At 37.8% G+C, this 243,793-nt stretch overlaps 1 protein-coding gene, 1 long non-coding RNA gene and 1 pseudogene across 3 annotated transcripts; 2 read left to right on the top strand and 1 right to left on the bottom strand.

Annotated features, from left to right (window-relative positions):
• Nucleotides 1-19,208: 19,208 nt before the first annotated feature.
• Nucleotides 19,209-190,896, top strand: OLA1 (Obg like ATPase 1). Of its 2 annotated transcripts, XM_059054548.2 has the most exons (11): nt 19,209-19,408; nt 20,693-20,793; nt 47,054-47,197; nt 52,524-52,651; nt 125,677-125,852; nt 146,068-146,148; nt 146,459-146,556; nt 183,983-184,123; nt 184,809-184,905; nt 186,953-187,075; nt 190,382-190,896. In XM_059054548.2, the coding sequence occupies exons 2-11, from the start codon at nt 20,693-20,695 to the stop codon at nt 190,481-190,483; spliced, it is 1,191 nt and encodes a 396-aa protein (XP_058910531.1). In that variant the 5' UTR covers nt 19,209-19,408; the 3' UTR covers nt 190,484-190,896. The 2 variants fall into 2 exon arrangements, with proteins under 2 accessions (XP_058910531.1, XP_066882421.1); XM_067026320.1 differs by lacking the exon at nt 20,693-20,793 and having other exon boundaries at nt 19,217-19,408.
• Nucleotides 190,897-223,992: 33,096 nt separating this feature from the next.
• LOC131750400 (oligosaccharyltransferase complex subunit ostc pseudogene) lies at nt 223,993-224,509 on the top strand (annotated as a pseudogene).
• An 8,886-nt stretch (nt 224,510-233,395) lies between these two features.
• On the bottom strand, nt 233,396-239,837 carry LOC136793712 (uncharacterized). Its single transcript, XR_010839328.1, has 2 exons — nt 239,546-239,837; nt 233,396-234,009 (listed from the first exon to the last, which is right to left on the bottom strand). It is a non-coding gene; the product is annotated as an uncharacterized lncRNA (long non-coding RNA).
• Between the last annotated feature and the right edge of the window lie 3,956 nt (nt 239,838-243,793).

The following is a 243,793-nucleotide window of genomic DNA, read 5'->3' as shown; positions in this document are numbered from 1 at the left end:
TTGAGTCTTGTAAGAACTCCAGCTGGTCTGGCAAAGGTTGTAACCTATTTCACATCTTCAAGGATTACTCTTTTGGGGGGGTGTCTTTAAAAAGCAACACTCTACAACTACCTGTTTCCTTATGTAAAATGCCCCCATATCCTTTACCCCCATGCTTTAAAACACACTTTTAGGTGGCATAAACACTACAGGTAAGATCTTAAAAGCTCAATGTTCAAAATTATTAAATGTCATTAATTGTACATGGCAAGAATCTTTAAAATACACAGAAACTTCTTGAACAAACATCCGTGTGACACAATATGCTTTCAGATCACGTCACGTTGTTGGTCTACTAGAAGATACTGAGAAATTTTCATATGGATGTGAAATTATGATGGTTTCTAAGGCTACTGGTGTCTCTGAAAAGAAATATCTGTTCCTAATATTTCGTGTCTAGAGTTTGATCACACGGTAATATAGATGCTACTCTCACTATTTCTGCATTAAAGAAGCAACTGAGGCATATAGAACCTTGATGACTGATGAGGGTGACAATGTAATGGAGTCTGTAGGTAGCTCAGGACTCCCTGGAGGAATGGAGCTCAAGGTAGGAGGGGCTGTGTGCTAATAAGAAAAGTGTCTTAGAGAAGAGATGGGATTCACAAAGTTTGAAGGAGGCAGTAGGTGGCCTAAATAGTAGGTATTTAGAAGGAGATTCTGGAAGAGTACATAGGAAGTATATTAGTTTGTTTGGGCTGTGATAACAAAGTACCACAGACTGGGTGGCTTAAACAACAGAAATTAATTTCTTCACAGTTCTGGAGGCTAGAAGTCCAAGATTAAGATATCAGCAGGGTTGGGTTTTTTCCAAGGGTCTCTCTCCTTGGGTTGTAGGTGGCCATCTTTCTGTGTCTTCGTATGGCCTTCCCTGTTTGTCTGTGTCCTAATCTCTTCTTCTTACGTGGACACCAGTCATTTTGGATTAGGGAGCACCCATCTGATCTCAGTTTACCTTAATTACCTCTTTAAAGGTCCTGTCTCCAAAGAGTCAGTTCTGAGGTACTAGAGGTTAGGACTTCAACACATGAATTTGGGAGGAGGGACACATTCATCCCATAACAGAGAGCAATCTAGGCAGGGACATGAAGACATGAAAAGTATATGATGATGACTGGGTGTTTGCTGTAGCAGATGTGTAACGTGTTCTTTGGGGAGTGGAGAGAGATGCAGCTGGAGAGGTAGATGGGGCTCACAGGATGAAGGGTCTTGTCTACCAGGCTGTGGAGTTTGGATTTTATCCTGGAGACTATGAGAAGCCATGGAAAATTTTATTTTATCTTATTTTTAAAAAAATTATTTATTTATTATTTATTTTTGGTTGCATTGGGTCTTTGTTGCTGTGTGCGGGCTTTCTCTAGTTGCGGTGAGCCAGGGCTACTCTTCGTTGCGGTGCGCGGGCTTCTCATTGCAGTGGTTTCTCTTGTTGTGCAGCACGGGCTCTAGGTGCATGGGCTTCAGTAGTTGTGGCACACAGGCTCAGTAGTTGTGGCTCACGGGCTCTAGAGTGCGGGCCCAGTAGTTGTGGCGCACGGGCTTAGTTGCTCCTGGCATGTGGGATCTTCCCGGACCAGGGATCGAACCCGTGTCCCCTGCATTGGCAGGTGGGTTCTTAACCACTGCGCCACCGGGGAAGCCCCAAAATTTTAGATTATGGAAATGGCACAACCATATTTTTGTTGGTGGATGCTCTGTCTGCACTGGGGATTGGATTGTAAAGAGGGAAAGTGTTTGAAGGCAAGGAAACTAATTAGGAAGTTAAGGGTGAATCCAGAGAGATGAGGAAGCTGGAAGGAAGTTTTCAGCGTGCTATGTAGAGACTGCAGGGGAGGAGATGGTGTGGAAGAACCCAAAGCTGTTATGAGAAAGTGGACAGGATGAGGTCTTGAAGGAAGCCAAGGGCACAAAAGGCACGGAGAAGGCAGTCAGTGAAGAAAAGAAGAAAGATGTAAGGATGAGGAAAGATTCAGAGAGCTTAACAGATGGAGGGGCATTAAAGGAGTCCCTGCCTGATGCCTCTGTTTTTGCTTTTGTTTCTGCTTCTGTTAAGAGGATGGTGGATAAAATCTGGGACTTGAGGAGAATAATAAAGATTTGGAGTGACCATCGTGAATAGAAAGGGAATAAAATCATTTCTGAGCTATACTCAGTGGAGTGCATGGCTTTCACAGGCGGGTGGAGGGGCCGGAGAATAGTAGTCCTGGAACAGAGAAATTGAACGAGGTGGATTTCTGTTTGGATGGCTGAGAGAGTTGATGAGGCCAAAGTCCCAGGCTGAGGGAACTGGGGGAGCTGGTGAGAGAGTGGCTGATATTTTGGGATCCAGGCCAGGGGAGAGAAAAGGAACCGGGAGAGGCTAGAAGTCTGACAACTTAGGACTATGAGGTAGAGAGAAGGCTGAAGAGCTGGTTTAATGAAAGAGAGGACATGTGAAGTGCAGGTGGAAAGGAAGCGGTGGTGAAAACAAAGAGGTTTCTACAGAAAAGTTTCAGGGGAAAGAGAAGCTTTAGGTAGCGACAGGGTCCTGAAGTCAGTGTTAATGAGTGGAGACATGTGCTGAGATTATACAGGAGAGTTTGATATTAGACCCAAAAGGAAAATTTCCTAAAAATGCTGTCAACATGGCTCTGTTGTTTGGTCTTTTTTAAACTTTGGGCTTGGGGAATATAGGAAACCTCTGTTCCCTAAGGAAGATGAAAGTGAAAAGATAGAGAAACAAGTACACCTGGGGACCATTAATTATATGTAAAAACAAAACACACCCTCAAAACAAGAAACAGGACAGGAGAAGTAGGCACTCTGCCTTTTTCGATGTTAAATAACTAGCTAGAAAGAATTCTTTGCCTAAATCTTCATAAGAAGGCAATTTTATTTGCTTTATAGTTCCCGTAAATCTTGAAACCAGAGAACTTTTATTTAAGTTTTGTTATATAAATCCCACCTACCCTTGAAAAACAGCTTGAATTCTCTTTTATGTTCTTGTCATCCTCCTGGGGTTATGAGTTTGATTAGTAGAGTGGACCTGTAATTTCTAACTTCACACTCTGCACTTTATCTAACTATTCATTATTTGCCCTAATTTCTCCCTCCAGAAATCAGTTTTCTTTTAGACAGCTTTCTTTTCCAAACTCTCTATAATATTAAAATAAAAACTAAAAATGAAAAAGCATTAATCTTGTTCATTTAGGATATTCTATAGGAATCTTTAAAGTGAATAAAGCTGTACACAAATGTTCATAGTATTATTCATAATAGTCAAGAAGTGAAAACCCAATTGTCTATTAACTGATGTATGAATAAATAAAATGTGGTATTATCTGTATAATTATATACCATTTGACCATAAAAAGTAATGAATTACTGATATATGGTACTGCTAAGAAAGAAGCCAGACACAAAGAGCCAATGAGTATATGCTAATGGGTATAGGGTTTCTTTTGGGGGTGATGAAAATATTCTAGAATTAGACTGTGGTAATAGTTGTACATTGTGAATATACTGAAAAACACTGAGTTGTACATCTTAAAAATGTGAATTTTATGGTATGTGAATTATATCTCAACAAAAAAATAAAGTGAATAAAGCTACTAGAGACTAAAGTAAGGTCTATATGACACAGTGGACATGCTACATAGAAATAAACCATTTACTACAATTTTCTGCCCCATGGCTAGTTTATTTTGCCTTGCTATACTTGTCTATCATCCTTAAGCTATGAAGTTATCTGATTTAAGATTTTAAAAAACAGAGTCAAACTTAATCTTTTAATCATTTGGTCTTATTTCCTTTTTGTTTGAATTTAAGACTTCTACATGCATTGAACATTTCTTATTTATGCCCATTGTTTAAAAGTCTCATTACACATACTGAAGTCTTAGTGGTGAGTCTGAGTCTCTAGTCTGTAAGTCAAACAGCCAGGAGTGGAATCTACCAGTAATAAGTAATATACTACTTGACACACTCTCTTATACTGCTTTGAGAAAAACAGTAAATAGTAATTGATTGAAATAGCATTTTATAGTTCAAGAAAAGGTGATTGAGTCAAAGGAAATATCATTAATTTGACTTAGAAGCAAGATTAACTTCTTTACCAAGACCATGGCCTCTTTAAGAAAAAAAAAAAAAGAAACAGGAAAGAGAAAAAAGAAAGAAAAAGAGGGAAGAAAGGAAAGAGAAAAGGGGAGAGGGAACTCGGCAATCTTCTAATGTCTGGCATAACATTCCCCGATGACCTGAATCAGGGTTTGAGGGTGAGAGTGGCAGCGCTTATTCTAGTCAGAGATCTACCTCCACACGTACATGCACTAACATATAAGGAGTCAGAACCCAGACTTCCTGCAATTTACTCTAAACAAGGCAGTGCTAGACTTAACCGTTGTGATAAAATTGGGGGCTAAACTTGAGCCCCAACAGTTCCTCCCCTCCCTGAATGCACATTTTGTTCCTCATCTTTAGAAGTGAAGCATAGTCACTTCTTAGCTTAGTCATTTCTTAGTCAGATCGGGCTGCCATAGCAAAACTGCACAAACTAACTTATCTCTCATAGTTCTGGAGGCAGGAAGTCCTGAGATCAGGGTGGCAGCATGTTTGGGTCCTGGTGAGAGCCCTCTTCCAGGTTGTAGATGGCTGACTTTATGTGGTATCCTCCCCACATGGCAGGAAGAGAGAGCTAGCTCTCTGGCCTCTTCTTAGAAGAGCACTAAACTCATTGAGGAGGGCTCCATCCTCATAACCTAGTTACCTCCCAGAGGCCCCACCTCCTAATACCATCACACTGTGGACTAGATTTCAACATATGAATTTTTAGGGGGATGCAAACATTCAGTTAATAACATGGAGTTTATTTCCACTCCCCTTCCATCTGCGCTGGTCTTGTGGCTTGCCCTGCCCAACAGAACATAACAGAAGTGGCTTTCCGGGACTTCCAAGCGCGCAGGTTAAGAGAGCTGGCACTTCACCTTCTGTACCTTGGAACCCTGAGCCATCATGTAAGAAGTCCAGACTATCCTGCTGGAGAGATGTCTGCCTCATATGGTGACCCTGGAGGATGAGATATCATGTGGAGACAGAGGCCACAGGAAGAGCACTGAGGGACCAAACATGTGAGTAAAGAAGCATGTGTATGTTATAGATCCAACCACTATGACTGCAGTCATTTGAAATCACTAAGTTTGGGGCTGTTTTTTTTTTTTTTTTTAATATAACAATAGAAAACTACAACAGAAATTGGAATCTGGAAGTGAGGTGCTATGGTAATAAACAGCTAAAAACATGTGGCATTCGCTTTGGAACCAGCTGGAGGGCAGAGGCCAGAAGGGCTTTGAGGAGACTGTAAATGAAGTTGGAAGGAGGGTGATAACAATGTTATTGGATACTGGAGAAAAGGCAACCCCTGTTAAGTGGTGGTGGAAAGTCTGGCAACCCTGTTGACTGTAGTTATACATCAATACAAGATAGAAAACATACCTCATGAACTTGTCAGTATGGCTAAGGAGATTTGCAGGCAGAATATTGCAAGTACCAGTTGGTTTCTCTAAGCTGCATATGATGAAACAGGAATATAGAGTCCCAGCCAGGACTTTGCCGGCAAGAATCAAATCCAAGGTGCTGCCAGCTAGATGATAGGGCTTCTAAGAATTTTAAGTGCACATCTCTTGGATTTTCTTTGCTAGACAAAAGGACCCCTGAGAATCTTAAAGGCATTGTCCCATAGCACCTGACTCTAAATCCAAGATAGAGGGGGCCTGTCTCACAGAGATTTGAGGGTGTGGCTTTTATCGAATAGAGTGGATTAAAATTTGATACACTGGAAGCCCTTAAAGATTTTTGCGGTACGCGGGCCTCTCCCATCGCGGAGCGCAGGCTCCTGACGCGCAGGCTCAGCGGCCATGGCTCACGGGCCCAGCCGCTCCGCGGCATGTGTGATCTTCCCAGACCGGGGCACGAACTCGTGTCCCCTGCATCTGCAGGTGGACTCTCAACCACTGCGCCACCAGGGAAGCCCAACCCTTAAAGATTTTAAAAAAGGAATTATATAAGCTTGGCCTGAAGGGACAGAGGTAGTGTAAAAACAAGAGGCCTCTGAGCCCACAACTTCCTCTGGACAAGAAGCAAGCAGAGACTGCTACTCAGTTGCAAACATGGACCCTTTCTTTTCTTTCTTTCTTTTTTTTTTTTTTTTGGCTGCATTGGGTCTTCATTGCTATGCACAGGCTTTCTTTAGTTGGGGCGAGTAGGGGCTACTCTTCGTTGTGGTGCACCGGCTTCTCATTGCAGTGGTTTCTCTTGTTGCAGAACATGGGCTCTAGGTGTGTGGGCTACAGCAGCTGCAGCACATGGGCTCAGTAGTTGAGGCACACGGGCGCTAGACCACGCGGGCATCAGTAGTTGCGGCACACGGGCTCAGTAGTTGTGGCTCAAGGGCTCTAGAGCACAGGCTCAGTAGTTGTGGTGCACGGGCTTAGCTGTTCCACAGCATGTGGGATCTTCCTGGACCAGGGATTGAACTCATATCTCCTGCATTGGCAGGCGGATTCTCAACTACTGCACCACCAGGTAAGTCCCTGGACCATTTCTTATGGAAAATGAAGAATGACTCAGAGCACAGAGCCAAGGGCCTAGAGAATCTGATACTCCCAGCACATGGAACTGGGCCTTAATTAAGGCACATTCTCTGATCTCGGAGTTGGAGGAAATGATAGTATGTACTTGGCCTAATTTCAGAATTACTATGGTCTGGTGACTGCTATGTACCTCCTATCCCTCCCACCCCTTAAAAAATATTTTTAAAAATTGAAGTATATTTGATTTACAACATTGTGTTAGTTTCTGGTATACAGCAAAGTGATTCAATTATATAGATAGATAGATAGATAATATATATGTACACACATGTACATACATATTCTTTTTCACATTATTTTCCATTATGGTTTATTACAGGATATTGAATATAGTTCCCTGTGCTATACAGTCGGACCTTAGTATCTATTTTATGTATAGTAGTTTGTATCTGCTAATTCCAAACTCCTAATTTATCCGTCCCTTACTCCCTTTTTCCCTTTGGTAACCATAAGTTTGTTTTCTATGTCTGCAAATCTGTTTCTCTTTTGTAAATCAGTTGATTTGTATTATGTTTTTTAGATTCCACATGTAAGTGATATATTTGTCTTTCTCTGTTTGACTTACTTCACTCAGTATGATAACCTCTAGGTCCATCCATGTTGCTACAAATGGCAATATTTCATTTTTTTTTATGGCTGAGTAATATTCTGGCTCTTAGTAATATTCATATATATATATATAATATTCATATATATATAATATATTTACCACATCTTCTTCATCCATTCATCTGTTGAATGGACACTTAGGTTGCTTCCATGTCTTGGCTATTGTGAGTAGTGCTGCTATAAACATTGGGGTGCAGGTATCTTTTTGAATTAACATTTTCTCTGGATATACGCCTAGGAGTGGGATTGCTGGACCATATCTATTCCCCTCTTTTTGAATGGAGGTATCTATTGTGGTTATCCTGTCCCTTTTTCACCATGGTATTGCTGGATGCAGGTGGGACAGATAATTTTTATTTTTAGTTCACAGGTCTTTGCAAATAAGGGCTGCACTTAAGAGATCACCCTAGAAGAGCTTCAGTTGCTCCTGGACCTTATTTAACTGATAAAGTCCTGGACTTTGACCCGATGCCATAAAAGTACAAGATTTTAGGAGCTCTGAAGAGTGAGTATATTTTGCACATTGGAAGGATGTGAATTGTTGTGGCCAGAGGGTAGATTAAAGTAGCTAGTTTCCAAAGATTATCCCCCACAAATACTTCTCCTACAAGTACACTTGCCACTCTTCACATTAAGAGATGGAGCTTATTTCCCTTTCCTTGACTCTATACTAGCTTTGACCAGTAGGATGTAGACAAAGTGACATTCTAGGTCTTCTGGAACTAGACCTTAAGAGAACTGACAGCTTCCACTGCCTATTGCTACTGAAATGCTCCCTCTTTGAAACCAGCCGCCATGCTGTGAGATGCCTGAGTGACAGAGAAAGGCCATGTAGAGAAGGACTGAGGTGCCCTAAGCAACAGCTCTGGCTGACTAGTACCAAATGTCAGCCAAATGAGTGAGGCCATTTTGGATCTTCTAGCAATCCCAGTGCCTGGCCTGGCAATTCCACTCAAAGCAGAACTACCCAGATAACCCACAGACATGTGAGAAATACTAAATATTTGTGTTAAGCCACTAAGTTTTGTTTGTATAGAAGACTATAGTTGAAGGGAACTAATAATATCTGTAGAATGCTTTCATCTTGTGCCAGGTAACCTGCTTGCTGCTGTACATACCATTTTTGTTAGACCTCATAAAACCTTTGTGAGGAAGATGTGGTAGGATCAGGAAACTGAGGCTGAGACAAATAAGATGGTCCAAATGACATAGCTAGTAAGCGGTAGTACCAGAATTCAGGTCTAGGTTATCTGGCTCCAAAGCCTGTATTCTTTTTAGTATGCTGTGACACACAACAATATTTTATAATTAATGGGAAAACCTCATGTTTAACATAGAGAAAAATATGATTGGTGACTTTAAACAATATTACTATGGAAATCTTGTTTATATTAAGTCCTAGCAAATTCTTATTTTATATACCATGCTAATGCATAGAAGGCCAAATCTTTGCTTATCATAGTCTCAATTAATAGACTTCTATTGAACTTAATTTCCTCTTTTAGCATGTATTATTCAAATAACAGGGAGATATGTTCCTTGCTTATACTGATAATAAATTTTAATTATATTTCTATGGAAAAATCTTTCATTTTGTTACTTATGGAATTCTTCGATTGGTTTAATGCTGTCAAAAATCTGTTCATTACATTTCACTTTCTTTAAAGTTAATATTTGTGGCATATATAGAAAATGCAACAGAAGATAGTTATATTTGATAGGCACAACATTCCTGAGATTTTGACTTAAAAAAATAATGTGGATTGGAACAATAACACTAAAAAATCTTCAAAGAGCTTGAAATACCTGCTTCAAAGCCCCATATCTAAGATGGAATCTGTGGTTAAAGAATAGTGACATTTCTATTCTTTCCCAAGATAGCTCATTTCAATTTATTCACAAATGATTAGGTAGTTATATTTAGCTAACAATTCTATACAAAGGAGTCTCTTAGCATTCTTTTTAGCAGTATAGTTCTATACAAATGTGAGCAATGGTTTTAGGCCAAATTTTTCCTTTTATATGATTGCTCTAGACTTTCACAATTTCATAGTCTGGCTCTTAGGATTATTTTCCAGTTGCTAGGGATTTTACTACATTTTGTGTACATTCACAGAAATACTGATGGACACAACAGTGGTGAAAAGTCTGGCAGGCTGGTTCCTTTAGGGTCTTGTCTCTGTCCACTGCCGCCACGAACCCCTTGCTCTGCCCTAGCCACTGGCAGCTCTTTATTGTGACTTTGTGAGTGAGTGGTATTCTTGCATGTCTCTGAGACTTGCTCCCCATCTCATTAATCTCAACTCAGCCTTTACAGTTCAGCAAAAGTGTCCCCTACTCCAGTAAGCCCTCCAACATTGTTGGTCTTGGTGCCATACTGGATTTACTCACCCCCAGTTTAACCCTCACTTATTACACTGTGATTCCTTCGTCTCTTTTCCCCATTATGCTATGGAACCACTGAGGAAAGCAACTGCATTTTATCCATCTTTATCTTCCCATCCCTCAGCAGAGTACCTGGCACAGCATTAGATTCCATAAATGCTTATTAAAGGAGAGAATGAAAGGGAAGCCTGTCTGTCTTAGAAAGAAAAAAAAAAAAATCAAGGCTTAGAAAGGCACCTTCAAGGAAATCCACAGAACACACTAACTTACTTTCTCTTTCAAACAGCTTTATTGAGAGATAATTCACATGCCCTGTAATTCACTTCTTAGGGTTATTTATGCTATGACAAACCCCTGGAGGTAGTTCCAATTTATTCTCCTTCAGACTCTTGAATATACCACAAATGCTTGTGTTTTTTTTTTTAAACTTTTTTTTATAATGACAGTTTTCAAACATACTGAAAAATATTCAGCACTTAAAATTCTCAGACCTCCTTTTGTCTAGCACAGTGGTTCGCAAACTTTAGTTGCATCAGAATCAACTGGAGGGTTTGTTAAACTATAAATTGCTGGGCCCTACCCTCAGAGTTTAGAAATTAGCATTTCTAACAGATTCTCAAATGATGCTACCACTGCTGGTCTGGGGACTACTTTTGAGAACTTTTGGCCTAGCAGTTTCAATAATTATCAACATTTTGCCATTATCTATCATTTATCACTCCCTCCCTTCTTTCCTCTTTCCTTTCTCTTCTGTATTTCTAAAAGCAAATGTCTGACGTTTCTCTATCATTTCACCCTTAAATACTTCTGTATATATCTAAACAATAAGGACTAAAAAAACATATAATATCATCACACCTAAAAGTTAACACTACTTCATTAATATCTCTCATTGATAATGATCACATTTTTCTGATTATCTCAAAAACACTTTTTATGGTTGGTTTGTTCAAATCAGTATTAAAACAAGGTTAACATATTCCATTTTGTTGTGACTAACTAAGTCTCTTTTAACCTAGAACAGTCATCTTTCCCTTTATTTTCTCATGCCATTGACTTGTTGACAAAATCAGGTCAGTTACCCTGTAGAATGTCTTACCTTCTGGATTTGGATAATTGCTTCTTCATAGTGTAATTCAACTTGTCCTCTCATCCACTGTATTTCCTGTAAACTGGAAGTCAGTACTAAAGATTCAATTAGATTCAGTTTTAGCTTCTTTAGCAAGAATATCTCGTACGTGATGCCATGTAAGTTATGTTGCGTCACATCAGGAGGCATATAACATCTGGTTGTTCTACTTTTAGTGATTGGTAGATTCAAGTGGTAACAGCTTAATCATTGTAAAGTGAACTACCAACCTTTCTCCTTAATAGTTTTAATCATCCATTGATAAGTACTGCCTATACCACAAAATAGTGTTTTTCTAGTTCAATCATTCTGTTTACATTTATTTTTAATTTTTAATTAATTAATTAATGTATTTATTTTTGGCTGCTTTGGGTCTTCATTGCTGCGTGCGGGTTTTCTCTAGTTGTGGCGAGTGGGGGCTACTCTTTGTTGAGGTGTGCGGGTTTTTCATTGCGGTTGCTTCTCTTGTTGCAGAGCACGGGCTCTAGGCACATGGGCTTCAGTAGTTGCGGCACGCGGGCTCAGGAGGTGTGGTGCATGGGCTTAGTTGCTCCGAGGCATGTGGGATCTTCCCGGACCAGGGCTTGAAACTGTGTCCCCTGCATCGGCAGGTGGATTCTTAACCACTGTGCCACCAGGGAAGTCCCTCTGTTTAAATTGATTTTCTGGGTTTCCCTGCTCAATTAGGGTAATTTAGTGTATTTTGTACAGGATGGGCAGGATAAATTCTTTTCCTTTATTTTAAAATTAAAAACAATTTTTTTTTGGCCGCACTGTGTGCGACATGCGGGATCCTAGTTCCCTGACCAGGGATCAAACCCACACCTCCTACAGTGGAACCATGGAATCCTAACCACTGGACTGCCAGTGAAGTTCCTCTTTTCCTTTAGTTTTTAATTTTCAAAGTAAGGACTTGGTGTCTGTTGTTACTAAGTTGTGTCGTTCCTCAAATTCATATGTTGAAGTCCTAAGCCCCAGTATGTGTTTGGAGATGTCTTTAAAAGGCAATTAAGATAAAATGTAGTCATTAGGGTGGTCCCTAATACAACAAGACTGGTGTCCTTACAAGAAGAGGAAATTCAGACACAGATATACACAGATGGAAGGCCATGTGAAGACACTGGGAGAATGTGGGCCTCTGCAAGCCAAGGAGAGAGGCCTCAGAAGAAATCAACCTTGCTGACACCTTGATCTTGGATTTCTAGCTCCCAGAATTGTGAGAAAAAAAATTGCTGTTGTTGAAGCCACCTAATCTGTAGTATTTTGTTATGGCAGCCCTAGCGAGCATACAATGCCCTAGCTACTTGTAATGGTGACCAGTAATTTTTTGTATATTTATGTAATTAAGTAGCTAATTAATTAGCTTTCTTTCTCTTTTTCATATCATTATGAGTGCATGGATTTTATACACTCAACGTGTTTCAATTTGTTGCAGTCATTTTTCTTTTGGATGTTTAAATTGTTCTGTATTTGGCTAGAGGGAGCCTAGAGGAAATTGACTTTTGTGTCATTTTGATATGATCCCAACAGTCTCTGATAACTTCCTTGCTTTCACGTAGAAGGCATCCTGGGCTCATTTTATACATTTTGGATCCCAACACATTAACATAATCATTTGCTCTATATTATCCATAAAATAGTTTCAAAGTGATCCAAGTAGTTTTCATTAATTAGACCACTAGATGAAATTTAAAATTTATCTTTCTTTTTGTCCTTAGAATACCTATTTCTAAGAATATATACTCAAAGTCTTATGTTCTAGAGACTTCCCCGGTGGCGCAGTGGTTAAGAATACACTTGCCAATGCAGGGGACATGGGTTCAATCCCTGGTCTGGGAAGATTCCACATGCCTCGGAGCAACTAAGCCCGTGCACCACAACTACTGAGCCCGCATGCCACAGCTACTGAAGCCCGCACACACAGAGCCCATGCTCTGCAACAAGAGAAGCCGCTGCAATGAGAAGCCTGTGCACAGCAGGGAAGAGTAGCCCCTGCTTGCCGCAACTAGAGAAAGCCCGCACGCAGCAATGAAGACTCAACGCAGCCAAAAATAAGTAAAAAATTAATTAATTTTTTAAAAAAAGACAAAGGCTGCAGAAGCAGCAAAAGAAAAAAATAGGCAAATTGGACCATATCAAAATTTAAAAAAAAGAAAATACTTTTCTTCAAGCTGTAATGAGAACTGAAGTTAAAAGACAGATGAAGTGGGAAGAAACACAGTTCTGGGATTTCATCTTCCTACTTATATGCATCATTTAATAGTTCACCAATGATTTCACAGCATTTCATCCAGGATTCCCTGAATAAACTGTTTCCTGATGAAACATTTTAATCACTGCATCAATTTAGATAATCCTGGTCATGTCATAAACACTGAAGCCTTAATGTTTCAGGCTCTTGTTTGTCCTTGAATATCAAAGCCTACAGATACTGACTATGTCTTCCAATAATGTTAATAGTCCTATTTACTGAACTGAAATATGCATGATTAAAAAAATAAATCCAGGCCAGAAGTTCCCTTTGAGGTCAATTTTTTTTACATGAACTATTTGAGTTAAATATTTTTTTTTTTTTTTTTTTTTTGTGGTACGCGGGCCTCTCACTGCCGTGGCCTCTCCCGTTGCGGAGCAGGAGGCGCAGGCTCAGCGGCCATAGTTCACGGGCCCAGCCGCTCCGCGGCATGTGGGATCCTCCCGGACCGGGGCACGAACCCGTGTCCCCTGCATCGGCAGGCGGACTCTCAACCACTGCGCCACCAGGGAAGCCCATGACTTCTTTATAAGAATCGTTTTAGAAAGAAGGGCAGCCTTGATTGCATTATTTCATATACTGACAATAGCAAATTGGTTTAAAAAGAATGTGCTTCATAGAATCTATTTGTGAATCTATTATGAATATTGAGTCAGGCATTATCACTATTTATTAATATCTAATTCTCCTCTACTGCTGGGTACAAGGATCCCCTGCCCCTTGAAGTTTGATGTGGCCATGTAACTTCACTTGGCTAATGAAATGTCACTTCGTGGGGGGAAATACTTTGATATAGAAGGATTTAGAGATCAGTGCAGCCTGCAAGTGCCAAGCCAACTCATGGACAGCTAGCAGAGCTCCAAGGGACTTCCTGTAAGAGAACTATTTTATTCTGTAACCCCTCTGACATTTTGGAGTTGTCTGTTATTGTATTATAATCTAGCCTATCCTGACTAGTACAAATATTCTCTGAAATGAACCACACAGGTTCAACAATGTAATGAAGGTGAAATATTATCCTGAGCTGGTGCTAATCTGAGAGGCCATAAGTTTGGTGACCTAGGCCTACGGACAAGATTCCCCAGTTTCCAGTTCAACTGACGGGACTCTTGTGATACATTTTGGTAATCTTCCCTTCTCACGACTGGAATTTTAAGTATCTTGTGAAGGTTAATAAAATATTATTTTCACATGCTCTCATTATATAACATCATTAAGTGTTATCAGAAGAGGAGCAATTTTCTTCAGTGTTTTCTCAGTGAACTAGGTGTATCAACATTTATGACAATTATGTACATTCAATCAGATGACCACCAATGCCACTGATTTGTTTCAGAATTATCATTCTGTACTCAACCTGTTATCTTGAAAAAATGATTCAGGAAGTATAAATGGACATAGGTGCCCTTTTCTTATACAACCCTGATTTTGCTCAGCGACCTATCCATAGCTCTCACAGTCAGGTGCCTCAGAGGAAGCTGAGCTCTACTCCAGTCCCAAGGTTGGGCTGAATGCTATCAGGCTAACCCCATTTCCCCTGCCAGTATTTGGTTCAAGTACAGGCATGAGACCCTACTTTGCCCAGTGGAAGAAGAAGTCTGCTAGAGGGTTTCTAGGGCATATTTCCTTTTTCCTAAGAAAGAGTTACAGGAAGAGATGGTTTCTTCCCCTTACCCCCTCTGAATATTGTCATTTCAGGATGTGTTGCCTAGAACTGCCACAGCAGTCTTTTTGCTGTTAGCCTGAAGATGAATCCAGAGGATGCCCAGAGAAGACAGAGCTGTGATACAGAAAGAACCAGGATCCCTGAAAATAGTGTTGAGCTACAGAATCTATCAATCCTGAAGTTCTTCCTCTCTGGACTTTCTGTCACATAGGACAAATTTCCATTGAATCAGAATCGCTATTACTTGCAGCTAAAAGCATCCGAGCTAATACATTAATAATATATTTTCTTTTTATTTCTTTCTTTCTTTCTTTTTTTTTTTTTTTTTTTTTTTTCTTTTTTTTTTGCGGTACGCGGGCCTCTCACTGTTGTGGCCTCTCCTGTTGGGGAGCACAGGCTCCAGACGCGCAGGCTCAGCGGCCATGGCTCACGGGCCCAGCCGCTCCGCGGCATGTGGGATCCTCCCAGACCGGGGCACGAACCCGTGTTCCCTGCACCGGCAGGCAGACTGTCAACCACTGCGCCACCAGGGAAGCCCTATATTTCCTTTTTTAGGTTAGCATATGCCTTTTTATGTTGCCTCTGAGAAAACAGCATGTAAAATTTTCTTTTAAGACTTCCTAAATCTTTATCCATGAATTACAATAGAGATTAGATAACAAAACTCCAGTAGTTTCTGTGATAACTGGACTCTTTAATCAATCAGCATTCTTTCAAACACTGTGAGCAATTCCAGAATACAGAGCAGATGACTAAACATGTTTTACTTCACAGGAAGTTTATGGTCAAATTTCAAAGATTCAAAATAATGATCTGTCAAGTGGAAGAATGAAAATTGAAAATCTGTTTCTTTGCTGATGCCTGACAGGGTCTGGGTACTGCTGGTAATAGAACAGGGAAAGGCAAGGATTAAGCACTGCCTGGAACATAATATCAGAAGTCCTGCAAGTAAGTGAAAATCAAGGTGGTATTATATTTTAAATCGTGAAATTGTAATCAAAGTACTTAGGTATTCTATAGATTTTTACCAAGTTCTTAGATAGTTATTTGGGTAATTCCTTGTTTGCCTGTCCTGTTAGATTGAAAGCTCCTTGAGGGCAAGGACCATGTTTATCTTGTTCTTCACTGCACCTCCATCACATAATTGTCATTTTTTTTGGTGATAAGAACATTTAAAATCTAGTCTTTTAGCAACTTTCAAGTATATGTATATAACACAGTATTGCTAACTATAATCACAATGCTGTGCATTAGATCCCCAGAACTTATTTATCTTCTAACTCCAAGTTTGTACCCTCTGACCAACATGTCCCCAATTCCCCCCCCACCCCCAGGGTAATTATTTTTTTGCAAGCTGTACCCTTCCCCTATAAAGTTATTCTCAGGACTCAATTTCCCTCTTAGTTTAGTTATTACTATTATTTTGTTATCTGTTATGCCTGTAACAGCTGTGGATGAAGTTGACCAATACGTGTAGTCCAGCCTTGCCAGCCCATGATGTGTCACTACTCCATTTTCCTCCTTTCCTCCTGAGCTTCTCTCTAAACTCCTGTCTCCTGTCCCTTAGCTTTCTCTACAAGATCACTAAATCTCTGGATTTCCTACTGAGCAGTCTGTATAAATTGCTGACTCCAAACCACTCCCTAGATCCTTTGTGACCTTTGGTTAACTTACTTGATCCCTGGTCATTGACTGACACCTAGTAAGGTAAGAAAAATTCTGAAAGCTAATAATAACAAAGAAGAAAAAATATGAGCTCTACTTATTTTCATCCCATTGATATTTCCTTGAAAGCATCCTTATGTTGAGCTGATCTGATGGCCTAGTCTCATCCTTCCTTTGACAGAGATCTCAATTTCCATTCTAGGGATTTCCCCAGTAGTCCAGTGGTTAAGAATCTACCTTCCAATGCAGGGGACACAGGTTCAATCCCTGGTCGGGGAACTAAGATCCCACATGCCGCAGGGCAACTAAACCCCACGCCGCAACTACTGAGCCTGCGCACCACAACTAGAGAGAAGCCCATAATGAAGACCCAGCACAGCCAAAAAAAAAGAAAAAAAAATTTCCATTCTAGACCACTTCTGATTCTTTCCTCTACGCTTCACTTAATCACTGAGCCCAACAGATACTAAATAGACTTCCCTTTGTGCAAAAGACTCAAGGACAAGCTTTCCTATGTTCAAAGTCATATTCTTAGGCTTGGCATTAGAGTTGACGCTTAATATCCTGTCTGTCTCACTGAATCTTCATTTATCATGTAGAATAGAAGATACCTACCAGGGTTTCTCTGAGACATGCCTGCTTCATTAGTAGAGAGAGGTCATTCACAGAGATGTTTCTACTATGTGACCTCTACCCACCTGACCAAGGCTGACTGGACCCTTGGTAGAACTTTACCTAAACCAGGCCAATCAGATCCTCTTTCTCGTGAATATGAATTGACCCCCACTGAGTGTGAGTGCGTAGCATTTCCCCCAGTGAGTTGGAAATGGAGTCTTATTATTGGGCAACTGTTAGCAGCAGTTATTGGCCACTCCTGAAACTCTGCCTAGCTCACTGACATCTGTGTGACCTGCTTTGTCAAGGCACTTTAAAGGTGGTGAAAGTGCAAGTAAAAGACATAGCTGCAAATAGAGAAACAGGTAACTGATTCAAGGACTTGATAATGTCAATTGAAGGGAACAGGTAGATCGCAGAGATATTGAGATTAAAGAAGGAGCAAGATCTGGCTAAAAGACAGTGATGACTTGAAGGTAATTCTGCTACTCCACGACTGGGGAACATTTTCAATTAGTATTGGCGTGGCTGGTTGTTGGGCAGATTGGGCTCTCTGGGATTCTTGAGCTTTTCAGGTAATGGTTCCTCTCTTTTCACAAGCAGCAGTGTGAAAGCCAACTATAGAACTTCACTACTAAACAGTAAACAATTTAGGGATTACTTTGTTAGGGCTAGTCATAACCATTTATACTGATGGTGGGTACAAAATGAGGGCTATTTAGCTTCCTTCTGTTTTGTAGCTACTGTGTACTCACACCCATTTTTATAAATACAAGGTATTGGTGACAAGGGAGCTAGATTGAGAGAATTTAAACAGTGCATATTTATCAATGACATAATGAAAAAATAATACAAAACCAAAATCAAATCAAGTTGCCCATGTCCTTGAGAATTTCCAAACTTATAGAAAAAGCTTTTTAACTTATCTCAGTAGATCACTCTCATAGGAAAGAGGAAAATGTTATGCAATTTTATTATCAATAATAACTCCCTTGCTGCTTATAAAAAGTCCCTATTAGAATTTTGGCTGAAAGGGAACAGATTTTTCTGTTTGATTGGGGCTTGAAATTTGGCTTCTGCCACTTGCCAGTTAGTTGTGTGACTCTATCCAAATTATATAACCTTTCTGATCTTGTTCCCACATCTGTAAAATGGGCATACCAGCCAACTCCGATCGTTTCCTTTATTAGAAACCAGCCTCTTTGAAAGAAGCTTCTAAAAAATTTTTCACAATTTTTGGACAAGTATTGCATTCACTGCAACCAATACCTGAATGCTGACTGAAGGCCAGGAACTAAATGAATGAATTCCTTCTACAGATGGAGCTCATGGTGTAGTCAGGTAGGGGTGAGATGAGATGAAACCCTAATATTAACAATAGCCTTTATTACTATTTATGAGCCTTTCCTATCTGTGCTGGGTACTGTTACTACAAGGTTTACACACATTACCTCATTTTATCCTCACAATAACCTCCTAAGGTGGGTCTCAATAGCCTCATTTTATCCCAGAGGAAACTGAAGCCCAGAGAGGTTATTTTGGTTAGGGTCAAAAGGCTAATGGGTAGTGGAATCCAGATTGGAACCAACGTTTCCCAAATTCCAAAGGCTTCTGCTCTTAACCCTCCAGAGGAAAAGGAGCGGGATGTGTGTGGAAACTGGCTGTGTTAAACGCATTCTGGGATCCAGTGCCTGTAAAACGCCTGAAAAATAAGGCGACGAAGGACTCCTTAGATCATACCCTTAACCCTTTTTTCCGTTACGAAAGTTTAACAGCTTCTCACCATCTGGATTGACTGAAGAGCGTTATAGGAAAAGAAGGCGAGCTGGGGCCGTGGTCCCCGAGGACTCAGCTGGCGGCCAAGCGGGACTGGCGCGGCTGATCGCCAGACCTCAGGCGACCCGCCTCCGCGCGGGCGGTCAGGCCGAGGGTGCTTCGAGGTGAAGTGGCGGGTGAAGTGTGGGGCTGGAGGGCGGCGAGCGAGCGTGTGCAGGAAACGCGGGGCGCGCACCGGGAAGGAAGCAGAGATCCGGGGCCGAGAAGCCCCACGTGGAAGACGCGCACTTCTGCGTGCCACCCACTCAGGCCTGCAAGGACTGCTTTCCAGCTCCCGCCACCTCGGGCGCCGCGCGACTCCTCCCATCCTCTCCCGCCTCCCGAGGCCAAACCAATGGGCGGGACGGGAGGTGGGGGGAGCGCGGGGCGGGGCGGGGCGGGGCGCGCGGCTTGCGCGCAGGTGCAGCCCGGCGCCCGGCCCGCCTGTTCCGCTGCCGCCGCCGCCGCCGCCGCTGCCGCCGCCGCCGACGTGCATTCCGCTCGGCGGAGGGCCGGGCCTGCGCTCTCTCCTTCCTCCCCGCCTCTGGCTGCCGGTAGGACTCGTTTCCCGCTGCCGCTGGGAGCCTGTGTCATCGGCCGCCCTGAGCACGGTGAGGTCCTCAGGGAGCCTGCGGGCGCGCCCCCCGCCGCGTCTTTGACTCTCTGCCCCGTTGCTCTGAGGCCGGCGTCCCGCCTGGGCCGGGTGGCCGGCCTGGGCGGAGGGCGGCGTGGAGCGTGTGGATGAATGAGGCGCTCTCGGACTAGGCCGCGCGTCCCGGGAGCGGCCCACGCCTCATCCGGCACGCTCTGGGGAAAGCCTTCTCCGGAGGCGGGGACGGCCTGTGGCCCAGTCCAGAGGGGGAAGATGTTGGGTGGGACCTCGCTTTGGCTGGGCGGCCAGCCACTCCTTGGTAGGAGGCCAGAGGACTGGAAAGTCTCTGCTTGTGTGCAGCTGTGCTTCGGAGACCTGGGGTTTGGCTGGGAACAGGTGTGAGTTACGACCCTGAGAAGGGAGATTCCTGGCACTTGGGGTCAGGGATAAGAGGCTATCACTTCGTGAGCAGGGCCTCAGCGTGGCCCCGGGAGGTTCAACTGGAGCCAGAAGACAGAGATAGTTTTAGTTCCCAGCTTATGAGAACGTGAGGTTAGCAGTCCTTATGAGTTCAGTTTGCAGTACTAAAGTCGGCTCAATTTTGCCCGGAGAAACTTAGAGCCAGATTGTCAGGGACCGAGAAAGTTTCGACCTGTGAATAAAAAGGCTTAGTAGATCCATTTACGACTAGAAGTAACCAAAGGGTAGATTCAGGAGGTTTCTTATGAGGACTGATGAGCCGTACCTACAGTGCCAAAGGTGGAAGAGACTTGCTGGAAAGACCTTGATACCGGCGTGTGTTCATTCATGCGAATAATGGTGCTTGTGGGCGAAATGGGAAAGAACAGGTTCCAGATTGAGGGAATGGTTTGGTGGGAGGTGACTCGGTTGCTAGTGGTTCTAGAATGGATTTTCTTTGTCACTCTTACCTGTGCTCCTGCTTCCAGATGCTTTCATTCATATGACTACATGTCAGGTTAAGAAAATGTTTTGTGAACAGTCTGGATGGAAGATTGGCAGCTAAATTTTATTTTTGATTTCTGGTGCCACATATTTTTAGATCAGTTTTCCAGGACTTCTCAGGAGTGACTGCTTTGACAACTATCAGAATCAGATCTGTTAACAGAACTTTTTTGTTTTCATTTTTGTTGAAAAATAAAGTGTGTCAGTTTTAGATTGATATATACAGTAAGCTGTATTCTTCATCTATTATTCAGTAATATATTGTGTGTGATGAAATGTGTTTGGTCAATGGGGACAGTAAAAAGTTTTGTTCATATGTATGTTTGTTTTGACATTTCAGATGCCCCCCAAAAAGGGAGGTGATGGAATTAAACCACCCCCAATCATTGGAAGATTTGGAACTTCCTTGAAAATTGGTATTGTTGGGTTGCCAAATGTTGGGTAGGTGAATGTTGGGCTTTTCTCATTTTCGTTTTGTAAATATTTTGGGTCTTGTTGTAGAAATGGGAACTCATGAGGTAATAAAAATTTAAATTGAAGAAAAGAGGCTAGGAAGCTGGACTATTAATATGTTGCAAAACAAGGTTTTCATTTACACTTATCTTATTTTTGGTTTTCTACACAGATACTGGGTTGAAACTTGAGTTACTTATATTGTTTGTTTTGCTAAACTTGAAGGAAGAAGCAGTGGGAGTTTAAACATCAAGTTGAACCAGATCAGCTCTGGTTCACCAGAAACACTGTTGGGAGATACACAGTATTGAATTTATGAGGAATTAGAGTAGTTTAAATTAGATTTTCATGCCGGTTGGCTCCGTAGGGTACTTAGGCTGGCTATCAGAGGCCATGCAGTAGGATACTTTAGGAAATAGTTTTAAAAGCCCCATTATAAATTTGATTAGATTTTTGGGAAATCAGGAATCAGATGGCTGAATTTTTACTAGAAAAGAAGGTGACAAGTTTGAACTTAATATTGGAAGTTGTGCGCTAAAAGGGTATCTGTTATCTGTTATAAAGTGACTAAATCTGAAAGTTGTGAGAATAAAATTTTGAGTTTTGTAATGTTTAACATTAAAGTGAATTATTACTGCAAATAAGACTAATTAGGAAATATTTGTGGGGTTTATTATATAAATCTGTACACATGCAACTTGGTTGTTCAAAGTCTACTTTTCATTATTTGCCCTTCTATTTTAATACCTTTTACTAACCTTAAAATGTAAAATGTCTCAGAAGTGATTAGGGTGTACTAAGGGGTAACAGATCCAATATGGATTTATTAAGGTGATGGAAAGTATTTCGGAATGTGCTTTAGGCTTTTAGATTGGTGGCAGGTAGGACAACCATGTTCTTTCATGTGTTCCTAGGAGCCCCTGTCATAGAGATTGCTTAGTGAATGGGAGCATGGTGTGACCAAGTAAGGCAGTTCTGAAATTCTTGTAATGTAAAACATGACAAGTGGGGCTGTCCTAATTTCAGTCTGGAGCTGGAGAGGCTTGCATTTTGAGGGGGTTTCCTGCTGTGATATAGGCTGCTTGCAAAGTAAGACTAAATAGAGAGTGGGAATATAAGCAAAACAAATAATTAAGCAAAGTACTGTAGGGTGCTGTCAATAAACTTGAAAGCAAGATATGATCGTTATGTATGTTGTGAACTTTATTGCGTTAGTAAGCAAGACATAGTTTATAGATATTAACATACTTCTCTCATTCTAGAATCATTGCAGTCAATGCAGCTTGACTTTAAATGGGACTGCTTTAAATGAGCCATCTTAAAAAGTGTTTCCTGTATGAGTTTTTTAGCATAGAGCATAATAAAGTCAATATATATGAAAACAAGCTAGAATATTTTATTATCCAGTGTAAATGTGCTATTTATGCTTTTAAATTAAAAACTCCTCCCACTTTCCCCCAGTTTTATTGATTTATACTTTATAAACAGTAAAATTCACTAATTTTAATAATGTGCAGTTCAGTGAGTTTTGGCAATTGTGTTTGGTTATGAACACTCCTTTTTTTAGAATGATCTTACATTGCCTAACTGTATCAGGTAGGGTTCTTCGTAAGCAACACAAATTCTTGCTGTTTTAAGTAAGAAAAAGAGACTTATTGGAAGGAGAGCATTGAAGGACAAGCTGAACATCCAGGGCCTCAGGAAGGACAGGAGCCTGGGTAGTGCTGGCAGAGACGGGTCCACATGGACCTCAGCCATATGAACTGAACTTCTGGGTGTTTCTCATCACCTGCTGCCTCTCCAGTGATATAGATTCCTGTGTAAGGAAATCTGACTGGGCATGTCTACCTCTGGATAGGCCCACAAGAAATGGATTGGGGAGAGGGGACAGTTCTCTGAAGGATGGCCTGCTGATCAAAAATAGACATTTAGTGCTGAAACCATCTAAAGAATCTCTTGGTTTTTAGAGAACGGGATGAATAAGAAGGTTTGCTGATTACCTAGAAACATAGAGGGATATTTATAGCTAACAATAGTTGATATTTATTTGACACTTATTTAGTGTATGCCTATCGCTCTTCTGAACACTTTATATGTATTATCTAATTTAATCAATGTTTAACATCCCTGCCCCCTTCTCATTAGAATTTAAATTCCGTAAAGGCAAGGATTGTCTTGTTCTTGTTTATTGTTATATTTCTAGCACCTAGACTGGTGTTAGGAACTTAGCAGGCACTCAGTAATTATCTGTGAATGGATAGTTTTTCTGCCCTTGATGCCATGTGTAGGTTTAATGATAAGGAGACACGTTTTGATGGGCACTTTTAATGAAGTGAAGTAGAAAGAATACTAAAACAAGAGTATGAAGACTTGATTTCTAGATTTGTTCTGCTTTTTCGTACCTGAGTGACTATAGATTAGCTCCTCTTAGGCCAGTATATTATTGTGGGTGAGAGGCTTGGAGGCTGTTGAGGGAAACTACTTTTTCTTTTTAAAGATTTTTTTTTTTAGAGCAGTTTTAGGTTCATAGTAGAATTGAGGGAAGGGTACAGAGATTTCCCATATATCCTCTGCCCTTATACATGTATATCTTGCCCTATTATCAACATCCCGCACCAGAGTGGTACATTTCTTACCATTGATGAACCTCATTGACAACATTACCCAATGTTCATAGTTTACCTTAGGGTACACTCTTGGTGTTTTACCTTCTATGGATTTGGACAAATGTATAAAGACCTTTGTCCACCACTATAGTATCATAGAGAGTTGATTCACTGCCCTAAGAATCTTCTGTGCTCTGCCTATTCATGTACCTTCCCCAACCACTAATCTTTTTACTCTCTCCCTACTTTGGTCTTTTTTAGAATGTATTTGGAATTGTTCAGTATGTAGCCTTTTCAGATTGGCTTCTTGTACTTAGTAATATGCATTTAAGTGTCCTCCATGTCTTTTCTTGGCTTAAATAGCTCGTTTCTTTTTAGCGCTGAATAATATTTCATTGTCTGGATGTACCATAGTTTATTTATCCATTCACTGACTGAAGGATATCTTGGTTGCTTCCAAGTTTTGGCAGTTATGAATAAAACTACTTGCTATATTGCCAAATAAATAAATATTTAAAAAATTTGTTAAAAAAACCCTACCTGCTATAAACATCCATGTGTAGGTTTTTGTGTGAACATAAATTTTCAGCTCATTTGGATAAATACCAAGGAGCATGATTGCTGGATTGTATGGTAAGAGTATGTTTGGTTTTATAAGAAGCTTCTGAAGTGGCTGTACCATTTTATATTTCCGCCAGCAATGAATGAGAGTTCCTGTTGCACCATATGGTGGCCAGCATTTGGTGGTGTTGTCAGTGTTCTGGATTTTGGCCATTCTAATAGCTGTGTAGTGGTATTCCATTATTGTTTTAATTTGCATTTCCCTGATGACATATAATGTGAAGCATCTTTTCTTATACTCATTTACCATCTGTATATCTTCTATGGAGATGTGTGTTAAGGTCTTTGGCCCATTTTTTAATCGGGTGGTTTGTTTTCTTATTGTTGAATTTTAACAATTCTTTGTATATTTTGGATAACTGTCCTTTATCAGGTGTATCTTTTGCAAATATTTTCTCCCAGTCTGTGGCTTGTCTTCTCATTCTCTTGATGTTTCTTTCACAGAGCAGAGGTTTTTCATTTCAATGAAGTCTACCTTATTATTATTTCTTTCATGGATCATGCCTTTGGTGTTGTATCTAAAAAGTCATTGCCATACCCCCAGATCATCTAGGTTTTTTCTATCTCCTAGGAGTTTTATAGTTTTACATTTTCATTTAGATCTGTGATTCATTTGAGTTAATTTTTGTGAAGGGTGTAAGGTCTGTATCTAGATTCTTCTTTTGGCATGTGGATGTCCAGTTGTTCCAGCACCATTTTTTGAAAAGACTATCTTTGCTCCATCATATGTCCTGTGCTTGAGAAACTACATTTTGATATTTTGTCATGGGACGGCTCTTCTTGTTGCTACCACTGCATGAGATGCGATTAGTTTCAGTTGAAGGTGTCAGAAAACCCTAAATAACTATGGCTTAAACAGAAGTTTCTTTTTTATGTAAAAGTGTAAATTTTGCAGTCATAGATTGGTATATTGACCTTGCTTTATGAAATCTTAGAAATCCCAGCTCCTTGCACCTCATGCCTCAGCAATCCCAAGGGAATGGCCTTTCATTCTCATGGACCAAAGTGTTGTGAATTCCAGACAGCTGGTTACCCAAGAGGTGAAAGGACCAAACAACTTGCCCTGCAGTCTAAGAGGGATTTTTTTTTTCCTGTAAGCTGCCACACCATACTTCTGGTAACATTCCTTTGTCTGGATATCGTCATAAGAATTTACTTTCAAGGAAGGCTAGGATATGTAGTCTTTAATTTGATGGACATATGTTCAGTTAAAAATTGTGTTACTATGAAAGGAGAAGAGAATGAATATTGGGGGACAACTATATACTCTGTTCCATTACTCAGCAACTGCCTCAGGAGAGTATTTGTCTTGCTTAGTTGATACTTCTGGGAATGTCCTTTGGTTGTTCCTACAGCTTGCCTTTTCCCAATTTGCCAGAGTCCAACCACAAAGCTATGTACTGTTGTTGAGGAAAACATTGTAGGAAATGCTTTAAAAAAAAAATCACAGGGTAATTATGTTCAGTGTTTTAGTTATCTCTTTTTATGTAGGAAACCACTCCAAAAGTTTGTGGTTTAAAACAATAAATATTTATAATAATATTTCTCATGATTCTGTAGGTTAGCTGGGTGAGTCTACTGCTGGTCTCACTTGAGATCCTTCATGTGGCTGCATTCAGCTGGTTGCTAGTGAGGGTTGGAAGGTCCAAGATGGCCATACCCACAGGGCAGGGGCCTTATCAGGGTTGGCTGGAAGTCTAGGGCATTTCTATCTTCCCTTACTTGGCTTCTTTCTCTCCAAGTGGTCTCCAGCCCAAACTTTTTTATAGCATGGTGGCTGACTCCCAAGAGAGTGAAAATGTGCCAGTGGTACAGAATGCTTCCACCTATTTCTTTTAGTCAAAGCAGGTCGTGACACCAGCCCAGAGACAAGGAGGGAAGGGAAATAGACTCAGCCTCTTGAGGGGAGGAGTGGAAACGAACATGTGGCCATCTTTAATCCATTGCATTCTACTATTTACCTATTTTCCTAATATAGTTTTGTATGACACCCATTTGTTCCCTGGAGAAGTCTTCCTGGCTCATTCTTAGCTTGTTCTTACTGAAGAGGCTCCATTCTTTTTTTTTTTTTTTTTTTTTGCGGTATGTGAGCCTCTTACTGTAGTGGCCTCTCTCGTTGCCGAGCACAGGCTCCGGATGCGCAGGCCCAGCGGCCATGGCTCACAGGCCTAGCCGCTCCATGCATGTGGGATCTTCCTGGACTGGGGCACGAACCTGTGTCCCCTGCATTGGAAGGCAGACTCTCAACCACTGCGCCACCAGGGAAGCCCAAGGCTCCATTCTTGATTGCTTCGAGAAACTCACTGGAGGAAGATTAATCTCTAGGTGCTCAATTAATAATGCTCTTTTTAATGCATATATTTATTTTTCATGCTGGCCAGATTTTTGTCCAATATTTGATTATAAAAAATTTCATGTACAGAAAAGCCACTCACTTTTTATACAGAATAGTGTTTATTATATATAAGAAACAATAAGCAATTATGTATATTCTATTCTTGGGATAGATTATATTTTTCTTTTATAAATTTAAAGTCTTAATAATATCTTCCACTTACGACTATTAATAATTTGTTTTTTGCAGATTGCTTGCATGAACTAGTTTGAAATTGATGTGGAAATGAAGGTACAGCGTGGTACAGATTTTGTATTTTAACTCTTTTGTAGGTCATTTAAGGCCTTTTAAAAATGTTTGCTTTTGACAAAAACTATAGCAAAAGGCAATAATGATCTGATTGCCAAAGCTGGTACTCATTTTTTGTCCTTAACTTACTTAACCTCTCTGCCCTATTTGGCACTATTAGTAACTCCCCACCTCTTTCAACTCTTCCTTCAGTCTTTTGTGCTTGCTATACTTCCTGTGTTTGCGCTCTATATTAGGTTTCTATCCTTGGCTGTCTTCTCTTTTATACTCTCTCCCTGGGCAGTCTCATCCTCTCCTGATTTTAATCATCTGTTGGCTTCTCTTTTCTAAATTTATATGTCCTGCTCAGGTTGCATCTGAGTTCCAGATTCATATATCTAACTAACTGCCCTGAATATCTCCAGTTAAGTGTCTGCACCCAACACGTCTAAAACTGAGCTCATTGTCTCTTGCATTCCCTACCTTGGTTAATACTACTACTTTCCACCCAGATACTTGAGAGATTTATCTTTGCATCCTTTCCCCTCAGCTGTATTTTTCAGTAGGTCACCAAACCTGGTACCTGAATATCTCTCTGATCTATTTTCTTCACATCTTTTGCCACTCATTTCTTACTTGAATTATTCTAGAGGCTTCTTAAGTGGGCTTTCTGTCAGGGCATTATCTATAGTAAATCTTTTTTTGTTTTGCCCCAGTGTTTCTTTGTTTGTTTGTTTTTGTTTTTTAAATTGAGGTATAACATACACAGTAAAATGCGAAAACTTTAAATGTACATATCAGATTTTTACATTTTAATTCACCCACATAACCAGTACCCACATCAAGATCTAGAACAAATCCAGTGCCACAAAAGACTTCCTTGTACCCCTTCCCAGTTGGTACTATCCTTCCTAGGATAACCATATTCCAACTTCTATTACCACATTGATTAGTTTGCCTGATACAGATGGAAGCACACATTATGCACTCTTTTTATTTTTATTTTTTGTGGTACGTGGGCCTCTCACTGTTGTGGCCTCTCCCGTTGCGGAGCACAGGCTCTGGACGCGCAGGCTCAGCGGCCATGGCTCACGGGCCCAGCCGCTCCGCGGCACGTGGGATCTTCCCGGACCAGGGCACGAACCCGTGTCCCCTGCATCGGCAGGCGGACTCTCAACCACTGCGCCACCAGGGAAGCCCTTATGCATTCTTTATATCTTTTACAAGTCGACATTATGCCTGAGAGAATATACACTATATTTACCCATTTTGCTCTTGATGGGCATTTGGGTTGTTTCCTTTTTTTGCCTATTATGAATAGAGCTGCTTTGAACATTCATGTACATGTCTTTTGGTGGGTAGATCTAAGAACTCATTTCTGTTGGGTGAATGGATACACTTACCCCACTCACCCTATCCCCCGAATTCCCCACCTCTAAGAGTTAAATAGCTTTAGATACTGCCACATAATTTTCCAAAGTTGTTATTCTAATTTATAGTGCTGGTATTGTAAAAAAGAGTTCTAATTTCTCTTCATCCTCACTAGCACTTGGTATTATCATTCTTTTTCATTTTGGCCTTACTTGTGTGTAGTATCATGATCGTTTTGCATACCTGTGATAGCTAATGATTTTGAACATCTTTTAGTATGTTTACTGGACATCTTTTGTGAAGGATTTTTTTTTCTTTTTAGTAATGATTAGGTGTTTTTTTATTCTGGATATGGGTTCCATGTTGGATATGCATTAGAACTACCTGTTCCTAGTCTGTGTGACTTTTTGCTTGAGTAAATAAAAATTGTTTTTGAAGTAGTTTCACAATTAAGAAATTTCACACTTGCAAAGCTAGTTAAAAATATTCCTATATGAAGTCTGCTTACATTCCCCAAATGTTAACATAGTACAGTTATAAAAATCAGGAAATTAGCATTGATTTACCAGTTGTCTCACTAATGTCCATTTTCTGGTCCAGGATCTAATCCAGGATTATGTATATGTTGCATTTAATTGTTGCTGTGTCCTTAGTTTCCTTTAACCTAGAACAGTTTCTCACTTTGTCTTTCATGTCCTTGACACTTTTGAGGAGTGCCAACCACTTATGGTGGGCTCTTAAACCTTGGGGTTTATCTAATATTTCATTGTGATTAAATTCAAATTATGCATTTTTGGATGCAGAAGTGACATGTGCTTCTTAGTACATTATATTGGGAAGCACACAATGTTGATTTGTCCTGTTACTAGTGATTTTAACTTTGATCACTTATCTAAGGAGGTGTCTGACAAATTTCTTCACTGAAAAGTTTACTGTATTTTCCATTGCAATGAATAAATATATCTTTTAGGGAGATACTTTGAAATTATGTAAATATTGTGATTCTCATACTTTTGCCGCCCAGTTTTGGCGTGTATTAATGATTCTTGTTTGAAATAGTTATTATTGTGGTGTTTACCAAATGGAGATTTAAATAAAAATTTCTGTTGGTCTTCTACATTTATAGAGGAAACAATTTATAGAAGGAACAATGGAAATTCTATTGTTTAGAATTCTATTGTTTAGAATTCTGTTGTAAAGAAGAACCCCCCATTTTCTCATGTAAATTACTTATAATTTGTTTATATCAGGATCAGTTTTGACTTTGTTGGTTATAATGCGTTACTGTTGTTATTTATTTTGTTGCTCAAATTGCCCACATTTGGCCATCAGGAGCCTTCCTGTTCACTCGTATTACTTTTGATGTGTTCTCTATTTTTTGAGTATTTTCTAGTTTCTAGCTCCACATTATGTTCCAGGCTTATTTGTACTTTCTCTATCCCAGCTTTGTAATAAACAAATTTTTCTGTTGACGTATGTTTTCATCTCTCTTGGGTGTATACTTAGGAGCGGAATTTCTGGGTTGTATGTCAGCTTATATTTAACTATTTGAGGAACTGCCAAACTTTTCTGAAGTGAGTGTGTCATTCTGTGTTCTTACCAGCAATGTGTGTGGGTTCTACTTTCTTCACATTCTCACCAATGCTTGTTATTATCTTTATTAAATATTTTTTAAATTGAGGTTTAGTTGATTTACAGTATTATAGTAGTTTCAGGTGTGAAACATAGTGATTCAAAATTTTTATAGATTATACTTCATTTATAGTTATAAAATATTGGCTATATCCCTTGTGTTGTAGAATATATCCTTGTAGCTTATTTATTTTATACATATTAGTTTGTACCTCTTACTCCCCTACCCGTATCTTGCCACTACCCCCTTTCCCTGTCCTGATAACCACTATTTTGTTCTCTATATCTTCATTTCGATTTCATTTTATTTCATATATTTTATTTTTTATACTATAGTTCTGTCTGGATAGTAGTTTTCATATATTTTCATTCCTCATTATCTTCACGTGTGAGTCTGTTTATTTTTTGTTATATTCACTGGTTTGTTTTGTTTTTTAGATTCCACATATAAGTGATAACATACAGTATTTGTCTTTCTCTGCCTGACTTGTTTCACTAAGCATAATACCCTCCAGGTCCAGCCACATTGTTGCAAATGGCAGAATTTCTTTCTTTCTTTTTTTTTAATGGCTGAGTAGTATTCTGGTGTGTGTGTGTGTGTGTGTGTGTGTGTGTGTGTGGTATGTGTGTGTATGTGGGGGGGTATGTGTGTATCTGACGTTATCTTTATCCCTTTATCTGTTCATGGACACTTAGTTTGCTTCCATATCTTGGCTATTGTAAATAATGGTGCTATGAACACTGGGGTGTATGTATCTTTTAGAATTAGTGTTTTCATTTTTTTTGGATATGTACCCAGAAAGTGGAATTGCTGGATCATATGGTAGTTCTACTTTTAGTTTTTTGAGGAACCTGCATGCTGTTTTCCACAGTGGTTGCAGCAATTTATGTTCCCACCAACAGTGTACAGGGTTCCTTTTTCTCCACATCCTAGCCAATATTTGTTATTTGTGGTCTCTGATTGTTATCATCTTTTAAATTATAGCGAAGGCATGAAGTGGTATCTCATCGTGGTTTTGAATGCATTTCCTTGATGCCTAATAATATTGAGCATCTTTTCATGTGCTTATTATGCCTTCATTTTGGAAATATTTTCGTTGGGAATTCCAGGAACAGTTTTTCTTTCAGCACATTGAAGGTATCTTCCATTTTTTTCTAGCTTTCTAATGAGAAGTCTGTTGTCGTTATTATCTTGGCTTCTTTGTACATAATGTGTTGGTTTTTTTTTTTTTCTATAGCTTTCTTTAAAATTTTCTCTTTACTACTGGTTTTCAGAAATTTGATTTTCATATGCATTGATGTGGTTTTCGTTATGCTTTTTTTGCTTGGGGTCTGTTGAGATTTCAGGCTTGTGAGTTTATGATTTTCATTAAATTTGTAAAATATTTGGCCAGAGCATTTCTTCAAATGCTCTTTTCTCCCCCTCTCCTCCTTTCCCTTCCTCTCCTTCTGAGACTTTTATTACATATGGGTTAGTCCTCTAGGTAATATTCTACTGAAGCTCTGGTTATATTTTTGTCCAATTTTTTTCCCTGTGCTTCAGTTGATAGCTGCTATTGTTCTGTCTTCATGTTCACTGATCTTTTCTGCAGTGTCTCATCTACAGTTAGTCACATCCAGTGTGTTTCATTTCAATTCAATTTTTTCATATACTGTATATAATAGTTCTGTCTGGATGGTTTTCATATTTTCATTTAATGCCTCATTATCTTCATATTTACCTTTATATCCTTCAGAAAAATTTTTAAAAAATCTATTACATTTATTTTAAGGTCCTCGTCTGCTAATTCCATCATCTCTATCATTACTGGGTTTGTGTTTATTGACTTTTATCTTGCTTTGGATCTATATTTTCCTGCTTCTTTGCATGCCTGTTAATTTTTATTGGATTCCAGATGCTGGACTTTATGTTGAGTGCTGAATGTTATAGTATTCCTTTAACGAGTGTTGGACTTTGTTCTGGCATTTAGTTTTTGTGTATCATTTTGATTGTTTTGAGGCTGTTTATTATATTTTCTTATGATGAGATCATAATATTTTTTGCTCTGGTGCTACTTTAGCTCTGATACTAAGATGTGACTCTTTGAGGACTCTACCCAAGTTCCCTTATATTATTATATCTTTCTCTGCTCTGGCTGGTGGGGATGTGAACTATTCCAACCTCCGTGTGAACCTGAGAACTGTTCACTGTGCTGCTTTTGAGTGTTTTTTTCTCCTGACCTTTGGAGACTGAGCTTCCTCATGTACAAATATTACTGAGCCATATTCTTGAAGATACCTTCTGCTTATCTCCAGAGCCCTCTCTCTGTGCAGCTGCTTCCTTTCTAGTATACTGTCCTGTAAATTTTAGCTACTTTGGCCTGCTCAAACTCTCATCTCAGTCTCTTTAACTTGGCATGACTGCCGGGTTCTATTGGTTCCCCCTCCCTGTGCTGTGGCTTTGAAACCACCTTTAGGCAGTAAGCTAGGGTAGTTTTAGAGCTTAGTTCATTTGCTGTTCTCACAGGGAACACAGTCCTGTGCTACATACTGTCCTCTGTTTGAAAACTGTTTATTTCATGTTTTATCTGATTTCCTAGCTCTTTGTGTCAGGAGGGCAGTTCCATAAATAGAAGGGGAAGCAAAATTCCCCAATACCATTTAAATGAAGTCAAATCTTATTGTATACTTGTCAATATTCCAGGGTGCCTCCTCTTTCATGGAAATTCGTGACTTGGGAATTATTTGTTTTCTTTTTTAATATGTTTTGAATAATCTTTAGGACAACAGATCTGCTCTCCCACTCTTTCCTGTTATCAACAGTAATTGTATACCTTAAAAGTACTTCATAATTTACTTTCTGTTAAATCTTTTAATTTTCATTGTTTATTTTTCAAAATTCTGGTCACTTTTTTTTTTCTATTTTCACAATTTTTTTTGCATTTTTAAAAATTAGTTATCCATTTTATACATATTAGTGTATATATGTCAATCCCAATCTCCCAATGCATCACACCACCCCCCACCTGCCACTTCCCCCCTTGGTGTCCATACGTTTGTTCTTTACATCTGTGTCTCAATTTCTGCCCTGCAAACTGGTTCATCTGTACCATTTTTCTAGGTTCCACATATATGCGTTAATATACAATATTTGTTTTTCACTTTCTGACTTATTTCACTCTGTATGACAGTCTCTAGATCAATCCATGTCTCTACAAATGACCCAATTTCGTTCCTTTTTATGGCTGAGTAATATTCCATTGTATATATGTACCACATCTTCTTTATCCATTCGTCTGTCGATGGGCTTTTATGTTGCTTCCATGTCCTAGCTATTGTAAATAGTGCTGCAGTGAACATTGGGGTGCATGTGTCTTTTTGAATTATGGTTTTCTCTGGTTATGTGCCCAGTAGTGGGATTGGTGGGTCATTATGGTAATTCTATTTTCAGTTTTTTAAGGAACCTCCATACTATTCTCCATAGTGGCTGTATCAATTTACATTCCCACCAGCAGTGCAAGAGGGTTCCCTTTTCTCCACATCCTCTCCAGCATTTGTTGTTTGTAGATTTTCTGATGATGTCCATTCTAACTGGTATGAGGTGATGCCTCATTATAGTTTTGATTTGCATTTCTCTAATAATTAGTGATGTTGAGCAGTTTTTCATGGACTTCTTGGCCATCTGTATGTTTTCTTTGGAGAAATGTCTGTTTAGGGCTTCTGCCCATTTTTGGATTGGGTTTTTTTTTTTTAATATTGAGCTGCATGAGCTGTTTATATATTTTGGAGATTAATCCTTTGTCCATTGATTCGTTTGCAAATATTTTCTCCATTCTGAGGGTTGTCTTTTCATCTTGTTTGTAGTTTCCTTTGCTGTGCAAAAGCTTTTAAGTTTCGTTAGGCCCCATTTGTTTATTTTAGTTTTTATTTCCATTACTCTAGGAGGTGGATCAAAAAAGATCTTGCTGTGATTTAAGTCAAAGAGTGTTCTTCCTATGTTTTCCTCTATTAGTTTTATAGTGTCTGGTCTTGCATTTAGGTCTCTAATCCAGTTTGAGTTTATTTTTGTGTATGGTGTTAGGGAATGTTCTAATTTCATTCTTTTACATGTAGCTGTCCAGTTTTCCCAGCACCACTTATTGAAGAGACTTGCCTTTTTCTCCATTTTATATCCTTGGCTCCTTTGTCATAGATTAGTTGACCATAGGTGTGTAGGTTTATCTCTGGGCTTTCTATCCTGTTGCACTGATTTATGTTTCTGTTTTTGTGCCAGTACCGTGTTGTCTTGATTACTGGCTTTGTAGTATAGTCTGAAGTCAGGGAGTCTGATTCCTCCAGCTCTGTTTTCTTCCCTCAAGACCACTTTGGCTATTTGGGGTCTTTTGTGTCTCCATACAAATTTTAAGATTTTTTGTTCTAGTTCTGTAAAAAATGCCATTGGTAATTGGATAGGGATTGCATTGAATCTGTAGATTGCTTTGGGTACTATAGTCATTTTCACAATATTGATTCTTCCAATCCAAGAACATGGTATATATCTCCATCTGTTTGTATCATCTTTAATTTCTTTCATCAGCATCTTATAGTTTCCTGCATACAGGTCTTTTGTCTCCCTAGATAGGTTTATTCCTAGGTATTTTATTCTTTTTGTTACAATGGTAAACGGGAATGTTTCCTTAATTTCTCTTTCAGATTTTTCATCATTTGTGTATAGGAATGCAAGAGATTTATGTGCATTAATTTTGTATCCTGCAACTTTACCAAATTCATTGACTAGCTCTAGTAGTTTTCTAGTGGCATCTTTAGGATTCTCTATGTATAGTATCAGGTCATCTGCAAACAGTGACAGTTTTACTTCTTCTTTTCCAATTTGAATTCCTTTTATTTCTTTTTCTTCTCTAATTGCCATGGCTAGGACTTCCAAAACTATGTTGAATAATAGTGGCAAGAGTGGACATCTGTGTTGTTCCTGATCTTAGGGGAAATGCTTTCAGTTTTTCACCATTGAGAATGATGTTTGCTCTGGGTTTGTCATATAAGGCCTTTATTATGTGGAGGTAGGTTCCCTCTCTGCCCACTTTCTGGAGAGTTTTTATCATAAATGGGTGTTGAATTTTGTGAAAAGCTTTTTCTGCGTCTATTGAGATGATCATATGGTTTTTCTTCTTCAGTTTGTTAATATGAGGTATCACATTGATTGATTTGCATATATTGAAGAATCCTTGCATCCCTGGGATAAATCCCACTTGATCATGGTGTATGATCCTTTCAAAGTGTTGTTGGATTCTGTTTGCTAGTATTTTGTTGAGGATATTTGCATCTATATTCATGAGTGATATGGTTTGTAATTTTCTTTTTTTGTAGTATCTTTGTCTGGCTTTGGTATCAGGGTGATGGTGGCCTCATAGAATGAGTTTGGGAGTGGTCCTTCCTCTGCAATTGTTTGGAAGAGTTTGAGAAGGTTGGGTGTTAGCTCTTCTCTAAATGTTTGATAGAATTCCCCTGTGAAGCCATCTGGTCCTGGACTTTTGTTTGTTGAAAGACTTCTTTTTTTTTTTTTTCCGGTGCGTGGGCCTCTCACTGTTGCGGCCTCTCCTGTTGCAGAGCACAGGCTCCGGACTCACAGGCTCAGCGGCCATGGCTCACAGGCCCAGTCACTCTGCGGCATGTGGGATCTTCCCGGACTAGGGCACGAACCCGTGTCCCCTGCATCGGCAGGCGGACTCTCAACCACTGTGCCGCCAGGGAAGCCCCGTTGAAAGACTTTTAATCACAGTTTCAATTTCATTACTTGTGATTGGTCTGTTCATATTTTCTATTTCTTCCTGGTTCAGTCTTGGAAAGTTATACCTTTGTAAGAATTTGTCCATTTCTTCCAGGTTGTCCATTTTATTGGCATAGGGTTGCTTGTAGTAGTCTCTTAGGATGCTTTGTATTTCTGCGGTGTCTGTTGTAACTTCTCCTTTTTCATTTCTAATTTTATCAAGAGGACTTGAGTCCTCTCCCTCTTTTTCTGGATGAGTCTGGCTAATGGTTTATCAATTTTGTTTATCTTCTCAAAGAACCAGCTTTTAGTTTCATTGATCTTTGCTATTGTTTTCTTTGTTTCTATTTCATTTATTTCTGCTCTGATCGTTATGATTTCTTTCCTTCTAGTAACTTTGGGTTTTGTTTGTTCTTCGTTCTCTTGTTCCCTTAGGTGTTAGGTTAGATTGTTTATTTGAGATTTTCCTTGTTTCTTGAGGTAGGATTGTATTGCTATAAACTCCCCTCTTAGAACTGCTTTTGCTGCATCTCATAGTTTTTTTTGTGTGTGTGTGTGGTGTGCGGGCCATGGCCTCTCCCGTTGCAGAGCACAGGCTCCGGACATGTAGGCTCAGGGCCATGGGTCACGGGCCCAGCCACTGTGCGGCATGTGGGATCTTCCCGGATCGGGGTATGAACCCGCATCCCTTGCATCGGCAGGTGGACTCTCAACCACTGCGCCACCAGGGAAGCCCATCCCATAGGTTTTTTTTTGTGTGTGTGTGGTACGTGGGCCTCTCATTGTTGTGGCCTCTCCCGTTGCGGAGCACAGGCTCCGGACGCACTAGCTCTGTGGCCATGGCTCATGGGCCCAGCCGCTCCACAGCATGTGGGATCTTCCCGGACCGGGACACAAATCCGTATCCCCTGCATCGGCAGGCGGACTCTTAACCACTGCGCCACCAGGGAAGCCCTTCATCCCATAGGTTTTTGATCGTCGTGTTTTCATTATCATTTGTCTCTAGGTATTTTTTGATTCCCTCTTTGATTTCTTTAGTAATCTCTTGGTTATTTAGTAATGTATTGTTTAGCCTCCAAGTGTTTGTGTTTTTTACGTTTTTTTTCCCCTGTAATTGATTTCTAATCTCATCCGTTGTGGTCAGAAAAGATGCTTGATATGATTTCAATTTTCTTAAATTTACCGAGGCTTGATTTGTGACCCAAGATGTGATCTATCCTGGAGAATGTTCCATGTGCACTTGAAAAGAAAGTGTAATCTGCTATTTTGGATGGAATGTCTTATAAATATCCATTAAATCTGTCTGGTCTGTTGTGTCTTTTATAGCTTGTGTTTCCTTATTAATTTTCCATTTGGATGATCTGTCCATTGGTGTAAGTGAGGTGTTAAAGTCCCCCACTATTATTGTGTTACTGTCAATTTTCTCTTTTACAGCTGTTAGCAGTTGCCTTATGTATTGAGGTGCTCCTATGTTGGGTGCATATATATTTGTAATTGTTATATCTTCTTCTTGGATCGATCCCTTGATCATTATGTAGTGTCCTTCCTTGTCTCTTGTAACATTCTTTATTTTAAAGTCTATTTTATCTGATATGAGTATTGCTACTCCAGCTTTCTTTTGATTTCCATTTTCATGGAATATGTTTTTTCATCCCCTCACTTTCAGTCTGTATGTGTCCCTAGGTCTGAAGTGGGTCTCTTGTAGACAGCATATATATGAGTCTTGGTTTTGTATCTATTCAGCGAGCCTGTGTCTTTTGGTTGGAACATTTAATCCATTCACGATTAAGGTAATTATTGATATGTATGTTCCTACTCCCATTTTTCTTAACTGTTATGGGTTTGTTTTTGTAGGTCCTTTTCTTCTCTTGTGTTTCCCACTTAGAGAAGTTCCTTCAGCATTTGTTGTAGAGCTGGTTTGGTGGTGCTGAATTCTTTTAGCTTTTGCTTGTCCATAAAGGTTTTGATTTCCCCGTCGAATCTGAATGAGTTCCTTGCCAGGTAGAGTAATCTTGGTTGTAGGTTCTTCCCTTTCATCACTTTAAATATATCATGCCAGTCCCTTCTGGCTTGTAGAGTTTCTGCTGAGAAATCAGCTGTTAACCGTATGGGAGTTCCCTTGTATGTTATCTGTCATTTTTCCCTTGTTGCTTTCAATAATTATTCTTTGTCTTTAATTTTTGTGAATTTGATTACTATGTGTCTTGGCATGTTTCTCCTTGGGTTTATCCTGTCTGGGACTCTCTGCACTTCCTGGACTTGGGTGGTTATTTCCTTTCCCATGTTAGGGAAGTTTTCTACTATAATCTCTTCAAACATTTTCTCGGGTGCTTTTTCTCTCTCTTCTCCTTCTGGGACCCCTATAATGTGAATGTTGTTGCATTTAATGTTGTCCCAGAGGTCTCTTAGGCTGTCTTCATTACTTTTCATTATTTTTTCTTTATTCTGTTCTGCGGCAGTGAATTCCACCATTCTGTCTCCCGGGTCACTTATCCATTCTTCTGCCTCAGTTATTCTGCTGTTGATTCCTTCTAGTGTAGTTTTCACTTCAGTTATTGTATTGTTCATCTCTGTTTGTTTGTTCTTTAATTCTTCTAGGTCTTTGTTAAACATTTCTTGCATCTTTTCAATCTTTGCCTCCATTCTTTTTCCGAGGTCCTGTATCATCTTCACTATCACTATTCTGAATTCTTTTTCTGGAAGGTTGCCTATCTCCACTTCATTTAGTTGTTTTTCTGGGATTTTATCTTGTTCCTTCATCTGGTACAAAGTCCTCTGCCTTTTCATTTTGTCTATCTTTCTGTGAATGTGGCTTTCCTTCCATAGGCTGCAGAATTGTAGTTCTTCTTGCTTCTGCTGTCTGTCCTCTGGTGGATGAGGCTATCTAAGAGGCTTGTGGAAGTTTCCTGATGGGATGGACTGGTGGTGGGTAGAGCTGGGTGTTGCTCTGGTGGGCAGAGCTCAGCAAAACTTTAATCTGCTTATCTGCTGATGGGTGGTGCTGGGTTCCCTCCTCATTGGTTGTTTGGCCTGAGGGGACCCAACACTGGAGCCCACCCTGGCTGTTTGGTGGGGTAATGGCGGGCTCTGGGAGAGCTGATGCTAAGGAGTACTTCCCAGAACTTCTGCTACCAGTGTCCTTGTCCTCATGGTGAGACATAGCCACCCCCACCTCTGCAGGAGACCCTCCAACACTAGCAGGTAGGTGTGGTTCAGTCTCCGATGGGGTCACTGCTCTTTCCCCTGGGTCCTGATGCGGACACTACTTTGTGTGTGCCCTCCAAGAGTGAAGTCTCTGTTTCCCCCAGTCCTGTCGAAGTCCTGCAATCAAATCCCGCTAGCCTTCAAAGTCTGATTCTCTGGGAATTCCTCCTCCTGTTGCCAGACCCCTAGGTTGGGAAGCCTGAAGTGGGGCTCAGAACCTTCACTCCATTTGGTGGACTTCTGTGGTATAAGTGTTCTCCAGTTCGTAAGTCAGTTATGGGATTTGATTGTATTGTGATAGTGCTCCTCTACTGTCTCATTGCGGCTTCTCCTTTGTCTTTGGATGTTGGGTTCCTTTTTTTGGTGAGTTCTAATGTCTTCCTGTCGATGATTGTTCAGCAGTTAGTTGTGATTCTGGTGCTCTCACAACAGGGAGTGAGAGCCTGTCCTTCTACTCCACCATCTTGAACCTGAAGCCTGTTCACTGTTGCTATGTCATATAATTTTAGATATTTTTTTTTGCTCATTTATTTATTTACCATTAACTATAGACTTTTTTGCATTTCACCAGTTTTTTTTGCTAATGTCCTTTTTCTTTTCCTGTATAGACCTTTTAAAGGTCATGAAAAATTTCATTTACTTTTGAAAAGTAGTATTCAGGTATTTTGTGTAATGTCTCTCAATTCCAGTTTGATGTTTTCTCATGCTGTGGACATTTTCTTTATCCATTCCTCTGTCGATAGACATTAGGGCTGCTTCCACCTTTTGGTTATTGTGAATAATTTTGCAGTGCACATGAGTGTGCAAATATCACTTTGAGTTCCTGCTTTTAATTATTTTGGGTAAATACCCTGAAGTGGAGTTGCTGGATCACATGGTAATTCTATTTTTAGTTTTTTGAGGAACCTTCATACTGTTTTCCATAGCAGCTGTACCATTTTACATTCCACCAATAGTGTACCAGAGTTCTAATTTCTCTAGGTCTTGGCCAACACTTTTTTTCTGTGTTTTTGATAGTGACTATTTTAATAGTGTGAGGTGATACCTCATTGTGGTTTTGATTTGCATTTTCCTGATAATTGGTGATGTTGAGCATCTTTTCATCTGTTTCTTGTCTATTTGTTTATCTTCTGTGGAGAAATGGAGAAATGTCTATTGAGGTCCTTTGCTACTTTTTTTTTTTTTTTTTTTTGCGGTACGCGAGCTCCTTACCACTGTGGCCTGTCCTGCTGCGGAGCACAGGCTCCAGACGCGCAGGCCCAGCGGCCATGGCCCACGGGCCCAGGCGCTCCGCAGCATGTGGGATCCTCCTGCACAGGGGCACAAACCTGCGTCCCCTGCATCGGCAGGCGGACTCCCAACCACTGCGCCACCAGGGAAGCCCCTTTGCTACTTTTGTGTGTGTGTGTGTGTGTGTGCGGTACGTGGGCCTCTTACTGTTGTGGCCTCTCCCGTTGTGGAGCACAGGCTCCGGACGCGCAGGCTCAGTGGCCATGGCCACTCTGCGGCATGTGGGATCTTCCTGGACCAGGGCATGAACCTGTGTCCCCTGCATCGGCAGGTGGACTCTCAACCACTGCGCCACCAGGGAAGCCCCCCTTTGCTACTTTTTTTTTTTTAATTTAATTTTTTTTTTTTTTTTTACGGTATGCGGGCCTCTCACTGTTGTGGCCTCTCCCATTGCGGAGCACAGGCTCCGGACGCGGAGGCTCAGTGGCCATGGCTCACGGGCCCAGCCGCTTCACGGCATTTGGGATCTTCCCGGACGGGGGCATGAACCCATGTCCCCTGCATCGGCAGGCGGACTCTCAACCACTGCGCCACCAGGAAAGCCGCCCCCCCTTTGCTACTTTTTAATGTTACTTTTTAAAGTTACTTTTGTTGTTGTTGTTAAGTTATAAGAGTTCTTTATACATTCTGGATATTAACTTTATCAGACATGTGATTTGCAAATATTTTTTCCTATTCTGTAGGTTACCTTTCACTCTTTAGTTTGTTTCTTTTGTTGTGCAGTTTTTAAGTTTGTTGTAGTCTCATTTTTTTTCTAATTTTGCTTTTGTTGTTTGTCCTTTTGCTGTCATATCTCAGAGATAATTGCCAAATCCAATGTTACAAAGTTTTTCCCCTACATTTCCTTCTGTGACTTTTATAGTTTTAGGCTCCACCTTTAGGTCTGTAATCCATTTTGAGTTAATTTTTGTGTATGATGTAAGGTAAGGGTCTTCATTCCTTTGCATGTGGCTCTCCAGTTTTCTCAGTATCATTTATTGAAGAGACTGTCTTTTCCCCATTGTGTGGTCTTGATACCCTTGTCAAAGATTATCTGACTGTATATGGGAGGATTTATTTCTGGGCTGTCTATTCTGTTCCACTGGTATATGGGTCTATCTTTATGTCAGTTCCACACTATTTGGATTACTGTAGTTTTATAATATTTTTGGTATCAGGAATCACGCAATAGATTTTTGGGAAGAACACTGTGGAGGTGAAGTGCCTTTCTCATTGTGTCATATTGAGGGGCTATATGATAGCAACATGATTTGTCACTGGTGATGTTAACCTTGATCACTTGGTTAAGGTGGTGTCTTCCAGATTTATCCACTGTAATATTATCCTTTTTCTTTTCGATAGGCTGTTACTTAAAAGCAATTCACTAAGTCCAACCCATGCTCAAGGGGAGGGGAATTAAGCTCCACCTCCTGAAGGAATGAGTATCAAAGAATTTGTGGACATTTGTTAAAATCACCATAGTAATTAATTAATATAAGGGAAAGTTATTTTGAGGCTATTTAAATATTCTGTTTCTTCTTAAAGTTTCCCCAACTAAAACTTTTATCACTCCTTAGTGGATTTTGCCTGCAGCAATTATTAGTGTGGTGTTCTAATGGTGATATTCTACTACTTCCCTTATTCCTTTTACATTTATTATTTGGAATTCTTCTGTATGGAATGTTTTTATTTTCCCTTACAATTAGTTATTTATTCAATCATTTATATAGTTCTATTTAGACTCAGTGAAATTTTTTTTATTCTTTGGGTTTTAATCCAGTATTATCAGTATTTATTTTGTTGCTCAAATTGTTCAGATTTGGTCATTGGGAGCTCCTTCAAGTTGTGTCTTATGTACTTTTTACATGCCTCCATCTTTTTTTTCCATTCTTTTTGTTTTTCTCTTTCTTTTTTTTTCCTGTCTTTTTTCTTTTTTTTTTTTCTTTTCAAGCATTTCCTTACTCTCTGACACTGTAAGATATTTCAGGCTAATAGTGTATTTTTCGTGTCCCAGCCTTGTCTCCAGAGAGCCTTGGTTTCTTTTATCAAAGAATGGTATTTAGAAACTAAGATCTGGGCTCTAGATGTGATCCTACTGCTGGGGTGTTACTTCTTTTAAGCCCTCTCACCTGATAGAATTAGGAAAAATATGTGGTTATATACTAAGCCATGTATACACACATTGGTATTTATTCCTGTCCTTTTTTTTTTCTATAGCAGATAAATACTTTTTAACAGTTTAGTTATATCTAAATTCAGAACATTTTGAAAGAACATTCTGCTTTTTACCATGCTTTTGGTTGTGTGTTGTATGAATGGTTAATTCAGAATGCTGGGGGAGTTTGCATTGGTATCCTGACTTCCCTATACATATTGTAATTTTGCATAAGGTTTCAGATAAAACATATATTCAGTCAGATTTACTTATTACAGTAAAAGATATAATTTCAAAAATAAAGTATTTAGGTCTTAAGTGGAGGGGGCATACATTAAGTCTAGCCACTCTTTTTTTTTTTTTTTTTTTTGCGGTACGCGGGCTTCTCACTGTTGTGGCCTCTCCTGCTGCAGAGCACAGGCTCCTGACACGCAGGCTCAGTGGCCATGGCTCATGGGCCTAGCTGCTCCGCGGCATGTGGGATCTTCCCAGACAGGGGCACGAACCCATGTCCCCTGCATCGGCAGGCGGACTCTCAACCACTGCACCACCAGGGAAGCCCCACTCTTTTTTTTAAATGATATCATTGCTGAAATAATATTTATGTAAACCTGTTCTTGTATAAGAGAGATCCCTACAATTTTGAATCTTATACTTTCAAGCTTCAATAATAACCTTATAAGGGATCTGAATGTGTGTGTGTGTGTGTGTGTGTGTGTGTGTGTGTGTGTGTGTGTGTGTAAAATCCTCATTTCACAAAAAGTCTTATGGGCTTTACCACTCCAATTTAACCCAAAACTTTAAAATTCTTTGCTTTTGCAAGGCTTTTCTTCAATAGATTTGAATAGATCAAAATGTCTTAACTTGCTGCTAAAGGCTGTACTAATAATCCTTAGAAAATTTTCTTTTTCCTTCTTCCTTTTGAATTTTTTGTACTTAAAAAGCTATTGGAAGGTACAGATGACTTGGACTTTATGAAATTTAAAATCATGTCCAAGATGAGGTGATCTGTGAAAATAGAGATGTCTTCCATGTTTAGTTTGACTGCATGTAAGAATTTTTTTAGCCTAAGAGATAATGGGACTTTCTTTTCTGTATTTTTACTGTATAATATGTTTTAAGGGATAAACTTTTTTCTTTAGTTTTAAACATATTTTTGTCCAGGTAGGCAGTCAAAAATGCAGTACTTAATAAAACCAATAAATTTGAAAAGAACTCCATGAACTCCTTATGGACTTTTTATATTGCAATTACTGTGACTGCAGTAATAGCAAAGAGCAGTTTTTTATCTACAGTATACAAAAATACAACTGCACTTTTTTTGTCCCCCAAGAAAGGCACAAATGTCTTGTAAGTGGATTAATTAATATATTTAAATTTTCCTTGAAATATTTTTATTGTACCATTATTTTGTAATATTTTTGTTGCAGGTATGCAATATTTTAGTTACATTTTTATTTTTTATTTTTTATTTTTATTTGTTGGCTGCACCGCTCAGCTTCTGGGATCTTAGTTCCCTGACCTGGGATTGAAATCATGCCCTTGGCAGTGAAAGCGCGGAATTGTAACCACTGAACCTCCAGGGAATTCCCTTTACTTACATTTTCAGTAAATAAGAACTTGTGGATTGTTCTGGCAATCTAAGTATCACTTTGTATTTTGTATTTTTTTTGTAGGGAGGGGAATAAGGTATGGAGCGTATTACTCTCCAGTTCATTTACTTCAGTACACTTTTGTAATTCTCCCTTTTAGGAGCAATATCCTGAGGGGAAAACTGGTAGTGTTCTTGAGGTCCATCCTCCAAGTCTTCTCCTAATTCTTTGCTGGGTTCCCTGTACTCCAGCATCAGCTTACATAAGTATAAAGCCTGGATTCTTGGCTGTCTTACTTTGCCTAGAATGGGCAAATGTTCCATTTACAGATTCTTAGCCCCTTCAAACAGATACTTTCTGTATTCTGCATTTAAATGGCTTTCTAGTTCTGGGTGAGAGTTCTAGTCTGCTGTTAGCTTTTGCATCTCACCCAGAAGCAGAATTTCCTCCCTCCACCAGTTGACTTGTTAGAGAAATCAGGATGTTTGTCTTACAGAATTTTCCAAAGTCCACATTTTCTTAATTGCATCTATGTGGTGTCATTTAATATGTTCTCCTGTCCTCTGTATTTTCTGTTAGGTGATAGTAATATCTAAAGGCTTGATCAGGTAAGTTTCAGATAATTTTTGATCATATAATTTTTTTTTTTTTTTTTTTTTTTTTTTTTTTGCGGTCTGCGGGCCTCTCACTGTTGTGGCCTCTCCCGTTGCGGAGCACAGGCTCCGGACGCGTAGGCCTAGCGGCCATGGCTCACGGGCTTAGTTGCTCCGCGGCATGTGGGATCTTCCCGGACCAGGGCACGAACCCGTGTCTCCTGCATCGGCAGGCGGATTCTCAACCACTGCGCCACCAGGGAAGCCCGATCATATAATTTTTTATGTCAGGAATACTTGAAAGATGGTGTACGTAATTGTTAGGAGGTACTTTTGGGGGGGGAGACAGTTAATGATCACTGGTGATAATTACCCAATTTATTAGTTCCTTAGTGGTTGCAAAATGGTGGTATTTTAAGTTTTTTATTCTTTTTTCATTTATTGGCTGGAATATGTCTATAAAAGAATCTTTTCTTCATCAACTCTTTGTTACTCTAAAAGTGCAGTTTATATAGGAAAGACACAATGAATGTTTTACTCAATGGTTATCAGAAGAATCAGTCAATCACCTAGCATCATTAAAAGGTAGCCAGAGAGGTTTTCTTTTTCTTTTTTTTTTGATTTTGTCTTGTTGAGGTTTATTAACAACTCATGGATATGAAGTTATTTGATTTGTTATAGTCCATTGTAACTATCCTTAAAGATGCTCAGATTGACCCATCTTTGGCCTGTGGGCCTATTCAGATTGGCTCCAGAGTGCTTTTGATAGGACTCTATGGCCTTCAATAGGTTCCTTGTTTTCCCTTGGGGAAAAATTGTTTGAGATTCATCTTGTATACTTCTGGTCCCAGACCTGGAACTAGTAATTTCTCCAAGAAGTCCTTGTTTTTTTATTATTATTATTTTTTTTTTTGTGGCTTGTTATTTTTAATGGACATGGCATTTAAAGATCATAATTTGAATATGAGTTTTCTTTTTAAAAATTATCTGCCTTATTTTATATATTAATTTTTAAAAATTGTATTAATCTTCAGTGTCTTCCTTGAAATAGATGGACTATAACTTGATAAATATACAGACTTTTAAATTAAGTAACTATGACATTTATCTTAACAGGATTGAAAAGAAAAGCTATCTCTATAGGAACTAGTAATTTCCTCTTAATTATCATTCCTAGAGTTCTGGGATTGTTACCAGGCTCTTAGAGGTTACCGATATAAATTCTACAACAGTCAATATTATTCAGTGAGTTGTTAGCTGAGTTAAAATACTGGGGCCTACACCAAATCTGGAAAGAGGCCTGGTAGTGCATGCCTTTAAATTTTCAGCTGAGTCTGTTATAGGCAAGCATTTGAAAGCTACTGATTTGACCATTGGTACTCTAAGTAACCAGTAATAATTTAAGTGGCTGTTTTTGGAAACGTTTCTACTTTAATCCTAAGTATTTAGTCTGAATGTGATATAAAAGCAATATCTTAAAGACTTATGGGCAGGTTCAAGTTAATATATTGTTGCCAAACCATCCTTCCCACCAGTAGTATTTAGATAAGCCTCCTTTGTTGCCTTTTGTTCATTACTATTTTATTTTATTTTATTTTATTTTTAGAGGGTGTCTTAGAGATGGCTTTTTAAAAAAAATTTTTATTTTTGGCTGCGTTGGGTCTTAGTTGTGGCGCACAGGCCCTTCGTTGTAGTGCGCGGGCTTCTCTCTAGTTGTGGCGTGTGGGTTTTCTCTTCTCTAGTTGTGGTGCACTGGCTCCGGGGTGTGTGGGCTCTGTAGTTATGGTGTGCGGGTTCCAGAGCGCATGGGCTCTGTAGTTTGCCGCTTGCGGGTTCCAGTTGAGGCGTGCGAACTCAGTAGTTGTGGCGTGCCGACTTAGTTGCCCTGTAGCATGTGGGATCTTAGTTCCCTGACCAGAGTTTGAGCCCGCGTCCCCTGCATTGTAAGGCGGATTCTTTACCACTGGACCACCAGGGAAGTCCCTGTTCATTACTCTTTTAAAAGGGTCTCAGAGTTAAAAAAAAAAAAAAAAAAAAAAAAAAAGACTGGTTCTCTGATTTAATATTCAGTCAGATGAACTAACTGTAGCAAGTATAAACTTCTGATGAATATAGGGTTAGCTCTCATCTGATAGACATTTTTACCTTAAAAAGTGTTTGGAAAAGAGAGAATAGTAATACGAGTTGGCATTCTCTGAGTGTGTATTATCTGATAAGAATCAGATAACAGAAAATTAGTGAACAGTTTTTTCATTTTTAATAGCTTCTTCTTGATTAAAGTTATACCTTGGAAAAAATTCCCATTTTGACTTTCACAATCCACGATTCACAGTTCTAGATTACCAGTAATCCTTACCCACTAACAATTAGAAGGGAGTCTGAGCTCCAAGCTCCCATTTCCTATTAGACAATTAGCCAATGCTTGGGAAGTAATTGACCTAACTAAATACACACCTCTCTACATTTATGCCAGAGGAGATTATACTACATATAGGTGAAATGATACTGGTATTCCAGGTACTTTAGGAGTAAAATAGATTTTGTGGTGTGTTGTGAGACTAGTTATCATTTATAACAAAGATTCTTTGGGGAGATGCTTTTCATGTTCCAAATAGACTGAGAGAGGAGCATAACCTAATTGTAAATCATGAGCTGCATTGTTGTAAATTTCATTCATTTCTGTTAGTAAAAATGTATTCCCCACCCTACCCCCCACCCCGCGTTCCCAGATTGGTTTTATAATCCTTATGGATTTTATTTGAACATTGAAATTAGAGTGAGATAAATTTTTCTCAGTGTTAGCCTAAGAATTGATTGAAATAGTTTTTATTCATTTTAGGAAATCTACTTTCTTCAATGTATTAACCAATAGTCAAGCTTCAGCAGAAAACTTCCCATTCTGCACTATTGATCCTAATGAGAGCAGAGTACCTGTGCCAGATGAAAGGTTTGACTTTCTTTGCCAGTACCACAAACCAGCAAGGTAAGAAAAATCTTTATGCCATTGTTCATGTGGTGGCCCTGTAAAGATTGAGTAAATATATATGTGATATATTTTAAATTATGTAGAAGGGTTGTGTTGTTTTTTCAAAATTAATGTAGCATTATTGTTTTGGGTGATTATATAAAAGTAACCTAGAACCTGGAGAAGGGTGAGGAAGGATACATCCATTGTTAACATTGAAGTTATTTTTTTCTGGGGAGTGTGAAGTAGAGAGAATAATTAGTCTGTGTTATGTGATTCCATTCATGTAAGTGTGTATTCATAGGAAAATGTATGAACTGAAGATCGCAAACTCATTGATGGTTATCTCTGGGGAATGGAATTAGGTCATTTTTTTCTTTATTTCTTGTAGTTCTCTCTGTTTGAAGTTTTTTTTTTTTTTTTTTTTGCGGTATGCGGGCCTCTCACTGTTGTGGCCTCTCCCGTTGTGGAGCACAGGCTCCGGACGCGCAGGCCCAGCGGCCATGGCTCACGGGCTCAGTTGCTCCGCGGCATGTGGGATCTTCCCGGACCAGGGCACGAACCCGTGTCTCCTGCATCGGCAGGCGGATTTGTTTGAAGTTTTTAACAGCATGTATTATATCTTTAATTAGAAAAAGTAAGATAATACAGTTTTATTGTAGGAAGTTCAGACAATATGGAAATGTATAAAGAGAGGAGTAAAAATCACCTATACTTCTACCTTGATATAATAGATATAAATACTTTTGAGGTAGATCCTTCCATACTTTTGATATTTTTTTACTTGGGGTATCATTAATATTTTTCTAGATTAAAAAGTACAGATTTAAATAAATAATAATTTCTAATATAATGATAATGTTTAGTACTATGTTATATGAATGTACACAGTTTATTTACCATTTCCCTATTATTGAGAATTTAGTTTGCTTTCAGTTTTTCACTATTTTGAATGTGGTGATAAATCCTAAATTCTTGTCTCCAGCCCTGAACTCTGTTGAACTCCAGATGTATATCTAACCGCCTGCTTGACACTGACACTTAGATGACTAAACAGGTGCCTCCAACTTTATATGTCCTATATGGACTTCTTGATTTCACCTTGCCTGTGTCAAATTTGTTCTTCCTCAAGACGTTTATAATTCAATAAATAGTACTATTATTTCTTCAGTTGCTTAAGTTAAAGCCCAAGATCTATCCTTGATTCTTTCCTCACCCCTACATCCAATCTATCAGCAATTCCTATGAGTTCTAACTACAGAATATATACCAAATTTATTTACTTCTCTTACTTTCATCCTCTAGTTTTAGCATCTATTGATTTTTTGATGAATTAATTATTACTGTGATGATTGTCACATGATGATTTTGTAATTCCACCATTTCTTCTTCATTTATTAGTTGACATTCTACTGTAAGAAGAGCTTTCTTGTTTTCATTTATTCATTCATATATTTATTCATATCAGTGTTACTCACTTGGTTATAATATGTCACAGTCATTGGATATAGCTCAAATTATATCCCTCAAATTGGTTCCTCAAGCTGACTTCTGAATCCTTTTTAAAAACTTTATTTTTAAATGATTTCAATTTTATATAAAAGCTGCAAAATTATATGTAGAATGTTTGTATGCCTTTCACTCAAATTTTTCTGAACCTTTGAAAATAACTTGCAGACATGATGCCACATTGCACTTTAATTCTTCAGTTTGTATTTGCTAAGTATAGACACTCGCCTACATAACCACAGTAAACCATCATAATCAGGACATTGACAATGATCTAATATTATCATCTAATTCACAGATTCCATTTAGATTTCTCCAGTTGTCCCCATAATGTGCTTATTTGCTCAATCCCTTTATATGTTGCAAATCTCTTGAACCCACCAGGTTGTTGCCCAATTTGGACACTCTCCTGGCTTGGGCCCTGCCTATTGCTGGGCTGCTCTCCTGCCCAGATGCCTTCCTCATCCAGGCCCCAGCTGCTGTTGTGCTGCCTTCTCTGCCTACTCTGACTCTCTCCTTGTGTGAGCCTTTGCCACTGAGGGGCTGTGTGGTCATGTGACATTGCTGAAATTTTCCAGAGACATGAAGAGAACAACAAAAATAATAAAGCTCTTGGAGGGACTTCCCTGGTGGCACAGTGGTTAAGATTCCGAGCTCCCAATGCAGGGGGCCTGGGTTTGCTCCCTGGTCAGGGAACTAGATCCCACATGCATGCTGCAACTAAGAGTTTGCATGCCACAATTAAGGAGCCTGCCTACTGCAACTAAGGAGCCTGCCTACCGCAACTATGGGACACACATGCCACAACTAAGGATCAGGTGAGCCGCAACTAAGGAGCCCATGAGCTGCAGCTAAGGAGCCCGCCTACCACAACTAAGACCCAATGCAACCAAATAAATAAATAAATAAAAGAAATGTCATGTTATTAAAAAAAATAATAATAGTAAAGCTCATGGACTTCAAATTTATTGAAATTTTAGGCAGTGAGGGAATTAATTTCTCAAAATTTCTCTTGCTTTACTGGTAAGCATTGACTAAACGCCTTTATGGAAATACAAAAGTTGAATGGGAACCCATCTTCATTTTTTCCATAACTTAATTTTGGCCTCTTTGTGGTCAAGCAAATAGAAGAATTGACAGTAATTCATAGTTTTTCTTCTTGCTACCCCAAACTTATTTGTTATATTGCAAGTTTCCAGGTTTTTTGTTTGTTTTTTTGATGGAAGAAAAATCCTCCTCATCATATTCATTTGTTTCTATTGAAGAAACTTATAAATGTTTTTGGTGTTCTGTGTTCATTATATCATAGTGATTAAAAAGATTTTTAAGCTTATCATTTTAATCTCAAAGTTTTATAAGGTCTAAAAACATAAAGTAGTCTTAAAATCATTGGTACAGTATATAAAAAATCTTTGAATTAGAGCTCAAGTTTTTATTTTTTGAGATACGATATTAATGGTTTAAACCTTTATCCTGGCCTTAAATCAAGAATCAGAATTAAGAAACTCATTTTCATTAGAAAACAGAATCTCAGACCTATAGATTGTCCTGTCTGGTTTCCTTATAAAAGGAAACGGAAGCCCAGAAAGGTGAAATGATTTGCTTAAGGTCACACAGATAGTTAATGTCAACTAGGGCTAGAACCCAAGGCTTCTTACTTCAACTTCAGGGCCTTTCCTCTCATATCTATGCTACTGTACTTTATATTTATCATATGGGTGATATGTTTTAGTTGTTAAAAGTTATATTATTTAGATGAGTTTGGTTGCACCTAACATATGGACTTAAAAATTGATTTATTGAGTTAGTAACAGGTAGCGTGGTATTTTGTGTTGGTTTTGGCACCTCAGTTGTGTCATCAAGGACCTGGCTTTGTTCCCTTCTCCATTTTACTTACTTTATCAGCTTGATCATAAGATCGCCTTCCCCTTTGGTCATCTCAAATGACCAAATCATTTGGAACTCTCAAATCTTGGAACTGTATACTTTCTCATCCATGTTCAGAGTGAAGGAAGAGGGGTTTGCTTCTAGAAGCCCTGTCAGAGGACTGATGATCTTCTATTCAAGAATCCTCTTAACCCTCTCTGGCAAATCTCTCCTTAAGTCTTTCTAGGCAAATGGGGCAAGGCAGAGGTCCTAGAATCATTAATTGTGCCTAGGGGATGAGGTTAAGATGCTTAGTATAGGCCCAAGCTACGTGCCCTCTCTTCTAGAGTTACGTGTAGAGCCAGCTTTTTCAAAGCTCAGGCTACACTGGGGAGGTATGGCTAGCCAAATGACAGTCAATATAGTCATCAAGAGAAGGGGCAAAGGATGCTGGGGAGGCAACCACAGTAGTCACCAAAAACTTAACCCCATCTTATGTATGTTTTCTGTGGATTTGCTGGTACCAGTTATGAAGTAATTTCTATTTGTATAAAAATTTTTTATAGAAAAATTATTTTAAAAGGACTCATTTTCCATGCAGATAATAGGAAAGCATTTTGTGGAACTTTTTTTTTTTTTTTTTTTTTTTTTTGTGATATGCGGGCCTCTCACTGTTGTGGCCTCTCCCGTTGCGAAGCACAGGCTCTGGACGCGCAGGCTCAGCGGCCATGGCTCACGGGCCCAGCCGCTCCGCGGCACGTGGGATCCTCCCGGACCAGGGCACGAACCCGTGTCCCCTGCATCGGCAGGCGGACTCTCAACCACTGCGCCACCAGGGAAGCCCTGTGGAACTTTTTTTTTTTTTTTTTTTTTTTGCGGTATGTGGGCCTCTCACTGTTGTGGCCTCTCCCGTTGCAGAGCACAGGCTCCGGACGCGCAGGCCCAGCGGCCATGGCTCACGGGCCTAGTTGCTCCGAGGCATGTGGGATCTTCCCGGACCAGGGCTCGAACCCGTGTCTCCTGCATCGGCAGGCGGACTCTCAACCACTGCGCCACCAGGGAAGCCCTGTGGAACTTTTATGTTGTATTTTATCATGTAATAAAATTGACATTCTGAAAAATGAATAATCTAAAATTGACAAAGGATACATAAATGCGTATACCGTACACCTTTTTCATATGACATTGAAAGTAGCTTTATTTACTCATATGCCTTAATCTCTGTTTCTACATGGCTGACTGGTTTTCTTGTTTTCTAATTTGTGTTAACTGTTACTTTACTGTGTCTAATTCTGTTGCTGTTGTTAACAACTATGTTATTACTATGCTGACAATTGGTTCACATCATTACATGCATTTTGGGGCTATAAAACCTATATGGTGATTAAATGCAAATCCAGATATCCTATATTTAAATAGCAGTTTTGTCACTATTAGCTGAGTGATCCTGTGTACAATAGATTTCTTAACTCCTCTGTGGCTTAATTTCCTCATCTGTAAAGTAGGTTTAATAAATAACACCCATCTTATAGAGTAACTTTGAACTTTGGAATGATAATACATGTAAAGCACTTAGTCCAGTTCCTGGCACAAAGTATCTGTTGAGTATGTTGGCTCGTTCTATGATGATTACCTTGACTTGTATCAGTATACTCTTTAAATGTTCTCTGCTTTTGTGTATGTGTGCATGTGCCTGTATAATAAAATTAATAATATGAATTTTAGTTTTTAAAGTAACAATAAAAACATCTGTTCTGCTTTAAAATGTTTTCCCTTCATTTTCCTAGGTAAGCAAGTCCTAATGTTTTAAAAGATTATTTCTTTAAATTTTTTTTATTCATTTGAGAGTCTAATAAACATTGTTCTACAAAGGAAAGAATTAATTCATGTAACATGTTTGGGAAAGCCATTTGGTTAATAAACAGGTTCTTAGTACTATTTTATATTAAAATCATCTTTTGTTTTTCAGCAAAATTCCTGCTTTTCTAAATGTAGTGGATATTGCTGGCCTTGTGAAAGGAGCTCACAATGGGCAAGGCCTGGGAAATGCCTTTTTATCTCATATTAGTGCCTGTGATGGAATCTTTCATCTAACACGTAAGTACAGTTGTTTATTTAATTGATAGATTTCATTATGATCCGTGTTTTCTTTCTATTGTGCAAATAAAATTAATAAATAATTAATAAAATAAGATTTGCTTAGCTTCACAAGGTGAATTGTGGATTTGTCTGTTGATTGTGACTTAATGTGATTAAGTATCATCTCCATGTGAGAAGGCTTATTCCATAGTAAGTATATGCTGTGTTGCTGTCATTTTCTAATTGAATTTTATCCCATTCTGGATTAGACCCATTGCAAAGTGTTTTTACACAGAAGTAATTTTGTTGATTGTAAAGGCATTTTGAAATTTTCTTAACTTGTGGAATTTGTCTGCATTTTTTTTTCCATGTGTTGAAAAGGCAGAATTGATAGATGAGGGGATTCCATTATTTCAGAGCAGAGAAAATCAGGTTATTTACTAGAGATGAAAGGATTAAGGAGAGACTATAGATCAGCTAGTCCTTGATGGAGAGAGGGATATAAAGCAAAGAGAAAATAAGTAGAACTATATGTTGGTTTGTGTTCTGTTGACTTTAGAAGTGAGCCAAGAACATAGTAATTCTCTGACAAAATAGAAAGTTTTAGGTTAAGGCTCAGGTCAAGACTGTACTTTATGGTAATAATATTAACAATATTATAATGAGCAAACGAAGGAAACATATATTAGAGGTGGGGTCTGGTTCAGTGCTTTTGTTTGTTACTGGCCCTTGACAGATAACTATAAGCAATTGAGAATGAGCATTTAGAAAATTTGAGTAATTTTTTGGTCATTTGAATTTAATTAAAATATTGTGCTAGTATTTATGTATGTCTTTGAAAAAATTCATTTGCCTAGTAATTCATTTTATTGTATTTTACGAAAGCCCAAAACAGATAGTTTGAGAAGCACTGGTCTAGGTAGCTTTACTTGGATGAAGGTTTGGAGACACCTTCTGGAAGGGTTTGGGATGTAGGCAAAGAATAAGGTTATATGTTTGTGTGTGGGGGGTTTCAGTTATGTTGAGTAGTGTTACCTTATGTCTGTACATTGGCGGGAGCCTCTTTTCCTGACAGTTTGTTTTTTCACTGGTTCTGGTGACTAATGTGAGAGTTTCAAAGAGAGGGTAGAATCAAGTGTGACAGCTGGGTTTCTGGACTGGGCCAGTTGAATGACTCTTGATGCTACTCACTGAGATGTTAAATACAGAAGGAGCAGCAAGTCTTGGGAGAGAGTCAAAGAGTTCAGTTTGGGACAGTTTTTTGAATGTGTACCTGGGGCATCCAGATAGGGATGTCTTTAAGGAAGTAGTATTGATAGGGCAGGTATGACCGGAGGATGGGGGCAAGAGAACTGAAGGTTGGGGTGTGAGTGATTGAACTGATGAGTGGGATAGAGCTTACCATAGGGTAGCAGTGAAGGTAGGAAAGGACTGAAAAGTGGAAGGATCTATTTCCTGATGAGGTTCAGGAACAGGTATGTTGGCTGTAAGCGGGTGTGTGGTTGAGAGGGATATTTGACTTAAAATTTTCAGAGCTGGAGCAGTTTCGGATGATGGTGAGTTCCTGAGAATAGCCTGAAACCATTAATATATGTAATAAAGTCTTTGGTTTTGTTGTCTCTTGTATAATATTCATTTGATATGTTTTTCTAATCTTTAGGGGAAAAATGAATTTGGTTAGGAGCATACATACTTTATTGTATTCCATTCAGGCTAAAGATATTGTTGTTAAGAAAGGGGAAAAATCCAATTAAACTAGGTAACATGCTTTCTTATAGTGATTGATTTCAAATATGTTAAACTGTGAAAATATGCACCTTAGAATTGATGAAATACAGTATATATTATTGTATAGTGCACAGAACACAGAATGATACATTTATAACAAGAATTTTTTAAAAACCTTTGTAGAATTACAGGCAATAAAAAAGACTTAAAGGGAATAAAAGGATAAAGTGATTACTTTGAAGCTATGAAAAGTGAGAATTCTTTAATTCCAAATTATGGTGTATTTTCGTCTTCAACAGGTTATTAAATATGAGTGTGAAATAAAATTTTATCTTTACTATTATGCTTTATAAAGGTTATTTTCTTCAAACGTCTTAAAGTCACCAGAAATACAGTTCATTTGTTTGTTTATTTAATATTCATTAGTTAAATAGTAAATGTTTTCTGTTCTGGGTGCTGGAAATATATAGTGGGTAGCAGAATCTAATACATTTTCTGGTTTTATAAAGCTTCTAGTCTAGTGGTGGAAACAGATATTGATTAATTATGTTAATAAATGTGTAATTACATTATTGTATTTAGACTTAAAAAAAGATTACTTGTGAATTGTTTACTTATTTGCTTATTAGCATGTTTGAAACTTGTTTTCTTTACTTCATTTTAATTTTGGTGTGAAAAATCCATTTTTTATGTTAATATCTTTTAGTTTCTCTATTTTTTTTTTTTTTTTTTTTTTTTTTTTTTTTTTTTTGCGGTATGCGGGCCTCTCACTGCTGTGGCCTCTCCGTTGCGGAGCACAGGCTCCGGACGCGCAGGCCTAGCGGCCATGGCTCACGGGCTTAGTTGCTCCACGGCATGTGGGATCTTCCCGGACCAGGGCACGAACCCGTGACCCCTGCATCGGCAGGCGGATTCTCAACCACTGCGCCACCAGGGAAGCCCTAGTTTCTCTATTTTTAAAATAATTTACTTTTGGCTACATTAGGTCTTTGTTGCTGCGTGCGGGCTTTCTCTAGTTGCAACAAGTGGGAGCTACTCTTCGTTGTGGTGTGAGGGCTTCTCATTGCGGTGGCTTCTCTTGTTGCGGAGCACGGGCTGTAGGCATGCAGGCTTCAGTAGTTGTGGCGCGTGGACTCTCTAGTTGTGGTTCGCAGGCTCTAGAGCACAGGCTCAGTAGCTGTGGCGCACAGGCTTAGTTGCTCCGTGGCATGTGGGATCTTCCTGGACCAGGGATCGAACCTGTGTCCTCTGCATTGGCAGGCGGATTCTTAACCACTGTGCCACCAGGGAAGTCATCTATTTTTGTTTTACACAGTTAGTTTAAACTACTAAGGAAAGGGACAGTATAGGATGATATGTATTAGTGTGTTCAGGGCACTTTAAAACTTTTCATTAGAACTTCTGAAAACAGAGAGAGAAAAATTTTAATGGTAAGTTGTGGTTATTACTGAGTTTTAATTTATTAATGCTATGTTTCTCTCCGTTAGTTTGATTCTTTTTTTTTTTTTTTTTTTTTTTTTTTTTTGCGGTACGTGGACCTCTCACTGTTGTGGCCTCTCCCGCTGCGGAGCACAGGCTCCGGACACGCAGGCTCAGTGGCCATGGCTCACGGGCCTAGCCGCTCTGCGGCATGTGGGATCTTCCCGGACCGGGGCACGAACCCGCGACCCCTGCATCGGCAGGTGGACTCTCAATCACTGCGCCACCAGGGAAGCCCCTAGTTTGATTCTTAAAGGTTAATTTTCCCATCACCTTGTTTATTTCCCTTGGTTATTAGATGAATGTAAATATATACCTTGCGTCAAGAATTTATACTTGTTTTAAATGTTAATAGTTATTTTGACAGGTTTGTTGGCTTTAAATCTTTTTTTTTAACTTTTAAATCTAGTTATTTTAACAAGCACTTTTTAAAAAATTGAAATATAGTTGACTTACAAAATATTAGTTTCAGGTGTACAATATAGTGATTCAATATTTTTATGTATTACACTTCATATAAAGATATTATAAAATACTATATTCCCTGTACTGTACATTGCATCCTTGTAACTTACTTATTTTATACCTAGTTGTTTGTACCTCTTAATGACTGAATCTTTAGACCACTCTGTTTTATTCATTTGACACATTATTTGTGGAGCTTCTCTTTTTAGTGTGCTAGATTCTAAGGGATGTAATGGTGAGTAAAAAGAAAATGACCCTCCTTTATGGAGTTTACAGTCCAGTGGAGGAGACAGACATTGAATAAATGGTCACATAAACACTAGATGTCATTCTCCAATTGTGTACAGAAAACAGAGACAGTATGTGTGTGTGTGAGTGTGTGGTGTTACCTTGAGGAAGTGATTATTTTGCTGGGAGGTAAAGGTTGGGTGAGGGCTAATAAGTTAGTAGAAGGAGGAAAGGAGAGATTGATTATTCAGAGTAAATGGCTTGTTTTAAAGGCCCTAGCACAATGAAGGAATTGTCAGAGTGGATAGGATTAATAACAAGGAATAGGAGTGATGGAAAAGATCCTGGGAGGTAGCTGGGGGTTCACCATGTCCACTATATTAAGGACTTTCTTCTCTGATGACTTAAGTATAAAGTTTTGAATGGAGACTTGGGGCAGGGAGGCAGATTAAAGTGTTTACAGGAGTTATTCAGTTCAGTTGCATTTTTTATTTTATTTTTCATACTTTTGTTTTATTGTATTTTTAAAGTTTTTTTGAGGTCTCATTAAATTTCTTTTTTAAATTTTTTATTGAAATATAGTTGATTTATAATGTGTTAGTTTCACATGTACAGCACAGTGATTCTGTTATACATACATATATATGTATATATATATATATGTGTGTGTGTGTGTGTGTGTGTGTGTGTATATATATATACTTTTTTAGATTCTTTTCCCTTATAGGTTATTACAGAATATTGAGTATAGTTCCCTGTGCTATACAGTAGGTCCTTGTTGGTTATCTGTTTTATGTATATGTTAACCTCAAACTCCTAATTTATCCCTCTCCCCCCCACTTCCCCTTTGGTAATCATAAGTTTGTTTCCTATGTCTGTGGATCTTTTTTTTTTTTTTTTTTTTTTCAAGTTTCTGAAGACATTTATTTCCAACATAAAGGCAACATTTAACAGTTTGAAAATTCTTGGTCTAAAATTCACATAACTATAGCTTTGGTCTCACAATCCCTGGTTTTAGAAACTTTTTGCATTGCTCTGTTATCTGTGGGTCTACTTTTGTTTTGTAAGTAAGTTCATTTGTATTTTTTTTTTTAAGATTCCACATATAAGCAGTATCATGATATTTGTCTTTCTCTGTCTGGCTTAACTTCACCTAGTATGATAATCTCTAGGTCCATCCATGTTGGTTGCCTCAAATGGCAATATTCTTTTTTACGGCTGAGTAATATTCCATTGTGTGTGTGTGTGTGTGTGTACACACAAACACACACACACACACACATATATGTATATCATACATACTATACCCTACATCTTCTTTATCCATTCATCTGTGGATGGACGTTTAGGTTGTTTTCATGTCTTGGCTATTGTAAGTAGTGCTGCAGTGAACATTGGGGTGTATGTAGATTTTCAAATTATGCTTTTCTCTAGATATATGCCCAGGAGTGGGATCGCAGGTTCATATGGTAACTCTGCTTTTGTTTTTTTAAGGAACCTCCATACTGTTCTCCATAGTGTCTGTACCAGTTTACATTTCCACCTGTAGTGTAGGAGGGTTCCTTATTCTCCACACCCTCTCTAGCATTTATTATTTGTAGACTTTTTGCGGATGGCCATTCTGACCAGAATGGGGTGATACCTCATTGTAGTTGTGATTTGCATTTCTCAAATAATTAGCCATGTTGAGCATTTTTTCATGTGCCTGCAGTTATTTATCTGAGGTATATATTCTTTTCTTTGGTCTAAGTGTCAAACTGTTTTTGAATGTTGATGATGTTCTAAATAATCAGCTTCCTACTTAATTATTCCCTCTTTCCCAAAGTATTTTGAACGTTTGAAATTCTGCAGAAATTATTTCTTGATCCAGATGTGTTACTCTTCAGCTGACTGCTTTTCAGATTTCTTGAACCATACAGAACATTTTTTTAATGGTTTGCATGATTTAAAAAACTAAAAACTTTTAAAAAGTGGGAATTTCTCCGTGCTTTTGCCATATGGCACCTATGATTTTGGATAAACAACTCTGAGTAGCTCTGGGTATGTTTATACATTGCTAGTTATATGATTAACTATAGAACAGAAATTCTTTATGAATTCATAATTTTCCTTTTTTTTTTTTTGCTTTTGGTTTTTCTTACTTGGTCATGTTGTTGAGAAAGAAGAATAACAGTTTCCAGTGTTTGGGAAAAAATAAATAGAAATTAACATTCTAAAGATTACTTAATGGATTAACTGCTTTTGAAAACAAAACAGATACCTGTTATACTTAGTATATATCACTTTTATGGAAAATTTTGTTATGAAGATTTTGTTTTAAAAAGCTAAATACCATGTTTGTTTATTTTAAAAGTTTTTTGAAGCAACTATCCACATTTCCTTAATAGATTAGTTATTCATATAAGCTGAGTTAGCTTTTTTATGAACCAAAAAAGCTAGCCTTCATTCACTTTGAAGCAGAAATGCAGATGTATGATGTTCAGGATGTACTTTTCAAAGTGGTCTGTTAAAAATTAGTTACTGTTTAAATGACATTAAAGATAATAATGACGGGGAAAAAAATCAGGTTCATGTTAGCATAAAGCAACTATTTTATTTTTCTGCCATTTCAATCTAGTGCTTAAAGTGGAACGAATGTGGGTTTTAGAATCAAACCTGAGTGTGACTGTCAGTTCCTACTTTCTAGCTGTGTAACTATGAAAAAGTAACACTGTGTCTTTGAACCTCAGTTTTCTCATGTAAAATGGGGATTGTAATACTGTACTTCAAGAATTATTTTGGAGTTTAAATAAGCGATCATTCTGTGTCAGTGCATATAGACTGTTATTTTTAATGCTACTTCATTGTTTTTCTTGTGAACTTATATTTTTAATTTCTACATTTTTTAAATTATAAATTTTTTAAAATTGTGGTAAAATGTTCATAACATAAAATTTGCCATTTTAACCATTTTTGAGTGTACAATTCAGTGATGTTAAGTACATTCACATGTTGTGCACCCATCACCACCATCCATCTCCAGAACTTTTTCATTTTCCCAAACTGAAACTCTGTACCTATTAAACTGTAACTTCCAATTCCTTCTTCCCCCAGCCTCTGTCAGCCAGTGTTCTGCTTTTTGTCTCTGAATTTGACTACTCTAGGTACCTTGTATAAATGGAATCATAACAATATTTGTCCTTTTGTGACTGGCTTATTTCATGCTTCATTATTTTTTAACTGCTGCACCATTGTCCACAGTATGAAAGTACCAGAGTTTATTGAAATAGTACTTCCTATTAGTGGGTATTTATTTATTTATTTTCCCAGCTTTATTGAGATATAATTGACGTATAACATTGTCAACGTGATGATTTGATATATGTATATATTGTGAAATGATTACCACAGTACAGTTAGTTAACACATCCATCACATCACATAATTAACATTTTTTGTGTGTTGAGAACATTTAAGATTATTCATTTAGCATCTTTCAAGCATGCAATACAGTATTGTTAACTATAGTCACCATGCTTTACATTAGATACCAGAACTTAGTCATCTTGTGACTGGAAGTTTGTACCCTTTGACCAGCATCTCCCCATTTCCCCCACCCCAGCCCCTGGGGTCTACTCTCTGTAGCCACCGGTCTACTCTGTTTCTTTGAATTTGGCTTTTTTAGATTACACATGTAAGTGAGATCATACAACATTTGTCTTTCTTTGACTTGTTTCACTTAGCATAATGTATGGGCATTATCATTTCTGACTTTTTTTTTTAACAGAATGTTGCTAATGGAATTCTTTTTTTTTGTTGTTGTTGTTTTTTTTTTTTTTTTTTTTTTTTTGCGGTATGCGGGCCTCTCACTGCTGCGGCCTCTCCCATTGCGGAGCACAGGCTCCGGACGCGCAGGCCCAGCGGCCATGGCTCACGGGCCCAGCCGCTCCGCGGCACGTGGGATCCTCCCGGACCAGGGCACGAACCCGCGTCTCCTGCATCGGCAGGCGGACTCCCAACCACTGCGCCACCAGGGAAGCCCGCTAATGGAATTCTTATACAGGTTTTTTTGTTTGTTTTTGGTACATGTCTGGGTATTTCTCTAAGAGATGCCTAGAAGTGTAATTACTCGGCCAATGGGTATATACACTTAGAATTCTATCAGTTACATCCAAATTCTCCTTCTTTATCTCCAAGGGGATAATAGTGTTTTAAATTATTTATTTTTTGAATAATTTTAGATAGGTCATATATTGGAATAGGTAAAACGTTTACATGGTTCAAAAAGAAAATTGATATAACATTGGGGTATACATTGAGAAATCTTGTTCCTACTCACATTCTGATTCCTCTGTCTTGCCTTTATAAGTGAGGCATTTATTAGTTTCTTGTGTTATTTTTTAGAGCAAGGCTTGGGGAAGTGTTTCTTTAGTGGGCCAGATAGTAAACATTTTGCTCTGTTGCATGTTGTTCTTTGTGTCTGTGTGTGTTTGCAGCACTTCAGAAAGTGTAAAAATCATTCTTAGCTCTAAGGTCATACAAAAATAGGGCACAAGCCTTAGTTTGCTGATCTCTGTTCTAGAGTTTGTTCATACAATGCAGACACATGGGGATATATTATATGTGTCATCTTCGTGAAAATACTTTTATCAGTCTTTTCCTTTGATTTCTTCTATTACCTTTATACTTAGAAAGTTCTTATCCTTCTCATAATCAGGTAAATATTCACAACTGTTTTCTTCTAGTTGATTTTCCATTATTTTTATTGAGATAGAAAATAGATATAGTAAATATAAAATGCACAAATCTGAAGTGCATAGCTGGATGCATTTGTACATGTATATATACTTGTGTAACGACCACATAGATCAAGATAGAGAACATTTCTGTCACCCTTCCCAGTCAGTTCCCCACTCAGGGTAATCACTGTCCTGACTTATATCATCATTGATAAGTTTTGCTTATTCTTGAACTTCTTATAAATGTAATCGCACATTCTATATTCTTTTGTGCTGTCCCCCTTTCTCTCGCCCTAATGTCTGTGAGATTCATCCCTATCAGGTATATCGATATTGATAATTTGTAGTTTTGTTAAGTTAGAAATTTGGATTTTATCCACTTCATGGGTAATATGCAGGATTATGTCACTTAGTTAACAGAGTTGATGCTCTATCAACTATGTATGAACACATTCTGAACAGATTTTAGTGAGAAGAAGTTTGGGGCAAAAAGAACTGCCAGGAGGTTTTTATAGTATTTCATGAAGGAAATAATGAGGACTGGATTTCAGAAAACTGTCAGTGGCAGTTGAAGGGAAAGCAAATTTGAGAGACTTTGTGAAGGGATAGGCTTTTCTTACATCTCCCATAAACAGACGTCTCTTCAAATAAAACTGTTTGCCAAAGATTCAGTACAGAATAGGGAAACAGTGACAATATTATGGGAGACAAATTCTTTTAAAATTCATATACATGCAGTAACTTGTAACAGGTTTTCTATTTAGAAAAATGATTAATTTTTTCTCTAGGGTTTCGTGAGCCAGCATGACTTGTTTTAGAAGCAATGTAACTTCCTATTGTTAAATTTTTAAAGCTTTGAACATGACGAGGCTATTGATTTCACTGAATCCTTAGCTTTTTAAAGCTGGCATTAGAAGTTTTGAAGTGATTTTTCAATAGGAAGCTAAGGTGTTTGTGTGTTATCTGACGGACAGCACCTTTGGCTCTATCGTTGCACCTACTGTCAAGCTGTTTATAGATAAAACTTGTTAGTTTCTCAGCAGCTACTTAGAGATACGACCTTGTAGACTGGGAACGCGAGTTCTGTTTTCTGAGGTATGGGACAGTTTTGTTCCCAATTTAGAAACATATAGGAGGTCCAGATTTATAGAACTGTTAATTATAAAGTATGTAATCATTTATAGTTATAGGAAACAAAATTTCAAATACAATTTGATTATTTTCAGCTAAACTGGTATGTGTTTGCGTGTGCGTGTATTATGTTGGTAGTGATGATGGGAGGTTGGGGTATGTGGTGCCCTGTTCTTTCCAGAGTTCTGTTCTCCAGTTGCTTGTTAAAGGGATAAAATGTAGGGAACCTGGGATGACTATACAGCTAGCATGTTTTTAAACTACCTCTTCAGGGTATGAACAGGCAGTTATGGCATGGCAAGCACTTAGCTGTTATGGCATGGCAAGCACTTCAGCATTAACATTATTAGCCTGTCTGAATTGTTTTGGCATTTTATTTTGATTTCCAGAAGAAGGGAAGTGATTATTAAATACCTAGTATGAATTAGGTACTATGGTCTATTCTTTCTAATATATTATTCTATTTAATCTTAACAGTTCTGCAGGATTGGTGTTATCCCAGCTGTACAGATGAAGATACTGAGAGAGAAAGGCTAAGTAGTTTTGCTAGGGTACATAGCTAGTATACTGCGCATAAGAGCCCATCCTTATTCTCTTTCTTTATTTGGCCGAGCGGCGTGGCTTGTGGGATCTTGGTTCCCCCACCAGAGATCGAACCCGGACCCAGCAGTGAAAGCACCGAGTCCTAACCACTGGGCTGCCAGGGAACTCCCCCATCTTTCTTTTGTAAGTTCTTTTTTCTTTCCAGGTTTTCACCAAACCACACTGCTTTTGTACATTTTTAGATCTAAATGTTTAGGATCTATGGGACTTCCCTGGTTGTCTGGTGGTTAAGACTCTGCTTCCACTGTGAGGGGCGTGGGTTTGAATCCTGGTGGGGGATGTGAGATCCTGCATGCCACGTGATGCGGCCAAAAAAAAAAAAAGCGTTTAGGATCTATATAGTAAACATGTTCAAGATCCATGTATTTGTTTCAAGATCCATGTATTTGTGTGTGTGTGTGTGTGTGTGTGTGTGTGTGTGTGTGTGTGAAAAGTGAAAGAGAGAGAAAAAGAAAATTCAAGTGCTTAGTATACATTGTTTTTCAGAGACTACCTGCTCTGCGCACTGTAGTGACCTACGGGTATAACTGGAGACTTTTCTGAAGAGACAGGTGCTGTATAGTGATTTTAAAAGAATTAGGTTATAGTTTTATTCTTTTGTTGCCAGGAAGTATTTATTAAGTACTTACTATGTGCCAGGCTCTGTGCTAAGTGCTTTTTGTGAGGAATTTCATTCAATTCTCAGAACAAGTCAGAAGTAGGTACAGAGAGGTTAGAACATCTGTCCAAGGTTACATAGCTGGTAGATGGTATAGTTGGGAGTAGTACTCAGTAAGGCAAGTCTGACTCCAAAACCTGCACCATTAGCCTTTGTACCAGTGCTGACCAATAGAAATATAATGTGAGCTATGTATCTAATTAAAATTTTTCTGATATCCACATTAAAAAAGTAAAAAGTGAAATTAACTTTATTAACATATATTTAATCTATCAAAAATATTATTTCAGCATGTAGTCAATATGAAAAATTACTGATATATTTTTGGTGCCATGTCTTTGAAATCTGGTGTGTAGTTTATACTTAGAGCACATCTCCGTTTGGACTAGCCACATTTCAAGTACTTTATAGCTTCATGTGGCTTGTGGCTACAGTATTAGATAGCTCAGCTCTACACTATATTCATAGAAAGAAATTTGAAGAGATACATATTGTTGATAGGTTTTGGGGAGAATAGAATTGGGATGGAGAGAGAGGTGCATGACTTTCCTTTTTAGATCCTTGGCTTTTTAAAAAGTGAACATGTATTATTCTGATTTTTAAAACATGAGGAATTTTCTTATTTAAATACCAATGTAAGGTATGCACAAATGATTCAAATAAAATTCTCAGGAGTTCTGTATTAAATTAAGGAGAAAATGGCTTTGGCTTAGAATGCTGTGATTCAGGACTTGTCAGTGATCTTCTGCCATCTCTGTAAAATGTTTGATTTTTAAGCTGGGCTAATCAGGATAGTTCTGCCAGGATGATTTAGTTAAGAATTTTTACTCTCAGGTAACTAAATTAGTGGGTTCTGTTGTTAAAGAAGTACTTCATTGAGAGCTCCCACACATTATATTTGTATGGTCTATTCTGCCATAAAAATACTTGCATTTCACAGGGAGATCAGCTAGAGGGGTGGGATAAGGAGGAGGGGAGGGAGACGCAAGAGGGAAGAGATATGGGGATATATGTATATGTATAGCTGATTCACTTTGTTATAAAGCAGAAACTAACACACCATTGTAAAGCAATTATACTCCAATAAAGATGTTAGAAAAATAATTTATATAACATCTATACTGCATAATATTTTGTAGTCTTTAAAAATGTTAATGTAACTCTGTGGTCATTGAATGAAAATACAATCACCATATATTATTACATGCAAACATAAGACTGCGAAAGAACATTTATAACGTGATGTTATTTTTAGTAAAATACAAACACATAGAAGAAAATCTGCAAAAATATATGCAGAAATGCTAGCAATAGTTACATTTTGTTAGAGGGAATATATATAAGTAATTTTCACTGCTTTTTTTTTCTGCCTTTCTGTTGTCACAAATGTTCTCAAACTAAATATATTCTGGCCAGGTATTATTTTGTAATTAGAAAAATAGCCTGTAAGACTGATTTTATTTTGAAAGAAAAGAAAGATAATGTAGTTCTGAAAATTAATTTTGATTATTTTCAAAAATATTTTTCTCTGTTTGAATCTTTAGCAGACAAAAAACCACCTATAAGTAATTTAAAAGGAAAACAAAATGAAAGAATTTCATAGAGTAAAAATACCTAAGATTTTCCAGTTTTATTTTATTTTGTTTATATTATATACTAATTCCACATTCTATCACTCCCTTTTTCTTTCATGTTTTCCACAAATCCTACTGTCTCTGTCACCTCTAAGTTAATAAATTTTGGGTAAGAAAAAAAATGTGCATTTCTAAGATACCTTACTGTTATGTAGTGAAAGTGTGTGTGTGTGTGTGTGTGTGTGTGTGTGTGTGTGTTGAGGGGAGAAGAGGAGGCTGTGGGGAAGGCAGGACTGCCTTTATACCTTTTTATTCTAATAACAAACTAATTCCTTTTTGTACAGGTATCTTTTCCCCCATTCCATGTATTCTTGGTAAGGGGGTATTATCCAGCTTCCTCCTTCTATCCCGGGAGGCTGCGGGAACTTTATCTGTGCCCTTGCCAGGTAGAGCCAGGAATTGGCCCCCTAACCTGAGCAGGGCTTTGAATGATGAAAAGATTGAGTTAAGGTCGTTGAGAGCTCAGTATTTCATTTCATCTGGGTTTTTTCCCCCCAAGAGTAAGAATGATAATAGGAAAAGAAGCATAGTCTTCTAAATAGATTCTTAACATTTTTATTGTCTTTATACCAGTTGTTTTAATATGCCCAGTGCAGTCATCTAAACAAAATTCCTTTGTTAATTTGTCAAAGCAAAGGGAAACCCTTGCTAGCCATGCCAGCCCATTGTTGTTTTAGATATAATCAGTAGCCATCTACTTGATATCAAACAGTATTCCCTTAAAATAGATTGAATTATATGCAATTTAGGTACAAAAACTTGTGCTTTAGAAAAAAATATGAGTGTCATTCCATAGTCCATATAAAATTGTAAGTTAATTATGTGTTTATCCTCACCCCCTTTCCATCATCTCTAATAAGAAGGCAGTTTTGGTTTTATCAGATTTCACTATACCTTTTGATTATAAATGGCTAAACAGATGCTGTTACTTTAAAAAAATATTATGTTTAAAAACGAAATGATATATGGTTATTATAAACAAAATAGGAAATAATTAAGATGTTCACAATAAAATTTCATGTTTGTCCCTTGTTTCCAGTGTTCAGAAGTAACTGCTTTTCTTTTCTTTAAAATCTGAAAGGATGTATGCTTGTTTTCTTCTCCTGATTACAGGGAGGAATTTAGTTTCTATTTGAATTTACTTTCCAATGTTTGTTTTCGTTAAAAAAAGGAGTCTACTTCAGTGAGTAGAACTTTTCCATTTTGGGAATAATTGCTAATTGTAGTTCGATTTTGATGTCATTTCTTTTTATTTTGAAAGATCTCTGCAGTTTTATAATTCTTACGAAGTGTGTCTGTCACCCCCCCCCCCCCCCAACCCCAGCATGATTTTAAGCCCTTGGCTGATTTTACTTCTCTTTTGGGCTTACCTCTCTCAAACTGGGCAGACAAGTTCTTACGGGATAGAATTAAGATTAATCTATGTAGATGATTTCTGTGCAGATGGTTAGAATTTTTGGCCAGGAAAAATAAAAGCCTATCCTTTCTCCTTTGTTATCAATGGCAGATGCGTCTTCACTCAGTTTTGTATTACAGTTACTCTGTATCTGTTTAAATTTCATACGTCTAAATTGCTTATTTAGAACTTTTAACAATAAGATTCCAGAGGGCTACTATAGTTTTGTTGCCTGTGTTTGCTAAAAAGGGATGAAAGTAACACTGATGGAAGAAATAGGTTTTAAGTTGCCTTTCTAGTTGTAACCCTCAAGGCACTACAACTTTATTGAACTGCTAAATGAGAAGGTGAAAAGGCTTTCATTTAATTGCCATCCCCCCTTTTAGGTTAGGTTAGGTGTTTATATGTTTTGTAAATCACCTTTAATTACCATGAACATAAATGACTGTTTTTCAAGAGACCACCTCCCCCCTTCCTCATAAGCACATCATTTAAGAGTTTAAAATGAGTCACGCATTTTTGCCTAAACACAAATTGCCAATATAAAGCTGTCTTTGATTGTATCCTAAAGTAATGGAGTTTTTTTCCTTTGGGTCCTGTAATTTTCTTTTTCAGCAGTATTTATTAAATTAATCTAGTGTTGGATTGCAGTAAACAATCTGACCAAAAAACATGTTTTCTTTGTTTTTCGGTACAAATTCAATGGGTTAAGTAATTATGCAGTGGTTCTCATCTACATATATAATGCATTCTAATAATCAACTCCTGTTTACTGTGGAAATAAAGCAGCAGTAGGAAACAGTTCCTTCTAGTTTGCATTGTAATATTGTATGCATTGAAATATTGTATACAGTAATCTACTAGGTGTTTACAATTTAATTGCTTGAACATATCCTCATATTCATGGTGGTCTTATATCTACTTTAGGTGCTTGAGGCATTCTCATTTTTTTTCTAGATTGTCTTTTCAGACATGTTTTAGAGGTCTCCTTTCCTGTCCTCTGCTCAAAATAGCAACTATATGGATTCTTTTTAAAACTCTTCTCTCACTTAGGAGTTGAAATCACTCAGGGATGGAAGGGCAACTTCTAAGGTCCTGGAGAGTCTCTTGATCTTTTAAACATTAAATTTTGAACCACATTTTTCTTAGTTGTCAGAACATTGCCATTATGTTAAGTTAAAAATGTAAGTTTGAGACTGATTTAGTTTTGAAAACCAATGTATTCGTTGTTATACTTGACTTGCATGAATGAAATCAGATGAGCACTTGTTTTTTATCACAGTGTGAGTCTTCAGTTTCCTCATAACTTGTCCCTCTGCAGATTTGACATTGACACCCATAACCACCCATTGTGGGCCTGATACAGTTTTCCTGCATCAGTGACTTAAAATTTTGAGCTTACTGGTTGCCAGCCGAGGCAGTTGAGGGAAAGGCAGCGCTTCCTCTAAGGGCTGTAGGTTGTGTAGCAGCACTAGTCCTTTGGAACTGGAAGATTCCTCTTCTCTCCACTGGTGAGGTCAAGGTGTCTCCTCAGAACCCCCAGGCTGCCCATGAACCTGGAATTATCTTGTCCAGGTCTGTGATGTCTCCTTCCTGGTACATCTTCTCCTCCCACCCTAACCCTGTCTTTGCTGTCCTTGCTCCCAGTGTAGGAGGGAGGAAGGAACGTTGCCTGGCTGGCCTGGATTTGACTGACTCAGTTCTTGCCATTGGGACCTAAAGAAGACCCTGTTGTTCCACCAGACATTTAGATATTTTGCACATCACATAGGTAAAGAGTTGGGTCAGGTGAAGGTGGTTTTGTTCCTCTTCCCCCTTCCTGAGTTGAAAGGGACAACTGTCCACCTTCTCTTTAGGCCAGTTGTGAAGGTCTTCTCTTGTATGCCAAGGTGTCAGATGGATAGAACTGAAATAATGGTTATACATTTATTTATAGCTTTCTGAGAATAGTGTTCTCCCTCACCCCGCAACTAAATTTATTGTTCACATTTTAATAAAGCTTTAGTGTGAAAATGTAAGGGATTGAATGTACTCCACCCATTTTCCTAATTTGTTTTTTCCATTTTTGTCTATTCAGACTGAATTCTGATTTGTGTATTATGAGTAAAATGTTTGGGAAAAAACTAATTAAAATTATTTTGAATACGATTTTTAAAAACAATTGAAACATTGTTATATTAGGGGTTACAGTCAGACCAAGGGTTGATATTTTATTTTAAAGAACTGAGGGAGGGCTTCCCTGGTGGCGCAGTGGTTGAGAGTCCGCCTGCCGATGCAGGGGACACGGGTTCGTACCCCGGTCCGGGAAGATCCCACATGCCGCGGAGCGGCTGGGCCCGTGAGCTATGGCCGCTGGGCCTGTGCATCTGGAGCCTGTGCTCTGCATCAGGAGAGGCCGCAACAGTGAGAGGCCCGCGTACCACCAAAAAAAAAAAGAACTGAGGAAAATAAAGCCCCATTAAGGAAATTTACTGCAGGTTATGATTTTAAATATAGAACCCCAGTCTTACTATAATCACCATTTAGATATGATCTGCTATTTATAAACTAATGGTTGTAGTAATAGGAAGAATCAGTTGAGTAATAGGGAAAGGAATTTATTGAGTTAGGAGGAGGTGCTTTACAGTGCTCTCATTTGATTGTCCCAAGAACCCTTTGAGTTAGATCTTATTAGCCCATTTTAGAAATGAGGAAACTGAGTCTCAGGGAGTTTAAATCACACAGCTACTGAGTGGCAGAGTGAAGATTTTTAGCAAAACCCATACTTCAATTGCTACCCTATGTTTACTTCCTAAAGCTATTTTATTGCTTAAAATTATATCATAAAATATTTTTCTTGTTTTAGAATAGCTTTAATATTAATAATAATTTTTAATGAGAGGATAATATTGTCAGTGATCTATGATTTATCATTTCCTAGATACTGAATATGTTTTCAGTTATTCTGCTATGATAGATAACTCTTCAGTGAGTGAATATTCATATGTCTTTTTGCCTTTATTGTATTATTTGCTTAAGAAATTTTTTTTTTTTTTTTTGTGGTACGTGGGCCTCTCACTGTTGTGGCCTCTCCCGTTGCGGAGCACAGGCTCCGGACACACAGGCTCAGCGGCCGTGGCTCACGGGCCTAGCCGCTCCGCGACGTGGGATCTTCCCAGACTGGGGCACGAACCTGTGTCCCCTGCATTGGCAGGCAGGCAGACTCTCAACCACTGCGCCACCAGGGAAGCCCTTAAGAAATATTTATTGGAGAGAAATTAATGAATCAAAGGATATACTTCTTTTACATTTCATGCTAGCCATTGCCATGTTGATTTTCAATAGGGTTTCTTGAATTTGCTTTTTGTAGAGATTACCATACCCCATTTAACCAACTGTAAATACCCGTTGTACAACGTATATTGGGAACAACTTAAAGTGTACATAAATCAGTGAAATAGGATTACATGGTAACTATTTACCCTATGGAGAGTAAAGGGGAAAAGCTGAGTGACTTTGATAAGAAAACGGTTGGCGAAGCCCCAAGAGTGGGACTGTTCCTAGAGAACAGTTGTTGGAAGAGAATGGAGGAGCTTGAATGCACTGGAATTTACCAGGGGATTGGTTTGTACCTGGTTTGCTTTTCTTGTCAGGGTTTTGTGGTTAATCTCTGAGTTAAATTTGATGTAAATTAAGACCAGACTATAATTTGAATTTTAATCCTTCTTTGTTATAATCCCTTTTTGTTCTTTTTGTCAGCCTTTGTTTGCTAACATTGTAATTTGTGGATGAGAATTTTAAAGTTTGCAATGATTTGACTTGAGAGGCATTAGGAGACTGGCATATTTTACTTGCAAATAGAAGATTTAAACTGAATATTTACATAGAAGGATTATGTTATAAACGTCACTATGTTTTTTCACTAAATGACTTGTTAGGTAATGTTAGGAAATCTAATGAAGGAAACAAAGTTAATGTTGTTTCAGATGGTATACTTAACTCTGATGTTTGTGAAAATATATGTACATATTTATATATTGTATTTTCCTATCATATTTGATAACTGCCCCATACCAGCTAAGGCAGAGTGGTAGCTAATCTTCACTGGACTGATGATGATATCCCTTGACAGTGGTGGAAGGAACTGTTCTGCCCAGCATTTTCCCATCATCTCCTTTCTTTCCCTTTACATGACATGAAGAATAACAAGTACTATTACCAGAAGCTTTATTTATTGAGGTTTAATATGTTATAGGCAGTATCTGAAAGCTTTATTATTACGTCTGTTACCTCATTTAATTTTTCACAAGGTTTACTTGAAGTATGCACCACTATTCCCATTTTACATACTAAAGAAACAATTAGAGAGGTTAAATAACTCAGGTTAGTAAATGGCAGAACTGGAAGTTGAATTTGGGCTCTTTGATCTAAAGCCCTTCCCTTTAACCATTATCTCATATGTTGTGTACATTTTTAGTTAAATTGACTATAGCATTCATGGTTTCAAGTCTTTAGTTTCCTTTGCCTTAGAACCTAGTTACTTCAAGGAAATCTTCACATTCTGTTTTTGAACTTGAAGTACTCATGGTAATGACTTTGAGGTTCACAAGCACTTCTTAGGGATAGAGTTCAGAGGGAAAGAGAGATCACGTTTAGTCAGAGAAGTTGTGATTTTGCTTGGTTTGTAAAGATAGATGTTTTGTGTGGGTTTCTTTGAAGGTAATTTATGTATGGTAAGGGAAATACGGTTAGAAAGTGGATGCTTACTGTTTATTAGCATCAATGTATCAGTATTTTATCTGGAATTTAAAAAATGTATGTAAAGGTTACAGGATCTTATTTTTACTAAATAAGAATTCCATTGAAACACTTTTCTGACTTAAGCTTTTTCCCCCCTCTTGGGCATTTGGGTGGAATACAAAAAAATGGGATATATTGGCATTTTCCTAGGGTAAAGTTGGCACAATAATGAGATGGTTCATTGGCATCCTCTAAAGGTGATTGGTGATACTTTTTGGATCTCTTTTGATACCACACTAGTAGTCTTTGATAGTTTTATGCTATCTGGTATGATATGAAGGATGTTCCTGGCTTATCTTTTCTATTTCCTGCCCCAGGTCTGGAAACAGCACAGTGTCCAAAGCATGCTGGTTCCTTTTTCTAACTGCTATAGTCTTTCTCACTCAGCTATCTCTCTTTATATCCCCTAGAGAAATTCATTTTTTAAAAAAAGAATGCAATTTTTCCAGCCACTTGTCTCCATATGGAAAGGTGGAAAATTATCTTTAAAAAGAGTGGGGATTAATAACCTCTAAAGCAGCAGTTCTCAAACTTTTTGGTCTCAAGACTCTTTTATATTCTTAAAATTATTAAATATACCAAAAACTTGTGTTTATGTAGGTTAATATCAATCAATATTTACCATATTAGAAATTAAAACTAAGACTAAAAAATTTCTTCTTAATGCATTTTAAAATAACGGTGATAAACCCATTATATGTTAACATATTTTTGAAAAATAATTATATTTTCTAAAACAAAATAATGAGTGGGATTATTTTATATTTTGAAAATATCTTTAATATCTGGCATAATAGCGGATAGCTGGATTATATTTGCTTGTACACTTAATCTTTTGCAATATGTTGATTTGGGTGAGATGAAGAAAATCTGGCCTTATACAGATATATGGTTTGAAAAAGGAAGAGTAATTTAATAACCATTTCAGATAATTGTGAATGTTATTCTTTGATGCTACATCAAAGCTTGACAAATAGAAATTTCTTGAAAGTTAATTGAAATGTAGAATCTGCAACTATAGCAATGGACTCTTTTTATCTCACATTAAAGTCCTTTGTCTATTTTGTACTTTGAGTGACTCTCCTACCCATGCATGCCTTTAGTCATTTGGAGAATACCAGTTCTCAGTGAGTGATGCAGATCTTTTAAATTATGACACATTTCATTATACAACAGCACAAAATCACATCTGTTAATATCGCCACAGATCTCATAAGAAAAGTCTTTAAATATTGGGAAGCTGTCAAGGTCATGGTGGCAGTTACAAGTTTTCCAAAATTTTAATTTTCATTTGAAAGCCTGAATTTTATCGTTTATAATAAAATGGCTGCCAGATACTAAAGATTAAATAACCATGGTTTGAATGTCAGTTGTTCTTTCGAGTAGAAATGGTGCTCCATGGAAAAAGTGGCTAGTTCAGCTTGCAATTCAAATGCTTTTCCGTGACAACTATTGTACTTTGGTATGTAGCAGAAGTGTTATATGTGTACTTCTGTGTCCTTACCCAGCATATTAAAAAGATGTGTACCCAAAGCTGAGGTTTAATTAAATTAATAATTTTTACTCTCATTAAGGACATTCTTAAGTGAAACTTGATTGTTGTTTTTGTATGTGTGTGTGAAATAAACAGTGATTATTAGTACAGTTTGGCATCACCACCTTGATTCATGCTAACATCCTGGTAGTTCTTAGCATTGATTTTGTACCGTGACTACAAATGTCAACACAGTGAGAAAAACCAATAGCATCTTATTATTATTATGACATAATGTTTTAAACTTGCACACCCCATGGGCGACACTTTGAGAACCACTGTTCTAAATTCTTTGAAAATGCCCAGAAATCTTTGTTAGTCTTTATGAATCTACCTACATCTTTTGTTCTTACAACGTGGATTTCTTCAAGTTCCACTGTTCCAGGTAAATGTAAGTAATTTATCACTCAACTTTATCATTTTCGTTTTGCAAGCATCACATACAAAATTTTACTGCAGGTGTGCAGAGCTTTCAGCTATATGGTCATTTGAAAGGGCTTTGAATAATAGACATTGTGTATATCAGCCTACAAATGAATATTTGTATGTAAATATTTGTGTGAAAATAAATTGGATGTTACATATATATCCTAGAAATAAACAGTTGTAATGTGAGTTTTAGAGATAATTCAGTATTCCTTGGTTGTATTGATATTAATGTGACTATAAGGGATGTGGTAGATCACACTTGCCTGTTTATTTTTTCCTCATTTTTTTAGTGACTTAAGTCTACCCTTCTCCATCCCCAGTTGTTGCTCTTTAAACTAGAACAGTTAAAATCATTTAAGACAAATAAGGATCCTTTGTGTACAAGAATATTTGGGAGTGGGAAAAATCTTTTAATCATAATCCATTCCTAATAAAATCTTTTTCTGTGATTAGTTCATTGCAGTGGCAGAATTGGGGTAGTGAGTATGTCTTAAACTTGGTTTTATTTCATTCTACTTTGCATTATTCTCTTTTAAGAAACAACATCAAAAACAACATAGCTTCTAGTGCTCCAGTAAAAGTTTAGATTTTTAGGTTGGGTGGTGGTGGTAGTGAGGAATGCTAGTCATTTTGGGCACTGCCATCTGTTTCACTTTTTTCCATCAATGAGAAAACACCTCTAACACTGATAGCTAATTAGGCCTAAAGAGCTTGGGTGTTTGTTTCTTGCTTTTTATGGGGAGATTTTGGTGTAGCACTGAATAATAGTACTCTGATATCAATAAGAATAGATTTAAAAAAAATTTTTGAAAATATTTTAACCTGTTAATAAACTATGAAATACACTGGTAATATATTAACACATTGGCAATATATTAATATACTGTCTCATATAAATACTTTTAGCCCAGTATTAATCCTAATTTGTCTGGTTCAACGTCTTTTTTATGTTGGGAATACTGTATTTCCCTGTAGAAGAAACCTTTTGGCTATTCAAAGATTAAAGCAGATATTCTGGCAAAACATTATAAAAATGTTGATTATGAACAATTTAAGAGCTTCACTTCAGTATTTTCTTTTTATAAGCCACCTGTTGTCTTATGTGCCTAGTGTATACATTTGAACAAAGTGCTCATCACTTGTCAGCCATCAGTGGCAGCATAGAAATTACTTGTGGTACTTGCTTTGCAAGAAGTTCTTTTGTATTTGTGACATCAGCTTTGTTTTATACAATTAAAGTATTACACGCTAGAATAATCTAAACTGCAACCACTAAACGGTGATTTAATTCTTCTTGCCTTGAACTGAATTTGTTTACTGATTATATGTAGCTATTGACTACTGTTTAACATGACAGATTCATAAAAATTTCCCCCCTATTTTGGTAGCAAATAAGGTGGTTATATTATTAAAGGTTTTTCTCAATTTAAAAATTTGCCTTCAATAAATATTATATAAAGGGATAACATGTTGAAAACCCTGTTTGTGTGGTTAATCCTTCTCATATGATTTGATTTTCAAATGAAGTTTAATACTTCTAATATGATATATTCATGATCACTTTAATAGTATTGTTCTAATTTTTAAATTCCCAGTTAAAAGTGTTTGCAGTCATTTTTATTCATTTTCTTCTGTTAAAAAAGAACAAAGTATAACTGTTTGATTAAGACTTAAGATTGATACTAGAATAAATATTTAGACTGTTAGATAACCTCTCTTATACTTACAGTAGCATTAACTCTGCACAGCAGTCTGGATGCTTAGATAACTTTACCAGTGGATTTTAAGTAATCTGAATATTTCCTTTTTGTTGTCTTGTTAATAGTCCTGGTTATAATTTTTAAAAATAAGTTAACAGAACTAATATATTGACATTATTTAAAATGACAAATATTTTATGCAGATAATTTTTTCAGTGAACAGATTTCAGAACTAATGGAATAAAATTACTCACTTAAAGCAAATTTATCTTATATTTTGTATAAAGCTTAGGTAGGAATGCCACTATTCAGTTATATTATAAGGGTAAAGTATAGTATAAATACATTTTATAAGGTAGCCAGTGGTATATTTCTGCAATATAATTGGCTTCCTACACCTTGACAATTGTTTGTATACAGAAACTCTACATGAACTACTACAGAAGACTAGTCACAAATAAGACTTTTTTTGTTCTTTTCAGAAACAGTCTGAAACTAAATGGGAACTTTATGTTTGCAGGAACAAAATTTGAAATTTCTTTTTCACTGCATGGTTGCTCTGATGTAAATGATGTAATATAGTGGACATTAGTGTATAAGTAAATGATCAAATGAGTCATAAGATGGAACATCTGCCTCAGAGGCCCTTTCAGACAGCATAAGCTAATGCCGTTGAAGTCTCTAATCAGTGCATCTGTCCCTGAGACTTCAGTGGTGCAAGGATAGTTTTCTATTTTGGATTAGTTACTATATGAAGACAGTATATTAACAATTTTTTTTTTGATGCATGCAACTGGAAAATTTGTGCCTATGATATCTGAAGAAAAAATTAACAGTGATTTTTTAAAATCATAGTAATAATTAAGGGATGGCAATGAACATATAAACTTTTACCTGCCTTAAAGTGGTTATTTATGATAGGATTTTACATTGCAGACCCGTAGATATTTACTGGAGGAAATTTTCTTGCAAATACTGATGTTACAACAGGGGAGAAATCCAGATGGAACCTGAAGCACAGCAGGATTCAGATAGGATATTTAACTAAAACAGAAGCCTGTATTTTGGGTCCCTTCTGAGCTGGAGAATTCCTATAGTTTTAAAATTGCCACCAGAGAGAGTTGGGGTGGTGGGGGGAGGAAGGGTGGGCCAAGGAGGGAGGGTATGTGCACGTTCATGTGTTTCATACAAAGTAAAAACTTCTAACCAAACGCATTGTAGAATACCAGGTGATGATAATGACATACAGAGAATTGTGGTATATGTATGTGTATTTTATTCTTATAATCAACAAGCCACAGAGGATATATTCTTACGATCATATTTAATTTTACTAAAGGATATGATCTAAAGTAGAAGTCTGCCCTCTTCCCTTAGAAAATTTATACTTAGCCATTCAATTAATCCTTTTTAACAAGAGAGAAATAAGTGTAATTAGAGTAGGGGGTTTGAATAAGAATTGGGCACATGTTATTTTACACATTGGGATTTTTAAATCTTGGAAATAGAGAACAGTCATTACAAAATATTTTTATTCCAAAAGAAGGTTTAAAAAAGTTATCAGAACTTTTAGTTTCTTCCCTGGGATGTAGAGAGCTGGAAGGAGTGTTACTCCTACCTTACAATGATAAACAACCTGGCTAACTTCAACCTAAGGATACACAGTACCTGCAGGGAAAGAGGAGACATGAACACTCACTCACCTGAGGTAGACACAGCTGGACAGCAGTAAGAAGAGTTCAGTTAGAATTGTGGACAAATTAGGGAAGGTCAAGTAGAGGCTGACAGGAGCATATGAAATCTGTGAGGACATCAAAACTTGGAGAACCTTGTACCTTCACGTGTGCTCTTTCTCCACAAACCCTGGGTGGGGGGTGGGTGGGTAAGAACTCCAAGAGATAGGAGTTAGGAAAGAGCCTTAAGAAGTATTGTGATGCACACCCTAGGGAGGAGGATAGCAGTGACAGGATCCTTTTCCAGACTCTCCACTACAAAACAAAAGCCTTAATCTATGGACAGTGGGAGTGGTGGAGAAGGAGGCAACCAGCACTTCTGCCTTAGGGCATTGATGGAATTCATTGCAGCTGGGGGAAGGGAAAGGGGGAATATCTACTTTCTCTGGAATATGCTGAACCCACAACTGTGGGGTTAGATCAAGGGGAAGGAGAACTGAAAAAACTACAACCTCAAGACCCAGAGACACAATACATGACTAAGGCTGATGCTTACTCAGAACAGCAGAAGATGGATCCTCCCCCAACCATTTTCTACCACCAAACTAAGAAGTTTCTAATAATAATAGCAGAATAGGCAAAGGAGAGGAAAAAACAATAGACAAAGAGACACAGTGCAGGGGAAGGACCTAAACTCAGAATCAAATAGACATTACTCTGATAACCCAAACTCCCATCTCTATAGGAATTTGAAGCCTGTAGTGCACTGAGGGTCACAATAGTGATAATGTCAAACCCAGCTCAACACCTAACTAAATAGACTCACCTTCCCCACCTAAAAGGCCTAGGAGAAGAAAAAGCTTGCCCCTTTTCAGGCATAAAAACTTTTTACCACAGTCTCTGCTGTCCTACACAAGATGTTCACCTTTCAACAAAAAAATTACTAGGCATACAAAAAGGCAAGAAAAGTCACACTCAGGGAAAGAGCAATCATTGGGACTAACCTCAGATGTAATACAGATTTTGGGATCTGACAGGGAATTTAAAATAACTATGATTAATATGTTAAAGGCTCTAACAGAAAAAGTGAACAGTATGCATGATAAAGATGGGTAATTTCAGCAGAGATGGGAAAAAAAGAAGAATCAAGTGGAAATGCTGTAAATGAAAAACATAGTAACAGAGAGAAGAATGTCTTCAATAGTTTCATTAGTAGATTCCACACAGTGGCAGAAAGGATCAGTGAACTTTAAGATAGGTCTATAGAAATTACCCAAACTGAAACACAAAGAAAAGAAAACTTGAAGAAAAAAAAAAAAAAGGAATATTGAAGACCAGTGGGGAAGCATCAAAAGGTCTAACTTACACATAATTGAAATACCAGAAGGTAAACAGAATGGGGTAAAAGAAGTATTTTAAGAAATAATGACTGATAATTTTCCAAAATTAATGCACAAAAACACACATCCAAGAAGCTCAGAGAATAACAACTTGGATACTTAACACACACACACACACACACACACACACACACACACACACACACACACAAGATATTCATAAAACAAAAGTCAAAGAACAGATCTCAAAGGCACCCAGAGACTAAAGAAACATATACAAAAAACAAAGGTAGGATTTTGTCTGATGGCTGACTTTTCATCAGAAACTATGGGAGTCTAGAGATAGTGGAGTGACATTTATTTTTTTATTTTTTTACTTTTTGGAGTGACATTTAAAAAGTGCTTAATGAAAAAAAAAAATGGCAGCCTAGAAATATATACTCAATGAAAATATCTTTCAAAAATGGTGATACCCACTACTATATATAAAATCAATAACTCATAAGGACCTACTGTATAGCACAGGGAACTCTACTTAATACTCTGCAATGACCTTTATGGGAAAAGAATCTAAAAAAGAGTGGATATATGTTATGTATAATTGATTCACATTGCTGTACGGCAGAAACTAACACAACATTGTAAATCAACTATACTCCAATGAAAATTTTTTTTTTTTTTGAGGTATGTGGGCCTCTCTCTCACTGTTGTGGCCTCTCCCGTTGCGGAGCACAGGCTCCGGATGCGCAGGCTCAGTGGCCATGGCTCACGGGCCTAGCCACTCCGCGGCATGTGGGATCCTCCCGGACTGGTGCACAAACTCATATCCCCTGCATTGGCAGGTGGACTCCCAACCACTGCGCCACCAGGGAAGCCCAGGAATTATTTTTTAATGTAGGAAGTTTTCAAAATTCATTTGTGAACTATAATCTGTTATTAGGTACACATCCATTTCTAGGGCTAGCTATACTTTTCCCTTTGGAATATTGTTGACTATATATACTACAGTAAGAATGCTTACACATTACTTGTTGATAAATACTAATGTGTTGTAGGTTAAAATCTGTGCTTAATATTTGTTGGTAACTTTCATGTAAATAACTTGAAGCAATACTGCTTGCCTTTGAAAATAATCCAATGTTTGGAAAGATATTTGTAGTTTTCAGTTCCAGCTTTGTTACTTACTAACTAGTTTTGTGCAAGCAGTAACAGTTAGGCTGTTTGAGTAAAGTGGAGATTATTATCATACCTCGTTTACATAGTGAGGTTTAAATGAGATATAATGTATGTAAAACACTAAATACTGAGAAATATTAAATTTAAATCCCAAAGTAATTGCTTTGAATATGTAATTATATATGTGGCTCAAAAGTAAAATGATATCTAAAGATAAACACTGAAAAGTCTTCTTCACCTTGTCTCTATCTACCATGCCCCTTCAACTCTAGCATTTAATTAATTAATTAATTTATGGCTGCATTGGGTGTTTGTTGCTGCATGGGGGCTTTCTTTAGTTGAGTCGAGCGGGGGCTACTCTTCGTTGCAGTGCTCAGGCTTCTCATTGCAGTGGCTTCTCTTGTTCCCGAGCACGACCTCTAGGCACACGGGCTTCTGTAGTTATGGCACACTGGCTCAGTAGCTGTGGCACGCAGCCTCTAGTGTGCAGGCTCAGTAGTTGTGGCGCACGGGCTTAGTTGCTCTGCGGCACGTGGGATCTTCCCAGACCAGGGCTCGAACCCGTGTCCCCTGCATTGGCAGGCAGATTCTTAACCACTGCACCACCAGGGAAGTCCCTAGTATTTATTTTTACTAGTTTCTTGCTTATTCTTCTATAGTTTCTTTATACAGTTAAATATTTTTTCTTTCCCCTTCCTAAACTAAATGCCTGCCATATAAACTGTGATGCACTTTGCTTTTGACATTTAAAATGTCCTTGAGAGCTCTCCATATCAGTGCACAGAGATTGTTTTCATTTTTCTTCACAGATACATTGTATTTCATTGTGTGACTGGGTCATCATTTATTCAGAAGGTTCAGTATTGCTGGATACTTGGCTTATTTCCAGTTTTTTCTCTGATTATGTTATAATGCCACAGTGAGTAATCCAGTACTTATGTTATTTCACAAATGTGTAAGTTTATGAGAGAGATTCCCAGAAATGGAATTGTTGAGTTAAAGGGAAAATGCATTGGTAATTATGACAGATACTGCCAGATTTCCTTCATAGGGATTGTGCAGTTTTTGTACTGCTTCCAGCAATGTATGAGAATACTTGTTTCTCTATAAACTTGCTTGCAGAATGTGTGTTAAACTTACAGATTTTTTACAGGTCATTAGGAGAGAATTGGTATGTGAGTGTAGTTTTAATTTGCTGTTCTCATTATAAGTGAAGTTGAACATCTCTTCGTATGTTTAATAGCTGTTCGTGTTTTTCTTCAGATTGCCTGTTTATATGTTGCTTGCCCATTTTCCTATTGGGTTGTCCGTCCTTCCTTCCTTCCTTCCTTCCTTCCTTCCTTCCTTCCTTCCTTCCTTCCTTCCTTCCTTCCTTCCTCCCTCCCTCCCTCCCTCCCTCCCTCCCTCCCTCCCTCCTTCCCTCCCTGCCTCCCTCCTTCCCTCCCATCCTCCCTCCCGTCCTCTCCCTTCTTTCCTTCTTTCTTTCTTTTCCGTAATAACTAAGAATTCTTTTATGTTGGGAATATTAGATCTATGAGTTGCAGATGTTTTTTCCCAATTTGTCATTTGTCTTTTTCTTTATGGTCCATTTTGCTATACAAATTTGTTTTGGTAGTTGAGCTAAGTTGTTGTCAAAGAGGCCTTCCCCAGGGAATTCCTTGGTAGTCCAGTGGTTAGGACTCTGCGCTTCCACTATAGGGGGCATGGGTTTGATCCCTGGATCAAAGATCCTGCAAGCCATCTGGCTCGGCCAAAACAAAACAAAACAAAACAAAAACAGGCCTTCCCCAACTCAGGGCTATAAAATAATTCATCATATTTTCTTTCAGTATGTTTATGGTTTCATCTTTTACTTGTAAATCTCTAATCCATTTAGAGTTTATCTTTGTGTACACTGCAACACATCGATTCTACCATATGTATATATATTTTAAGTATTCCTTTCATAATGTTGTCAAATAATATTTATTAAAGTCTATCCTTTACTGACTTGACATGATACCTTTGGCATATGCTAGATTCCTATAAGTACTTGGGTCTATTTCAAATCTTTCTCTGTTTCATCAGTGTGTCAGTTTATTCATTTCCTAATGTGACACTTTAAAAAATCATCAAGACTTTGTATATATTGTAATATCTGGTAGGGCTGTTCCCTTCATTTTCATAGTGTTCCTGGCTAGTTTTGCTTATTTATTTTTCTGTATAAACTTAATAATCAGCTTTCTTCATCACAGAAAAAGAAATCTTGTTGGCATTATTATTATGATGACATTCAATAAACTTAATAATCAGCTTTCCTCATCTCAGAAAAAGAAATCTTGTTGGCATTATTATGATGACATTAAATTTATGTTAATTTAAAAAGAATTTATAATCTTTTCATTCAGAAACATGGTGTGTTCTTTTACTTGTTCATGTCTACTTTTGAAGTGTTTGGAAAGGTCCTCTTTGTGTTGGTTTTGTACATTGTACAATTAACTTCTAGGTTTTTAATCTTTTTTGTTGCTTTTGGTATTATAAATGTGGTCTTCTCTTTCGTTATGTTTTCTATTGTTGTTTGTATATTAAGAATACTTTAAAAAATCAACCTAGATAGTGGGAAGCAGCTGCATAGCACAGGGAGATCAGCTTGGTGCTTTGTGACTGCATAGCACAGGGAGATCAGCTCTGTGCTTTGTGACCATCTAGAGGGGTGGGATAGGGAGGGTGGGAGGGAGAGAGATGCAAGAGGGAAGAGACATGGGAACATGTATATATGTATAACTGATTCACTTTGTTATAAAGCAGAAACTAACACACCATTGTAAAGCAATTATACTCCAATAAAGATGTTAAAAAAAAAATCAACCTGTTCACGTGATTCTTTGTTAGGTACTGTAGGAAGGTCTTAAAAAATGGATAAAATATAGGTTAAGTGAAATTGGATATAGCACATTATTTCAGTGGAATACTGTGCAGTTTATATTAAAGTGGACGGGTGCCTGTGACTCATGAAATGAAAAAGTAGGTATTCTGGTTTTGTTTAAGCCCTATGGAAAAAAAGTCTCAAAAATGTATTCAAATGTTAACAATCGTTATTTGGGGATTGCTAGATAATTTCTTCTTTTTGCATAACTTTTCTGGTGGCAGTTACTAGTCCACAGAAATCCATGTTTTCCTTCCTTGTACATGTCCGTTCATCTTTACTACATTTCCAAATCCACCATGAGAATGGACATGTGTCTGCAGTTTTAGCAGTGGATTGTGAAAAGAAGTGATAGATGATACTTGTCCTAGATTTTAAGGCATTGATGCCTCCTCTAGTAGTTGTTTTTCTCCTTTTATGCTGATTTAATTGGAAGCGCTTAGACCATGCAGATGATGGTGGTGCCTTAGAGGATGGTTGAGTCATGTCTTGGAAGGAACCTGGATCTATGAATGACTGTAAGGAGCAGAGCTGCCTTGCTAAGCTGGACCATTTGTTTCAAGATTGAAATTAAAGAGAAATAAACTTTTTGCTTGTTAATTCACTCGAATTTTGGCTCTCTCTGTGTTCTAGTTTTACTGTGGCTAATACACTTGTGTAGGGCTTCCCTGGTGGTGCAGTGGTTGAGAATCTGCCTGCCAATGCAGGGGACATGGGTTCAAGCCCTGGTCTGGGAAGATCCCACATGCCGCCGAGCGACTGGGCCCGTGAGCCACAAACTACTGAGCCTGTGTGTCTGGAGCCTGTCCTCTGCAACAAGAGAGGCCGTGATAGAGGCCTGCGCACCGTGATGAAGAGTGGCCCCCGCTTGCCGCAACTAGAGAAAGCCTTCGCACAGAAATGAAGACCCAACACAGTCAAAAATACAATAAAAACAAAAAACAAAATACCCCCAGAATTGGTAAAAGACCACAGACGATCATTTAAAAAAAAAATACACTTGTGTATTCTAAATATGTGAACACATTACTTTTATAATAAAAAAATCCATTTTCAAAGAATGTAAGATCATACTATACTTATTTTACTGAAAGTTGATTTTCTCATTTAAAATATTCTGAATGTCTTTCCATGCCATCAAATGCCCCTTTGTGTGTAAATAAACTTTTTATTTGGAATAATTATAGATTTACAGGAAAGTTTCAATGATAGCTCTGAGAGTTCTCATATACCCCTCACCCAGTTTCAGTTTCCTCTTATGTTATCATTGTTTCAGTAGCCCCTTATTTTACCATGGTACATTTGTAAAAACTAGGTACATAAAACGTGGTACATTTATTAAACCAGCATTGGTATATTACTATTAACTAAACTCCAGACTTTATTTGGATTGCACCATTTTATCTACTGACGTTCTTTTTCTGTTCCAGGATCCAATTCAGAAGACCACATTTTATTTACTTGTCATGTTTCCTTAGTCTTCTCTGGTCTCCTCTGATAGTCTTTCCTTCTTTTTCATGACCTTGACAGTTTTGACAGTTGAAGTGTTTTGTAGTTCCCTCAGATTGGGTTTATCTGATGTTTTTCTCATTAAACCAGGGTTATGGGTTTTTGGAAAGAATACCACAGAGGTGAAGTGCCTCTCACATCATATCCAGGAATACATGATATCTACATGACATCAGGGATATGTAAAGCTTTATCACTCAATGAAGGTGGTGTTTGCCAGTTTTTTTCACTGTAAAGTTACTATTTTTTCCTTTTCATATTTTTCCTTTTCTTTGGAACCAAGTCAAATCTAGCCCACAATAAAAGAGAAAGGGGAAAATACCCATTTTTGAAGGCTAAATTTAATTTGATAGATATCAAACTTGATGTCTGCCAGACCACCTTTGGATACTTGAAATTTTCTGCTTTGCTTCTGTGGGCAGCTGACCAATCAGCATGGAACCAGGCTTGAATTTCCTTCTTTAATTGCACATTGTATAGCCTACAAGTTGGGAACAAGAGAGGAATAAATGGGATCGGAGAATATACTTGTGTCCCTCCCCAAATGCCTCATTTTTTTCTATTTGTCATCCTGATCTGGAAATCAAAGTTAAATTCCCTGTCTCTGGAGATTTGAACATTTCTGGTAGTACAATGGGAAGATTTAACTGAGTACCATTTATTGAGTTCCATTTAGGGCCAGTACTGTGCTAGGCCTTTCACATGAATCATAGTTAATCTTTAGAACAATCTTAAGAGGAAAGTACATTTTACCACAAAGAAACTGAGATTAGATTTTGACTTGCCTAATGTCATTCAGCTTATAAGAGGTAGTATCTAGGTCAAAACCATTTCTTCCCCCACCTCCTTTTTTTCCATTTTATATATCACAGTGCCAGCAGTTCTTTTGTCTCTACATCAATAAGAACAACCTAGTTATCATTAAATATAGGTATATGATAGCTATTTGGTATACTTAACAGGTAGTATGAAAAGATGAAAACTATTAGTGCTGTGTGTTGTAATCAGATTTTCAAGTTAGGATTCTCTTTTCCCCAACCTAGATTATGTGCTGCCCTATTTTCTCTGCCCTAGTGTATACTTCCTGAATACCTGAAGAAACCGGTAAGAGACTGGGCTCTCCTGGTCTCAGTTCCAGCTCACCGTTGCACAGCTGATGGTTGGATTATCAATAGTTTGACTTTGCCATTGGCCAGTTTATTCTGATGCCAGTGGCTGATATAACTGATTTCTCCCTCAGAACTGATGATGGTAAACTTTTTCTGAGAGTATGTTAATATGCAGATATAGTAGTCATATTAGCAAAGATTGACCTTTTTTGTTGTTGTTGAAGTAGTGTTCCATTTTCTTAAAGAGATGTCAGTTTTTAATGGTATCTTTAGAGATTTGTTATAGACAATAAACAAAATGTTTAAAAAGTAAAATTATGTTGTATATTTGATGGTAATAAACAGTAAGGAAAATAAAGTACAGAAAGAGGATAATAAGTGTTTGGGTGTGGATTGCAGTTTTAAACACTGCAAAGGAAGGCTTCACTGAGAAGTTGGCATTTGAGTAAAGAACTAAAGGAGGTAAGGGATCAAATTATTTAAATTTTGGGGGCACAGTAGGAAATGCAAGGGGCCTGAGGTGGAGTAGGGCCTGGTGTTTTTGAGTTCTGTTCTTCTATATCCACCTGTATCATATACTCTGCTTTTCCTTTTAGTATAACAGGTAAATTGTCCCTGCCAAGGCCAACTTGTTAAATCTGCTTCCCTCTCTCTCACATGTGATTGTGATCCTGCTGCCCTGCCCTCTCTTTCCTGTATCATGTTTCCTCTCTATTGATTTGTTCCCATGACCATGCAAACATGGGGTAATGACCCTGTCCAGCTACTACTCCCTGTTCTCTTTTGCAACGAGACTGAAAAGAGGTTGTTTGTACTGTGTCCACTTCTTTGCATTCCATTCTTTTTTTTTTAACTTCAGTGAGGTTTTGCCCCCCAAAAGAGCATTTAAGAATGCTCTTGTCTAGGTCATCAATAACCTCCATGTTGCCAAATGCTCCTTTTTCATCATTCTCTCTGAGTAAATAATAGCCAGTTATCCATTTACTTGTTTATTATCTGTTTCTCCTTCTAGTCTGTAAGTTCCATGACAGTATGCACATGGGTGCCCCTCGATATTTGTTGAATGTGTGGGTATGTGTTGCTACATACAACCTTGTACATACCTTATATACACCATTGTCCACTTGCCTGAGGTTTTTTTCCTTAGGGTAAGTTGCTAAAAGTAGAAATTACTGAGCCAAAGAGTGTACACATTTTAAAGGTTTTGTTACTTGTTAGTAAGCTGCCTCCTTAACCAGAACATACTGTTAGTATTTATTGTTAAGGCTTTAGCATTTATTATGAACACCTCTTAAAAGCTTTTAATATTTTAGATTTGTATGTTTTCCCAGATAGCCAAAATTCCAGTGTAACTTACAGTTTCTTACTTTAATATTCTGTCTATAGTCTAATAGAAAAAGGTGCTCCTGAAGTTTTGTGTCCACAGAGTATTGGAGACTTAGAATATCATCGAAGCAGTATGACTGTCTTTAGGAAAGAAGTTTTAGCCATTATACTGCATCCTGCTGTCTTATCTGAGGAGTAACACATTTGCTAGAGGTATTTTCCTTTAGATTGCTGCCCCAGTCAGAGGTCAAGTACTGTAGCAACTACACTTTTGCTATATTGATTGAAGAAACAGAGTGCTAACACACACACACACACACACACACACACACACACAAACACCCCAAATTTGTACTCTGATCATATGGGTGGATTTCTGATTCTGGACTTAAAAGTCGAATAGTTTGATTTTACTCACATGTTCCCAATACTTTGTTGTTAAAATGTAGGCATTTGATAAGAATATTGATAAGGCTATTGGTAAGAATAAAAATGGATACATTTGTTCTATAGTTGTAGTGTTATACTGAATGTAAATGTTTTCCATGTAAATATTATATTTATAACAAACTATATTTTATTATGGAATCTTTAGATTTTTTCCTTCATTGAAAGAAATGTTTCTGCTATTATTAATTAGCTAGTAGCTGCTGTTTTCAGTGTGCTTCAATTACAGTTTGTTGCTTGATTATATGTTATAAAATAAACTTAAGTTTGCCCTAGACTGCTAAACTCAATAGTTGCGTGTTAGCTTATTGTTAGGAATAGGGTTCTTGTAAATTTGGGAGGGAAGAGGAAAATAAATGTGAAAAATAAGGATATCAAGATATCTTCTCTTTCATTAAGCTTTCACAACAAATTGATTTTCTTTTTCTGGTTCTTATTATGTGACTGGCAAGTGAAATGTAAGTTTAGTTACCAGTCCAGAATGTTTTAGGAACATGGAGTTTTTGAGTTATAACCATCACTGCTATCTAACAACTGATAGCAAACATTTATTAAATACCTACAATGTAAAGCCCTTAGGGCTAGGTTAGTAAAATTCATAATGTATCTGTCCTTAGAAAATTCACAGCCAAATTGGGAAATTAAGACAAATGATGGAATTCATAATAACTCAGAATTAGTCAATAAATGGAAGTTTATTATAATGTTGTTACCACCAATAGAAATGTCTATTTAACCTTTACATATTGTCAGGCATCCCACGTGAGCCTCTGTCTGTTTTACAGATAATTGAGTAAAAATATTTAGAGGTTTTATAATTATTGATAGTGAAGATTTTTAAAGTATTCCTTTAGTTAAGGTAAGGTGCCCCTAAAAGAGCCTTGTAGGCCAGCAAAGATATATATTTGAATATCTAGCATATCAACATGAAGTTTAGAATTTTTAATAAATTGAACTCAGTATTATGTAACAATGTTCATACGTAACTACTTTGAGAAGTTTCTGTTCCTTTAAACTTTGATGTACTAATAGCCTGCAATTTTTCACATTGTTGTCATAGTGTAGCCATTAAATTGCACTTTGAGAATTTGGGGTATTAGTGAGAATTTTATTAGTAAGTTTTAAAATTATCCTCTTGGTTGTGTTTTTCCCCCACCCCTGATATGGGTAAAACAAACTATCAATACTTACAGTTAAAAATAGAAAATGCATGAACGTATGTGCGTATAATCTGCTCATTATCTTTTTAATTTAAGCATTATCCTTGGTTTAAATTTAAGTCATATACCTCAGATTATAAACTAAACCAATCCAAAATAAGGCAAATAAGGCATAATGCTCTGGCATCTTCCTTACACTTCTGTATTTCCTGGTAGAAGTGGAGATTTTGAAAATAAGAGGGGATATTCCTTAGAAGGAGATTTTAATGTTGCTGTTATTTAAAATAAGTTAAGTTGCTTATTTTTCCTTTACAAATTTGTACCAGTTTTCAAGAAGTCAGGAGTTTATCTAGCTTGTACAAATTTTGGGGAACTAATTCTACAACATAAAATAATTTTGCTATCTTTTCTTTTTTAAAAAAAATAAATTTTATTTATTTATTTATTTATTTATGGCTGTTGTGGGTCTTCGCTGCTGCACATGGGCTTTCTCTAGTTGCAGTGAGCGGGAGCTACTCTTTGTTGCAATGCACGGGCTTCTCGTTGCAGTGCACGGGCTCTAGGCGTGTGGGCTTCAGTAGTTGTGGCACGCAGGCTCAGTAGTTGTGGCTCACAGGGGGTGCTAGAGCACAGGCTCAGTAGTTGTGGCACATGGGCTTAGTTGCTCTGTGGCATGTGGGATCTTCCCCGACCAGGGCTTGAACCTGTGTCCCCTGCATTGGCGGGTGGATTCTCAACCACAGCGCCACCAGGGAAGCCCTATCTTTTCTTTTTGTGATTAAATATTTAAACCAAGCATAAAATATAGGTTAAAGATATTAGGAAGAAAATAAAATATATATGTATTTGATTTGAAATATACTTATTTCATAGGCTCATATAAAGACAATTTAAATTAGCTGGCATGGTTTATGCAGAAAGTAATAACAGTTTGATCATATGAAGTGTGTTTACGTCTGTGTTGCTGTTTGTCTTAAGGAAGTAGAGTAAGTCTATTAAAATTTTTCTTGTTTGCTAAATTTAAATAACTAAATTTAAATTTTTCCAGAGCACTGAGGAACTGGTATTTGTTCCTTTGTGGAAAGAAGTGGATTCATAAATTAATAATGGCTTATTAGTTCAATAGTGGTAGTTTGAAAAACCATGTATATTTCCATGTTCTATTTTACATTTGAGGTTATGCAAAAGTAGTTAATATTTATGTTCTGATATTTTAAAAAAATTATCTGCTTTGAATTGATTTAGTGATTCATAGATTATAGTTGTTTTTTTTTTTTTACACCAGTGTTTAGTTTATCCTTAAAGTTAGTTTAGTTCTTCATAGGGAACTGTGTTTTTTTTAAAATATAAATTTATTTATTTTATTATTTTAATTTTTTTTTGGCTGTGTTCCGTCTTCGTTGCTGCAGGCAGGCTTTTCTCTGGTTGTGGCGAGTGGGGGCTACTCTTCATTGTGGTACGTGGGCCTCTCATTGCAGTGGCTTCTCTTGTTGTGGAGCACGGGCTCTAGGTGCGCAGGCTTCAGTAGTTGTGACACATGGGCTCAGTAGTTGTGGCTTGTGGGCTCTAGAGTGCAGGCTCAGTAGTTGTGGTGCACGGGCTTAGTTGCTCCGTGGCATGTGGGGTCTTACCGGACCAGGTCTCAAACCCATGTCCCCTGCATTGGCAGGAGGATTCTTAATCACTGCGCCACCAGGGAAGCCACAGGGAACTGTGTTTTGATTTGATTAGTAATTAGAAAATAAGCATTTAAAAATTTTTGCATAGGCTTCTAAAATGCCACTAAATATCTCTAAGAATACTGAAAAATACCTATATTTGGTTTACATGTATAATAAATTCTGAAAATTATTTAATGAAATTATTACATATAGTTGATATTTCAAGTATAAAAGGGTATGGATAAAACTTAAGTGAATTTATTAGCAATTTGAAATGTACAGCTTTTTAATGTGATTGAATCCATTATTTTAAAGAAGGAAGTTAGTATATTCTGAACCCATTAGAGAATTGGTTAAATTGGGGTAAGTCAAGGACTTTTTGTAAATTAAGATTTTTCTTTAAGATCTGTCTTTTTCTTTTAAGTGGTATTAATTTCTTGAGGAATTCATATTTTCTGATTAAGCATGTTAGGGTTTGCCTGAAAAATAATTTAAGTGATCCAGATGTACTTGATTTTATTTAACTGGCTGACTTTATCTTAAGTCCATTGCCATTTGCTTATGGTTTCTGGCTTTTAGAAGCAGTGAATAATAGTGCTCTTAAATTGGATTTATGCTGACTTTTAAGAAACATATTTGTTCCAAGCAGTCTAAGAAGAGCAGAGATCCATGTCAATATTAAGAATTCATATTTTCCTTGAACAGAAGGTTGTGTTAAAATGGTGCATGGTATGTTTTCATTGCCTGTTGAAAGACTTTCATGCACTTAAAATAAGCATTTTGATGGTGGTTGAATTAAGAGTTTTTGTCAGTCTCTTCTCATCATGGATGATTAGACTAAAACGTCTGCTTGTCTTGACTTGAGATCACCACAGCTTCAGATAACATGCTTTGTGATTGAAGGTCGAAATATTTTGAATTCTAATAGGCTGCCAGATGAATTGCTTGAAATAGACTGTAAAATTTCAAGGCTTCCTTTTCCATCTGCTGTGAAAAGAACCATTGGGAATGGTTGAGCTTGATGATCATAGAATTACTGTATGGTGATTCTAAAACCCTCAAAGGGAAGTTGCTATGGAGATCTAGTTCCAAACTGAAATGATTCACCTTTGAAAGGCTGCAGGGTCTGAGAAGCTGAACACATCATTGTTCAGGTGGTCATTGGTTAGGAAATTGCTGGTGCCTGTGTAATCAGCATTCCTGTGGTAGTTAACGATCTAAAAAGGTTTGTTCTGAATGATGTGGGACAACAGCAATGTGCATAAGATGGCTTCTCTCAGTCATGGTTTGCTCAGCCTGGGGCTTGTAAAAATACAGTACTAAATAGCACAGAAAGGAACTGCTTCATTGAGGAAATCTTTTGAAAACAAAATTTTGCATTGATGAGTTTGACATATAAAAAAAAAGGTTCCTTTTTAAAATAAAGTTTTTTGCAGAAACATACTTTGTTTTCTTCGTTTTAATCCACCCATTTTGTGATAAGAAGCTCTTTATTTCTCTAGGTCCAGGACCATGGTGAAATGTCAGCTTTTAATATCCTAAGTACCTTGTCAAGAGCGTCTTTGTATAGCCACAGGGTCACATGAGGAGTTTAGAAAAGCCCCAAATCATAGAGAATGAATCTAGGAAAGTCCTAAAGTTATTAGGAGTAGAATGCAATTAATCCCTTTATAGCAAATTGTTCCCCTGAAATTTTTTATTTTTCATTATTTGTGATAGCACTATTTTATTATTTTTTAATTTATTTTTTTAAATTTTATTTTTGGCTGTGTTGGGTCTTTGTTGCTGCGCGCTGGCCCTCTCTAGTTGCGGCGAGCAGGCACTACTTTTCTTTGCAGTGCGTAGGCTTCTCATTGTGGTGGCTTCTCTGTTGTGGAGCACAGGCTCTAGGCGCACGGGCTTCAGTAGTTGTGGCTCGCGGACTCTAGAGCGCAGGCTCAGTAGTTGTGGCTCACGGGCTTAATTGTTCTGTGGCTTGTGGGATCTTCCCAGACCAGGGATCGAACCTGTGTCCTCTGCATTGGACAGGTGGATTCTTAACCACTACGCCACCAGGGAAGTCCCAGGCAACACTATTTTAAATTGATATTGTTTACAATTTTTTCTTCTATGATTTTTACTAAAAATTTTTAATCACCTTTCACTTTTATTTCTAGAAACCTGAGACCAGAATAATTTTTGAAATTCGTTTGACAACAAATCATTGTAAACTGCTTTTCTCCCATATTAAGATTTCAAAATAGGTGAAATTCTATCTTAATTTTCTAAGAGCCTATAATGTTGAGCTTCTGTAATCAAGTATGAAAGCTTATCAAAGATAATTTTATATATTGTTTCTCTAGATAAGAAGTTTTCCCCAAACTTTATTGAGGTATATTTTACATATAATAAAATCACCCATTCTTACTGTACAGCTTGATGAATTTTGTTTATTGTATACAGTATGTTTCCATCATCACAATCAATAAATACATTTTAATCATCCTAGAATGTTTCCTCATATTCTTTTGCAGTTCCTCCAGCCCTTTTGCTCTAGAAACCACTAGTCTGCTTTCTTTCATTATAGTTTTATCATTTTTAGAAATTCATATAATATCATATGGTATGTTTGTGTTAGACTTTTTTAAACTAGCATAATGTTTTTGAGATTTATCCATATTGTGTGTTAACATTTTGTTCTTATTGCCATGGTAATGGTAATATGGATATATCACAGTTTGCTTATCCATTTATTAGTTGATGGGGATGTTTGAATTTCAAATTTCCAACTTTACTCTTATGAATATATGTATTCAAGTCTTTGTGTGAGCATATATTTCTATTTCTTTTGGATAAATATTATACCTAGAAATGGGATTGCTGAAACATATGGTAAATATATGTTTAGCTTTATAAGATACTGCCACATACTGTTTTCCAAAGTGGCTGTTGGGAATTCCCTGGTGGTCCAATGGTTAGAATTCCATGCTTTCACTGCCGAGGGTGCAGGTTCAATCCCTGTTTGGGGAACTAAGATCCCTCAAGCTGTTCAGTGTGGCCAAAACAAAACAAAGTGGCTGCAATTTTCATTTCACACCAGCAATATGTGAGTTCCAGATACTCCTCATCCTCTTTAACACTTGATATTGTCAGTCATTTAAACTTTAGACATTCTAAAGGGTTTCTCATTGTGGCTTTAATTTCTATTTTCCAGATGATTCGTGATGAACATCTTTTCACACTCATCTTTATGTCTCCTTTGGTGAAATATCTGTTCAGACCTTTTGCCTGTATTAAATTGAACTCTTTGTATTATTTTGAGCTGAAAGAGTTCTTTGTATGTTCTGGCTACAAGTCCTTTATCAGATATATGTTTGTGAAATTTTCTCCCAGACTGTGGCTTGCCTTTTTGTTTTCTTGATTTTGTCTTTCAAAGAGCAAAAGTTTTTCATTACGATGTTCATTTTATCATTTTTTTCTCCAGTGACTCAGTGCTTTTTGTGCCCTGTTTAAGAAATCTTTACCCAACTCAGTGTCACAAAGGGTTTCTTTTATTAAAGTTTAATAATGTTAGTACTTACATTTATGTCTGTCATCCAGTTTAATTTTGCATATGGCATGAGGTAAGGGGTTAAAGTTAATTTTTTTCAATATAGATAGCTAGTTGTTCCAGAATCATCTGATATTTTCTCTCCGTGAATTTACTTGGCACCTTGTCAGAAATCAATTGACCACATTTTGGCATCAAATGTTGGTCTGTTTCTGGACTCTATTCTATTCCATTGTTCTGTTTGTCTATTCTGCCAATACCACACTGTCTTGATTACTGTAGCTTTAGTAAGTTTTAAAATCAAATAGTATAGGTCTTCCAACTTTGTTCTTTTTCAAGTTAGTTTTGGCTTTTCTAGGTCCTCTATATAAATATTAGATTCAGCATTAATTTCTACAAATTAAAAAAAAGCCTGCTGAGTTTTTATTGATTTTTGACTTTGTATTGAAACTAAGTATGGAGACTACCACTCTGTGAACACAGTAAATCTCTTAATTTCATAGGTCTTCTATCAACAATATTTTGTATTGATAGGTTATAGTATACAGGTTTTGTACATATTTAAAAAATCTATCCTGAAGTATTTAATTTTTTCTTCTTGCTATTGTAGGTTATTTGTATATGCCCTTAATCAGGTTGAAGAAGTTCTCTTCTATTCATAGTTGCCTGAGGACTTTCATACTGAATGGATACTGGATTTTATCAAATGCATGTCTTTTTTTTTTTTTTTTGGCTTAACAAAAGGAGTTTATTTGTCTTACATATGAAAAAATTCAAGGGTTGGTTCGGCAACCCAACAATGTCATAAAGGCCCAGATTATTTTTATCTTTTCACATTTCCACCCTTAGTATTTCCATGATATCTTCTCTCCAGGCCTCATATTATTACATGATAGCAGCTAAAACTAGGAAGTAATTGGCAAGCTCTCCTTAAATTTGCATTTTTAACAGATTTATTGGAGTATAATTGCTTTACAATGGTGTGTTAGTTTTTGCTTTATAACAAAGTGAATCAGCTATACATATACATATATCCCCATATCTCCACCCTCCTGCATCTCCCTCCCACCCTCCTTATCCCACCCCTCTAGGTGGTCACAAAGCACTGAACTGATCTCCCTATGCTATGTGGCTGCTTCCCACTAGCTATCTATTTTACATTTGGTAGTATTTATAAGTCTATGACACTCTCTCACTTCGTCCCAGCTTACCCTTGCCCCTCCCCGTGTCCTCAAGTCCATTCTCTACGTCTATGTCTTTATTCCTGTCCTGCCCCTAGGTTCTTCAGAACCATTTTTTTTCCTTAGATTCCATATATATGTGTTAGCATACAGTATTTTTTTTTCTCTCTTTCTGACTTACTTCACTCTGTATAACAGACTCTAGGTCCATCCACCTCACTACAAATAACTCAGTTTCGTTTCTTTTTATAGCTGAGTAATATTCCATTGTATATATGTGCCACATCTTCTTTATCCATTCATCTGTCGATGGACACTTAGGTTGCTTCCATGTCCTGGCTATTGTAAATAGCCACTGTGGTACATGGCTCTTTTTGAATTATGGTTTTCTCAGGGTATGTGCCCAGTAGTGGGATTGCTGGGTCATACTGTAGTTCTGTTTTTAGCTTTTAAAGGAACCTCCACACTGTTCTTCACAGTGGCTGTATCCATTTACATTCCCACCAACAGTGCAAGAGGGTTCCTTTTCTCCACACTCTCTCCAGCATTTATTGTTTGCAGATGTTTTGATGATGGCCATTCTGACTGGTGTGAGGTGATACCTCATTGTAGTTTCGATTTGCATTTCTCTAATGAGTAGTGATGTTGAGCATCCTTTCATGTGTTTGTTGGCAATCTGTATATCCTCTTTGGAGAAATATCTGTTTAGGTCTTCTGCCCATTTTTGGATTGGGTTGTTTGTTTTTTTGATATTGAGTTGCATGAGCTGCTTGTAAATTTTGTCAGTTGCTTCATTTGCAAATATTTTCTCCCATTCTGACAGTTGTCTTTTCGTCTTGTTTATGGTTTCCTTTGCTGTGCAAAAGCTTTTAAGTTTCATTGGGTCCCATTTATTTATTTTTGTTTTTATTTCCATTTCTCTAGGAGGTGGGTCAAAAGGGATCTTGCTGTGATTTATGTCATAGACTGTTCCAACTGCACTTCTTTTTGTTACTGAAATGATCATATGGTGTTTCTTTTTTATTGTATTAATATGGTGACTTTCATAGACTGATTTTTGGATAATAAGCTGCTTGTATTCCCAAAATAAACTCAGTTATTCATGATGAATAATCCTTTTTGCATTATGTTTTTTTTTTTTTTTTTTTTTTTTGCGGTATGCGGGCCTCTCACTGTTGTGGCCTCTCCCGTTGCGGAGCACAGGCTCCGGACGCGCAGGCCTAGCGGCCATGGCTCACGGGCTTAGTTGCTCCGCGGCATGTGGGATCTTCCCGGACCAGGGCACGAACCCGTGTCTCCTGCATCGGCAGGCGGATTCTCAACCACTGCGCCACCAGGGAAGCCCTGGCTATCTTTTTAAAGAAACATTTTTCCCTTCATTTCCTTGTTATTATTTAGTTGTTTTATTTATTTATTTTTAAACATCTTTATTAGAGTATAATTGCTTTACAATGGTGTGTCAGTTTCTGCTTTATAACAAAGTGAATCAGTTATACGTATACATATGTCCCCATATCTCTTCCCTCTTGCATCTCCGTCCCTACCACCCTCCCTATCCCACCCCTCTAGGTGGACACAAAGCACCGAGCTGATCTCCCTGTGCTATGCGGCTGCTTCCCACTAGCTATCTATTTTACATTTGGTAGTGTATATATGTCCATGCCACTCTCTCACTTTGTCCCAGCTTACCCTTCCCCCTTCCTGTATCCTCAAGTCCATTCTCTAGTAGGTCTGCATCTTTATTCCTGTCTTGCCCCTAGGTTCTTCTGACCCTGGAGTTTTCTTTGTGGGGAGAATTTTGTTTGCAAATTCAGTTTCTTTAATTGATATAGGGCTATTCATATTTTCTATTTCTTCTTGGTTCCCTTTTGGTAATTTGTGTCTTTTCAGCATTTTGATGATTTCTTCTAGACTGTCAAATTTACTTTCTACCTATTTGGTTTAAATCTGCTTTTCCCCTTTAATTTCTTTCTTTTTTTAAAAAAATTTAATTTTTTATTTGGCTGCGCCAAGAGGCTTGTGGGATCTTAGTTCCCTGACCAGGGATTGAACCTGGGCCCTCCGGCAGTAAAAGCGCAGAGTTCTAACCACTGTACCGCCAGGGAATTACTCTCGCCTTTAATTTCTTTTTTTAAAAAAAATTTACTTATTTATTTATGTTTGGCTGCGTTGGGTCTTCGTTGCTGCACGTGGGCTTTCTCTAGTTGTGGCTAGCGGGGGCTACTCTTCGTCGCAGTGCGTGGGCTTCTCATTGTGATGGCTTCTCTTGTTGTGGAGCATGGGCTCTAGGCATGTGGGCTTACTAGTTGTGGCACACGGGCTCAGTAATTGTGGTTCTTGGGCTCTAGAGCGCAGTCTCAGTAGTTGTGGCACATGAGCTTAGTTGCTCCAGGGCATGTGCGATCTTCCTGGACCAGGGAACGAACCTGTGTCCCTGCATTGGCAGGTGGATTCTTAACTACTGTGCCACCAGGGAAGTCCCTCCCCTTTAATTTCTTAAAGTGAGAACTCATATCATTGATTTTAGAGCTTCTTTTTTATTTTTCCCAGTTTATTTTTGGCTGCATCCAGTCTTAGTTGCAGCATGTGGGATCTTTGTTGAGGCATGTGGGATCTTTTGTTGCGGTGTGTGGCCTTCTCTCTAGTTGTGGCATGTGAGTTTTCTCTAGTTGTGGTGCACAGGCTTTAGGGCACGTGGGCTCTGTAGTTGTGGCGCGCAGGTTTCAGAGTATGTGGGCTCTGTAGTTTGCAGCACACGGACTCTCTAGTTGAGGTGTGCAAGCTCAGTAGTTGTGGTGTGTGGGCTTAGTTGCACTGCGCATGTGGAATCTTTGTTCTCTAACCAGGGGTCGAACCTGCATCCCCTGCATTGGCAGGTGGATTCTTTACCACTGGACCACCAGGGAAGCCCTAGAGCTTCTTTTTTAATGTAATCATTTAAAGTTACAAACTTTCCTCTAACTACTGCTTTTACTGCATTCCACATATTTTGATACATTGTATTTTTATCATTTTAAAATATTTTCTTATTTCTCGTAATTTCTTCATAATTCTTAAGAAGTATGTGTGTTTCTGAATGTTTGGGTTTTACCTATTATTCTTATTATTACTGATTTCTAATTTAGTTTCTTTGTGGTCAAGGATCATATTGTGTATGGTTTTAGTTTTAGTCTTTTTAAGTTTATTGAGACTTGTTTTTTGACTCAGTGTGTAGTATGGGCCAACTGAGCTATGTGCTCTTGAAAAGAATGTATACTTTGTTATTATTAGGTGTATGTTCGATAAATATCAATCATTTAAGTGAAGTTGATTGATAGCATTTTTCATATCTTCTGTGTATTTATCATTTTTTTTTTGGTCTGGTTCTATCAATTTAGTTAAGAGAGGGATATAAAAAATCTCCAACTCTTGATTGTGGAATTGTCTGTTTTGTCTTAATTTTGATTTCCTATATTTTGAAGTTTTGTTATAAAGTATATATACATATATGAATATGTGCCTTCCTAATGAATTTACTTTTTCTCATTATAAAATATCCTTTTATCTTTAGGAATACTTTTAATTTTGAAGTCATAAGATAGTTAGAGCCAGTATAACTATCTTATGTTTATTGTTTTCCATTTATTTACTTTCAACCGATCAATGTCTACTTTCAACCGATCAATGTCTTTATATTTAAAGTACATCTCTTGTACAGAGCATATAGTTATGTCCTGATAGTTGGCAACTATTAAAATTCATCGTTTAATGTTCTTAATGATAGGTTTAGATTTGTGTGCTTCTCTTAGTGTTCTCTTTGTTCCTTCTGTGTTTTTTTCCTCTGTTTCTCTTTCTAGGTATTTTATTATTTGAAGATTTCTTAGGGTTTCATTTTAATATTCATCTTGGTTTTTAACTAGACTTCTTCACCTTTTTTCTTTAGTTGTTGCTTTTGCATTTACAATACACATCCTTAACTTTTCACAGATAGTGTGTAGATGTCTTTAAGTTTCTTACAGTTTACATAGTTTATATTGTATCATTTCATGTAAAATATAAAAACCTTGCAACTATGTAAACCCATACTCCCTTCTAGTCCTTTGTGCTATAGTTGTTGTATGTAATACTCTACATATATAAATGCAACAATTAAAAAATTGAGATCAAATTCACATAAAATTAACCATTTAAAAATGGACATTCCAGTGACCTTTAGTACATCCCACAAACAGCTTTTGCTTTAAGCATATGTTTGTATTATAAATAAATGAAGAGGACAAAAACACAAAAAATTAGTCTGTTGCATTTACTCAAATATTTGCCATTTCTGATGCTCTGTTTTTTTCTGAGAATCTGAGGTTCTGTCTATTGCATGTCTTTTTACTCTGCCATCTTGAAATGTGTCTCCTGAGGTTCTACCTATTATCATTTCCCTTAAGCTTGAAGACGTCTTCCAAATGTTTAAGTGCAGGGCTGTTGGCAATGAATTCTCTCAGTTTTCTTTCATCTGAAAATGTCTTTATTTCAGTGTCATTCTTTAAGAATATTTTTGCTGGGTATAAAATTCTTAGTTGATAGGTTTTTTGGTTTTCCTTTTTGTACTTTAAAAATATTGCACTCTTCTGGCCTTCTTAGTTTTTGATGAGAAATCAGCCATTAATGGAAACATTTTTCTTTTTCTGCTTTCAAGATTTGTTCTTTATTTTTGACATTTGTGTCATACTTCTGCTATTGTGTCTACCATTGCATGTGTCTCTTCATGGACTTCTTTGAGTTTATTCTTATTGGTATTCATTGAACTTCTTCAATCTGTACATTTCTGTCTTTCAATAAATGTACATACACTTTTACTCATTAATTCTTCAAATATTTTTTTTTCCTCCTAGGACTGTAATTACATGCATGCTGGACCATATTATATAATTTAATAGGTCTCTGAGACTTTGTTCATTTTTGCTTAATCTATTTTGCTGTGTTACTCAGACCAGATAGTTTGTATTGATTTTATCTAAAAGTTAACTCATCTCAATTTGGCTGTTATGTCCATACAGGGGTTTTTGTTTTTTGATTTTTTAAGGTATTGTGTTATCAGTTCTGACTTTTTAAAAATCATTTTTATTTCTCTGCTGGCAGTGCCTAACTTTTGTTCATCATGTGCATATTTGTTTTTATTTACTGAAGATAGTTTTAATAGGCACTTAAAATTTTCCTTAGCTACTTCCAATATCCAGTCATCTCAAGTTGTTTCACTTGTTTCTTTTCTCTTAACAATATGTTTGATTTTCCTTAGGTAATTTTGGATTGTATCCTGGACATTGTGAATATTAAGTTATAATTCTGGATTCTGTTGTTTTTCTCTGCTGTGTGTTGTTTCCTTTGTATTAGGAGGAAATTGGACTTGAACTACAAACTCCATTTCTCAGTTTGTACCTCCTGTTTCACTTCAGATACTTTGTCTTTAACTAGTCTGCTTTGAGTCTGCCCTGCCCATGCATGGTTCTGGCATCAGGTAAAGAGATGTGTGTACAGAATTTGGGGAGTCCCTCTATTTTCCCTTGTTCTCTCCTGTCCCTTTGCATTCTTTCATTGCCATAGTTTCCCTGGCTTTACTTTTCTGGTTCCCCAGACCAGACAATTTATCTGCTTCTTGTGCTGTGCTGCCTACACTTGGCTCCAGAGAAAGTCTTGAAAATAGGAATTCACTTCATATTACTCCCCTCCTTTAAGAATGTATTCTCAACCAGTCTGTCTTTGTTGTTTAGTGCCTTTAGGTAGCTGCTGTTTTTGTATCTTGTTTTTGTTCTGTAGCACTTTTCCCCACTAGAGTGGGGAGTGAGTGGTAGTTTTCCAGTGAGATTTTACCATGCCATTATTGAAAATGGAAGCCCTGTGGGTGGAGTTTTAGGCTACCTAATAACTCAGTGGCACGCCAAAACTGGAATACAATTTCTTTTCAGATTTGTACACCAGCACTTCCTATAGTGATAGCATGCATATTAAGGCAGTGGGTTTTGAACCTTAAGAAAAATGTATTTGAGATTTATAGTTAAATTCAACTTCTTACCAAAATATAATCGAATCCTGAATTATTATACAGTATTTATCCTTAGTAATAATATATTAGCATTATACCTTGATTATTATATAAAAAAATTCTGTTGAGTGAATAATTGATAATTATAAGTATTACATTACATTTCTGAGGATTCTGAATTTGCTTGTGCTTCAGTGTTATCTCTCATATAGCCTTTGGGGGTAAATTGAAGAAGATATAAAAGATTCAATCCAGGGGCTTCCCTGGTGGCTCAGTGGTTGAGAATCCACCTGCCGATGCAGGGGACACGGGTTCGTGCCCCGGTCTGGGAAGATCCCACATGCCGCGGAGCGGCTGGGCCCGTGAGCCATGGCCACTGAGCCTGCGCGTCCGGAGCCTGTGCTCCGCAATGGGAGAGGCCACAACAGTGAGAGGCCCGCGTACCACAAACAAACAAACAAACAAACAAAAACCAAAAAGATTCAATCCAGTGTGTTAGTGACTAAATGGTAACTAATTTATATTTACTGATGGGAATATTTTTGTTGGGGATAGGCTAAATATTGTATTGACTTCTGGTTTTTTTCCCTGTTTTTTTAAAAAAATTACTTAAGATTCTTCGAGACATGATTGTTGATACCTTTTAATGTGAGCTTGTGTAACAATTAAAATGACAGTATTGGGCTTCCCTGGTGGCGCAGCAGTTAAGAATTTGCCTGCCAGTGCAGGGGACACAGGTTCGGGCTCTGGTCCGGGAAGGTCCCACATGCTGCGGAGCAACTAAGCCTGTGCACCACAACTACTTAGCCTGTACTCTGGAGCCCATGCTCCGCAACAAGAGAAGCCACCACAATGAAAGGTAGCCCCTGCTCGCTGCAACTAGAGAAAGCCCGCCTGCAGCAACAAAGACCCAACGCAGCCAAAAATTTAAAAAAAAAAAAAAAAAAAAAAAAAAAAGACAGTATTATAAAAGAAGACATAGTAAGTGCATTCTTAACTAAATATTCACAGTAGGAGAAGGAAAGAGAACCTTAAAATATTTTTCCCTTAAAGAAAGTCTCAATTAATATCTTTTAGCATGGTAAATTTGGGCCATAAATTGGAGTTAGTAGGTAGATAAATCAATAGTACAAGAAATTTATTTTACTGCATCTTTGTGCCCATTATTTTAAAGGTAGTACTGATGATCATCACTAACAGAAGTTTTATAGCAGACTGTATTATTACAGAACAGAATTTTGCAGATATTTAATTATTTGGATGGAGATACTTGACAAAATGATAAAGGACTGCTATTGTACTCTGTAATAGTAGCAATAAAAACAACCTTCCTCTTGGGGACCAGAACCCCATTCAAATAAGCTGTTCTTCTGTTTGTTCGTTTGTTTGGTTTGAGATTTTTCTAGTTCATGTTGAAATCATGTTTCCCAGGTATGTGAACTGGCACTTCCACTCCCACAGTTGGGTTCTTGTCAGAGCTTCCTAGTCTTCTGTTGTGTCTGTGTGCTCATAAGTGATATAGTGATAGCTATCTTCACTCTGCTTAGGAAATTGCTTCTCAAAGGCTTGTTATATCTTCCTATTCAGCAGGAGGGAAATTTAGGTTCCAGTTGTGTAAGTACATTGCCTTATTTTTAGTATACGAATTGAAATTCTTAAAGCTGGGTCAAAAGTAACATGTTCCTCAGGTACATTAAAAAATATATCATATTATCTTCTGATAAATAGGGGACATTTAAGCTATGAGTGATAAATTGTTTGCTAGACAATGAAAAGAGGAAAGACATTCTCAGTATCTTATAAGGTACATTTTAACTGAAATTATTTGACAAGCTAATCCAATTTCTTTGTTAGGAGGTAGGTACTCTTACATACAATCGATGAGGGCTTAAACTCATTTAAGTGAATCATTTTATGTTTAAGGGAGAAGTAAAACTTGAATTGGATAGACTTTGGCTAGATGAAAGGGGATAGTACCAACACTTGTTCTGTACCTTCTGTGTATCAAAGATTTTGCTATGCAAAAAAAATTTTTTTAAAAATTTCTTTTCAGTAGATAGCATCTCTGTTTAGAGAGGAGGAAACTGGAACCAGAAAGATTGTTGTTAGCTACATGACCTTAGGCAAGTTAATGGAAGAACTCATAATTTCTGAAGCCAGGACTGTTGGCCTGATGACACCTTATACCAAGTGGATGCATTAATTTTTAAATATGGGGTAATAGATACTCATTATTATATAATGTTTTACCTATGGTAGGAAGCATAATATTTGAGTTGTGATATTTCCCGTTACAATAGAATTCCATTTCAAAATGGCATAAAAATGAAGATTATCTCTCAGCTTGTACTATTAAGCAGGTAAGATATGGTTTCAGGCAGTATTTGATCCACTGACTCAAAACTGTCCCTAAAGACCTAATCTCTTTCTCTCTTTGCCCTCTGCCTTGACCAACTTTATCCTAAGGCTAATTACTCTCATGGTCAGAAGATGGCTTTCAGCATCTCACTGGCCACGTGGTTTCTAGTTCACACCTGTCAGGGAAAAAGAGTGACTTTAGCCCAGCCTTCCAGTAAAAAGCTTTGAGATTTACTCACTTGGACCTGCTTTGGACATGTCCAATCTTTGACCATTCATTGTGGGCAGATAGAATCATCTAAACTCCCTAAACTCCTAAGTGGTTAGAAAAGAGGGGGCATAGACAGATGTCAGGGAGTTGACAATAAATCTGTACATTCCAATGTCAAACTTGAACATTTTTATTTGCAGTTTTGTTAATTGGCGAGGAGAGAAAATACCTGTTAAATTTTAAGTTAAAAAATTTTTAGGAACTAATTCACTTTGATACTTTGATTCTTGACTGGCTCATATCATCGTTCTTTTCATGGTAATACCTCATAATACTGGTTTAAAACATCCCATTATTATGAGTTAAAGCAGTATAATTCTGATGAAATTTCATTACTAGAGTGGTAATAAAAATGTTTCCTCTTCATTAAATATGTGAAGTTTATTATTCATGAAAATGAAACTGATATATTACTTTGTGAGATCACCAAACATAAAGCAGAATGGTAGTAGAGCCTCCTCATAGTGCTCTGTATCGGTTAGTGCATATTTTATTTAATGCCATGTTTTAAAAGTTTTATTTATTTTTAAACAGAATTTTGTTCTCCAAATGAAAACGTTTTTTTTCCCCACTTTTTTAGGTTAAAAGTTTTCTTATGATTTAAATTTTTTTTTTTGGTGGTGGTATGCTGGCCTCTCACTGTCGTGGCCTCTCCCGTTGCAAAGCATAGTCTCCGGACGCACAGGCTCAGTGGCCATGGCTCACGGGCCCAACCGCTCCGCGGCATGTGGGATCTTCCCAGACTGGGGCACGAATCCGTGTGCCCTGCGTCGGCAGGCGGACTTTCAACCACTGCGCCACCAGGGAAGCCCTTGATTTAAAATTTTGATCAGCTTCCTAAGTAGTCACCCATACTTTTGTTTAGAGGTAATGTTTTATTTTATATTATTGCTGTGATCAGTATCACTTCTGTTGGTCTTTTCTGGAAGTGCTTCTTCTCTTTTTCTACTTCATTTTATTTCCAGTACTATTTCCTAATTCAGGCTCTTATGTGTTATAACTGTCCTTTGTAATAAATTCTTGCTGGGCCTCTCTTTTTCTGATCAGTGTGACCCAGGGACCATTTGTGTCAGACGTGTTTTGTTTAAAATGCAGAATCGTAGGTGGGACCCTGGTGATCCAGAATCAGGGAGAAGGCTGGGAAGGCCTAAGAGAATATGCAAAGTGCAAATGTATATGTTTTTATTGTTTTTATCCAAACTGTGGATTAAGCAGTAAGATTTTAGATAAATGAAAATAAAATTCTTGTATTTTAATGTTTACATTTATTGCTAGGCCTCAGTATATTTTTTCTGTATGCTAGTCACACATGCAGATTTATATATGGCATATGTATAAATAAGCCTATACATATAATACATTCATGTTTACATTTAAAATTTGCTTTTATTACTATACTTAAGTGTTATATTATCTCTAGTATTAATACTTTTATTCAGGGTTAAAACTTAGCAAAATAATATATAATATATATAGTATGTGTTTAATATAGTTGGATGAATTCTTATAGGTAAAAATTTATATGATGGAAAGGAAATCTTATTTAAGAAATGAACCGCGCTATTTAAAACAGAAATCTGAGATCTTTTTCACATTGCAGCTGAGTTAAACAAATAATCTTTCTACCATTGCTAAGAAGTGCATGTAGTTAAAAATATGTATACATTTATACATATTATTTTTTGCATGTAGTTAAAAATATGTATACATTTATACATATTATTTTTAAAAACCTAGTTAACTTTAAAATATGTAAGTTTTCTTGTCGTTTAGGGTTCTGTGAAGCTGATCATCAAGAGGGTTGCAAATCATTGGTGGTTTCTATTTTCAGATTTCCACATCCCGGAGTAATTTGCTTTAATTTCACCCAATTTAACCTATACTTCACACCATCACCATTCAGCTTTAATAGCTATGTTCTATGCATAAGAAAAGCAGATAAATGTCCACAATTAGGCTGCAAATGATTACAACTAGTTAGGGCTTTATGAAGACAAAACTTAAAGGACTATGGCGCCAAACAAAGCCACAAAAGACGGCTGAAAATGCTGTCTCGAGAAGTCAAGTCTACCATGGCATTTGATTTATCACTTTTGTAGTTGATTTTACTTATTTTTAACATATTGGCAGGTGTGCCTACTCTGAGAAATATTCAGCTTTAAAGAATATCAGTTCTCTGTTGTTTAATGTATTTTAGTTTGTTTGCTTCCTTGAATTTCAGCATAGATAACAAGATTGAATCTTCTTTAAAAAATATTAAAATAATAGCATGTTTTTTGAAATTAAGCAGAATTGGTTTGAAACGTACTGGCATTTACATACCTTGTCAATGCATTTGTGAAATTAAGACTTTTCTGAAATGTTTGTGTATCAATATATGGTACTATCAGACATATGATGGAAGTATAGTTTTATAATTCTGTCTAGAATTTCATTTCTGGATGGGTCTTAGCATGCAAAAGATATACCTTTAGAGTATTACTTGTGTAATGTATGTGCACATATATAAAAGATTCAGAAATTATTTTAATCCTATTTATGTGTGGGTGTTATGTTTTCCTCTCTCTATATAAGTTCTTCTTGATGGTTACTGCACAGCATTATTTTAATGTATAAAGAATTTGTTTATCTTTCAAGGTTTTAAAAAAGCCAGACTATTCATTTTACTATAAAAGCATGTCTTCCTCCTGCAAAATAAAATGTGTCCTTTTTGTTAATGTTTTTCCATATTTAGCAAGGTAAATCTGAGTTAAAAGACTGGATCGCATCTCTCTTCAAAATTTTCAGTCCAGGTTTTGACATATAAATCTTTTCTTATTTTTTAGTGAATAAATAAAATTCAAAGTTTTAGTTTAGTATTTAGATTTTATTCTTTGGTCATTACGTTAAATATTCTCTCAGAAATTCTGTATAGATAAGAGTAACAATACTGATGGATAATAATTTCTTTTTACAGCTTTTGTGCCCCCAGAATTATTCATGTAATTGAAATACACCCATTCTAGAAATGTCATGTCCACCGTTTTATTTATTATATGAGGGGTAATATGTATCTATTTAAAACATGTACCTGGGCTTCCCTGGTGGCGCAGTGGTTGAGAATCCGCCTGCCGATGCAGGGGACACGGGTTCGTGCCCCGGTCCAGGAAGATTCCCACATGCCGCGGAGCAGCTGGGCCTGTGAGCCATGGACGCTGAGCCTATGCGTCCAGAGCCTGTGCTCCACAATGGGAGAGGCCACAACAGTGAGAGGCCCGCCTAGCGCGCGCACACACACACACACACACACACACACACACACAAATAAAAAAATTAATTAAAAAAAAACATGTACCTATTGTAGATAATCCTTATCTTCTGAACTAATAATCAAATAATGCCTCTTTAGTTTATTGTTGCTTAGAAGCCAAAATAGATGTAGATTAAAAACCTAAGCACTTGTGGGTTTTATACACATGTAACAAACAATATGCATGCGTGCACAGAGTTGCTAACTTAAAAAATAATGCTCAGGAATTAATAACTTGTTGCCTTTATAAAAGGAATGTATGTGGGAAAGTATACTGAAACTTATTTTTTAAAATATCTTTATTTTAAAGAAAGCAGTCTACCCTACAAAGTAGACCAGTATAGCCATGGGAAGACAATATAGCTGCACAGCTTCGCAGTTGTATTAAACTAGTTTCATATGCTATATCATAAAAGTTTCAGTCCAATCAGCAACTAAATTTAAATACTGCAAATTGTAGCAGCAAAACAATAATTCTGCTGATTAGCCCCTTTCCATTTCTTGTAAGTGAACTGTTTATGCTGTTGAGTACCTTTTGAAAAAAGAAAAAGCCAAAACAGCCTTGATTAGTCAAGGAGTAATTGGATGACTTGATTTTAGCAAGAGAATGAATTGGTTGATGATAGCCTGTAACTAAGTGTAGTGGTTCTGTTCAGATGAATACATAACATACAGTCATCAGATCTTGACAGGTATAACATATAAGCAGTGCTAAAATCTGGTGGTAGTGGGGATAAGGTGGAGATGGTGGGGAATAAGTTCGTCATGAAGTCTTTTATTAGAAATTTTAAGGTAATTCTTAAAGGAATTGAGAGGAGCTAACTTTTTTTTTTACGTTGGGGAAGGGATAGGGAGATTTGTCTTACTTTAATACTATAGTCCCCATGTTTTATGCTCTAAAGACAAAATAGCTCTAAAGACAGAAGAGCTGTAGGATCATTTAACTTTCTTTAGGGGCATCAACAATATTATATTTTTTTACTCTTGTTGAAGATCATGGTTCATTAGCAGAGCCATGTGGGAAAGCCTTGAATTGTGTTGTTATTTAACTATTTAAAGTCTTGATTAGTCAGAACTTTTTGTAGATGGCATTATGATTTCCTGATTACTTTAAGGCTTTATCTGAGTTTACATGAATGAAAACTGGCATAAAACAACAAAAATTTTTTTTGAATTTATTCCTCTGTAACTAGTCGTCTTAAATAAGTCCTGGTTCTCATCTTCCCCCTCCCCCCACCCCAAAGAATGTATTACAGTAATGACCCCTCCTCTGCTATAATGTGCTGCTGGGCTCCAAAAGTGTCAGCTGCATAAAATACGAGGGCAATTTATTGCCAGATGAATGGAATGGCTGGGGTGAGCCCGCACGCCTAGTTGCAGGGGTCGAGGGTGTGGTAAGGTGCGGGCCCAGCCAAATCCCTTCTGATACAGGCTTTGATTTGGCACCACCTGGTGGTGATTGTTTGCTCTGACTTAACTACTGATGGTGATCTTTAGGGTAGCAGTAGGATTCTAGGAATTTCTCAGGTAGCTGGTACCCATTTTGTTGAGCCAGTTCAGGTGGATTGGGTTGGAAGACTACTGGGTATGCAGTGACCTACTTCACACAATCTGCTGCAAAAGGTTCAGTCGCTTTCCTGTCCTTAATCTTCCTTCTGTGTTCTGGTCTCATTTTAGAACTGTGGATTATTGCATTTAAGGGCATAATTATTTTATGAGGTATGTTATCTGGTTTTATGACATCACCTTCACAGTTTGGACCCAAGAATGATCCCTATCGTATAATGTGAATTTAGTCAAACCGTTATTTTTGTATTCTAACACCAGATGTTCTTGGTGAGTCCTTCCTTTTCCATTCCTTCTATCCCCACCACCACCCAACCATATCTTTAAAAAACTAGGTAAAAGTTATAGTCCATTGATATTATAGATAAAGCTAAAAATAGTTATTTTAAAAATTAATAGCCAGTCATTTATTTAACTGATTAATACCTGTCACATGTTTACATTTTTCAGACATTTAAACACCAGTATCAAACTGTAGCAGAGGCAATATTATCTCTTATCAGAGCGTCAATGTACTTAAATATGAGATTAAAAAATAATTTATACTTCCATCAAAACCTGCACGCATATCTTAAAGTTTAAATGACATCTACGTAACACCAGTGTTCCAGTTTGAAACCTTAAGGCTGACTTTCCATCAGCTTGTACTGAATACTGACCCCCTCCCTACTTCCCTTCATCCTGGATTTACTTTCTTGTATTTATTATATGCTGACCTATTTCTCTCCTATTAGATTATAAACATCTTTGAAGGCAGAAACTAATCTTATTCAGCTTTCTCTCACCTCTGAAATTTGCCTTCCAGCTCTTGGCATCATTCTCTTTGTGATTAACATTCAGTACACATTTGTCAAATATGTCTCTTAAAATATGTATCTTAAACATCTCCAATTTTATGACTGGCCACATTTCATCTCAATTTAATGTCATTCTTCCTACCCACTAGACAAAAAAAAATCTTTGTAAAGACTTTAATTTTTTTTTAGATTTAACCACTTTCATGTTATTTCTATAACTAGTATCCAACAGTCAGCTGCTCTGTTTGTGACTAGTGGTCTCTTTCCAAGCTATTATTAGATCTTGTATATAACTGATAGAATCGTTTAAAGAGAGTTTGAGTGAATAAGCGAGCAAGGACAAGATCACAAGAGCACTTCTCTGAAAGTCTACATAGGAATTTTAATCAAGGAGATTAAATTTTAATTTAATCTTTTCATCAATTGACACTACACGTTTGAACCTATGGCAACATCTTTTGGTCGATATATAGCACAACCTTTGTCTTTTCGTGTCCACAGGCGGTTCTCAACTGTGAGTTAGCGACGTCTAGAGACAGTTTTGATCTTCACATCTGGGGTGTGTGCCTGTGCATGTGCATGCACACTCACGCGGTTGTTGTGGGTGTGTGTGTGTTACCGGCATCTGGTTTGGAGAGGCCAGGGGTGCCGCTGAAACATCCTGCAATGCACAGATTGAACCCCTGCAAAGAAGAATTTACCTGGCCCCAGATGTTAGGAGTGCCAAGGTTGAGAGACCCTGGTATACACCTTGTCTTCAGCTTTTCATTTATAAGTGTAACTAACATATTTTGAGTGTTTACATCCTAAGATCTTGACATATATTACCACTTTTAATCTTCAGGACAATCTTATGAGGTAGGTATTATTCTCTAGATTTTAGACAAGGAAACTAAGGCACAGAGAAATTAAATAATCACACAACTAATGAATCAAACAGTCTGAAATCCAGATTTGAATCCAGGTAATCTGATTCCAGAGTCTGTGCCCTGCATCATTTCTGCTCTATTTATACTTCTATCCTGCCTGGCATTTCCTCTGACTCTCTGCTTCCCTTTGCTAGTATCTGTCCCTAAAAGTCTTCATCTGTACTCAAGCCTTCCCTCCTTAATCTTGATTCACGCTGATCAATCCCTTCTCTCTCTTTTTCTTTTATGGCTGCATTTATTTGTCTTAGTTATAGTGTATAGGTTTGTTTTGCCCTCTTCTTAATTTGATTTATACATTTAAAAAATTATACCATAATATGTAATCTAGTGCCCAAGAAGTCCTCAGAAAATAATTAAGTGAATATCGTCACTAATAGCCAAGCAATTCAGAGGTGAAGAGATGAAACACAAGAAACATCTCACATCTGTTATTTCAGTTTGCCATGTTTTGTGCTTTACTTACCCTGTTACTTTATGTGATTGACATGCTTAGCACTGGTTTCTTTGAAGTACTTGCTAAACACAGTACTTGTGTGCCGTGAAATTGATCCTTTGCTGTTGTGCTGCATGTCTAACTTCATCTAGAATCTGTCGTTCTCCTCTAACAGTTTTTCATTCTGAGTGCTAAAAAGTGCTCGAGACATTCATTCATTCATTGATTCCTTTACTCTTCACTTCACCTTGTACCTAATTGTATATCAGCTCTGATTAAGGAACTGGAAGGAACCAGAAAGGTGTTTAAGACAGAATCCTTGAACTTAAATAAGTAGAAGATAGAGTCACATATTCTAATATTAGATATACATGCTACAGGTCAGGATATGGTTAGAGAAGGCATCACCGTGGAAATACCATTTCAGTGACATCTACTTAAGGTCGCAAAAGAGATGTAACTTTTTTTGAAAGGCAGAAATGGGGAGGAAGAATATTCCATGCAGAATGATGAGTAACAGCATTGAAAATTTAAAATGAGAGCATTGAATGTAGGTCAGTTTGATTGAAAGGTGTGGGATATTAATGGGCACCAACATTAGAAATATTAAAGCTCTGATTTGTCATTTAGTTTATTTCTTAAAGGGCAGAGTTCACATGACTCCTTTTATTCATTGCTTACAGTACTGGTAATAAAGTTAGAATTCTAGTTTTGTTCATTACTTCATTTGCATTTTCTCTCCTTACAACATTATTCTTTAAAAAGATACAAAAATGGATTTTCCCAGGAGTCATATTTAGGGTAATATATTAAATCACCTGTTTTACCACACCTTATTCCAAACAAGTGTCTTCAACTCCTCTTCTGATCCAAGGATGGTAGAGATCTCTTAGACCTGGACTCCTCTAGAATTGTTGTGCTGATGAGGGGAAGTTAAGCTATGCATTTTAGGGATGGATGTGATTTGTGATAGAAAGAAAGAATATGTATCTTTGAGGCCCAGGGAAGAGAGTGGGCAAAAGTTTACTGACAGTTGAATATTAAGAACTTTCAGGGCTTAGGGAGTCGGTACAAGAGTTTGACTTTAGCTGAGGATTTGTGGAGAGTGAGAGTAGGGCAAGGTCAGTTTATAGAGCACCTTTTCTAGTGACAGAAGACTAAGTGATGTTTTAGAAATAAGGAAGTTAGTAAGATAGTTATTGGGAAGATTAAATACAGCAAAAACAGCTTGCTCAACATTGGAAGTAGAGCAGAATCTCAATAAATATCAATTCAAAATACCATTGATTAAATTTAGCTTTTATACATCTAAGTATCTATTATATAGAATAAGTGAAAATCTTGTTCAGAGATGAATGTTAGTTCTCATTAAGGTACTTTTCTGCCTGCTTCTTTGGAAAGAGTTGATTTGTTGCAGCAACTAAAAATGTATAACCCTTGAGCAATTGTATATAATTAAGTACAGGTGTTCACTCTGGGTTATAATTCATAACTTTTAAGTGACTTTAAGGATTCCTTAATGGTGTGAATGTCTAATTATCTACAATATAAGTATAATACCAGTAACTTAGGTAGAGTTTTCTGGTGTTCTGTACATTTAAAATAATTATATTGTATAATATTGTAATGTGTTGCTTCTAATCAGCAACACATGCATGTGACTTCCTTGGTGGCACAGTGGTTAAGAATCCGCCTGCCAATGCAGGGGACACAGGTTCGGTCCCTGGTCTGTGAAGATCCCACATGCCGTGGAGCAACTAAGCCCGTGCACCACAACTACTGAGCCTGCGCTCCAGAGCCTGTGAGACACAACTACTGAGCCCTTGTGCCACAGCTGCTGAAGCCCGTGCACCTAGAGCCCATGCTCCACAACAAGAGAAGCCACCACAATAAGCAAGCATACGGCAACGAAGAGTAGCCCCCACTCGCCACAACTAGAGAAAGTCCGTGCTCAGCAACAAAGACCCAACATGGCCAAAAATAAATAAATAAAATTTATTTATTTAAAAAATTGTTGCAACGGGTCTTAGTTGCGGCAGGCACGCAACATTTTTTCTTTTCTTTTTTCTTAAAATTGAAATATAGTTGATGTACAATATTATGTTAGTTTCAGGTGTACAACATAGTGATACAGTGTTTAAATACATTACAAAATCATCACCATAAGTCAACCATCTGTCCCCATATGAAGTTATTACAATATTATTGACCATATTTCTTATGCTGTATATTACATTCTTATGACTTATTTATTTTATAACTGGAAGTTTGTACCTCTTAATCCCCTTCACCTATTTCACCCACCCAGCCCCCTCCTCTGGCAGCCCTAGTTTTGTCTCTGTATCTAAAGAATCTATTTGCATTTTGTTTTGTTTGTTCATTTGTTTTGTGTTTTAGTTTCCACATAAGTGAGGTTATATGGTATTTGTCTTTGTCTGACTTATCTCACTTATCATGATGCCCTCTAACTTATTCCATGTTGTTGCAAATGGCAAGATTTTATTTTATTTTATTTATGGCCATAACTACCCCTTTAAACTACTCTTTCCCCATACATTAAAGAATTTTTGTCATGTCATTTATAAAAAATAAATAGGAACTAACCTTTTTTAGTATTTATGAATAAAGCTGTAGATGTTAAGTGAATTGCCAATGCAAGTTTAGCTCTCTCCCTTCTCTTTAAATAGCAATGAGCTATAGAATTATAAGGAAGTTGGGAATCATAGTTCTGACACAAGGTAGGACTTTGTTTTGAAGAACAGATTAGAACTGTGAAAAGGCAGAGATTTTTTTGAGGAGGATATCCTTGTCTTGATTTCTAACATTGTATTTAATAATTTATTTTTTACTGGTTTAGGAATGTGGCCCTTAACCTTTCAGTGATTTTGGTGGGACTCTGGATTAGAATATAGATGCTCAGAACATTTATTATTTAACACATAGGACACAGGATGTTTTGCTGTTGTGATTTATGATTCAATATATTTGTATAATAATTTTCTTTTTAAAAAATTTTTATTGGAGTATAGTTGATTTACAATGTTGTGTTAGTTTCAGGTGTACAGCAAAGTGAAACAGTTATACATATACATATATCCACTCTTTTTAGATTCTTTTCCCATATAGGCCATTATAGAGTATTGAGTAGAGGTCCTTGTGCTATACAGTAGGTCCTTATTAGTTATCTATTTTATATATAGTAGTGTGTATATGTCAATCCCAATCTCCCAATTTGTCCCTCCCCACCCTTACCCCCTGGTAACCATAAGATTGTTTCATACATCTGTAACTCTATGTTTTGTAGATAAGTTAATTTGTACCCTTTTTCTAGATTCCACATATAAGCAATATCATATAATATTTGTCTTCCTCTGTCTGACTTACTTCACTTAGTATGACCATCTCCAGGTCCATCCATGTTGCTGCAAATGGCATTATTTCATTCTTTTTAATGGCCAAGTAATATTTCATTATATATATGTACCACTTCTTCTTTATCCATTCATCTGTCCATGGACAGCTGTCCACATCTTGGCTATTGTAAACAACACAGCAATGAATATTGGGGTGCATGTATCCTTTTGAACCATATTTTTCTCCAGATACATGTCCAGGAGTGGGATTGCTGGGTTATATGGTAGCTCTATTTTTAGTTTCTTAAGGAAGCTCCATACTGTTCTCCATAGTGGCTGTACCAATTTACATTCCCACCAACAGTGTAGGAGGGTTCCATTTTCTCCACACACTCTCCAGCATTTATTGTTTGTAGACTTTTTGATCATGGCCATTCTGACTGGTGTGAGGTGATACCTCATTTTAGTTTTGATTTGCATTTCTCTAATAATTAGCAAAGTTGAGCATCTTTTCATGTGCTTTTTGGCCATCTGTATGTCTTCTTTGGAGAAATGTCTATTTAGATCTTCTACCCATTTGTTTTTTTCTTTTGATTGGGTTGTTTGTTTTTTTTGATATTAAGCTACATGAGCTGTTTGTATATTTTGGAGAGTAATCCCTTGTGTTCATTCGTTTGGAAATATTTTCTCCCATTCTGTGGGTTCTCTTTTTCATTTTGTTTATGGTTTCCTTTGCCGTGCAAAAGCTTTTAAGTTATATAAGTCCCATTTGTTTATTTTTGTTTTTATTTTCAGTACTGTAGGAGGTGGATCCAAAAAGATACTTCTGCAATTTATGTCAGAGAGCATTCTGCCTATGTTTTCCTCTAGGAGTTTCATAGTATCCAGCCTTACATTTAGGTCCTTAATCAATTTTGAGTTTATTTTTGTGTATGGTGTTAGAGAGTGTCCTAATTTCATTCGTTTGCATGTAGCTGTCCAGTTTTTCCAGCACCACTTATTGAAGAGACTGTCTTTTCTCCATTGTATATCCTTGCCTCCTTTGTCATAGATTAGGTGACCATAAGTGCGTGGGTTATCTCTGGACTTTCTATCCTGTTCCATTGATCTATATTTCTGTTTTTGTGCCAGTACCATGCTGTTTTGATTACTGTAGCTTTGTAGTATAGTCTGAAGTCAGGGAGTCTGATTTCTCCAGCTCCGTTTTTCTTTCTCAAGATTGCTATGGTTATTTGGGGTCTTTTGTGTTTCCATACAAATTGTAAAATTTTTTGTTCTAATTCTGTGAAAAATGCCATTGGTAATTTCATAGGGATTGAATTGAATCTACACATTGCTTTGGGTAGTATAGTCATTTTCACAGTATTGATTCTTCCAATCCAAAAACATGGTGTGTCTCTCCATCTGTTTGTGTCATATTTTATTTCTTTCATCAGTATCTTAATAGTTTTCTGAGTACAGTAGGTCCCCTACATAGAGACAAGTTCTGATCCAAGAGCACATTCTTAAGTCCAATTTGTTCATAAGTCCAACAAAGTTAGCCTAGGTACCCAACTAACACAATCAGCTCTATAGTACTGTACAGTAATGGGTTTATAATGCTTTTCACACAAATAATACATAAAAACAAACACAAAAAATAAAGAAAACATTTTTAATCTTACAGTATGGTACCTTGAAAAGTACAGTAGTACAGTACAACAGCTGGCATACAGAGGCAGGCATCGAGTGAACAGGCCAGAAGAGTTACTGACTGGAGGAGGAAGTGGAGGTGGGAGATGGTAGAGCTGAAGGATCATCAGCAATAGGAGATGGAGGGCAAGCTGCAGTTTCACTCATGCCTGACATTGATGGAACGGGTTCTGGTTCCTTGCTGGATTCAATTCTATCTACCCTCTTGAAAAAATGATCCAGTGATGTCTGGGTAATGTCTCTTTTTTTCTTGTCATAGATGACATGGTAGCACTGGATTGCATTCTTAATGGCTGCTGCAACCTTCGTGTACCATTCTACGTTTGGGTCCTGTGCCTCAAAAACTAACAGTGCCTCCTCAAATAAAGAAAATCCCCTTGCCATTTCCTGCTTCGTGAATCTCTTCTGTTCATCATTTACTTCTTCCTCTTGTCTCTCTTTGTCCTTTCTGTGGGCCTCCAATTCCATCAGGTCTTCATTAGTAAGCCCCTCATGTTGCACAGCAAGGAGTTCAGTGAAGTCGTGCTCTTGCAGATCTAGCTCCAGCTTCTTGCTGAGGGTCACTAAGTTGCTGAAGACCTCTTTTGACTCCTTATCCGAACACACGTTCGCATCTTTGAAAGTTTGCAACTTGAAGGTTCATATGTAGGGGACTTACTGTACAGGTCTTTTGCCCCCTTAGGTAGGTTTATTCCTAGGTATTTTATTCTTTTTGATGCGATGATAAATTGGATTGCTTCCTTGATTTCTCTTTCTAATCTTTCATTGTTAGCATATAGGAATGCAAGAGATTTCTGTGTATCCTGCAACCTTACCAAATTCACTGATTAGTTCTGGTAGTTTTCTGGTGGCATCTTTAGGATTTTCTATGTATAGTATCATGTCATCTTCAAAGAGTGACAGTTTTACTGCTTCTTTTCCAATTTGTATTCCTTTTATTTCTTTTTCTTCTCTGATTGCTGTGGCTAGGACTTCCAATACTGTGTTGAATAATAGTGGCAAAAGTGGACATGCTTGTCTTGTTCCTGATTTTAAAGGGAATGCCTTTCAGGTTTTCACCACTGAGAATGATGTTTGCTGTGGGTTTGTCATATATGGCTTTTATTATGTTGAGGTAGTTTCCCTCTATGTCCACTTTCTGGAGAGTTTTTATCATAAATCAGTGTTGAATTTTGTCAAAAGCTTTTTCTGCATCTATTGAGATGATAATATGGTTTTTATTCTTCAACTTGTTGATGTGGTATATCACATTGATTGATTTGTGGATATTTCTATAGTCTTTGGTTATATAATACCCTTTGCTTCCATACTTGATTTGGGCTCTTAAATCTTACATGTACCAGTGTTACCTTAGATGCAAATAAAGATCTTTTGACTTGAAACCTTGGCATGATATCTCCCCCGCCACCTCTCTCGGTCTCTCTCTGTCTCTCTCTCATTGCTTTTGTGTAGTTGACATTGTTTTCTTTGCTAAAGTCACTATGCATCCTGCCTTCATATCTCCCATCAGTAGTCTAGTGTACTTCTTTATTACCATATTTGGAATACAGCAGTTCTCTTTTAGCTGGTTCCCTATTTCTGGTTAGTTTTTCTAAAATGCCGCTTTTTGTTTGTTACTCAATAACATAAAAACCAATGTTGCCTCCCTGTTGACTAGCAGATGCCATCCAGACTTACCTTGCTATTTGGACTTCCCTATTCTTTACCCTACTGGATGTACTAAGTTTTTGTCTCCTACTACCCCTCAATACAGCGTCTCACTATAGTCAGCTTTCCAGTAAGCCTTCTTTATTTCAACCTTCATTTTTTTATCTGATGCGTTTTCCTGTTACTTGTCATGCCTTTCTTTATCTTCTTTACCTATACCAAATTTCTGTATTTAAAGGCTTTGATGATTAGTTATTATTAGTTGAACCTATATTTAAGGTCCTTGCTAGTGAGTATTGTTCTCCTTTTTTATTAGCTTCGATTTGCTCTCCCAACCAATTGTCTAATTATTAAGACTAAGGTCCTCTTATTTTGATTTTTGTTTTTAATTCTTAAGACTTAGCACATTGTTAGATGTATAAGCAAGCTTTCTTTAAGTGGAGAACTTACATTTAGCAAGGCATATTGTGGTTTGCATATGTTGAGGAGGTGACAGTTTATGCATTGACTTATATACCAAGGAATTCCTTATCTCTGCATTGTATAGTGGTAGAGGATGGAAAGAACTTAAGTAAAATAGGCCCATCTTGACCACATACCCTCTTTTTTCCAAGTAAACTCTAGACATGCAATTTGGGGTATCAAGTTTTCCATGACAGGTAGTTTATAAAGTACCGCTGTGAAGCCTGTACACTTAAATACATCACGTGTTTTAAAATCTATTTCTGTATAGCTAGGGATGCTTTGCTTCTGAAAGCTGAATATAGCCCAAATTTAAGTAGTAATATAGCAAAGCAGTTCACTGAAGTGCTGAATTTTCGAAGTATATTTTTATTTCTGAAGTCTTTCCCAGTTAGATTAAGCATCCTAAAAGTATGGATTTTCTATCTTACTCAGATTTTTATGGAATAAGATAGGATTTGAATGTATTAATGAGTAAGTTGGTCAATCTTCAATCCATTTATAATTGAAAATAGCCAACTCATTTCTGCCAAATCATACCAAGAAATAAATATGATGCAGAGTGTTCAATACCATGTGGATAGTTCAATGTATCTCACCAAGACTGTATTTTGACTGGCTCTCAGTAAAGAGGTACACAAATTTTAAAAGTCACAGCTTTAATATGAGCATTGACATTTTGCTTTCACTTAGTGACCACATTTTATAATAGAAATGATTTATTTAATAACTAAAAATATTTTTTTGTTCATTTTATTTGCTGTTACCTCAAAGTATAGTGGAGTCAATCAAGCGAGTTTGGGGCTGGAAATTCTGTTAAAGAGTGTGTAATAGAGGGTTAAGAGAGAGAGCTAAGAGAGATATCAACATTCATGCGGTGGTTAGAGCAAGGAAAGGAATAGCCTGAGAAGAAATGGCCAGAGAAAATAGAAGAAAATCAGGAGAATGCAGTTGAAAAGAAGCAATGAAAGAGACCTCGTCAGTGCTGTGAAGTTAGATGCTACTGAGAGGTGATTCAAGATTCCTGAAGAATGGCTGTTTGATTTAGCATCATGAAGGCAAATCACTGGTGTTCTTTTTGAGATCGATTTCTGATAGCCTGCTGGGGGCACATTCCAAACTGTTGTGGGTTAAGTTTTGTATAGGAGGTAAAGAAGTGGTGAGAGCAGGAATGGCTTGGAGCCAAGAAGTTTGGCTGGAAAGGGGATTGATGTCTGAGGGTGACTGACTTGACTGATTTAATATAGAATTTTAAGCTTACTAAAATATTGATGGGAAAGTATTGATGGAAATGGTGGTGATACAAATATAGGAGAGAGAGAGGCATAATAGACTGAGGTCTCAGGAAATACAAAGAACAGTTTGTGGAGCAAACTTCCTTGGAAGGGGATAAGATCCAGAGCAGAGATAGTAGAGATTGGACATAAATAGTAGAAGGTAATGCTTTCCATTTTACTGCTGGAAAGAAGGAAAAATTGGGTAAAAACAAAAAGGGGGTTTGGTATTCCAAGGTGACATACATTGTCTCTGTGAAGTGAGAAAGATTAGGTCTCCTGGGTAGCAGGAGAGAAGAGGAAAGATCGGAAATGTGAGAGAAGTCAAGAAGGTTTGAAAAAGGTGCTTTGTTGGGAAAGGAAACATTGCAGGATTGCTGGATGAAAAATCTTTGTGATAGAATCCAGCCTGAGCCTAGCTTATGGTTAAATTTCTCTTATAACACATTGTTTAATAATGAGACTTTATTATAGTTAGCATTATTTTCAGTCACCGTTTTTATATGTATATAAAGAAATGTACAGATATAAAATAATTTTCATGGTTATAGTGGTTTTCTCCCTGTGGCTAGTCACTGCAAAACCTAAATTTTAAGTAAAATTTGTGTAAATTTTTCTACAAGTTAAACTTGCTTATTGTGTTTAAAAAAGAATGACTTTTTTAAATGACTTGTTTTTATGAACAATGCATGTTAATTATAAAAAGTTTAAGCAAGACAAAACTGATAAAGAAGAAGATTTAAAAATTACTCAATCGCTCCTTGCCTAGGAATTATTTTTATTAGCATTTGGTCTGTGTTATTAAAAGAGAGAAACAATTTTATTAAAATGTGATCATTAATGTATATACTGTTTTAAATAGAATACTATAGTTAGTTTGCAAGAAAGAAAAAGAACTGAAGTAATACAGAAGAAATTAATGATTCTATACCAGTTGGTTGACCAACTTGCAGCTGGTCAATTTTTGTTCCAGTGTATGTTTGTGCCAGCATACTTAGAATGTGAAACTTTGAAAGTGGCTATGATTTCTAAGTGGGCCACCTTCTTGACAGAATCTTTTTCAAAGACTGAGAAATCTTACAGTGTTTTACTTTGTGTAATTAATCCACTCAGAGTATATATAGAGAGGAATATTTTCAAAACCTGAATGAGGTTAGCAATGCTAAAATTTAGCTCTTTCGTACTCTTCAGTTATAAGAAATAAGAGAACAGGTCCATGTTTACATCCTTGAGTCATAGTAGTCTCATCTCTGGCATATGGAAGAAATAGACTCTAATGGAAAGGGATATAACTATTATAAAATATTTCTCAAAGAACTACTCTTTGCCAGAAGCAATGATCATCTTTCTCTAGGAGAAAGGAGAATACTCTTTTCTTCATGAAACATTTTCTTTCCCCTACTCCTGGAAGAGCATACTCCTTGTTTTTCACTGACTTTGTCACCACTTTGTAGTCTCTTTTGCCAAATCCTTCCCTATCAGACACCTGAGTTTTTGAATGCTCTCTCTGTACCATGTCATCCAGACCCATAACTTTAAACACATCGGATAATTCCCAATTTTGTATCTCCAGTCATGACCTTCCAAACTATATCTAGTCCATTCTCTCATATATTCCCAGTACAAACATTTCTCATCTTCTCTACAGCAGCAATTTTATTTCAGGTTACCACTCATCTGCACCACTGCAACTACCCCCTAACTTAGTCTTTGTGCCAGCACTCTTGTCCCCTCTCTTAGAGTCTGTTCTTTTGAGAGTAACCAAAGTGGCTTCTTTAAGTCATAAATCATATATCATCACCCTACTTTCCTTTTATTTAAAGCTCCCTAATCAATGGCTTCCCATTGTAGCTAGAATAAAATCCAAACACCCATGGCTTACAAATGTTTGTGAACTACTTTACTTCTCCAACTTAAACTTTATTTACTATCCTCTGCTGTGGTTCACCCACACTGACCTTATTTCTACTTCTTAGAACTCTCTTCCTTCAGGTCTTCTCATTACTCCCTCATTCTGGCCATTCTAGTTTCAGCTCCAATATCGTCTCTTCAGAGAGGCTTCTCTGAGTATCCTAGTACAAGTATTGCCCAGCAAATGTAAATTGATACAGCCACTATGGAGAACAGTATGGAGGTTCCTTAAAAAACTAAAAATAGTGCTTTCCTGGTGGCGCAGTGGTTGAGAGTTTGCCTGCTGATGCAGGGACATGGGTTCGTGCCCTGGTTTGGGAAGATCCCACATGCCGGGGAACGGCTGGGCCCGTGAGCCATAGCCGCTGAGCCTGCACGTCCGGAGCCTGTGCTCCGCAACGGGAGAGGCCACAACAGTGAGAGGCCCGCGTACCGCAAAAAGAAAATAAAAAATAAAAAAATAAAAAAAGAACTACCATATGACCCAGCAATCCCACTACCGGGCATATACCCTGAGAAAACCATGATTCAAAAAGAGTCATGTACTACAGTGTTCATTGCAGCACTATTTATAATAGCTAGGACATGGAAGCAACTTAAATGTCCATCAATAAATGAATGGATAAAGAAGAAGTGGCATATATATACAATGGAATATTACTCAGCCATAAAAGGAACAAAATTGAATTTTTTGTAGTGAGGTGGATGGACCTAGAGTCTGTCATACAGAGTGAGGTAAGTCAGAAAGAGAAAAACAAATACCGTATGCTAACACATATATACATGGAATCTAAAAAAACGGTACTGATGGGGCTTCCCTGGTGGCGCAGTGGTTGAGAGTCCGCCTGCCGATGCAGGGGACGCAGGTTCGTGCCCCGGTGCGGGAGGATCCCACATGCCGCGGAGCGGCTGGGCCCGTGAGCCATGGCCGCTGAGCCTGCGCGTCCGGAGCCTGTGCTCCGCAAGGGGAGAGGCCACAGCAGTGGGAGGCCCGCGTATCGCAAAAAAAAAACCCCAAAAAACCAAAACGGTACTGATGAACCTGATGGCAGGGCAGGAATAAAGACACAGACGTAGAGAACGATTTGAGGACACGGTGGGGAAGGGGAAGCTAGGATGAAGTGAGAGTGTAGCATGGACATATATACACTACCAAATGTAAAATAGATAGCTAGTGGGAAGCATAGCACAGGAAGATCAGCTCCGTGCTTTGTGACCACCTAGAGGGGTGGGAGAGGGAGGGTAGGAGAGGGAGGGTGGGAGGGAGGGAGACGCAAGAGGGAGGGGATATGGGGATATATGTATACATATAGCTGATTCACTTTGTTGTACAGCAGAAAGTAACACAACGTTGTAAAGCAATTATAGTCTAATAAAGATGAAAAAAAGCAAGTTTGCCTAGCAATGCCACCCCCTCCCCTGAGCACACACATGCTCTATCACATTATCCTATTTTATATGGAATAGTACCAAAAAAGTTTTTAAAAATCAGATTACATCCCATCACCAAAATAACCATAGTTAATATTTTCAGACATTTCTTGATTTTACAAAAAAAATTGTGATCTCACATTTTTGACTTAATTTATTTAAATAGGAAATGTTTTCACTAATGTAAGTGGGAAATTGCCAAAATTGAAGATAATGAAAATAAATACAATGAAAACTACATATTTAATTATTTAGCCTTTAGAAGCTCTGAGGCTGAGGCCTGTTCTGTTGATAAAAAGTTATCAACATTTATAAATTTATAAATGTTAAACATTAAAGATCAACGGCATCAAACTAACATTTTCTCCTTGACATAGTCAGAAGGACTAAACGAGAATTGAAAGAGAAATAACTTTCTCATCAAGTAATTCAGTATGATATAGTCTTCAAGATGACTCTAGTCATCTTTATCAGTAAAGTATTTCCCCCAAAAGGGAATTGTGATAATAATTGTAACATTTATGATACTGATTGTTTTAGTTAATCTGAAGTTGAAATAAATAACTTTTGCCATGGACTAGGGTAAAAATATTGTGGTGAACTAGTAAGAATTAGTGGGGGAAAAACCTGTAAACTCACAAAGTTTATTTTAAACTGTTCCAAAGTGAATTTAGTGACATGAAATGATATTATTCAAAATTAATGTTTGGGGCTTCCCTGGTGGCGCAGCGGTTGAGAGTCCGCCTGCCAATGCAGGGAACACGGGTTCGTGCCCCGATCTGGGAGGATCCCACATGCCGCGGAGCGGGTGGGCCTGTGAGCCGTGGCCGCTGAGCCTGCGCGTCCGGAGTCTGTGCTCCGCAACGGGAGAGGCCACAACAGTGAGAAGCCAGCATACCACCAAAAAAAAAAAAATTAATTAATTAATGTTTGAATATATTACTATGGAGTTTCTTCTGAATTACTAATTCCTACATCATAAAAAAAAAAGTATATGCCCCAGTTACTGAAAGAGTTCTCTGTTAAGCACTTTACATATATTATCCAATTTAATCATACCCATCTTCTGAAAGGTAGAAATATCTTCATTTTAAAGATATGATAATGAGATCCTTAGAGGTTCAGTGATTTGTCTAAGATTTTATGACCAGCAGGGCTGTTAAAGCCCTTATTCTTTTTTTAAAAAAAATATTTATTTATTTATTTGGCTGCACCAGGTCTTAGTTGCAGCACTTGGGATTGTCATTTGCTGCACTTGGGATCTTTAGTTGTGGCATGTCGGATCCAGTTCCCTGACCAGGGATCGAACCCCGGCCTCCTGCATTGGGATTGTGGAGTCCCAACCACTGGACCACCAGGGAAGTCCCTAAAGCCCTTAGTCTTAACCAGTAAATCTTGTACTAAAAAAGATATGAAAGAATGTTATGATGTGAGTGTAGAGTGATGTCTGTTGACCCAGGAGCACGTCTTTGGAAAGTAATCTCTGATTTTTTAGTTGTAAGAAATGGGAAGTTGCCCAAATGACCACCAAATTTTCTGTAAGCTTATAGTTTACAGCTCCTTTAGGCCTCAGTTGATCACGGGGCTATTCAGTTTTGAAGGATAACTTTAATGTTCCATTCAGTTCATTTTTATCTTAACTTTTGGCACTATTTATTTTTAGAAATAAATTTAAGTTATTTGCATAATATGTTACCACCTCATATACAAATGAATAAAATAGGAACACTATTTCAGGCATAGGAACAACAATGCAATTCAGTTTCTGTTATCCACTTAATTAAAATTGAAGGCTGGGACTTCCCTGGTGGTGCAGTGGTTAAGAATCTGCCTGCCACATAGAGAATGGACTTGAGGACATGGGGAGGGGGAAGGGTAGGTAAGCTGGGACAAAGTGAGAGAGTGGCATGGACATGTATACACTACCAAATGTAAAATAGATAGCTAGTGGAAAGCAGCTGCATGGCTCAGGGAGATCAGCTCCGTGCTTTGTGTCCACCTAGAGGGGTGGGATAGGAAGGGTAGGAGGGAGACTCAAGAGGGAGGAGATACGGGGATGTATGTATATGTATAGCTGATTCACTTTGTTATAAAACAGAAACTAACACACACCATTGTAAAGCAATTATACTCCAATAAAGACGTTTAAAAAAAAAAAAAAGAATCCACCTGCCAGTGCAGGGGACACGTGTTCGAGCCCTGGTCTGGGAAGATCCCACATGCCGCAGAGCAACTAAGCCCGTGTGCCACAACTGCTGAACACACGTACTGCGTCTGCTGAAACCTGTGCTCCTAGAGCCTGTGCTTTGCAACAAGAGAAGCCAATGCAATGAGAAGCTGGTGCACCGCAACGAAGAGTAGCCCCCGCTCACCACAACTAGATGAAGCCCATGCAGAGTAATGAAGACCCAACACAGCCAAAAATAAATAAATTAATTAGTTAAAAAAATAAATTAAAAAATGAGGGCTGAAATTAAGAAATTGCCATTTAAAATCTGCTGATGCATTTACTGTAGGGATGTTGTTGAGGACATCACTATAGTTACTCATTAGCCCCTACATCAAGATGACTATATAAGAAATTTTTCATTCTGAGTATCATAAAAAGTTTTTTATTTCTATAACTGAACTGACCATGTTTCCTTTGTTGATTGGAGTGCCAGGAAACTATCTTTTATTTTCAGTTTTCCTGTTTTATTGTGCTATTTGTGTAAGTTGCCTCATCATGATAAGAAGTAAATAGTATTGTGCTTCCAGGGAATCTTTTTTCATACTTTTCAGGTATTCAAAAAATTTACCTAAACCATTGTCTGGTGTGTTTACTAGTAAGATATAATGTACCTCCTCATTTCTTGCTAATTTTGTTTGTATGAATCAGGTACTGTGTAACATCGATTGTTTGCCAAGAATACTTAAGTATTATTTTAAATAGTTATATTTAATTGTAATAATTTACTTTTAAAATTATTATTACCGAATATTTCCACGTTATGAACAGATTAATTATTTTTAATTCTGAGGAATTATATTTTAAAACTTTGCAACCTGTAATGAGAACGTCTTGAGTTTTTTGTATGTAAGAATGAGCTGTAGTCACTGTTTTTCTCTTATCAAACTCAATCAAACTGTCTTTCATGATTCCTATGATACCTCTATCTAAAATAATTGATACTATATGTTTGAAAGCATCTCATTTTGGGAATATAATCTAATTGGTAATTTTAATTAAATTAACTTGTTTATAAATGTGTTTATTGTTTTGTGGGTATATCATTGCTTTCTGTTTATAATATTTCTTAGTATTTGTTCATTTTTGTGGTACTGTTATCTGATAATTTGAGTAAATCCCAGTTGAATTATGTTGCCACATTATGTCTTCAAAAGGGCATAAAGTCAGTACACATGCTTGAGTAATGTCTGGTTGTTTTACCCTTATGTTTCCAGTTGGCAATTTGAAATTATGGCTTCAGCTGCACTTTAAATATGTGATAATAACATGTGTTTCTAATAAGGGCCAGCACCATTTTGTTCAGATAGTGTGAATGGTTGTCACTCATATATGACGAATGCACCTTCATCTGTTTCTTTGATAGTCCCCTAAAAACCATACCCTCAAATCAGGCCGATGAAATTAGCTGCTGTGTAAATTGTGTGTCTGAGTGGTTCATTATCTAATCACCGTCAGAACCACAGTGATAAAGTAGATTGAAGCAGGGAAGAGGTCTGCCAGATGATTTCACCACCCCCTGCCCCAAATCCAGTTTCCCTTGGAAACCCTAATAGTGCAGTTTAGAACTTCAGGCTCTCATGCGTGGAATACAGTATCGTTTAATGTACCAAACCTGAAAATACCAGTAGTTCTGGAGCATAATTTTCTTTCTTTAAAGATCATAATTTTATTTATTTCAATCAGTTTTTGAAACGTTGAGGCTCTTGAATTACTATTTTGCTGCTAGTGCCCTAAATAGTACTAAATAGGAAAAAAAAATACTCTGTCCTACTTGTAAGAATTCAGAATAACTTGAATAAATTTTTAACCTTCTAGGAATCTTGACTCACTCTAATAATGACCTTCTGTGTTATTTGTTTATTGAATTGCTTCCCTTTAATTTATTTTAGGTGCTTTTGAAGATGATGATATCACGCATGTTGAAGGAAGTGTAGATCCTATTCGAGATATAGAAATTATACATGAAGAGCTTCAGCTTAAAGATGAGGAAATGGTTGGGCCCATTATAGATAAACTAGAAAAAGTGGCTGTGAGAGGAGGAGATAAAAAACTAAAACCTGAATATGTAAGTAAAACCTACAGCTTCTTTAGATATTTGAGTTCATTTTCCTTGATTAAATTTTTAAAGTAAAGCACATACAATAACTAATATTGTTATGGAATTTTAGGATTCAAGGATCATTTCTGTTAAAAAAATTGTTGAGAAACCTTGTTTTCTCTTGGCAGCAAAGGATTGTGGTGACAGGCTGTTTAAGGTGTTTTTGGGAAACCATATATAGCAGTAATATTGAGTATTTTATGGTTACTATGTATATCCTCAGTTTTTGGTGTTGGAGATGTGGGGTTTTATGATGAAAACTTGCTGGATTTAGATAAAGGACTGAATATGAGTTTTGTGGATTTGAAGAAGTGATTTATATAAGGAATTGGTCTTCCACAGCGATTGACTGAATGAATGCACTATTAAAGTAGACAGATAATTTAAATCTTTTATGGAGTGAAAACACGTCATTGTCTTTAATATTCAAATGTGTTTTCTATCACATTATAGTGAATAATTATTAGTAATATTGTAGGAAATGTTTCAAAATTTGTTTTGACGCTTTTAGTTTAAAAATCATCAAATTGTCTTTTACCTTAAAAGAGCAGCCTTGACTATATATTTTCTCATTAATTAACATCTTCCACAAACTGTTCTTGCTTTTTATGTTTTTTTGTTACAGGAAGAGATTTCTTTCTTTTTAACTTTTCATGTGTTTTTAATATGTTTATTTTTTATTTTCTCATTTTTGGAAACTGATTATCTTTTTGCTTTCTCATTTATTTTTAATAAGTTTGGAAAACACATCTTTGATTAGGGAACTCTATTAGGAAGAAATCAATTACAGAATCAACCTCTAAACATAGTCACACTACCAGTAAATTATGGTCGAAAGTGCCTGGTCTTGGAATAGGGAGACCTGTGTTGTGCTACTGATTTCCTTGAGAGTCTGGAGTGAGCCCAAGTCATTTTACTTTTCTTAACATCATAGTTATTTCACTTTTTCCCTTTTCAAATAGAATCGAGAAAGGAGAGCGATTTGTCTGAGGAAATTGTACAAGATTTAGAATGGAAAAGGGGATTTCACATGTGGGTATGAAAGATATCCCTTTCTGTAAAGGGGGAAAACGTCGTGAGACAGATGTTGGGATTGAAGGCAATTCCTTTGCCCCAAACAGCACGGTTTCTGATTAGAGTAAAGCCTTATGCAGTCATCCTTTAGTTAATTGAAACTTACTGACATCCATATATATTTCAGAAGCATTAACCATCTTCAAAATAAATTTGTCTATCTTGCTTTTACTTAAATGGGGAAAAGAGGCATCACGTTCTTCTGAAATTCTTGGGTTACCATTTCCTGGCCTTCTCAAAGAAAACTAGAATGCTGAGTGTTATTACTCCTTATTTCCAAAAACTGTGATTATTTCATCACATCATTTTCTTGCAGGTCAAGAAATAGAATATTGTTTAGCACCCCAAAATATCTCCATCACTTACCAGTCTTAAAACTTTCTGTCTTCCCACAGCTAACCATAATCCTGAAATTTATAATAATATCCTTATCGGTGTATGTGCCACCTGCAATGATATGAATTATTTTCCTGAGTGCAAACTTTATATAAATGGTATCATGTTGTATCTATTTATATGAGCATTTTCATTCAGCATTATTTTGTACAGTTCATTTATGTTGCATTTATCTTTAATTCATTTCTTTTTCTTAATGTAAAATATTTCATTGAAAAAAATACACCATAATTTTAAGATCTGTTCTACTGTCAGTGGGCATTTGAATTTTCCCTCAAAGTTTTTTATAATCATGAGCAATGCAGCTGTGAACATTCTTTTACATCCTGATGCATGTAAGGGTAGTCTAAGGCTTATATTTTTATTATAGAAGTCAGTAGTATATGTATATCTTCGACTTTACTAGATAACACTGTTTTCCTAGTCTGTGAGAGTTTATCCTGTTGTCAGTACTTGGTATTATCAGATTTTTTCATTTTTGCAGTTTGATAGCTGTGTAATGGTATTTGGTTATTCTCATTTGCAGTTTTCTAGTTATGTAAGATTGGAGACCTTTTTAAATATTGATTGGCCCTTTAGGATTTCCTCTTTTGTGAAGTGCTTGTTCTAATTATTTTTTTCTCATTTTCTATTGGATCAGAGTCTTTTTCTCAATAATTTGTGAAAGTTACTTATATATTTTGGATATTAGTCATTTGCTTTGAATGGATTGCAAATATGTTCTCCCATTCTGTGGCTTTTATTTTTAATCTTTTTAATAGTATCTTTTGATAACCAGGTGTTAATTTTAAGGTTAGTGTTTTCCTGTCTTGTTTAAGAAACTTTCCTACCTTAAGGTCATCAAGATAATCTCTTGTATTCTAAAAGCATTATTGTTTTATCTTTCACACTTAGCTCATTAACCCACCTAGAATTTATTTTTTGTAAGTAGTTTAAGGCAGGCATCCAATTTGATTTTTTTCCCCCATATGGAAAACCTGTTGTTCCAGCACCATTTTAAAAAAAGACTGTCGTGGGCTTCCCTGGTGGTGCAGTGGTTAAGAATCCGCCTGCCAATGCAAGGGACACGGGTTCGAGCCCTGGTCCACGAAGATCCCACATGCCGCGGAGCAACTGAGCCTGTGCACCACAACTACTGAGCCTACGCTCTAGAGCCCACAAGCCACAGTTACCGATCCCGCACACCACAACTGTTGAAGCCTGCACACCTAGAGCCCATGCTCTGCAACAAGAGAAGCCACCACAATGAGAAGCCCATGCACTGCAAGGAAGAGTAGCCCCTGCTCGCAGCAACTAGAGAAAGCCCGTGCGCAGCAACAAAGCCCCAACGCAGCCAAAAATAAAAATAAATAAAATAAATAAATTAAAAAAAAAAAAAACGACTGTCCTTTCCCTACTCCAGTGAGGTGCCTCCTCTGTCATAAATCAAAGAGCTTTGGCGTCCTAGCTCTTTCCTGAGGATCGGCAGATGAGTCTAGGTAAAAGTGGCCAAGAGCAGCAGTGGGGTCCCAAACCTTCTGAGGTGAAGGTGAGAAGGGAAGATGGAATGAGGGGTTAATATCCCATGGATTCTATGGTCTTATGTGTGTTCCTTACATCACTTTTTTTTTTTTTTTTTTTTTTTTTTTTTTTTTTGCAGTACGCGGGCCTCTCACTGTTGTGGCCTCTCCCGTTGCAGAGCACAGGCTCTGGACGCGCAGGCTTAGCAGCCATGGCTCACAGGCCTAGCCGCTCCACGACATGTGGGATCTCCCCAGACCAGGGCACGAACCCATGTCCCCTGCATCGGCAGGCGGACTCTCAACCACTGCGCCACCAGGGAAGCCACCTTACGTCATTTTTATACTTTCCTCATCCCCTGCTGTCCAGTCTCTAGTCTAGATCAGGCACAATTAAAGTGTGGTCCTTACACCAGCAGCATCACCATCACCTGGGAGCTTCTTAGAAATGCAAGCTACAGATCTACTAAATCAGAATCTCTGGGGACGTGTTTTAACAGGCTCTCCTGTTATGCACGCTACACAAAGTTTGAGGATCACTGCTTTAGAGCAGCCACCAGCCCTCTACCCTCCACCCAAGGGTAGAAGAGTCTTAGGCCTTCCCCTACCCTTTTCTTGGTCTAGTAATGCCTCACTACCTTTTTAGGTCCTTGGTACTATTAAGAAGATATTTTCTCTATTTAGGCCTGCTTTATTGTTGTCTTTATAGGCGCAGTTACTCTGAATCACTTAGTTCATTAGTAGTGAAAATGGAGGTCTCCTCGATACAATTTTACCAGCAGTTTGCTTGATATCATAATATAACAATCTGACAGTTTGTGGGGATAAAGACCAATATTAAGCAGGGAAAGACATTTTAGGATGAGTTATTTTAAATAGTTTATTTATTAGTGAATATTTTTACATTATAACTACTTTTGCCTTAAAAAAAGTAAGTTACAAACCAATATTTATAGTATAATCCAGTTTATGTAAAGATAGCTGTATTTTTATAAGTGCATCAAAAGAGGTATGGAAATATGCTCAATTGTTATGTTTTAACAGTAAACATTTGGAAACTAAAAAAGGTTTTTAATGGTAAAGTGTTTGGAAAGTAACTAGCGGCTGTGAGAGTGAGTGATTGGGGTGGGCACTTTGACTGTTTACCCTCTATACCTCTCTGTTACTTGACATTTTTTCATAGCAATGTATTATTAATTTTTTTAAGAAAAAAAAGTCTAAGGAAATGATTTCCTTTAGGTGGCCTCCAAAAAAAGAGGTAAATGCATATATATTGTCCTTAGCTGTTTCTGACCTATATTCATCAAACTATAATTTTAGCTTCGCACTAGAGAAAGGGTTTTGAAGTTTCTGTCTGAGATTGGAAAAGGAATGTGGTAGGAGATGTGAAGCTGGAATAGATGCACACATGAGAAGTCATAGGCTTTAGGATCAATTTCATCTTCACTAATCTGAAAATTTGGATAGGCAATGTAATTTATGAAGATTAAGAAGAAGCTCCTATGTGTTTTCTTAACACAGTGACATTTCGAGTTACAAAGCCATTTTTAAAAAAATTTATTTATTTATTTATTTATGGCTGTGTTGGGTCTTCGTTTCTGTGTGAGGGCTTTCTCTAGTTGTGGCAAGTGGGGCCACTCTTCATTGTGGTGTGCAGGCCTTTCACTATCGTGGCCTCTCCTATTGCGGAGCACAGCCTCCAGACGTGCAGGCTCAGTAATTGTGGCACACGGGCCCAGTTGCTCTGTGGCATGTGGGATCTTCCCAGACCAGGGCTCGAACCCGTGTCCCCTGCATTGGCATGCAGATTCTCAACCACTGCGCCACCAGGGAAGCCCAACAAAGCCATTTTGAGTCATATCTCAAACTCTTTGCCTTTCAATCTAAATTTTGGTTGTGTTTCCTCAGAAGTAGACCTTGAAGCAAGAATTGGAGTGCAGGTAGTTTTCTTGGGAGTTAACTCAGGAAGCACACATCAAGGAGTGGGGAATTAAGACCAGGAAGGGAAGGAAACCAATACAAAGTTACGTATATGAGCAGGTGGAAAACCTTGCCTGAGCAGAAGGGGATCAGCCCTTCCAGGGATCTCTAGAAAACAGTGTAGAAAGTGTCTTGTAGTTTTTCTTCTGGAAGGATGAGGAAGCTGGGGTAATTAATTATTAACTAATTTCCGTCGGTCATTGATTGTGAGCTGCTCCTCTGAGTGTTAACTACCTGCCTGGTGCCTGATGCCTATGTAGTCTGAGCACAGCGCTTAGGCAATTGCAGATGCTTACAGTAAGAAGCCATTCAGCATGTACCGGATCTGTGAGGGCAAAGGGCGTAGGGGCAGGGCACCCACAGTCTCTGGTAACATTTCTTCATCCAGTGTGCATCTAAACTTTGTATCCTAATCATTCTATTTATTTTTGGTGGTTCTTTAGTATCACAAGTTTAATTTGGTGGTGTTTTATGTTCCCTGTTTCTGATTTATCTTTAGTTTTCCTAATACAAAGAGGGTATCTGTGATTTTGGTACCAACTAGTTCTTGTTACGGGAGTTGTCTGTTTTTAACATTTTCTTGTATTCTCTAACAAATGGTCTAAAGGTATAAAATGTGATTGTCTTCTTTTCTTCAGTTTATATTTGTAATCTTGACTAACAGAATCAGGGACTTTAATTGGATGTAGATCCTAGGCTATAAAAGCTACTTGGAAGTTATAAGAAAAATAAGTATTTTGTTCACTAGGTATTTACTAATTATTCCTTAATACTTGTTCAAATGTGTCTTTATTTTCTGGATAATCTTTCAGAAATTTAACACTCAAGCCTCTCTTCCTGTGAAGTTTCCATTTTCTAGATTTGGTTGTTACGTATTTTTATGTAAATAAGCAGGAAAAACGTGAATTAGATATACTCTAGCATAAAACATGAGCCAACTTTTTAATGCTAAAACAGAATCTTCCTGAGTATAATGTTCATATATTCTGTCATAAAGATACCTTTTATAAAGTGGGTCTTGCTGTTGTGTTAAAACGGAGGCACTAAAGAAGGCAAGAGTGGGATAAACATTTACTATTGGTGTTATTAGCTAGGTGTACTAGTTTCCTAGGGCTGCCATAACAAGTATCATAAACTAGATGGCTTAAAATAATAGAAATGTATTCTTTCACAGTTCTGGAGGCTAGAAGTCTGAAATCAAGGTGTTGGCAGGGCCGTGCTCCCTCTGAAGCCTATAGGGGAGAATCGTTTCTTGCTTCTTCAGCTCCTGGTAGCCCCAGGCATTCCTTGGTGTGTGGCAGCATAACTCCAGTCTCTGGCTCCATCTTCTCATGGCCACCTTCCCTCTGTCTAAATTTCACTCTTCTTATAAGGATACTAGTTGTAATCGGATTAAGGGCCCACCCTACTACAGATAGGCATCTTTAGCTAATTCCCAGCTAAGATCCTACTCTGAGGGATTAGGACTTCAACCTGTCTTTTTGGAGGACACTTTAAGCCATGACACGGCATCAAGTTCAAGGTTGATTTTAAAGTGTGTATACATTGTATTTGGAAAAACAAAATTTGGAAAATGAAAGTAGAAAGCTTTAAGGAAAATTTTATTTTGTATTGATCAAGTATTTGGAAATCATCATACTTAAAAAATATTTATAGAACTAACAGTTACTTAATTAAATAACTAAATAAGGCAACCAGGAATTGTAAGTAAGAAGCAGAAGCTTCTTACTCTTTAAAAAAAAATTTATTGTGGAAAACTATACATAAAATAAAATTTACCACTTTAATCATTTTAACTGTACAATTTAGTGGCATTAAGTACATTCACAGCATTGTACAGTCATCACCACTATCCATTTCTGGAACTTTTTCACCATCCCAGAGTGAAACTGTATCCTTTAAATAATAACATACCATTTCCTCCTCTTCCTAGCCCCTGGTGACATCTATTCTACTTCCTTTCTGTATGGATTTGCCTATTCTAGGTACCTAATGAAAGTGGAACTATACAATTTTTGTCTTTCTGTATCTGGCTTATAGGTCCTCAGTACTCACTATTATTTATTTGAAGACAGCAATTAGGAAGTGCAAAGCTGTTTAAGACTAGCATGATAATACAAAGAATGTATTGTGTTTGGGGCAAGACTCACAAGGATTAGACTCATTTGAGACCAAACTACTGTAGAATCATCAATTTATATATACCCTGAGGGGAATAAACTATAACAACTGATGTTTTGGTGCATATGCTATAGGCATACTTTCATGGATATTTCTATCTGTCCACTTTCTCCTTGCCTGTCGCCAATGGAACACAGATGGAGAAAATTAAGAATAGGACATGTTAGTATCCCCATAAACTCATTATTAGCAACCTCAAGTGGGTCCTCAGCTATATCCAGTTTTCCTAGTTGCCCTCCTGCTCTCTACTGCAACTGCTTCCCTACTCTCCTCAAACCTCTTATTTATGTCCATTCCCTGCTTTCATCCATCCCTACCCTTAGCAGACAACCTTGCCTCCTATTTCAAAGATCAAAATAAAAGCCATCAGACATAGGAATTCCCTCATTTTCTCTCTAATTTTCCACTAGCCAAAACTAAAGCTTACTGTTCATTCCTCTTATCTATGGCTAGTTATTCCATTTCTTTGAATCTTATCACTTACTAACTTTCTAGAAATCCTACACTACTAGTCATCCCTTGTTTTTTTTCCCTTTGTTGCTTTTACGTGATTTTATTGAGGTAAATTAACATATCATTAAGTTCACCCTTTTAATATATATAATTCAGTGGTTTTTAGTATATTCACAAAGTTGCATTTCAGTCACCAGTAGTTCCTTCTTTCTTGTATATACAACTCGTCCCTCTCAAACTAGACCGTTTGCATCAACTATTTAAAGATGTCTTTTTTAATCTTAAAAAACACTTCTTACTGAATACCACACTTCTCATCCTTCAATTACCATATTTTCTCTATTCTCCTTCTTTAAAACCTCTTGAAAGAGTTATTTTTTCTACCTCCTAATAACTCAGTTCTATCTATCTGGTTTATTTGCTCATTAAAGTCAAACAGGTTTCACCAGGGTCATTAGTGGCTTTTGCATTGTTAAATCCAAGGAACATTTTCAGTCATCTTGATTTGTCAGTAGTATTGGACACTGTTGGGTCATTGCCTGAACTACTCTTCCCTTGGAGTCCATTACCACATTCTCCTGGTTTCCCTCCTACTTCTCTAGCAACTTCTCAGTTTCTTTTGCAGGCTCATCTTCTTATACCTTTGCTGTTAAATATTGGCATTACTTAAAGTTGAGTCTTAGGCTCTCATCTCTTCTCTCAATTCTCTTTCTATGTGATGCCATCCATATCCATTGATACAATTACTATTTAAATACAAATAGCTTCCAGATTTGTATCTCTAACCCTGATCTGTCCTCTGAACTCCAGGCTAGTATATTTAATTCCTGACTTGACATCTCATGTGTTTCTCAAAGACAACTCAAAAGTTAGCACATCTGAAATCAAACTCCCTCCCTCAAACCTGATTCTCTTCAGGGTTTCTTAGCTCAGTGAATTGTACCACTGTCTTTTAGATTATGCAAATCAAAAACTTAATCGTTTTTGACACATTCTCTTTCCATCATTTCTCATATCTAGTCTATCACTGAATTCTGGCAATACCTATGGCAATATACAGATGTAATATTCTGCCTGTATTTTCTTGTGTATATGCATACATATAAAGATAAAGGATAAAACAAATGTGGCAAAATGATACTTTAATGAATCTATGTGTACAGACATTCTCTATTATCGTAGTTTTTCTTTAAGTTTGAAATTATTTCAAAATAAAAGGTAAAAACATAGCAAAATTAAAATGTCTTATGACTTTAATGTACAGTTAAAATACATGACAATAATAGCACAATGGGGGTGATAATGACATAATTTAAAATGATATAATACTCCAGTTAAAAGACAAAGAGTTTGGCAGTTTCTCAAAGAGTTAAACATAGAATTACCATGTGACCCAGCAGTTCCACTCCCAGCTTGATATTTCCAAAAGAATTGAAAACTGGTGCTCAAACAAATACGTGTACATGCATGTTTATAGCAGCACTATTCACAATAGCCAGAAGATAGAAGCAGCCCAAATGTCCATCAGGGGTTGAGTAGATAAACAAATTGTGGTATATACATAACAATGAATATTATTCAGCCTTAAAAAGTAAATGAATGCAGATGCCAGATGTGGATCAACCTTGAAAATATTATGCTAAGTGAAAGAACCCAGACATAAAGGTCACATATATTGTGTGATTCCATATGTATAAAATATGCAGAGTAGGTAAATTCATAGAGACAGAACTGAAGATTGGTGGTTGCCAGGAGCTAGTGGGAGGGGAGAATGGGGGCAAACTGCTTAATGAGTACACAGTTTTACTTTAAAGTGATTGAAATGTTTTAGAAGTCGATAGAGGTGGTGGTCACATCACAGTATGAAGGCTTAGTACTAAATTACTTTAAAATGGTTAATTTTATGTTTATGTGAATTTCATCTCAATAAATTTTTAAGAAATTAGTTAAGACAGAGAATGTCAGATTGGATTTTTAAAACCTACCTCTATGCTGCTTATAAGATACATCTTAAATATGAAGACATGGAAAAATTGGAAGTAAAGGATGGAGAAATACATACCACCCCTCTCAAAAAAAAAGCCGCTATATTATAGTAATATCAAAATAGACTTTAAAAGAGTTATAAGGAAGCATTTCATAATGCTAAATGTTCAATCTACCAGGAGGATAAAATAATTTTAAGTTTGTGTATGCCTAATAACATAACTTCAAAATATATAAAGCAAAAACTGATAGAACTAAAAAGTTTTTTAAAAAAGACCCAAATCTATAGTCATGATAGAATATTTTAATACTTCTTTTAGTAATTGATAGAACAAGCACACAAAATTTTAGTAAGAATATAGAAGACTTAAACAATGTGATTAAGGAGTGTCACCCAGTTGTACATTCTTATGAAGTACCAATTTAACGTTTACCAAAATTTTCCATATTATTAGCCATATAGCAAATGAACACATTTCAAATGATTGAAATCATAAAGAATATGTTATCTGACCACTATGGAATTAAAATCAGAGATCAATAATGAAAAGATTACTAGAAAATTTCTATTTGGAAATTAAACAGTACACTTCTAAAAGATGTTGTTTTAAGGAAGAAGTCATAATGGAAATAAAATGTTTTAACCCTATGATAATGAAAATACAATATTTCAAAATTTGTTGTGTTCTTTTTGATGTATACAATCAAATTCTATAAATCTATAGTCTCAAATGTATATATCCAAAATAAGAAAGGGTAGAATCAGTGTTCTCAAAGTATCCATCTGAAGGAGTTGGGAAAAGAACCCAGCGAAAATAATGGAAAAACCAATAAAGATGAGAGCAGACATAAATTAAAATAGAAAAGAAAGAAACATGTAATAAAGAGGCTCAAAAAGGCCAAGAGTCACTTCTTTGAAAACATTAATAAGATTTGTAAGTTCTTAGCAAGACTGGTGAAAGAGTGAAAAGGAAGCCCAAAACTAGCACCAGGAATGAAAAAGGAGTACAGATCCAACAGACATTAATATGCTAATAGGGGGATATTATAAACAACTTATGACAGTAATTTGAAAAATGTGAAATGAACAAATATCTTTAAAGACTACTTAACAAAGCTAATATAAAGAAATGTTAAAACCTCATTAGTCCTGTATCTACTGAAGAAACTGAAGTCATAATTTAAAACCCTATTATAAAGAAAACTCCTGGCCCAGGTGACTTCACTATACAATTTAAAGTCTTACACACATTCTTCCAGAGAATAGAAAAAGGGGGAAAACTTGCCAACTGGTTTTATGAGGTCAGAAGAGTCCTGATACCCAAACCGTGCAATATAAGGAAGAAGAGTTAAAGACAAATATCTTTCATGAGCATAAATGCACAATCTTAAATAAAATATTAACAAACTGAACCCAGTAATAAATATTAATGATAATATGATATGACTAAAATTCTAGGAATGCAAAGTAGGTTGATATTAAAAATTAATGTACAGAATAAAGGAGAAAAATCATACATCTTTAAATGTTGGGAAAAGGATTTGATAATATTTGATTACTTATGGTTAAAAAAAAAAAAAGATCTCTAGGAACCAAGGGTAATCTCCTTAATCTGAGAAAGGGTATCTGCAAAAAAACCTACATAAGCAATTGTACCTAATGATGAAATACTGAATGCTTTCCCCCTCATATCAGGAATAGAACCAGTCATGCTTACTATTACTGCTTCTATTCAGTCTTATATAATTCTTACATTAAATAAGATAAAATAAAAGTGACATTATTCACAGACAGCATGCTGTGTATTTAGAAAACATGACAGAATTTGGGATATAGACCATAGGAATTAGTGTATGAAGTCATCTGGGTTGTTGGATACAAGGTCAATATAAAAAATGATTTGTATTTCATAATCTAGAACTTAAAGGAAATTTTTTTTTAAAGATGCCAGTTATAGTGGCATTTTAAAAATTCAGATACCTAGGAATAAATCTATTGAAAGTTATACTAAAATTTCTACACAGAAAACTATAAAACATTTATTTAGAGAAATAAATAAATAAATAAATGGAAGGTTACACCATGTTTTGACTGGAAGACTCGATATTTTAAAGATGTCATATCTCTCTAAATTGATCTATAGATTCAGCGAGATCCCAAAATACCATCATTTTGTTTTTTTGTAGAGAAGACAAACTAAGTTTTACATGGAAATGCAGAGGTCCCAAAATAAGCAAGACAGTCTCAAAGAACAAAGATGGAGGACTTCGTAATCATGAACCTTATATCAAGACTATTATAAATCTGCAGTGATTAAGACAGGCAAGGATAGACAACTTGACCAATGGAACAGAATGGGTATACAGACACAAATACACTTTGATTTGTGGTAGAGATGGCACTGCATAGTAATGGAGAATGGAATACTTTTTTCAAGAAATGATGCTGGGGGACTTCCCTGGTGGTCCAATGGTGAAGAATCTGCCTTCCAATGCAGAGGATGTGGGTTTGATCCCTGATCGGGGAACTAAGATGCCACATGCCATGGGGCAACTAAGCCTGTGTGCCACAACTACTGAGCTCATGTGCCTCAACGAGAGAGCCCACGTGCCGCAAACTACAAAGCCCATGTGCTCTGGAGCCCACGTGCCACAACCACAGAGCCCATGCACCCTGGAGCCCGAGCACAAGTAGAGAAAGAAAAACCTTCACACTACAACTAGAGAGAAGCCCGTGCGCCGCAGCAAAGCATCCTGCACACCTCAACGAAGATCCCACGTGCTGCACCTGAGACCAGACACAGCCAAAAAAAAAAAAAAAGAAAGAAAAGGTGTTGGGTCAGTTGGATATCCTTGTGGGAGAGAAAATAAATTCTCACCCACCTCACACTATACACAAAAAGTGAAGTTTACAAAGAGTAAAAAGTGAAACTCTTATAGAATAAAACATCTATAATATAACAGAATATTTTCATGACCTTGGAATAGACAAATATTTTTTTAAACACGGCACAAAGAACAGTAAAGGAAAAGATTTTTTAATTGGGCTACATTAAAATTAGGACTTTTGCTAAACAAAATTTGAAAAGGTAAGCTATAGAGTGAAAGAACATATTTGCAATATCTAATAAAGAACTTGTATACAGAATATGCCAAGAACTATAAATAAGAAAAAGGCAGCCCAATAGAAAAATAGGCAAAAGACTTGAACAGGTACCTCATAAGAGATGAAATCCCCCAGTAATCATTAGGGAAATGCAAATTCAGACTATGAGACACTGCACACTTAACATAAATTAAGAAAACTGACAGTACCGAACGTTGGAGGAAATGTGAAACAAATGTAATTCTCAGACAGTGTTGATGGGAGTGTAAATTAGTACATCTGCTTTTGAAAACTGATCAGCAATGTATATGAAGTTTGAGTAAATGTGTGACCTGAGAGTGGCGCAATTCCAGTCGTAGGTATATGCTCAAGAGAAATGCATACATAAATTTACTGAAGTACATGTATAAGACTGTTCATAGAAGCTTTATTTGTAATAGTTTTAAAGTATAAACAACCTCAGTATCTATCAATAGTAGAATAGGCAAATTGAGGTATATTCCTACAGAGGAATATTACATGGCAAAGAAAGAACACACTACGACTATATCTAACAACATGGATGAATTTCACGAACAATGTTGAACAAAAGAAGCTGGACACAACAATACGTATTTTATGAATCTATTTCCATAAATTTCAATAACAGTCTAATTTGTGTTGTAAAAAAGCCAGGATAGTGCTTATCTCTGGAGAGGAGTGGAACATTGTGACTGCATTACTGGTAATATTCTGTGTGTTGATCAGGTGGTAGTTACATGCATATGTTCATTCTGTGATACTTCATCAAGCTGTACACTTATGTATGTTACACTGAGTATATGTTATACTTCAGGATAACCTCTTTTCAAGTTTGACCTTCAAACCACTGATTATATTCTGCCATGTCAGGTGAATCTCCAACTTGGATTTTTATTTTCCGGCTTTGATTTTGGCTTCCTTAAAAATCTGTCTTAGTTCATCAACTCTCTTGACATCTCATCCATTTTTTTCTAACCTCACTCTGTTCTCTATTTTTGGACTCATGCTCTTGTTTCATAGGCGCTCTTTTTGCATTCTGCCAAGTATTCCAAATAATTCATTGAGAGAGTGGTGTGTGTGTGTGAGTGTGTGAGATCATTTTCCTCTTCCTTTATGACTCTCCTTATTCAGTAGCCTTTTTATTAAAATCAGATTTGTGGGCTTATCCTCTTCCCTTTGTCCTTCCTTGAACATGGTGAAATCCATTCAGACTTATTTACAGAAATCATAGGGACAGTTGTCTTCTTCTTAGTAATAGTCAAATCCTCCGCTGAGACCTATACCTCAGAAATGAATGGGTGTCCATCCCGGTTGCCACTTTATAGCTGATGGGCCAGGAACATTGCTGTTTTAAGTTTCCACTGTTTACTTAAGTGAATCACATAACTGAAAACCAACAGCTGCCAACATACATTCTAACAGGTGATTGCTAGAATTAACCAATCATTTTAATTCTTAGAGGACATTCCCCCGCCACCCTCCCACACATACTTGCTCAGCCATCAGAGCATTGCTGCCAGGTGTCTTAGTTTGCTTCTGTGTTGCCTGACTCTTTTCTGGAAGGTTTAGTCACTGAAGTATGTAGAAAGATGATAGTCAGTGATCACTACTCTGATCTCCATAAACAGCAGCATTCATCTAGTAGAGAAACAAATGCTTAATATTCTGATTCAGGCAGATATTTAATTTCAACTTAGAATACAATGGAGGTCTGTTTCATGAGTGAAAGTGTAGGTAGGACTTTACTCTGTTTGGGATGTTTAAAGGGGATATTTGGTTGGAGCAGGAGGAAGCTGTATTAGTGGACTTCTAACCAGAACATTTTGAGCTGGAGACCTTGCCCCCCATTCTTTTGGTCTGAGTACATTGTTGGCTGTGTGTGTTAAAGCCACCCAACTAGCACAGGTCAGCTCATCTGGGTGTTAACTTCAGGTATTAGGGTAGTGGGTTTGGCTAGAGAGAAATACCAGGCCTGGAAGCTATCATTATTGCAGAATAAGAGTGAGTCACCTTGATAAACTGCCAAGCCTATCCGGTTAGCCACCAAATTTTAGGATTACAGATGGTGGGCAGAGGATAGATGAAGTCCTCCCTTCCCCCTCACCCTGTGAATATACCTTTATTTTTTTTTTCCTATCTTAAAGATGATATTTATTGGTTAAAAATAAATAAAACAGCATTATATTTTTAAAAAAGAAGGCAGAAAGGGAAAGTCTCTCTGGAATCCAATATTCCTGATTTCTATTGCTACCAATTTGTTAAGGCATCTATCCAGTTTCATTTTATGAGTACATTTATTTATATGTATTATATATAGTTTCAGAACCACAAATGGAATCACATTGTGCATTCTGCCATAAATAATAATACTTAATATCTATGGAATATTTACCATGTACCTGGAACTGTGGCAGTTACTTTACATGTATTTTCTCATTTAATCCTCACAATCACCGTATATTGAATTGGAATTACTATCCCAATTTTACAGAGACAAACTTAGGTTAAGTAGCTGCCCCAAAGTTACACAGCTAGAAAGTGGCAGAACCAGGACTTGAGCCCAAATCTGTTTGACGACAAAATCCATATTCTTAACTTTTTTTCCATTGTTTTGAACGTGCTTTTTTTACTTAGCAATGTATTTTGAACATTTTCCCATGCAAATATTTATACAGATATGTCTTGTCTTAATGGATAAAAACTGTTCTGTTGTATGGATGTCCCATAATTTATTAACGAATCTCCAGTTTATGGGTTTTTAGCTTGCTTCTAATCTATACCTCTCTTCTTGTGCTAGTATCACACTGTTCCAATTACTGTAGCTTTATGATTTATTTAAATATATAGTAAAGCAAGCTACATATTTTTCTCTCTAAACATATTTAACTCTCAAGCAATTCATTATTTTAGAATAATGATATATTTAATTTGTAATGTTTTCCAACAACCCTGTTATGATTTTAACTGTAATTGTGTTAGATAAACATTATAGTGGCTAGAATTTTTATCAGCATGGTTTTGATAAGAGTAGATGAATTTTGAGTGCAGAGTCTGGCTGAAGCAGGTTTTAGGTCAGTGTCTCTGGACCTCAAGTATGGGAGTCCGTGAACCTAGAACATATACTTAAATTGGCTGTTGTTGGAGCATTTGAGTATTGCCATGGAGTCACTCATGACCATGGTTCTTGAATTTTTGGATCGTGAATCCTTTTTAAAAGCATTTGGAAGATATGTGCCATTATCCCTCAAATGCACATAAACATAGAACTTTACATACAATTTCAGGGTATTAGGAAACTCCTGAAATCCATTTATGGATCATAGATTAATAAATTCTGCTATGGAAACTAGAGAATACCAAAATAGAGAAGTCAAGTAGTCTTAGAAATTCTATATGGGTTATATAACATAATGAGGTTATGTTAGTGTTTGCAAAGAAAATATTATTTTCGTGGTTCATGGATTGACAATCAGGTATTTTACCCACATAGAAAGAATATAGAATTTTCCTAATGACCTTGGAATGAGAATGAGGACTTTGAATAACAGCCTTGGGAATGCCTAGGCTAAACAGGAGTAATTAGAAAGGCAGTAAGGAAGACAGGCCAGGGTGATTGGACAGAACGTGAATTTTCAAGTCACTTAGACCTGAATTTGAATCTCAGCTCTGCCCCTTACTGGCAATAGGAATTTAGGCAAATCATACATCCTCTCTGAGTCTAAATACATTATAGCTGCTGTTAACAACAACAGTAATAAAATATATCAAGAACATAGAGCATTTCTAAAGTTAAATGTGAGGCTATCATCAATAAGAAGAGTCACGGCAGAAGAGCAAAGTATTCAAGGTGAGTTTGGATTAAGTTTTTTTGGAGTTAAAAGGTAGTTGTTCAGCAAAAGCTAGTCCTTATAGAATGTTAAGGCTAGAAGCCTGAATTGAGATTTCACTAAGAGAGCCAGTATTGTTGGTAAACATCAGAAATTTGAAGAAAAAGACTAATAAACAATTATTCCAGTTGGAGAAGATGTGTGCTTTAAAGGAGTACTCAAGAGACTATATTGGCATTTTGAAGATCACTAGTATTTAAACTTTCAACAATCATAAAAACAATGACAAAACTCATATTTATCCAGAGCTTACTCTGTGCCAAGAACTATGCTAAACACCTTATATGCATTATCTCTTTTGATCTTTATAACAACCCCCAGGAGGTAGATAGCGTCATTATCTGCAGTTTATTAATGAAGTTATAGGTCATAGACCTGCTAAGTGGTGGATCTAGGATTTATTCCCACATTTAAACATAAAGTGGTTACCTCAAGTTAGATACTCATGTTGTTGCAATATAACCAAAAAAGCTCAAGTGACCAGGAATTTTTGCATAATCTTCATCATGTACAGAATTTATTTTGGAAATGAGGAATTTGTTAAAGTTATCAGAACAGGGCTTCCCTGGTGGCGCAGTGGTTGAGAGTCTGCCTGCCGATGCAGGGGATACGGGTTCGTGCCCCGGTCCGGGAAGATCCCACATGCCACGGAGTGGCTGGGCCCGTGAGCCATGGCCGCTGAGCCTGCGCGTCCAGAGCCTGTGCTTCACAACGGGAGAGGCCACAACAGTGAGAGGCCCGCGTACTGAAAAAAAAAAAAAAAAAAAAAGTTATCAGAACAGTCCTCCTCCTACATCTGTATTTCTATATAACGATGTTACTAAAGACATACAAAATTCTAAAGTAACTTCTGATGCATCAAGCATTAGTGTTTCTATTTTATGCTTTTATTGTATTCTAATTCATTAAAAGTAGGTTAAGTTAGGTATTAGGTTGTTTTTTCAGTTAACCAAATTCAATTAAATGGAATATTGTTCTAACTATAATTATTAATATATGTGTTTATGTATACAAGCATAGGAAAAATTCAGTCAATCCATTAAGTATTTTATACAAATAAGTCCAAATGTTTTCTTTCATTTGATCAGCAGTTTTTCAGATAAGGAACGTAGCATCTTTAATTTTGCTAAAACTAAAAATTTTTACTTTATGTAAGAAAGACAGCAGTTTGCAGCTATACCATATAATGATCATTTACATAAGATAATCTTATCTGAGAGCAATCTATTTTTGATTTGTCTTAGGTAAAACTGGCATGTTAATAATCTAAGGTGTCTTCTTGGCTATTAAATCTTTTGTAGGGATAATTAAGAGAGTACTGAGTATAAAATAAAATATTTTAAGTTTTAAAATATTTTTACTTTCAACTGTTGAAAAACTTGGTTATAATCTTTAAATTTTTCTAAAAGGATTTGAATGTGGCTTTAGTGAATATACTTCTTTAGAACTTTAATTATGAATTAATTCTCTGCATCTAAAATTTGAGTGCTCCTAATTTGTAATATAATATGGTGGTGTGAAGGGGGAAAGAAACTAACGCCAAAAAGATTTTGTGATAGGATCTCTATTTCTGAAGTGGTGCTTTAGTTAATTTAAAATGAAACTGAAATACTGAAATTCCTTCACTAGCAATCAGCATTTATTGAGGCCCTTTGGTTTTGTGAAAATGTTTATAGTTAAAAGTATTTTACACTTTTTATATGATTAAGATTTAATTTCCTTCCTTATTTTTGGTTTGGCTTTCCTTTGTCTATTTTCTTTTCTTTTTTTAATTGAAAAAAACTAATGGAACCAAATGTAAGATGGTACCACTGTTTTCTCCTTCTTTTGTATAATCTTGTTGCGTGTCTCCACATAAGCTGTTCTGGCCTCTCATCATAGTAACCAGCTGGGCCATTTCACCTGCTGGAGCCATTAAAGAGGACTCTCTCCCCCTAGATTAATCCCCTCCGACATTAGTTTTTTGCACTGACAACTGGAGCAGGCATTCAGAATTTGCAGGTGGCCAGTGTGACGCACATAATTGCCTACAATTTTAGGCAATGAATAAAAATGGTCTACATTACTTGTCAAAGGTTGTATATGCAGTGCCAAGTGAGATCTATGGGAAGCCTTTTAGGGTTTAAAGAACAGTTAATAGCAAGGCTGCACAGGGCTTTTTTAATCATAATGCATTTGTAATATAGCAGCACTTTGATCTTCTCCTTGTAGGAAATGGTGTTACATTAGCCACTTTTAAACATTTATGAGTGAAATAGAAGAGTAAAAGTGATTATTCTTAAGCAGACCGTGTTAGATTTCATTAAAAGTTTTCGGCTTGCCCCTTCCTTGTTGAGGTCTGTGGGAAGTCCTTTTTCTGGAGGGTTTCAAATCAGGATCTAAGGATATAGGACTTTTTCCTTATTTTTCCTGTTGGTAACAGCAAGATTTGGAAGGGAAGGTATACTAAATACTGAGGTAATTTAACAAGTGGATATTTATAGAAGACTAATGATTTATGATAAAGTAAAATACATCAATGAAAATCTAAGAAATCTATTACTAATAATTGTGTCTTACAATAAATTTTGAGAAATGCATATTTAAAACATACCCATAAGTTATCTTTAACAACAACAACAACAAAAAACAGATGACTCTCAAACGCACTTCTTCTGGAAGAGCTAAGTTTGACCTTTCAGACCCAAGAGCCTTTTATTAACACCTGCCTGTAAGGAGAACCTTGCCACACGCAGCTTTTAGATTCAGAACCACAAAACTGATGAGGAAAGGCTTGAAGGGTTCAGTTTGTGTCACTTGCTGTTTGCCGTTTCCATTTCACAGATGATTAATCTTTCTGTGAAGAAAGGCCAGAGAAACAAAGCACATTGGGCTCTTCCTGCAGTTACTCCTTCTGAATGCACACTAGCTTGCTAACTAAAAGGCCTTTAGATTTCCAGCAGAGAGAGATGTTCTGAAAGTGAATGCAGCTGGTTGGAGGTCACCAGTGCAGGGCTCTTGCCATTGTGTAATGGAGGCTTTGGCAGGTTGGGGGGGGCGGGGGTTGGAGCAGGGACAGGAGAAGTGGGCAGGGAGAAGGTGTCAGCAAAAAATTAATTCAGAATAAAAAGGGTTTTGGTCAGTTGATTTAATATTTTGGAGGGTAGATCATCAGTAATAGGCTCAATTTCATCTATTTTGTTTTTCTTTTTAAGGAAAAAATTATAATTCAGTCTTTCTCCAGTGTTCCCCCCCCCATTTCCTAACAGCATGTTTATCTTGCAGTTTACATCACTAGATAATGTTGAGATATTATTAACTCTTGTAGTCTTTGGTATGTTTTAATTGTCTTGAAATTTTTAAGATTGTTACTAATTTTGCTAATATTCCACATTTCATATGGTAAAATTTTAATGCCACATTAATGTTTCATTTCGTATTTCGTATTTTAATGAGATATTGAAAATAATTATCTGTGTGACTTAGTTCTTTCATTAAAAAGTTGACTTAGTTTTATAGTCAACTTTTAATTGAGGGTTTGAAAACTTTTAATTTTAATATTTAGTATCTAAATGCTCAGTGTTCATCTCGTATTTACTTTGTTTCTCAATTGTGTATAGGACATAATGTGCAAAGTTAAATCCTGGGTTATAGATCAAAAGAAACCTGTTCGCTTCTGTCATGATTGGAACGACAAAGAGGTAAATTATAAATATGATGCCATCTATTATTACCTTTGCTTTGATTTCTTAGAGAACAAATTAAAGTGTTGTCATTATTTTACACTTATTATTATATCTAGTTAAACTTTATTTCTCTCAATGATTTCTTATTCCCAGGCTTGTTATTTTTTCTTTTCCCTTACTCCTGATATTTTGTGACAACTAATCTTTTAGAAACAAGAATTTTAAAAATGGCTTCTTGTTTAAATAGAGTTTTCTTTCAAGTTCTTCAGTGACTTAATATTTACTCAACTTTTAAAAAGGACTCTTTTTCTATCTCCCACTTTAGATTGAAGTGTTGAATAAACACTTATTTCTGACTTCAAAACCAATGGTCTACTTGGTTAATCTTTCTGAAAAAGACTACATTAGAAAGAAAAACAAATGGTAAGTTTTTTTTCTCCCCAGATGTACCCCGACATATCACGTCTGAACACACACAAACACACATACATATGTACTTACTGCTATGTTTGATTTTAAATTTTTCTCCTTATTATTAAAAAGTTTAAAATGGATGAGAAAGCTTTGCCTAGTGTTAACATTCTGAGATGAGTCTCCTAATGATTTACATTGAGAGAACTTAAGAGGAAAAAAAAGGAATTACATTAGGCAATATTGAACTATACATATTTAATTATCAAATTTATTGAATAGACATTAATATTTCCTTTGCAAAATGAGAATAAATGTAGCTAGAGCAATAAAACTTTTTAAACTAGGAAACTCTAGCTTTGTTGATTTTATATGTGACTTTAAAATATCTACTTGGAGTTGTAGCTGGGCATAAGTTTTAAAATCCAGATTGAATACTTAAAAAACATTTTTTAAATTAAAAAAAAATGGTATGGTGGAGGGAAAGACCAGGTATTTGTTTCAAAATACTTTAAAATACACAAAGGTAAAAACTATGCATTCATGTATTGATTGTCATTTTTGACATGTAACCAAAATGTACAAGGTTTCCTTTGGTTCGCTAGTAACTTCAAAAAATCATATGTTTATGTAACATAAGGGCATGTACACATTTGGCATGGTACTCACTGGACCCTCAGTATTTTATACTGTTAAGTCATACAAACAAACCAAAACTATCCAAAGTAAAATATCTGAATTCTCCTAAAATATATTTTCATTTGTTTTCCCCTGTACTTCATTAAGTACTTAGATGCACATGGTTTCAATTTTCCATTAAAAATTCTCATTTCCATATGATATCAAAGAGTGAGAAGCTTTAAACTGAAAAATAAACATTCATAGACTGGAAGCCAAAACAATAATTAATGTCAGATGGTTAACTCCAATAAATCATTAGAATAAATTCTGTGAAATTACTGCAACTAAAAATGCCCTGTTGATATTACTATAAGACATTTTGTGTTCCTGATAGGAAACTGAATTTGGCCTCTTAATTTGTAATGTTCTAGAAAGCATAAACCTGACATGAAAATTCAGTTCTGACTGGTCAGTGTCTTCCAGTAGATAATTAACTTTAAACAGTTCTGTCTTGTTTCTTATATAAAATTCTTATAAATTTTGTGATTGATATGTTAAAAGTTGTTACCTTTGGGAAGGAATTTTAAATATATTATTTGACTTCAGTTAATAAATCTCATTGTAGTATGAATGGTAAGGTTTCCCAAGGCTCCGTGAAACAATACAGACCTCAAAGTTTACATGAAAAGGGATGAGTCAGTTTCCTTGCCCAAAGGAGCTTCTCACACCTGTATTTGGATGATTACAGGTAGAACTCCCTGGCTCTAATTGTACAGTAAATACCATTTCCCAGACCCTAATGGTAGGCAGACTGCTTGGGAGACGCCAGTCTGTGATTTAGCTGTCGCCAGACACCCCATGTTTTTTGTGAGACCAGTTGTGATGATGATATGGTTATAGCCAATTGAAAGTAAACTCTTGTCTAAATAGCAAATTTTAATTTATAAAAATGTAGAGGTATGGATGATCCTATTTATAAAACCAAATTTTAGATTTTATGTATGACTGATGATCTGGTTTGGGGTAGTGTGTATGTTTGGTGGGGGTGGGGGGAGTCAGATCTTGTGGAAGTTAGTGTAATTGTAGCTGAAAGATCAAAGACTGGGTAACTGAGTGATGTTCCAGAAGAGAATTTACCACATAGCCATTTTCTGTACAGTTTCTGCCGCCTGCTGTTCCTATTTTCCCTCAAGCTAGCCATTGACTACCCCCTGTGCATCCCTGCTCGTAAAAAATGATTGAGGAAGTATTTGTCATGTATTTATGAGTGGGAAACATTGTGTGATAGGGAATGGCATCTACTGGAGCCAGGAAGATTGCCATTCTCCTTTCATTCAGCCACTCTGCTACAGCTTTAAATCTGTTTATGCAACATAGCCTTTGTATTAAAGTGCAGAATGAATTTTTATTATGAAGGATATGAACACTAGGTTTTCATCACTTATAACATTGCAAGCAGATGTAAATAGTTAAAATATATTTAAATTACTAAATCCTTTAAATTTGTGTTAGCATCTTGTTTTTTTGGTAATGTTTATATCAGCTCCATTTGCATTAGTTGCTCCTTTAGCAAAAGAAAAAGGTTTTGTTTTTTAAGGTTATTATGTAATGTTACTGTAGCAGATTAAGACTGATGCAGGAAGTAGTAATAAATATTTTCATGGGTCTTTTAGATCTAGAAAGCTGTTTTAAATGGTCAGGAAAGAAGAGGAGGAGTTTGTGATTCTGGCTGCAAGAGGAAGACAAACTATATTTTAGGGGGTCACCATTTCAGAAGTAATGGACGTTTTAATTACTAGTTAAAGTTCACTTTAAATTTAAATGGTAACATGTTCATTTTTAAGTCCTAGAAAATAAGGAAGCATTTTGAAAAACAAGTCTATTGTGTTACTGAGTAGGTGTATTGACCTTTTTGAAAGATGTAAAAACCAGAATGGGTCCAAGCATCTACTCAATGGTTTTAACAGTGTTGAATTAGTCATTTCATTGATTTATGATTAAGACTTAGCCCCTGAAGAGAAGCTAATAACATGGAAGCCGGGTTAGTTACAGTTGTGTTGTGATTCGATGACAGTAATCAAGATGTTGTAAGGGGAATCCACAGAAATTTTTTTTATTATTATATATTGCTGTTCTTTGAATGAATAAAACTATGCAGAAGTTGTGTTGTTGTCATCGTCGTCTCTGGCAGATGTCAATTATTTTTGAACACTTGAGGATTTCATATTTTAAACATGATCAGTTACTTATAACTAAGATCCTATTACATGCAGTATTAATTTTCGTTTGAGATCGCCTAGTGAGTCATGGTGTCAAGGAGGTATAGGACATTAGACCTGCCAAACTGTTGCTTAATTAGGGGTGTAAATTCCAATCTTTGCACCTTTGCTGCTCTGTTAATAATATGCTATCCAATTATGAAATTGGTAGAACTAATTTTGTACACCTACATAGCTTCCAATTATGTTTCTTTTTTGTGTTCTCTTGTCCCCATTCTTCTTTAAACTGTTGATAAAGGATAATTTTATTTTGTTGTTTATTATACTACATATTCATATTCAACTGAAAAGTATAACTAAAATTTAAGACATTCAGACTTCTTGTATGCATGTGTGTGTGTGTGTGTGTGTGTGTAAAACATGTATTTGCATATGCCTTGGTGGGCTTGTGGTCACTGAACATTATTCTCTAATATTATATGAGTCAATTAATCTGAATGTTGAAATTGATTCAAGATAGGTAGACAAGTAGTTGCAAAGTCTTTTAAGCTGTTGTGTAATCAAGGGCAATGTGTCAGTTTCACTAAATGAATTTTAAATAGAAAAATGTTTTATTAATTCATATTTTGCTATGATTCTGTCTCCCCTACCCCAACTTTTCTGTTTTTGTTAGTTTAACACATAATTTGTACATAACAATTAAATGTAGTTTGGTGATGCTGTACATTGTGTACCTGGCTAGGGGGAAAATCATGGAATAAGCCCAATATATTCTTGATATCTTGAACTGTATATAAGAATTACAGATACTATATCTCAGCAACTATTTACAAAGGGGGAAGTGTGAACATTTTTTGCATATAATTTTTAATGTATGTGTATATAATATAAAACTATATTTATATATGTTTCATACTATTCAGGAAAAAAGTACCTTTCAGGTATATAGGGATAGTTTGAGCTATTATATCGATTGGTTCTTAGGCTTTCTTATGCAAGCTCATCATATATTCACAATAAGTATAGATGTTGACACATAAGCATACTTTACACATCTACTATAATTACTGGTATTCCTATAGGAGTAGAAGTATTTAGTTGATTGGCAACCCTCCACAGAGGTAATGTTGAGTGATCATCTACCATACTGTGAGCCTTAGGTTTTATTTTCCTGTTTACAGTCGGAGGTCTGACAGAAATTGTTCTTCCTAACTCATCCTTGGACATTGTTCTCCACAACACATGTTATGTAGTAGCACATTTCCATTACGTCTTATCAATAGGAGCAGTATTCACTATTATAGGTAATTTCACCAATTTCTATCATTCACTGATTTCCATTATTTTCAGACTATACACTTAACTCAACGTGATCAAAAGCCCACTTCACAATTATATTTGTAGATGGTTAATATAACCTTCTTCCCACAGCATTTTCTTAGCTTTTCAGGAATGCCATGATGTATTCTATAAAACTACTACAAAAAGTCATCAATTTCTGACAAGATTATTCATTGAAGCTAGAAATTTAACACAGATAATGCTGCTTTGAAAAATATCACATTGTTTTACATTCGATTTACTCAAAACAAATAAAATGGGAATGATTAATTATTCTTAAATAAATTATTCATTTTAGTTCAGAAAGCTTCCCAAGTAGATTTGAAATTAGGTTCAATTCATATAAAGTTTTCAGGAACATACACTAGTATATAAAGCAAGTTCCACATGTATAAGGTTTTTTTAAATGTTTCACTTTATCATCCACTAGTCTGGCAAAGTAAAAGCCCTGAAATATCCACGCAGTGTTTCTTTGGGATTATAATTTCTGTTTTTTTAAAAAAATCACTTGTGGTTCTTATGGTTTGGGGGGAATGTTGTGTCAACTTCATCTTGAAGTACCTAACATTATGAAGGCTGTGAGAAAACATTTTTTATTGTAAGCATGTTCCTACCTTCTTAAAATCACAATGTAATGTTAGTAAGTTTGTTTTAACATGTGAGGAGTTTTTCAGCTGAATTAAATTTTAAAAGCTATAATTTGTAACTTTTTGTGGAGATTGCTTTATGAGGACTAGTGTTTATTTGCTTCTTTGCCAGATATAAAAGGGTGATAGAACAGGTTAAGGATATTCTGGAAGCCTAAACTGAGCGATTCTTTTTTTTAGTATGAGATTGATTAAATTGGTAAATCCTATACAAAATATTCTTAATTTTACTGAAGTAAGTTGTAAATGAATTCAAAAAGAAAAAATTTTCTTAAGACCCCTTCTCTGTTTTATAGTTTCTTGTTTTTGCTATTGGATAGTTATCAATTATTTACTTTTTAATTTGTATTATGATAAAGCTTTCCATATGCACTATGAATTAGGATTTCAATAATTTCTGGTGAATGGATTTTGTGGAGTTGACTGTTTCTTAATTTCTCTGACCAAAATCTTGAGAGTGAAAAAAATATGCTAAAGCAAGACAATCTTTTTATTACAAAAGATGGAAGGCTGAAAGAAGTAGGAGGGAAAAGACCTCTGGCCATTCAGGAATCTTTAATTGAATGTCATTTAGCATTTGTATATGTATGTACATGTAATAATACTTGTGTACTTTTCTGGTTTCATTAAGTGGTTTTTGGTTACTCTTTCAGAAATTTCATAATTCCTGTCAAGAGATATTGGTGCTGTAGAGCACGTGGTCATAATGAAACCAAATCACACCTCTGATTCCATGTTTGAAAAAGATAATTATAGGGCTTCCCTGGTGGCGCAGTGGTTAAGAATCTGCCTGCTAATGCAGGGGACACGGGTTCGAGCCCTGGTCCAGGAAGATCCCACGTGCCGCGGAGCAACTAAGCCCATGCGCCACAACTACTGAGCCTGAGCGCTAGAGCCCACGAGCCACAACTACTGAGCCCACGTGCTGCAGCTACTAAAGCCCATGTGCCTAGAGCCCGTGCTCCACAACAAGAGACGCCACTGCAGTGAGACGCCCGTGCACCACAAGGAAGAATATCCCCTGCTCGCTGCAACTAGAGAAAGCCCGCGTGCGGCAACGAAGACCCAACACAGCCAAAAATAAAAATAAGTAAATAAGTAAAAATTTTTTTAAAAAGATAATTATGGAAGAAAGCACATCTTTTTATATGGATATAATGCTATTGACCCACCATATTAGGCATGTTAGGAATTTCCCCTGGCCTATTTGCCTTTTTGCCCAATACAGTTTATAGGCAATAATTTCTCTTTGCAAGATTGTTCACTGAATTTGAGAAAGTGACACTGTACTTTTGGGAGTCAGTTGTTATATTCATTAGCACCACCTGTTGACTTACTAATTTATGAGCAATATAATTTATCAAATGTGTCAGGACTTTCATCTTTTTTAAAGTGGCTGAAGAATTTCACTGCATATAATAGGGAGAAGTTTTACAAATTTTCTTCTAGCTTTAAGAGACTAAAGCTCTTTCACAAAAAACAGGTGTTCTCTAGGATTCTTTCATGAAATTAAAACATATATTCCCCATACGTGCACACACATATATAACCTAGGAAATGAAAGGCAAACTTTGGCATACAGCTATATAATGTTCCTCAAATCACAAGTGATTCATGTACACAGAGAGTTTCTCTGCCTCTCTACCCAACTCACTTTGGTGAATACTTCAAGGTCTATTAATAGTCTTAAAAATCTGTGTCCCAAAGGTTAAGGACTGTTGAGTCAGATTTTGTTTCTAAAACTATGAGTTGAGATGAACTACACTCATAAAATGGGAGTTTCGAGTAGTAGTTGGTGGAGATAGAGGTGACTGTTGAAGCCCAGAAATCTTAGGACTGTTGGTGATAAAGAGAGGGCAGGGCCTTGTGAAGCCTGAAGAATGGAGTCTAACTGTAGTATATGCAATCCCAATAACAGTGTTTTCCTGGGAGAAGGCTGTAGAAAAGGAAAGGAGAAAGTGCCATTTGGGGCAATTTCAATGTTTTGCCTAATATCTCCTGCTTATGCAGGATAGGAGAGGAGTATTATTTTCTGTGCCCCTGTCTTCTGTGGTCTCTCCTGTGTTCCCCAGTCACTAGATCTACCTTTGGAGATACTGTTGTAGTTCAACTACATTATAAGTTAAATAGACTTCTGAAGGCTAGACCAAAATGCTGGATACCATTGATAACATTGGTTCTGTAAGGAAAATGAATTCTAAGAAACTTAGAGCATATAGTCTATTTGTAAATTAGGTAGTGTATGTTATCAGGAAGTTTGATGTATTAAGAATACAGCTACTTTAGAATTTGAAATGCTAGCTTTTTGGTCCTTATTTGCTGCTAACTAGTTCTTCAACCTCAGGCAAATTATATAGCCATTCATGTATTGAAGACAGTTCATCAGAATGTTCACATAAAATGTGTTCTGTATAAGCAATATTTCTGAAATTTAATTAACATAACTCAAAAAGAATACAGTAATAGAAAAAGGACTTGTTAAGTCTTCTAAATGTATCTTTGGAATACATTCCCTTGGTTTTTCTTTCCATTATATTGATAAAGAAACAAAATGTATCATGTATATATTTATAGCTATAATTCTATGCTTTGAAACAGTTGTCATCCAAAACAAGAACAAACTGAGAACCATCTCTATTGCACAGTGGCAGTAGCGATAAAACTCCCATGATATCACCATCTTCCATAGGACTCTGCCCTCATTTCTCTCTCAGGTTAGGCCCTGTGACTTCATCATTTGAAGCTTAGAGGATTTTATTGTCATTCCTGGGCTTCCATTAGAGTAAAGCATTCTTTAATTGTTATGATAGCATAATTTAAAAAAAAAAATTGGTGTGTATTCTTTAAAAGCTTTTAAAACAGTTCCATTGTATCACAGCTTCTCTGTTTCTGAATGTATATATGTGTGTTGGGGATGAGGCAGTGAAGGTTAATAAAGAATTAAAGGAGAACATCTCTAAGGTTCCCTTCTAGTGCTGGAATTTTATGATTTTAGTGAATTATAGCAAATTCACAATGAAAAGATGCCCATGCAAATGTCTAGTACCTTCTCAACCCTCATATGTAGGTTTGTCATGGTAGGATTTTTTTTGTAACTGTGGGACAATCCAGAGCATTCCTGAGGTTGGCAGATACACAATTCATGAGCAACTTTTCTGGACTGAATTGAAGATAAGACCTGGTCTTTCCCCCTCCTCTCATTCCTACTCCCATATCTCTACCCCTTGAAAATAAGTCTTTTCTGGATCTTACCATGCTCTTATCTTTCTCATAGTAGCTATTGCTCTGTCTAGAATGAGAACAAAGTGGAAATAAAACTTATTTGTAGAATTGGCATATCTATATTTGAAGGTAGTTACATTACTCAAAATATTGCATTTCCTTATTCTAAATTGACCTAGAAAGCATTTCCCCATAAAAAACATTTGATTATAAAACACCCTCAAAAGCTTACTTAATCCACCATGTAGTAAAAATAGTACAGTTTGGGTGAGACATAGTTTGGTATCTGTGACCATTTTTATTACCAGTTTTAAAATTCTGCTAAAAAATATGTTTCAAAATAACTGACTTAGGAACTCTGAGTACACCCCTGTCTGTAAATTTGGGGCTGCACGTTGGTACCTGTTTCAGTCTTTTTAATGCCTATTATCAGGAAGACAACTAACTTCATAAAAACTGTCAGTATGAATATAAATTTCAAGTTTATGTATTCTTATGAAGACTGCGAGCTTCAAGAGATAGGTACTATGCTTCCTTTTTCCTTTTCTAAACAAATAAACATTGAGACTGATTTTAAAAAGCTTTTGCCCCCACAGGGGTTATAGTCTCATGGAATAATAGACAACCAATAAACAAATATTTAATATAATGTCAGGAAATGATTAGGATCGCTTTGCTGTACATCTGAAACTAACACAACGTTGTTAATCAGCTATGCTCCAATATAAAATAAAAATTTTTTAAAAAGAAGAAAAAAAAAGAAATAGATTACCTCAGTGGCTTAACTTATATCACTATTTGACTTGATCATTTTTATTTCCTCATCTATGTTTATGATACCATCATTATACTAGTCTACATCTTTGAAATCTCAGCATTAATATTTAAGATTTATACTTCTTTTTTTCAAAATTAATTATTAACTCTTGGTAAACTCTTTTCATAATATTTCTCACATTTTAATGTATTTTTTTCATTTCCTTTGCCACAGCCCTCTTTATTGTATATAATTTTATTGCTGTAAGACTATCACTCTATCTTCTTTTTTCAAATAAACCTAGCATATAGCATAATGTATAATTAGTATTTAGTTAGCAGCCAGAGGATATTTGTTGAATGAATAATGTGCTGGTGAAGTTTAAAAGCCAGATATAAAATTCTGGCAGAAAATTAGGCTGCCATAATTTTACATCTGGCTTTTAAAGTCTATCTTTTGGAAATTTTACCTTTCTCATTTAAAAAATAAAAATAATAACTATCTTCCTCATAAAGTTGATATGAGTGTTATATGAATTGATACACTTGATCACTTAGGGTAGTAATTGGTACATAGTAAATTCCCAAAAAACATTTTCGATTTTTACAAATGAATGAAAGAATACATGCATGAATAAAATAAATAAATAAATAAAGCAGGGTAGGAGGGTGCTATTTTAGTTAGGGTGGTCAGGAAAGGCCTTTAAGAAGCAAGGGAGTGCACCATGAGAGAGGAAGGATCTGAGGAAAGCTTAGTCCAGGGAGAGGGAACAGCAAATGCAAAGGCAAATGTGATGGAACATCGAAAAAGAATATAAAATGTGAAGACATCCACTTGAAAAGAGCTAATAAATTTTTATTCAAATACATTGCAATTAAAAAGCATATTAACACATCCTAAATGTGTTCAAGTAAAATTTGCAATTATATAGATTTATTTTGAATTTCATCTTTTCTTTTTCATGCTTGTCTAGCACCTTGCTGTCCCACACTACTACTCGTAAATCACTTCTTTTAAAAGTCCCTTGATGTATGACCTCAAAGAAGTAGATTGAACTTTACTAAGAATAATAACAACCAACATTTATCAAAACTTCACAGTGTTTCAACTTAGGTTACTTCATTGGATCCTCAGACAAATCTCGAGATGGCCTTCATGACACTATTATTTGGCCTCGAATTGAATTTTTACTAAAATGAAGGATTTTCATAATTGAATTAAGAGATCTGCATTTTAGTTTAGGAATGGGTTCAGCTAGCAGAGAGATAAATAAGATTGTGTTTCCATTAATACAGATACAAAGGTGCCTTTTTAGTACTTTAAGTATTTGTCATTAATATCAAGGGAGTACTCATCAGTATTCCTAGGTGATTGTCAACATTTTCCTTAGAAATTCTCTAAAAAGAACAGTCTGTGGAAATCATCTTTGGGTTTAGTCCATTTTGAAATGTAAAAAGAAAAGATCGAATAACATCTGTCTGTTGGTAATTGTTTTTTAGCTTCTTTTTTTTTTTAAGTGATGTTTCATTTTTTCCCAAAGAGCATATCTGGATGTTGGAAACATGAAGGTCACCGGTGTTTTCATACATAATTTATACTTAAAATCGTTACCTTTTAAATTGTGCCATTTTTCTTTTCTCTGTCCTGCCCCCACCCTCCCATTAAGTGACAGTGACTTAGCTTTTCATGTACCAAACCAAAAGACATACATAGTAAACCGTCATTTATTATTGAGTTCCTGCTGTGTGCCAGGCATCCTTTAGAGGTTAGAAATTGGTGAGATGTTAATGGAAGAATAGATGAAACATGAAAAATTTAAGGATATTTATGAAACATAGATATTATCATGCCCATTTTACAGATAAGACAATTGGAGAGATTCAGAACATGCCCAAGTTCTTGTAGTAGTAGAAGAAATAGACCCATTTGACTTGAATGTTTGTGCCATTCCACACGACACTGCAAGATATATTTGTGAATCTTCAGAAATCTTTGAAAATATTGCTTTAATTAACTTTGTGTTCTGCTATGTTTTATCTCAGGAAATATCATCTCCACCAAATTGTTTAGGGTTTTAGTTAATAAAAGGAAACAATTCTTAAAGTGACAACTGTGTGCTCTTCTTAGGATAATAAGTTGTTTGCTGCTGCCATTTTTCTCTTGCCTTGTAGTTTTGTTAACTGTATGATACTGTTACAGCAAAATATTTTAGTACCTGCTTTAGCATCCATTTTTAAACATATTAATACCATATATGAAAATTTTGGTGGAGAAAATAGAGCTGTTCTCATTGAAGCCGATATAAAAATTGCATCGTTGCCAAGTCTAAAATAATACTACAGAATAGACCCCAGAAAACAGCTATAACTACAGATCAGTTTTTATATATTAATATGATACGCAAAATTTTCCTTTTTTCTTTCTTCTAGCATACCATACAGTTTGTTAAGAACAATTCTTCGCTGCTGGGGTAAGGAAGTTGTTGTGTAAATGAACAGGGAAATGAGAGAATATCATGAAATAGAACAACAACAGATAATTCATGTACCTAAAGTGTTGTTGTTATGTTAGTCAGCATCAGTCAACATGTACTGAACACTTAACTATATGCATTACATTTAAGACTTCCACCAACCTTATAGAGTAGTAAGTACTATTAGTATTTTAAGGAAGACAAAGCAAGTATAGAGAGACTGAGGAACTTAGCCAAGAATGGTGCCAAGCTTCAAACCTGAGCTGTTTATGTCCAGAGTTCTCGTTCTTTACTACTGCGCCATGATGTCTCAGCATTGGTGCACTGGTGATGTTGGAAAGGTCGTAGACAAGGCCTGAGAAATAGGTCACATACTTGCCACATTCCCTGTCACTATACATTTCATTCAGACATAGTTCATGCACTATAAAATTTGAGACTAAAATTTCACTATAACCTGATTAGAGAATGCTAACTGAAGGTAATAGAAAAATTTTACCTGAGACTGTATCTTTATTATCATGGACTTATCTCTGTACCAATTTCATAACCCTTTGTCGGGTCAATAATTAAAATAGTTTATATATTTCTACATGGAAAATACATGTTAGCAATTCTTTTTTAAGATAAGTACATTCTTCCACCACTTGTTTTTTTTTTTGTTGTTGTTGTTGTTGTTTGCGGTACGCGGGCCTCTCACTGTTGTGGCCTCTCCCTTTGTGGAGCACAGCCTCCAGACACGCAGGCTCAGCGGCCATGGCTCACGGGCCCAGCCGCTCTGCGGCATGTGAGATCTTCCCAGACCGGGGCACGAACCCGTGTACCCTGCATCGGCAGGTGGACTCGCAACCACTGCGCCACCAGGGAAGCCCCACTTGGTTGTTTTGTTTGTGTGTTTGTTTTTAACCACATAGTGATTTGTTCTGTTTTCTTGCATTTTCAGTTACTTGGATGTGTTTTTGAGACCTTCCTGGGAGTAGGGAATTGTGCATGTATGTGTATGTATCTCTTTTATTAGCTAAAGTGCATGCAGATAATTTGTATAATATTCTGTTTGGATGCTTTACTAACACATAGCAATATAATTGAAAGAACATTATATATGCATATTCATATGTATATGTACACATAGATCCAAGTCTTGGGCAGAATAATGACTACCATTTGTTGAACACCTATTATATGCCGGACTTTGGGGCACTTACATATGTTGTCTCATTTGGTTTAATCCTCACAGCAAAGCAAATATCTACCCAAATATCTTTCTTTCTCTCAAGCTCATGAAAGTATAAAACATCTTATTGCATTTATAGCATGCTTTTCATGAAACAAAAAGTACAAAAAAGAGTTGTCTGTGTTGGTTGTATCCTGGTAAACATTACACAGAAACCCCTACCAGCTAGAGAGCAAACATTTAGGCAGTGTTTTTATATAAGCAGGACTCAAGATAGTTTGATTGGTTTCCTTATAGCCCTTGTTTCCTCACCTGTGAAATAAAAGAATAATAACTTTCTTACAGAATGATGAGGGTTAAATACAATATTTTACATATATTAAGTGAAATTATTCTGTGGTAGATAGGTCCATTTGTCTTGGAATTTAATTCTCATAATTTGATGAAAACATATATGATAGATCTATAGTTAATTAGTGTCTGGCAATTGTAATTGCACAATAAATTCTCTTAACTAATTTGAGTCCTGCTTACATAAGCCACTGCAATTATGTTTGCTTTCCAGCAAGCACGCTTTTCTGTAATTTTCACTGGTATACAACCAACATAGCTCTTTTTTTGCACTTTTGGTTACATGAAAAACATGCTGTAAATTCAGTAAAATGTTTTATACTTTTCTCTCATGAGCTCAAGTTAAAACAAGTCTTTAAAACATTTTGTTAACCTATTAATTCTCAAGAAATAAAGGATAGCAACTTCCCATTTTCTTCTATTTCTCCTAATTATACATATTTTTATTTTTTATAATATTGTAATGTTCTGCCTTCTGAAATTTACAAGGATAAGGTCACTTGCATTTGTCTTCCTTTCACTGTATTTTTGTTTCCTCTCTGCTTCCCCTACCAAAAAAAAATTTTTTTAAGTCTGTGATCCAGTTAGCAGTCTATTTAGAAATATAAGTACCAGACTTCATATTTGGAGAGATTTACTGTTTCATGAACACTTTTAAATGGAACAGTAGCAGTTAGAAAATCTTGCTGTGTTTCTTCTGTCATTAATCAAGACTAATCCCTGTACCTTTCCATCTCTACCCAAATGGATTTTTCCTTAGTCTTGTCAGCAGGTATGTTTTAACACGTACTATGTAGCTAAGAAAATCAGTGGTTTACCAGACAGTTCAGGTAGATGTAGACTGAAAAAGAACAATTTGTAATAATGTTTTTATTATTTAAAAGTGGTGTTTTTGTGAGTCTTTAAAAAATATATTGTATGGAATAGTTTGCATGGGATATTTCTTACATTGTAGAACTTTACTTCAGGCCAAATCTGAGACAAAACAGAAAAAGAGACCAAGGGAGAATACCAACAATTTGTTTCCTTTCCTATGTTCAGAGGTAAACATCTTAGTTGTCTAGATCTCTTGAAATTAGTACTTTTAAAAGCTTTAAATTGTTACTAGAATAAATAGTTAAAGTCATATCTGGTTAAAGTTTAATGATTAAATATGATTAAGTAATTATGTTTCTACAGTTACCCATTTCTTGATTATGATATATGATGGGACGTTATTTTAAATCTATTATTAAGTGAAATTTGTATTGGTGTCCAAGTATATGTTTTAATGTGACTTGGTATTACTTAGACATTTTGGCTGTATAGTTTAAATTCCACCAAATTACTTTGCGAAATTCTTAACAGTTTTACCATCTTGGAGAACCAAAACAAAAGAAAAAGCAATGCCTATTAAGTATTCTTAGCTATATGCATGGGAATGTATCTGAGTGTGACTTAGCTAATAATGTCTTTCTTATTATGTATCACTTTATAGGATTTTTTTGGTAAAATATTTAATAGTTATTTATTTGCTGTCTTATGGTTATTTCAGTGTCCTATAGACATCAAGGGTTACTGATTGTTGTATTAGTAGTTCCTGACAAATAGAAATTATTTGATATGTTAAGTCATTTCTGACAGAAGATACAAAGTTTTGACAAACACGTATGGCACAGCAAGTGTCCAATTCTAAAGAGCAAAATAAATGCAAACCACCATTACGGTGAATACAAACAGCCTGAAAGCAAGTTATCAGTAAGCAAATAATTGTTGAACTGTTATGAATGGAATAGGATGTTGAAATAGGGCATGATTGGCTGATGTTACATATGTCCTTGATTACCTTCCCTGTGCTTTTATCCTAATAAGTGACATTCTTTGTATTCCCTGGGATGGCTAGACAGTCTGACACTGAAGAAGAATAAATATTGCATGTGGTACACATTAAGCTGTCATCCAAGACAGCATTTATAAAAAGTAACTGGAGAAATTCATAAGAAATTCTGCACTGCTACAGTTTCCTGGCTCCAGTCATAATTGTCAAAGTTCTTGACACATTCAGGTCTTCAGAAATGATTTAGGTTTACAGTGGCTTGGTGTATGAATAATTATTATGGATTTGTGTTCCCATATTGCCTTAGGATGTTAATGTTAGTTACCCAAATGTTATATTTTACAGTACTTATTTTAAGGGAACTTTATTATTTTTATTTATTTATTTTTGGCTGCATTGGGTCTTCATTGCTGCGCAGGCGTTCTCTTGCGGCGAGCGGGGGCTACTCTTCTTTGTGGTGTGTGGGCTTCTCATTGCGGTGGCTTCTCTTGTTGCGGAGCACGGGCTTCAGTAGTTGTGGCGCGGGGCTCTAGAGCGCAGGCCTGGTAGTTGTGGCTCACGGGCTTAGTTGCTCCGTGGCGTGTGGCATCTTCCTGGACCAGGGCTCAAACCCGTGTCCCCTGCATTGGCAGGCAGATTCTTAACCACTGCACCACCAGGGAAGCCCATACAGTAATTTTTATTTTAAGAAATGTCTCCACATTGGTGTTAGTGACATATCTTCCATCTTATGATTTTTCTTAAAAGGATTTTAGACAATTCATATATTTGAAAAGAACAACAAGAATTTTTAAATGCTTAGTTTATCTTTAATCTGTTGGAAAATATTGCTTGCTTGTGTTTAGTGCTAGCAAACAACTTTCAAAATAAATATTTTTATTTTTCTTCTCTAGCAGCATTGGAAAGCCTTCAAATGGTCCAAATGAATACTATTTTAAAGTTATTTCCGAAAAGCCAAATCACTACTTGGTGTTTTATTTTTAAATATTGCTTTTATTCACATACTTTTGTAATTTTAATATAGTTCTTTAAGTCAGGGTAGTGTTTTATTTATTCCAGTCACTGTTATCTCTTAAAATTTCCTCTTGGAGGAAGATGTGTAGAAGATATAATATTGTACAAAAATAAACATAAATAAAGAAATAAATTGTGAATGCAAATTTAGCAAACATTTTTTAAACTCTTCTTTCTCTCGCTAAACTAAAACACTTCTTTTTATCCTGTCTATATGGTGTGTCACATCGTAACTGAAGGATGCCAGAAAAAATTTTTTTCTTTATATTTCTGTAACCTGACACAGTTATTCTAAGCCATTTGAAATTAAGTAATTAGTATTCCCATTCTATAATCTAATCAAGAATATAACATATTCTATCAGCTGATTACTAGGAGAATGTGATTAAGTATCAGAATGATTTAGGATACAACACAAATGTGAAAATAAAATACAGTGTTGAGTTCCAAATTATGAACTCTATTTTTGGGGAGGACAAGAGGTCAGTCAGGGTTTCTGTGACAACTGTATTTTTGTTAGTTTTAAAATTATACAATTTTAATTTGGGGGAATGTTTTGGGGGGTACTCTCTTTACTTTGAAATCTAAACCATCCATTTGAATTGAAGAAACTTTTCTCCAGGTATAACACGGCTCAACTGTTACCTATAGCTTTTAACTCTCTGGCCGCTACAGAGCACAAAATATTTGCCCAACTGGTAAATTGAACTGTAAGTCCCACTGTGGGAAATTGCTTTGCTGTGCTCCAAACAGCAGTTATCTTAGTAATTGTACCTGAATTCTTTGTGGCTAATAGAGCGTAGACGTCCATTTTACAAGCAGAAAAATTTCTCTTAAATACTTTTAATTATAAATCCCCCAAGTAAAATGTGAATCAGTAGACTATAATGAGATGTTAAACTGTATCATTTTTAATTGTTAGTGCAGAAAAGTGAAATTCTTTTTTCTTTTTAGTGTAAAACTGTACATACCAACATTTCACATTCTAAACTGGAGCTCCCAACAAGGAGCTTATCAGAGCAAATTGTCTAGTCCATCCCCTTCCTCACTCAAAACCTAATGACCCTTTATCATCATGGTTTAGATTGCTGGACACAGATGTGAGAAAATACAAGTAATCTACAGGTAACTACAGTAGCTGCGCTGATGTTCTCAGAGAACTGACTGCTGGGAAGATAAAGAGCTTCCCACAGAGTCTGTGACTTTCTGGCAGCAAAGCACATCATGAGCTCATACATGAAGTTTTATTTGCTGAAGATTCACAATAAGATGCATTAGAACATTCAGCAGGGTCTCTTTTTAGATGAGTACAAAATTCTGGAGGGTTATTAGTTGATGCACCATTGCATAGCATCACACTAAAATTTTGAATTTCAACAATATTAATTCTTTTGAGAAACACCAAAGATTATGACTACAATACAGCATTAATTTGAACTTCTTGATATTTAAATAATCTACTACAAACCCTAATCTCTTTCTCTTCACAAAAGGCTGAGCTTCCTGCTGAAAAGTAGTTTGGTTATGATTTTTAATATGAAAGCAGAATGGCAATTTCTCAAACTTTATAGTAAATTGTATTTCAAAGGACTTGTTTGTGGCCAGGTGCTCTGCTTTTGTTAGCTGCTTAGATTGTGATCAGTGAGGTAAACTCATTTATCCATTTGCGTGCGATTGAGTAATTTACCATGAAAAGGATGATCTTTTGTTTTTTGTTTGTTTTGTTTTGGTTTTCGGGTTTGTTTGTTTTTTTTTGACAAAGGTACTGCGCCTGTAGCTTAAGTTTTATAATTGTTGGTTTAACTATTATTTGCAGTAATCATAGTTTCATACAGCTTTAGAAAAACTACAATGCAAAAAATATTTACTTAATCTTTTTTTTTAATGTATGAAGTGTTTTGTTTTTAGTCATTGAATTTGGTTTTAGTTTACTAGGTTGGGGTGAATCAATATGAATTAGACTGTCTGAACTTCAGGTGTGTATTCCTTTTCAAAAATTGTTTGCTCGTCATATTTTTCTAAAAGCTAATTAATTTTGTTTCTGTAAAAACTGTAACTCCTGGATTAGGAATAGACATATTTCCTTCATATGTCAAAATGAATTACAGTCCTCAAATCATTTTTAGAAATTACCATTTTAATAGCTGAAAGATAAAGATGATTTTCAGCAACTCTTGTTGGTTAAGCAGCTGACAGCCAACAAAAGGAGTAGTGAGATACTTGACTCATTCATTATATAGTTATATGGGTTATGTACCTAGCTTATTCTTTTCGGAAAATATTGAAATGCCCAGAAAATTAAAGAAGATACTGGCTTAAGTCTTTTAGGCTAGGTTCCAAGTCATTTTCACTTCAAAAATATTAATACTTTTAAAAACAATTCTTTGCAAGTAGAGCACCAAAATTACAGCAAATATACCTGCCATCTTAAGTAGTTAACTTAATATTATGTTTCTAGTATATGGCCATGAACAAAGTAAATTTCTTATCAGAAAACAGAAAAAACAAATTATCTGTAAGGAGAAGTCCTATTATTCTTACAGCAATTAGCATCACTCTTTTGATATATTTGAAATATTCTATGTTGCATGGCATAGATTAATCTAAAAAACAGGACATTGAAGAATTGCTTGAGGCAGTATTATACATTAATTCTGTTTTTAGTTTGCTATAAGATCTAAAGAAAAAACTATATTTGTTTCCATTTAGCAGTAAATAGGAAACACAGAACTCAGAATTCTACAAAGTGTATTTTCTTACCATCTTCATGTTTAAAGGGAAAGAAACCAGGGAAGCATGTGCAGTATAAGATTGTTTTGCATTTTTGTTTTTACATCACCAGATTAAGTATAATGAAACCCATCTGCAAGTTGTAGGAAATACTCATTGGTTTTTGTCAAGGACTATAGTATGGTTTTTTTCCCTTCTTTTTCTTCTGTAGTTTAAAAAAATAAATTCAACAAGATATACAGAAAATTAAAAACCATGTCTGTTATAAAGTTTTGTTTGAGCATTTTAAACTGAGTGATTAGCAGAAATAATGACCCTGTCAGCCTTAATCACATTAAAATGTGGTTAACATCATTTAATTTTTTCCACTTAATATGCAAAAATTTCCAGTAGATTTGCAGTGAAGGCCATTGAAATTCCATTAGAACAAGAATAAAAATTTCAGGCATCATTTATTCAGAGAAGGAATAAAGGTCTCGATTGAGAACTGCTGAATCTTTCTATTAGAGACACTATGAATCATTACATTGAATGTACCTTATGTTTCGATAGATCTTTGTGTCTGGATTTTCAAATAGTTGAAAGTCATGTTTTATCATTTTTCATGAGGAGAAATAAACTAGAATTGCATAATTTTATAAATATCTAAAAGATTACTGAACATTTTATTTTGTACTCACTCAACCTGCTTAAATTTTAAGTAGAAAGTTATTTGTGCCTGAAAAACAAGAAAATGAAAGAATTGATTATTTTAACATGGAACAAACTACATAACCAACCCACAAAATGGACAGGTTGTGTTTTAAATAGTTAACTTGGTATATGCCAAATAAGAAATTTAGAATTAAGCACCAAATGACACTAACTCTTTCCCAAAGTCCTTAGCTTATCATTTGTCAAGCTTCAACTGGTATATTGTATTGCATTAGCTATGTATAAATTACAGTTGAAGCACGTTCTATGGTTTCTAGTATTGTTTGTCCTTTTATGATCATTTTCGATACTTGTGATGTAGTAGGAAAAGCTTAATTTTATTTTAAGCAATTAAGAAATGCCTACCATTTATACTTTCTTTGGTACGTTTGCATTTGCCAGTATCCTATAAAACTTACATTGTGTGGAATGTTTCTCCCCATTAAAAAAAAAAAAAGACTGTTACTCTATATACCTGATAAGCAGAAATGACTTTCTGGACCCATTCCTATCTCTCGGGTAATTAAGTAATTATACAGTGTTGTTGTTGTTGTTTCTTTTTTTTAATCTGTATTTTGTTCCCAAACCATTTGAACCCATTATATAATTACTCTGTGTGTACTTTGTAGTAAAAATACCATTGGAAAATTTATCAGGGAAGGTGTTCCATGCATGTGCTACTCATAATGTATAAATTTCTCCATCCTGGTATGTTTCTGTGTCTGGAAATCTAAGAACATTTAATTGTCTGCTCCTCCTGTTCACCACACCCCTTTTCCCCACCGTGGTTGGCTCTTCTGTCCTCCTCAGAAACCCCTTCCCTGACTACCTTGTCTAGAGTAATCCCCAGACTCCCTTTTGTTCAAAGCATCATGTGTATTTGCTTTTGAGCACTTAGCATAAGTTATATAATCTCACTTATTTGTTTCTCTTTCTGTCCCATAAGAATTTACATTCCATGGAAATGAGGATCATGCCTGTTCTGTTCATTTTATATCTCCAGTGCTTGGCACCAGACTCAGTAAACTTTGTGATTGATTGAATGGCTGGCTGGATGAAATCAGTTGACTTTATTCCATTATGTTTCAACTCTGACTTTTAGTCTTCATTAATAGAAATATGTAGGTCACTTGAAGTCTATCTATTCTGGTTTAGATACATCAAAGGTTTAGAGCACAGTTAGATGGATGTCTATGCCAGGTGGCAGCGGATGATTTCCATAATGGATCAGAAAGTAAGTATTTTTGGCTTTGAGGACCACACAGTCTCTGTTACAGCTACTCACCTTTGCTGTTGTACTGCAAAGGCAGCTATAGACAGTATGTAAACAAATGGGCATGGCATGTGCCAGTAAAATTTCATTTATGAACACTTACATTTGAATTTCATATAATTTCACTGTCACAAAATAGTCTTCCTTTTTTGTTGTTTTTTTTAGAAATCATTTTAAAATGTAAAAACCCTTCTCAGCTTGTGGGCCATACAAAAATGTGCAATGATTTGCTGACCCCTGTTCTATGCACTTAGCCAAAGACAACCTTTCACTTGTGCACGTGATTATATATCCCCACTCACCTACTGCAGTAGTTCCTCCTCTGTCTCCCGCATCATCAGTTTTTCCTTTCCAAGTGGATGTTTCACATCAGCATATAGGCATGCTGTCATTTCTCCAATCTTTAGCACAACAGCTTATTTTGACCCCACTTGCCTTACACATTACAGCCCATTCTCTCCTTCCTCTGGAAAGAGTTATATAAGTATTAAATGAAATTACATATGTAAGATGCCTGTCATTTTCTCATTTTCTTTTAAAAGAAATGGAGTTGTACAGTTGTATTTTTTGCGTTACTTTGTTTGCAGATTTTCCTTATTTAAAGGAAAACTAGACAATATGACCCCATTGGGAGGCAGGGTGGGGAAGAAGAGGTATATAATAGATGGAAGAAGGCTTCGTTTTGTCTTTCTGCCTCTGTCTTTTTCTGAATAAACTGTGCTTAGAAACTTCGTGCATTCTCTTGCTTGACTTTTGGGTTACAGACATATTAGCCTTCCACTTCTAACATCTTTCCTTTACTGATTTTCTCTCTGCCTGTCATGGCTCTTCCCTAGCAATGAGTAATTGAGTGATTCTTTTTAATGTTTTTCACTTGCCCTCTACGCTCATGCCTTCAACTCTAACCTAGATATATGCTAGTGGTTCTCAAAGTTTAGTGTGCACCAGAATCCTCTGGAGGGTTTATGAATACACAGATTGCTGCCTTTACTGCCAGAGTTTCTGATTCATTAGGTCTGGGATGGGGCCTGAGAACTGTCAAGTCCAGCAAGTTCCTAGGTGCTACTGGTGCTCCTGGTACATGGATGTTAGTTTGAGATGCGCTGCTCTCTGCTAAAGATTTGCAAATCCATAGCCTTACTTTTTCCTCTTAGCCCTTATCAAGTTTCATTATTCCAGACTGTCAACAAGAAATCTCCATTTGGCTATTCCATTATCATTATGAAGCTTAATATGTACAAAACTAAACTCCTTATTTTTTTCCTACAATACATCCACAGTAGGAACTACTTTCAAACTTTTTTATCCTTGTTAGTAGCATTGTATGTACTCTTTGAATCTTTTAAGCTCATCTCTTCAAATCATTTTAACATATGTCCTTTCATACATCTTATTCAGTTAATCACTAAGTTCCATCTTTTTTCTTCTAAATCTGGCCCTTACTCATTCCTTCCTCTTCCATTACACTGCTTATCAACCCAGACCAAAACTTTATCACTTCATTTTAAAGTTGGGTAACAGCCTCCCAGCTTATCATCCTTGACTTTGTAGGTTGTTTTCCTATGCATGGCATTCTGATTTGCTTTAAACATATTCACGCTGACATTTTCTCAATCCATGATCCTTCATTGAAACGTAGGAGAATATCTTTACAACTTGGGATAGGCAAAGATCCCTTGGATGAAATAGAAAAAATAAAAGAAAAATTGGATTTCATTATAATTAATAGCTTCTGTTCACCAAAAAATACTGTTAAGAAAATGAACAGGTTAGCCACAGACTGGAAAAATATATTCACTATACATATATCTGACCAAGGATTTATATCCAGGATATATTTTTATATTTCTACAAATAATATAAAAACTAATAACCCAATTCCAAGAATGGGCAAAAGACTTAGACATACACTTCACAAAAGAAGATACATGAATAAACATGAAAAGGTACTCAGCATCTTTAAGTCATCAGGGAAAGACAGTTTAAAACCACAGTGAGATATGATTTCACAATCACTAAAACGGCTAAAATCAAAATAACTAACAGCACTAAAAGTGGATAAGGAAAGGGGAGCAGGAATTGTTGTATCACCTTGGAAAATTGGCAGTTTATTTCAAGTATGCATTTATCCTCTGACCCAGTAATTCCAACTTTTAGTATTTATCTAAAAGAAATGAAAACGTATGTTCGTATCTTATAAATGTTTTTCTTACACAAAGTAATAATAGCAGATTTATTCATAATGGCCCCAAACTAGGAGCAACTCACATTAGTAGAAAAATGGATAAATTGTGGCATATTTATGAGATGGAAATCATATACCTCACCAATAAAATACACAGAGCAACATGGAGAGGCAGTGTGGATTGACTGGGAAAGGTCATAAGGGAACTTTCTGGGGACATGGAAATGTTATCTGTTTTGGGGTGGTGGTTACATGTGTGTATAAAATTCTCAAAATTCATTGAAACGTACAAGATCTATACTTTTTAAAAAGATTTATTATTTATTATTTTTGGCTGCGTCTGGTCTTAGTTATGGTGTGTGGGCTCTTTGTTGCAGTACATGGGCTTCTCTCTAGTTGTGGCACGCAGGCTCCAGGGCGTGTGGGCTCTGTAGTTTGCAGCACTCAGGCTCTTTTAGTTGAGGCGCGCAAGCTCAGTAGTTGTGGCGTGGGGGCTTAGTTGCCCCATGGCACGTGGGATCTTAGTTCCCTGACCAGGGATCGAACATGTGCCCCCTGCATTGAAAGGCAGATTCTTTACCACTGGGCCACCAGGGAAGTCCCAAGATCTGTACGTTTTATTTTTTTGTTAATTATACTGCAACAAAAAAATAATTTTTAAAAAAGCCACCAATGGCTTCTTGTTCCCTATCAAGTGTATCCAAATATACATTAAAATACCTAAAGAGATAACACGCTGACGTGATCAGCTCTGTGAAGATGATGACAATGTTTATCTCATTTATTCCTACCAACCCAGCACTTTGCTAGCACCTAGTAAATATTTAATAAATACCTCTTGTGTGAGTAAATAGTCTTAACACACCATGAATGTTTTTGCACATATTTTATAATAGTTTTTCTGATTACTGTGTGATACGCTATTGTATTGATGTGCTATGTTTTATTTCTTAAAACAAACTATAGTGACATACAATATTATGTTAGTTTCACTGTACAGCATAGTGACTTGGCAGTCAAATACATTATGAGATGGTCACCATAAGCCTAGTAACCTTTTGTCACCGTATAAAATTATTATAGTATTATTAAATATTCCCTATGCTGTACATTACATCCCCATGACTTATGTACTTTATAACTGGAAGTTTGTACCTCTTAATCCCTTTGACCTATTTTACCCAACCTCCAGTAACCACCAGTTTGTCCTCTGTGAGTCTGTTTTCATTTTGTTTTGTTTTTTAGACTCCACATATAAGTGAGATCATAGGAATTTGTCTTTCTCTGACTGACTTATTTCACTTAGAATAATAATACCTTCTAGGTCCATCCATCTTGTCACAAATGGCAAGATTTCATTTTTAATGACTGAGTAGTATTCCATTGCGCGTGTGCGTGTGTTCTTTATCCATTCATCTATCAATGGACACAGGTTACTTCCATATCTTGGCTATTGTAAATAATGCTACAGTGAACATAGGGGTGCATATATCTTTTCTAATTGGTGTTTTTGTTTTCTTCAGGTAAATACCTAGAAGCAGAATTACTGGATCATAGGGTAGTTCTATTTTTAATTTTTTGAGAAACCTTCATACTTTTTCCGTAGTGGCTACACCAATCTACATTCCCACCAACAGTGCACAAGTATAGCCTTTTCTCTACATCCTCACCAACACTTGTTATTTGTTATCTTTCTGATGATAACCATTCTGATAGATATGAGGTGATACGTCATTGTGGTTTTGATTTGCATTTCCCTGATGGTTAGCGATATTGGACATCATTTCAAGTGTCTATTAGCCTTTTGTATTTTTTCTTTGGAGAAGTGTCTATTCAGGTATCTGCCCATTTTAAAATCAGATTGTTTGGTTTTTGATATTTAGTTGTATGATTCCTTTATATAATTTGGATATTAACCCTTTCGATTATCCAGATCCCCCAGTGTTTTCTATTGAGGTTATTTGAGGTGGTTTTTTTTTTTTCTGGTGAGTAAACTACAATGAACATCCTTGTAGCCATCCAAGAAAGTACATTTTTCCTTAACCCCAGCCAACACTGGGTGTTATTCTTGCTTTAATCTTTACTAATTTGACAGATTAAAAAGTGGTATATTATATTAATTTCTTTGATTACAGTGTAAACATAGGGTACCTTTAATAACTGTTAGACTAATTATTAGAGAAGATGTATCTCCACTAGGAACAGAATTAAACATGGGCTTAAGTCAGTTGCATAGCATTTGATTTCTCACTTATAATTATTATTTTGATGTATTCTAAGAGCAGAAATTTTATTATAAAATAAGAGAAACCACTCAAGAATATACTTTAACTGTAATATGTCATTAATAAAATTACTTTTGGCAATTTCTTTTCAAGTGAATTTATTTAAAACAGTAGATAAGTGTAGCAGGCAATGTGTAAAGGCAGTAGAGAGAAACCTTTGAACTAAGAATGGGAGCAAAGGAATAAAGGTTTCATTAATTTTGTGTCTCCCAGTATGGCCAGGGAACAGGAAGTGAGAAGCTGCTTTTCATACTCAGAGGCAAGTAACAAGTGGTTCCTAGACTGACTCCTTTGATTCATATTGGTTTAGAAATTATAGCAAAGTCAAATATACTTCCTATTGGTTCACTTCAAATCTATTTTTTATATATTTGCAACCCTAGGTAATTTTTTGCCCTTCTTAGAAACCGCCAGAATATCACTCAGCAGTGATTTTAATTAGTAGCAAAACTTGCCTATTTCCTATACAGCAGACAGGACAGTTTAAGGAGAAAGTAAGAAAGAAAAGACATCCCTTTAAAGTTTGAAGTGGTTAGTGTTTAGACCTACCTTCTCAGATAAATTTGATTAATAGGCAGATCACAGATAAATATACAACACACTTCTGTTTGAGAAATTTTGTTCTGAACATTGAGGTATTCAAAAACAGCAAAACCGTTCTTCCCTTTATAAATAATAAATGTTGAGCACTTACCTTGTGTCAGATACTATGCTAAGCATATTACATGAACTTTTAAATTTAATCTTTACAGCAGCACTCTGATGTAGATGCTATTATTATCTCCATTTATTGATGAAAAACTGAGACCTTAGAAAGGTTCCATGACACGGCTAGGATACTTCCTCTCTCTGGCTGCAGTACTCTAATCATATTCTATACTGCCTCCCTTTGCAAAGGGATTATGTGTGGGAATCCTTTAATTATAGGATTCCTTTCATTAAAATAAATTAACTTTTGTATTTTATTTACAAAAGTTCATTTTGCATACAATGTCTTTTCAGTAAAATAATGGACTCTGACCTATTATTACTTGCTAGGACAAACTACAAGCTATGAAACCAACTACAAATTTTGCTAGCTGTGATTCTACTCCCACATTTCCTAGTTATCCCTTTTCTTATATAAAAATATTCCACTAAGCCAGTTGGCACTTTGTATAAGACTATGCATACCAAATTATGTCAAAATAAATATTCCTATAACAGAGAATAAGTCTTCTTTCAGAAGCAGCTGGAAGTTTTGCCACAGATTACTTACCACTGACAGGGAAAAGGCATTTCATTTCTCATCTAACATTGTTCCATTTAGCATCTGTGAAAATGTCTGTTAATAAGAATAGTTGCATGTATCTTATTTGCAACTACTGAAGTTTGCATTGAGCTCTTCTCTTTTTTAGTGCTTCTTGCTTCTCCACTGTCCCCAAATCATTGTCCTCCAAAGATACAGAAAGAGCGGCTTTCCTTTTTTTTACAATGACTATTTGCCTTCGGTTTGTATCCTTCTGGGTTGCTCCTTTATGAAATTCACATGTATCCCACATGGTAAATAGAGGATTTGGATAAACGGGATCATGAGGGAATGGACTTCTTTGTTAGAATATGGAAGCACCCTCCAGAGGCTGAATTAAGAACAACTTCAGGAAGAAGGATCCATATGGGAAAGGAGGTCTGTGCAGATTGATTCTGACATACATACCCATACTTATCTTTCCCTTGGGTGTTTCTTACTTTCTTACTGGCCCACAAAATCCCAGCTCTGTAATGAACAAAAGCCCCTTTCCTTTTCTGCTTTTCCTATTTTTTTAAAAAAGTTATATAACTGAAAAGACCATTAAATGTATTGGTTTCTTTTTCTAAAAATTCTTGATTTTAATGAGGCCAAATTCTTCCTTTATTGAGATTATGCATCCCCTCCTCTTTGTCATGCCTGTGGCACATTACTTCCCCTATCACGATGCTTATCATGCTCTTTTTAAACTATGCATTTGTCTGTTTTTCCTCCCCCATCCCTTACACCCCCTTTTTCAAAGTTGCTTGCCCAAGGTTTAATATAATGCTTATCAGTACACATAGTTATTTACTACATATATTTGCAGTCATTGTGCTCACATTCTTTCCAGTTACTTTAATTCTACAGTAACTGTTGAGAATGACCCCACTCACTGATAGGAGACAGCTAAGTTTGGGGGCTAACCTTTGAAGGCCTCCTTTGTTCTAGGCACTTTAATACATCAACCTGTGAGGATATATAATTTGTGTTATTGATGATTAAACTGAGGTTCAGAAAGCTTAAATGGCTTTCCCAGAATCTTAGCTGGTATGTGATTAAGCTGGCACTTGAATTAGTACTTGCTTTACTCCAAAATCTCTGCTTTTTCTGTTGATCCTTTCTATCTCTGCAGGAAGGTTAGACATTATAGGATCATAATGTGCAGAATATTTGCACTTTTGTTTTTTAACTTCTCAGTTCAGCTTTGGGTTTTTTATTTTTCAGATAATTAATATACACAAAATTCTCCCTTTTAAAGTAGGTTTTCATATATTCACAATGTGCCAGCATCACCACTAGATCCAAAACATTTTCATCACCCCAGAAAGAAACCCTTTGTCCATTAGCAGTCACTCTCCATTGCCTCCCCCACCTAGCCCCTGGCAACCACTAATCTACTTTCTGTCTCTTTGGATTTGCCCATTGAGGATATTTCATATAAATTGAATCATACAATATGTAGCCTTTTGTGTGTGGCTTCTTTTACCTAGTATAATGTTTTTCAAGGTTCATCTATGTTGTAGCATGTTTCAGTACTTCATTTCTTTTTATGACAATTACTTTACATTGTATAGATATACCACTTACTGTCCATCTTTTTAATTTTACCCATCCTAGTGGGTTTAGAGTGCTATTTCATTGTGGTTTTGATTTGCATTTCTCTGATGATTAGTGATACTGAACATCTTAAGTGTTGGCCATTTGTATATCTCCTTGAGAAAAATGCCTGTTCAAATCCTTTGCCTATTTAAAATTGGGTTTCTGCCTTTTTATTATTGAGTTGTAAGTTTTAATTATTATTGTGTGGTGTTTTTTATTGAAGTGTAGTTGATTTACAATCTTGTGTTAGTTTTAGGTATACAGCAAAGTAATTTAGTTACATATATATTTTTTCAGATTATTTTCCATTGTAGGTTATTATAAGATATTTAATATAGTTCCCTATACTATACAGTAAATCCTTATTGCATGTCTGTTATTGAATTTTTTTTATGTAGTCTCTCTACTTGGCCCTTATCAGATGTATGATTTCCAAACATTTTCCCCCCATTCTATGGATTGTCATTTCACTGTCTTGATAATGTCTTTTAATGCACAAAATTTTTAATTTTGATTAAGTTTGTGTTTTCTTTGGTTGTTTGTGCTTTGGGTGTCATATCTAACAGACTGTTGCCTAATCCAAGGTCGTGAAGATTTCCACCTGCTTTCTTCTAAGAGTTTTATAGTTTTAACTCTTACATTTATGTCTTTGGTCCATTTTAACTTTTGTTTGTGGATATTCACTTGTCTAAGCCCCATTTGTTAACTGTTATTTCCCATTGAATTGTTTTGGTACCCTTGTCAAAAATCAATTGACCATACCATAAACTCAACAACAAAAAACCCAAATAACACAATTAAAAAATGGGCAAAGAACTTGAATAAACATTTCTCCAAAGAAATGTCCATCAGCAAATGAATGGATAAACAAAATGTGGTATATACATCCAATGGGACATTATTCGGCCTTTAAAAAAAGAAGGAAATCCTGTCATCTGCTATAACGTGGATGAAACTTGAGGACATTGTGAAGTAAAATAAGCCAATCACAAAAAAACCAAAAACTGTATGATGCTACTTATAAGAGGTGTCTAAAGTAGGCACACTCATAAAAACAAAGCACAATGATGGTTTACAGGGGCTGGAGGTGGGGTGGAGTGGGTGGGGTGGTAGAAAACAGTGGATATAAAATTTCTGTTTTGTAAGATAAAAAAGTTCTGGAGATCCATTAAAGAACAGTGAATATAGTCAACACTACTGAGTGGTACATTTAAAAAATGGTTAAGATGGTAAATTTTATGTTATTTTTAACCACAATTACAACATTTTTAAAAATCAGTTGATCTAGCCGTATGGGTGTATTTCTGAACTCTCAAGTCTATTGCACTGATCTATATGTGTAGTCTTTTGCCAGTGCCACATAGTCTTGATTACTCTAGTTTTATAGTAAGTTTTGAAATATGGAAGGGTAAGACCTTTCATTTTGTTCTTTTTCAAGATTGTTTTGGCTATTGTGGGTTCTTTCATTTTTCATATGAATTTTAGGATGGGCATGTCAATTTCTGCACAAAAGGCAGCTGGAATTTTGATAGATTGCATTGACTCTATAGATGAATTATTAACAATGTTAGTTCTTCTAATCCATGAACACGGATGTCTTTCCATTTACTTTGGTATTTAATTTTCTATCAATGGTACTTTGTAGTTTTTGTTACAAGTATACTTCTTTTGTTAAATATATTCCTATCTCAGTTTAGTTTTAGTTATCATCTATAAGCCTTTCATAAATTTAGGCCAGTTTCAAAAAGACTGGATTCTGAAGTTTTCATCATCTTTATGATACTGTATTTCTTTGGCACACTACCACGATGACACGTATTGTCACGCATGCTCTCTCTCCCCCCATATATACACACGTTCTCTTATTCCAAGGATCTTCTCTATCTTTCCCAATCTGTCAAAGATAGTCTTCTTGACTTTCTTCATTTTCATAAGTAGTCTGGCTATGGAAGTCCCATTTCTGATACCATCTACATTAAAAAAATTTGTATCTGTGATAGTTATATCAAGATTTGTGGCTCTCCCTGTAAATTTATGTTTTGATTATAGATTGAATCAACCTTTGCACAAAAGTAGAAGAAAAGATAGTTTATCCTGGGGCACCATGGCCAGAAGTAATTAAATCTCATCTATAGGATCATAATATAGTTGGAAAGTTTTCTTGTGGCTAACAGAGTTTCATAGTCTCAAGCTACAAATATTGATTTAAACCTCATGACAACTATTGTTACAGAATATTTCTATGTGTAACGTTTAAGATTAGAATATCAAATTGCAACGAAATGGCAGAGATTCACAAATAGTGGCTCTCAGACATCAAAGTGCAGAGTGTTGTAAGGGTTAGGTGCAAATAACTTCTAGCGATCATAAATCTAGGTTTTTTTGTAGAGTCCTTAGATTCACAGGTAGTCTGGAAACTATATTTTGAGAAACACTGCTCTAAAGTATCAAAAAATGTACACTGCTTGGGACCACTTAGTATGAATGCAAATCTTAACCTGGTAGCCTTACAAGAGGTAAGAAGCCTGAGATTCAGGGAACATTTTGAAGTTTAAGGTGCTCGTTTTGGTTCATTCTCAGAGAACCTTGATGGTTCTGACTTGAATTACAGTAGTTCAAGCCACAGATTTTTACCTTGGGAATGAAAATAATCCCACTATACTATGATTTTTTTCTTTGTATAGCCTTACCTGAATTAAGTGTACCTCACCTAATGTTGGTATAATTTTTCACTTCACCATTCTAGTAAATGTGCATACCTCCAATGATCAAGTCAACTATAGCTTACTAATTTCTGAAGGTTGACTCTGGCAGAAGAGACAGATAGCTAGGAAGTACATACTTCCTATGTACATAAGAGGAGCTGCTATCATATACTCAAATGAAGATAACCCCCAAATGTGGTCATTATCAGTATCAAGATGCTTTCAGCTACAAATAACAAAGACAATCCCAACATGTAATAGTTAAACCCAAGGTAGTTTGTCTTCAGGTTTGGTTAATTCAGTGTTCCTGTGACAGTTTCAAGAACAAGGGTTTTTCTCATCTTTCCCTACATCCATTCTTTTGGTCAAAGTATGGCTGCTGGAATTCTAGAGGTAAGATCCAGACATAGTGTCCAGCAGAGACACTCTGCTTTTCCCTTTTTAAGAGCCAAAGGAACCTTTCAGAATCTTCCTGAAGCCCCTAGCAGGATTCCTCTCATGCCTTATTGACCAGTACTAGTTCCCATGCCCACTCTCAGACAAGTTGCCAGCTGGTGAATGGGATTTCTATTTTTTTTTTTTTTTTTTTTTTTTTTTTGTGGTACGCGGGCCTCTCACTGTTGTGGCCTCTCCCATTGCGGAGCGCAGGCTCCGGACGCGCAGGCTCAGCGGCCATGGCTCACGGGCCCAGCCGCTCTGCGGCATGTGGGATCTTCCCGGACCGGGGCATGAACCCATGTCCCCTGCATCGGCAGGCGGATTCTCAACCACTGCGCCACCAGGGAAGCCCGGGATTTCTATTATTTACACAAAGTAATTAGGATTCACCCTGATGTTTTCTCCTGTTTATTCATTGCAAGATAATTTTTATATAAATTTATTTATTGTGATTATTTTTTAGAATTTATTTTATTGATTTTTTGGGGGGCTGTTTTGGTTCTTCATTCCTGTGCGTGGGCTTTCTCTAGTTGCGGTGAGAGGGAGCTACTCTTCGTTGCTGTGTGTGGGCTTCTCATTGCAGTGGCTTTTCTTGTTGCAGAGTATGGGCTCTAGGCATGCAGGATTCAGTAGTTGCAGCACACAGGCTCCGTAGTTGTGGCTCAAGGGCTCTAGAGCACAGGCTCAGTAGTTGTGGCGCAAGGGCTTAGTTGCTCCATAGCATGTGGGATCTTCCCAGACCAGGGCTCGAACCTGTGTGCCCTGCATTGGCAGGTGGATTCTTAACTACTGCGCCACCAGGGAAGCCCTGTGGTATTAATTTTAGTGCAGGTTTCTAGTATTTATTGCCATTTGTAAAATAACTGGATTAATAAATAATGTTTATGTCATCTTTAAGAAGATAACCTTACCTTCCATAAGCCTTACTCTTTTTTTTTTTCCTTTTAGAACACTGCAAATTGACATTAATTTGCAGTGATCATGTTTGGAAAATGGAAAAGAAAAATGTGATATCTTAAAGTCATTATTTGGGACTTTGAGCAATATTAATAGAAATGGGAGTAAACCTGCATGGGAGGAGACTAGTGTTTATCAGTGCCCCCTGGATTTTTGGTATATCTATACCTTGAATAGCATGAGTGGAACTAGCTTAGTAAAGTCATGTCCTTAATAACATTGACTGAATCATGTTAAGTCACTGCATGAACCAGCCCTGGATCCTCTGACGTATAAGTTGCCTCATTTTCTGAGTACTGACATATGGCTTTTGCCAGCATTTATATTCAGTCAAAAGCAAGGTATCAATGATAGTTTTTGGTTTGGTTTTTTTTTTTTTTTTTTTTTTTTTTTGTGGTACGCCGGCCTCTCACTGTTGTGGCCTCTCCCTTTGCGGAGCTCAGGCTCCAAACGCGCAGGCTCAGCGGCCATGGCTCATGGGCCCAGCCGCTCCGCGGCATGTGGGATCTTCCCAGACCAGGGCACAAACCCGCGTCCCCTGCATCGGCAGGCAGATTCTCAACCACTGCGCCACCAGGGAAGCCCAGTGATATATATTTTTTTAAGTTAAGACCTAGATTCACACAAGAAAAACCATACAAGGTGTGTATAAGGACCTAATATTACCATATGTAACAATTTTAAAGATTTTAAATCTACTTTGACGCTGGAAAGTAGAATAAGCAGATTTGAAAGAGTTCTGATGTTCAACAAAGATATCATAAATGGTAAAGTAACTTGGCTTTAGAGCCAAATTGAGCCATCTTTAAAGGATTTTTAGAAAATCAGAATTTGAGTAGCTGGGGATAGTTGAATGGCTGGATGGGCATGAAGTGTAGAAAAGAATAAATTAAAATTCTTATTAAAGTATATTAGAGAAAACTATTTCAGGAGTTTAAGTTTCAAGAATTTAGTTTTATGCAGAATATCATACCATTGAGATACCATCATACCATTGAGATTCCCATTGTAAAGGTAAGTATTGTTTGTGAAACCAGTCTCAGTTTGGATATGTATATGAAAATAATGTGTGTGTGCACCATATGTTTGAATCAGGTATAAAATCTATTTCTTCTTGTGGGTGGTGGTCAAAAAGAGTTTGGAAGCTGTTGTATTAGGACACAATAAAATAGAGAATTTAACTCTAGTATGGAGAGCTTCCAGTTAAGAGGGTAGACTGAACCAATATAGGAGGCTCCCTTCTTGTTTCTAATATATAGAAACACCAGAGGAAATAACCAGGAAAGATAGTATTGATGATGATGTGATATTTTTAGAACGCAGCAGGACTTGAAAGCAAGAAAAAGGATTCTCTAGGTGCCAGAAACAAAGAGGAAACTCAGTGATAGTCGAAAGTGAACTCAACAGTGTATGGCCCTCAAGGGAAAACTGAGCTCATATGGCTTAGAGGCCTTAGTTTCCACATAGGAATAAGACTCAGAGCATAGGCCCCAGGCTACAGGTGCTGGAACAAGGCTCACTCATAAAGCCTAGAAAGAGCTGTCCTTTCCATGATCAGACACTAGCTCCCACCCCTTCTGGAAAAGGGAAGAAACTGTTATTCTCAGGAAACTAGAGACTGTACTATATTCTCAGGGACTGTACTATAAGAAGAAGCAGGTCAATTTGCATTACCAATAACCTAGTGCAGAAGCTCTGTCAAAGTGATCTGGAGCCTAAGACCTTCCATAGATCTTTCCCTAGAGGAAGTTTAACCCAGCAGTTGACCACAGATTCTCTTGGAACGAAATGGCTCCTGCCAAATGACCACACATCCAAGAACAAAACAGCACATACACAGGAGCCAACGGTTTTGAGAGATCATTAGCAGATGGCATACGATGGGGCGGTGGGGGCAGAGTTATACACAAGAAATTAGAAATAATTAGAGCAGTCTGAAAGGAACTTTTTTTTTTTTTTTTTTTTTTGCGGTACGCAGGCCTCTCACTGTTGTGGCCTCTCCCGTTGCGGAGCACAGCCTCCGGACACGCAGGCTCAGCGGCCATGGCTCATGGGCCCAGCCGCTCCGCGGCATGTGGGATCCTCCCGCACCGGGGCACGAACCCGCGTGCCCTGCATTGGCAGGCAGGCTCTCAACCACTGCGCCACCAGGGAAGCCCTGAAAGGAACTTTTAAATTAATCTTTTAAAAATTTAGAAAGAGAATAAGAATTCATTAAACAAGTATAAAATGTTACCCAAAAAGAAAAGGTAGATTTGAAAGAGAAACAAATAAAATTTTTAGATAAAATTTGTATCTGGAAGAGAAACATAAACCATGTAAATTAACCCTAGGAAAATCAAATTATGGAATCTGGAATTTCAAGATTGGATAAGAAGGTCAGGTTATAAGACCAAAGGTAAATTTGAGACATAATCTTTTAGAAATCTAATGCTAGTTTAATATTAAAGATCTCATTTGTCCAAAGACACTAACAGATCATAACCTGCCAGTGTATCTCAAAGCATAACCCTTTAGCCTGAAAACTGATTGTCCCTGCTTAGTCTCCTTGCTGTGGAATCATCACTAGGAAGAAAAATACAACTAATGGCAGTTCCTCTTTCCATTTGTCACTCATAAGACTTTGGGGAAATCAGTGTGGCTCCAGCTCCTTATTGGTAATCTCTGCCTTTGTGCAGTAATCTATTTATATAAATTTATTAAATGAATGCTCTGAAAGTCTTTACAGTTTAACTCTTTAGGAGTGTACTGTCTTTACTGTTTTGTCTCCCCTCATATAATTTGATATTCTATGACAATATCATTATTATTTTGGTTACTAACAGTTGGATAGTTTTCTTTAGCCATTTGCTAACATTTGTGTATGGAGATTACTGTTCAGTCACTTTGACAGAATGTACTTGAAATTGTTTTTCTAGTAGTGGTACTGAGCTCAACTTTGATTTTCCATATCCCTCGTATGCCAATAGCTCACATTTTTTAGATGACTAACTATAGTTTGGGGTATGGTTTGTAGCAATAGAATAGACATCTTTCTGCAAAAGGTAGCTGGTCCCAATGGGGTTCAAACTTGTGATCTTGGCCTCATTATCACACTTTTGTAAGCATAAGACTTAACAGATATATTATGTGTATTTCAGTCTATAATCTTGAAATCAAGTCATTTTTAATTACTCAAGGCTTATTTCAAATATGTAATTAAAAATCACTTTGGGACATTTCTTGCTTTTGTTTGATAGTAAAAGTAACAAAAGTAAAGCAGACAGCCAAAGAACCTAACTCACTTTTCATCTTCCCTGTGTTTTCTATGACAGTGAAAGTCACAAAAGTGAAGCTTGCAGGCAAAGACCTAACTCACTTTACGGAGAGTGCTACGGTACCTTTTTCTTTTAGTGAGGCTATAGCAGGTCTGATGTCAGTCACTTTAGAGACCTTTAGACCTCAGTGCTCATTTATTGCTAAAATGTACCAGCTCTGCTTCTGCATTATGAAGATCATCTGTCAACACTTTGAGATATTCTCCTTTGTTATTAAGCTTGTGATGCTCTACACTGTCAGGTTTTTTGCCAATTATAGTTAAGGTACAATGGTGTATTCACCAGATCAAAGTCTCACATTGGCGGTAGAGGAATGATTTGTAAGTCTTTATTCATCTGAATTGTACAATAGAACACCTGAGGAATGCAAATAATCCCTCTGAGGAATCTGCAGGAAAGGCTGTTAAAATGACAGAGTAAAACTATTGTTATTCTGAATTGATGTTTCAGCCAAAGTAATTATTTCTTATCTTGTTGTCTCATAACAGTTCTAGTTTTATTAGTTATGTTGACCATATTTATGAAACAAAATGTGTATTTTATATATATGTTATCCTTTTACATGGGCTTGTTTTACTTTATTGAGTCTATATTTGGTATGTGATTTTCCTTTTTTTTAATTACATATTTGATTTTGACTTGTATAATAAATGTATGTTACTAAACCATTGATGGTAAATTTTAATATACAGTTTTGTTTGAATACTGTTAAGTCTATAAAATAAGTTAGAATCTCATAATGTTATTATAGGAAGAAATATCAATTTAAATTTTTACTTTTTTCTTTAACCTTTCCTTCATAATTTTAGATAAGAAAATAGCTGGTTTGGATTCCCTATTTTAAAGGACACATACTTTATTCCAAAATACATTTTTAGGGATTGGTTCATTATTTTTAGGATGTGACCAAAGAGGAAAAAAAAAATATTATGAAGATCAGAAACCACTGATAAATATTAAATAAGTAAATTATAGGTTAACCTTGTATAACAAACATGTATGAACTATTGTGTGAATTTTTCATTCCTTTATGCCATTCTACTCAGTAGACCATATTCTTAATTTTCTAATAACTTTCATCCCTGCCATTTTCTTTGATGGGTAAGTGTTGATGAATTTGTGGTTTAGTTCTTGTGTTTCTTATCCACTGTAGTGACATTTGCATTGTTTATTTAAGGATAACTTCCTCACTTTTTTACCATGATAGTTATTAAAACCTTGGTCTAAATATGGGAGACAAGTGGAACTATGTGAGACTATGATATATATTGAACTATGAAATCTATATCCAGTTCTATACTAAGCTCTATTCCAGAATCATAGGCACATATGCTATGATTATCTGAGAATAAAATTTAACAATACTAACTGCTGTTAATATTTGTTTACTATATGCCACGCTTTACTTTTCTAGGTTCTTTACCTACATTATAATATGTACTATTATTATCTCTGTAAGTGAGGAAGCTGAGGCTTAGAAAGGTTTAGTAACCTGCCCAGGAATAAAAAGCTAGCGAAGTGGTAAGATCAGAACCTGGTTAATATATTCACTACACTTATCTCATTTATGTTCTAACTACCACTTGGCTAAAATACTCCACGTTTTGGAACAAATCACTCAATAATGTCTTTTCAGGTAACACTCGATATCAATTTCCTAACTGATTTGGCTTTCCAAACCCTTTGCTATTAAAGTACTTTATTTCCTCTGTAGTTCTATTATTCATGATCCTACAAAAGTGAGATTCATAAGAACAATGTGTATACAATCAACTAGGTTTTTATAAATCTATATTTCCGGACTTTTTTTTTTTAATTAGCAAAAATCTCCCTCAAAACCAGTGACAACTGTAAAGTCTTGTTAGTCCAAGAAGGAACTGAACCAGGCATATAGATATCTGGGTGGAACAAATTATTTATTTGTCAGAGCTCTTCGAAATTAGCTGCCGCTTTTAGGTGTGATTCCTATAAATATAGAACTTTGTGTTCTTGCTTTTCAAAAAATATACTTTGTAAAGTAAGGAAAATAATAAATCATAACATTGAGGTTTTCGAGGTCACAGTTGTTAATGCTGAGCAAATTTAGTCTAACTGTATAAAGTTTTAAAATATTTGTATTAGTTCCTATAGAAAATATGTTAAAGTAAAACTAGATTACAGTAAAATATTATGGCGTATACCTGAAGCAATTGCTGCCTGTTAATGCCTTGACCTTGGAAAGCTATACACAAAAAGATGGCATCATAAAACCGTGCAATTCTTATGAATATGTATGTGCTACTTGATAATAATGAATGTGGTACAGTCATGCATGCACTACAAGATAATGTTGTGCCCTTTTTTGTCTACAGGTTGATAAAAATTAAAGAGTGGGTGGACAAGTATGACCCAGGTGCCTTGGTCATTCCTTTTAGTGGGGCCTTGGAACTCAAGTTGCAAGAATTGAGTGCTGAGGAGAGACAGAAGTATCTGGAAGCGAACATGACACAAAGGTTAATTAGCATTCATTTTCCCTACACTTTATTATCAACTATTTCCTTGCAGTAATTTAATTGCTTGCGCTGATAGAATAATAAATGACAGAGTAATTACCATTATAAAGAGGGAATCTTCTCCTTTCTTTACCATGAGACAGAGTGAAAAGATTTATTTTAAATTAAGTTTTTAACTGTCATCTGTCATCTCCGTACAGTGTTTTAATTATAACATAGGTATTAGTTATGTATATTTTTGAGAAGGAATGATCGCCAAAACTCTTTCGTCATGTTCAGTGGGGGAGGGGAAAGGGTGAATCAGTTGCCTTAATTTTTTCTGAGTAACAGTAATATATTGTTAAACATTGGATTTCAATCAAATAATTTTGCTCTCATGACCCATGTCCTGTAAATAATTGATATTGGAGGAAAATAATCATAGAATGGGTAGATAAAATTTTTCTTTTTTTTATAATAAACAATTCAAAATGATATGTTCAGACTAGTACAATTAAAACCAATTTTAGAAGGGATTTTTTTAGGAATAGTTATGTGCTTTCTGACTTCTTCAAGTGTATTATAAAAGATGAATGGTCATTTACTAATATCTCTTTTTCTGCTTGAAATGAATAATTTTAGCTTTGTACTGATCTCTGGCACAATCAACTTATATGTTGAGTGAATTTGTTACATTTTATTTCAGCGCTTTGCCAAAGATCATTAAGGCTGGGTTTGCAGCACTCCAACTAGAATACTTTTTCACTGCAGGCCCAGATGAAGTGCGTGCATGGACCATCAGGGTAAGATTCATACTTATTCATCAGCTATATCCAGTTCCACACTATTGAATTCAGATTGATATCACTGACTTTGAAGTTTGTCATGGTGGCGGTTAGCTAGTCATTACAGATGAGGTTTTTGTCCAGGATAACTTTAATTATTTGTGAGCTGCTGAACAGTGAAAGTGGAGCGGCATTGATTGAGGCAGGTAACAATTGATTCTGCCTATTACATAGTCTGAATTTCTTCATCCTGTAGAATCTGTCTACCCTCCTCCTGTGGTCAGAGATAAGACACACCAGTATTGTGCTTGCTTAATCTGTGTGACTGGGTTTGTCTGCAGTGAAATTGATGTTGCTTTTCATTTTGTATTCGCTAAGTTTGTTTGGGTTGCGGGTGGTTCTTTCCTCCTTTGCTTTTCTCGGATTACATTTTCAGCAATAAAAGCAATATGACATCATTATGCTCTTCATAGATACACAGTTGGGCTCAAAGAGCTAAACTCAATATGTAATAATTCATGGCTTTTAAAATTTGAATTCATAAAAGTAGTGTTTATTTTTACAGTGTTTTATATTCAATCTTCTTTAATAATGTGATATGTATTTTAAATATTGATGTATAACTGATTACCACCAGAAAGAATGACTAATTTATTCCCAGAGGACAATAGAAACTGAACTGTAATGGCTTGCTTTTAAATGAAAATATATTGTAATATGGTAGTTACTGTTGAAATATATTTTGAAATATATGTAATCCGAAATAGTGTTACAGAATATAAAAATAATGTCAGAACTTTTAGAAATACTCAGTGTCTTATTCATTCTTTTATTATGCTTTTTTAATGTATGCTACATGATAAATTTTAGGACTGCTTTGATTTCTGTTTTCACGGACTACCTTAATTTATTGTTACATCTATTTTGATTTAAGATGGATAGGAACATGGAGTCAGTTGAACATAATGTTAAATGCGTTTTGTGAATGTGAGATTCACTTTTCTTTGATCTCCTCTTTCCTTTGTAAAAAAATGTTTGATTGACTTATAGCTGAGGTCCTTTTATATAGACTTACAAAATAATGTCAAAGCAAATCCAAGATGGTAAACAAATTGCCAGGGTTTATTTTTACTATATATTTTAAAGCCTTAAAACTTCCAAACTTAAGTATGTACAGCAGGAAAGATAACAAATTCTGGGCTTGAAAATATGAAACTGGTTTATCTTAAGACTGATTGTAAGTATCCATGATTTAATGTGCTAAGATATTTAGTCAGGTAAGCATCAGTGAGTAGCCATATTAACCCAATACATCTTTTATTGTAAAAACTGTGCTTTATAGTGTCAGACTCCTTACCACTTTAACATGCTTTATTAAGCAGCCTTTAGGTCACCATTATTTCTCAAATTTCTTTCCATGGTTGTGTGTGTCTGGAATGTATGTCCTTGTAATTTAACATATGGGGTAATTATAAGACATTTCTCTTCCTATATCAACTTGAATTTTCCTTTATGATGGTTAGAGGCAGGGTGTATTATGTAAAGTGTTCAAAATTCTATTAAAATTTTATGAGGATTTTAAAATTATTTGCTGAACATATATTGTATGATTTGTTGGAAATGTCTTAAAAATATCCCTTTATGTATTGATTTTTATATGTTCTTTAGATGAGCTGAAATTTTCAAGGCTTTTTATCTTTTTGAAACCTTTGATAATTCAACTTGAAAGCTATTTAAAATCCTTACTTTTTTCCACTGTGAAGAATAGAAAATCGAAATGAAACCTACGCGGAAACCAGACCACTGCATCTAAATCGATAAATCTGTGGATGACTATTAGGAAAAACAAAGCTACGCTTCTTTAATATCTACTGATCTGTCTGTGCTAAATCTGCTGCACAGATAGTGCCCAGTGTTGAAAATGTTCTAATTGTATATCTGACATCTTAACTGATATTAAACTAAGTTTAAGTTGAGCCCAACAGCAGATCAGAGAAAAGAAACTCTCCGCTTTCAATCAGTCATCTTAAATGCAATTAGTTTTCTCTGGTCTTTCTATTCAAAGAAAGGGACGAAGGCTCCTCAAGCTGCAGGAAAGATTCACACAGATTTTGAAAAAGGATTCATTATGGCTGAAGTAATGAAATACGAAGATTTTAAAGAGGAAGGTTCTGAAAATGCGGTCAAGGTAAGGAATTATTTTCTAGTTTCACACTTTATAGTTTTTGCTAATATGAAGATATTCAGGATTAAAATGAATAATTGTCTTTTAAACTGTGTGTCAGCATTAGTTTTACTATCAACTGATTGAAGAGCTGTAGATGTTTACATGCTTTTTAGACAATTTTTTTAATGTGTAAATTGTCAGTAATTTTGTGGTGTTTTTCTAAAACAAAATTTTTAAAGCTGACTTTAAGTAGTTATGAATAATTTCAAAGAATTTGTTCACTGATGACCAATGAAAAATTATACTTATTATATTTGAATATGTGAAATAGAAGTAGTATGTATATGTTTACCATTAATTCAAAGAAAACAATATAAATTTAGTTAAATAAAACCTGTTCTTGCTGAACTTCATGGTTGTACTTTTTTTTTTTAAAGATCTTTGGGAACTTGATTTGCCTTCTCAACACTAGAGGGCAGGTCCAAAATTGTGCTTTATTTTAGCTAATTAAGTATAATTTGATTTGCATCCACTAATAGTGAAGCTGTGTTATACATGAGTAATAAATGATTTCTTTTAATGTAAATTCTGTTGCAGACTTGATTCTGTTTGACTTTATTAGATTTACTTAGCAAAGTCCAGTGGGTATGTCATCTCTAATCAATAAATAGATAGGTCAAGGGATTAAACTAACATTATAAGAAGGCTTCTTTATCATTAACTTAATTTGTTATTTGAAGACTACTGTAGAAAACGGTAAAGAATTTAAAGAGGTCTCTTGTGTTTACTATTTCATAATTTCAAAGGAATGCAAAAAAGTTTATTTCAAGTTTAGTTTATTCTCACTGTTATCATTGGAAAGATCATACTGAACAGCAGGACTATAATAGAATTGTTGGAACCCCAGGAAAAGAAGGGAAAAATCTTGGTATAATTGGTTCAATGTGGAATGAGAGCTATTTTGTTTTTTAAAAAGGAATGAAAGAAGTTACAATTTACAACTAAACAAAGTCATTAACTTTCCAATAGTGTCATCTGTGTCGATAGATAAATATGCAAATATAGTGTATTAAGATTGGACTTTGTCAAGAATACTAATTAGACTTTAAAAATCTCAGATTATTTTTCAACATTCTACATGATGCTGGCATATATTTTTTTCTTAAAGATGATTAAAATAAGGATATTTTTCTATTACTAGAATTCAGAAATCAGATGCTTCTTTTTTATACTCTCAGGGGAGAAGCCTGTTTTACCAACCCTTAATAGATGTCTGTGTTGTAATAAACTTGAAGATATATAAATTGTGAATACTTCCTTTAACAATACAGGGAAATTTTTTAATATACAATAAAATAATATTGCCTACTTGTAGAAATGCTTAACACTAACTAGGTGCTTTTATACAATACGTTGGAAAAGATTGACCTCTGGCTTTTCAGCCAGAGTTTCATTATGTATTTTATGTAGTTTTTAATCTCCAAACTAACATTTCAAAATTTGAACTCCAAATAAAATGAAGCATTTATGAATTTCTTTTACTCAACAAATACTTGCACATTATCAAGTAGATTTTAGGTTTGAGAGCAAGATTGTGTACATGTGTATGTATGTGTATGTATTTCGAACACCAGTACAGCATAACTAATTTAATGCCAGTGTTGTGAACTATATACTGAATAGCTCTGTGTGGGCTTTGTAGTCTACAGGGATATCACATTATTAGCAATCATATCTGCTTAGGCAAAGCTGGCTTCTACAGATGGCTGCTTTCAAGTGCAAATGAACTGGTTAGACGTGTCTTGTTTAATACATACTCAAGATTCACAAATGGGTATTGATTTTTTTTTTCAACCAGTGTTTCTGATAGCAGTGGAAATGGATTAAATGGTCTCTAGAGAATTTAAAGGAACACTGTCACCTTTAATTAGTAGTAAACTTGAGTGATAACAAAGTATATAAACTTACATTAATATGTCATGTCAATATGTATTTGATTTAAATTGTCTATATAGTTTTATAACATTGGACTTTAGATTCTCAAAACAAGTAGCATATGGCCTTCCATACATCACAACTTTACAAAAATCACGTGTGTGTGTGTGTATGCCTTTTAGAATGTTAGGGTATATTGGCTTTTTAAAAATTAGCTTCATTTCCAAAAGCACTTATTATTAGTAGGTATTTTTTTATATGGTCTAGATAATTGAAATATGTTTACTAGGGCTCTATGACCTGGTTTGTTGATTTTAACCTCAGATGTATGATCTTTCTTAGTCTTGTTTCTAATTAGTATAATTGCATTTGACTTTGAACATTGTTATCAATATCTTCGAAGGGAAGTACTAATCTTGTTGGGCAAAGGTTTCATGTTCTCAGTAAATTCCAACAGAAGTAAAATACTTTTGAGAATTTTTTCCAAAAGATCCTCAAATCCTCAATGTTGAGTGGTCAGTATGGGGTCATGTGGGACTGGGTTGGTTGTGTACAGTGTTAAGTGTGAATATGTAGATGTTGAAGAGCCTGTTGTGCTGAGGATGAAGTGTGTGTGCTGTGCCACCGGGTGAACCTGGGTCTCTGTAACTGCCGCTTGTTTATGTTAGAATTACCGGAGGAGGATTGCTGTCTTGATCTACATGCCAGCGGGTGGAATCAGTTGCTTTGCTGACTAATTTACAAGTGGAAAGTATATCTGTCTTTGCAGTTCCAACCTATTAGAGTCTGCTTATAACTAGGGCCATTAGTCAGTAAACTTCTTTGTGTTCAATTCTAGTATACACCACTATGTATTGTCATTGTCAAGATCAAATTAAAAACTACAAAGAAATAATTTAAAATCTGCACATGACAATTGATAATGGTTTTCCTTGTAGCAAGCTGTCTTTTTGGCATCACCAATATCACCAAAGAATTTCTTTAAGCAAATAAAGCAGCTTTAACCTAGTTATATAATCTTTTTTCTTGCCTGGTTTGATCTGTTTGTTACAGTGACTTGCCGGATGTTTGCAGACACATCAGAAATGTACCATAAACAGCATGTAATGAAACTTAATGATATTGGTATAATTACATTTATGTACCAACAATTTAGTGGAGAATACATTATGATTATGTATGTATGGAAAATCTAGTGCTGCCCAAATCAGGAGTACTTTGCTCCTCTCCAAGTCTAGTCTTGAACTTGTGTGCCTTCCTGTATTTCTTTTCTTTTTTTTTTTTTCTTTAATATGACCCAAGAAATATAATACTTTTTGTATGTGCTCCTACAATTTACCTTATATATTTAATTGTAAAAAAACTCATTTCCTCTGTGTTTCCTGTTTACAGGCTGCTGGAAAGTACAGACAACAAGGCAGAAATTATATTGTTGAAGATGGAGATATTATCTTCTTCAAATTTAATACACCTCAGCAACCGAAGAAGAAATAAATTTTAGCCATCACTCAGATAAACGTACAACTTCCAAAAGGCATATAATTTTTTTTTAATTAAAATTTCTGAAAACTGAAAGGGCAAATAAAGTTGGGGGGATGGGAATCTTCTACAAACAGAATTATTTTTATTTGTTTTAAAATTAAAATACTGCATACCTCCAATGAAATGCAAGTTCACTAAATGTGAACAGCTTTGCTTTTCACGTGATTAAGACCCTACTCCAAATTGTAGAAGCTTTTCAGGAACCATATTACTCTCATGATACTTCATTAATCTCCATCATGTATGCCAAGCCTGACACATTTGACAGTGAGGACAATGTGGCTTGCTCCTTTTTGAATCTACAGATAATGCATGTTTTACAGTACTCCAGATGTCTACACTCAATAAAACATTTGACAAAACCAGCCTTGGTGTGTTTGGGGATGTCTGTATTGACTGACTGTGGTGTGCTGAATGCGATACGGCACCTGGCGGTTGCTGATTACAGAATTTTAAGGCGTGTGTATGACACAGTAACTAGCTTGTGGGGCAGCTGCAATTGTATCTTAAAAGTGGGTCTTTCATAGGAATCAGAAGAATAGTATACCAGGGATTTGTCTCAAGAAAGTTAATTAATTTGTAGATGGACATTTATAAAAAGATGATGGTAATGATATTACAGAGGATATAACATAGGTGACTGTGACCAAAAAGAAAATAATGCTGGAAAAAAATTCTGCTTCAAAAATTAAAGGATTTTTTGTTGTTGTTGCTGTTGTCCTGACCATACTGAATAGAAAGTTCATTTTTAATCATTCCTTTGAAATTATGAAATTATTGTGAAAACTAACCCTTTCATATCTGGTGGGTTATATTTTTGTTTCAATTCAGTAGTGAGTAAAAAGTTCATTCCTAAAAAGACCTTGAAAATTACAAAACTTTTAAAATACTTGCTATTAAAATATGTTAAGAGCAGTTGAAATTTTAGTATGTATAAGTTAAGCACTTTCTAAAATTGTAGCAGAAAGTTCTGAAAGAAAATAATGATAAAATAGTTATCTGGAGATCATTTGCCACTTAGCCTTCTTCTTTTATGATGACAGTCTTAGAGTTTCCTCCTCCCTGAGCCCTCCCTTTCTCTCCCATTTCACACTCCTGCAAGACTGCCCTTGTCCCCATGCATGGCCCTTTGTGCTCCTCTGTGATCAGAAGACCATTGCAGTGGAGTGCAGACTCCCACCTAGGCCAGCCCTTGTCTCTCTACTGTGTTACTTTGTTACACTAAAGATAAGGAAGTTTTAAAACACACACACATAAACTTAACATTGAAAGTTACTTAATGTAGCACAAAAAGCAAGAAATGATTTTAAAGGCAATTTGCTATACAGAGGAAAGGTTGTTTAAAGAGGATTCAATTGAGTAATGAATACAGTTTAGAAGCTCTTTAGTGAGTATGTTGTTTTTGAGAATCAAATAGTGATATTCTTTTGCTAACATAAAAATTAGTAAACTTCAGCAGGAAAATAAGAATAAAATGAAGTGAAAAGTTGGGGGTTTTTTGGTTCTTTTTTTTAAGAACTAAGTAAAACATAAATGAAACTCAGGTACAGGTGCAGTTAACCAAGTTTGCAGTGAAAATTCCTGTTATATTTCTGTTCTGGAGGAATGTAGAGATTAGTGGCTTGTTAGGGGTGTCAGCAGTATAAGAAAAAAGCCAATCTCTTGCTTTTGAGTCCTTTCCAAAGTAAATTGCATAGACTTCTTAAAGAAGTTTGGAATCTCATTAAAAAGCCTTTAAGATTGTGTAATTTTACTTTCTCTAATTTCTAATGTGATAATTGTATATTGCAGAACAGAACCATTAATAAGAGAAAGGAATTAGTTTTGAGGTAACTGCCTTCATTATGGGCTGAAATTAAATGCTAAAGATGTTTAATTTGGTTAGAAGTTCTTAACATTCTATATATGTCTACAAATTTGTATATCAACAAAAGTTGAGAATTCCAAGAACTTTTACATATAGATAACTGGGTATATGCCTATATCTTCATGTTTTCCCTCCTTTAATATTAGTGATAGTTAATATATTTTTTAGGATAAGTGAACATTTTTTCACCTAGCTGTAGATCCATCTTAATCAGATTATTAGTTAAGAGAAATTTGATTTGAAAAAAGTCAGTGATAGCATTTTAGTTTAGTTTTATCATATTACCTTCATAACTTCAGTTCGGGCATGGCTCAGGTCAGAACCCCCCCAAAAGCACAAATGCTTTTATCGTTAACATATTTGTGTGAAGCTTCTGTTCACTTGTAATCTGCCAGCCCCATTTGGAGAGTAAATTTTCTAACTCGTGATTAATCAGTTTTCCTGCATCAAAATCCAGATTGATGTTTATCTCTAGTTGTCTCTTAGTATTATTTTCTCAAAGCTCCTTTGTAACATCTCTGTCCCCTCTGATTCAAAGAGTCAGAGACAGAAAATCTCTTCATTTCCTGTCCCTTATATTTTTCTGATTAGTCTACACGTAATGGTCTTTTTTTACTTTGCCAGAGACTTCAGAAATGTTGGTTCTAACAGCACAGAACATAAGCTCGGAAAACTGATCTCATTTTAAGCTTGTAAAAATACACTATTGTGATAGAATAAAAGAGCTAGGCTTGACTTTTGAGTGACTTTCTTTGTCTCCGAACTGATTTGGGGCCTCATATAAAAACTGACAGTTCTTGGTTTGCCTTCATGTTCTGTGAATATCCTGAGCCACTTGTAAATTAGTATCTCAGTGGAAAGCCCCATGATGCAATTAGGAGGTATAAAAAAGAGGGGACTCACTTGACCACCATCACCCCCCCCCGACCCCACCCCACCCCACCCCGGGTAGCATTTACAGAGTTCTCAAACCACCTATCCGATCTGGTCCTTGGCTTTACATGTCTAGGGACTTGATTTTTTTAAGCTCAGCTGATATGGTATGTGACATTTTCCAAATTCTGAGTCTAATTTATAAACTAGAATGCCAATTTCTTTCATTTACAGTAAAAGATGTTCCAGATATATAAATAAGAAATGGTAGTGAAGGCCCATACTCAGGAGGCCAGGGTTTGACTCCTGACGACACCACTTCCTAGTTGTGTGACCTCAGGTAAGTTACCTGCCTACTCTGAGCCTGTTTCTTCTGCTATAGAATGGGGATAATGGACCACCCTCATGGGGTTGTTGTGAGGATTAAGTGAATTTATATATGTATAAGCATACCTCAGAGATATTGCGGGTTCCAGACCACTGCAATAAAGCTAATATCTCAAGAAAGCGAGTCATACAAATTTTTCATTTCCTAGTGCATATAAAAGTTGTTTACATTATACTGTAGTCTTTTAAGTGTGCAATAGCATTACGTCTGAAAAACCAATGTACATACCTTAATTTAAAAATACTTTATTGCTAAAAAATGCTAACCATCATCTGGGCCTTCAGTAAGTTGTAGTATTTTGCAGTAGTAACGTCAAAGATCACTCATTACAGATCACCATAATAAATATAATAATGAAAAAGTTTGATATATTGCAAGAATTACCAAAATGTGACACAGATACACAAAGTGAGCAAACGCTGTTGGAAAAATGGCACCGATAGACTTGCTCGACACAGGGTTGCCACAAACCTTCAATTTCTAAAAAACACAGTATCTGTAAAGCACAATAAAGTGAGATATGCCCATAAAATGCTAAAACTGCTCAGTAACTAGTAAGTACTTAGCCAATGTTAGCAATTCTTTTAATTTATATTCTTTTAACTTATATTTGGAGTGGTTCCTTCTAACATCTGTATCCATTCAAGAGACAAAACTATAGAACAGTAAATTGCTTGGTGAATGTAAAATTAAAAGAGAGAAATGTAAATGTTCATTAGGAAATCACTTCCAGGACTTCTAGTGGTTGTCCCCAATTGAGGATACTTCTGTCTACTTGATCATTAGGTCATTTTATTAGTCCTGCCTCTGTATGGTCACAGTAAAAAGATGAGCACAAATAATTATGGTATTTCTTCTAAAGACACATAAAAATGGGAGATAATAGGGGGATTTACTCTTTTAGCATCATAGACCTCCAAGCTCTAGGGTGTACAACAGAGTTCTTAACGAAACATGAAAAAAAGTCAAGTCACATGAGTTGGAATGCTCAGATCCAGCTGTTCCTTTGACTTATGCTTCCCAGCCCAGAGAGCGGCTTATTTTGATACCATTCCAGGGGAGCACTTCTGTATCTGCTTTTCTTATATGAATAGCAGAGTTGCTTTCATGCTTTGGCATGCAACCAAGGAGGGAAGACCTGTCATAAGGGACCTGTGTATGTGGCTTGCATTTGAGGGCCCACAGAGTCCATCCAGTAATGTCAGAGCAGTCTCTTGCCACAGGAGTGGGCAAGAGAAGGATAAATCGTGATATGTCCAGTTCTTGCACTCTCCTGGTCTTCATGCAAATTGCATTTTTTTCTGGTAAAATAAACCATCTTGGTTGCCTTAGAGTATAAGGAGTAGATCACATCTTCAGTTAATTAAGTTTCAATCACATTTTCCTAGTTCTCTTGATATTGTTTTATAAAACACTTTACTCTTCAGATCATGACTATAAACTATGTGTTTGAAAAAGGTTATTTGCAGATTGTTTCATCCATCCTATGTTGATTTTACCCTGAGAAAATGACATTATACGAGAGTATGCTAGTTTTCTACCAGAATGCATTCTTCTTTCTTCATAGTTTAAATAGAGTATAGCTGGACACCTGGCTGTCCTGCTGCAGACTCTGTGCAGCTAGGTGTAGGTTCCATGACTAAGTTCTTGTCAGTGGAAAGTGAATGAAGGCCTTAAAACCTTGAATATGTGCTCCCCTCAGGAGCTACTTTCCTTCCAGGGAGCCCATTGTTAATAATGCAAACAAGGACATCACCTTAGGGGACAGCGGAGCAACAGTATAACAGAAACCTGCATCTCTGAAGGACTCTGGCAGAGCACCCAGGAACCTGACCACTTCCCTTGGGACTGGTATGTGAAAGAAACTGCAGGGTTCTTTAAGCTACTGTATTTGAGCTACCATATTTCTGTTGTAGCAGCCTAGCTTTTTACCCTAGCAAATATAGACGTTTTCTGTTCTTGTCTCCATTATACCTTCTTTGGAGTTTATACCTTCTGTTCTGTGTTATGAGCACAGCTTTTATTGGGTGGAAAGAGCTAATCCAATCTGGATCAGGTACCACTTCCACTGCTTCCTCAAATTACTCCTGTCTTACATTCTTCACATATATAATGAAGATCATAGACTAAATGGCCTAGTGTGAAAGGACTAAAGAGCGTTCCAGATATACAATAGCCACACAATAAATGTAAATTCCATATTGTTCCCTTTAACATCACCCAAAAGTAAGCCCTCCTAATAGGCCCAATCCTTATGTACCACACTCAAGAAAACTATAGAGCATGTTTTTCTGGGGTTATTTAAATACCTGTGCTGTAGAAGAAATATTAATATTTTAATGTTGCTAAAGAATATTCCGAAAGAGGAAATAGTTGAATTGAGTGATAAATGTTGACATTTTGCTAATAACATGCCAGGACCTCATATAAATCATTAAATTCCGAGACTGAAAATGTCATTTCTTTCTTAACTTACCTATCCTATAAATAAGAAGTAACTGAGGGGACCTCCCTTCTGGTCCAGTGGTTAAGACTCAGTGCTCCCAATGCAGGGGACCCGGGTTCGATCCCTGGTCAGGGAACTAGATCCTGCGTGCTGCGACGAAGATTCTAGATGCTACAACTAAGACTCAGCGCAGCCAAATAAATAAATATTGAAAAAAAAAGTGAGGAGCAGAAAGATTAAGATTAACCATAATGACAAGTCATAATATAATAAGCTATTGCAAAGATTAATTTATAAAGTTGTTGTTTGGAAGTTGAAATTAATTTTCACATGGAAAATGGTTATTACATTTTCAGAGTAGCCACAAAATCCTATTCAACACAGTGTAACTGAAATACTGTAGGGGGTTTTGGACAGCCAAGGGAAAAGAAAGGGTAAGGAAATCCAAGCATCTCAACTTGGCAATTGAGGCCATTGATGATCTGACCACAGCCTGTTTCTCTCTCATTATTCCTTTTTTTGGTAAAGGCACAAGGAAATTAAATCCCTTAACCAATTACACAGCTCATTATTTTCTCTGTCAAAAAAAAAAAAAAAAAGATTGTTCATAATTTTAAAACCGGTACAGTAGAGCATTATTTGCATTAAATGACCCATTTTGGCCTTAATGAATAGAAACAAGTTTGGGAGGGTAGAATGAAAATCCTGCCAGCCTGAATCATATAAACGCAAAAGGTTTCAGCAATCCATGATTTTCCCATTAATCCAGCCTAGGATATCCATGAGTGGTTTCTAAAAATAAATGATTAAGGATGAGTAGAGATGAGAGAATCCCAACAGACCCTTGTGAAGCCTCTATTTCTTCACCTTACCCTCTTCTCCTTCAAATTATTGTTACCATGAGAATCATAAAGGAGATATTTATTCTGAAGAAGTGAAGAATGTGGAAATTTAACGGAAAAAAGGCAGTTTAAAAAGTATTCTACTTGGGACTTCCCTGGTGGTCCAGTGGTTAAGACTCAGCGCTTCCACTGCATGGGACCCGGGTTCAATCCCTGGTCAGAGAACTAAGATCCTGCATGCGCCGCACAGCAAAAAAAAAAAAAAAGTGTTCAGTGAAGATGTGCTGTCCCTCTCTACTTGCTAAGGTGGAGGACATGCTCTATGCTTTTATCTGGGGAACAGTTACTCAGATGTACATATATGTAAATTTTCATCCAGCTGTACAGTCAAGGCTTGAGTGGTTTACTGTATATGTTATACCTCAATTTTAAAAAGAAAAGAAATGCATCCCTCAATTAAATGATTGGTTGGTAAGGCCCTTAGGCCCAAAGTGCAATATTGAGAGTTTGTAAAGTGCTTATACACTGAAAATTTTTAAAGATGTTGGCTAGTGATAATATCAGTATATAAACCACAGACAAAAAAAGTTTGTTAATACTTAATATGGACACATTTCACAATTGAACAGGAGGTATTATTTCAGAAACTATGATAAAAGACTCATTCCCATAGATGAGAAGGTAAATTATTTTCTGTGGTCAAAAGAATTGAAATCCATATCAGCTGTAATAAGATTCAATTATAATACCAAAAACAATTGGAACAATTTAAATATTCATCAATATAGGAAAATGTTGAAATGAACTATAATACATCCATAGAAAAGACTACCTTCAGCCATTAAAAAGAATAAAGTACATCTATATGAGCAGCATAGAAAGATTTCTTATTCATTTTGCATTGTGAAAAAGTAAGTTGCAGAACAATATGCCTAGTGTGGTCACAGAGGTACCCTCAGTTAACTGTTTGGTGTGTATCCTTCCAAATAGTTATTGTTGTACTTACATATATTATACATCTACATATGTTTTTACGTAAATGGGATTATAATCATTATGCAATGTTTTCACTTAAATAACTGAATCTAAGATTTGAAGGCAATGTAAAAATGCATCTAGAATTACATCATATCTGAGAACTTTCATGTATTCCTTTAAGCCAAGACTTGAAGAATGAAAAGTATGCAACCATCAAAACAAGTAGGGTACAAGATTCCCAGGCAGAAGGAACAGCAAATGCAGAGGTTTGAGGCAGGAAAGGACCTGGTGTTTTGGAGGAACAGGAGGAGGAACAGTGTAATAAGTAAAAGGTTCTTCGTTATGCAGGACCTTGCATGCATGAGGAAGGTCTGGCATCTTATTCTGACTTAAATAGATAATAATTAAAGAGTTTTAAACGAGAGACATGGAATCTGATTCATATTTTAAAAAATCACCTGGGACAGCTACATGTACAAGAATGAAATTAGAACCCTCCCTAACACCATACACAAAAGTAAACTCAAAATGGATTAAAGATCTGAATGTAAGGCCAGACACTATAAAACTCTTGAGGAAAACATAGGCAGAACACTGTTTGACATAAATCACAGCAAGATCTTCTTTGACCCACCTCCTGGAGTAATGAAGATAAAAACAGATATAAACAAATAGGACCTAATTAAACTTAAAATCTTTTGTAAAGCAAAGGAAACCATAAGCAAGACGAAAAGACAACCCTCAAAATGGGAGAAAATATTTGCAAATGAAGCAACTGACAAGGGACTAATCTCCAAAATATACAAACAGCTCATGCAGCTCAATATAAAAAACACAAACAACCCAATCAAAAAATGGGCAGGAGACCTAAATAGACATTTCTACAAAGAAAACATACAGATGGCTAACAAACACATGAAAAGATGCTCCACATCACTAATAGAGAAGTGCAAACCAAAACTACAACGAGGGGGCTTCCCTGGTGATCCAGTGGTTAAGAATCCGCCTTCCAATGCAGAGGACATGGGTTCAATCCCTGGTCAGGGAACTAAGATCCCACATGCCACAGGGCAACTAAGCCTATGTGCTGCAACTACTGAGCCTGCATGCTCTGGCCCTCACACCACAACTACAGAGAAGCCTGCATGCCGCAACTAGAGAAGCCCGCACACTACAACAAGGAGCCCACGCACCGCAATGAAAAAGATCCCACATGCCTCAGCGAGGATCCTGTGTGCCACAACTAAGACCCAACGCAGCCAAAATATAAGGAAAATAAGTTTAAAAAATGTTTTTAAAAAATCAACCTAAAAATTATTAATAAGATGGTTTCAATTTTTTCTTTCATACTGTTTTCAAAATTTGAAGTATATTTTATACCTACAACACTTCAATTTAAACCTGCCTCATTTCCAGTGTTCAGCAGCCACATGTGCCTTAGCAGCTACTGTAGTGGATAGCGCAGGTCTAGGGCTTTACCCTTCCTCCTAAGGAATTTAGCCAAAACTCTCATCCCCAACTGATTTCAACAGAGCACATAAAAGCCCACTTTGCTCAGACCGGTTGTGTTTTCATTTAAGGCTGAATATTAAAAGTATATGATAAATCTTCATTTCTGCTTTTTTTTTTTTGAAGAAAAGAGGGTGAGGGAGCTCACTGACTGTAGAGACATGGGAGAGATCAGTTATAAGAGGTACCAATGAGGTTGACTCTAGACTTGAACTACGAAGACATGGAGAGATGTAACTTGATTCGACCTGCTTACTGGAGGAAGAGTTCACAAGACATACTGATGCAATGGATGAGAGGGAGGGAAGAATCAAGAATGACTCCTAGGTTTTTCACCTGAGCAGGTAGATGCATGATGGTGCCACTTCCTGAGATGGGAAAGACCTGGGGGAGGAACAGGTACAGGATGTGTCGGGGGCATGGGGATCAAGAATCTGTTTTGAATGTAGGTGACACTGCCCAACTTGAAGACTTACTATAAAGCTACCATGATCAAAACAGTGTGGTATTGGTGAATGAATAGACAAATAGATGAATGAAACAGAATGGAGAGCACAGAATAGAGTCAAATGACCATTGACAAAGGAGCCAAGGCAATACAATGGAGCAAAGATTTTCAACAAATGATGCTGGAACCATTGACGGCCACATACAAAAAATGGATCCCTACACAGAATTATACCCGTCACAAAAAATAATTCAAAATGGATCACAGACCTAAATGTAAAATGCAAAACTAAAAAAATACTAGAAGATAACATAGGAGAAAATCTAGATCACCTTGGATATGGTGATGACTTTTTAGATACAACACCAAAGATAATCCATAAAGGAAAGAATCGATAAGCTAGACGGCATTAAAATTTAAAACGTATGCTCTGTAAAAGACACTGTCAAGAGAATGAGAAGACAAGCCACAGACTGGGAGAAAATATTTGCAGAAGACATATCTGATAAAGAACTGTTACCCAAAACATAAAAAGAACTCTTAAAACTCAACAATAAGAAAAACAGCCCAATTAAAAAATGGTTTAAAGGTAGGTTCAAGATAGGTAGATATGAAGTTGGCCACTAGCTACAAGTATCTGAAGCTCAGAAGAAAGTTTGAGGCAGCAGATACATAAATTTAGAGTCGTCACTATATGTATGGCATTTAAAACCTGGAGACTAGAGTAGATCACCCAGATTACAGAGAGTATAGAAAGAGAAGAGGAAAGGACCAAGAATGAGTCTGGTCAGAGCTCAAGGAAAGGAGTAGAGATCAGCAAAACAGACTCAAAGAAGCGACTAATGAGGTAGGAAAAAAACCAAGGGGGTATGGTCAGAGCAGCCAGGAGAAGGCAGAGTTCCAAAAGAAAGCAAATGCTGCTGAGCAGTTGAAAAAAACGCTGGTTGACAAGTTGTTTCATTTGAAAGCAAGTTTGAATTACTCTTTTGAGAAGTTTTTCCACAAAGGAGACAAGAGAAACGGTGTAGAGGCTGGAGGGAGATGATCAGCCTAAAAGGGTTTTTTGGTTGGTTGGTTGTTGGTAGGTTTTTTCATTGTGTTTTTGTGTGATGGAAAATGCTAGAGCATGTCTGGGTGTTGATAGGTATGCTCCTGGAGAGGAGAGTTTGAGGCTGATGAGGTAAGAGAGAAAGGAGAGGACAGAAGAAGTGTAGTTTTGAGAAGCTGTGGGGTGGGAGGGTTCCATCTGGAACCCAGGTGGAAGGACTGGCCTTTGGTAGATGCAGGAATGCTTCTTCCACTGGCATAGAAGAGAAGACAGTGAGAACATGAGTAGAGATGTAGCTTGTTTTCCCAGTGATGTTTGAATCAAAGCCATAGCAGAGGGTATGTGAAGAGAGTAGGTTTGAAGGGTTAGTAGAAGCTTTTCCACAGCTCTCTTCAACTTGCCTTTTTGCTTTTGTTTGTTTTTTTTTTTAACCAAGTTTCCATGGGCTAGCACAGAATCCTGGAAGCCTCCATTTATTAACCTTTTATTTATTGGATCATGAAGCAGAGAAGCACTTGGGGTTTGAGTCAACTTTAGAAGGATTCCAGTATCAGCAGGGACAGTGTACCAGCTAAGTGTCAGTCCTGGGGGAATGGGTACCTTCTCACTCCTTGTGAGCCTGCTCTTTACCTTGTTCCAGGAAATAGAAAATACTAGCATTTAAGGTAATCTCTCATGAGGCTCTGCATTTTATCTTTCTATTTTTGTGGTAAAATTCCTTACTTCTTTCTCTTATGAGGCCTGCCCAATCTGAGCAGTTTCTGTTTAGGGTAACTACTACCCTCTTCAAAAAAGTTTGTCTCAGTAGAGAATAGCAGTCGCAGCTGCTGCTACAGTGATATAAATGAGGGTGTGAGGAGTGTACAGTTCATAGCCTTTCATTTCAGTCCTTTGAAATGTCATGACAATGCAGAACAGAGAGCAGCACCCCTTGGACTTTTGTGACTCTTGCCTGAGTGGATTAACTAACCCTGTTTACTAATATCTTTCAGCCCCCTCTTGAAGACCCTCATCTTTAGAATCCACCGCTCTCCTTACTTTGAACAAAGCCTCCAGTTTGCTGCTCTTCTGATCACAGCATGAGAGCAAGCATATTTGCTTTGGTCCAATTTTATGTGTAAGTGACTTTAGCCATTTGGCTTATTGTATTTGTATCATTTGGGGGTGAATTCCAGGGACCTCAGGACATCATTCCTGTTTTTACTTGAAAATAGATGTAATGAAGAACTGTATTAGATTTGGCCAAGTTTTATTTCCGAGGAAGGAGCCTGTCTTGTGGTTTAACTCATCCAGAGGTACATCTGATGTCTGGTTTGACTAACATCTTTGCTCAGTTTAAACAGTGTAACAAAGGAAAGATCTATTTCCTTTCTTATGCATGCCTTGAATAGTGATGACCAGCTCAGGCATTGGGACCAAAGTCCCACCTTTTACCTGCTAATGCCTTCAAATATCACAAACACTGTTGATTATTTACCCGTAACCATTTCTCATACCCAGCACACCCCCTTTTCCTTGCAACAAAATCTTTTTTAAAAAATATCTTTATTGGAGTATAATTGATTTACAGTGGTGTGTTGCAACAAAATCTTAATTTTGTTCAACAGAGAGTAAGTGTGCCTAGCTCCAGGAAGTGCATTATTATTGGTCTAAATTCACCATGTAATCTCTTTTCTCTTCTGCCAGGGTTAGGGATAGGCAGGTGATCCAGTTCTGGCCTGTGAAATGTAAAGAAGTCTGGGGAGGGGCTTGGCAGAGCTTTGGGGGGAAAATTCCTCCCTGATGAAAAGAGGGAGACAAGAAGACATTGTCACTCTCTTTTCTTTCCTGCTACCAGGGACTTGGGGTGAGTTCCAGGGCCCTCTGTATATCATTCCTTTGTTATTTGAAAATCAATTTAGTAAAGAACTGTGTTTGGAGTTGTGGAAAAGTAAAGCCAAGAGATGGGCAAAGAAGCATCCCTAACTGTTAGCTAATCTTGGGTCAGCCTCCCTCCAGATTCTTGTTTTGTGCAAGAATTAAATGCTCTCATTGTTTAAGCTACTTTTAGTTGAGTATTCTGTTACTTGCAGCTAAAAGCCTTCAGATACACCTGACTTCACAGAACTTACTATGCTTCACAGAGCATCTTTAACATTCTTTATACTGACTGAACAAAAACAATTCCCCATTTTCTACTTGGCTGTTAAACCATGTTTCCTGAGTAGTTTGTTAAATATAGTTAAAGATCCAAGAGTATTATAAAAAGCAAAGTGTTTTAATTCTTCTGATTTTTCTAGTGTACTTTGGCCAAGTGGAATAATATAAATAAAATGATTTTTCATTAACTGATCTATAGAAGAAAGAATGTCAGTATTCCCAAATAACCATTTTAGAGTTTTCTTCTTTTTTTTTTCTCAGTGTAATCACTATATATTTTTTTTATTTTATTTTTATTGGTGTATAGTTGTTTTACAGTGTTGTGTTAGTTTCTACTGTATAGCAAGAGACAAATGGATAAAGAAGATGTGGTACATATATACAATGGAATATTACTCAGCCTTAAAAAAGAATGAAGGGCTTCCCTGGTGGCGCAGTGGTTGAGAATCCGCCTGCCGATGCAGGGGACACGGGTTCGTGCCCCGGTCCGGGAAGATCCCACATGCCGCAGAGCAGCTGGGCCCGTGAGCCATGGCCGCTGAGCCTGGGCATCCGGAGCCTGTGCTCCGCAACGGGAGAGGCCACAATAGTGAGAGGCCCGCGTACCACATTACAAAAAAAAAAAAAAAAAAAAAAAAAAGAATGAAATAATGCCATTTGCAGCAACATGGATGGACCTAGAGATTGTCATACTGAGTGAAGTAAGTCAGACAGAAAGAGAAACATCCTTTGATATCCCTTATACACAGAATCTAAAAAGAAATGATACAAATGAACTTATTTACAAAACAGAAACAGACTCAAGACTTAGAGAACAAACTATGGTTACCAACGGGGAAGGATGGGGGGAAGGGATAGTTAGGGAGTTTGGGATTGACATGTATACACTGCTGTATTTTAAATGGATAACCAACAAGGACTTACTGTATAGCACAGGGAGCTCTGCTCAATGTTATGTGGTAGCCTGGATGGGAGGGGAGTTTGGGGGAGAATAGATACATGTATATGTATGGCTGAGTCCCTTTGCTGTGCACCTGAAACTATCACTACATTGTTAATTGCCTATACTCCAGTATAAAATTAAAAGTTAAAAAATAAAAATAAAACAGGTTGACTTGTATGTTGTTTTAAAATATATTTTTAATATATATTTATATTTATAAATATATATATATTTTTTGGCCACGCATAGCATGTGGGATCTTAGTTCCCCAACCAGGGATAGAACTGCAGTGAAAGCATGGAGTCTTAACCACTGGACTACCAGGGAAGTCCCAAAAGATATATTCTTGATTTTCAAGTGAATTTCACATTTTGCAAAGAACATTTGCATCAGCTCCTCAGGAATTTGATTTCTCCAAAAAGGAGAAACCCCCAAATATGGTCCTGCCTTTTGTCAAACCTCCTTTTCTTCCAAAATTACCTCTTGAAAGCTTCCCAAACAGGGCTCCTTATTTTTCAACTGTACAATCTCATTCCCCTTCCCGCCCTCCATTTTTCAGAACTTGTAACAGTCAGTATATGATTATACCCATACTGGCTTCACATATTTGTATATACCCATATCTATCTTTTCTCCCCTGCTAATTATAAAGCCCCTATAGATTAAGTACTCTGTTAGTTATAAGTTAGAATAACAAATTACCTCCAAATTTAGCAGCTTTAAACAACAGTAAACATTTATTTTCTAGCATAGCTTCTGCAGGTCAGAAGTTCAGGAGCTGGGCTGCAGTCCCGTTAGCAAAGGCTTGACTGGAGCTGGAGCATCTGCTTCCAAGGTGGTGCACTCTCAGACTGGCAAACTGATGCTACAAAGTTTCTCACCACGTGGACTCCTCCATAGAGCTACTCAAGAGTCTTCATGACATGGCATCTGGCTTCCCCCAGTATGAGTGATCTAAGAAAGGACAAGGCAAAAGCCACAGAGGCTTTTATGACCTAGACTCGTAAGTCACACATTCATTTGCAAAATATCCTACTGGTTACACAGATCAGCCCTTTTTAGGGATGTGAACATGAGGAGGCAAGAATCATTTGTGGCCATCCTGAAGCTTGGCTACCATGGGGACCCTGTCCTTTATTCATTCTTTATGTTATGCCTCATAGGTCATAGATCTTGGCATTGGTATAATCACTTAACCCAATTATGCACAAATACTGTAATGAATCAGGAAACTGTTTCCTTTAATCAAAACTGATGACACATGTATAAAAGGACAAGTCCCAGGTCAGGTCTGCAAGGCAGAGATTTGCATGCAAGAATTTGATTGTGGAGAGCCCTCTGGATCCCCACACGCCCACTGTGGGGAGTGGCAGCTGAAAGATTGGGATCAGGGGGTTGTTGAACTACAACAAAGGCCTCAGCAAATGCCCAGGGGAGCTCTGGAGCTAGAATGGCCCTTCAGAGTATTTACACCACGGAAATGGGCAAAAGCTACAAGTCAGAGTTTTTAATCCCCAATCTGTTCCTTGAGTTGGTTATTGACCATTTACCAGCACACAAGTGATCTACTGAATCCCTTTCTCTGAGGTCCAGAATGTATTATTTTAGAAAATTAAAATTCTGAGAAGTCCTACAAAAAGGAAAAGTGTTTAACTTTATGAAATGAACATTTCCCAAACATATGACATGGATACAAATCTTAGGCACAGGCTCAAGTATACAAGAAGCTATTTAATTTCTGATTCTGAATCCCTTTCTTTCAGATTGATGAGAAAACAAAACAAAACAAAACAAAACATAACCTCCCTCCTTCCTGAAATTCCCTCACCACCCCTACCCCCTGGGGTTGTACACTGGTTCCAAGTGGCAGGAGGGGTGCCCTTGAGTTGTTCTGGTTCTCACTCACTGGTCCACCCAGGCACTACTCAGATGCCCCACATCCCTGCCCACACAGCCCGGCCAGGTCTGAGGTCTGAGCTAGTCCTTCTGTGACAAAGTAAAGGAACATCCTGTCCTGTAGGCGGGAGGCACTTTCTCCAGCTCACCTGTCAGCACCACTCCCGTCTCCTCGGGCTGGTCTCCCCCATTCTCCAGGCTCCTGAAAGCCTCTGAGCTGCAAACCCTGGTCTCCGGGCTGTGCTGACCTTTTCCTTCGCCACCTCCCTGGGGTCTGTTGCATCACACGCAGACACAGGATCCCTCCCTACCCCCTTCTCTTCCCGACTCCCCCTTCCAGTGCCCCACACCTCCCCCCCGCGGCCCCCCACCGCTCTCCCCTCTCCTCGTTCCTTCTCCCCTCCCATCCTTCTCTCCTCCCGAACTCAAATACTTTCCCGGCTGGGGAAATCCCTCTCTAGTCATCCAGTCTCTGCTTAAAAATTGGCTGAATTCTAAGGATTTAGGTTTTAAATAACAAAAGCCATAAAGGCTGGCTGTTTTGTTTTCTATCCTAACAGAAGCCTCTTTTAAGGCACTGAGCACTGTACCCCCTATCTGTTTAAACGGGGAAGAAAGTATGAAATTGGGGGAGGTGGGGTGAAGAAGTTCATATCTGAAAATACCTTTCTCTCCATCACACCGGTTTGAACTTCGGAACATTTCAGGCAGTCTGCCAGCAGCCTCCCACGTGGCCTATTGAGTACCCTGCCGGGTGCCCAGCAAGTGCCACGGGATGGCCTCAGGGCTCACAGTCTGCAGATGAACACAGACAGTAGGGAAGGCTTTCATCTCCGGACTCCGTCGGCCGTTCTGGAGCGTAGGTGCAAAAGAGGAGGGAGGGTGGAGCCGAGGGAGTCCCAGTTGATCTGGTGGTACTGAGTCCCAGGACTGCAGAGGGCAAGTTGGGGGAGGTTGCTGTTCTTGGTGGCTTTTTGAAAACTTTCTTACAAGATTGCATCTTCGCCGCCGTTGCACTTGTGTTTACACCGGTACTGCTTTCTGAGGCGCCGATGGCACTTTTGAAAAGGATGCTGATCCCCACAGGGCTCTGAAAGCGTCTTAATATCCCTTGGAAATTAACATATTGATTTAGAAGTGGCGCCAAAATGCAAAGACTCCACCAGACTAAAATAAACTCAAACCTGGTTAAACGGGCATGATTTAATAGCAGGCTACTTCTACATTGTTTATTTCACATAGCATTTTTCTTTTTTTTTTTTTTTTTTTTTTTTTTGCGGTATGCGGGCCTCTCACTGTTGTGGCCTCTCCCGTTGCGGAGCACAGGCTCCGGACGCGCAGGCCTAGCGGCCATGGCTCACGGGCTTAGTTGCTCCGCGGCATGTGGGATCTTCCCGGACCAGGGCACGAACACGTGTCTCCTACATCGGCAGGCGGATTCTCAACCACTGCGCCACCAGGGAAGCCCTCACATAGCATTTATATTGGTGGCAACTATGATAGCAGATCCTAGGGCCTCGATAAGATCAACAAATTACCAAGTGCTAATTGTTTCTGCCAGGTGTAAGTGAGGAGATAAATAGCTTATGGATTAAACAGCAGTGCCGAGGGTACCATTCCTGGACTCCAGGCTCTTCTGCACTCCCTGGCAAAATAATTTCCTCTTATCCCATAATTAGACACCTTTACCTTTAAAAACTGCACTCATTAGTGAATATGTTATCCTTCCTCTGCCAAATTTAGAAGAGAAGAAAAAAGGTAAGGGGGGAAAGTAGTCTAATAAATGTCAATGACATTTCATCCTTTTGTCATCATTGAAATACAGACTATCTTGGATCATATCTGGTTATCTATGTAGTTTTTCCAAAAGGAGCTACTTTTCCAGTGCTGAAGTGTGGTGATCATCACTTCTGGTCCTCCGTGGCGGGGCACATTTCAGTGCCTGCTGGCCCACTGCAGCTGTTTGCTGTCATTTATGGTTCTGCCTCACACTCACTCACAAGTGTTATTATAGCATCACACTTATTCAATGCCAGTTAACGTGTGTTAACTTTATCACAAATGCAGTTGTTCCCTTCCCAGCTTCCCATCTCAAGTGAGAATCGTATGGGTTGGATATCACTACCACATTATTTTACTAGAAATGCAGATAGAGTGCAGACACGGTGTGACAGTTTTTTAAAAAATATATATTTATTTATTTTTGCCTGCTGCGCATGGACGTTCTCTAGTTGCTGCGAGCGGGAGCTACGCTTCCTTGCGGTGCGCAGGCTTCTCATTGCGGTGGCTTCTCTCGTTGCAGAGCACGGGCTCTAGGCACACGGGCTTCAGTAGTTGTGGTGCATAGGCTTAGTTGCTCCATGGCATGTGGAATCTTCCTGTACCAGGGATCAAACTCTTGTCCCCTGCATTGACAGGCGGATTCTTAATCACTGTGCCGCAAGGGAAGCCCTGAAAGGTTGTTTTTGCTTTTGTTTTTTTTTCCTTTCTTCTTCAGCCTCTGAACATCTGGTTGGAACAATGTTACCTGGATAATGTTACTTTTCACTCTGCTTTAGTCATGGTATGTCAAATGTGTTGGAGATTCTAAAGACAAAAATGTGTCCACTTCTTGTTATTTCATCCATCCATTTGTCCATACATTTACTTCATCATTTATTCTTTGCATGTTTACCAAACTCTTTTGTTTCAGACCCTGTGTGGGGCGCTAGATGAAAGACAAATGTGAGTCCGGCACATGTCTTTCTGCTGAGCTCAGAGGGAGAGGCCGAAATTGTAAATTCTGACTACAGTATAAAGCTGTGGGCAGGCCCCACCCAGCTTGGGCTTAGGCCAGAAGATTCCAATGAGGAGACGATAAAGCAAAGAGGAGCCGCAGAGAGCAGGAGCAGGGACTTGCAGGCCCCTCGCTGAGCTCCCCTCAGTAGCATATAAGGGCCCGCTGTGTCTGGGGTACGAGTGCAGGCTCAGCCAGGAGGACCCTGCAAGGATGAAACACAGAGTTTACCAAAGTTATCCCATTTTATTCTCCCAGTAACCCTGTGATTCGGGTACTGCCCCAGCTGCTCCATAGTGAGGAGCAAGAGGGATTGAGGAAGAAATTCCAGCTGCCCCAGCTTACCGTGACCTTGGAAAAAGGAACTTAACCTCACTGGTCCTCCGTTTCTTCGTGTGTTAAATGGGGATCAAAACAGTTTCTACCTCTCAGGCTTGTGAGGATGAAATGAATTTATACATGTAAAGCACTGAGAACAGTACATAAGTTCAATAAATAATAGCTATCATTACTAATCTCACTGATTAAGTTTAGTGAGTATAATTAAGTGACAAAAATCAGCCAGCTAAAAAGGGGTAGAGCTAGGGATCAAACCACTTCCTTACCCACAACACTGCGTAGTGTACCATGGGACCGCATAGGTCAAGCCTGGGTGCAACTAAGGAAGGCTTTCTGTAGAAGTGGAATCCAACCTGAGTTTGAAAGAAGGGCCAAGAGTTTGCCAGTGGTGGAAGGCATTTCAGGGAGATGGAGCTGATTGTGTGAAGTCCCCCTGATTGTGTGAAAGCATGACCGGTATGTTGGGGGAACTGAGGTATCTGAGGTATGGGGGGCAGGGAGTGGGCAGAGCACACATGAATACCAGCTGAGGAGTTTGGTCTGGATCTTGAGGCCTTACAGATTCTTTGTCTCATTTTTGGTGTTAGTTATGTGCTTATATGAAGAGTGGGAAAGAGTGAAAGAGAAACTTTAAAATATAGGTCATCTGTACTTACAATTTACTTACTGTTTTTCTTTAAATGACTTGCTCTTTTAACTTCAATTTATTTTTCAAAGAAACTTTATATCACAACCATAAGTGGAAAGCTCAAAATGCCAGATGTGTTTTGAAATTCAGACTTTTTTTTCTGATTCAGAAAGGTGATATAATGCATATACTCAACATTAGTTAACACACCCCAGGGGGCAAAAGAATCAATGAATATTTCTGCAGAGAAATGTATGAATATTTACACTAAGATGAAGACTATATATAGCTTGCTTCGAATCAACTTTGACTCCAGACTTACAAAAAAAAACTTTCATTTTTCAGAGTTTTTTGCATTTTAGAATGTGGATGAGTAGTATCACTTGCTGAAATGGAAGGTAACAGAAAATATATTCATTGCAAAGGAAACCGTGTGATTCAAGTCCAGCTCACCCTCCCTGCTGTAGGTGTTCACAGCCTCCCCCAGCAACCTTAACAGTGCCGGGAACTGGGTGTAGGGTAGACAGAAACTCTAAGTGATATTCTTTCAACTTTTCTAGAAAGTTGAAACTATTCTAAAATTAATTTTTTTAAAAGTCAACTTTCTTTTGACATTGATAACTGAAAGAGAATAAAAAGCAGAATCAGGGCTTCCCTGGTGGCGCAGTGGTTGAGAATCTGCCTGCCAATGCAGGGGACGCAGGTTCGAGCCCTGGTCTGGGAACATCCCAAATGCCACGGAGCAACTAGGCCCATGAGCCACAATTACTGAGCCTGTGCGTCTGGAGCCTGTGCTCTGCAGCAGGAGAGGCCAACGCAGTGAGAGGCCCATGCACCGCGATGAGGAGTGGCCCCCGCTTGCCACAGCTAGAGAAAGCCCTCGCGCAGAAACGAAAACCCAACACAGCCAAAAATAAATAAATAAATTTTAAAAAAGCAGAATCACCTCATTCATTTCATTTTTAAAAAATTTATTTTTCTTTTGATGTGGACCATTTTTAAGGTCCTTATTGGATTTGTTACAATATTGCTTCTGTTTTATGTTTTGGTTTTTTGGCCGGGAGGCATGTGGGATCTTATCTCCCTGACCAGGGATCAAACAGGCACCCCCTGCATTGGAAGGTGAAGTCTTAACCACTGGACCGCTAGGGAAGTCCCCGTCATTTCATTTTTTTATGCTCCCTCCTCATTCCACCTAAAATCATCCCATGGATTTGCCAATCCCCAGGGCAGGCTCCCAGCCTTGGGCAACCCTGGCTGACTCTGGGCTGGGCCATGCTCTCTGAAGATCAGGCCAAGGGCTTGGTCTTTTTCTGTGGGTGATGAGGTTTCATTAATGGTGTTTAAATAGGTTTGGGGGTGCCTTTGAGAGTTTCACCTGGGAATGGGGTGGACAGTTTGGCTGAAGCGGGAGAAGCTGGGCAGGGGAGGGAAAGGGTGGTGGTCATGAAGGGACAGATGTGGGACAGCTATGGGAGGACAGGAGGGTTCAAAAGGGTAGGGATCCAGGCCCACTGGAGGTACTGGGACAGGGCCAGGGTATGTAGAAGAGTGTGTCAGAGGGCTGGTTGAGGCAAGATGTTGACTTTGAGGGGACTAAGGTCACCTTACAGAAAATGTCCCTCATGGGACTGGAAGTCAGAGCGTAGAGCCAGAGATGCTAGTATGGATGCCATCCTTCTGCATAATGGGGCCCTGGAGCTGGAGGACATCTCCAGGAAAGAGAAGAGAACACTCCACTCCCCCAACCCCTTACATCCCCCACCTCCACCCCCCAACCGCAATTTAAATTGGGGAGGAGACCCAGGCTTCTTACAAATTAGGAAATAGGCAGAGGGGCCCTCATTGTAGGTAGAAAAGGAAGCTTGGTCCTTGGTTGTTAATCGTGATGCCAGTGGAATTGGGATCTAATTGGAGAAAGATGGAGGCCCTCCCCTAGAGGACATGATGCCCAGGGCTGCCAAAGCAGGGAGCTGTTTTACCAAAGGCAAAAGAACCAATACCAAAAATAATGAAAGATGCACATGAAGACATCCTGAAGAAAGCAAGGAAACAGGGCTTTCCTCTACAGAGTCTGGGGGCCTTTTTGCATGCAGAGGACACCCATCCTGCCCGCCTGCCTATTTTTGCCCCCAAACTCTCTCCTGCCCATCAGCCGCTTGTCTGAGCTACCGACACCAGGGACCCTGTGCCAAGCCAGTGCCATTCTGGGGCTTAACCCCACTGCTGGAAGCAGGAGAGAAACTGGGGGCCCCGGGGCCAGTTGCTGAGCTTGGATCTCAGCTAAGGGGAGAGCAGTCCTGAGCAGATGCCCCCTGACCCTGGCCTGCCCCTACAGCCCTGGCCCCCTGGGGTCAGCCCCCTGCCCTCCCAGGGTGGGCTGACTGGCAGCCGGCTGCGGGCCTGCCTGGGAAGCCGGTCAGCCTGACATCCCCAGCAGATGTCAGTCTGGGAACAGGAAGCAGCTTGTTTGGGGCTTCTAAAAATAAATAAATAAATAATAACCACAACCACAAGAACAGTCTTTTATTCCACAGTTAAAAAATGCTTTAATGACTAGAGCATTTAGCACATCGGGGGTTTTCATTGTTTTCAATTATGTGCAATTCTAAAAGGAGAGCACAAATTCTGAGCCTGAATGGAGAATTGTGGGGCTGTGGATTGGTGCTGTTTTAAACATTTGCTTTACTACTTTAAGAAGAGAACTGTAAAATGGAAATAATGATATAGTATTACAAGTAAATTACACTGTGGAATAGCATTAATATTGCAGTTGAAACCTAGAATTTGAAATAACGATGGAAATATTCATTTGTACATAGTTTTTGTTCTTAGAAAAATGATTTGGAATTAGGCAAGAAGCTTCCTTCCCCATGTGTGCCTTCAGTCGGCCGAGTGCTCCCTGGGCCCCACCCCTGCCTGGGCCCGCAGCAGGGCCCAGGCGCCCACCCGCTGGGACAGGAGACCAGGAGTTCTTATCCCCCGGAGCGTTGGCACAGGTGGGGTTCTCTGTGCTTCCCCCAGCGAGGGGGAATATTAATGCATTACAGAAACGTGGGATTTAGAATGTAGAAATCCCTGCCGTCTTGGGTGGTGGGTGGTACATGGACCTAACAGTCTTAGGTGCTTGGGGACAGAGGCTGGATAAGGGGTTGGTGGCAGACGAGGTGACAGATGAGCTTTACTCTTCGCCAATCACTTTCTCTCTTCCCCTTCGGAGAAGAGGGCTGGGAGAAGGGCAACAGGGAAAAGGTTAGGGTCCATAACTTCCTTCTGTTTGCCAGTTCAAGTGTTGAACCCACCATGGGTTGCGGGATCTTAGGTCCCCAGCCAGGGATTGAACCTGGGCTCTGGCATTAAAGCGCCAAGTCCTAACCACTGAACCGCCAGGGACTTCCAATTCAACATTTTTAATTTTTATTTTATCTTATTTCTTTTCTGTATTGGGGAACTGTCCTCCTGCAAGTGTTTTTTTTTTTTTGTTTTGTTTTTTGTTTTTGTGGTACACGGACCTCGCACTGTTGTGGCCTCTCCCGTAGCGGAGCACAGGCCCAGCGGCCACAGCTCACGGACCCAGCCGCCCCGCGGCATGTGGGATCCTCCCGGACCGGGGCACGAACCCGCGTCCCCTGCATCGGCAGGCGGACTCTCAACCACTGCGCCACCAGGGAAGCCCTGCAAGTGTTTTTTAAACTAATATAATACAGCTGAGCTCTGCAGGTTCTATCTTCTGAACCAAACATCTAGGCCCCCTGTGGTCAGTGATAATAAAAGATCTTTGGAAACACATCCTTTAGGGGCACCCCATCATCCTAGACCAGGGCCCACACGGCTCACAAGGCCCCACCACCCATTTCCTGACCTGGCCCTGCCCACTCTGCCCAACTCTCTTGACCCTTTGTCCCTGAGAGCCCTCCGTGCAGGTCACTCTCCTTCCCCATCATCCATGCTGGCCACCAAGCTCACCGTTCCAGAGTGCACCGCCTCTGTGAAGTCTTCTGGGGCAGCCCCTCACCCCCCGCTATGTACCCACATGCTCCTGTCACAGCCAGCACTGACCTTTTAGTATTTATGTGCCCCATCCACATTTGATCATGAGTTCCCTAAAGTAACTGGAGTCATATTTGTATCCCTTGCTCATTACAGGGCATGGCGATAAATGGTTATTGAATGCATGAATGAATGAATGAATGATTTGACAGGTTGGGAGGTGTGACTAGCAAGTATTATTTATTGAGTACTCCTGCAGGGTAGGCATGATCTCTCTTTTTACAAATAAGAAAACTGAGGGTCAGAAATGTTTAGTAACTTGCCCCAAGTTACACAGCCAGGAAGGGACAGAGAAAGGATTAGAGCAAGTCTGGCTGACTCCTCAATCCACCTTTTCACCCACATGATGGAGTGAGGATTCACTCAAAGAACCCCCAACACATACACTGGGCACCACCAAGAGACCTTTGTAGTGCTTATCGGTTCCTTGGAATCTTCATAACAGCCTAGCAAATACCAAGGGTCTTCTTCATGGAGATTTGCACTGAGTTCCTTGTAACCACTCCTCTCCCCCACCCTGTCTCCCACCCCCATAACCTTTTATTTGGAAAACTTTAAACCTGGAGAAAAGTTGAACATGAGTATACCCTTCATACTAGCAAATATATATATATATACACTCATATATGTATTTACACATTAGGGGTTTAGGGTTTTTTGTGTGTTTTGCTTTTTTTGCTAAACTATTTGAAAATAATTTGCAGACTCCTAAATATTTTGGCATGCTTCTGTTAAGGGGAAAGATTCTCTTCCATAGTCACAACACCATTATCACACCCAATCAATTAACATATACTTAACGGTTAATATATAGTCTATACTCAAATTCTCTAATTGGTTCAGGAATGTCCTTTTATAGCTATTTTTGTTTTTTGATCCAGGATCTAATTGAATTATCTTTTCTCTTTGCTCTTCTGTAACCTAAAACAGTTTGACTTTTTTTTTCTTTTTCATGATACTGACATTTTGGAGTTCAGAAAATTTTCTTGTAGAGTGTCCCACATTATGGATCTCTCTGTTTTTCCCTTGTATTTTTTCCCCAAGAGTAGTACATAGGTGTCATTGTGTATCTCCTGCTGTATTGTATCAGGAGGCATAGAATGTCAGTTTGTCCCATTATTGGTGATATTATTATGTTTGATTACTTGGTGTGATGGGCAGCCTCTAAGATGGTTCCCAATGGTTCCTACCTCTTGGTATTCACATCCTGTGTGTCCCCCTCATCTTGGCTGTGATCTGGATTTAGTGGCTCACTTCTAAAGATGAGACTATGGCAGGAGATATAGAATGTCCCTTCTGAAATTAGGTTATAGAAAGACTGTGGTTTTCATTTGGGGAGCTCTCTCTGTTTGCATCACTTGCCCTGGGGGAAGTTAGCTGCCGTGTGTGTGTGTGTGTGTGTGTGTGTGTGTGTGTGTGTGTGTGTGTGTGTGTGTGTGTGTGTGTTGAGGTGGCTATATGGAGAGGCCCACAGGAGTGATCTTGGAAGTGAATCTTCAGAGGCCTGCCACCTGAGTGATATAATCGACTATCATAATTTCTTTCTGATAGCCAAACTGTCCCAAATTAATAGAAGTTCCTTCAAGCTGAGGTCTGTATCCTTTTGACAGGTTTCCATCAGTCTTTGAGCACTTTCTTACTTTCTGGCTCACTTTTTATTTTCCCTGCCCCAGACCTGGAATCAGCCATCTCTCCAAGGTTTCTTTTAGTGGAGAATGGCATTCAGAAACTGGGCTCTGGTCCCTAGGTTTGCTCATTGTTACTAGGATATCATTGCTTATAGACCTTTTAGTGGACAGAGGTAGGAAATACATTTTTTCTAAAATAAGTGTCCTCCAATTCAAATCCAACTCTGTAGGGTTCGTCCTCACCTTCCCATTCCAAATTTGTGTCTCTCTTCCTCCACAGTGAGAATCCTGATTCAACAGCAGTATATTTAATCATTTGTTCTGTCCTACAACATACTCAAAATAATTTCAGAATTACTATCCCAATACCATTTCCAACAAGAAGACTTTTAAGAAAAATTCAAGACTTTGCAGTTCTATTTGTTCTTAGAATGTCTCCCACTAAAGGTATACAGAGGACAGTATTCACAAATCATTGAAATTGACTCTGTGTATGGGTGGAGCTCCATACTGATCTGATAGGCAGTTAGGTTTCTTTGTTTCTATTTGCATTTAGTTTCAGGATTTGCTTCTTCAAATCTTTTTCTTTTTTTAAAATTTATTTATTTATTTTTGGCTGCGTTGGGTCTGTTGCTGCACACGGGCTTTCTCTAGTTGCGGTGAGCGGGGGCTACTCTTTGTTGCAGTGCATGGGCTTCTGTTGCAGTGGCTTCTCGTGTTGCAGAGCACAGGCTCTAGGCACCCGGGCTTCAGGAGTTGTGGCACGTGGGCTCAGTAGTTGTGGCCCATGGGCTCTAGAGCGCAGGCTCAGTAGTTGTGGTGCATGGGCTTAGTTGCTCCGCAGCATGTTGGATCTTCCTGGAGCAGGGCTCAAAACCCGTGTCCCCTGCATTGGCAGGTGGATTCTTAACTGCTGCGCCACCAGGGAAGCCCTTCAAATCTTTTAAAATTTTATATTTTTTATAAAACTTTTACATGGTTCAAAAGTCAAAACTCTCTATAAGTATACTCAGAAGTCTTCCTTCCATTTTTATTCCTTCCACTCCATTCCTATCCATCCACTGTAAGCAACCATTTTTATTAGTTTCTGATTTATTCTTCCTGTGTTTCTTTTTCTTATACAAAAAGTAACCTACTAAATCCAATCTCTAGCACCTTGATATTTTTACTTTAATATATCTTAGAAGTCACCCCATGTTAATTCATCGAAATATTTCTCATTTCAGCTTTATATTACTCCACTGTGTGAATTCATCATAGTTTATTCAGTTAGTATTTACCTAACGGATAAGCATTTAAGTTGTTTCTAATATTTTGTTATTATAAATAATGTCTCAGTGAATTTATAAATATATTGTTTAATATTTGGGGAAGTGTACTTTCAGGGTGAATTTCTGGAATTAGGATTGCTGGGTCAAAGGGTGAACGCATATGTAGTCTTCTAGGTATTCCAGATTACCTCCATAGGGGCTGTACCATTTTGCAGTCCCACCAACCGTTATGGGAACCCCTTTTTCTTACAGCCTCGACAACAGAGTGTATTACCAAACTTTTGAATTTTTGACAATTTGATAAAGGTTAGTATCTTATTGTAATTCAGATATGCATCTGTATCATTATGAGTGAAACTGAACATCTTTTCTTATTTTTAAGGTCCATTTACATATTTTTATGTGTGTAAACTCTCTATCCACATATTTGCCCAATTTTCTATCAAGTCTTAGCCTTTTTTTCCCAATATTTAAATGTTCCTTATATTCCTAATATTACAGACTAGCCTGTATCTATGATAAATGTTACAGAGCTTTTCTCTCAGTTTGCTTTTTTTTTTTGCCATGCAGCAGGATTTTTTTAAATGTTGAATTTATTAATATTTTCTTTTTTGTATCTGGATATTTTACTTTTCATTAGAAAGCGTTTATTTGGGAGTTGGGCTGGGCTTGGACTGGGTTTCTGTGCATGTCGGTATTGTGTCTCCCTTTTGTGAGTCACCATGGTGAGACCTCTTTCCCCTTTTGCCGAGAAGATGGGGTCTGTGAGCCTAGACAGTCTGATTAGTTTTTCATCTGTTTCTCTCTCAGGAGTTCCACATCCCTTCTTTACCCGAGGAACCTGGGTTGGGGATTGTCGCTTAGCTCTCATTGGGAGGGGTGGATGCTACGTCGGAGAGAAAGCTGCCTCACATTTTCTCTCTCAACTGGAGGAGCAGGTAGGTACCCATAGCTGTCCTTGGATTGCATGGGGTCTGAGTCAGAGAAAGACTTTTCCCACACCCAGGATATAAATAAGTACACCGTATTTTCTTCTAATACTTGCGTGGCTTCATCTTTTACATTTAGATTTCTGGTCCATTTGGCGTTTATCCTGGTGGATGGTAAGAGGTATGGGTCCAATTTTCTGATAGACAGGGTACCCCTGGAGAGCTGCGGGAGGGGGTGGCGGTGCGGTGTGGGGAATAAGCGGCCATCCTTATGGTCTCGGCCACTAGGTGGCGCTCCGCTAGACTCATTTCTGCGGGACTGTAGGAGGAAAGGATGTAAGTCTTCAGAAGAAACAAATGACTGGTTAGGTTTCATTGGCCAAGAGGAAGCCTCTAGTGGGAAGTTCCCCTCCATCCACACAACCTTGACTTCTATAGGCAGCTCCGTGCTTCTTTCCTCTTGTTAGAAAGTATCATTTCCTCCAAGTCTCTGTTTCCCAGCAGGAAGGCTATGTGGGCCAAAAGTGTGTGTGCGTAAAGATTTCCTTCTCCGTATCTTTAGGCCCTGGGGTGAGGCAGTGGGCAGAGAGGTCACAGTGGCTCCTGCCCTGACCTGTACTTCTCTGGGAGCCTGGCCCTGGGAGTGACAAGACCTTGGTTCCTGCCCAAAGCCACTGCCAACTGGCACTATTATCACAACCATGCCGCTTAGCCTCCTATTCCTCAGTGTCCTCATCTGTAAAATGGGACAACAATGTCTTCCCTACCTGTGTGCCAAGGATGTCAGTGGGATAAAATGATATAAGTGGAAATGGGTGTGCAAAGTAAAAAACACTGTACAAATGCATTTTTACTATCATCATGGTTATATCTTATCATATATGGATTTATCCCTCTGGAAGATATTATGGTCAAAAGAATTTGTAGTGATAGGCTACTTTGCTATATAAGGTGGATTTTTCCACGTATCCTCTCATGGAAGTGACACAGCCTTAATGAGAAAATGGACAAGGTTAGCTTAAAAAGAACTGCCGAAATAGAAACCCTAGAAGAGGTCCACGATGAGCTTTCCTAAATTGAAATTGTGTACAGAATTACATACCTGTGTGTTTTTTCACAGCTTGTAACAGATTGATAAAGGAGTTCTTAGTCCAAAAATGGTTAAGAATCACCTGAAAAAAAAGGAGCCACGCTGGCCCCAGGGCCCTCTCGCCATTTGGCTCTGGAAGGGCTGAACTGGTTCTAGCTCCTTCCTCAGCCCCAGATTGGATCTTATAGCTACTGGTCTCACTTCCTAGTGGAGCTGGTCTGGAGAGAAGGAGAAAAGAGATGTGGGAAGGGTCTAGAAGAGGTCTGAAGTGTCTAGAAAGCAAAGATGAAACCCTAAGGCAGTGTGGGTCCAGGGACAGCTCAGCAAATAGGACAGAAAACAATTTTGTCTTGCAAAACTTGTCGTGTCACAATGGTCTTCCCTCTGTTCCTGAAATGAGCCAAGGTCATGCCCATCTTGGGGCCTTTTGCAGAGGCATTTTTGATTACCTAGAATGTTCTTGCCCTGGATCTTCTCCTGACTGGCTGCTTCATATCATCCAGGTCTCAGCTGGAATATCACTTCCTCAGAAAAGTCCTACCCAGTCACACAATTCCCCCAGCCCAAATTATCTTCCAAGAGCAACCATCACTATGTGGGGTCATCTTTTTTATTTGCTTACTTGTTTGTTGTCTGCACTGCCGGCCCCCCACCCAGCAGAGTGAAAATGTGATTTGGGCAGAAACATGTTATTCCCAGAGTCTGCAACAGTATCTGACATAGGAAAGCGCTCAACACACACTTGATACGTGAGTGGATAAGTGGATACGTTCTGTATAAAAGAACTGTGTTCTCATTAGAAAGGGCTGCATCAGCATCTTTGGCTCTTCCTCTTTCCTTGGTGCCAATGTCAAAGTCATCAGGTCCTGCCTGTGTGTTCTACTTCTGAGAAATGCCTCACAGCTGTCTCTCTGTCCCCTCCTACTCCCCAACCCCCCATAGCCACTGCTTGCTTACCCTGTCTCTCTCTCCCTGCGGCCAGGCTTTCCTGAAACACAGGTGTCCCTGTCCCAGCTCTGCACCCTCCTTCCTTGCTACTATTCACCCGCCAACTCCTATGATAGCCAACCTCCTCATGTATCCTCCTTGACATTTTGGGGATTGTAGTGAAGTGTCTTTCCCACAGTAACTCCAGGCCCTGCTTTTCCAGCCAACAGATCTTGCCTTTCTCATTAGTGGAGCCCAAGCATGGTGGTGTAGGCAGCACCTTGGTAATCCCTGGAGAAGACGTAAGTGTCTGCCTCTGAGGTGCACAGGACTTCTGAAGGTAGCAGGATGGGTGGGTATGTGAGAAGGGGCAGGAGCTGGGGCAATAGCCAGAGAGAGATTTCTGAGGATGTCTTAGAAGCAGACAGAAAAGGGGCCCCCACAGGGCAGGCCTGGGGCCCCTAGACAGCTCTTGGGGAGCCTGTGGGCAGAGATGCTGGAGCTGGCCGTCCACAAATCAGTCAAGCCCTTGGAAGACCTGGAATAGAGCTGCACCCAGGTGACGAGATGGCCTTGTCCCTGCCTGTTTTGCAACTATGGAGAGCCATCCAAGGGTGAACAGGCAGTTGTGTAATACTTAAGAGGGGAGAAAGCAAACCCAGTGAGACAGGAGATCTTGGCTTTGGTGATGGAACAAACACTGGCCACAGTTGATGATGTGGCCCTTCTCTCCATCTACAGCTATTGCTTGCCCCTCAGAAGAGCCCACACCGGAACTGAGGTGGGAAAACTTTACATAAGGTAGCAATGTTTAGAGACCTTTCTTATGAAAGACACTCTATTTCCTGTGAGTTACTGCCATGAAGAATATTTATTTTTAATATCAAGTGTCTAAATTCATCTACTCTCTAGAGATCATTTCATCTTGTACTGTGTGCTATCTCAGCAGAAAAAATGCTTTCCCCAAATGTGTCAGTTCTATTTTTAAAAAGGTTCAGTGACCTATTTCTGTTATTCTCACAGACACCGAAAGAACAGCAGATTCTATTTAGGCTCAGTTCTGTCACCAAAAAGTTACCCCTGCCAGGTGTTGCCTACAGAGGCACCATCTTGCTTTGCAGTAAAGAAGCATGAATAAATACGAGGAGTATTGTCAGAGTGAGATCATGGGAGTTAAACACACACACATACACACACTTCTCCATTTTTGAACAATGTAATGATGACTACAGTCCAACCTTAGCCAAACTCACATTAGGAGATTGCTTAAGAGTCAACCATTTCCTGGACAAAGAACTTGAAAAGACAGTTTACAAAAGAGGAACTACAGTTCATCAACTAACACATGGAAAAATGGTTAACTCCTCTAGTCATCAAGGAAATGAAAATTCTTAATAATGCCACTTTCCAACACTAACTTACGGTGTGAGAAGTCAGGATAGCAATTACCCTTGGGTGGGGTAGAGGAGGGTGAACGGGGCACAGCAGGGGCTTCTGGGCTTCTGGTAATGTTCAGTTTCATGATCGGGGTGCTGGTTACTTAGGGGGTGTTCACTTTGTGAACATTCACTCATGATTTGTATACTTCTCTGAATGTATGATAAACCACATTATAAAGTTTACATAAGAAATAAGCTCACTTTCTACCTATTAAGTTAGCAGAAGAAAAAAAATTAGTGATAATAGTCATGCGGTTGAAGCCATCAGGTAGCTGGAATTTTCATGTATTGGCTAGAGGCAGTACATTAATACAGTCCTCTCTGGGGAACAATTCAGCAATATGGATTTGAACTCTCAGAAATATTCATATTTGTTAACTCAATAATTCCACTTCTGAGATCTATCTTAAGAAACAATCCTAAGTGTCAAAAAAGGTTTAAATTGCAATACCACTGAAAATAACAAAAAAACATGTATAATAGCAAAACATTGAAAGCAATTTAAATGTTTGACTGTAAGGCAATGGTTGAGAAAACGTTGATAAATCCCATGATGACATTTTATGGACCCTTACAGTAAACTGAAGTGAGTAATGATAGAAGGAAACACGATACAGTAAGCAGGAAAAGCAGGATATGAAATAGTAGGCACAAGTACAACTACATTAAAAAAAAAAAAAAAGGAACAACTCTTTGCAGAGAAAATCACCAGAAGATAAAAAGTGAGCAATGCTTGTGTTTGGCTAACAGGTCCAGATGGGATAAAATTTCTTTAATGTACTTTCCCATGTTATCCAAATTTTATTTAATGAGGCTATATTACTTTGGTAAAGGAGGGAATGTTTTAAAAGTCAGCCTTGTGCCTTCCACTCAGTTTCAGAAGGTGCTGCCCTCTGTTTCCCCTGGGTCCCCTACACCCCTGCCAGTCTGTGTTTAGGTGCCTAATGTCACCATTCTGGGTGGAATGGAACCAGCACTGAAAACTGTCACTTCTGGGGAGAGCATAAAGCCAACTGTTCTTTCTGTCCTGGCTGTTGAGGGCTTCTCTCTGATGACCCATGTACTCCCTAAGTTTATCACCAGGGCTACAAATGTGCCAAGGTCTTACTAAAACCCTTGATATCTGGAGGAGCGGGGGTGGGGAAAGCATGGACTCAAAAAGATGATAAGAAAAGTGCAAAATTAAAATTTACAGATTTTTATTGCAGTGGCTACTCTCCCTGAGAGTAGAGACCACTTTGTAAAGATCTTTCTTAACCTTGTGAATGCTCCAGAGCATTGAGGATTAAATGTAAATTATGTCAGCTCCTTTAATCGTTACCTTTGATTTCATAAAAATGTCATTAAATTTGAGATCAATTTGTAGGTTAAATTTCTCTCATATCCAAGAGTTTCTGACTATTCATGACCTTTGAGAGAAATTCATAGGTAATAAATGTTAAATTCTTTTTTTGGTAGCTATATAATTTTTTTTTTTTTTGCTATATAATTTTTAAAAGCAAAATGATAAGAGATCTCTCAGAAACAGCAATATACTTGTTTCCTGTGGGATAGACATGCATTTAAATGCCTGTTCTAGGACTTCCCTGGCGGTCCAGTGGTTAGGACTCTGCACTTCCACTGTGGGGGGGTGTGGGTTTGATCCCCGGTTGGGGAACTAAGATCCCGCATGCCATGGGGCACGACCAAAAATAATAATAATAATAAATGCCTGTTCCGAAGTAGGACAGAGTCTCTTCAGGCAAGAGTGACTAGTGCCTGGAGGTCTCCTTATTTCTTCCCTCAGGTAATAAGCAATCGATTAAGAGGTCTTCCATCACACCCTTGCCCTGCTCCTAGATGAAAATGTATTCAACTCTGTTCCTGCTGAACATGCCCTCTTAAGAGACGTCAACCCTGACCCCGGAGACTAGATAGGCCCCCTCCTGACCTCTCTCCTAAGTCCTGTGCTTCCTTCTGTCAAACCTCTTTCTTCTTTGAATTGTAATTATCTGCCCCTGACCTGGGAGATCCCTGAGAGTAGGGACCACTTTGTAAAGATCTTTCTTAACCTTGTGAATGCTCCAGAGCGTTGAGGATTAAATGAATGAATGACAGGATGGGAGAGAGGGAGTGGAAAAGACAGACAGGGATTGGAGAAGGTGGGGGGTTGGCGGTGTGGAGTTGGAGGTGAGGGCAGTCTGAAACAGGTTTGGATTGAGCGGACTGCGAGACAGGTGCTTGGTCCACAGGAATACTCCAGTCTGGAGGGCAGGCGAGGGGCTGGGATAGAGAAATCAGGTGGTGGCCACCAACATATATGGGGAGGGAGGGAATTGAAGCCACTGCTATGGTTGCGAAGAGGCCACATAGGAAGTTTGGGCAGAGAGAGCCTGGGAAGCCTCAGCACTCGTGGTGTGGGCAGGAACGTGATAAAGGGAGCAGGGGCTGTGAAGTCTGAGTGGTGCCAGCAGAAAGAGGAAGAAAGCTGTAACAGGAGTCATGAAGCCCAGGTGGGAGGCCAGTTACAGCGCTGAGCACTCGTGTGGGTTGACTGTGTGCCAGGCCCCAGCCCTGTGCTTTGTGTGGATTATCTCAAGTGAGCTGCAGGGCAATGTTAGGATAAACCCTTTTTTATAGATGTGTGAACTGAGGCACAGATAGGCTGAGTTGCCCGAAGACATAGAGGAAGGAAATGAAGACTCAGGGACTCGGCTCCAGACTCTATCACAAAACTGGATTACCTCCAAGTGCAAGTGGGGCTGGAAGAGTGTCCCTAGGAGATGGTGTTAGAGAGGCTCAGAGCAGTGTCTGTGATGAGGGCCCTGGCCAAACTGCAGGGGAACTGGTGAGTCAGCGATGGATCAAGGAGACAGCAAGTGACTGTATAATGAAGGGTTGCTTGCAATTTCACGAATGTATTTGTTATCAAGAAGCAATTGCCAGTTAATACGTTTATAATTTTAATGTCTTTTAAAAATTATCTTAGCTGGTTTTGGGTGGTGCGTAGGGTTTGAGAGCTGCTTCTGCTGCCAAAAACATGGAGACTTTGTCCTGAGTCCCATGCTTAATACTCCGATGTCCCAACTTGAGCTAAAGTAGCTGCCCTGGGTTCCTGGCCATGGTGGCCTGTGTGCTGGTATTTTACGTCTCATCACTAGAGGATTAATTGATGACATCACTGTGGAACCTCCCAGTGTTGGCTCCATGACTGATGAACATGGGCCTCGGAGGCCTGCAGCTTTCTTGGCCTACAGAGCAAAGGGACAATATACTATGAAGGACTGCAGCCAGCTTCCTGTTTACAATGGGAGGTTTAGGTTTCATAATCCTGGGCCTATCCAATGCAGCAAACATTCCAAAACTCAATGGATTTCTTGTTCTGTTTGTTGGATTTGTGTCCTATTGAGTTTTTCATGGCTAGAGTATTCATGAGAATGAAACTGCCAGGCTATCTGAATGTTAGCCTGCCTTTTGAGAAGAAATCAGTGGATAATGGGTTTGCTCCTGTTAATGAAGTTTTAAAGGCTGTATCAATCCTCTAACATGAAATGTGAGAAAGAATGAAAAGCAGCAGAAAAAGAAGCATCTGTGAAAAGATAGGAAGCATTAAAGCTTGGACTAGAATGCTTTCTGCGTATGGAAGAGATAAGCTTATCACAGTATTTTTGTCCTGCTGACCTATGGTGGCATACTGATGATTGTTAACTGGCATGTTCTTCTTAGTTTTTTGTTTCTTAAAGAAAATATGCTCCATTTCTACAACTATGCTACTAAATACAATGATCTTTCTTACAACGCCCTTAATGTTTTTTGGAGATGCCATTTCTGATTTTCATAAATTAAGGTAAAATCAGGAAGCAAGATCCCATATGCTGAGAACCCTGGATGGCTGATCAACTTTACCTATGGTGCTTTGCCTTTAAACAGTGTGTGGGGGCTTCCCTGGTGGCGCAGTGGTTGAGAATCCACCTGCCGGTGCAGGGGACGCGGGTTCATGCCCCAGTCCGGGAAGATCCCACATGCCGCCGAGCAGCTGGGCCCGTGAGCCGTGGCCGCTGAGCCTGCGCGTCCGGAGCCTGTGCTCCGCAACGGGAGAGGCCACAACAGTGAGAGGCCCGCGTACCGCAAAACAAAAAAACAAAAACAAAACATAAACAGTGTGTGGTAGTACATGACTTCAGACGTGTATCTAAGACTATTTCCTCAACAGTAAGAAAGGAGCAGAAATAAATAATTTTTTTCGAATTTAAAAAAAATTACCTTTGAACATATCAATGAAAACTGACGCACCTCTCCATTGCTTTGCTGTCTCCTTCCTTAATGCAGAATTGGCCACAACAAAGACTGTGGACCTTTCTGTTCAATATTTGACATTATGGATTTTCCTATATTTCCTTTGTCTACAGACACTCTTCCAGAGCCATATGGCCTGCAGAACCACCTAGAAAGTGAAGAGGAAGCAGGGGCCCTCCATCCCTCCTGGAGACTGGGTGGCCCTGCCTGGGGGCCTTTGCGCTAGATGTGACCATTGCCTAGAACCCTCCCTTGTGGTGTCTCCCTAGCTAACTTCTCTCCTCCCTCGAGTCTTCCACCATCGCAGTGAGACCTACTGTGACCATCCTGTAATACTGCAGCTGGCCCCCTGCCCGCAAACTGCAGGGGCTCCTGTCTCCCTTTCCCTGCTCTATTTTGTTCTTTTTTTCCATAGTAACTGTCAACCACTAAGCAAGTACTACTATTTATGCATTATCTTTAGTGTTTGCTGCACATTTCCCCCCTGACTACTATATGGCAAGCTCCTTGAAGGCAGGCATCTTTATTTTGTTCTCTGACTTATTCCAGGTACCTAGAGCAATTGTGGGCATCTAGCACGCCCTCCATTCATATTTTTGGAATAAAAACAAGGGAGTTCTCCCAGGTGGCTGTGACTCCTTCATAAAACAGGATGGGTTTTTGTCAAGCCTTGGAAGATGGGCAGGCTTTCCATAGGAGAAACAGGGAAAGTAACCAGGTAGGGGAGCAACATGGCAAAAATGCTGAAAGATAGGAGCAAGGAAATCATTTGGGAAGCAATGAGTAGACCTATTTGGTGGTACCCAGGGTGTGTGACATCAAATACCAGGATAAGAGGTGTGGATTTTCTTCCATAGACAATGGGAGGGAAGCGAAGGACTATGGAACGGGTTCTGAGCAGGGAAGGTACTTGATGCCAGTAATATTTTAGGAAGATGAATCTGGAGGTGGAGTGCCTTTGGGTGGGAGTGGCCCCTTCCACGAGATTTTCCTAGATCCCCAGCCCCTGTCTCCCTCACCTCATGAGCACTCTCCATCAGTCTGAGGATTTTCTGTGCCCCCATTTTCTTTGTGTTCTCACTGCTCCATACTAAGCAGAATCAGAATCTGAAGGTGTGTTGCACAATCTTAGATTTGGAGGGAGGCAGCTTTAGCTCTGCCTACTCTCCTTTTTCTAGGTGAAACTGGGGGAGCCATTACCCATGGCCTCTGGTTAGAAATGACATGCAGCACTTGGAATCCTTCCTCCTGCTTCTCCATCTTCAAATTCATGCCATGGTCCCCAAGAGGGATGAGTGAAGGCTTTGAGATTTTCCTGAGCAACACTGAAATTCCAAAGGAGGAAAGGCACAGAAGACCTTTGCCCGGTACATCAAGAACGTGGACAAATTTAGAGCTGGAGCCTCGTGTTACAATTGCAAGTCAAACTCCAAGAGGGGTAACCAGCCTATTAGCGCAGGCACCTGGAAACTGACTTTTCTGCCATCTCTCCAAACACACACACACACACGCATGCACACACACACGTGTGCACGCTCTCACATACACACATTTACTGGGCCATAGAAAGATCAAGGCCAACTGCAAAGCACCCATTCCCCAAGACTCCTAATTTATATTGGGAACTAGCTGTAAAGCTCCTCCTGGCCCCCAACCTTCCCTTGCAATGATAAAGAGCATGTCACATCACACTAAATGTGACACTTAATCAAAACCCATCTTCTTTAACAAATCCTTAACCTCTCCTCCTCAGCACAGGAGAGTCACCAAGGCCAAGGGACGAGACAGGGAGCCGACTCAGGTGGCATACGCTTTGATCAAGATGATACAGATTTCCTTTTATTTCACTTTCATCAGAGTTGTAAAATTCCAGATCTGTCCCCTTTTTGATTTGACAACAGCACATTTCAGTAGAGGTTGACACCAAAAAAAGACCAGGACTTGTTCTCTCTTCAACTGGGAGTAGGTGATAATTTCTCTGAATCCTCTTCAGTAATGATCGCCAGAGCTTCTGATCTTCCCATAAGCAAGTTTTTCAGGGAATGTGGTTAAACTGAAGAGCAAACCTGGCTGGCATCTGGTTCCTTTCTTAAGTGGTATCTAAATACCCTTAATCTATCGGCCCTGGAAAAGACCTCCTCTTCTCTGCTTCCTTCCCTCCGTCTTTTTTTCTGAGACTTAAATCCTCGAGTGAATTCTTTCGCCAGATTTCTGGGGCAGGAAATTTACTTCCCTGCCACGCAGTATGTTAGAAACTTCTGGGGCTCCAGCAACCGTTCATTTCTATAGCATGGGCCATGGCTCTTCTCATGACCTATGTGGGATTTTGTTTTTAAATTATTTAATCACTAGCTAGTTCCCAATAGAACATATTTCCATCTGTTCCATAGACAGTTATTGAATTCTAATTATGGATGATATAGGTGTTATGAAACAGAAAGATTTACTTCTGCTTCCGAGAAACTTTCCATCTTGAATTATGATGACATAATAGTAATAGTAATGGTAGCACGTGACAGGTGGCTACAAGAATTCCAAAGCACAGATCGTTCATGCATCCAGTAAGTATTAAGCATCTACCATGTGGCAGACCCTGTTCTAGACACTGGGATACTGCTTTGTACAAAATGGACAACATTCCTGCCTGCAAGGTGCTTACATTCTAGTTGGGGCTGGGCTGAAAATGGGGCAACATTTTCAACTTTTGTATATTTGGCTTTGAATGGCTTACAACTTTATCCATTGACCTTCCCCAATCACCTTTTGTAGACTGAATTTGGACTTTCAGGTACCCACCGACAAGTGAAATGTCTGAGTTATTGCGTGATGTCACACCAGCCCCATTTGTGTAGTGTCAGTACCCTTATTATTCACTAAAAATGAGCAGAAGTTTGAAAAACGAAAGTGTGTAAGTTCTCGTGAACGTATTATAATTGAGACAAAGATGGAAACCACTAGAAAGGAAAAAAGGAAAATGAGAGCACCTATTTAAAATGTTGTAGGAATATCACATATTGAGTCTCACAAAGTAGAATTAGGACTTTTCAAATGTATTTTTTGTTTCTGTGAGAGTAGTCTTCCTTATAACATGTGTTGGCAACAGCTCAGGCAGGTTCTCGGCAACAGCACTCTCTAGGCACCACCTCTACACAGGCAGGCCTTTTTCCACTCAGGAGGGCTGCGTCTGGGGCGGGGACCGAGAAAGGACCAGGCGTGGCCCGGCACCAGGAAAATGCACTTACCTTTTATTCAGGGCTTAAAGGAAAATAGAATATCCAGCATATTTCAGAGCAGGAAGAAAAAGATGGTTTTCTAGAAAGGACTGCATTTCACCCAGAAAGAGGAGATCAGAAACTAGCAAAGAATCATCTCCTTCCCAAGACCAGGTTAAGGCTAAAGATTGTAGACTAACCTGGAATGGGAAGGTAGAAGCTGGGAAGGTGACAAGGGCCAGAGCTAGGAAGAGATTGTTACGCCTGCTTTAACTCTTTTAAGTAGAGGCCTCACCCCTCCCCCTTGCCCCTGGAGAAGAGGAGACGGGCAGAAGATTATTCCTGAATACAAGTCTGTGAGGGAGTCCGCACAGGATGACAGTCAGCACAGTGACGGAACAGTGTGGAATGTTGGGAGTGAGGGCAGCAAGAGCCATCTGAAGCTGGAACAACCAGAACTCTACTTTGTGGTTCCAGTGGCATATGATCTGTGTCCTACTTTCCCTCCTGCAGGCCCCAAACTCCTCATGCAGCAATGCAGCACACATGGAAGGAAACCACAGCCCTAAAAGCCAGCAGGAGCTGGAGCGAAGGAGGCTGCATTTGTCCTGGGAGACAAGGTCCCTCCACTTCTGACCAGGCAGATGAGCTGCGAGGTATGCTACAACCCCTGGTCAAAGCTTATAAGGGTCATCTTCCACTGGCCCCTCTCTGTCATCTCCCCATTATACCTGAGACCTGACTCCTGGTTTGACCATCGGATTAAGAAACTTAATGCAGAATTCAGCCACCATCAAGGTTGGTAAACAGGTGTTGGGTTCTGTGAGTTGTTGTGATAAAATAGTCTCTATTTTAAACTTTTTAGTATAAGAAAATTTTCAACATACATAAAAGCACAAAGAATCTCAAGTTGTACACCTTAAACTTATACAATGTAATATTTCAATTACATCTCAATTCTAAAAATTAATTTAAAAACATACAATAAAAAATACTCCTCTTCCACCATATGATAGACTACTATGCAGCCATTAAAAACTTAAAAATCATTTTACTAAAAAAAAAAAAAAAAAAAAAAAGACTCCCATATACCCATCATCTAAATTTAAACATTAACACCTTGCTATATGCTACAGACTGAATGTTTGTGTCCCATCCCAAGTCATGTGTTGAAACCTAATCCCCACTGTGATGATATTAGGAGGTGGGGCCTTTGGGCGGTGATTAGGTCATGAGGGTGGAGCCCTCATGAATGGATTAATGCCCTTATAAAAGAGAACCCAGAGAGCTCCCTCACCTCTTCTACAATGTGAGGTTAAGTGAGAGGACAGTCATTTATAAACCAGGAAGAGGGCTCTCATCAGACACCAAATCTGTCAGCACCTTGATCTTAGACTTTCAGCCTCCAGAACTATGAGATATAAATGCTTACAATCCATTTATATCTTATAAATGCTTATAATCCAATTTCAGCCTCCAGAACTATGAGATAAAAACATTTATATGAGATATAAATGTTTATAATCCACCCAGTCTATGATATTTGCTACAGCAGTACAAATGGACTAAAATGCCAGTTTGCTTCATCAGTTTTTTCTTTCCTTAAGTATTTTTTTCCTTTTATTTATTTATTTTACTTTACTTTTGGTTGTATTGGGTCTTCATTTCTGTGCGAGGGCTTTCTCTAGTTGTGGCAAGTGGGGGCCACTCTTCATTGCGGTGCGCGGGCCTCTCACTATCGCGGCTTCTCTTGTTGCGGAGCACAAGCTCCAGACGCGCAGGCTCAGTAGTTGTGGCTCACGGGCCTAGTTGCTCCGCGGCATGTGGGATCTTCCCAGACCAGGGCTTGAACCCGTGTCCTCTGAGTTAGCAGGCAGATTCTCAACCACTGGGCCACCAGGGAAGCCCTTTCCTTAAGTATTTTAAAATAAATCCCAGACATTGTATTTCACCCCTGAATATGCAATATATGCTTTTGAAGAGATGAGGACATTTTCTTATAGACTAACCATAGCACCATTATCACACATATCAAAATTAACAATAAATTCTTAAATATTTTCTAATACACAGTCCAAATTCAAGATCAGGCACATTCAAAGTGGTATGGCTATAGACATACCCAGTCCAAGTGCAAATCTTCCTGATTATCCCCAAATGTCTTCTTATAATTGGTTTGTTTGAATTGGTATCCAAACCAGGTACACACTTGCATTTGGTTGTTACGTCTCTTCTGTTTCTTTAATCTAGAGGATCATTCTTTGTCACTAACCAGTGGGTTGTTCTTACCACCCATCCCTCTGTCTAGGCTTCTGTGACTCTTTCCAAGTGTACTCTGAGGCCCCTCTGGAGCAGTTCAGGTGACCAGACCAGAGTGACCATGATTTGAAGGTATCAGCCCTGTCATGGAACCAGAATCGCAGATTTTCAAAATTCCAGGTATGAGACCATGAGATTTGGGGAAATGTATGATGCAGTTTCTGTCCCTGGCTTCAGACAAGATACAGCTTCCACCTAGAGGAGGAAGAGGAGGAAGCTGGAGAAGAGAGAGAGAAGAGGGACCCCAGGATAGAAGCAGAACTGAGGGGGGAGCGCTCCACACACTGAGGGTCCAGGCAGAGGGCCTCCGTCTGTGGCTTGTGCTGAGTAGCTAGGCAGCTGCCCTCCTCGGGGTCCTCTGGTGAGCACTGCCCCTGACTCTCCTCTTGTGTGTTCAGTGGAAGGGATGCCCATCGCTGCCGGGAGAACTTTGCAGTCAAAGGCCCACAACACAAGGAAGCTCCTTCATGGGGTTCGGGGCCCTGGCTACCTAGGGGGTTAGTGGTGCTTGGAAGGAAGCCCCTCACCCACCCCCAGACTGGCCAGCACAGAGTTGAGGTCATCCATGCAGCTGGGCCGGGTCACACAGGCCCTCTCCTACATCTTTGTACAGCTGCCTTGTCACTGGCATACTCTCGTGCTCCCCTGAGAGTTCAGCCTTATGCTAGGCTGATTTCCCCTAGATGTGAAACTTTGATCCAAAGAACAGCATTTCTTACATGAGAGCAGGAAGTGCCTGGAGCCTGAGCTTTGTCCTCTAGTGCGGTATTGCAGCGTTAAGTGTGCCTCTGGACCTCTTGGACCAGAGCTAGACATGCTGGTGAACAGAGTGGAGAGCTGTGAGCCAACACCCAGATGACAGCTGTTCCCTGGGCCTAGGCCATTCCAGAGCACTGGCCTGCCTTTCTGCTTGTGTCTGCGTGGAAATGTTCCTGCCGAGCGCATCTGGGGGACATTCATATCTTCTTTGATGACCCACTTAGCGCTCTTTGGGCTCTAGTCTTCCCTTTATTGGCTTTGGTGACCACGGTGCTGGGAGCACTCTGCTCTCAGACAGGCTCCCCGGGGAACCCCAGACATTCTAACTGTACCAGGAGGGTGGGAACTTTGGGGGGATGGTGCTCTGCCGGCCCCCACATGTAGCACAGAGATCCTGGCAGCTGGAATCTGGTCTGCATCTGATCCATTTTATCTGCGAAGTATTCAGAAAATTTCACCCCCAAAGAACATGCTGACTCTCTGAAGGAGGGAGTGCAGGGTGGGTCGCTTGTTTGAAGACATTCTTGGTTTTGATGAGGCTTGTGCAGGGACCCAAGATAAGCCTCAGAACGTGAGCCAAGCGAGTGGGGAAAAGGCTCTCTAGTGACACTCAGCATCTTCCCCTGCCTTCCATTTTACATGTTTACCAATTGTGAAAGCAAATCCAGCTGTTGGGAGGAATTGCTTCCAGATGACATTATGGGAAAGGAAAACACACTTTATAAAAAAGCTGCAGAATAAAAAGCAGAACATGTACGCTCTGTGGGCCAGGATTTCATATGGACTATTTCCTGATATTGTGCAATAAGCCAGCTCCTGGGTAATAATCAGAACAGTGCAAATGTTCCCTGTACGAGAGTAAGGAGACCAGAATTGGGATCAAACTTGGCAGAACTTGGGGAAAATCACTTGACCTCGCTTGGCCACCATACTTGTCTCCTTTTGGAGAACTTCTTCCCACCTTCACTGGGGATCTTGTGAAAGCCTCAGAAAATATTTTCTGTATGCTGAATAATGTAAGAGAAACTATGGGAAAGCAAGGACATTTTGCTTTTGAAAACGGGATGGGTTTCTCGGCCCCCCAGCGCAGAAATTTGCTGTGTTGGCTTTCTCAAAGATTTTAGAAGCTCTCTAATGAGCTGGAATTAAAGTGTCCCTTTACTAATTTGGTTTTACAGGTCACTGGATAAAACCTACTTAGAGTGGTTTGGAAGAGGATTAGGACATTTGCATCTCTTCCAAGTTGACTTTCCAGGCAGGGTCAGTCAGCAGCTGGAGACTCCCTTGGCTAGGGGCCAGAGCTCTTTTGTAAGCTGCAAGTTTGCAAGGGCTTGTTGAGCACACTATAACTCTATTATCCAAGGAACAGAAAGTTTGCAAGGAAATAAAAATGTAAATGTATAAAAGCAAGACCTACATTCCCAAGTTTGACAGCCTAGAGAGAACACCAGAAAGCCCAGCGCTGCAGTTACCCAGGGCAAAGGAAACAGCCAAGGCCCTTGAGTTACTCTTGTTCAACCTCTGTTGGGGCAGAGTGGACCTCAGTAGTTAGAGAATTGCCTTGAGCTCAGGAAGTCTCCTTAGACCAGCACTGTAGCCACTAGCCATGTGTAGATGTTAGAATTAAATAAAATTTTAAATTGTTTTTATAGTCGCACCAGCCGCATTTCAAGGGCTCCGCAGCCACACGCAGTTTAGTAATTACAAATATTTTCTTTTTCACAGCAGTGAAGGAAGCATACAAAATCTCTGCCCTCGTGGAGTTTCTGTTTTAAAAGGCAGGATAAACAATAGACAATAAACATATCAGTTGTGGTCTCAGCAGGAAACAGATGATGCATTCAATTGAGTAACTGAGAAGAGTTTAATAAAGGGAGGATTTACCAAGATGTGCGCTGACTTCAAGGAAACCAGCAAGGAATGGTGCAGGACCCCAGAATTACCCACTGTGGGGAAGCACACCCACACCTAGGCTGGACGGGCAGAGAGGAGAGGCGATCACCAGAACCCAGTGAGAGCTGTTGGAGGGGCTGTGACCTGGCCCGGAGAGGCCACAGGCAGGGAGTCCCCTGGGGCACAGAGCAGGGTGGGGTGGGGGTGGGGGTGGGGGGGTGAGGGGGTGGGGGAAGGTTGGAGAGGGAACCTGAAGGGGCAAACGGAGTATCTAGTAAAGGCCACAGGTGCAAGAGGAAGAGGAGCAGGTAAAAGGGATGAATTATGGGTCAGGGCAGCCACGTAAAACAGATTGCCTGAAGCACAGGGTGTCCTTCATTTGCTCTCCCACCAGCCCTCCTTTTCCTGTTTTCTTATGACTAATTGTGTCCCCTCCTCCACGTCCATCTATCGTCTCTGTGGTTCTTCTGCCACTTGTCCCATCCTCTCTGTGGCACCGTCACAAGTCCTTGGAGCCAAACCAGGGCAGCTCTGCTGAACCGTCGGTGAATCTTCATGCTGTTTACCTTAGGAGCACAGGCAGGGCAATTTTTAAGTTTTCATTTCATTTTGTTTTATTTTATTTTTATGGTACGCGCCTCTCACTGTTGTGGCCTCTCCCGTTGCGGAGCACAGGCTCCGGACGCACAGGCTCAGCGGCCATGGCTCACGGGCCCAGCCGCTCCGCGGCATGTGGGATCTTCCCGCACCGGGGCACGAACCCGTATCCCCTGCATCGGCAGGCGGATTCTCAACCACTGCGCCACCAGGGAAGCCCTTAAGTTTTCATTTTAAATAGGCTCTATTTTTTGAGAATAGTTTTAATTTTCCAGAAAAATTGAGAAAATAGCACAGAGAGCTCCCATATTATCCTCACCCATCCCCCCAACAACTACCCCTATTATTACTCTCTTCTGTTAGCATGGCACATTTGTTACAATTAATGAACCAATAATGATATATTATTAATTAAAGTCCATACTGTATTCTGATTTTCTTAGTTTTTGACATCAACCCAAGCTGTCTCCATGCCCACTCTGTACTCCCTAACCTGGCTACCTGTTTCCACACGTCTTCCTCCAAGCTTTCAAAAGCTAATAGAGAAAATCCTGAAACTGGGTGAGTTGTTTCAGTCTGAGGAGAGAACATCTGGAAGCACTAACAGGCACAAAGCAACCTACAGGTGCAAGGGATTATCGACATTCTCGACTGAGTCCTCAACCTCTAGGCACTCCCCACCCTGAAGCGATCACATAGGGGTCCCTTCAGCCCTTCATCCAACTTCCCCTACTGTTAATACCTTACATATCATGATACACTTATCAAAACTGAGAAACTAGCATTGACAGGGGACTATTAACTAGACTTTGTTCAGATGTCACCAGTTTTCCTGCTAATATCCAACTTTTTCTGTTCTAGAATCCAATCCAGGATACCACGTAGGATTTACTTGTCCTGTCTCCTTAATTTTCTCCAATCTGTGACAGCTTCTCAGGCTTCCCTCGTCTTTCACGACCTTGACACTTTTGAAGAGCATTGGTCAGGAGTTTTGCAGAATGTCTTTCAATTTGGGCTTGGGTTTGATGTTTTCTCATGACTAGACTGGGGTTATAAATATTTGGGAAGAAGACCCCCAAAGGGGAAGTGCCTTTCTCATGACATCGTATCAGGGGGCTCGCGATATGAGCATGACATATTACAGACGATACGAACCTTGGTCACTTGGTTAAGGTGGTATCTGCCAGATTTTGCCACTATAAAGTTACTAATTTTCTTTTCCATAACTTTGTTACCAGTATGTCACTAAATCCAGCCCACACTCAAGGGGAAAGAAATTAAGCTCCTTCTCTGGAGGAAGGAGTATCAAACCTTTGTGGGTATATGTTAAACACACCACAGTAATTAATTAATATCTTTGGGTGCATGTGTTGAGTCTATACAAAGATCCTGTTTCTCCTTAAAGTTTTACCCACTACTTTTCACATTCCTCAGTGGATCCTGCCTACAGCAATTACTACTATGGGGCTTTAAAGGTAATTTCTGATTTCCCTCATTCCTTCCACATTTATAATTTGGAATCCTTCTGTAAGGACACTTCGTCTTTTCTACTCATTTATTAATGAATTCTATCATTTATTTATACCACTATGGACTCATGGATCTTTTTTTTTCTTTTGAGTTATAATCTAATACTGTTATTATTATTATTATTTTTTGCAGTATGCGGGCCTCTCATTGTTGTGACCTCTCCCGTTGCGGAGCACAGGCTCCGGACGCGCAGGCTCAGCAGCCATTGCTCACGGGCCCAGCCGCTCCGCGGCATGTGGGATCTTCCCGGACCGGGGCACAAACCCGTGTTCCCTGCCTCGGCAGGCCGACTCTCAACCACTGCGCCACCAGGGAAGCCCAATACTATTATTATTAACTTTGTTGCTCAAATTGTTCCACTTTTGGACATTAGGAGCTCTTTCAGATTTGCTCTTGTGTCCTTTTGGCATGCCCTCATCCTTTTTTGTGTTTTTGCTTTGTTTTAAGCGGTACTTTACTTTCTGTGCCCCACAGTCTCTTTGTATTTTCAGCCCCAGCTACTCCAGCCACAGAATCTGCCATTTTTCCGGAGGGTGTTCCAGGGCATTTTAAATTTCCCTGCTGATATGCTAGTGGCTTTATTTAGGGCCTGCTGCTTTGCCAGGATCAGAATCCTTTCCTTACAGGCAACTCTCACAATGGTAAAGAGTCTGACAGAGTCATTGTCCCTGCCCTGGCACGTAGTAGTTGGGCACACAACTATGTAATCCTCAGTGTTCTCTTCCATAAAATGGGGACTAATCGCACTTCCTTATGGGGTTTGTGTGAGAATTAAACAAGAGAATGCATGTGAAGCTGTTCACTTGCCCGTCATAAGTATTCAATAAATACTTTTTTTTTTTTTTTTGTGGTATGCGGTTCTCTCACTGTTGTGGCCTCTCCCATTGCGGAGCACGGGCTGCGGACGCGCAGGCTCAGCGGCCATGGTTCACAGGCCCAGCCGCTCCGCGGCATGTGGGATCTTCCCGGATCAGGGCACGAACCCGTGTCTCCTGCATCGGCAGGCAGACTCTCAACCACTGCGCCACCAGGGAAGCCCAATAAATACTTTTTTATGATAATGAAGATGCTGCTGCTTCTGGTAGGGGCAGTCGGTTTTAAGGGCATGGACTCATGGCAGATGCCCAGCTATGTAAACTTAATAAAACTCTCTGCACCTCAGTTTCTCATCTGTAAAATGGGGATAACAATAACCATCTCATAGAGTTTTTTGTTGGATTAAATAATACACACAAAGCACTCAGAACTGGGCCTAGCCTATAGTAAGTACTTGTTAACTGTTAGCTATTATTGTTTTTGTAATTATTATTATTATAGAGTAAATCTCTGATTCCTTTGGTGTTATCTTACCCATAGTTGGTAGGCCAAGAATTATGGTAGAAAAATTAAACTATGTACAAACTATGAAATGTAAAGGTAATAGGTGGTTAACATCATGCAGTTATAATCCTTAGAAGGAGTATAGCTGAATTCGACTTCATAACTATTTCAATCACAGTCATATGCTGCTGACATTTTCTCCTCTGAGGTGTTCACAAATGGCTGAGACGGAATTACTCAACTCACACTCATCTTGCGATGATGCATTTGGCCCAAATGGCCAGCGGCTTTGGGGAAACTCTTTGTGGATCCATCAGAGTTGAACATTAAAAAATGATAACTATGATCAGCCAATGCTGAGGGACCCATTTTGTGGAAAAAAAGAAATGGAACCAACACAGTTAGTGACACAATAATTAGGACACACGGAAGACTGCTGACAATTTGGAGATATTTTCTTGGAGAACGAATGACTTTTTTTTGGAGGGGGAGAAGGTCTTTATTGATAAATAGGTTACAGTGAAATAGAGTGATAGTTTTTAGGGGACATTAGTAGATAATTAATTTGGCAATTTATTGCTGCAGAGTGACAGTTGTGGCCCTCTCCTCTGAGCACATGAAGTCAAATATCCAAAGGTAATTCCTGCTCTGTCTGTGGGATACAGTGTCATGGAAACTCCTGCCCTCCTGCTGAAAACCCCAGTGAGTTTTCTTGTCAAGAACTGTTAGGATTTTCTCACTATTAGTGTTACAGTGCAGCTGAAGCTCCGCTCAAGGAAGAGTGTGGAGGTGTGATGCTGTGAGGGAAGGCCCACTGGCTCAGGATGGACACACAGGATTCCTTCCCCTTTCTCTCACCCATCTCAGTCCCCCACTCCCATGCCCAGTCTCCCTCATGCCCTCGGGGCACTCCTTGATGCCAGATGAGTTATTCACTGGATGAATGTTCCCTCAACCGCAGCCATTTGTGAACAACCCTCATGATTTTGCTTTATCCACAAACCATATGGATTATCATTTTAGTAAAACATAATGCCCAAGTTAGCCTCATCCTGACCAACAGTATCTATGGAGCCACAAGTCTCTAATGACAATGAGGTCAGTGACCTCAGTCAATGGCTAGGTGGGGTCTCCCCTCTCAATGAGGAAAAATCCACTGTGGCCTGGCTGGGAACAGGAGCGGAATGGATAAGGGCCTAGAGGAGAAACCGGGCTCTCTTCATGGAGACAGTTTTCTCTAAAGAAGAAGACACTGGCAGCAAGCCCTTCTAACACAAAGGGGCACATGTCTGTTCACCATTGACAAACATTAGGGTTACTGAGGTCCAAGAGGGTGAAAGGCGAGGTGACTGAGAAGAGTGAGGGTGAAGGTTGTTGAATGCGTCAGGGGTCTGAAGGGTGGAGGCGGGCACGTCGGGCCTATAAAGCCATCTCAGGGGCACTGTGGTAGGGGCTCACTATATGAGGTGGTGGCCCCTAGAGTCTGTTCCCGTGATTCTGCATGGCACGACTCTCTGCTTTGGTTATTGCCCACTGTCAGGAAGATGGGGGTCTTTCTGGGTAAAGGCTTAAGGGTGACAAAGATGCCAAGCTGCAAACACTTGGATCCCATCAACATTAGCACAACTATTAGTAATAGTGGTTTTTTTTTTTTCTGTAGCATAACATACCTGAGGAATTCTGTAGTAAAACAACAAAGAAACGGGGTTTATTTGGCTTAACTGAATGTTTCCTAATCCTCAACTATATTTTCACTATCTTGACACCCAATCTTTGATTCATAACATTCCCTCTTCTCAGATGGTAAGCTTTTAAAAAATGATGGTGAAATACAAGTATCCCATTTAAAGACAATTTTGCAAGAATTTTGTGACAGTCCCACAGGTCCCTGGAGTCTCCTCCAGGGTATTGCTAAAACAGTGTTGGGAAATATGGCTTTCACTGTGGTCTTGCTGGAAGTTGGGGTTAAGCTATCCTGTTTTCTTTTCTCCTTAGATTGGGCCATAAATCTCAGAAGATATAATAGCTTATATTTGTATGGAATTTTATAGTTTACATGCATTACCTCAGTTTCTCCTCACAACAACCTTGAGGGTAGGGATTATTATTGCATTTTATAGATGAAGAAATGGTCTCAAAGAGCTTCAGTGACTCATTCAAGGCCTAAAACTAGCCTGAGGCAATGCCAGCGCTTAAGTCAATCTTTTTACTTCAGATCTGGCGAACTTCCTGTATTTCTAATTTTTTTTTTTTTTTTTTCCCTTGAGCACATCACTTTGTTTTTTGGTCACATCAGACTGTTGGCTCTAAATTCCTAGGATTTGGGGTTGTGATCCCCTCCCCCAATCTGAAATACTGTTTCCTAGTGAAGCCTTGAGGATCACCAGGGGAAGGCACTGACGATGGTTCTAGCACCTTGAGAGCCTGGAGGGCACCTGCAGGGACGTCAAGGGGCTCAAATCCCCTTGAAGAGGCCCAGGACCCAGGCGAGCTGGGCCTGACCTGGGCCTTTTGTTCCTTCACCTAAAATCTTTCCCACTCTCCACCATACCTCAGGGCCGAGAGCGTCCAAACATTTTCTCTAAGGAGCTGCAATGTTGCCTCTTACTTCCCTGACCCTAAGGGAGGAGCCATTCGTGTGAAAACTTGATTTACCGAAAGAGACTCCTCGAAACACCTTGGCTCGCCTTTAACCCGTTTGGCGGGTGTCACCGGCTCAGTGTTTGCCGATTCCGGGTCCAGAAGCGCCGAGACACAGGCGGCCAGCGAGGCCAGGGCCTCAAGCGTCACTGCTTCCAGCTCCCTAGGGAGAAAAGGGGTCTTCACCTCCGCCGGGTACCCGGTTCCCTGCAGGGCGCGGGGGAGGGAAGAAGGGAGAAGGGAAGAGGAGGAGGGGGAGGGGAGGGTAAGAAGGGAGAGGGAAGGAGTAAGAGTGGGAAGAGAGTGGGGGCTGGGAAAGAGGGAGAGCCGGAAGGGGACGGGAGAGGTGGAGGCGGAGCGGAGGTGGGGGGAGGGAACGTGAGCCACGGGGGGCGGGGCTCGGGGCGGGGGTTCCTGGCCACGCCCTCCCGCCTGCTTCCCTGGAATTCTGGCCGGGCCCGCGGAAGTCGTACGAGGATGCTGGTGATCGCTTGCCTACGTCGAGGGGAGCGCCAACTCCTGTTTCCCGCACGTCCCCGGGCGGCCTGGGGGACAGCTGGGGCGTCGCGGCCCGGGGAAGGGAGCGGAAGTCAGCGTCGAAGCCGTGGAAGGAGGGGCGGCTGGCGGAGGCCCCACAGCACTTGAGGCCGGTTCAGCTGCACTAGTGCCCGAACGCGGGTGTGAGGCTGGAGTGTGGCCGCGCGGTGCTATCTGTAGAAGGCATTGGCCAGGAGCGCACCTAGCTTCTGGTGCTCGTCTGAATGGCGGGAGCCTGATGGCCTGGGGTTCAGTGTGACTACTCCGATTCCCCAGCCAGCCTCTCCAAGGGGCTCCCATATCTGAGAGTGAGGTCCGCATTTCTGTGATCCTCAAGTGGGAAACTGTCAGAAGTGCAGGGGAAACTTCCAGGTTAAGGTGTGTGAATGCGAGCATGTACCGAGGTATGTGAGCCAGAGTGTGCATCCATGAAGAAGAATGTCTTTGTTCCAGGAACCCCTCTCCCCAAACTTATACCGAGTGGTGGGGTGAAAGAGAGGCAGTATGTCCGAAATCAAAAAGCCAGGAGGTCTCCTGGGAAGACCTGTCTTCCAGTAGGACCGAAGTGCTGAGCATCTTTGAAGAATGGTCCAGACACCTTGCCTTCCTTCCTGTCCTGCCCGTGGTGATCTCCTGGGAAGCCTATCATTGAATAGTCATATGTTTATTGCATTTGTTTTCCTTTCTTGCCTATTACTCTCTCTTCCCAACCCCAGGTAAGAAGCTCATACTTTCGTTTCTGCTAACACTTGATTGGATGTCTCCCTTTATTATTTGACTCCCCTGGGCTTTTGGACACCTCATAGAAGGCAGTGCTGAGTCCAGCTCTGGAGAAAGACTTTGATTGAATCTCAGCTCCACCACTAACTAGCTCTATGGTTTGAGGCAAATTACTTAATCTCCCTACACTGCAGTTTCCACCACTGTGAAATGGAGATAATAATAATACCTTACAAAGTTGACTGGAGGATTCAATGAAATGATTCATGTAGAGTTTACCTCGTCTTATCTGTCAGAGCCATGAGCCTCCTTTCTCCTAAGCTACCCTGGGTATCCCCTCTTATGCACCCCATTATTTTGCCGCCTAATCCATTAAGCAGGGGGTTGCTTGACATGTTTTCTTTGTGTACATATAGGTAGATTGTTTCCTCAACCTGCTTTTTAAGTTCTTTAAACATTCCGTCATTTCTATGTATACTCTGACGCCAATTTGATACATATCACATAGCTTGTGTTCAATAAATGTGGATTGAATAATTGATAAAATTTATCTGATACCTAGAGAGAGATTTTTCTAGAAAATTTGAAGTTATGGAAAAGGAAAACTTCATGGGGCAGGGTAAATAGAAAAAACTTAATAGATGAAGTTATCTTGTTAGGTTAGGACCATAAAGAGGTATCATTATAGTAATTTCAGTTATATAAAGAAAACTGTAAAAAAGACAATTGGAAGTGAACATGACAAAGTATAGAGTTGATGCTCTGCTGGAGTAGAATTATGAGTGGTTTTTTTCTCCTGCTTTATACTTTTTAGTCCTTTCCATACTTTTCAGAGTATGTATTACTGTGTTACTTAGGGAAAGTACTTTATATAATTTAGGTTATAAAAATGATCATATTTTGGATACTTAGAGATGGAGGGAAAAAAACTCCTGAGAATAAAGCAATAGTTTTCTTTTCTTCTTTTTCAGACCAGTGAATCTTTTCTGATTCATGCTAGAAAATCAACTTATTAGTTTGAAGTATAAAGACATCTCCTTTTCAGTGACCAGAATACTTGTCTTGCCTATTTAGGTACTTCCTTTGAAGGATCAAGATCCAAAGCAGGGAATGAAAATCATAGAAGGGTTCATATTAAATCCAGAGTCAAGGCCAAATGGTCTTAATGGTTATTTCAACCAAGCTGTATCAGTCTAGTGAATTTTGACCTTTCCAGTGATTTTCTTTTTTGGCTTAGAGATGCACCAGTGCCGTTCTGTTTGTATTACTGTAACACATTTTTTAATTAAAAATGCTTTATTGCTAAAAAATGCTAACCATCATCTGAGCCTTCAGCGATCATAGTCTTTTGCAGTAGTAACATCAAAAATCACTGATCACATATCACCATGACAAATATAATAAAAATGGAAAACTTTGAAATATTGTGAGAACTACCAAAATGTGACCCAGAGACATGGAGTGAGCAAATGCTGTTGGAAAACACTTTTTTTAAAAATTTCAAATTTGTGATTTACTTCAAACAGAGTTACCTTCTGTTTTTATTGAAAATGAGGACAACAGCTTGATTTATTTGCACAGTTACTCTTTCATTCAACAAAAATTTACTAAGCACCTACCAAATGCCACACCCTGTGCTGATGCTGGAAATACCAGTCAAGACCTTGTCCTTATCTTCCAGGAGGTTGGGGTCTCATTGATGGACATGCATATATAAATAATTATGTTATAGAGAATTATCACAGGAGCTTTGATACGTCCATGAGTAGGCAAACTTACAGCAGCCAGTGGGACACGAAGGAGTAGCCAGTTGTAGTGGGGCAAGAGCACAGTGAGAAGGAGGAGACAGGAAAAGCTTCATAGAAAACTAGTTATCTGGGCCTATTACAAATCTTTAGCTTATAAGTGGGTAGTCCTTCCTGATGTGAAACTATTATTTTTTCCATACTTTGCTGTAATTGTTATCTTATATTCTCTGATACATTAAGGGTATGCTTTGTGATTCCTTACTTGATAGGGGCAGTGAGTTTATAATGGTCAAATCCCATTCCACCATATTCCAAGGACTGGCCAAAATTTGAAAATATATAAGTCCTTTTATTAGATATGATTGAGGCTTAGAAAACACCTTAAACCTTAAACTTTTTATTTTTACTTAAAGTGTATTCATTCATTCCCCAGTCTTTAGGTGTTGGGCTCACTGTGGATCCTCTGATTAAACTTACTCATAGTTTTTTTCTTGCGTTAGTCCCACTTTTTTTTTAAAAATAAATAAATAAACTTATTTATTTATTTTTGGCTGCATTGGGTCCTTGCTGCTGTGTGTGGGCTTTCTCTAGTTGCAGTGAGCAGGGCCTAATCTTCATTGAAGTGTGCGGGCTTTTCGTTGCCGTGGCTTCTCTTGTTGCGGAACATGGGCTCTGGGCGCACGGGCTTCAGTAGCTGTGGCTCACAGTCTCTGGAGCACAGGCTGAGTAGTAGTGGCTCACGGACTCTAGAGCGCAGGCTCAGTAGTTGTGGCCCACGGGCTTAGTTGCTCTGCAGCATGTGGGATCTTCCCCGGCCAGGGCTCCAACCCATGTCCCTGAATTGGCAGGCAGATTCTTAACCACTGCACCACCAGGGAAAGCCCTAGTCCCACTGTTGATTCATTGTGTTTAGGATTTCCAGCCTCTGTTTTTCTGTAGTGGAGAGAGAACATAAAGACACTTGTAAAACAATTATAAGTGGGGAGTTTTTTAGGCTTTACAATTTTTTTCTTCATCTTTTACCATTTTCTAGCTCACAACTAATTTGACATCAATTTTTATTATTTATTTTTTAGTGACCTGCCTTTATAGAGTCTTTTCAGAAATCATTCAACTTCATTTTTATATCATTTTTCATGTCTGGTTTATTTATTTGTTTTGAGTTTTTTTCTTTTGTACTCATTTCATTATTTTATGTAATAGACATCAACACATTTTAGAATAAATAATTGATTCTAAGGATGCAATTCAACTGTTC

This window comes from Kogia breviceps, chromosome 2, assembly GCF_026419965.1.
Source record: "Kogia breviceps isolate mKogBre1 chromosome 2, mKogBre1 haplotype 1, whole genome shotgun sequence".
Taxonomy (NCBI): domain Eukaryota; kingdom Metazoa; phylum Chordata; class Mammalia; order Artiodactyla; family Physeteridae; genus Kogia; species Kogia breviceps.
Note: the sequence above shows the minus strand (reverse complement) of the source record. Positions and strands in the feature narration are given on the sequence as shown.

Bases quoted from the DNA above. Each gene is read 5' to 3' on its own strand.
- OLA1 (XM_059054548.2), top strand. From the start codon at position 20,693: ATGCCCCCCAAAAAGGGAGGTGATGGAATTAAACCACCCCCAATCATT. The intron at 47,198-52,523 runs GTAAGAAAAATC...TTTGTTTTTCAG, and splicing joins CAGTACCACAAACCAGCAAG to CAAAATTCCTGCTTTTCTAA. The intron at 184,124-184,808 runs GTTAATTAGCAT...ATTTTATTTCAG, and splicing joins GAAGCGAACATGACACAAAG to CGCTTTGCCAAAGATCATTA.